A 288,358-nucleotide genomic window follows, 5' to 3' on the forward strand; every position below is an offset into this window, starting at 1 on the left:
AAAATATTTTTTTCTGCTATGTTTCATGTCTTTATAATTTATGAAGGATGTTTAGACTAGCCTTCAAAATTGTTCTTATACAGTAGAGTCTCACATATCCAACACTCGCTTATCCAACGTTCTGGATTATCCAACGCATTTTTGTAGTCAATGTTTTCAATAAATCGTGATATTTTGGTGCTAAATTTGTAAATACAGTAATTACAACAGAACATTACTGCGTATTGAACTACTTTTTCTGTCAAATTTGTTGTATAAGATGATGTTTTGGTGCTTAATTTGTAAAATCATAACCTAATTTGATGTTTAATAGGCTTTTCCTTAATGCCTCCTTATTATCCAAGATATTTGTTTATCCAATGCTCTGCCGGCCCGTCTATGTTGGATAAGTGAGACTCTACTGTACCATTGAGTTTGCATCTGCTCTGGTTGTCACTTTATGTTTATGTTATTGGAGGATAATGATTCAAGTTTTTCTACAGTCCTTTATGATGGATTGTAGGATGTTTTGAAAGGTTCCTTCTGAACCAAGGTTATATAGAAATTTTTATTTAAAAAAACCAAAAGAATTCATTGGATTTCTATTATTTTGAAATCAGGAATGATTTTATTTCAGATTATGTGGACAATTTCAACAGAAAGGAGGAAACCATGAAAATGAGCAAAATCTGGCAACTTGTATTTAAAAAAACCCATTAAAATCAGGACAGTAAACAAAGAGCAACACTAAAAAAAAACCAAAAAAACCCAGGGGAATTCCAGACACAAAACAATCAGGGCCAGCTAACACCTCCCAACAAAGGGTTTCCCCCAGGCAGGAAGTAACCAGGCTTTGAAGCTGCAAGGCCATTCCATGCTAATCATGGTGGCCAATTGCAACATTTATGCTTGCCTTGAGCAGATAAGAGTTCTTTCTCCCACCCTGGAAATTCGACAGATGCAGTAGAGTCTCACTTATCCAACATAAACGGGCCAGCAGAACATTGGATAAGCAAATATGTTGGATAATGAGGAATTAAGGAAAAGCCTATAAAACAACAAATTACATTATGATTTTACAAATTAAGCATCAAAACATCTTGCTTTACAGCAAATTTGACAGAAAAAGCAGTTCAATACACAGCAATGTTATGTAGTAATTACTGTATTTATGAATTTAGCACCAAAACATCACAACGTATTGAAAAGATTGACTACAAAAACATTGGCTATGGCTACTAACAAATTGACTACGAATAAAGATAGAATTGCATAAAATGAACTTACAGTAACAACATTGTCAGAAATTAAATCCATAAAAAGTTCAATCTTTGGTGCTTAGAGAAACAGCTGTGGATCGGGGCGGGAGGCAAACTGTGTTGGATAATCCAGAACGTTGGATAAGTGAGTGAGACTGTACTGTATATAAACCCCACTTGCCTAGTTTCCAACACACCTCGCAACCGCTGAGGATGCCTGCCATAGATGTGGGTGAAATGTCAGGAAATAATGCTTCCGGAACATGGCCATACAGCCCAGAAAACTCACAGCAATCAGTGATTCCGGCCATAAAAGCCTTCAAAACATTGCACATTCTCTTTCAATTTTCTTTCCAAATTAATTACTTCAAATTTCAACAGGCTTTGGATGGTGGGCTGAAGTTGGTGGGGCTGTATTTCCATATCTGCTAAGAAATATTTGTGTCTTTATTATAGCCACAATTACACAGCACAGCTTAGTCCAAGCTTACTATAAACAGTGGTGTATAAACCATAGAAATCCTTTTTTCAGTGAAAGCTTATGACAGCCCCCCAGTGGTGATCTTATTTCTGCATGTACAAGAGAAGAGAACAGAAAGATTTCAGATTGAATATACATATACTTTATCTAATAAAGGAAGGTTCCACAGTGAGTGTTTTATATGCCCATTTCTGCCAAAGCAACACATACTGAACTTCAGTCCTGCATGTACAGTATGTCTACCAGTGGGCCTATAATTCAGTTAAAGGCGTAACTTTACCTGGAAGTATAGATCTGCAAATAGATCTAAAGCTTGTGGTTAAGTAAATTAGTTAATTTATAGATGTTGTTGCTTTCTTTCTTCCTGACCATTCTTTTCATGCAAGTACTTACAGATGTATCTGCAAGTTTGTTTTCTTAATTTAAAATATTTGAAACGTCCATATCTGGAAACGAGGAGCCCCTGGTGGTGCAGCAAGTTAAACCACTGAGCTGCTAAACTTGCTGACCAAAAGGTCGGTAGTTTGAATCCAAGGAGAGGGGTGATCTTGGAGGTATCTACAGACAACGCTGTCTCTTAGGCTTAGAAATGGAGATGACTAGGCTTGCTGTCAGGGGAAAACATTTACATTTACCTATATGGAAACAAAAATTATACCCTGTAGCTTCCAGAGGGGTAAAATGTTTACCTGTTTTAGCAAGAACAAATTCTTGGTGCATAAAAGTGAAAAAGGCATATTGTTGCAGCTTATACAAGTTTCTAGCTCATGAATTCTTTCAAGAGATGTGATTAACAAGTTGTAAATATTCTCACAGGCTGGAATTTATTTTTAAAAGATAACTGTTCCATATGTATCACTACAGATTTCAGGAAATAATCTTCAGCAATAAGTTAAAAAAAATAGGGGTTTTGCTTTATACGATCAGAGCATGAGCATGACTCAGTGGGGTTTGCCTATGAGAGGTTAGTGATATCACTTCCAAGTCGAGGTGATGAAGATAACACAGGAGCATTACAGCAGAAAAAAGCAACCTTAGACATAAGATAGGAGTAAGTGTATGTCGGAAAAGCTTGAGTAGCCAGATTTGGTATGGCTTGCCTTCGAGTTTAATGCAGTTCTGCCGAGGGGAAAATTAAGCCAGTATTGGTTGGCATTTACGGGTCGGGTGAAGAGGGAAACTGCAGCTGCTGTGAATTTCCCTTTCTGCATAACTAGCCAAGGTGCAAAATCCTTGTCCTTCTTTGCACCTGTGCTCTCTTGTGAAAGTTCATGGCAGGACTACATGGAAGAGATACTTCTCAGAACCTGAAGAAATCACTTTTTTAGACTACCTTCAGATTGTTTAAAATATTGACCCAAAGGAGACCCCGTCACGGGGTTTTCTTGGCAAGATTTGTTCAGAGTCTGCCTTTGCTTCCCTATAAGTCTAAGAAAATGTGAATTGCCCCAGGTCATCCAGTGGCCTCCCATGGCCATGGGGAGATTCGAACCCAGGTCTCCAAAGTTGCAGTCCAATCCTCAAACCATTAGGTAAGGTAAAGGTTTCCCCTGATGTTAAGTCCAGTCGTGTCTGACTCTGGGGATTGGTGCTCATCTCCATTTGTAAGCCGAAGAGCCGGCGTTGTCCGTAGACACCTCCAAGGTCATGTGGCTGGCATGACTGCATGGAACGCCGTTACCTTCTCGCCGGAGAGGTACCTATTGATCTACTCACATTTTGCATGTTTTTGAACTGTTAGGTTGGCAGAAGCTGGAGCTAACAGCGGGCACTCACTCTGCTCCCCGGATTTGAACCTGGGACCTTTCGGTCTGCAAGTTTAGCAGCTCAGCGCTTTAACACACTGTGTCACCGGAGGCTCCGCTCAAACCATTACAGCATACCAATTCTTGTTACAAATCCTTTGATCCCTCAACACATCTGAACTGTGGCTGTCATCGGAAAAAAATAACCTCTCCAAGCTCTGCTGTTGCTCATTGTCTTCTGCTATCCTGCAATCCCACAACCCTCAATGTGAAAATTGGGATGTGTGAGTCTACGCAACATCAGTGTGGTCAAAAGAGAGTGGTCTGGCCACAAGAGGGCAAAAGGTTTTAATAAGAAAGAATGCACAAAGCTACTTTTTAAAGCAGGGAAGCCCTGGAATATACGTATGAACTGAATTTACAGAAGCCCAAAAAAGAAAACACATACACACTTAAAAGAACCTAGTGAAAAGGGCAAGACTCTGTCCCTCCTCTTCTTCATATTGCATTATTTGACTGCAAATTTTTATGTTTTCAACTTAATTTTTTAGCATTCGATTTTTTAATAGTTTTTATTGAATTTAAAAATTTTCAAACAATAATTACTTTTATCACATAGCAGATATTTAATGTATCATACAATACTTGCATCATTATTTTATATCTACTGTTGATTTATATCTACTACATCGTTAACATTTGTCCATCTATATTTTTTCACCACTGTGTATCCCCCCCTCCCACCCCGAGCCATTTCTTATGCATTGTCTAACCAAAATCTCATTTCTTCCTGAGGCGGTAGCCCTCCATCCCTTTTTTGGAGTCCTTTCTCAATAAATTTCCCCCATACATCCTCAAAATCATTTTTTTTCATATCCCTCTTTTAACTTTTAATTTGCATGTTAGCTTATCATTTATTGCCAATTTCCATACTTCCGTATACCATTCTTCAATCTGAACATCTATTTTCTCCGGTTCCTTGTTATAAGCAGTCTTGCTATTGTCAATAAATTTGTTATTGCTTCTTTTTCTTTTTTTATTCATCTTATTGTTACTATAAATTGATAATAATGCAATACCAGGGCTTCTTTCCAATTTGATGTTCATTATATCCTCTATCACTTTAAATATTTTATACCAAAATTTCCTTACATATTTACAATGCCAGCACATATATATATATGTTCCCACTTCCCGACAGCCTCTCCAGCAATTTTTTGGATGGTTTTTATTAATATTTGACATTTTTAATGGCGTTAAATACCTTTTCCAAATTATCTTATAATAATTTTCTTTAACTCTTATTGATAAATTTTTCAAGTGCCTTTGTTTCTACAATTGTGACCATTCCATTTCATTTATTTTCATCTCTAACTCCTCCTCCCATAATTCCTTAAGAGTGGTATTTTTTCTCTCTCCTCCTTTTATTCTACCCAATATTCTATGGATTCTACCAGTTACACCTTTCAATTTTTTATAATCATCTATATCCCTTCCATTTTGTATTATTTGTTCAAATTGGTTAGGTTCCTTCCCCTCTTAGTATTTTTTACCCAATTCTTATACATACCATTGCTCTAGCTGAACACCATGGAACCATGTCAATTTTATTTCCCCAAATTCCTCCTTTATCTTTTCCTTCTTCATTCCACTCTTAATCCAGTCCCCTATTTTGTCTAGGTTTTTTCCCCTAATACTTTATCCATTATATATTTTAAAATTTTTGGGAACTTCCTTTCCATTATAACTGGAATTATTCTTGAACCCTCCGGTATTAACTTTTTCTTATATTTAATCCATATGTCTAATACATTCTTTAACATTGGGTTTCCAATTTCCCTAATTTCCTTTCTTGTGAAATCCTTAAAAAATATATTCCAAATTTCTTCCTCTACTTTTTCAGAATCTATTTTTAACCATTTTATATCGTCCTTGTTTATCATTCCTTCAATAACCAGTCTTAATCTATTAGCTTCATAATATTGTAATTTTTTAGCATTTGAAATAAACTAAAGTAATCCAAAAGCTACTCTGATGGCTCAATGGATTAAACTGCTGAGCTGTTGAACTTGCTGACCAAAAGATCAGTAGTTCATATCCAGGGAGCAGGGTGAGCTCCTGCTGTTAGCCCTAGCTTCTGCCAACCTAGAGGTTCAAAAACATGCAAATGTGAGTAGATCCATAGGTACCGCTCCGGCGGGAAGGTAATGGTGCTCCATGCAGTCATGCTGGCTACATAACTTTGGAGGTGTCTACAGACAATGTTGGCTCTTCGGTTTAGAAATGGAGATGAGCACCAACCCCCAGAGTCGGACTCAACTTGACTTAATGTCAAGCAGGAACCTTTACCTTTTAATCCAAAAGCTCATCATCTCAGCCCTGCTCTTCATTGTTTCGTTTAGAAGGAACGAGAAGATCTCATCACTTAAGGGTCATTTCTCCCCAATAGTGTCCCCAATTAGCACCCATTTTCCATCTCAGGAAGCCCTCTCCAACCTAAAGGGGATGGACTTGGACACAGCAAACAAAATCAGGTTTTCCTCCCATGTAAACTTTATTAAAGTTTTTGCCATACACAGTTTGTCAATCACAAACTGTAAAACATAACAACAATAAATGTACTTTGAACTAATAAGACAGTGGATCATATTTGTACTAATCATAGGTAAAGGTAAATGTTTTCCCCTGACATTAAGTCTAGTCGTGTCCGACTCTGGGGTTGGTGCTCATCTCGATTTTTAAGCCAAAGAGCCAGTGTTGTCTGTAGACACCTCCAAGGCCATGTGGCCGGCATAACTGCATGGAGTGCTGTTATTTCCCACCGGAGTGGTACCTATTGATCTACTACTCACATTTGCATGTTTTTGAACTGCTAGGTTGGCAGAAGATGGCAACCTATCAGCGGGCGGTGCCTGGTGCCTGCGCCGGGAGGTGCCTGGTGCCTGCGCCATGCCGTGCCCAGTGCCTGCGCCGGGCCTCCCGGTGCTGGCACTGTGCCCGCCTTTGGGGTCTTCAGAGATTGTGAGTGGGATTTATATATCTGTAGAAGGTCCAGGGTTGGAGAAAGAACTCTAATCAATCACCTTGATTAGCATTTAATGACCCTGTGGCTTCAAGGCCTGGCTTCTTCTTGCCTGGGAGAATCTTTTTTTGGGAGGTGTTAGCTGTCCCTGATTGTTTACTGTCTGGATTTCTCCTGTTTTCAGAGTGTTATTCTTTATTTATTGTCCTGATTTTAGAGGGTTTTTTTTTAATACTGGGGGCTATCTGGATTATCTAAGTCCACACTGCCCTATATCCCTGTTCAATGTTTGGTGCTAAATTCACAAATATAGTAATTCCTACGTAACATTAACATGTATTGACCTGCTTTTTCTGTTGATTTGTTGTAAAACATGATGTTTTGGTGCTTAATTTGTAAAATCTTAATGTAATTTGATGTTTAATAGGCTTTTCCTTAATCCTTCCTTATTATCCAACATTTTAGCTTATCCAATATTTTTATTTTTCAGTGATTGGTTTGGGGGGGGGGGCAAAATTCTGTTTGCCTACACTTGAAAAATACCTAGGGCCGACTCTGAGTATCACTGACACTGACACATTCTCTCTATCCATATCAGTCGCCCCTCAAAACAAAATGTAACATGCAGTGTAGAAAGGCTCTTAAAGTCTAGACCAGTGGTTTTCAACCTTTTTTGACCAGGGCCCACTTGACCACTTTGACTAGGGACAACTCTCCAACATTAATACCAAAAGGGTTACGAATCAATTTTTGGTCAACTTTAGAATCGGTTTGGTTATTTGGCATGCTGATTAAGAAAACTGCATTGGATAAACCACATCAGCTCTCGTTTCTGATACAGAATATATGTGATCCAGTAGTTGCCATCTGCTCGCCAACAGAAAACCATATTTAATAATCTAGACCTGATGTGGTCTATCTAATGCAATAGCCAGTTCTTCGGAGAGGGGTAGAAATAAAATAAATAAAATAAAATAAATAAAGAGGAAGGAGGTTCGCGGACCGGATTTTCATTTGGCCCACAGGTTGAGAACTACTGGTCTAGACCATCCTCTCTACTTCTCAGGGTGAGAGTATTACCTTCAATAGGGTTTATGTGCATTTTTCAGATTACTTAGACTAGGTGTTGTTGTTTTAGTGATGTGCCCTCTGTAAATGTGGTTGATTCATAATTTATCCTGTTTAATGATATCATCAAGGGTTATCCTTTGTAGTATCACCTCCCGTGACAGCAAAAGAGGTCATGTCCCTAAAGTCTCAGTGCCTGGGACAGTCCTGATCTGGCAAAATTAATATAGCTTTCATATGAATATCTAACTGTGTGAGATCAGATGCTGATTTGCTGCTGCAATTGATGGAAAAACCATGTCATGAAGAGGTGGGGGAAAAAGCTACACCTGAGGAAATTCCCTCTTCCACACCACTGTAATAATACATGAACCCTATTCCACTTAGCATCTGATCATTAGGGGGTTGCCAAGTATTCAACCAATTCTTGTAAACATCCTTTTAATAGCAGCTTGATGTGTAGATGTGAAGAGGTTAATGATTTTGATCTCTGTTCTGTGAGAAGTTTCACCTGCTGACACGTTTGTTTTTATCAGACAAGATTATTTGACAGAAAGGCAACATTGGGCACAAAGTGGAAGGTGTTACTCATGTGAGACGCTTCTGCCTCCTTTCACTGAAAACATAAAATATCTGTTTGTATTGCTTTGAATATTGAAAATTTTTTCCCTTTAGAGAAGGTGTTTCCTGACTAGTGAAAAACTGACTAAATCTAGTAAAGTTGATTTCTGAAAACTGTTCTTCCGCAGTGGACATCGGTTTCCAGGTGGAAGGCAGTCACAGTTAGGGTTGACTTGACATGCCTTCCTCTTGGCATGTTTCTCCCTTTCGCCCTCCATTCGTGTCTCTTCGAATTCCACAGCACTGCTGATCACAGCTGACCTCCAGTTAGAGCTCTCAGTGTCTATATCACAGTTTTTAAGGTTATCTTTAAATCTCTTTTCCTGCCCACCAACATTCCGTTTTCCGTGTGAAGCCATTGAAATCCACAAGCATGTGGACAACTTCAACAGAAAGGAAGAAACCATGAAAATGAACAAAATCTGGCTACCAGTATTAAAAAACTCTAAAATCAAGACAGTAGATGAGAACCAACACTCTGAGGGCAGAGGACAGCTAATTATTGAACAAAGGATGCCTCCAGGCAAGAGACAAAACCTTTCCAATGCTAATTAGGGTGATTAACTGAAACATTAATGCTGGCTTCCCAGTGACAAAAGACTCTTGCCACATCCTGGACTCTATACAGATATATATTCTTTCCTTTCCTTACTTAGTTTATCCATACCTCACAACCTCTGAGGATGCCTGCCATAGGTGTGGGCGAAATGTCAGGAGAGAATACTTCTGGAACATGGCCACACAGCCCGAAAGACATACAACAACCCTATTCTGTTTTCCGTTCTTGAGCTGGGAGTATAGTAACTGCTTTGGGAAATGGTGGTCGGCCATTCAGATAATGTGGCCAGTCCAGTGGAGTTGATGGTGTAGGAGCATCAATTCAGTGCTAGTGCTCTTTGTTTCTTCCAGCACTTTGACATTTGCCCGCCTGTCTTCCCACGAAATTTGCAGGATTTTTCGGAGGCAGTGCTAATGGAATTGTTCCAGGAGATGAGTGTGATGTCTGTAGACGGTCTGCATTTTGCAGGCGTATGACAAGGTTGGGAAGACATTAGCTTTATAAACAAGCACCTTGGTATCCCTTTGGATGTCCCAATCCTCAAACACTTTGCTTTGTTCGGAAAAATGCTGCACTCGCAGAGCTCAGGTGGTGTTGTATTTCAGTGTTAATGTTGACTTTTATGGAGAGATGGCTGCCAAGGTAGTAGAAATGGTCTGAAATAGAACTGCATTATATGGCAGCATAGTTAGGACTTAAGCCTACTGGGATGGGCAAAATCTTGCGCCCTCCACTTCTCTCCATCACTGAGTTAACTGGGTACAAACTATTTTTGCACTTGGAATTCAGTTTTTAACAACTAAGCAAGGATAAGGGGCAAAGGAAGAGACCGAAGCTGGGACTTTTAAAAGCATCTGAACAAGACAAGAAGGGATTACTTGAGGCTGCTGTGTCAAATCAGGAAAGTTGGAGGTCATAGAAAGTACTACACAAATGTTCAAATGATTATGCATTTGTGTATTCTTTCTTCTTTGTAAAGGTGACCATTTCACCTGCAGTTTCTTCATTCGGCAGCAACTGAAGTCAACTGAGGTCAAAGGGGGAAAGTGGAAGAAGGAAAAAATCTAGGACATTTCTGCAGCTGAAAAAAAAATGAAAGGACCAAAGAACTGAACAGTTGGTAAACTTGAAATAATAATGAATGAATGTCTTACAAGCAATTGGATCTTCACATTTTGTGTTTTCAAATTTCGTCAAGCGGATGTCATCTCTTCATTTCAGATCATCATATGATCAAAAGATTGGGGTCACTGTCTCATTCATATGTAGCAATTGATGCTCAGGTTTTTAAAGTAATTTTTATTTACACTGTTTTTAAAATATTGTTTGTATGTAAACTTACGTTGTTGTTTGGCTTGTCTTTGTGTAAGCCGCCCCAAGTCCCTTCGGGGAGATGGAGCCAGGGTACAATAATAAAGTTATTATTGACACAATGACATAGTCTGACACAGCAAACAAGATAGATATGCTGGATTTTGTATCACAAAATCACAAGTTGAACACTTCCCAAGCCTTTAAGACTGTGTGATGTATTTTCGGATGGTGCGTGCAGATCCCAGTAAGGTGGTCTTTTGCAGTTGGCAGATCGTAATTTTGTCAATGTCTATTGTTTCCAAATGCCGGCTGAGATCTTTTGGCATGGCACCCAGGGTGCCGATCACCACCAGGACCACCTGTACTGGTTTCTGCCAGAGTCTTTGAAGTTCAATCTTGACGTCCTGATAGCGGCTGAGTTTTTCCTGTTGTTTTTCGTCAATCCGACTGTCACCTGGTATGGTGACATCAATGATCCAAACCTTTTTCTTTTCCACAACTGTGATGTCTGGAGTGTTGTGTTCCAGAACTTTGTCAGTCTAGATTCGAAAGTCCCACAGTATCTTTGTGTGCTCATTTTCCAATACTTTTGCAGATGATGATGATGATGATGATGATGATTATGATGATGATGATTATTATAGCTCTAATGCAATAATTCCTTTCACACTTTATTAATTGCATCTTGAAAATGTTCGTATTTTTTTCTGTGTGTCTGGTGACTTCATTTTATAAAAGAAAAATCAATAAACACGGTTTTTAAAAATAATAATAAAAAGGAAGTATTCAACCATGTATAGCTTCTTCCTGTTCATGGGGAGCAACCAGGCGTTCAGCAGCCTTTTTGTTCAAATTAGAAGACAGAGGAAACTTGCTGTTGGAGCTAATGTGATACAGTTAATATTATATCAGCTATCAACAGTCCTTGCAGCTGGTTGTCAAAGGTGGGAAACTGTAGGTCAGTATTAACTGTCAGACACATCTACCAAGATGTTTGGCACCTACTCATGTATTTTCTTCTTGAATGTTAAAATAGTGGGACAGGTTACTAATCTTACAACTGTTTACACATTTCAAAAGAGCTTTGAGGGATCCAAATTTCTGAGGTTTTTGTTCTTGCAAACTTAGGTATGTTCATTTCAATGAACTCAGGGTAAACACACGTAAGATCAGGCTGCAGGTGTTTTTGCTGAAATATGCTATGGTGGTTACATAGTACCATGGAGTGTGGTGGGAAATCTCTGGCTTAAGGAACCTCTCCAATTGACCTCCAGAATTATTCCTAAGCTATGCAGCAATTTGGTTGCAGAACGGGGGGGGGGGGGGGGGGGGTCCTTCCATTAATGTCAATGGAAGGCACAAAAAGAAGCCAATTCAGGAATGCATGCAGTCGCAGAGCAAAGGACCACAATATGCGTTGTGACCATTCTCAAAATGATACAATTTCCACAAAGTTTCACTTGAGACAGGCTTTTGTAGATCAGTCATTGATATGAATGGAGACCACAGTCAAGAAATCAGTTTTGATGCAGCTCTTAAGGATTATTTTGCAGTTACAGTAGAGTCTCACTTATCCAACACTCGCTTATCCAACGTTCTGGATTATCCAACGCATTTTTGTAGTCAATGTTTTCAATATATCGTGATATTTTGGTGCTAAATTCACAAATACAGTAATTACTACGTAGCATTACTGCATATTGAACTACTTTTTCTGCCAAATTTGTTGTCTAACATGATGTTTTGGTGCTTCATTTGTAAAATCATAACCTACTTTGATGTTTAATAGGCTTTTCCTTAATGCCACCTTATTATCCAACATATTCGCTTATCCAACATTCTGCCGGCCCGTTTATGTTGCATAAGTGAGACTCTACTGTATTTTGGATTATTATGCAGTTATTTTGATGCAGTTCTTAAACCAAATGGAGGCCACAGTCAAGAAATCAGAACAAGACAAGGACTTGGAAGGCAGCTATGAAGCGACTAGATTCAATGAAGACACAAATATTATCAGATTGTCCTTATTTTGATGCAGTTCTTAAACCGAATCGAGACCACAGTCAAGAAATCAAAAGAAGACTACGACTTGGAAGGCAACTATGGAAGAACTCGATCAGTGGTTCTCAACCTGTGGGTCTCCAGGTGTTTTTGCCTACAACTCCCAGAAATCCCAGCCAGTTTACCAGCTGTTAGGATTTCTGGTTGTTGAAGGCCAAACATCTGGGGATCCACAGGTTGAGAACCACTAAACTAGATCCTGAAGTGTAAAATATTACTGAATACTAAAATTAAATTATTCAGGCCATTGAATTTCCATTTTCTATTTATGTACCTTATTTACTTGAGTATACTGCACCATCAAATGTATGGATTTGCCCTTGAATGTAATGTGCCCAACAGCGCAGGCATAGCACATCAGGGAGGCAATAATAATAAATGAGGCCATTTGGGAAGCCACACCACTCCATTGGGCCAAGGTTGGCAAATTTGCGAACTTACAAGCCTCATGCAGTTTCCAACTGGCGTCATTCAAAAGGCCTTCAAAACTGAGGGGGAGCAAATCAACCCTAGAATCCAAGATGTCTTAGAGTGTCATATTTTAGATATGTGAGAAGATATAATTCACTAGAAAAGGCAATAATGATTAATAAGGTAGAATAAGATTTTCCTGCTTCATGGCAGTGGGTTGGACTGGATGGCCCATGAGGTCTCTTCCAATTCTATGATTCTGTGCAGTAGGACAAAAGGAAGATAATATTCGAGATTGATAGAATCAATCAAGGAAGCCATATCCTTGAATCTGCAAGAGCTGAGCAGGATAACGTTACTTATTTATTTATTTATTTATTTATTTACAGTATTTATATTCCACCCTTCTCACCCTGAAGGGGACTCAGGGCGGATCACATTGCATACATATAAGGCAAACATTCAATGCCTTAACATAGAACAGAGACAGAGACAAACGCAGGCTCCGAGCTGGCCTCGAACTCATGACCTCTTGGTCAGAGTGATTTGTTGCAGCTGGCAGCTGGCTGCTCACCAGCTGCAACAAATGGAGTTGTCTCATTTATATGGTCACAGTAAGTTAAAGTTGACGTGACAACTATTCACAATAATTATATCTTGATGTTGACTTACAGTTGAATTGATTCAATGAGTCTACATAAACTGGGAGTAAGCAACAGGATTCTAGCAAGAGCGTAGCCCTATTAGTAGTAATACACCCAATACCCCGCAACCAGCATGACCACTAGCCATTTTGATTAGTGAATTTTCGAGGCTGTAATCCAAAACCAGTTCTAGTGACTATGACCTCCTCAGTTTGCTTAGTGCCTTCTGTTGTGTTGGAATATGCTATTCATAGTTCTTAGTGAACTATACCTATCTTAATAACGAATAAACATTTTTCATTCATGTTGACAAGAGTTGTTCTAGCTAGTTTAGGTCCACGGAATAGTGTTTTCTTGTACTTTAACTCAAGCGGTAAATTTCTGCTCTGAAGGAAGAAGTTGTTAACTACATGAGGAAGGTAGAGTCTATCTTGCGTTCTTAACCTGTGGGGATGGTGGGCATGAGAGAAGGGCATTAAAAGATGTGATCCCAATCACAAGGGCATGGAAAATTAAATTTTGGTATTCAATTCTGCAAAAATCCTGGCCAGGTTGAAACACTGAAAGGATTTCAATAGGACAAGAAATCACACTATGCATTAAAACCCACACCAAACAAAGGGCCCTTCCACGCAGCCATATAACTCAGAATATCAAGGCAGAAAATCCCACAATATGTGCTTTGAACTGGGTTATGTGAGTCCACACTGCGATATATTCCAGTTCAAAGCAGATAATGTGAGATTTTATTTAGCTATGTGGAAGGGGCCCTAGATAGATAAAGGAAGGCATGTTTGACATAAGACTGCCATCTTTGGATGCATGTCATAACTTTCTGATTTGAACTATGTTGTCCTCCTAATGCCTAGGGTGAAAAAACTAAGTATGAACTGAAAGAGGGCTTAGACTCAGTCCTCAGATATAAGTAGGAAGACATTGAGTTTAATAGAAAATCTTGTATGGTGTTGCCAGGGAAAGCTATCACAAAGAGTGAGCTTGCCATTATACATATATAATGGCTAGTGTGATATATGTATGTAACAAAAATATGGAGCCCCTGGTGGTGCATCAGATTAAACCGTTGAGCTGCTGAACTTGCTGACCAAAAGGTTGGTGGTTCGAATCCAGGGAGTGGGGTGAGCTCCCGCTGTTAACCCCAGCTTCTGGCAATCTACCAGTTCGAAAACATGCAAATGTGAGTAGATGAATAGGTGCCACTTCAGCAGGAAGGTAATGGTGCTCCATGCAGTCATGCTGGCTTCATGACCTTAGAGGCGTCTACGGACAATGTCAGCTCTTCGGCTTAGAAATGGAGATGAGCACTACCCTCCAGAGTCATCTTACAAATTGTTGATGATAAATGGAAGCTCTTACGTGTGCCTGCAATCCAGAGTCACCTGCAGAACAATAATGTGCCACTCAGGTTTGCAGAACAAAAATACTTTACTAATTCCAAGATATAAAAAAAACAGTAGTATTTACAATGGTCCCTCCGATCACTTACAGAAGTCTACAGTCATATATAGTCCTCTCTCCGTCCACAAATCTGCTTTAGAGAAGAATACAGTCTTGGTTCTTCACCCTCTTTTCTCAGCAGCAAACAGCCCTCAAAATAGCAAGACCTCTCTGAGTACACTTCTCTCTTTACCAGCAGTACTCAGTTAACACTGAAAAAAAACTTGTTCAAACTGGTTCTACAGCAGCAGAACAGAAACAGTATCAAATCAATCTCCAGGCTCAGCCAATCGGCTTCATGCACTTCATTTTCCAGATAACACACGCAGCACAGTTCCTTTGCAAACCATGACAAGTCGGACATGACTAGACTTGATGTCAAGGGGAAACCTTTACCTTTAACAAAATTTGAAAAAAAACATGTTCCTGGTTTGAAGGTGTTATTTCCTGTTTCATTGTGTGGTACATACTTTGAAAGTAGTTGTTATACTCCAGAACCTTCATTTTTGTGGCTGCCACAAACTCTGTTGAATTGGTTCAGATTCTATGAGATATTCATTGAAAAGCTATAGTAAAATGTGTTCCAGGATGTCCCGTAAAAACAAAGTATTTGCAGTTTGATACACTTTTCCCCATGTTTTTATGATAGAACCAATTAGGAAGTGACATTTATAATCTAGGAGCAAAAATTATGTTATGCTTTTGCTGAAAAAGACAATAATTCTTGGCAAAGAGGAAGGCAGTAGGAAAAGAGGGCAATTGCACTACAGGTGGATGGCATCAAGGAAGCCATGACTCCGAGTTTACAAGATCTGAGCAAAACAGAATGGGAATCTTGATGGCCTCTCATCACTGTAAATCAAAGTTGATTTGATGGCAAAGAATAATAACAGTCTGACTTTTTCATAAGTTGAATCCTCATATGACAAATTATGGATATTAATATTGTAGTTCATTTATTATATATACGGTTGACGGTATTGTAATTGTTTTTTAGTTATAGCTGCGGTTGAGATGGAATAGCAACATCTGGAAACTCCAGCCCATTTAAAAAGCATATTTGTTCTATTAGGAGGTGTCACCATTCTGGTTTTGTCACCTTGTTTGTTGGTTTAAATATTCTGCTAGTCTGAACTACAATTTCTTAGACAGGTGAGAATGAGAAGGATGATGATGAAGTAGCTAGAAAATAGAAATTCGCCTAGAGTTGGTAGGCGTGGGTGGTGTTGCATTCTTAAAAGTGTAACTGTATGAAATACACCCTGTGTAAAAAAGGAAATCCTAGTCCAGAAGGGTCCACCACATGCAGCTAAAAGCTTACAGAAAATGATGACTCACCAACAGCTATTTGGGAAATAACATGATCATGCCAGAGTGGCCAACCAAGGGGGTCCCTATTTCTGCAAGTTTTGTATCATAATGAATGTCAGGGAATTTTAAAATATGTTTTATATGTCTGTAGTGAGATGGCTAGCACCAGAATTGGATTTTTTAAAATAAGAAAAACGTACACTTTCCACATTTTTCACGCTTTCATCAGATTTACAGGATGCTGACATTTATTCTAATTTGTATATTTACAGGAATTGCATATGATCTGTAAACTTTCTAAGTGCTAAGCAGGAGAGTCAATATGGTATAATGCTTTGAGCATTGGACTATGACTCTGGAGACCACAGTTTGAACTCATGCTCAGCTATAGAAATCATGATCTAGGGCAAGTCACATTTTATCAACCTATTATGAAGGCAAGGGTAAATATCCTCTTAAAAATTCTGCCAAGAAAACCTCAGGACAGTGTGGTCTTACAAGTCAGAAACAACTTGAAGGTCACAGCAACAGATTTAAAAATTATATTCATTCTAAATCCCTTATTGATGTAGTTTTTTACCCCTCCCATGCTTGTATTTTTAAAGCACAATTCTTTCCATTCCATATAAGAAGTTTGAGAATTCTTCCAAAATGTAACGAAATGGAATTTTATTCCAATTGCATTGACCAAATTGAATAGATAGAGCTATTGACAGAATAGAAGATTGTGTTGTGTTTACATGCCATATAAATGTTTAATTAATACCAAACATACATTTAGATAGTAGCCAGACTGATTCTCAACTATTCTAGCATTTTATATTCACATTTGATTGGTTTACAGCTGGGATCTTAAACTGATTGTATAGACCTTTTAATCAAGGGCTATTGCTGATTTTTAGCTTGTGTTAATTGTATATGTTTGGTTTTATGTAAATGTTTTATTGATTTTAATGTAGATGTATTGCATTTTATGTTTTGTATGGCACCAGCTTGTGCTGTTTTGTAAGCCACCCTGAGTCCCTATGGGAGATGGTGGCGGGGAATGAATGCATTTATTATTATTATTATTATTATTATTATTATTATTATTATTATTATTAACTTTGATAAATCCAGATGTTGTGCAGACATGAGCCTAATTTATACTGAAAGCTTGGTTTGCTAAGGTGGTCATATGGCTTAAGGAAAAACCTTCTACACTCTGAGCATTGTAGGATTTCTCTCTAGTGCAACAGTGTCGTTTCATGGAGGCACTGGTATAACAGAGCACTATAACTCTATTTTTGAAAGAGAATGAGAAGGAAAGGTTGCCTTTTCAATCCAATATGTATTGGATTTGAGAAGAAATCCACTTGAAGGTGCAATTAAGGCCCCCTTCTACACTGCCATATAAAATCTAGATTATTTGCTTTGAACTGCATTATATGGCAGTGTAGGTTCATATAATCCAGTTCAAATCATATAATGTGGATTATCTGTTTTGGTAATCTGGGTTATACGGTAGGGTAAAGGGAGCCTTAAATAGTGCAGATACCATTGGAAATTGCCACAGAATTTCCCAGAACAAGAAATATCATGTGGATATTCAGAAACACCTGCAAGAACTATAATAATAAATTCTGCAATCTCCTGCAACATTTGGTGCATCTGGAAAAGTTCATTTTTGCTTTTTCTCAAGAACTCTCTGGCTGGCTCTACACTGTAGTATTTATGCCATCTGACATGACTTTAACTGTCTAGTTCAATGCTATAGACTCATGGGTGTTGTAGTTTGGTGAGACATCAGAATTCTCTGGCATTTAAATGGTCTTTATCCTTCTTTGCCAAATAGTGTTTATACCTCACTAGACTACAAGTGCCAGGATTCCATAGCTTTAAGCCTTGGCAGTTAAAGTGGTGTCAAACTGTGTTAATTCTACAGTGTAGTTGCACCCTAGATTATCTTGGATTGTAAACACTGGTGGCCCAGATAATACAAGCTGTATCCACACTGCACAATAATACCAGTTTGACACCATATTAATTGCTATGGCTCAAAGCTATGGAGTTCTGGGAACTGGGAGATTAACTCTTCTCTGTCACTGAGCTCTGCTACTACAACACAGTGCAAATCCCAGGATTCCGTCAGATGGAGCCATGGGAATTAAAATGTCAAATTGCTCTAATCATCTAATGGATGATCTCCATGTTAATAGAGAGCAATGTTGAGAGTTGTAGTGCAACAACATCTGGAAGGCCCCATGATTCCCATTTCTCCACAGCCCAGGCTGGATCTACATTGCCCTATATCCCAAGATAGGATCTCAGATTATTTTCTTATCCCAGATTATCTGGCAGTGTAGGCTCATATAATCCATATAATCATATAATCATATAATGCCTGTATATTTGGCTTAGTGAGTACCATGATGTGCAGTAAGTTTCCATGGTTTTCAATGATGATGATAATGGACAATGATTATTTAGGTTGGCTTCTTTGCTGCTGTATATAAAGTGATTTTATTGCCATTTAGTATAGCAAATGCCTGGGCCAAGCATTATCCAGACAACACTGCCTGACAGAGTTTGAGAAAAATATTCAGTTGATTGATATCCCACTTTTCTATCAAAAAGGCTTCTAAGGGGCTTTTTTTTCCGTGTCAGGAGCAACCCGAGCTGCTTCTGGAGTGAGAGAATTGGCTGTCTGCAAGGACGTTGCCCAGGGGAGGCCCGGATGTTTTGATGTTTTACCATCCTTATGGGAGGCTTCTCTCATGTCCCCACATGGAGCTGGAGCTGATAGAGGGAGCTCATCCGTGCTCTTCCTGGGTGGGATTCGAACTTGGCAGCCTTCAGGTCAGCAACCCAACCTTCAAGTCACAAGGCTTTTATCCCCTAGGCCATCGGAGGCTCCTTTCTAAGGGGCTTACATATTATATGTTTGGCAGTTTCCTGCCCATAGGCTGACAATCTACACAAGATATGACACATAATAAAAATGAATGGCAACCAGACCCCTTCTGCACTGACCTATATCTCAGGACCTGATCCCAGATTATCTACTTATCCTAGATTATATGGCAGTGGAGACTCATATAATTCAGTTCAAAGCAGATGATCTGGGATCAGATCCTAGGATATACAGTAGAAGATGGTAGAACCAGCCTCAGAGAGGGGATTATTTTCAGCTAATGCTGACTGCACTTCTCTTCCCCCAAGGCCTCTTATACACTGCCATATAATCCATAGTATTAAAGCAGATAGTCCACATTATTTGAACTGGATTCTATGAGTCATGCAGCCATGCCGGCCACATGACCTTGGAGGTGTCTATGGACAACGCCGGCTCTTCGGCTTAGAAATGGAGATGAACACCAACCCCCAGAGTCAGACATGACTGGACTTAACATCAGGGGAAACCTTTACCTTTTACACTGTCCTATAATCCAAAGCAGATAGTCCACATTATTTGAACTGGATTCTATGAGTCATGCAGCCATGCCGGCCACATGACCTTGGAGGTGTCTATGGACAACGCCGGCTCTTCGGCTTAGAAATGGAGATGAACACCAACCCCCAGAGTCAGACATGACTGGACTTAACGTCAGGAGAAACCTTTACCTTTTTACACTGCAATATAATCCAGTTCAAAGCAGATAATCTGGCTTTTATATGGCAGTGTAGTTGGGACCCAAGACCACAGCAGTAGCAGTAGTTTGTCTGGCTGCTCTACTTTTTCTCCAAGGCCACATAGATGAAGCACATTCTTCCTGTTACACTGCTTGAAAGATTTGTTTTCTCTACTTTTTTCATTCCCTTTTGATTGTAAGTGTATGGCTAGTAGTTTTTAAATGTAAATAGTGTTTAGTGTTTTTAATGTAAATAATATTACACATCTTATGATTTTTTATTGTGTCAGAAGTGACTTGAGAAAATACTACAAGTCATTTCTGGTGTGAGAGAATTGGCCGTCTACAGAGACGTTGTCCAAGGGATGCCTGGATGTGTTTTCTGAGAAGCTTTTCTCATGTCCACAAGAGCTATAGCTGACAGATGGGAGCTCACCCCGTCTTTCAGATTCGAACCAGCAACCTTCAGATCAGCAACCCAACCTTCAGGTTAGCAGTTCAGCCGGCACAAGGGTTTAACCCATAGAAGGGAAGAGAAAACAATTCAACCCCGGTCTTATTTACAGTGCTGAGCATATTTAACAACCAAGAGCTGTCACTAATTTTCCTTTGGCACAAGATTTCATAGATCTGATGAAGCAGGTTGCAGTCCACAAAGGCTTGTGCCTTAATATAACTTCACATTTAAGGGACCACAATACTTCATTGGTTTTGCTGTGACACATTAACACGAATAATCCCCTGTGGTACATTTTAGGCATTTTAGGAAACCACCTACCCCCACCACCCCCATCCATTTAACAGCCGTTTATGTCATAGTTGATGCACCGATGAACATAGCTGGCTTTCTGGCTTTAGGCTGTTGAAGAAATTAGTCTCCAGATTTTGGAGCAGATATATAGGTTCTAGAAAACAATTCAGTCTAGGCCACCATGTTATCTGATATCTGTCTATTCAAAAGCAAGTCCCATTGTTTTCAGTAATTTTAACTCAGGCTGGCTAGGTTCCATTCGCGGTGAGAAATAATTGAGGAAGGTTCTCTAGTTGTTTGACAGAATCAGATCTCTGGCCCCTTCTACATTGTTGTATAATACAGATTATCAATGCAGATAATCCACATTATCTACTTTGAACTGGATCATATGAGTCTACACTGCCATATAATCCAGTTCAAAACAGATAATCTGTTTTAACTGCTTTGAATCACAATATCAAAGCAGATATTGTGGGCTTTTATTCAGCTGTCTGGAAGGGGCCTTGGTCTTTCTGAATCTTCACAAAGAATATGCAATCCAGGTTTTGTCCCTAGTTTTTTAGGGCCCTTACACAGCCATATAATCCAAAATATCAAGGCAGATAATCCACAACATCTGCTTTGAACAGGGTTATCCAAGTCCATACTGCCATATAACCCAGTTCAATGTGGATTTTATATACTAAGGTTCCTTCTACACTGGCATATAAAATCCAGATTTTCTGCTTTGAACACTTTCGATGGCAGTGTAGACCCGTACAGTTCAGTTCAAAGCAGATAATGTAGATTATCTGCTTTGATAATCTGGATTATATGGCAGAGTAGAAGGGACCTAAAACATATTTCAAGATAGACATGCATTAGCTCCAGTATCTGCTTTGAACTGGATTATTTGAGTCCACACTGCCATATAATCCAGTTCAAGAAGAGAAGGCTGAGAGGAGACATGATGGCCATGTTCAAATATGTGAGGGGAAATCCTAGGGAGGAGAGAGCAAGTTAGTTTTCTGCTGCCCTGCAGACTAGGACACAGAACAATGGCTTCAAATTACAGGAAGGAAGATTCCACCTGAACATTAGAAGAACTTTCTAACAGTGAGAGCTGTTCAGCAGTGGAACTCTCTGCTTCGAAGTGTGGTAGAGGCTCCTTCTTTGGAGGCTTATAGGCAGAGCTTGGATGGCCATCTGTTGGGGGTGCTTTGAATGCGACTTCCTGCTTCTTGGCAGGGGGTTGGACTGGATGGCCCATGAGGTCTCTTCCAACTCTATGTTTCTATGATTCTAAGAAACACAATTTTGGTTCCTGGGTTATAAATGCCATTTCCAAATTGATTATATTATTTAAAAAATGGCAGGAGTTTATTAAGCTGCAAAAACTTTGTCTTTATGGGAGGGACATCTTGCAGCACATTTTATGTTAGTTTTTCAATGAATATCTCATCATCGAGTCTCAGCCAATTCAACATAGTTTGTGGCAGCCACAAAAAAATGAAGTTTTTGGAGTATAAGAACTATTTTCAAAGTAAGTACTGCACAATTAAACAGGAAATAACACTTTCAAACCAGAAACAGACATTTTTTCAAATTTTGTTACACAGTGTAATTTGTATCTTTCTATTCTAGCCAAGTTTTAATTAATGATTAGGTAGAAAGTTAGGTTTGCTACTTGATTCTAGGAATGACCCTGTGATTTTAATAATATGAGGAGAGAATCAGGCAATGAAGACAAAGAGAAAGTGATACCTGCTAGATTCCCACCTGTGGTTTAAAAATGATAAAAAGGATTAAAAGCTTTAAGGATAAACAGGCTAAGGGCCAGATCACACCTCCTCTTTCCTCAGAAACCCCTTCTGCCTCAGGCTCAGAAGTTCCACTTTAGAAGAAATAATAAATATTTCTCGCAAGCACTGGGACTGACCTTAAAAGACATACAAAACCATAGTGAGTAACACAGTGATTCCAAGAAAGGCAACATGGGCTTTCTTCCTTCAAAGCAGACAAGTAAAAATAAAAGGGGAGGGAGGGAGGGAAGGAGTGAGGGAGGAGACCCAACATTTTACTAAAACGGTTTTCCTTAGGAAACTGTGGTCCCTTCTACACGGCCATATAATCCAGATGATCAAAGCAGATACTCCGCAATATTTGCTTTTAACTGGATATACCCCCTGTCTACCCCCCCTGACAAGACGCCTCCGTCTAAATGCCCCCACCTACAACCCCTGTCTAGACGCCCCATCTAGATGCCTCGTCTAGACGCCCGTCTGCACCCTCGTCTACAACCCTGTCTAGACGCCCCATCCCCATCTAGATGCCCCTATCTAGATGCCCCATCCTGTCTAGAAGCCACTGTCGAGATGCCCCATCTAGATGCCCCCATCTAGACACTGCCATCCAGACACCTGTCTACACCCTCGTCTAGACGCCCAGTCTACCCTGTTTCCCCTAAAATAAGATATCCCCAGAAAATAAGACCTAGTAGAGGTTTTGCTGAATTGCTAAATATAAGGCCTCCCCCGAAAGTAAGACCTAGCAAAGATAGTGTTTGAAAGCATGCCCGCCGAACAGAACAACAGAGCATGCAGGATCAGTAAATGAACGTACCATAAAGTGTTGTACATGGAAATAATGGTAGTAACAAGAAATTCTTGATAGGATTCATAATTTGTCTGGTTATGCTGGTTTGTGATGACAACTACTGTACAGTATATAATAAATGTTCATTTTGTTCAACAATAAATGTGAATTCTTCTTTATGAATAAATAAGACATCCCCTGAAAATAAGACCTAGCACATCTTTGGGAGCAAAAATTAATATAAGACACTGTCCTGTCTAGACACCCCGTCTAGATGCCTCGCCTAAATGTCCCTGCCCCTGTCTTAATGCCACCCGTCTAGATGCCCCTCATCTAGATGCCCCGTCTAGATGCCCCATCTAGACTCCCGTCTAGATGCCCTGTCTAAATGCCCCATCAAGATGCCCCTGTCTAGATGCCCCCCGCACAAATCTTGACACGGCCCATCTTGACTCCCCTCATCTAGACCCCTTGTCTAGACAACCCGTCTAGATGCCCCATCTAGACGCCGCTGTCTAGACGCCCCATCTAGACAATGCCATCTAGACACCCGTCTATGCCCTGTCTAGACACCCCATCTAGATGCCCCTATCTAGGCGTCCCCCACCCCTGTATTGACACCGCCTGTCTAGACGCCCCTTGTCTGGACACCCTTATCTAGACGCCCATCTACTACCCCGTCTACATCTCCCATCTAGACGCCTCTGTCTAGACACCCCTATCTAGATATCCCCTGTCTAGACACCCCCGCCCCATCTAGAAGCCCCATTTAGATGCCCTCCGCCCCTGTTTAGAGGCCTGTCACCCCCGTCTAGACGCCCCATCTAGAATCGCTTTAAAAGCAAGGAGGTATTTTAGGGCGGAGCCCCGGTGGCAAAGTGTGTTAAAGCACTGAGCTGCTGCACTTGCAGACTGAAAGGTCCCAGGTTCAAATCCCAGGAGCGGAGTGAGCACCCGCTGTTAGCTCCAGCTTCTGCCAACCTAGCAGTTCGAAAACATGCAAATGTGAGTAGTTCAATAGATACCACTCTGGCGGGAAGGTAACGGCGCTCCATGCAGTCATGCTGGCCACATGACCCAGAGATGTCTATGCACAACGCCGGCTCTTCGGCTTAGAAATGGAGATGAGCACCAACCCTCAGAGTCTGTCACAACTGGGCTTAACGTCAGGGGAAACCTTTGCCTTTACCTTATTTTAAGGCACCTATAAGAAAATTCCAGAAAGATGTCAGTAATTCGATCAAGGAGGAAGTTTACAAACAAAGCTCTTTGGTAAGGAGATGGAGCGATAGCACTCCCCCATGGCCAGAACCGAGCATAAACCTTCGAGATACTAAAATGGGAAAAGCCTATATAGACCCCTATCTATATACAATTATCTGTCTTGTTAGTGTATAAACCGCATTGAATGTTTGCCTCATATGTATGTTCTGTGATTCTCCCTGAGTTCCCTTTGGGGTGAGAAGGGCGGAATATAAATGCTATAAATAAATAAAATATTTAAATCCATTAAAACATTAATGATTTATGGCAATTCCATGAATTTGCTTGGCTTTTCTGAGTCAGGAAATAATCAGAGGAGTCTTTCCATGTTGCTGTCCTCTGAAATGACACTTGCTATTAGAGGTCTCCCTTCCATATAAAAATAATAATTTATTTCTTACCTATCTCTCCTCAAGGCAGGGTATAACATCATTAAAATATATAGATACAAACATAAAAAAACAATTAAAATAAATACTAACCAGGTCTGACACTGCTGCTTAACTTTCAAGATCAGGGAAGGTTTGGTAATATCAGAGCATTTAGGTATTAGTTGGTCTGCATCAACTAACATCTCACAACTATTTCCCAGAAATGTAGTGAGTCAGATTACTTTTCATATTGAATCCAAATCAGTGCTCTTCGGGGGATGCGCTCAAGATGACAGCTGAAGTGAATATATGTAATATTTAAATCATTATTTGTGGAAATGAGCCTCATTAGAATCTCATAAACATATTTAATGAATGAAGATCAAACCCATGAGCAGGAAGATCATTTGCTCATGCACCTGTATTAATCTATACATCTCTGAATATAGGTCACCAGAAGAGAAAGTGGAGCTATTAACACTACTCATTTTAGGATTTAACACAGCATTTCTCAATCTGGGGGTCTGGACCCCTGGGAGTGTTGCAAAGGGGGTGTCGGAGGGATTGCCAAAGACCAGTATTTTCTGTTGATCATGTGTGGGAAGTTTGGCCCCATTCTGTCGTTGATGGGTTCAAGGGGCTCCCAAATGTCAAGATCTATTTCCCCCAAACTCCATCAATGTTCACATTTGGGCATATTGAGTATTTGTGCCAAGTTTGATCCAGAGCCATCATTGTTTCAGTCCACAGTGCTCTCTGGATGTAGATGAACTACAACTCCAAAACTCAAGATCAAGGCCCACCAAACCCTTCCAGTATTTTCTGTTGGTCATGGTAGTTCTGTGTGCCATGGTTGCCTCAATTCCATCGTTGGTGGAGTTCAGAATGCTCTTTTATTGTAGATGAACTATAAATCCCAGCAACTACAACTCCCAAATAACAAAATCAATCCCCTTCCAACCCCACCAGTATTCAAATTTTGGCGTATCGGATATTTGTGCCAAATTTGGTATAGTGAATGAAAATATATCCAGCATATCAGATATTTACATTACGATTCATAACAGTAGCAAAATTACAGTTATGAAGCAGCAATGAAAATAATTTTATGATTGAGGATCACCACAACATGAGAAACTGTATTAAGGGGTTGTGGCATTACGAAGGTTGAGAACCACTGCTTCCCCAGAATTGCTCATGAGTTTTCATCTATCAAACATTCTCATATGTGTGCTGCATATGTCAAATGCATCAACATAAGTGACCCCTATTGTGAGTCCCAGCTAGAGTGGATCTTTTGAATCTTTTGAACCCATGGCATTTACCTATGACTCACCATTCAAAATCTTCATATAAGAGATTACAATCCGCCCTCAACATTCACTGGGATTAGGAGCACAGGACAGAGGTGAATGTGATTATTTTTTTTTTTTAAAAAAGGGTATTTTTGAACCTGAGAGAACACATCTCAAGGAATACCTAGGTCCTTTTGCTGAAGTCAACCATAGAATCACACTGGAGGACCTCTAGAAACTTCTCTAAGCATCTCTAGGTCCTCCAGTGTGACTTTATGGTCAACCTTTTGGAGAAAGTTAAACATAGAGTCACATTTAAGGACCTGGAAATTACTAGAGAGAACATTATAATCAGGTCTGAATATAATTGAATCCGCAAAAGCCAAATCCACAAATGTGATGAGCTGACTGTATTCTAATCGAGACTAACCAACAGGATATAGCCCTTTAAAACAAAAAAATGATTCATGTCAGGGGGGAAAAAAACACTTTAATTCCAAATTAAGCAGTTCGATATAATGTCCTGACCATTTAGCAAAGGAAGACTGGTGTTGGATAGTTTCAGTTAAGTCTGCAAGACTTGAGTAGGAAAGCTAAGGTGACTTTGTGGTTGCCAAAAATCAAAGTGAACTTGACAACAGGTAGCAAAAAAAAAAAAAAAAACAATGTTAATGGGATTAAGTTCTACAATACTATATATGTCTATGATCCTGAGGGATATTCATTGAATTAGCTCCACATTTCCAGAAATAGTCATTTACAGCCACAGTAGTGTAATGGGTTAAATCCTTATGCTGCTGAACTGCTGACCTGAAGGTGGGCAGTTCGAATCCATGGGATAGGGTGAGCTCCTGCTGTTAGCTCTAGCTCCTGCCAACCTAGCAGTTCAAAAATATGCAAATGTGAATAGATAAATAGGTACTGCTTTGGTGGGAAAAGTCAAAACAATGTTCCAAGCAATCCAGCCACAGGGCTTGAAATTGGAGAAAAGGACCTCCCCTCTCCCCAGAGCCAGAGATGAGCACTGCCTCCAGAAGCCAGAAATGAAAGGCAAAGCCTTTGCCTTGGTTTGTGTTATGTGTCTCATTCTATGTGATTGTAACAATCAGGACCAGCGAAAACCTCTGAACAAAGGATTCCCCCAGGCAGGAAGCAGCCAGGCTTTGAAGCTGCAAGGCCATTCAGTGTTAATCAACAGACAAGAGTTCTTTCTCCCACCCTGAACATTCCACAGACATATAAACCCCACTTGCCTAGTTGCCAACAGACCTCACAACCTCTGAGGATGCCTGCCATAGATGCAGGTGAAACGTCAGGAGAGAATGCTTCTGGAACATGGACATACAGTCTGGAAAACTCATAGCAGTCCAGTGATTCCGGCCATAAAAGCCTTCGACAATACATTATTATTGTTATTGTTGTTGTTTATTTTTCTCTCCACAAGAAAACTCAAATTATTATTATGTTTTGTTTATTTATACCTCGCCTTTTCTCTCCACCAGGAGACTCAATTAAAAGTTTCCATTAAAAAAGCTGGCAATCAAAGCCTTTTTATTTGAGCCAAGAAGTTGAGGTGTAGGGTGAGAAGCATTCTTGACATACCCATGTGCTTTGTGTGCAGGAATGGAACAGGAACTGGAACCTCCCACAATCTATCCTGAAAGGGAGAAGAACTTTCACTATTCTTGGGTTGCATCTGAACTGCAGAATGGATGCAGTTTGAGACCACTTGGCCTGTCGTGGGTCCATTCTGTGGAATCCTGGGAGCCTCTCTCCTCTGCCCAAGAGTTCTGGGCTATAGGCTCCCCCAAAATACAAATCATAGCATATTGAGGGATGGGGATTGAAGTAGTCTCAACCCGTATTAACTCGACAGTGTTGGTCCCTTTTAGTGTCTCTGAACTCACCTGAAGGTTTAACATGCCTAACTTGACCTAGGAACAAATAACAGAAACTGTTAGGATGGCTTAACTTTGGTCACCTGATAGATTAGACTCTAAAAGCCATAAAGGAGACAGTTAAAAGTTTCTGAACGTTTCCAAATCCACTTGATTTCATCAGAGGAAACCTTTTGGCTCCAATTAACTCTGCTTTCCACTTGAGACTGGGGTACATCTACACTGCAGAATGAATACACCACTTTAATTGCCATGGCTCAGTGCTATGCGATTTGTAGTTTTGCAAAGCCTTTAACCCTCATTACCAGAGTGCTAGTGCCTTACCAAACTACAACTTCCAGGATCCCAGAGTATTGAATATCAAGAGTCGGAGTGGTGTCAAACTGCATTAATTTGGCAGTGTAGATGCATTATTAGTCAGCATCTACACTGTAGAACCGTACACTACATCTACAAGGTAGAAATTATTTGTTGATATATATGAAGACAACTGCTTTCATTGGGTTGCTGTGAGCTTTCCGGGCTGTATATTAGTCTCCAACAGACTCACAACCTCTGAGGATGCCTGCCATAGATGTGGGTGAAACGTCAGGAGAGAATGCTTCTGGGACATGACCATACAGCCCGGAAAATACATAATAATAATAATAATAATAATAATAATAATAATAATAATAATAATAATAATAATAAAAACCAAGTTAATTCAGAGCCGTTCTCAGTCCCCTTCAGGATGATAAGGCGGGGTGTAAATATAGTAAATAAGTAAATAAATAAATTTAAGTTTCAGAGACACGGAAACTAGAGTTTTCTTCATCCCAATTTTCCAGTGTCAGGCTTCAGCTCTGGAGAAAGCCCGTAGCTAAGAAGAGGGAGACCACTGTCGATGTGCAGAGTGACTTCCCATCTGCTTTAAATATTTGGAGTTTGGTTCAAAACTCCACAGAAAGGTACATGCGCACTGTAGAATTGATGCAGTTTGCCATGGCTCAATGTTGTGGAGTTGTAAAAAGGAGATAGAAAAAGTCTGAAACGTGAGTCCACAAAGGTACATGACATGTCTTCTGATGATGGGACGCCCTCTAATGAGAGGACTAAAAGTAAAACCGGGCTTAAAGCGTCAGAAATAAGGGGAGGGAGCCTTCAGTGTCTGTGAATCGGAGCAAATGCAGGCATCTTGGTCTCTTAGGGCCCTTCCACACAGCCCTATATCCCAGAATATCTCACAACATCTGCTTTGAACTGGGATATCTGCGTCCACACTGCCATATAACCCAGTTCAAAGCAGATGTGGGATTTTATTCAGCTGCGTGGAAGGTGCTTTAGGGGACTAAAGGGATAGCTCTCAGAGGGCAAAAAGATGCAGGGTGGGAAGTCCCAGTCTGGTTCTGAAAGTACAGCCCTATATCCCAGAATATCAAGGCAGACAATCCCATATTATCCGAGTGTGGATTCGGATGACCCATTTCAAAGCAGATATTGTGGGATTGTGTTTTGTACCTTGATATTCTGGGATACAGGGCTGTGGGGAAGGCTCTTGGAAACTTCCTTGCCTTATACTATGGGTTAACCTTGAACAAGTCACACCTTCTCAGCCCCAAGGGAAGGCAAATGCGCCTTTCAGTAACCTATTTTGCAGCCACCCGGATGCCATAGCATTAAGCCATGGCAGTTTGAGTGCTGATCATCCAGACTTTCCTTGAACCTTGCTTGTTCCCTTCTGAGATGCTAACTCCACCCGTCACTCAGGGGCTCAGGCCACGCCCCCGGCCACGCCCCCTCCCCCCTCCCCCTCCCCGGGTCATAAAAGAAAGTTCTTCCTTCTCTCCCGCTGTCGCTGCGGGTCGGGGTTTAGTGTTTGAAATTGGATCCCTCTCTCGGTTCCCTCCCCGTCCCCTGCAGAAGGCTTCTGGCCAAGACTGTTCTGCTTAGTTCCCATCTGCCTTGGAAAGAGAAAGGTAAGCGACTTCACCGCGTTCTAATCACTGGAGCCTCCGATGGCGCAATGGGTTAAACCCTTGTCCTGGGCAGGACTGCTGACCCAAAGGTCGGGGGTTCGAATCCCCCGTCTGTCAGTTCGAGTGACTTGAAACTGGGGAAAACAGAGTTACGCCTAAAATACCTAAAACTTGTTTGAGTTTGGGCTGAGAAGAAAAGGAAAGGAGCCTGAGGAATTGTGGAAGTCCAAAACACCTGGAGGGCCGAAGTTTGCCCATGCCTTGTGTAGATGCATTTCTGTGTCTAAGGAAGCAACTCTGGAGCTGGATCTACCAAATGATGCATCATATGGTCAGTGTAGATGTCAGTGAAGGGATCTGAAGGGATCGTAGAGCAAAATGAGTGTGTGTGACGCCTCTCCAATCCGAATTAAGGTTGGTTTAGCGAGGGTCGGGGAAGTGATGCTTCTTCCCTCCTTGTCAGGTTTGCTCTCCAAGGGCCCTTCCGCACAGCCCTATATCCCAGAATATCAAGGAAGAAAATCCCATATCTTGAGTTCAAAGCAGATATTGTAGGATTTTATGCCTTGATATTATGGGATATAGGGTTATGTGGAAGGGCCCCAAACAACCAAATGCTGTTTGCCCATCTGCGCAATGATAACGAGGCCCACGCGTGACCCACGCGTGAATCGGAAAGTCCACTTTTGCGCTACTATTGTGCAAAAGTTGGGTCAGAAATCCGCCTTTAGGGATACCTGTCCGCCAGTAATCCTCTCCAAGAGACTATGTTCTGGGTAAACTTTCTGCTGGGCCCATAACCCCAAGAGGTTGGCATGTGTTTCCTTCATAAAGGCACAAAAGGTTGATTCCAAAGCAACATCTAAATCTCGTGTGTGGGTCCCGTTATAGAATGAATGCAGTTCGACACCCCTTGGACTGCCCTGGCTCAATGCTATGGGATCCTGGGAACTGTAGCTTGGCGCTCTTGGGCAGAGAAAGACATTGAAACTACAACTTCCATAACATTGAGCCATGGAGTGTAGAGGTGCAGTGTAGATGCACCCCTAATGTGCTAAAATCTGCCCTGGGCTTCCTCAAATGACTCTTGATGGCTCTTCCCCCGGTGCCTCCCTTCTTCCTTTGAGAGTCGCGTCGCGTGTGGCTCGTTTTATAAATGAAGGAGCTCGTGGAGGCGACACAGAGAGAGTGGCGGGCGATCTGAGCCACCAGGCAGAGGAAGGGGCTGATGGAGTCCTTGTGGGGGGAAGTGGAGGGTCCCTATGTGCCAGCCGCCGCTTTCTTGGGTGCCTCTGGAGAATGGGATGTTCTTTCCTTCTCGACAAAGTTGGCCAAGTTTTGAGAAGGAAAGGACAAGACGGATCGTTAGGTAGCATCCGATCTTGTAGAAGTTTCCCCAGCTCCCCAGAGAGGGAAACTATTCCCTCCAGCAGAAGAATGCACGTCCCTGTGTCACATTTGCGCCACGGATGACTGATGGGGCGACCCCTAATCTTCACGCAGTTTATTCTCCAGACGCCTCAGTTCAGAGGAACCTAATACAATGCTACTATGAATTAGGGTTATATTTTTAGTTCTCCGGGGGCTCGGGTTTTTCTTCTTCTCTGAAGCGTGGCTAAGGGCCCTTCCATACAGCCTTATATCTGAGAACATCAAGGCAGAAAATCCAACAATATCTGCTTTGAATTGGGTGATCTGAGTCCACACTCAGATAAAGTGGGATTTTCTGCCTTGATATTCTGGGATACAGGGCTGTGTAGAAGGGCCCTGAGGCCCCTTCCACACTGCTGAACAAAATCCCACATTGTATGCTTTGAACTGGAATGTATGGCAGTGTGGAGTCTCATCACCCAGTTCAAAGAGGTTAATGTGGAATGTTAGCCTTGATATTCTGGGTTATACAACCCAAAAAGCCCATTCTACACTGTCCTATAGGAGCCCCGGTGGCCAAGTGTGTTAAAGCTCTGAGCTGCTGAACTTGCAGACCAAAAGGTCCCAGATTCAAATCCCGGAAGAAGAGTGAGCGCCGGCTGTTGCTCCAGCTTCTGCCAACCTAGCAGTTCGAAAACATGCCAGTGTGAGTAGATCAATAGGTATCGCTCAGGCGGGAAGGTAACAGCGCTCCATGCACTCATGCTGGCCACATGACCTTGGAGGTGTCTACGGACAACGCCGGCTCTTCGGCTTAGAAATGGAGATGAACACCAACCCCCAGAGTCAGACATGACTGGACTTAACGTCAGGGGAAACCTTTACCTTTACCTCTTACACTGTCCTATAATCCAAAGCAGATAATCCACATTATCTGCTTTGAACTGGATTGTATATGAGTCTACACTGCTATATAATCCAGTTCAAAGCAGATAATCTGGATTGTAGAAGTGACCTAAAATACCCCAGAAGTCTGTTTTCGGAGTCCAGAAGCACGTTTTGCTGCTACATGCACCCTCCGTGTTTCAGAATGGGAAGAACAATTTATGTTCAATGTGTTTCATGGCCGGAATCACTGGGTTGCTGTGAGTTTTCGGGGCTGTATGGCCATGTTCCAGAGCACTCTCTCCTGACATTTCTCCCACATCTATGGCAGGCATCCTCAGGGGTTGTGAGGTCTGTTGGAAACTACGCAAGTGGGGTTTATATATCTGTGTGGAATGTCCAGGGTGGGAGAAAAAACTCTTGCCTGTTGGAGGCAAGTGTGAATGTTGCAATTAATCACTTTGATTAGCATTGAAAAGTCTTGCCTCTTCAAAGCCTGGCTGATATAGAAACCTTCACCAACAGACCTCGCAACCTCTGAGGATGCCTGCCATAGATGTGGGCAAAACGACAGGAGAAAATGCTTCTGAAACATGAAACAGTCTGGAAAACCTACAGCAGCCCAACAATTTATGTTGTCTAAAAGTTTGTCCCTTTCTAAACCTGCCAAAGGAACGGAGATTCCTGATGTTATGATGAAAATTGTCCTAACTACCCTAAAAAGTATCAAATCTTGTCTAATCCTGAAAACTAAGCAGGGTCATCTCTGGTTAGTACAGTACTTAAATGCCGCTTACTGTAGGCTGTATTTCTGAGGAAGAAGCTGGGAAAGGCATCTCTGGCTGGATCTGCACTGCAATATAAAATCCAGATTATCTGCTTTGTGCTAGATTTTATTGCAGTGTAGACTCATATAATCCAGTTCAAAGCAGATTGTGTGGATTCTCTGCTTTGGTAATCTGGGTTATATGGCAGCGAAGAAGGGGCATCATATAACCCAGTGGATTATCTGATTTGATAATCTGGATTTATATGTAAGTGTAGAAGGGGCCTGAGTACTGCTCTCCTCAGAAAATACTGAAGGTAATTTGAAACTATCTACACACTACTTAATATTAGTAAGTGCTATTATTACTAATATTAGTTCCTGTGCGTATATGCCTTCAAATTACCCACGATTTATGGCAGCCCCATGGATTTCATAAGGTTTTCTTAGGCAGGGAATACTCAGAGGTGGTTTGTTTTCCAGTTCCTTCCTCTGAACTGTCCAACAGCACTTGATATTGGGTTGCTGTGAGTTTTCTGGCCTATATGGCCATGTTCCAGAAGCATTCTCTCACATCTATGGCAAGCATCCTCAGAGGTTGTGAGGTCTGTTGGAAACTAGGCAAGAGGGATTTATATATCTGTGGAATAATGTCCTGGGTGGGAGAAAGAACTCTTGTCTGCTAGAGGCAAGTGTGAATGTTTCAATTGGTCACCTTGATCACCATTGAATGGCCTTTTATCTTCAAAGCCTGGCTGCACTTGGTATCAATTGTTCATATCCCATCCAATACTGACCATGTTTAGCTGCCTAGATCAGATGGGATCTGGATATTTACGCCAAACACTAATATTAGTCAATAAATGCTATTATTGGTATCTGAATAGCTTTATTTTATCAACAGAAGATTAAATATGAGGATACTCAGACAAGGGCCCAGATTTAACTCTCAGAATAAGGCAGAGAGACTTCTGTCAAAATACAGAGCCTTTATGGCTGATTAAAGCCCCTTCTACACCCACCTATATCCAGGATTATCTTCTTATCCCATATTATCTGGCAGTGTAGACACATATAATCTAGTTCAAAGCAGATAATCTGGGATCAGATCCTTGGATATAGGAGAGTGTAGATCCATCCTAAGTGATGGTTGTCAGAATAAAAAGAAGTGCGGGAGCCATGGTGTCTGATCCTAAAGGCAATTTAGGAATATCCAGATCTGCCCATGAAGGAAAATGAGATAAATCCTATTTCAAGGACATTTGCATGAGATTATGATCCTCTCTGGAACTGTCTTTCCAGTGGACCTTGCAATCTAAGAAGTACACAAAAGGAGGACTTTATGCAGATATTGGTTATGTATTTTTACCTTAGTAAGGATGGAGAGTTATTTCTGTCTCAGTAAGTAATGTCTGGGTAGATGCCAAGTAAGGATGAGTAGGAGCTGTTCGGAAATGGATGAAAAGAATTTGAGGAGGGGGCAAAATGAGGAAAAAATAAAACCTTCTACCTCTAGATTTTCCACTTCCTGAGACTATGAAGAAAGATGCCTTTTTAAACATCTCCTACACTTTTGAAAAAAATCTGTGTAAATTGGTGTTCACCCATTCAGACATAGTGATTGCTCATGGCTTTACTAGAGGTTTTAGAAGACTAACCCATGGAGGAGGGGTTTATTATCAGTGGTGGGCACAAGGAACTTTATTCACTATCAGTCATTTAAGAAGAGAGGACATTCTGCTTTAGGGACTCCAGAAATCAAGTCTTTGGCAAGTATAGTGAGGAATGAATCCATGGCACATGGTCTTCCCAGGAGAGCCATTTTTAAACTATTTTCCCTCCAATGACAATTTCTGTGAATGAGATGGTCCATAGATTCAAGGTTTCTTATCACCCAATCTACTCCCAGTTTCTCAAAAAGTGGCTTGCCTGTACTGTCAGGATAAGAGATGAAGAAAAAGAATGAAAGATGGGATTCACTCTTCTCTGCCATTTTCAGCTGGAAGACTATCATGGGGCAAGGACACTGCTAGTTCCCTTCTAAGACCGGGAAGGGGAAAGACTTGGGGAATGGAAACACTGGAAAGCCACATGATATCCATAGATGTCATTGAGATAACTTTTATTCTTTGACATCTTAATCCTCCTCTTTGGAAATTTCGGGAATGGGGAGATGAAAGCAAAAGTTGCATGGGAACCTTCCTTTCTTTAAATGAGACCCCTGCCATATAAAATCCAGTTGATCTGCTTTGAACTGAATTATATGGAAGTATAGACTCATATAACCCGGTTCCAGGAAGATTATATGGCAGTGTAGAAAGGTCTTGAGTGGATCCACATGCTTTCTTTCTTTAAATGGGTGGATCCACATGGTTCTCTTGGGGGAAAGGCAGATTTAGACTTTCCAACTTCTCTGTGTTGTTCAAGGCTTTCATGGCCAGAATCGCTGAGTCGCTGTGAGTTTTCCGGGATGTATGACCATGTTCCAGAAGCATTCTTTCCTGACGTTTCGCCTGCATCTATTGCAGGCATCCTCAGGGGTTGTGAGATCTGTTGGAAACTAGGCAAGTGGAGGTTATATATTTGTGGAATATCCAGGATGGGAGAAAGAACTCTTGTCTGTTTGAGGCAGGTGTGAATGTTTTAATCAGCCACCTTGATTAGCATTGAATAACATTTCAGCTTCAAGATCTGGCTGATTCCTGCCCGGGGGAATCCTTTTTTGGGAGGTGTTAGCTGGCCCTGATTGTTTCTTGTCTGGAAATTTCTCTGTTTTCTGAGTTTTGTTCTTTATTTACTGTTCTGATTTTAGAGGGTTTTTTTTTAAAGTACTGGTAGCCAGATTTTGTTCATTTTCCTGGTTTCCTCCTTTGTGTCGAAATTGTCCACATGCTTGTGGAGTTTAATGGCTTCTCTGACATGATGGTTGTTCGAGTGGTCCAACATTTCTGTGTTTTCACATAATATGCTGTGTCCAGGTTGGTTCATCAAGTGCTCTGCTATGGCTGACTTCTGTGGTTGGATTCGTCTGCAATGCCTTTCATTTTTCTTGTTTGGGTGCTGCTTTTGGCAGTAAGCAGCCAGACCTTGAAGCTGAAAGGCTATTCAACGCTAATCAAGGTGGCCAATTGAAGCAATCATACCTGCCTCAAGCAGACAAGAGTTCTTTCTCCCACCCTGGACCTTCCACAGATACATAAACCTCCATTGCTTAGTTTCCAACAGACCTCACAACCTGTGAGGATGCCTGCCATAGATGTGGGTGAAACGTCAGGAGAGAATGCTTCTGGAACATGGCCATACTGCCCGTAAACCTCACAGCAACCCAGGGGCCCTTCCACACAGCCATATAACTCAGAATATCAAGGCAGAAATTCCCACAATATCTGTTAGGAATGGTGGGAGTTGGAGTCCAAAACTCCAAGTGTGCCCATGCCTGGCTTAATGTCTCAGTAATGTCTCCATCTTGTCGTTCCTGTTTCAAGTCAGCTCTGAAACTATGGCGAGCCTATCCTAAAGCCCATTCGCCATGGCCTTCCTCTGAAGGTGCCTCTATGTAGTTTGACACCATTGTCACTACCATGGCTGGATGCAATGGAACCACTGAAACTGTAGTTTGACAAATTTGGTCTCCTTCCCTGCCTGAAAAGAGCGCCAAACTGCAACTCTCGGGATTCCATAGCAGTGGCGTCGAAATACATGAGGCGGGTGTTTTTGCCTTTTTCTACCCAAACAGGGCAACTTTCCCTCAGGTTTAAAGTTGCCACTGAGGAGACTTCCCCCCTCCCCAGCCCACTCGTGGGTCTTCCGAAATGGGTCACAAATTCAAGCCTTTCAATCTTCCTCTCGTGTGAAAGGAGGGAGGCTGAGGGCATGACGGTAATAGCAAGCCCCGGGAAGCGTTGGCGGCTGAATGTGAGGAGTTTCCCGCCGAGGAGGAGTGGGAGGGGAGGAGGGCTGTTTGCATGAGGCGAGAAGCGAGAGAGAAAGGGAGACAAGAAAAAGAGGAGAGGAGTTGTGCGTAAGGGAAGTCGGGCTCCTGTATCTCTATAGTAGTATATGAATGCAGCTCGGCTTCACTTTCACTGCTTTGGCTCAAAGCTGTGGAAACCTGGGAGCTGTAAAGAGCGCTCCCACGATACCACAGCCATGAGACATGGCAGTGAAAGCGAAGTCGTACTTTATTCATCCACAGTGGAGCACCCAGGTTGGATATACGCTACCCTCTATCCCTGGCTCTTATTCCGGATCTGCTTTGAACTGGAGCCTCTTCCACACAGCTGAATAAAATCCCACATTATCTGCTTTGAACTGGGATATGTGGCAGTGTGGACTCAGATAACCCACTTCAAAGCAGATATTGTGGGATTTTCTGCCTTGATATTCTGGGAGATAGGGCTGTATGGAAGGACTCTGGGTTATCTGAATCCACACTGCCATATATTCCAATTCAAAGCAGATAATGTGGGATTTTATTCAGCTGTGTGGAAGAGACCTAGGGGTCCTTCCAGACAGGCCTTTCCCAGGTTTGCTGCTTTAAACCAGATTATATGACTCCACACTGTCACACTTCTTTGGAGGCTTTTAAACAGAGGCTGGATGGCCATCTGTCGGGGTGCTTTGAATGCGATTTCCTGCTTCTTGGCAGGGGGTTAGACTGGATGGTCCATGAGGTCTCTTCCAACTCTACTATTCTATGATTCTACTAGCTGTGCCCGGCCACACGTTGCTGTGGCGAAGTATGGTGGTATGGGAAATTAAGTCCTGAGGAATTGATGGTAGTTAAGGTAAAGGGTAAAGGTTTTCCCCTGACATTAAGTCCATTATAAATGGGTTATATAGCTGTGTGGAAGGGCCTTGAGTCTACACTGCCATATAATCCAGTTCAAAACTGATAATCTGTATTTTATAGGCAGTGTGGAAGAGGCCTAAGTGAGGCCTAACTCTGCCTGTCCCCTGGGCTGAGTGGGTTGCAAGGATACCAAGTGGGCGGAGCTTAGCCTTCTAACTGGCAGCAATTGGATAAAAACAATTATTCCTTCTCCCTCTAATTAGGACTTTATTTTTCTTTTCTTTTTGTTGTATGAACGTAGAGGCATGGATGAGGGGTTGTGCTACCAAGTTTAGTGTTTCTGGGATGTGTAGTTTTGTTGTTTTGTCCTAGGCCGAAATTTCATTACCCTTTTATATATATAGATGATTCTATGATAATCTGGGATAAACAGAAAACCTGGGATCAGATTCTGGGATATAGGGCCTGTCTGGAAGGGCTCTTGATTATATCAGGCCCTTCCACACAGCTGTATAAAATCCACATTGAACTGGATTATATGGCAGTGTGTACTCAGATAATCCAGTTCAAAGCAGATCTATGGCAAACATCCTCAGAGGCTATGAAGGCTGTTGGAAACTAGGCAAAGGAGGTTTATATATCTATGGAAGATCCAGGGTGGGAGTAAGAACTCTTGTCTGAGGCAGGTGTGAATGTTGCAACTGGCCACCTTGATTAGCTGAATCTTTCATCTTCAAGATCTGGCTGTTTCCTTTGTCGGGAGGTGTTAACTGGCCCTGATTGTTTCTTGTCTGGAATTCTGAATGTTGTTCTTTATTTACTATCCTGATTTTAGAGTTTTTTTATTACTGGCAACCAGATATTGTTAATTTTTGCTATTTCTTCCTTTCTGTTGAAATTGTCCACGTGCTTGTGGATTTTAGTGGTTTCTCTGTGTAGTCTGACATGGTGGTTGTTAGAGTGGTCCAGCATTTCTGTGTTCTCAAATAATATGCTGTATCCAGGTTTGTTCATCAAGTGCTCTGGAGCCCCCATGGTGTAGTGGACTAAAGCCTCGTGACTTGAAGGTTGGGTTGCTGACCTGAAAAGCTGCCAGGTTCGAATCCCACCGGGGAGAGTGTGGATGAGCTCCCTCTATTAGCTCCAGCTCCATACGGGGACATGAGAGAAGCCTCCCACAAGGATGGTAAAAACATCAAAAACATCCGGGCGTCCCCTGGGCAACGTCCTTGCAGACGGCCAATTCTCTCACTCCAGAAGTGACTCAAGTTGCTCATGACACGAAAAAAAAAAATCAAGTGCTCTGCTTTGGTTGACTTCTCTGGTTGACTTACTTTGCAGTGCCTTTCATGTTCCTTGATTCATGTTCGGGAGCTGCTGCTGCGTTTGGTGGTCCCTATGTAGACTTGTCCACAGCTTCATGGTATACGGTAGACTCCTGCAGAGGTGGGAGGATCCCTCTTGTCCTTTGCTGAAGGCAGCATTTGTTGGATTTTCTTAGTGGGTTTGTAGATAGTTTGTAGGTTGTGTTTCTTCATCAGCTTCCCTATGCAGTCAGTTGTTTCCTTGATGTATGGTAAGAACACTTTTACTCTTTGGGACCTTCTACACAGCCATATAACCCAGAATATCAAGGCAGAAAATCCCACGATATCTGCTTTGAACTGGGTTATCTGAGTCCACACTGCCATATATTCCAGTTCAAAGCAGATAATATGGGATTTTATTCAGCTGTGTGGAAAGGACCTCTGTCTTTTCTCTCCTGGCTTGTTCTTGGCCTTGCAGCTCTTCTGATGTCTGTAGTGGAGTCTCCATTGACCTGTAGAGCCCAGTTTAGGTATTGTGCTTCCTTTTTGACTTGCCTGATGGTTGGAGTTTTTATAAAGTTATCTATCAGGGTGTCTAGGTTTTCTGTAAACTATGTGGCCCAATTGTTGATTGGGTTTGGAGATAACTAGGACATTTAGAAATGGCAATTTTCCGTCATTTTCTTTTTCCATGGTGAATGAGATGTTTGGGTGGATGTTGTTGAGGTGGTCCAGGAACTTGTTGAGTTCTTCGTCTCCATGCTTCCAAATGGAAACATATCTGAATCATATAGTAGTTTTTTTTTTTTGGTGCTGTTTCCAGGACTTGTTTCTCCAAGTTTTCCATACATAACTTTGCTGTGGTCAGGCTGAGAGGGCTCCTCATGTCTACTCCATCTTTCTGTTCATAGAATTCATTGTCCCACTGGAAGGAGCTTGTGGTGAGGCAATGGTGAAACAGGGCTGTGATGTCTCCTGGGTTAGACTCATCTCATGCAGTCAATCTGTATTCTGAAACAGCATTCTATGGCTGTGTTAGATGAAGATAGAGAGATGGGCAAAGTCCTCAGTGGAGAGACATAAAGGGGAGTTGCTTACCTTCCTGTGCTGGCACACCCAGGCACCCTTTGGTTGAAATTAAGATGTGCTCCTTTCTTTGCCAGGTGGACCGCGGGGGTGGGGGGGACTTACTTTGAAGCTCAGGAGTCCCAGCAACTAAGACCACTCCAAATTGAACATCAAACAAGATTTTTTATTTTCTCAAAGTTCTTGACAGGCTTGGCACAAGTTGTTCAGGTTACAAATGCAAACAGTCAATTTATGAATCATGCAGATGTTTCCCGTTAGCTGCTGGGTTAACTTCTTCCAAAGGTGAGAGATCCTGAGATGCTCTTTACCCTAACCCTGAGTTGCTATATCAGAAAGAGCAGGTCTTTCCCTATCTAAACTCAAAGCTAGCTTGGAGACGAAGTGGTTAGAGCTTCTTCCAATGGCAGAGAAATCCTGGGATATTCTCTGCCCTAGTGCCAAGTTGCTATTTTAGAAAGAGCAGGTCTTTCCCTAGCTAAAGGGCTGTGGTGCAGGCTGGAGAGCAGCTGCAATGAATAACTGCAATGAATCACTCTGACCGGGAGGTCATCAATTCGAGGCCCGCTCGGAGCCTGTGTTTGTCTGTCTTTGTTCTATGTTAAAAGGCATTGAATGTTTGCCTATATGTGTAATGTGATCCGCCCTGAGTCCCCTTCTGGGTGAGAAGGGCGGAATATAAATGCTGTAAATAAATAAAGAATAAATAAATAAACTCAGAACTAGTTTTAAAGGCAAGAAGTTAGTACTTACAGTGGCTTGTCTGAGCTGGCCTGGCTTGACCACACAAGCACATCTGAGTTCCTTTTGTAGAAGGCAAAAAGGGCTTTTCAAAATGGAAATTTTATCCCCAGGAAAAAAGGGCGGCCCTCAAGATCAAAAAGATACTTTTGCAAGCCGACAATAGCAAAGGCTTTTCAGGCTGGCTACAAACCTCTGTTGATGGTTAACTATCAGGGTGTTGCTGAGTCTGTAGCAACCCTGAAAGAAACGCAAAAAGGGTGCTATTTCCTACAACTATGGGACAATGCAAGTCAAACTCCTGGGAGACGGAACACTTCCTTTAGAACTCCCAAATTCTGGGAAGTGGGAAAACTCAAAGGGAGCCTTTTGGGAGGACAAAGGCTCGGGGGTGTAACGAAGGTAAAGACGTTTCCTTCGCCGTTTGGAAGAGCTGGGTCAGAAGGGAGTGAAGGCGAGAGAGGGAGGAAGGAAGGAATTAGAGCCGGCTTTGGACTTGCAAGGAAGCCCTTCCCCTTCCCACCTGCTGATCCTGTCCCAAGCGGGGGCATCAAGGAGGAAGGTCATGCCGTGCCTCTTCTTCCACTCCACGCGATTCCGGGGGGGATTCACGGGGCCCTTTTCCCTCCCCCTCCCACAGGCAGCTGGAGCCGAAGCGCCGCCCGAGGAGCAGGAAGCGTGGGCAGCCCCGGGGCGAGTGGCATGAACTTGGAGGGCGGAAGGAGCAGCACTCACCTCGCTTCCACTCGCGCCAGCCTCAGAAGTAGCAGCAGCACTAGCAGCAGCAGCAGCAGCAGCGAGGGCGGCATGAGCTCGGTGAGCTGCGGCAACGGGAAACTCCGCCAGTGGCTGATCGAGCAGATCGACAGCAGCAAGTACCCGGGCCTGGTGTGGGAGAACGACGAGAAGAGCATCTTCCGCATCCCCTGGAAGCATGCCGGCAAGCAGGACTACAACCGCGAGGAGGACGCCGCGCTTTTCAAGGTATTGCCGCCTCTTGCTAAGAGCCCTGCGGGACTCCCAGGGCCTGGGCTGGATGGGAATTAGGGGAGAACGAGAGGGGGGCTCTGTAATTCTTTTCAGAAGTTTGAATGAGTGCAATCGGTTGCTTTTGGGGGAAGGAGACCTGCATCCGGTTGTACCCATCTTTAGCTGTGGGAACAACACCCATCTCTATGTTGCTGTGAGTTTTCCGGGCTGTATGGCCATGTTCCAGAAGCATTCTCTCCTGACGTTTCGTCTGCATCTATGGCAGGCATTCTCAGAGGTTGTGAGATACAGTAGAGTCTCACTTATCCAACATAAACGGGCCGGCAGAACGTTGGATAAGCGAATATGTTGGATAATAAGGAGAGATTAAGAAAAAGTCTATTAAACATCAAAATAGGTTATGATTTTACAAATTAAGCACCAAGACATCATGTTATACAACAAATTTGACAGAAAAAGTATTTCATTACACATTAATGCTATGTAGTAATTACTATATTTATGAATTTAGCACCAAAATATCACAATGCATTGAAAACATTGACTACAAAAATGCGTTGGATAATCCAGAATGTTGGATAAGCAAGGCTTGGATAAGTGAGACTCTACTGTATGTTGGAAACTATGCAAGTGGGGTTCATATATCCGTGAAAGATCCAGGGTGGGAGGAAGAACTTTTGCCTGTTTGAGGCAAGTGTGAATGTTGCAGTTGGCCACCTTGATTAGCATTGAATAGCCTTTTAGTTTCAAAGTCTGGCTGTTTACTGCCTGGGGAATCTTTTGTTGGGAGGTGTTAGCTAGCCCTGATTGATTCATGTCTGGAATTCCCCTGACTTCTGAATGTTGTTCTTTATTTACTGTCCTGATTTTAGAGGGGTTTTTTTTAGTACTGGTAGTCAGATTTTGTTCTTTTTCATGGTTTCCTCCTTTTTGTTGAAATTATTCATATGCTTGTGGATTTCAATGGCTTCTCTGTGTAGTCTGAATATGTATTAGTGTGTTCTGTATTTAAGGACACAGAAATGCTGGACCACTCTAACAACTACCATATCAGACTACTGTCGGGAGATAATGCTTCTGGAACATGTCCATACAGCCTGGAAAACTCACAGCAACCCAGTGATTCTGGCCATGAAAGCCTTCGACAGGGACCTCAGTCTACACTGCCAGATAATCTGGGATAAAGACACAATCTGGGATCAGACCCTGGGATAAAGGGCAATGTAGATCCAGCCTCAGAATAGTTAAAGGTGGAAGCTAGTCCCTGAAAGCTAAGGCTGCACTAAAGGTGCATGTTCTTTGCATGGAAACTGCAAGAAAAAGAAATTGTCTTTGGCAGTTCATGCAGTTTATGCATCTATGTATCCAAACAAATGTGGACAGCATACTGAATTGTTTTCCTAATAATAATAATAACTTTATTTGTACCCTGCCTTGGGCAGCTTACAACACAAATAATTACAATAAGATACAATGCATAAAAAATAGAAATGGAGAGAGAGGACGGATTTTCTTTTCCTGTTGCTGGCCTTATTCTTCCAGAATGATTTTTTGGTGGAAGGAGACTACATGCTTGTGAACCAAAAGGATTGAATCCAGTGGTAGGTGGAGTGGAGCCCAGCATTCCCAAACACTGTCTCAGGCTTCAAGTGTTTGTTCATTTCTTCAGCAGACATTTATTTTAACCAGAATGAGAAAAGTGGTGGTTCTCAAAAGTAGCAAAACTATGTTAAAACAATTGTTCTTAATGTTATTTAGTTGGTGGGAAAAGATTGAAGAGCATCAGAAGAGGTAACTTTGAGCAAAGAAAAAGGCATACAATCAGTCTTACCTTTTTGGAGAATAGGATGAAAAAGGGATTTAAAAAAAATTCTCAGAGCATCTTTTCCCAAGTACTTTAACTGAAAGATCACTTGCATTACTGGTGAAACAATCCTGCCTCCTCTACATAACTGGCATCCTGAATTAAAATGCCACCCAAGTTGATTTCCTGTTACACTTGGAAGAATTCTTCTATGTTGAATAATTTCCTTTTCCTCATTTGATTAACTGCCCCAAGGCTTGATTCATTAGGGCTGCAATTCTGCTCACAGTTACACCCCTACTTATATCTCATAGATATCGGTGGAACTTGTGTTTAATTTTGAACAAGATTGCAGACTTCATCATCATTAGCTTTTGCAAGTATCATAGCTCTTTTATTTGTTGTTAAGAAGAAGCATTGCCTGTGGCAACACTGCTCGGTTTCTGCTAGAATGAACAAAGCTAATTGCACACCCATAGGGAAATAAAGAGGTGAACAACAGTGATGGGATAAACTGGGGCCACAAGTTATTTATACTCCCCCTCCCTAGAAAGCTGCAGTTGGAGCCTACTAAGTGTAGAAATCAGCCAGGCCAGGGTGTCGTCCCTGACTACTTCCCTAACTGGATATGAATAATTACCCAGGCACAGAGTCACCCCCTATGTTCCTAGGGGTAGACATCAGCCAACTGGCCACTTTGGCCTGGAACACCTTCCTTGGTTAATTTGTCTCCTAAACTTCACAACTTTGAAATTCTAGGGAGGGGCAACTAGACAGTCCAAAATTTGATTCCTTCCCCCACAGTGAATCACCCCAACAACCTGGAACATACATTAAAGAACAATCCTCCCCAAAGGTGCACCAAAAATGTTCATATCCCAAACGCCCTTTTTCTGCACTATTCTGCCATCCCCAGAGTCAAAGTTTACCTTTGCCCCTCGGCCCCATAAGGCTGTATAAGGCCACATTCTAGGGCTCTAACTAATATGTTACTGCTTACATCAAATAGTTATATCCTATCACATTGATATGACTCTCTAGCTCAATGGTTCTCAACCTTTTTTTGACCAGGGGCCACTCTCCAACAGCACCAAAAGGTTTACGAATCAGTTTTGGTCAACTTTATATTTGGTTTGGTTATTTGGGGTGCTGATGCAGAAAATTGCATTGGATAGACCACATCAGCTCGTTTCTGATACAGAGCATATGCTGTCCAGTAGTTGCCATCTGCTTGCCCACAGAAAACCATATTTAATAATCTAGAGCTGATGTGGTCTATCCAATGTAATTTTCTGAATCTGCATCCCAAATAACCCCAGGAACAAGCCTAAAAACAAAGACACCAAAAATGTTTTTGGTTGGGCTGTGTTATTATCTGTGGATTTTATTAAATACCAAAAGCGGAGCATGAGACCACAACAATTATTATTTTGGGGGACTAAATGGGGTCTTACAAAGGGCTGCTTTCCCATTACAATTGATGGGAATGAGTGCAAGGTCAAACACCTGGAGCCCTGTTCAAGTCCTTAAAGGAAGGAGAGCTGACCATCCCAAGACTATCCAAGGTTATCTGTGCTTTAACTCTGCTAAGCCCTCACTTGTCTTCCCTTTCACCAAACCAAGGTCATTGCCCATGCAGTGTATAATGAATATATTGGGTACTGTGTCTCTCCATCTCGGGACAGACAGCTGCATTCCAGGTCTGAATGGCTGTCCAATATTTATGGCTATAGCCACATATGATGATCCAGACATCAAACATCTTTATCAAACATCTGAAACACGAAACAGAAATTATTGCATTATGTAATAATGTGGCTTGAGGTGGGATACAACATAAACATTATTAAAAGACATACAATACGATACAGAGTTGAAATACAACTTAAAATACACTGATAAAATGCAGATTAAAATTCACAACTTAAAATTGACCGGGTATACCTGCCACAATTGTGTCTTAAATTCCGACAACTGATCTAGCTGTCAAATCTCTTCTGGCAGGTCATTCCACAGTCTTAGGGCAGCCGATGAAAAGGTCCTCTGAGCTATGGTTGCCAATTGGGTTGTGGGAGGCTGGAGAAGACACCCCCCAGAGGACCTAAGTACATTACTATGAGCATATTTTCTAGTATGGGTAGGGGCTAACTTACTTTCTAAATTACTGTGATTTTCACCTATCAATCTTCTTTATGTCTTGAACTGGGATGCCCACACAGATTGCCATAGAAGTAGCAACAATCCTACATGAGTAAGGCCCTTGCATGTTATTGCCCAAATTTTTGTCAATCACATGCATCCTCACGACATAATAGGTTTCTGCCTGCCTCCCATTTGGTACTAGGAGCTAGTGCCATACCTACAGCCCACTCAGCAGCAGCTTACTAGTGTTCCACAGGACTGGAAGGATGCCTTTCTTCCTTTCCCTCTTGCAAGGAGCAAACTGCCTGAATTGGGACATCTGCTGCCATGACAAAGCATCTGTGATCCCATTATCTACCCTGTACACATATCAGACAGAATGTTAAATGATAGACAGCGTAGTGTAAATGTTTGCACCAACTCCATAACTCTGAATGACTTGGTTGACGGTGAATAGATGATTTAGACCGTGGATTGGTTGTTACTGGGAAAAAATCTTCAAGGATGTAATGTTTATAGCTATACCAACTTCCCTTCACTCTTCAAGCCATATAGCAGCATTTCAATGATCACCAAAATACATCCAAAACCCCATAACCCCAGAAGCATCCTACTTAACTTGGAATTGCATTCCTAGTTTCCTATCTCCTCTCCAGAAGAAAACCCTACTATAATGTGTTAGGAATTGCTTCCAGACCCATAGAACCCCCTTCATCTCAGCAATGACTCTCTGCTTGTGCTGCAGTGCCTCCAGGCTTCACACAGGTAGTAAAGGAAGCCTCTCCCTTCTACAGCGACCCCACATACAAAGTTCAAGTACCTCATGAACTCTCAGAGCTCTCTGTGCCCCAGATTTCAACCTAGATTTCAGCTTCACTGGTTTTTCCCCTGGGAAGATTACAAAACTGGCCTAGCGTGTCAATTTCAATATCCAAGAAGATTAAAACTGGGGTTTTTCCTTCTGTCTTCTCCTCTACTAAGGGAACCCACAAGTCCTGCAAGAGGTGTGCAAAAATACCCATAAGAAATTGACATTACCCACTGTCTATGGAGCATGCCAGAAGAAAATAATATTAAAAATATGTTGTAGGCTCTAATAATAATAATAATAATAATAATAATAATAATAATAATAATAATAATAATTAATAATAATAATAATAATTTAAAAAAGGGACTCAAGGTGGCTTACAAAGGGACCACGCCCAACAGTATAATAAAATACAACAGTAAAAACAAGTCTGAACACAACAATAAATACATCATAATAAACCATACAGCAACAACAATTTAAAACATGTTCAATGACCCGGAGCAATATAATTGGTACTTCAATCTTCAGACTAAAGGGTAAGGGATAAGGTTAACAAAGTGCAATGTATTATAATTTCTAATGGGATGGGACAGCGATAAGGTGCAAAGTGTTGGGATATAAATAGTGTTAGGGGATCACTCTAATGTTCTTCTTAGTTAAAAGTGGCTTGAAAAAACCAGGTTTTCTGATCTTTCCTGAAGGCAGTCAGTGTGGGCGCTAATCTGATTTCTTTCAGAAGAGAGTTCCAGAGCCGGGGCGCCACAACCGAAAAGGCCCTTTCCCTTGTCCCCACCAAACGCGTTTGAGATGTTGGTGGGAGCGAGAGAAGGGCCTCCCCGGTGGATCGTAAAGTTCGTGCAGGTACATAATAGGAGATGCGGTCACAAAGATAGGCAGGACCTGAACCGTTTAGGACTTTATAGGTAATAACCAGCACTTTGAATTGGGATCGGACATTTATTGGCAGCCAGTGGAGCTGTTTCAATAGAGGAGTAGTCCTCTCCCTATAATTTGCTCTGGATAACAACCTGGCTGCTGCTCGTTGTACTAGTTGGAGTTTCCGAGCCGTCTTCAAAGAGTGCATTATAGTAATCCAATCTGGAGGTAACTAAGGCATGGACCACCTTGGCCAAGTCAGGTTTCTCGAGGTATGGTCGCAGCTGGGGCACATGTTTTAACTGTGCAAAGGCTCTCCCAGCCACCACCAACGCCTGAGCTTCAAGTGTCAGTGCAGAGTCTAGGAGGACCCCCAAGCTACGGACCTGTGTCTTCAGGGGGAATGTGACCCCATCCAACACAGGTTACCACCCAATACCCTGATTGGCCGTACGACTGACCAGGAGGACTTCTGTCTTGTCTGGACTAAGCTTCAGCTTGTTCACCCACATCCAATCCACCACAGTGGACAGGCACTGGTCTAGGATGCGAGGGGCTTCCTTGGAATTTGATGGAAAAGAGTAATAGAACTGGATGTTATTGCGTAGAGATGGCACCCAACTCCAAAACTCTGGATGACCTCATCCAGCGGTTTCATGTAGATGTTGAAAAGCATGGGAGAAAGACTGGAACCTTGCGGAACCCCACAGGTCAAAGGCCAGGGGTCCGAGCAGGAGTCTCCCAGCTTCACAATCTGAGTATGGCCCTCTAGGAAGGAGCAGAGCCACTGCAGAGCAGCACCCCCAATACCCATTCCAGAGAGCCGACTCAGAAGGATACCATGGTCGATGGTATCGAAAGCTGCTGAGATGTCCAGGAGAACCAACAGGGACACACTCCCCCTGTCAAGTTCTCTGCAGAGGTCATCTACCAAAGTGACCAAAGCTGTCTCGGTACTGTGACCAGTTCTGAAACCTGACTGCAATCTGTCTCAACCAGGAATCCCTGGAGCTGCGAGGCGACCACTCGTTCCAGAACCTTGCCCAAAAACTGGAGATTGGAAATCGGGCGGTAGTTGTTCAGCACCAGTGGATCAAGGGATGCCTTTTTCAGGAAGGGTCTCACCAATCTAACCCGGAAGTTTGTCTGAGGGCTTACTTGGGCAATGAGTTGGAATGCTTAAAGGATGACTATGATACTGAGCATCCCATAGGCAGAACACAGCCGTATAGAACCTGCCTTCAAGCTGGGTAGAAGGTGGATTTTATATTGCACTTCCTGATTTTGTCTCCCACCCCACACCAATGCACAATCCCTAATCGTATTGTTGAATGATGTCTACTGAACATAAAGCACTAGGGATGTGGTCATTTACTAAATTGCCCTTGAAGAATGAGGTGATATCACCTGTGGCCTTCTTGGGAACAATACCTGGAGATGAAACCCTAAAATGGGGCAATCACTCTGCCTACCTTCCATCATATAATCTTTTCTAAACCATGATCTGATGTTATCAATGTATTCTCATCAGGTATATTTCTTATGATACTCATATGGTAGGTTTGAAGTAGAACTGATTTGTATCCAGTTTCTGGACATACTGGATATGGCCACACCCCAGTTTGCTGTGTAGTGGACTGTGTGATGCACCTAATCCCGAACATGGGGCAGGCAATACCATTGGGACTTGACTGACCCAGCTTCCCTGACTGGATTCTATACTTATACAATATTGGTGGTGCAAAATAAGGCCATCCAGCAAAAGCAGGATTTCTAAGTTGGCTCCATGGCCCATGGCAAACCCCGACTCCAGCAACCTTTCATGTGGGTTTTGCTTTGCTCACCTGTAGTCACCTGTTCACCACCAATAAGTGGATGTCCTTCAGATTGCCCTGAAACTACTTGCATGTACTTATCCTCATTGCTGATCTCTTTCGCTCTCTGTTCTGAGACAACTAATTCTCTTGTAACTGTTCTGAGTTCTGTCAAGCCTACTCTAAAGCACTTGAGCATCTCCTCTGTGATGCAGGATCACTTCACTCTCCTGGTTGACTGTGATATTCCTGACACCATCCCTGAATGATCTGAGGGAGGAGTGGGTTGATCCTTCTCCAGGACCTCAAGCCTTGATAAGAACACCCAAATCTAAGTCCTGAAAGCCAGCAGGATCTACCCACAGTGACAGTGAACTGTCACTAGGAAAGTACAAACCCTGTTGTGATAGTAGAATATTCAGTTACATTTCAGCAAAAAATTTTACCATGAATATACTTTTTTGTACAATTTATTGTACTGCAGCAGATATGTTCCAGAATCTGTTTGTGTTTACATTTTTGTTTTGTCTTTGTTTAACCTCTGCCAACATTTTTAGGCTTGGGCTCTGTTTAAAGGAAAGTTCAGAGAAGGCATCGATAAACCAGATCCTCCCACTTGGAAAACACGGCTACGCTGTGCATTGAATAAGAGCAATGACTTTGAGGAACTGGTTGAAAGAAGCCAGCTGGATATATCAGATCCATATAAAGTGTACAGAATAGTACCAGAAGGAGCAAAAAAGGGTAAGACTAGCTGAATTTTAGTGTTCATTTTGTAGCCACCTTTCCTTGTAGATCCATGTGGGGAACAACAACAAATAATACAAAATGTAGATAGGACAATACCATTTATTAGGGCAATGCAAAGAAGAGTAGAGGATAAAAATATCCCCCATAACAATGGCATTTTCATTTTTTTTTAAAAATAAACTTTTCATTTATATAACATTAGGATAACAAATTAAACTCTTACCCTATGTTCAGAAATTTTAATTAAAAAGTCAACCCCAAAAACCTGGTTTGATTTACCCATAGGTCAATGTGAGCACTGTGTCTTAACTCTTACTTTAAAAAGGAACCACTCCTTCCTTTGGCAAAAGGCCAGAAGCTTAGGGCCCTTCCACACAGCCATATAACCCATATATATTAAGGCAGAAAATCCCACAATATCTGCTGTGGACTGGGTTATCTGAGTCCACACTGCCATATATTGCAGTTCAAATTAGAAAATGTGGGATTTTCTGTCTTGATATTCTGGTTATATGCCTGTGTGGAAGGGCCCTCAGTCCACCCCAAGACAACCTAAGAAGCACCACTCCCCATCTGCCCGCATTTAAGTTAAATATCTGCAGAGGGTACCTGAGTTTTAGTCATGTAGGATTCCAATGTAAACCCTACATTCTACAGTGAAATGTGATGGTGAATCCAACAAGCATCTCTCTCCCCTCCCTGCTTTTAGGTAGAACAAGAAGATGAGACTTTTAGATTCTGGAAAACAAGAAAGTTTAATAAAACTTGTAACCAAACAATTTTGCTACCTATATTGTGCGATTTAGACATTATTTTATCCCCTGTTCTGTTCAGATATTTTTCAAACAAAGTTTCTTCTGTCTGTAAAATATGCAGGTGAACTTCATGATTGCAAAATAATGTGTAATATTGTATTACAAGTAGGCATTAGCAATTAAGGATGCCATTTTATACACATGCTACTCTTTCTCCCATGATTCTTTAAATTAACCTATTTTTATATTTACACAGGAACAAAACAGCTTAACATGGAAGATCCACAGATGATTATGAATAATGCCTATACCCTGAATTCATCATACTCTGCACTACAGCCTCAGGTACAGATCATTTGTTTGTTTTACTTTTCTGTGTCAAAGGTTGGAAATTTATAGCTTTTTCTTTCCTTAATCCAGACTCAGATTTAAAGGTAATAGCAAAGAATGTCAAAAACAAATTAAGAAATCTTCCCAAAAGAGTTCTGCTCCGGTGACCAGAAATTTTGTAGGAAGCATCTGGGCTGAAACTGTTTTCATATTCTGACTGCAGCAAATTTTCACCTAGTACTAACTACACATTTCTTATAGAAGATCTTGTAATCAGATTTTTGCATTTTGTTTACAAAGTAGTATCAAAGTGGTGTAATTTTATCTGTTGCATATACACAGCTTCCACTGAAGTAAACTTATGCTACATGTCTTCAATTTTTTTAGGGCAGAGCCTGTATTTTAATAATAAAACCAAATGCTGGGTCTTTGTTAGTGGAACAGAAGAATTCAGTAGAAGTGGGAGTGGTATTTACCTCTGTTTTCCTATCAGCAGGGACACTCTCTGGGGCTGGTTTTTGTAGAATCAAAACACTCCAGATAGATAGCCATCCAGTCTCTGCATAAAAACCATTAGAGAAGGTGATCCCCACCCCAAGTTGATGCTTTAGTACAATTTGAGATCTGTGTATTTGGAAAGCCTGAGAATTACACCTAGTTGGAAAGGAAAAACTGAAGAGGAATTTGCATTGATTATGTCTGTAATAAGGAGTCGAGGTAGTGCAATGGGTTAAAACCTTGTGGTGGATGAACTGCTGACCTGAGGCTGGGTTACTGACCTTAAGGTTGCCGGTTCGAATCCACGAGACGGGGTGAGCTCCCATCCATCAGCTCTAGCTTGCGGGGACATGAGAGAAGCCTTCCAGCAGGATGGCAACACATCCGGGTTTCTCCTGGGCAATGTCTTTGTAGATGGCCAATTACCAGAAGTGACTTGCAGTATGTTCTCAGTTGCTTCTGATATGATAAAAAATGTCTGTAATGAACTGCAACTAAAATATAATACAATGTTTTGATAAAATGTACAGATGCCAGGCTATTTGATGACTCATGAACGTAACTGGAGAGACTATGTTCCAGAGCAGCCACACCCTGAGATCCCATACCAGTGTGCAGCGGTGCCTTTTGCAGCTCGTAATCACCACTGGCAGGGTCCACCATGTCAGAATGGTAAGCCCAGCATCATTAAACCATTGTGTTGAGAATTCACGGATGGCTCCTTATCGAATGCTGTATATGCTCTGCATATAGATCTCTTGGAACTCATGAACCTTTGTTAAAGGAAATAGGGCAAACATTGGCAAGTAGGAAAGCCTTGTTTGATCTAAGAACTCCCACTTCTGTAAAGATCCTATAATATAAGAAGGGAGGAACAATGTTTATTCTCACTGAAATCTAGTGAATCTAGAAGTTTCCAGCTTGATTATGTTCTATAAATTCATGTTGCTCAATCAAATATTAAAGCACTTGGAAAAAGAATAGTACAGGTTTAGCGTGAATATCCAAAATAATGGGTGAGAGAAAGCACATGAAAAATAGACCAGTTTCTGATGATGTATGCAGAGCTTTTGAGTACTAAGAACACTACTTCGTTATATTTTATAAACTTTGAAAACTGGAATAATAATAGTGATAAAAAGATACTGCTTTATTAAATTAATTGCCTTTTATCTCACATGTGCTTACTGAACTGTCTTCAGCTGAATACATTGCATTTAAGCAAATATATAAAGTAATGCACTCCTGAATCTCATATACTTAGTGGGTGATGCAGGGCTGTAGCCAGAAAAAAATTTCAGGAGGGTTTTTGAAAATTTCAAGGGGGGGGGGTTGAACCCCTAACACCCCCCCACCCCCGACTATAGACCTGTCAATATCTGCTTGAGATAGTGCCTGGAGGGACTCTTAATGCCCTTGAAATTACTCATTTTAAACAGCATCCCTATACACATTTACCTGGGAGTAAACTTGGAACTAATTTAAAGGCTTTTGCTGTAATTGTTCAGTTTCTTTGAAAGCATAGAATGATCTTTAAGGGTATGTATAAATATTTTTCATAGCTAAATATTTCTACTTAGGATGCTCATGTAGCTCTCACAAACCTGTACTGAGTCCACAAATACATTTGGCATGGGGCAATATTATTTCTGCTCCTTGGACTTTGAATTGGATATCTGATAGTGTAAGAAAAGATGACAACAGACAAATATTTAAGAAGGAGTCACACTGGGTTTTCAATCTGTGTTTGGAATCTGGCTTCACAATTTGCTTGACAAACACATCAGTGGTGCAGTGAATTCCAGGTTTTATTCCAAGCTTTAAAGAAACTATCCATGGTCCTGAATCACAATAGGCTCAGGATCTTAAATAGTTTCTTTAAAGCTTGGATTATAACTGAGAGATAAATGGTTATTTTGTTGAATGGAGAGCTTCCAGGTGCCACTGAATATCAGAAAATCACACATTTGTTCAGGTTCCTGGTTTATCTTCCTTCAATCTGAAGATACAATCCTTTGCATACTTACTTTGAGGTTCATTAAACTCAACATATTTCTGAGTCCCTCGAGAAAGAGAGGGTGGGTTAAAAATAAAGCATTATTTATTATTATTATTATTATTATTATTATTATTATTATTATTATTATTATTATTATTATTATTATTATTAAAGATCTGTAGATATATCTTGCTATTTGGGAATACAAAACATGTTTATTAGGCACTAGTAAACTCTGAATGGAGATCCCTGATATTAATGGCAGAAACTGAGTGCACTGGTAGGATTTTTAGTTACTGTTCATTTCACCTTCAGTGTGCTCAGCATTTGATGCTCTCAATCTAGGCAAAACTATTATGGTTACTAGCAGATGATTAATGCAAGATGCCAAGGTTTTGGCAAATTAGGTTGGAAACTCTACTTTTAAAGTAAAAGTAGTACAAAAATATTTAAAACACATAATTAAAATATTACTGTCAAACAGGACAACAGATTTATCATGTTGGTGAAGTGGTTTATATTGTGAAGGAGAAGGAGGCTTTCTAGCTCTTTTGGACTGCTGTGAAGCACTGTGAAAATAATAGTTTTGTTTGTTAAAAACAGGTTGTCAGGTGACTGGAACCTTTTATGCTTGTGCACCACCTGAGTCTCAGGTTCCTGGGATCCCAATAGAGCCAAGCATAAGGTCTGGTGAAGCTCTTCCATTGTCAGGTGTGTAAACCATTTAATATTTGGAAGGCAAGCAATGAATTTGGTGGGATTATTTCACAACTTTCCAGTTAAGCCTCCAACTCCCATGATCTCAAATGAGAAGCTAACTTTGAAAGTATGTCAGCATTGTTTTCCCCATATATACAGTTTGGCTTGGTTTGAGAAATGTAAATGTAATTGACAATGTACATAAACTCAGAGTATAAGCATTTATATGAGTCATAAAGAATATGTATAAACTGACATCATGAATGGGGAATTTTGCACATCACCCAGTTAATATGCATGACTTCTAAGTGAAAGTATATAATCTATACAAGTGCATAAACTCAACTTGGTAGTGAGTACATTGGCAAATCAATACAGGTATGTGAGATAAAGTTAGAGATGGTTTGGGTATTTTATCTTTTCTTTTGTAGTAGTTTGAGCGTGGAACTCTGACCCCTTCTACACTGCCATATAAAATCCAGATTATCTGCTTTGAACTGGATTATATGGCATGGCAGTGTAGATTCATAATCGAGTTCAAAGCAGATAATGTGAATTATCTGCTTTGATAATCTGAATTATATGGCAGTGTAGAAAGGACCTAAGGGCCCTTCCAGAGATGCCCTATATCCCAGGATCTGATCCCAGGTTTTCGATTTATCCCAGATTATCTTGTAGTGCGGACTCATATAATCCAGTTTAAAGCAGAAACACTGGAATCGGATCCTGGGTTATAGGGCTTGTCGGGAAGGGCTCTAAGACTCCATGACCCTAAAGTTCAAATCCCCATATAGTCCTAGAAATCCATTGGGTGACCTTGGCTAAATCATACCCTTCTAGCCGTGGAAGAAAGCAATGACAAGCCTCTCTCAGGATATCTTGTCAAGAAAATTCTTATAATAGGGTTGCCATAATTCACCATAAGTCAAATTGAAGGCACACAACAACAACAAAATTTTATTTTAGTAACATGTCTTCTAAATGTGCTTTTTTGGAGTTCTTTCTAGCTACATCAGTATTCCAGCTGGTTTACTACCATGGTGTAGTTGTGATAATGGAGGCAATGGCCACAAGAAGGAAAATAAGGGTTAGGACAAAAGTGAAGCACTGGAAAAATAGGCTGCTTGGAGCCAGCTGCTTTCTTTTTTATGTGGGACAACATTGGAAAAAATGTGATCAACGGGTTTCTGGCCAGTGTTTGTTACCTGCAGCATCTGCCTTGGCAATATGTGTTTAGGCCAAGTAGGACAGCTAACATATGTGTATAGCAGTATATGCTGTGTCCAATGTTATTTTCAACAAGATATTTTTCAGTGAACTTTTCAAATGTCCTGTTATTCAGTTCTATACATTTTAAGCCTCACGCCTCACTCCCTGTTAACTATTTTAAGTATTTAGAACCGAAGCTTTATGTTATGCTTTATTGCAAATAAGCTTTTAAACTGGAATTTAGAAATCTAATTATTCTGTCCAGACGTATTCAAACACTTACGCAAACATGTGTTTTAGTTTTTTTTCTTCCTGGCCTTGTTGATGCTCTTTTGGCCTGGTGGCAGTCTCTGGTTTCAATTAGAAGTTGTTCTGTCAAAGAAAGTATGTGTAGTCCCTTACTGAACATACAGCATTCTTCAGGGAACTGAGCAGTTGTGGCTTATCAGCAGTTGTGGCTGATAAGCTAGCCTGTGTATAAAGAAGCTATTCAGGTTGCTGAACCTATTTGAGGGATAGGATTTAACAATCTTGAACAGCTTCTTAAAATCTGGAATATATCCCAAAGCGGATTCACCATATTCCTGACATGTAATTCACTGTCTACAGATGGGAGTGAGGCTGCAGATTCTGAAGATTAAGCTCTCTCTCAGTGCATTTCAGAAACCATATATAATACCTGTCTTGAGGAAGCCCACTGACTTCCAATTTGCTTCCAAGTTCAATTCAAAGTTCCAGTGTTGATCTATAAAGCCCTAAACAACATGGAACCAGGATATCTGAAAGACCACTTTCTTGCCATGTTGCAAGTCCAAATTCCTTGTAAAGTTAGATTTGTTTGAGAACTTCCAAAGGTTTTAGAACATTCCCACTAAAGCAGTATTTATGGTAAATAATTCCCAGATCAAGTGACTGCTCCTGTAGTAATTATCACCTGATAAACTACTTTACTGTGACACAGTCTAGAATTACATGCTATGTCTACGCCAAGTGCTGTCACACTCATACATGAATTCAAAGTATGTTCCTTAAAGCAACATAAACAATATTGGGGAAATTATATAATCCAGTAGAAGACATTGCAATATATTGCTCCTGTGGCAGAAAGATGATATTTAATTGTGAAATATTATTTATTTTGTTGTATTTGCATGCACAAACACACGCACATCTTATCCATGATAACCTGGATGGGCTGGCAATGGTTGATGAGGATCTGAGGCTGAGGTCCCTTTAACACTTCCATATCATCCAGATTATCAAAGCAGATAATACACATTATCTCCTTTGAACTGGATGACTCATATAATCCAAATTATCAAAGCAGATAATCTGAATTTTATATGGCAGCTAGCTGTGCCCGGCCACGCGTTGCCGTGGCGTTGTCTGGTGGTGTTGGTGAGAAATTGTTGAGGTAGTGGTGGTATTGAATGTCTGTTGTATGGTTGTCTTTATGTTTAGTATGCACACTGAAGTGGATTATATGGCAGTGTGGAGTCAAGATAATCCAGTTCAAAGCAGATAATATAAGATTCTAAATGGTTTCTATAGCTGTGTGGAAGGGCCTTGAGTCTACATTGCCATATAATCCAGTTAAAATCTCATAATCTGTGGAAGAGGCCCAAGTGAGGCCTGACTGTGCCTGTCCCCTGGGCTGAGGAGGTTGCTAGGGGACCAAGTGGGCGGAGCTTAGTCTTCAAACTGGCAGCAATTGGATAAAAACTATTATTCCTCTCCCTGTAATTAGGACTTTATTTTTCTTTTCTTTTTTGTTGTATCAACCTAGAGCCGTGAATGATGGGTTGTGTTGTCAAATTCCAAGTTTGGGGGCCCTGTAGTTTTGTTGTTTTGTCTGCTGCCCTGATGCCATCACTCTTTTATATATATAGATATTACAAAATATAGAAAGCATGGCAATAAGAATAAGAATAATAGAAGTTCCCTCCCATGGTAGCCCCCTCCCGAAGAAAGCCCCTCGTGTAATTCCTCGTCCTGTTTTTCGTTGTTTCCCAACCTTGTGTTCTATTGTCGGGTCTTTCCTTGTGTTTGTTTATATTTTGTTTGGGGGGGGGAGGGAGTGTGACCCCCCCTTCCCTTCCCTCCTCCCGCTCGGGAAGCCCATTCCCCTTTCCTCTTCCTCCCCTTCGTCCTCCTTTTCCTCTTCTTCCTTCGCCCCTATGGGGCAGCCGAAGGGGGAGCGGTAATTCTTCCAAAGGAAGAGGGAGAGCAGGAGGAGGAGGAGACCCTTGCTTACCTTTTTCTTTTCCTTTCTGGCCCTGGAAGGGAAGGCCGGAAAGCCCATGGGAGTTGGAAAGCCATGGAGGGGGCGGGGCCAGGAGGTCTGGCGGTGGAGGGACGATAGGGAGGTCCATGGGTGCAGGAAGGTGTGGTCCCCGAGGTCCCGGAGGAGACCGGGTACAGCCTGAATGGCCAGAAGAAAGGGGGCAGGGCCTGCCGGGAAAAGGCCAGAGGCATCTGGTAAGGGTTCACAAAGAGGGAGGGGAGACCTGAGAGAGGAAGCGAGCTGATCCTGGGCAGCCATGCTGTCCCGAAAAATACTTTGAGTTCCGCGCGCATGCGTACATTGCCTGTTGTGGGTTTTGGCCTTTTTTGGGTGTTGTGATTGTGTTTTTTGTGTGATTGTATTGTATCTTACTGGAGGCAGGGATGATGGATTGTGTTACCAATGTTAGAGTTTGGGGGGTGTTGGGTTTTGTTGTTTTGTGAGTCGCCGTGATGCCAAAAGCCTTTTATATATATAGATGTAGAAGGGGGCTGAGATTCAGGTTTTGTAGATGTTAAATGAAGTGCAGTCATGGGATGCCAATGTCATGTTAATTTTGCACAAATGTATTTTTCAGATTGCCAGCTGCACATCTGTCTGTATTACCATGACACCCTTGTGAAAGAAGTCACAACTACAAGTCCAGAGGGCTGTAGGATCTCTCATGGCCAAAGCTATGAAGTCAGTGGCCTAGACCAAGTTTTGTTCCCATATCCAGAAGATCATAGCCAAAGAAAAACAACTGAAAAAATGCTAAGTCACCTGGAAAGGGGAGTCATACTCTGGATGACGCCTGATGGACTTTATGCTAAGAGACTCTGTCAAAGCAGGATCTATTGGGATGGGCCTCTCGCGCTTTGCAGTGACAGGCCTAACAAGCTGGAAAGGGAACAAACATGCAAACTTTTTGATACTCAGCAGTTTTTATCAGGTAATTTTTTCAACATCAGTTACTATTGCATTTTTGTAGTTTATAAAATGTGTGGTTAACACTTTCATTTTTCCAGCAGGGTGAGGTTAGTGGGAGCTGGATGTATATTCATGTATTTGTATTTTGCTATGAAATAGGATGAAATGGCAGCTAAACCTTGAGTTCTCCAGACCTTAAATTCCACAATCCTAGCTTTTGGCTGGTATGTCTGGGAGTTGAAGTCCTAAACAATCAGAGGATCAATCACTAGCCTATTTAAAAACCACGTGAAATACACTATATTGTAGCACCAGTTTTCAGACTGTGGGCTTTCATAGCCCCCATAGTAACACATTCTTTTGTCTGCATTCTCAAATGTCCCTTTAGTTTCTGGTTTCTTATATGTCCAAGGGTAAATTTATATTGTAGAATTAATGCAGTTTGACACCATTTTCACTGCCATGGCTCAATGCTATATAATCCTGGGATAAGTAGTCTGGTGAGGCAGCAGAGAAGACCAAAAATCTTGTAAAACTACAACTCTTATGATTCCATAGCATTGGTGTCAATTCTGCCTTCATTCTGCAGTGCAGATGCTTCCCAAGTTCCCTGCTCTTGCATTATGTATCTTGTTTGACAACATAAATGATTGTTTGCTATGAAAACAATTTCGTTATTAAGAGTTTTCAACTTTAGGGTTGATTTCAGTGATCTAAGATGGCTAGCTCCAGATAATGGAACTGCTTAATTTAAAGTTTCATCTGATCTTAAATAAGTCTAATGTGTATATCGTTGTTCACTGTGGTGAAATCTGATTTGATGAGGCATATAAAGATTTATATAGTATAAAAAGGCTTACATAAATAGAATAGAGCAAACAAATAAGATCTCAAGCTATTGTTTTGGTCAGTTTGTCTGTGTTCATAATTTAGCCCATTGCTAGATTTTATTTTTGTAACCATCTTCATTGTCACAGAATCATTCCTTCAGTTATGAACAATATAGGTTCTGTAGGTTTGTTCTTAAGTTGAATTTGTGTGTTAGTCAGAACAGATACATTCTTTAAATGTAACTCCACACACACACACACACACGCATGCATGCATAGGGAAGGGTTAACACCTTGTGGTTTTGTTTTGTTGTCTGTGCCCCTGTTCAGAAGATTTCACTTCACTTTCTTTCCCTGTGATACTTGGATTCTGAAAAAATTAGTTTATCGTGGAAACAGGGATTAGTAATAAAACTTCAGTTGTGACACCTTTAACCCATGATAACTCTTTCAGGAGTGAATTTCCCTTCTGAGGAATAGATTTCTCTCACTTCTTGTTCTCTTACCCCCAGTTCTCTTAACTATTGTTTTTAAATTCTGTGTGTGTAACACAGGGGCTGCCTGTACAGGGTGTTTGAAAAAGAACTCTCTAGTTTTAATCTATGACACATTACAACTAGGGAGTTCTTTTTCAAACACCCTGTATATAATTTGATGATAGTTTGATAATCTTTTGTTGGTTTTCCAGAACTGCAAGCCTTCGCTCACCACAGGGGGCCTTTGCCTCGATTCCAGATTGTTTTATGTTTTGGGGAGGAATTTCCAGATCCACAAAGGCAGAGAAAACAAATTACTGCCCATGTAAGTATAGACTATTTGGTTTCTTAAATATAGGGCAAATATTATTAAAGGGATCGTAGGAAAATGTCAATCTCAGTTGACTTTTTTATCGTGTCAGAGTGACTTAAGAACATACTACAAGTCGCTTCTGGTGTGAGAGCATTGGCCGTCTACAAAGATGTTGCCCAGAGGATGCCCCAGTGTGTTAGCTGGGAGGCTTATCTCATGTCCCCACAACCTAGAGCTGACAAACGGGAGCTCACCCCGTCTCGCAGATTCAAACCGAGGTTAGCAACCCAGCCTTCAGGTCAGCAGTTTAACCGGTACAAGGCTTTAACCCATTGCGCCACTGTGACTCCATATCTCAGGTGACTGCCTACAAATGAACTTTATACAAACCTTTATACAATACATTGTGTAAAGGTTTGTATAACCTTTATACAATGTATAAACACTGCCCTATATCCTACGATCTGATTCCAGATTATCTGTTTATCCCAGAATATATGGCAGTGGAGACTCATAATCCAGTTCAAAGCAGATAATTTGGGATCAGATCTTGGGATATAGGACACTGCTGATCCAGCCTAATTTACACCATTGAATGAACTTTAATTGCTGAATTTACTTTAAATATAATCTGGTTATCTTGTCATTGCAGACAAAATTAAACAGCTAGTTCTTGTAGTTTTTAAAAATGCGTTTGTAAATTTCCCCCCAAAATCAGTGAATGAGTGAAACGTTCTGAAGCTTTTTTGGGGTGGGGGGTGGGGGTGGGGTTTACAGTGGTAAATATGTTCTACAATTGTAGCAGTTTTTCTGCGTGAACAATTTCAATAGAAAGAAGGAAACCATGAAAATGAACAAAATCTGTCTACCAGTATTAAAAAAACCTCTAAAATCAGGACAGTTAATTAAGATCAACACTCAGAAAACAGGGGAATTCCAGACAGGAAACAATCAGGGCCAGCTAACACCTCCCAACAAAGCATTCCCCCAGGCAGGAAGCAGCCAGGCTTTGAAGCTGCAAGGCAATTCAGTGCTAATCAAGGTCGTTAATTGCAACATTCACACTTGCCTCCAACAGGCAAGAGTTTTTTTCTCCCACCCTGGACATTCCACAGATATATAAACCCCCACTTGCCTAGTTTCCAACAGACCTCACAACCTCTGAGTATCCCTGCCATAGATGTGAGTGAAACATCAGGAGATAATGCTTCTGAACATGGCTAGACAGCCTGGAAAACTCACAGCAACCCATTGATTCCAGCCATGAAAGCCTTCAACAACACATTGATGCCATCTTGTTTGTAAAGTTTTCTATGAATGAATTGAAATTTTTTGACAGATGTCTAACTAAGCTTTCCTTCTGTTGTTAAGGTCGAGCCAATGTTTGCAAGGCAGCTATACTACTTTGCACAGCAAAACACTGGACCTGTTCTAAGAGGCTATGATATCTCAGAGCAAGTCCCCCCTCCAGAAGATTATCATCGATCTATTCACCATTCAGCTGTTCAGGAATAAACACATGATGACATTGTATTTGAAGTGCCATGGAGAATTTAGACATGTTGCAAGAGTCATTTGACCACAACTAAAGGATGTGTATCAACAGTTGAATTTTCTCTAGGAAGAGAAAGACAAAAATCCTCAAAGAATTGACACAGAAAAGCTGAGAACTATTCTACAACAGAGACAGGCCTGTCCGGCCTTGTATTTTTGGGGAATACTGGATTGCAAATTCCACTGGTCAAGGCTTTGTGTAAAAACTGACAAAACTGCTGAAATGTTTACATGTTTCAAATGGTGGACAATATCTTGTAGATAATCTGAACTAGTTTCAGATTCCTAGTTATTTATTTGATGAAAAATCTCAGGGTACAAATTAGTAGACTGAAGCAGTAGCTTGCTGTATTTTGTGGCTCTCCCAAAATATATAAAATACACTGACATTTTATTATTTTGAAAATTTTATAACTATGCTATTTTAATGTTTTTGTAGTCTTCAATGAATGTTGCAATTGTACAGTCTTATTAAAAAAAAACAAGAAGTATAACTCCTTACATTTCCCTAATTACTTTTAAAGCATATGTTGTTGCTAGCAGGGCTGTAGCCAGAAAAAAATTTCAGGAGGGGTTTTGAAAATTTCGGGGGGGGGGGGGGAGGGGGTTGAACCCCTGACCCACCCACCCCCCAGGTTCAGACCTGTCAATATCTGCTTGAGATAGTGCCTGGAGGGACTCTTAATGTTTTACGTCTCATAGACTTAGCCTGGTTGCTAGTGCTACTGTTTAGAAACAGACACGCATCCCCAGGATCTATCAAGATTGTTATTAGGATAAATATTATTATATAATATTATTTACATCATTCTATGCCATTTATCTCAATTTAGAGTTAGTAAGCAAAGTGTCTCTATAACACATAGACTCCTATAGACGCTTATTGGGGCAAAGCCTACTGAACTCAATGGGTCATGATTCTGAATACACAAACATGGGGTTGAACAGGCACCTTCAAAAATATAACCAAAGACACATCTTCCGTAAGTTATACAAAAGATCTAAGTGAAACTATATGTAAAGATTTATGAACTCTTTTCAAGTATAAAGCAATTTAACCTGAGAATGAAGGTGCCATCTACACTGCAATTATAGTGCAGATTTAACTCATCATAAGGACACCCTGTGGTGCAGCAGGTTAAACCTTTGAACTGCTTAAATTGCTGATCGAAAGGTTGACAGTTTGAATCCAGGGAGTGGAGTGAGCTCCTGCTGTTAGCCCAAACTTCTGCCAATCTAGCAGCTCAAAAACATGCAAATGGGAATAGATCAATAGGTACTTCTCCGGTGGGAAGGTAACAGCTCTCCATGCAGCCATGCCAACCACATGAACTTGGAGGTGTCTATGGACAACACTGGCTCTTAGGCTTAGAAATGGAGATGAGCACCAACCCCCAGAGTTGGACACAACTAGACTTGATGTCAGTGGAAAACTTTTATCTTTACCTAAGGTCGGTGTAGACTCATATAATGCAATTTAATTGCATTAATTGCAGTATAATGGCAGTGTAGATGGGGCCTCAGAAAATAGTTTGGACTAATTTAAACTGGTTTTATTGATTCAATCGTAAATTGTCAAAAATATACATGATATTGACATAAATGGCCCCACCAAGAACAGATTTAAGTGCACTTAAGTAACTCTGTGCTAGACTGTGACTACAAACATTTTTATTATTATTAAAAGGTAAAGGAACAAATGGAATTTTAAGTTCTATTGAATGGACAAAGTGTAGCTCTCCAGATGTTGGATTGAGCTCTCTGCAGCCCTGGATAAGAACCAATACTAGGGGATACTGGGCATAACTGTTCAACAACATCTGGAGGGCTCTACTTTGCTTATCCCTGATAGAGATGTTGTATTTGAATTCTAATCTGGGACAAATTGTATATAAAAAGAGTTAGACTAGATGAATTTATACATCTTAAAGATGCATCATGTATCAGGATATAATCTCAATTTTATCCTCCCAAGAAGGCAGTTCATATAAATATTCTATAATAATTAGAATCTTTTTGCTATCATAGACCCCTTCTACAGTGCCATATAAAATCCAGATTATTTTATTTGAACTTCATTATATGTAAGTGTAGACTCACATAATCTAGTTCAAGGCAGACTATGTGGATTATCTGATTTGATAATCTAGATTATTTGGCAATGTAGAAGGGGGCTGACTCTACACTGGCATATAATCCAGTTCAAAGCAAATTATCTGGATTCTGTATGACAGTGTAAAAGGGGCCACAGACTACACTCCTTAAGAAACTTACTATGAGGCAAGGTCTGCTGGATAAAGTATGAATTACAAAAATAATATAGGTTTGTGTTGTTACTCTTAAAAAAATTGTGGAAGGAGGAGGAGATATGACCATACTTGTTATTCTCATGTTTGCTTTTCAAGCATGTATACATTAAGGACACATTTAAGTTCCATGTATAAGTATTTTCCAGTGTGCACATTTATTGTGCACCTCTCTTCCTTTAGTTGCCTGTATCAAGTAATAATAAATCAGAATGGTCTTTTTCATGCTAAATAGGAAGTTTGTACCAAGTGAGGTAAACTAAAGGCAAAGAGGTTTGTGGGAGCTGGTGAGAAAAAGAGCAATGCCTTAAATTTAAGGACCCTTCCACACAGGCATATAACCCAAAATGTCAAGGCAGAAAATCTCACAATATCTGCTTTGAACTGAGCTATCTGAATCCACACTGCCATATATTCCAGTTCAAAGAAGATAATGTGGGATTTTATTGAGCTATGTGGAAGATATCCTTATATTCAAGCTAATATAATATAGGGTACTGTTCCATTATCCAAGCGGAGGCCAAAATGGAGCCCTAGACAGAGAAGGATGGTCCATTTTTATTGGGGTGGTGGTGGTGGAAAACTATTTCCCCCATTTTCTCTGGTCATTCCCCTTCCCCACTTCCCATTTCATAAATAAGGATTGTTTCTACGACAGCGACATGGGTGGGGGGAATAACAGGAAAACTGGGGGAAATGGTTTTACTCCTTCAAACCCCGTAAAATGGACTATCCTCTGTCTAGCACCCCTTTCAGCCTCCATCCCAATAATGGAACAGTACCTAATATAGACAATAATGGGCTCTGAGAACCAAATCATGCTTTTAATACCTTGAGGCAAAAGAGTGTGTGCCTCCCCACTAATTTTAACATGCTAATTTATCTTTTTGAAATAATGTTAGCTGGAATCCTATAAGATCTTTATCTATGTGTAAGCACCATAGGTGTGATAATATGCAGTGAGTTTCGGCTCAGCTTATTTATGGGCAGCAGCTGCAGTGATTGACTAAGGTCTGTTCCCCTGTTGCTCAGGAAGCAGTTGTTTCCTCCACCACCTCTGTGCAGTCCCATTGCAATAGGTTGAAATAATTCTGTGTTGCAATGATCCCTTGTGCTAGAAATCACTCTTGCAAGGAGGGAAAGAGGGAAAGGCAGTGAGCTGTTCCTGAATCACAGAATAGACCCTAACTATATCTATAATTGCTAGCAAAAGGTGCACAAAGTGTTGCATGGGAAACATTGCAAAGGGTAGAAGATAGATAGACTACTGACTATACTCAGTCTTTTTGAACAGTCAGAATATTGACTCTGGTCTCCTACTAAAACAGGGTCAGCATTCTAGGTCAGTATACTGGTGTTAACTACCCTTATGCCTGCCTTGGATACTCATTATTCACTATTTAACATAGAGGCGCAATGGGTTAAACCCTTGTGCCGGCTGAACTGCTGACCTGAAGGTTGCATTGCTGACCTGAAGGTTGCCAGCTTGAATCCGTGAGATGGGGTGATCTCCCATCTATCAGCTCTAGCTTGCGGGGACATGAGAGAAGCCCATCCAGCTAACACATCCAAGCATCCCCTGGGCAACATCTCTGTAGACAGCCAATTCTCTCACACCAGAAGCAACTTGCAGTATGTTCTCAAGTGGCTACTGACACGATAAAAAGAAAAACTATGAACATAATAAATAGGATTTTTTTTTAAAAAACTCAGAAATTCTACATGTGCCATAAATTGTATTTCCCCCTAAAACTGGATGTATGAATTGTTTTATTGTTTGAAACACAATATTGTGAAATAAAGAGTTTTTAAAAAGAAAAAAACCCCCTATAATATTCTCCACTTTGTCTCAAGAACTTTATTAGCAGTATAAAGGTTTTAAAAATTTTATAATCACAAATAACACCGTGAGGTCTGCTTTCTTCCTCCTACTGACCTCTTATCTGAGGTGTCTTAACTATTCTAGAAATGAAGATTATGAAGAACCCCTTCCCAGAGAGTGTTTGCAGCAATGGAAAGTCAGTTTCTAACATAAACAGATTTTAAAAAATTGTTATAAAACTCTAACAAACTCTATGAATTTCTATGAGCCGTGTTCACTAACCAGCCCAGTTTAATGTTAATGTTTAATGTTATGCCATTGAAATCAGAGAACCACTTTCAATTACTAATCTCATTTAGAGTAGATCCATTTAATTGCCGAATGGTAAGTCAACACTTTATTTTTAAGGGAGACAAGCAGTTGGGTTAAGACTCTTTCTACACTGCCATATAATCCAGATTATCAAAGCATGGTAAAGGTAAAGGTTTCCCCTGACATTAAGCCCAGTCATGTCTGACTCTGGGGGTTGGTGCTCATCTTCATTTCTAAGCTGAAGAGCCGGCGTTGTCCGTAGACACCTCCAAGGTCATGTGGCCAGCATGACTGCATGGAGAGCCGTTACCTTCCCGCCGGAGCGGTACCTATTGATCTACTCGCATGTTTTCGAACTGCTAGGTTGGCAGGAGCTGGAGCTAACAGCGGCCGCTCCCGCTGCTCCTGGGGCTTATCTATTTTGAACTGGATTATATGAGTCTACCCGCCATATAATTCTGTTCAAAGCAGAAATATGGATTTAATATGGCAGTGTAGAAGTTCCCTGGGGCCAATGGTTCTCAACGTATGGGTCCCTAGATGTTTTGATCTTCAACTTCCAGAAATCCTAACATCTGGTAAACTGGCTGGGATTTCTGGGAGTTGTAGGCCAAAACATCTGGGGAACCACAGGTTGAGAACCACTGCCTTAGGCAGAAGTGGGAAATATGCAGCACTCAATATGTTGCTGGACTGCACATTTTATCATTCCTCACTGTTAGCTTAAGATGGCTGCAGTTTCTGAGACTTTCAATCCAAATAACCTGATGGGCATATTTTGCATACCCCTGATTTAGGTCAATGAAGTATATACTTCTTTCTCCCCATGAAAGATATGCATGCAACTCAACTGTCCCAATCTGGCAGGGACAGTCCCTATTAACCACCTCTATCTTGCCCCAGTTTCTTTCTCTTCCCCCCAATTTCCCTCTTTATTATTCTTGGGTTGCTTCAGTTCTTGCAAACTGTGTTAAAAGTACAAGAGTAGATTGCACTCAACCTCATGGAGGTTGGGGGTAGTGGGAAGAGTGGAATCTCGCCCTTCCTAGTAGGCTCAGGCAAAAACAAATGGCGGCAGCCTCTCCTGACCTGTGTGATTTTCCTTAATGGTAACTTCTGCAGTCTTGACCACATTCTGCTGCTGCAGAATATCCAAGTTTTCATTTGGCGAAGTGTGTGAAAGCACTGAGTTGCTGAACTTGCAGATTGAAAGGTCCCAGGTTCAAATCCCGGGAGTAGATTGAGCGCCCGCTGTTGCTCCAGCTTCTGCCAACCTAGCAGTTTGAAAACATGCCAATGTGAGTAGATCAATAAGTACTACTCCGGCGGGAAGGTAACGGTGCTCCATGCAGTCATGCCAGCCACATGACCTTGGAGATGTTTACGGACAAAACTGGCTCTTCGGCTTAGAAACAGAGATGAGCACCAACCCCCAGAGTCAGACAGACATGACTAGACTTAACGTCAGGGGAAACCTTTACCTTTACCTATAAGTCTAGAAATTTAAGTCAAACCTGAGTTCACTGTCATGGCTCAATGTAACTAGTGTACTTTAGCTCTTATCAGAAAAAGGAACTATCCCTTCTCTGATTAGAATAAATAATAATAATAATAATAATAATAATAATAATAATAATAATTTTATTTTTATACCTCGCCTCCATCTCGCCGTGGGGACTCGGTGAGGTTTACAAATACAGAACAAAAGTACAATAACACCAAGTACCGAACAACGCGCAAATGAAAATGGCGAAAGAATGGCGAAAGGGGAGTACTTGGGCCCCTTCTACACTGCCATATAAAATCCAGATTATCTGCTTTGAAGTGGATTATATGGCAGTATAGACTCAGATAATCCAGTTCAAAGCAGGTAATGTGGATTATCTGCTTTGGTAATCTGAATTATATGGCAGTGAAGAAGGGGTTTTAGTTCATCCCAAAAAAACGTTAAAGAAGCACGACTTGCCTCTACTCAGGCCTGTAGCCAGGGAGGGGGGTTTAGGGGTTCAACCTCCCCCCTGAAATTTTTCAAGTTAAAAAAAAAACCTGGTTCACTCATGAATTTTAACTGGTTAACCAAATCCCCATGCTAAGTCTATGAGATGCAAAAAATTAAGAGTCCCTCCAGGCACTATCTCAAGCAGATATTGACAGGTCTGAACCCGGGGGGGGGGGGGGGGTAGATCAGGGGTTCAAACCCCCCCCCCTGAAATTTTCAAAACCCCTCCAGAATTTTTTTTCTGGCTACGGCCCTGCCTCTACTCTCTTTGCTGCTTCTGGCCTTTTTGAATGAAATAGCAATGGCTTTCAGAGGTGCTTGCTCCACTCTAGAATTATCATTGACTCGTCCACGGGTCATATCAAAATTCATAATTTTGTCCCCAAATCCTGTCCTCGATTTATACATGAGGTCGACACATACATATAGAGTATACGAAAAATCCTGCAAATCTCTTGGAAAGACAGGCAGACAAATGTCAGCGTGCTGGAAGAAGCAAAGACTACTAGCACTGAAGTGTTGCTCCTATGCCATCAGATCTGCTGGACTGGCCATTTCGTCTGAATGCCCGATCACCATCTCCCAAAGCAGTTATTCTACTCCCAACTCAAGAATGAAAAAAGTAATGTTGGTGGACAGGAAAAGAGATTTAAAGATGGGCTTAAAGCTTATCTTAAAAACCGTGGCATAGACACCAAGAACTAGGAAGCCCTGGCCCTTGAGAGCTCTAACTGGAGGTCAGCTGTGACCATCAGTGCTGTGGAATTTGAAGAGGCATGAATGGAAAGTGAAAGGGAGAAATGAGAAACGAGGAAGGCACGTCAGGCCAACCCTGATCGGGACCGCCTTCCACCTGGAAACCAATGTGGAAGAACATGTGGGTCAAGATTAGGGCTCCACTGTCACCTACGTTTCCACTGCCAAGATACTACACTTGGAAGGCCATCATACTCGGACAACAAGGGCTCTCCTAAGTAAGTAATATGGGCTACAAACTCCAGTTCTGGCTTGTTCAGTGTTGCTTTGGGGGCAGTTCTAGGAGGTTTAAGCTACCTAGGCTAAAAGTCTCCACATTTGAAATCAACAGATGGGTAGAATGAATGAAGAGATTCATTTGGCCTTTCAGAGGAGCAGACAAAGGCTGTTTACATCAGCGTTTGTCACAGAAATGGAGGTGGGGAAACACCATTGTGTCTCATCAAACAACTTTCAGGAAAGAGAAAACCACTGCCCACAGATTACTAGTTAGAGCGACAGCCTTTACATACTGTAAATGTCCTTTAAAAGAAGAGGCAAATCAGCTCAATTTTCCTTGTGACGATGTGTTAAAAATCTTTTTTGCCAAGCAGTTTATCTCAACCCTTTTGTCTGCTGTTTTGTTGAATTTCCCCTCATATGTTTGCAGGTCTTTGCAAATCCTTTACACATATAGATCCATGTACCTGTGTATCTGTAGCCATACATATACATTATTTTTATATATGAATTTACCCTAATATGTTTGCAAGTCTCTGCAAATATCTATATAAAGAGAGATGTCTGGGTAGATATGAATATATTCTTACCTACCTATAGGGCTCGGATATATTACAGGGGGGAAATGCACACACACACACAGAGGAATTTGCAAACGTTTCAGGGGGAAATGCATATGTGAAATTAGTATCTATAATTATAGATCTATATCTAGCTCTGCATTGTTTATATAAGCATTGAATGTTTTTCTGTTACTATGTTGGAAGCCGTCCTGAGTCCCCATGGGGAGATAGGGTGGGATCCAAATGAAGTTATTATTATTATTATTATTATTATTATTATTATTATTATTATTATTATTAGGTTATTGTTGATTCCATATTGTTTTGTTGCCCCTACTTTTCCACTTATAGAGCTAGTTTATTGCTTTTCTTTGAAAGACGGTAAATAGTCAAAAACATTTAACGTACTGATGCCTCGATTAATGATATTTTATTGGTATCTATTTTTATTTTGAAGTTTACCCATAACTGCTGCATTTCCCACCCTCGGCTTATACTCAAGTCAATAAGTTATCCTAGTTTTTTTATGATAAAATTAGGTGCCTCAGCTTATATTCGGGTTGGCTTATACTTGAGTATATACGGTACTCCAAAACAAACACAATGGTGTGGATATTACAGAAAGGATGGGGAAAACAACCTTCCTTCAGTTCTTTTTGACAAAAACAGGTTTAGCCAAGCCTATCAATGTTAGTTTCTAAGTCAAATGATATCATTTACTCCCCCAAAGCTTCAAGTAGCTGTTCATTTTGTATAAGAAGGGAGAACGTGAGAAAATCAAGGTTTTAGCTACAAATAATGTTGACCCCCCCCCACCCCATTTCATTCTTGTATTTGTGGCCTAAAGGCTGAAAAAAAAACAAGGTGATGCCGAGAGTCTAAAATAGCCCGTTTTATTACATCGTTTATATTTCCCCTTTTCATGCTTGATCAAGAACTTAATCATGGGTTACGATTTCCCCCGCCCACTAAGAGCTCTGTGGAAGTTCAGAAAACAATAAAAGAAACTTTGAATGACAGTGTGCAGTTAACTGCTACAATTATTTCACAAGTGTGTGGGAAAAAATGGCCTACGATGGACAGTCAGGTGAAATAATTTGAAGACTGATTATGAGTCTACACTGCCATATAATCCAGTTCAAAGCATAAATCTGGTTTTTATATGGCAGTGTAAAAGGTCCTGTCTCATACCTCATCAGGAGTGATCAAAAGAAGACCATCGAATCACAGGAATATTTTTGTGATCACCTGCCATCTGAGACATACTGTACTTGCATGTTTCTCAATTAATACATATAGAACGACTTATCTATGCTGGAGGATAAAATGTAAAACAAGTTGCCGAACCCAGACGGAGTAGACCCATTGAATCAATGGGATTTGCATAAAGGCCAATTTACCATTCAGTGGATCCACATTTGCTGAGACTAGCGATTGCATTTAGATCTCATCCTACAGTTCAATATTCACTCACTTGGAAATGTATTTATTTATTTATCATATTTGTACCCCGCTCTTCTCAACCCCAAGGGAGACTCTGAGGGGCGTCACATATCTGCAACAATTCAATGCCTTAAAATAATATACAATTGGTAAACATCTACATTAAAAACCAGAGAATTAAAACATCTAAAAACAATGACATCAATTATTACGAGGGTTATCCAGAAAGTAGATTGCATTTTGGAATTAAAAATGAACAAAGTATAGGAGAAAACATTTACCATATGCAGTTGAAAGCCATACCCAAATACCACTTCTCAACATAGTCGCCATTCAAATCTAGGCACTTATCATAGCAATAAACAAGCTTGGCAACTCCTTCCCCACAAAACTCTGCTGCTTGTGTCCTCAACACAGCGTTTTGGCGACGATGCGCAGCTGTGGGAAGGGGTGGCCATCTGGTTGAGGACGCAAGCGGCAGAGTTTTGTGGGGAAGGAGTTGCCAAGCTCATTCATCGCTATGATAAGTGCCTAAATTTGAATGGCGACTATGTTGAGAAGTGGTATTTGGGTGTGGCTTTCAACTGCATATGGTAAATGTTTTGTTCATTTTTAATTCCAAAACGTAATCTACTTTCTGGATAACCCTCGTAAAATCACATAATCTAAAGTCGTAATCCAGGGCTATTTCAATTGTCATTGCACAGATTCTATGTTCATTTATTGCACTGCAATTTTTCTTCAAAAAACTTGGTCCCATAGCCATGTTTTAACTTTCTTTCTGAAGGTGAGAAGGGAAGATGCTGATCGAATATCACTGGGGAGGGAGTTCCACAGCCGAGGGGCCAACACTGAGAAGGCCCTGTTTTTCCTCCCCACCAATTGTACCTGTGTAGGAGGTGGGACCGAAAGCAGGGCCTCCTAATAATAATAATAATAATAATAATAATAATAATAATAATAATAATAATAATAATTTTTATATACTGCCCTATCTCCTCAGGAGACTCAGGGCAGTTTCCAACATAGCAAGAAAACCATACAACAACTTAAAACCCCTGAAGATCTTAATCTCGGCAATAGTTCATAGAGGAAGATACTTTCGGACAAGTAAGCTGGGCCGGAACTGTTTAGAGCTTTATAGGCTAAAGCCAGCATTTTGAATTGTGCTCAGTAGCAAATTGGCAGCCAGTGGAGCTGACACAGCAGGGGAGTAATAATAATAATAATAATAATAATAATAATAATAATAATAATAATAAGGAACTTCAGAATCCAGACTGACAAAGTTCTGGAACACAACACACCAGACATCACAGTTGTGGAAAAGAAAAAGGTTTGGATCATTGATGTTGCCATCTCAGGTGACAGTAGCATTGACGAAAAACAACAGGAAAAACTCAGCCGCTATCAGGACCTCAAGATTGAACTTCAAAGACTCTGGCAGAAACCAGTGCAGGTGGTCCCGGTGGTGATCGGCACACTGGGTGCCATGCCAAAAGATCTCAGCCGGCATTTGGAAACAATAGACATTGACAAAATTGCGATCTGCCAACTGCAAAAGGCCACCCTGCTGGGATCTGCACGCATCATCCGAAAATACATCACACAGTCCTAGACACTTGGGAAGTGTTCGACTTGTGATTTTGTGGTATGAAATCCAGCATATCTATCTTGTTTGCTGTGTCATAATATAATAATAATAATAATAATAATTATTATAATAATACTTTATTTATATACCGCCTTATCTCCCGGATGGGACTCAGGGCGGTTTCCAGTCATAAAAACAACACAAACATTACATAGCAACATAATAACACATTATTAAGCAAAGTAAAACAATACAATTACAGTAGAGTCTCACTTATCCAAGCCTCGCTTATCCAAGTTTCTGGATTATCCAAGCCATTTTTGTAGTCAATGTTTTCACTATATCGTGATATTTTGGTGCTAAATTCATGAATACAGTAATTACAACATAACATAACTGCGTATTGAACTGCTTTTTCTATCAAATTTGTTGTAAAACATGATGTTTTGCTGCTTAATTTGTAAAATCATAACCCAATTTGATGTTTAATAGGCTTTTCCTTAATCCCTCCTTATTATCCAAAATATTCGCTTATCCAAGCTTCTGCCGGCCCGTTTAGCTTGGATAAGTGAGACTCTACTGTATATAGCAATAAATAACACTTACACGACCTGATCAAAGGGACGGGAACCATAAACCCAATATATTAAAATGTACCATTTTAGGCTAGATAAATCTTGTGCAGTATGCTCCCTGTACACTGCTCTGGTGAGCAATCTGGACCACTTTAAGCTTCCAAACAGTCTTCAAAGGCAACCCCAAGTAGAACCCCAAGTGTTGCAGCAATCTATTTGGGATGTAACCAGAGCTTGGACTACCGTGGCCAAGTCTGACTTCCCAAGGTACGGGCGCAAGTGGCACACAAGTTTTAATTGTGCAAATATTCCCCTGGCCACCGCCAAAACCTCAACAGTGAATCCAGGAGAACACCCAAGCTGTAAATTGTTGAATCTCACTGAACAGAGTAGCACTTAACTCTTGGTGGAAAGACACAGGCAAACATTTCAATTCATTAATTCATTGGACTTCTTCCAGAATTTCTCATTATTGGCTCTACTGGTTATGGCTGATGGGATCTACAGTCCCATCCCATTTGGAAAGTCATGTGTGGACTGCGCCTGAATTAATGCATTTTTGTTAATCATGTTGCATTACATCTTATATCGTGGTCTTGTTCTGGTCATTAAACATTGTCTCTGAAAACGGGAACTAGGGAGTTTACAGTCAAGGGGAAACCCTCTTTTATATATACGTATATTTAAAAAGTTGGAAATTTTACTAAATATGAATGCCGCTTTATTAAATATGCAGTTTCTGTTGAAATCAACCGTCTTGCACATCTCACCCTTTTTACCCAATGAAACTTCATTGAGAGTTGGACTAAGTTTTGATTCCCAATTTGGTCATGAAAACCCATTGAGTGACTTGGGTAAGTCGCATTCTTCCATTCTCAAAGGAAGGCAATAGCAAACTTTCTCTGAATAACCTTTGCCAAGAAAACCCTTTGGGTCACTAAGTAGGAAATGACTTGAAGACAAATACAGTGGTTCTCAATCTGGGTTCCGCATATGTTTTTGACCTACAATTCCCAGAAATCCCAGCCAGTTTACCAGCTGTTAGGATTTCTGGGAGTTGAAGGCCAAAAACATATGGGACCCCAGGTTGAGAACCACTGGACTAAAGCATTCAGCTAAAACATTTATTTGATATATTGCTATTTGAAAAGTCTTAATTAATTCTACTTATTTTTATAAATAAGTATATTTGCCCCCTCCTTTTACTTTGGTTACATTCACTGCTGGAATTTAGCCTCCCAACAGCTTCTCTATAAAGGAATTCGATATTCGAAATGAAAAATGTCCCCTGCTTTTCCTTTGGCACCTGGGCTAGTTAGGCCTCCTGTTCATGTTCAGTGTGTGTGCTTTCCGCCTACATAATCATGAAGCCAACAGGAAACTGAAGATTACCTGGGAAGACCAAGAGAGAGCTCGAACACTGTTCCCGCTCTAAATATCTTGGTGTCACCTTAGATTGAACACTAACATTTAGGAAACACCGTGCGAACATCAAGCACAAAGTATGCAATGATATCCTGCAGAAACACTGTAGTGCATGGGGTGCAGACACAAAATTACCGTATATACTCGAGTATAAGCCAACCCAAATATAAAAAATTGGGATAAATTATTGACTCGAGTATAAGCCGAGGATGGGAAATGCAGCAGCTATGGGTAAATTCCAAAATACAAATAGATACCAATAAAATTTCATTTCATTAATCGAGGCATCAGTAGGTTAAATGTTTTTGAATATTTACTGTATTTCAAAGAAAAACAATAAACTAGCCTTCATTTGGATCCCACCCTATCTCCCCATGGGGACTCAGACTGGCTTCCAACATAGTAACAGAAAAACATTCAATGCTTATATAAACAATGCAGAGCTAGATATAGATCTATAATTATAGACACTAATTTCACATATGCATTTCCCCCTGAAACATTTGCAAATCCCTGTGTGTGTGTGTGTGTGTGTGCATTTCCCCTACAATATTTGCAAGCCACACACACACATACACACACACACACACACACACACATATATTCATATCTATCTAGACATGTCTATAGATATTTGTGTATTCATTTCCCCCCTGTAATATTTGCAAGCCCTATATATAGGTAGGTAAGAATATATTCATATCTATCCAGACATCTCTCTTTATATAGATATTTGCAGAGACCTGCAAACATATGAGGGTAAATTCATATATAAAAATAATGTATATGTATGGCTACAGATACACAAATACATGGAACTATATGTATAAAGGATTTGCAAAGACCTGCAAACATATGAGGGGAAATTCACATATAAAATTAATGTATATAGATCGATACACATATAAAGGTACATAGAGATTGCAAAAGCTTGCAAAGGGTTAATGCCTATATATCTGTCAGAGAGTTTAACAAATATTTCAGGGGAAAATGCTTTCATAAGATTAATGAATATATATTTTTCTTCTTCCTGACTTGCAAGGGTGTCTTTCTCTTTGCAAAACATTCCCTTGATTAAGAGCGAGGGAGGCTTTACAAAAGAAAACACACTGATAAGGGAGGAGAAGAGGGAAATAGATCACATATTGCAAGCAATAGCCTGCAGCCTCAGTTGCCGTCCTTGACCTTGACCCGATTATAAGCCGGGGGAGGCTTTTTCAGCTCATAAATAAGGGCTGAAAAACTCAGCTTATCTTCGAGTATATACAGTAATAAGAACATCAGCCCTGGCTTTGTCTTACTCAACTGTTGAGTATACCTGACCCGGACGGGAGAAATCTGACCATGCGAAGCAGGTGAATATAGCACTGAATGAAACTGTGGCAAAATGGCACTACCTAGAAGAATCCTCCACCTTGTGCGACTGTGGAGCAGAACAAACAACTCCGCACATGGGCCATCTAGTCCAACCCCCTGCTAAGATGCGATTTCCTGCTTCTTAGCAGGGGGTTGGACTAGATGGCCCATGTGGTCTCTTCCAACTCTACTATTCTATGATTCTATGATTCTATGATTCTATGCATCTGTATGCTTGCCCACAATGCCCTGCCTCATGCACAGAACTGTTGAAAGCTACAGACAATGCAGTCGCTGTTGCCCATTTTTGTCTAAAACTATTTAGCTGCTCATGCTCCCTTTTTATCAGTTTACAACTTATTTATTTATGCAATTTTTTTACATGAAACAAACAAACAAACAAACAAATAAATGTAAAGATAGAAATGGTATAGCGGACCCTTTTGTATGTGCTGAATGAGCAGTGAGTTATGGTCAGTGTATGTGGCGGATTGGTGCAATCCTCCCCAGATCCCTTTCGCTATGCACTGCATTTTAGTACACTCAGACCTCCATATTCTTTGGCGTTTGAGACACAGGATTTCTGTTGGAAGCTGATCATGGAATTACATTAGAGGATCTAGATGTTATTAAGGGGTATTCTCTCTAGAAATCTCTATAGGTCCTCCATGATGCCTGGAGGAAGTTGATCGTGGAATCAAACTGTGGAGAACTTAGAAATTTCTAGAGATAACATTTTTAATCCAATCTGTGAAGAACTAACACTATGTAACAACATTTGAAAAAAAAATCTCTTTCTGGTTCCTGTATTTTGTTATATTCTAGAAACTTCATTTTGGTGGCTGCCACAAACTATGTTGAATTGGTTATGAAATGGCAGACAAAGGTTTGAGGAAATGAGACAAAGAGAGTTCCAGTGGCTGTAGAAAAAAATGACGTTTATTCTCAGTGGCCAGAGAGAATAAGCAAAGACCTTCTCCTGTAGTCAGGAAAGCGAAGGTACCTAGACAAAGGACACAGATCCTTATATACTATTTTGGTCTACCTCCATCTACGTCACGTAGGTATTATCAATCACCAATTAGTGTCAAAAAGGTCTTACTTGGCACTTAACTAAAAGCTAACTTTGCATTTTCCTAAAATATAGACTACTTCAAGACCTCTGACCCTCCATTAGCCTTATCTCTGGAATTCTCATCTCAGCTTTTAGGGGTTCTCATTAATTAAGGAGTTTCCCCTTATCTTAGCTGTCAGAGAGCCATTAGCACTCGCCCCATGGCACCAGGTCTTATCTTGACATCCCAAAAAGCCTTAATTTGTCTCTTGTCCATTAACTTATCTACTCTTGTTGACACTTAACATATGTCCCTGGCACTCAGAGTGAACTTTGGTCTTGCTTATGGGGCGAGATCTGTTTTGCTGAGCAGTGTGTATTTTTGGCTATAGGCACACAATCTGCTGGTGATTACATATTTTCCTATTTCTATTTCTTAACATGATTACATTCAATATATAGTTTCCAATACAAGTATTATATTTTCCCAATACACCTTCATCAGTTGAGACTAAAGGAGCTAAATAAAGGTAAAGGTTTTCAGCTGACATTAAGCCTAGTCGTGTCCAACTCTGGGGGTTGGTGCTAATCTCCGTTTCTAAGTCGACGAGCCGGCGTTGTGCGTAGACACCTCCAAGGTCATGTGGCCAGCATGACTGTATGGAGTGCCGTTACCTTCCCACCTGAGCTGTACCTATAGATCTACCCATATTTGCATGTTTTTGAACTGTTAGGTTGGCAGAAGCTGGGGCTAACAGCAGGAGCTCATCCCAGTCTCCGGATTCGAACCCGCGACCTTTCAGTCAGCAAGTTCAGCAGCTCAGCAGTTTAACCCGCTGCATCACCAGGGGCTGCATAAACTATGTTAAATTGGTTGAGACTCAGGGATATATCAATTGAAAAACTATATAAAACGTGCAGCAGGATGTTTTTGCAATTTAATAAACTTTTTCCATGTTTTTATGATAGAACCAATTAGGAAATGGCATTTATAACCCAGGAACAAAAACTGTATTATATAGGGTGATCAAATCCACAAAAATCCTGCAAACGTGGAGGGTCAACTGTATTCTAAGTAATGGATACTGCTGAAGATGGGAAGGGGATTTAATTTTAGCATTACATCTCCCTCTTGCTCACCCCATTAACCGGAGTCTCTTACAAGTTTCTCTTTAGAGACAGAGAAATTGTTGTACTGAAAAAAGAAAAGGAAAAAGGAAAGCAATATTATACAGGGTTAGGGTTGGGGAAACGTGTTTTGGATGTTTTGCATAGAGACCTCGTCCTCTTTCTTTTGACAGCAGCCTGTCTGGAAACACTGTGTCACACTGGAAATGGTTTTAAGTGTTAGAGCTGTTGCTTTGATACACAAGAATATTGTGCTTGGCTTTATTTGAGACTCATCAGGCCAGATTTGCTACGAACATGGCCAGACAAAACTTATTTTAAGATATATTGAAGGATATTTCCAGATTCTGCAAGTACGGTAGAGTCTCACTTATCCAACACTCGCTTATCCAACATTCTGGATTATCCAACGCATTTTTGTAGTCAATGTTTTCAATATATCATGATATTTTGGTGCTAAATTCGTAAATACAGTAATTACTACATAGCATTACTGCGTATTGAACTACTTTTTCTGTCAAATTTGTTGTATAACATGATGTTTTGGTGCTTCATTTGTAAAATCATAACCTAATTTGACATTTAATAGGCTTTTCCTTAATGCCTCCTTATTATCCAACATATTCACTTATCCAACATTCTGCCGGCCTGTTTATGTTGGATAAGTAAGACTCTACTGTAACTAGTTATAAATAACTGAGGGTGTAAAATAAATTCCTTTTCCAGTAAAGTATGGTCAGCCAATCTCTGCTTAAAATCCTCTAGAGAGGAGACTCTGGGCCCTTGTACACTGCTTTTATTCCAGGATCTGATCCCAGATTATCTGATTTAAACTGAAATATATGAGTCCCCACAACTAGATAACCTGGGATAGACTGATAATCTGGAATTGGATCCTGGGATATGGGGGCAGTGTGGAAGGGATCTCCATAATATTGTGGCTTTTGGTTAGTTGGGGGAAATCAACTCCATATATTCTATCTATAACAATATGTAACACATTTTTTGTTCCTCATTATAAATATCATCTCCTGGTTGCTTCTATAGCAAAACTATAGCAAAATGTGCTGCTGGGTGTCCCGCGAAAACAATTTTTTTGAAGTTTATTAAACTGCAAAAAAATTGTTTTTGCGGGACACTCTGCAGCACATTTTGCTATAGTTTGTCAATGAATATCTCATTGAGTCTCAACCAATTCAACAAAGTTGGTGGCCGCCACAAAAATGAAGTTTCTGGAGTGTAACAATTACTTTTAAAATAAGTACCGCACATTTAAACAGGAAATAACACTTTCAAACCAGGAAGAGATTTTTTTTTCTAAATTCTGTTACATAGTAAAAGGTAAAGGTTTTCCCCTGACATTAAGTCTGGTCATGTCCAACTCTTGGAGTTGGTGCTCATCTCCATTTCCAAGGCGAAGCGCCAGCGTTGTCCATACACACCTCCAAGGTCATGTGGCCAGCATGACTGCATGGAGCTCTGTTACCTTCCTGTCGGAGCAGTACCTATTGATCTACTCACATTTGCATGTTTTCGAACTGCTAAGTTGGCAGAAGCTGGGGCTAACAGCAGGAGCTCATCCTGCTCCCTGGATTCGAACCGCTGACCTTTCCGTCAGCAAGTTCAGCAGCTCAGCAGTTTAATATACCGGGGGATCCATGGTGTATTTTTTTGTTACACAGTGTAATTTTTATGGTTACAAAAGATAACCTTACTAAAAAGAGGAGAAGAATTACATGGGTTGCTATGAGTTTTCCGGGCTGTCTGGCCATATTCCAGAAGCATTCTGTCCTGACGTTTTGCCCACATCTGTGGAAGGTATCCTCAGGTCTGTTGGACACTAGGCAAGTGAGGTTTATATATCTGTGCAATGTCCAGGGTGGGAGAAAGAACTCTTGCCTGTTGGAGGTAATATTTTAATTGGCCACCTTAATTAGCATTGAATGGCCTTGCAGCTTCAAAGCCTAGCTGCTTCATGTCTGGGGGAATGCTTTGTTGGGAGATGTTAGATGATTGTTTCATATCTGGAATTCCACTGTTTTCTGAGTGTTGTTCTTTATTTACTGTCCTGATTTTAAAGTAAACTCACAGCAACCCAGTGATTCTGGCTATGAAAATCTTAGACAACACACAGAATTGCATCATTCAAAGGCTGGCTTTTCTATTTAGTTTTGAGAAACAGGAAAGTGCATTTTTTTAACTTTTGAGATCATAACCTGAATGGCAACTTACTATTTTTGACTTTTGGAATATTAATTAATGAGTTTGAAAACTAACTCTGAGGTATGACATATTTATTTATTTTATTTATTTACAGCATTTATATTCTGCCCTTCTCACCCCGAAGGGGACTCAGGGCGGATCACATTACACATATAGGCAAACATTCAATGCCTTTTAACATAGAACAAAGACAGACAAACATAGGCTCCGAGCGGGCCTCGAACTCATGACCTCCTGGTCAGAGTGATTCATTGCAGTGATTCATTGTGGCTGCTCTCCAGCCTGCGCCACAGCCCGAGCATATCTCACAACCTCTGAGGATGCCTGCCATAGATGTGGGCAAAATGTCAGGAGAGAATACTTCTGGAACATGGCCATACTGCCCGGAAAACACACAACAACCCTGTGATTCTGGCCATGAAAGCCTTCGACAACACTCTATTTTCTCTCACTCTTATGAATATTTTTAGATTCATATAGTGTGTCTTGTGAGTGCTGGATTTGTGATTTCAAAAAACTTACTGGCTGTTGTTATACACTGCATTTAGGCTACTCAAAGGTGGGGTATATGTTCTGTTTAATGTACTTAATGAATTGAACACTAATGAAAAAATTAAGGGTAGCATGGGTGAGCCCTGGTGGCACAGTGTGTTAAAGCGCTGACCTGCTGAACTTGCAGACCGAAAGGTCCCAGGTTCGAATCCTGGGAGCAGAATGAGCGCCCACTGTTAGCCCCAGCTCCTGCCAAACTAGCAGTTCGAAAACATGCAAATGTGAGTAGATCAATAGGTACTGTTCCAGTGGGAAGGTAACGGCGCTCCATGCAGCCATGCCAGCCACATGACCTAGGAGGTGTCCATGGACAATGGCGGCTCTTCGGCTTAGAAATGGAGATGAGCAACAACCCCCAGAGTCAGACACGACTGTACTTAATGTCACGGGAAAACCTTTACCTTTACCTAGCATGGGTGAGAAACAAAATAAAAGAGCAGCCAACCTTTTTTGAAATTAAGTGCTCTCCTTCACAAAAGTAAGAGTTGCAGAGACTCAACTCTGCACAAAAGGGGATTTTTATAAAAGAAAATTGAACAACGTGAAATTTTTTGCCACAGCCTTATTAAAAACCTGTTTTTCCCACCTTCTGTTTCAGAGCGTGGCTTAGCTTTGGCTTCAAGGAGCCTTCCTGTAATTTGCAGCTCTCTTGACTGTGGTCTGGGTTGTGGCTGAAGGCAGTCCCTGGGTGGATAGCCGTGGCCTTTTGCTTCGTGTGTGGATCTCTTTGTTGTGCTACCTGGGCTTTTCAGTTCTGGGCCTCTGCGAGGATGTTGTCAGGCTGCAGAGTAAGGTGTGACATTTCAAAATGTGACATTTTAGGTAAACGTGAGGATTCAACATATGACTCCCTTCCCTTTTCTAGATGAGATCACTTTGGTCTCCACCCGCAGTTTCCAAGGGTACTAAGAGAGGACAGGAGGTCAGGAAATAACTTTTTTTCATTGTGTTTGGAACATTGAGGTTACCCTTAATGCTGTCGGCTTCTCTTGTGGTCTAAGCCTGGAGGAAACGAACGCATGATGAGACCACTCATAAACGAAACTAATGTCATATGTCCTGGCACTAGGACTTCAGAGAAGATCAAAATATCACCCATAGCCCACAAGCTGATAATTGACACAAGGCTGATTTAGCCGTTCTATGGGATGAAATAGATCTGACTACCCAGTTCTTTCCTTTGCTAAAGTAAAGGTAAAGGTTCCCCCTGACGTTAAGTCATGTCTCATCTCCATTTCTAAGCCGAAGAGCCGGTGTTGTCCGTAGACACCTCCAAGGTCATGTGGCCGGCATGACTGCATGGAGCGCCGTTACCTTCCTGCCGGAGCGGTACCTATTGATCTACTCACATTGGCATGTTTTCGAACTGCTAGGTTGGCAGGAGCTGGAGCTAACAGCGGCTGCTCCCGCCGCTCCCGGGGTTTGAACCTGGGACCCCTCAAACAGGACTGGTGACTGACAGGTCGGCAGTTCGAATCCGGGGAGAGAGGGTGAGCTCTCTCCATCAGCTCTAGCTCCCCATTTGGGGACATGAGAGAAGCCTCCCATAGGTTGGTAAAAACATCAAAACATCTGGGCGTCCCCAGGGCAATGTCCTTGCAAGCGGCCAATATTCTCACACAACAGTTTCTCAAGTTGCTCCTAACACAAAAACAAGTAGTGAAACACTCAGGGGAAGATTTCTTCAATGGATTTTCTTGGTACTATTTGTTCAGAGGGGGCGGGTTGCCTTCTTTGAAAGCTGAGAGAATATGCTGCCTGTAAAAAATTTCGAGGATCCTATGGTAAATGGTGGAAGTTGCACATTTCAATAGGAATCCCTATTATCCATGGGTTCGTGTTTTCCCGGTAAGATCGGAAAGGCATCTCCCATGGATAGGGAGAATCATGGGTCAAGGTAAAGATTTTCCCGTGACATTAAGTCTAGTCATGTCTGACTCTGGGGGTTGGTGCTCGTCCCCATTTCTAAGCCAAAAGGCCGGCGTTGTCCGTAGACACCTCCAAGGCCATGTGGCCAGCATGACTGCATGGAACACCATTACCTTCTTGCCAGAGCAGTACCTATTGATTTACCCTCATTTGCATGTTTTTGAAATGTCAGGTTGGCAGAAGCTGGGGCTAACAGGGGGAGCTCACCCCACTGCCTGGTTCCAAACCGCTGACCTTTTGGTCAGCAAGTTCAGCAGCTCAGCGGTTTTACCTTCTGTGCCACTGTGGGCTTCATGGGGATCATACTGTAAACTAAACAACTGCAGTTTTACATGTAGCACAATACAGATTTGGACCTTTGAAATCTCGGAGAGACTTCAGAACCTGGACTCACCATCTTGAGGGGGGAGGAAGAGTGGGAGAAATATTTCATGTGCTTGTAAATACATCCTTGTGGTGTTTTTTTAAAATATATATTCTTTATTAAGAGTTTTCCGTACATTTCACTAAAAACACGGGGTTGAAGGGTAGGGAATTTTGGGTGGGGATAGGATGGGGGGGGTAGGGTTGTGTAGATGAGTTTAGGGAATGGGGGGAGGATAGCCTTGTTGGGTAAGGAGGGTTGGGGATGAAAGGGTAGGGGGGTTAAAAAGAAAAAAGAAAAAAGAAAAAAAGAAAAAAAAAGAAAAAAAAGAAAAAAAAGAAAAAGAAAAAAGGAGGTAGGTCTTCCCAGTCTCTCCCAACGAGATACGGTTCCATCAGTTTTTTTCTTCTTCTTCCGCAATCTTCGTTCAATTCTTTTTACTTTTGAGAGTATATATATTTTTGACTAAACGTCTCGACCTTTCTACCTATTGAGAAAAATTGAATATTATTCTAATTGGTAAGTTATCCTTTCTCCTGTTTCTACTTAATTTTTCTCCTTTCTATTTATGTAATCCTCTACTTGTTTTCAATTTGTTTCTTTTCTTGGTTTTCCCTGTTGGGAGGCCATTAGAAAAGTTCATCTATCCATGTTTTTTATATCTGAGATTTTTATTAGCCAGTCTGCCTTATTGGGTACAGTAGAGTCTCACTTATCCAACATAAACGGGCCTGCAGAATGTTGGATAAGCAAATATGTTGGATAATAAGGAGGCATTAAGGAAAAGCCTATTAAATATCAAATTAGGTTATGATTTTACAAGTGAAACACCAAAACTTCCTGTTAGACAACAAATTTGGCAGAAAAATTAGTTCAATATGCAGTAATGCTATGTAGTAATTACTGTATTTATGAATTTAACACCAAAATATCACGATATATTGAAAACATTGACTACAAAAATGCGTTGGATAATCCAGAACGTTGGATGAATGAGACTCTACTGTATTTCCTTTTGTCTCCAGAATCTCCCAAATATAATTCTTGCTGCTATCGTTAAGTATGTTATGATTTTTTCCTCATTTGAACCTGGTGGAAAGTCTGAGATCCCTAATAGGTATGTCTCGGGTAATTTGCTAAATCGTTTATCTAAGATCTTTTGGGTACTTTTGTGAATTATTGACCAGAATTCCTTTGCTTTTCTGCATTGCCACCAGATATGGAAAAAAGTTCCTTCCTCTGTTACACATTTCCAACATTTTGTGTTCATGCTTTTATTTATTAAGCCTAATTTCTTTGGTGTTATGTGCCATCTATGTAGCATCTTCATCCAGTTCTCCTTTAAGTCATATGAATATGTAAATTTTAATTTTCTGTTCCAACATGCCTCCCATTCCTCTAATTGTATCGTTCTCCCTATATTTTTAGCCCATTTATTCATACAATCCTTAATTACCTCTGTCTCCATATCCCATTCTAGCCATACTTTATATATTTTCGATATTGCTTTTCTTTCCATATCAAAGATTCTATCCCATCTATTATTTTTTTCCATAAACCCCAAGATTTTATCTTTCTTAAAGGATTCCTTTAGGTGGCCAAATTGTAACCATGATATATGAGGGTGTTCTATCTTTAATTCCTCTTGTGTCTTTAATATATAATCCGATCCCTGTTTCTTAATTAGTTCTTCGTATTTTGGCCATTTAGACCATCCCAATAGCCTTCTTTGTGTCGCTTCTAGGGGTGACAAACACCTTGGTGTTTTATTATATATTCTGTTTTTGTATTTATACCATGTTTTTATTAAAGCCGATCTTATCATGTGATTACTAAAGTTTTTTTCCACTTTAATTTTGTCATACCAGAGGTATGAATGCCTTGTGGTGTTCTTGCTTAGATATATCCTCACAATGGGGGACTGACAAAATGGGAAAAAATTCTAGTGACAGCATTTATAGGGTAGAGGCATGCAGAAAGCCCTTATTTTCTAAAACCTCATTGCTCCAATAGGACTGGGGAGGGGGAGTAAAAAGAATAGTTGTTTGGAAAGTGTATTCCAACAGTTGCCAACTAAGTCAAACATTGAACTGAGGGAGAATCTGATTGGGATGCTCTATTGTGGAGGTTCCTTCTTTGGAGGCTTTTAAGCAGAGGCTGGATGGCCATCTGTTGGGGGTGCTTTGAATGTGATTTCCTGCTTCTTGGCAGGGGGTTGGACTGGATGGCTCACAAGGTCTCTTCCAATTCTACGATTCTGTGATTCTATGATTCTATGATTCCTAAATTCTATTGTAATGTTATTAATTTACAAAGAGAGCCTCGTGAGTAGCATTTGCTCATTTGTTTAATATTAAGCGCATTGTTTCATGGAAATACAATAGTCCTTTCATGAAAGTCAGCTCTCATTTGATAATATAACAGAAGCTAAGTATCTGATAGGCTGTTAAAATAATTCTCCCCACCAGCCTTTTCTCTTTTACTGTCCACTCACCATCCCATGGGAACATTCTCCTTATCCCATGTTTAAAATTCTGATTTGTATTTAAAGTCACAAAACTAAGATCAAATCTGCTACATGGTTGTGGTGAAGACAAACTCTTAGGCCCACCATAAACTGGGAAGGTTCTGTGTGTGCTATCAATTATATCAAATAGATAATTCCAGCCTGTTCCTATGGCTCTTTCCTTAATCTGCATTGGGGAAGATACTTGAAGTCTTCCATTTCTTTATTACAAGGGCTTGGAACAGTGGTAGCTTGTGTCTCTCATGGGAGAGGCCAGACTGAATGTTCTCTGGGTGGCAGTCCAAACTTGGTGCAGTTGGTTAAATCCTTGGGCAGGCTGGACTGCTGACCTGAAGGTTGGGTCGCTGATCTGAAGGTTGCCGGTTCGAATCTGCGAGATGGGGTGAGCTCCTGTCTGTCATCTCTAGCTTGCGGGGACATGAGAGAAGCCTCCCAGCAGGATGGTAACACATTTTGGTGTTCCTTGGGCAACGTTTTTGTGACGGCCAATTCTCGCACATCAGAAGTAACTTGCAGTATTTTCTCAAGTCGCTTCTGATACTATGAGGGCTATCCAGAAAGTACAATACGTTTTGGAATTAAAAATGAACAAAGTATAGGAGAAAATATTTACCATATGCAGTTGAAAGCCACACCCAAATACCACATCTCACGTAGTCGCCATTCAAATCTAGGCACTTGCCATAGAGATAAATGAGCTTGGAAACTCCTTCCCTACTAAATTCTGCCACCTCTGTCCTCAACCCTTCCCCGCTCCCCCTTCCCGCAACTGCGCAGTGTTGCCAAAATGCTGTGTTGCCAGCCATGCCCCCATTGTTGGAAACAAGTGGTTGAGGACGGAGGCGGCAGAATTTAGTGGGGAAGGAGTTTCCAAGCTTATTTATCGCTATGATAAGTGCCTAGATTTGAATGGCAACTATGTTGAGAAGTGGTATTTGGGTGTGGCTTTCAACTGCATATGGTAAATATTTTCTCCTATACTTTGTTCATTTTTAATTCCAAAACGTAATGTACTTTCTGGATAGCCCTCATATTTAAAAAGTCCAAACTTAAAAGGAGCTGTCCAAGGTGCTGAGGACAAAGGATGGGTTCATCACATTTGAGGGCTCCTTTCAAATTGAGATCATATCCCAGAGCAAATTTACAGCCTCACAGAAGAAGCCATAACATTTTGGTACTTTTTAAAATAGCTGCCATAACCCTACTTTTCCTTGGACAATTATTCTGCATTACACTGAGATCAGAACCTTCAGAATCCATTGGCTTCCAGGAGTTGCAGTCAAATAGATAATTTCTCAGCCCCACGATACACACAATGAAGCATATTTCTGTGAACGGTGGGTTATGCAATCTGGGCCACCAACTACTGGACTATCAAAACATAACGTTCTGGTTTCTGGTTTTCAGACTGCTGTGGTGCAGGCTGGTTAGCAGCCAGCTGCAATAAATCACTCTGACCAAGAGTTCATGAGTTCGAGGCCAGCCCATGTCGGGGTGAGCACCCTACAATTAAAAATAAAATATATGGCTCCTGCTCGTTGCTGACCTAAGCAACCCGAAAGATAGTTGCATCTATCAAGTAGGAAATTTAGGTACCACTTATATGTGGGGAGGCAAATTTATGACACAATAAAAATCATCCAGACGCCATTGGAATGAGAAAGTTGCCATCGCAGTGGATGATGAAGCAGCTGCTCCCCCTGTGGCCGGAATCAAGCATACCCTCAGGAAACTGGAAGCTGGAGAAGGTTTAAATTGCCTCTGCGTCTCTCTCTGTCTCTGTTCTATGTTATATGGCATTGAATGTTTGCCTTATTATGTGTACAATGTGATCCACCCTGAGTCCCCTTCGGGGAAAGAAGGGCGGAATATAAATACTGTAAAATAAATAAATAATTAAATAAATATACCTCATATGAATGGCCTGCCCAATGGGAAAAAGAAATGATAATCCATCGACAAACAGGGGAAAAAGTTCTTCACTTCAATGTTATCCTACATCATATCTCGTCATGAGACAATGGCTTTCAAAAGTCCCAAAAAACATTTCAAAGTATTCTTGAACAGAAGGAGGTTTCCTGGAATGACACCTAATTTTCTTTTCTTTTATTCTGAGATAGCTTTCATAGAAATGGCATGAAATGTCTCCTTATCTGTGAAATCTTGGTTACGGGAATTCTCAAGTCACGTTCAAAGGGCTTCAAATTAAGACAATTTTTCTGGTTATATTCTTTATCACCTCTGGGTTGCTGTGCGTTTTCATGATCCAGAAGCATACTCTCCTGATGTTTCACCCACATCTATGGCAGGCATCCTCAGAGATTGTGAGGTCTGTTGACAACTAAGTAAGTGAGGTTTATATATCTGTGGAGGCTTCAGGTTGGGAGAAAGGTCACCTCTTTGTCCATTTATACATTGCCTGAAAGAGGATATACATCCCCAAAGACAAAGATGTTGTCGCTGTGAATGCATATGACCATTGGTCAGAGCATTAATAAATTGATTGATTGATTGACAAAGTACAACCAAAGGATGCAAGTTAATAAATTAGGATGTGTTAAAGTATATGTAGAGATGCAAATGTAGACATAATTATTCTAATTTAATTACAGTGGATCCTGACTATTGGCTGTGGTTTGGTTCCAGGAATCTCTGGGGATATCAACATTTATGAATGCTCAAGTCCCATTATATAAAACAGTGTTGTCAAATGGCATCACTTACCGTATATACTCGAAGATAAGCCGAGTTTTTCAGCCCTTATTTATGAGCTGAAAAAGCCTCCCCCGGCTTATACTCGGGTCAAGGTCAAGGCCAGCAACAGAGCCTGCAGGCTATTGCTTGCAATATGTGATCTATTTCTATCTTCTCGTCTCTTATCAGTGTGTTTACTTTTGCAAAGCCTCCCTAGCTCTTAATCAAGGGAATGTTTTGAAAAGTGAGACACCCTTGCAAGTCAGGAAGAAGAAAAATATATATTCATTCATCTTATGAAAGCATTTCCCCCTGAAATATTGGTTATACTCTCCTACAGATATCTAGGCATTAACCCCTTGCAAGCTTTTGCCATCTCTATGTACCTTTATATATCTATCTATATACATTAATTTTGTATATGAATTTCCCCTCATATGTTTGCAGGTCTTTGCAAATCCTTTATACATATAGATCCATGTATCTGTAGCCATACATATACATTATTTTTATATATGAATTTACCTTCATATGTTTGCAAGTCTCTGAAAATATCTATATAAAGAGAGATGTCTGGATAGATATGAATATGTTCTTACCTACCTATATATAGGGCTTGCAAATATTGTAGGGGAAATGCACACACACACACACACACACACACACAGAGGGGACTTGCAAATGTTGCATATGTGAAATTAGTATCTATAATTATAGATCTATATCTAGCTCTGTATTGTTTATATAAGCATTGCATGTTTGCCTGTTACTATGTTGGAAGCCGGCCTGAGTCCCCATGGGGAGATAGGGTGGGATCCAAATGAAGATGATATTATTATTATTATTATTATTATTATTATTATTATTATTATTATTATTACTTTTCCACTTATAGAGCTAGTTTATTGTTTTTCTTTGAAATACGGTAAATCTTCAAAAACATTTAACCTACTGATGCCTTGATTAATGAAATTTTATTGGTATCTATTTTTATTTTGAAATTTACCCATAGCTACTGCATTTCCCACCCTCGGCTTATACTCAAGTCAATAAGTTATCCCAGTTTTTTGTAGTAAAATTAGGTGCCTCGGCTTATATTCGGGTTGGCTTATACTCGAGTATATACGGTATATAAAATTGTGAACTCAATTCAGTGCTAGCGAAAGTCTGAAGATGTTTGAAATGTCAGGAGGGTACGGTACAGTGCTTGGCACAAGGAAAAATCATGGTTTGTTTTTTGAATTTTTTAATATTCAAAGAATATTCTTTAAGTAGAGGCATTACCACCTGAATTATATTTATGTTCCCTCTAGTAACTTCCAAGACTTTGAAACATCTACTACATATATAATGTATAATGTATATATAATGGGTATATAATGGGTGAGATGGGGATGTAGAGGGAGTGAAAAAATAAGGGAGGGTAGAGATAGAAAGAAGAGAAAGAGAGAAAAAATAAAAATAAATTAAAAAGTAGAGAAAATAAAAATAAAAACAAGTTCCTGACATCTTGCTTTCAACAGGTAGCTAGCTCTTTAAAATCTCCCCTTAAAGAGCATGTCATGTGGTTTTCCTTAACAGTAATATAAAAACCCACACCAAAGTGAAAATACACGATAAGTTATTAATAATATTTCCCAATACCAGTTATTTGAGAGCCTGAAATCACAAAATTTAAGCTCTTCGGCTACTTATAGTCAGCCTCCTTGTGATCTTCTCCCATTATTACTTACTCCACCCAGGATATCTTCTTTGCAACCATCTACCAAACAGTTCACCTTCCAATTTTTTTCCTCCAAAGAGAAAAATCCAGCGACCAAACCATCCCTTTGGGGGGTTTTTTTGTAGAGCTTCTGGTAAAAGGCAAACCTCCTTCTTGACCTTTTGGCTTTTTTCTTGTTCTAAATGAGTGTCAAAGCTTTGGCCTGAAAATGCCAGTTTAGGCAGAACATCGTGATTTCTCGGATTAGCTGTGCACAAGTGAATGAAAACTAGGGCAAAATGTCAATTTAACCCAGTATAAGCATTATGTGGAAATTCACATGCTGACCAAAGTAAAAACTCATGTGGTGCTGTGGTGGTGCAATGGGTTAAATCGTTGAACAGTTGAATCTGCTGACCTAAAGGTTGGCAGTTCGAAGCCGTGGGTTGGGGTGAGCTCCTGCTGTTAGCCCTCAATCAAAGAGCCGCTTTGAAGCCTGGCTACTTCCTTTGTAGAGGAATCCTTGTTTGGCCAGCTTGAACTGCACTGAATATTGAATAGTCTTGCAGCTTAAAAGCTTGGCTGCTTTCTACATAGGACATCCTTGCTAGGTCAGGTTGAATGGGACAGAGTAGCCTCATGGCTTCAGAGCTTGGGGGTTTTCTATCTAGGGGAAATCTTGGTTGGCCAGGTTGAATAGCACTGAATAGCCTTGTTGCTTGCAAGCCTGGCCGCTTTCTACCTTGCGGAATCCTTGGTTGGCCAGTTTGAATAGCAATTAATAGTCTCAGTGTGGCAGGTATAAATGCTGCAATTAGCCACTTTGATTAGCATTTAATGGCCTTGCAGCTTCAAAGCCAGTTTGCTTCCTGCCTGGGAAAATCCTTAGTTGGGAAATGTTAGCTGGCCCTGATCGTTTCCTTTCTGGAATTCCCAATTTCCCTGCTTTCAGAGTGTTGCTCTTTATTTACTGTCCTGATTTTAGATATTATATTGTTCTGTATTATTATATCAGAGTAATTATTTCATATTACAGTAGAGTCTCGCTTATTCAACATTCGCTTAGCCAATGTTCTGGATTATCCAACGCAGTCGGCCTTTTAGTAGTCAATGTTTTTAATATATTGTGATGTTTTGGTGCTAAATTCATAAATACAGTTTTCCCTCACTACTTCGCGGTTCACTTTTCGCGGATTCGCTGTTTTGCGGTTTTTCAATAAACTCTAAAAGACTATTATAAATCCAAAAAAAATTACAATTTACAGCCTAAGGAAGGGAAGAAGGAGAAGCCAGAAGGAAAGAAAAGGATCCCAAGCGGCAACGGGAGGAGAAGGAGGTGCTTTATCAACACATGATTGGTTGATAAAGACTTAAAATAGTGTATAACTACTAAAATAATGAATAAATATTAAAATATAGTGTCCCTACTTCGTGGAGTTTCACTTATTGCGGGTGATCCTGGAACCTAACCCCAGCGATAAGTGAGGGAACACTGTACAGTAATTACTACATAGCATTACTGCGCATAGAACTACTTTTTCTGTCAAATTTGTTGTATAACATGATGTTTTGGTGCTTAATTTGTAATATCATAACATAATTTGATGATTAATGGATTTTTCCTTAATCCCTTCTTATTATCCAACATATTCGCTTATTCAACGTTCTGCTGGGGTGTTTATGTTGGATAAGTGAGATTCTACTGTATATTTATAATCTTATATTGTGTGGACTCAAGATAATCCAGTTCAGGGGAGATGTTGACAAGCTGGAAAGCTTCCAGAGGAGGGCAACTAAAATGATCAAGGGTCTGGAGAACAAGCCCTATGAGGAGCGGCTTAAAGAACTGGGCATGTTTAGCCTGCAGAAGAGAAGACTGAGTGGAGACATGGTAGCCATGTACAAATACGTGAAGGGAAGTCATAGGGAGGAGGGAGCAAGCTTGTTTTCTGCTGCCCTGCAGACTAGGACACGGAACAATGGCTTCAAACTACAGGAAAGGAGATTCCACTTGAACATCAGGAAGAACTTCCTCACAGTGAGGGCTGTTCGGCAGTGGAACTCTCTCCCCGGGGCCGTGGTGGAGGCTCCTTCTTTGGAGGCTTTTAAGCAGAGGCTGGATGGCCATCTGTTGGGGGTGCTTTGAATGCGATTTCCTGCTTCTTAGCGGGGGGGTTGGACTAGATGGCCCATGAGGTCTCTTCCAACTCTACTATTCTATGACTCTATGAAGTCAAACAATTATTATGTCTTATGCTCTATTTCCTCTTCCAAAGACATTTATTGCAGTCCTTCAATCCACCATTTCTCAAGCTTTTCTTGGATGCAATTCCTTTCCAGTCTCTTATCATAGCAGCTCATTTCACTCCATATTGACACTCCTGATTTTCCCTAAACGGTATATTGTGGCAGGGCAGAAAACAAACATAGACAATGGTGAAATCAACTAGGAACAACAGTGCAATGCCATCCAGAAGGCCATATGAGTCCTATCCCAGTGCTAAGTACTAGCAGCCATGGTTTATTTTGTAAAAATACAAACTTTGAATAGTAATGACTGCTTGACACCCCATTTTCTTCAAATGCAGCATACGGATCTGCCAAGTGTGCCAGACTTGTGGTAAAGATTGCTCTTGCAAACAAGTATTACATGTCTACACACACAATTTCATGTGTCCATAAGATGAAGAAGCAACACAACACAACCTCTTAGAGGACTAATCTTGTTCTTGTTCTACTTCCAAGCCAGAGAACTCTTCCTGTATTACTAAATGTTCTGGTGATAATAGCAACTAAACCAGCAAGGGCGGGGGCTTGCCGATTGCATTTCTTCCTCTCTACAAAACACTACTACACACATTCATGAATGCAAGGAATGCCAAAACAGCAGCAAACATCTGGATGGTGTCTGCTAAGACCTTCCTGCCACCGACCCAGCTAAGTGTGAAGGGGTAGGAAAGTAGGCCACAAGGGTTTAAGTGTGGGTGGCAGCTGAATGGGCAAGTGTAACCATGATTCATGCTCAGTGATGTCAAGGGATGTGGCCAAACCAGATATCAAATTCAGACAAGGAGAGAAATTACCAACCCATATTTCAGCCTGGCTACAATGATTTTGCCATTCCTTGTCCCATATAGCAGACTGAGCTCAGAAAGTAGCTTCTGCATGAGGCTACTACTATGGCAAGAAAGTCAAATGAGTGGCAACTTAATGAGATCAAAACATATAGTTTTAAGGGTTGTATGTCTTTCGGGCTGTGTGGTCATGTTTCAGAAGTATTCTCTCCTGACGTTTCGCCCACATCTATGGCAGGCATCCTCAGAGGTTGTGAGGTATGGATAAACTAAGTAAGGAAAGGAAAGAATATATATCTGTGTAGAGTTCAGGGTGTGGCAAGAGTCCTTTGTCACTGGGAAGCCAGCATTAATGTTTCAATGTTTAGCATTGGAAAGGTTTTGTCTCTTGCCTGGGGGCATCCTTTGTTCAGTCATTAGCTGTCCTCTGCCTTTAATACAGACTACACAGAGAAGCCATTGAAATCCACAAGCATGTGGACAACTTCAACAGAAAGGAAGAAACCATGAAAATGAACAAAATCTGGCTACTAGTATTAAAAAACTCTAAAACCAAAACAGTAGATGGGAACCAACACTCTGATGGCAGAGGACAGCTAATGACTGAACAAAGGATGCCCCCAGGCAAGAGACAAAACCTTTCCAATGCTAATTAGGGTGATTAACTGAAACATTAATGCTGGCTTCCCAGTGACAAAGGACTCTTGCCACACCCTGGACTCTACACAGATATATATTCTTTCCTTTCCTTACTTAGTTTATCCATACCTCACAATCTCTGAGGATGCCTGCCATAGATGTGGGCAAAACGTCAGGAGAGAATACTTCTGGAACAGGGCCACACAGCCTGAAAGACATACAACAACCCTGTGATCTCGGCCATGAAAGCCTTCGACAACACATACAGTTTTAGTCTGGCGATACAGAAATACCTACCTGCAAATGAAGTTGATGATCTGTATAGTTACAACATGTCTTAATTTCTTAATGCTTGTTAGGAGCATCGTATTTTCTGCATGAACCAAGTCCTTGATAACGCAGCTAGTTGATTGTGTGTTGTCGAAAGCTTTCATGGCCGGAATCACTGGGTTGCTGTGAGTTTTCCAGGCTGTATGGTCATGTTCCAGAAGCATTCTCTCCTGGCGTTTTGCCCACATCTATGGCAGGCATCCTCAGAGATTGAGGTCTGTTGGAAACTAGGCAAGTGGGGTTTAGATATAGAATGCTCAGGGTGGGAGAAACTCATGTCTGTTTGAGGCAAATGTGAATGTTGCAATTGGCCACCTTGATTAGCATTGAATGGCCTTGCAGCTTCAAAGCCTGGCTGCTTCCTGCCTGAGGGAATCCTTTGTAGGGACGTGTTAGCTGGCCCTGGCCCTGATTATTGTCAGAAGACAAGCCTCATTCTATCAGGCTGCTGTAAATGATTTGCATCTCTCTTTCCTTCAGATTGGCCAGTTGGGATAGAGGCTGGTGAAAGTTTAGATCTGGTGGATTAGATCCTAAGAGTTGTTCCTTACAGTCTTGTATGGTGATGGCACGTATAGTAAATGTCTAGCAACCTTCTCCTTTTTGACAGTCCAAACAGGTATATCTGCAAGGGAATGTAAAGCTCTGAAAATCCCTTCCGACAGTGGTTAGACAGGCTCCCTCATTGTTGTTCTTCCATTAGGAAGCCAAGACCTTTATATATATTATTATTCTGACAGGCTTTGAGGTACTGTTTTTAAAATAAGTGTTTTAAAGTTTTATACAGCCTTCGTTCAAATTGATATGCTTTAAGTTGGTTTTTAGTGTAATAATATGTATCGTTAATTTCATTTACAATACAAAAACACATGTTAATCATATTTAGTTAGTAATTATTGTACGTCTTCATCTGTACCTGTCTCTATTTGACAAGCTACCACAAGTTCCAGCTCTGCAGGAATAGGCAGAATAAGAGTAATAGACAGAAATAGTACCAACCCAATTGGATAATTTTTTTTTACCGTTGGTATCTGACCCGCCAGAAGCTGTCAAAGTATAACAAAAAAAATCTCAAATAAATGCTGGAAGTGTGGAGAACACGAAGGTACGTTCTTCCACTACTGGTGGACGTGCGATAAAGCCAGAAACTATTGGAAGGAAATCCACCAGAGAATACAAAAGATGCTATAAATTAAAATCAATCTGGACCCAAAATATTTTCTATTAGGTTTATATGACATAGAAAAGGATAAAAACAAAGAGATTTTGTTCAACTATTTAATAACAGCAGCGAGAATGATATATGCAAAAAATTGGAGGTAAAAAAGCAGTCCGGAGATAAAAATGTGGTACAACAAAATTTTGGAGATTATGAGCATGGATAAACTAACCTATTTATTATCACAAAACCAAAGTAGACCAAAAAACCAAATGAATTGGGAACAAGTTAAAAACTATTTTAAAAAAAGATAACTGCAAAATAATCATATGAAAATAATTGCCTCAAACAAAGCTGCGTAGGCGGCAGAGAGATAGAAATACAATTAGAGAATAATTATTTACATCATAAAATAGATGGAAGTCATTTTGAACTTCTTTTTCTTTTTTCAATTTGTTTTTTATTTGTTTGTTTGTTTGTTTTGGGTCTTTTTGTGCTTTTGTTGTTATCTCCTTGTTCCTGGTTGGGTGTAGAGCAATTGTACCTTATGCCGCTATGTTTCCTCATTTCAGGACATTTATACTCAAATCTTTCTATCTGATTAGAGTCAATGTCCTTCTCCCCTCCCCAACCCCTTCCCCATTACTGTTTTATTCCTTCCCCTTCCCTGTCCTCACTTAATTTCCGTTTTGTGTAACCACTGAGATGTGTATATGTTTTTCTGTTTTGTCAACTGTTTAATAAATTAAAAAAGAAAAGAAATAGTACCAACCCCAATATTTACAACATGGGTACCCACAGTTTAACTTACATCATCTCCTGGTCAATCTTGATATTAACTTAGGGTCCTTCCCATCCCAAATTGACCTCAACTTTGCTGTTTTTAATTCTGTGTTTTATTAAGTGTATTTTTATTTTCATAGGTTAATGTTTAAATTTTATAATTGGTGTATGTTTTGTTTATTGATGTATTGTTTATTGTCACTGTTTTTATCTGATATTATCTGTGAGCTGCTCTGAGTCCCCTTTGGGGGAGATGGAGGAGGTGTATAAATAAAATTATTATTATTATTATTATTATTATTATTATTATTATTATTATTATTATTATTATTATTATTATTATTATTATAATATCAGGTATCTTCTAGGCCCTCCAGCATGATTCTGTAGTGTGCTTCCACTGGAAGTTGACCACAGAGTTGTGACAGAGGACCTAGAAATGTTTTCTCTTGGCATTTTCTAGGTGTTCCAGCATGATGCTATGGTATGCTTCCAGCAGTTGTGATTCATTTCAATAGAATTCACTATTATCTGCAGTTTTGCATTTCTATAATTCCAGGAATGTATTCTGCGTAGACATTGGGTTTGTACTGTAAGAAGTAACCAGATTACAGATTGTGAATAAAGTATATGCCTCACTATTGAACTAGTCATTTTCCCCTCAAGTGTTGTTGTTTATTTGTTTAGTCACTTCCAATTCTTCGTGACCGCATGGACCAGCCCACGCCAGATCTCCATAATTTATAGTAATACTAAATTTACTTGATGTGCATTTAAATATGTATTTAAGATACTACCCCGTTTCCCCAAAAACAAGACAGTGTCTTAAATTAACTTTTACTCCCAAATATGCGTTAGGTCTTATTTTCAGGGGATGTCTTATTTTTCTATGAAAAAGAATTCACATTTATTGTTGAACAAAAACATGAATATTTATTATATACTATACAGTAGTTGTCATCACAAACCAGCATAACCAGACAAACTGTGAATCCTATCAATAATTTCTTGTTACTGCCATTATTTCCATGTACAACAGTCTATGGTACGTACATTTACTGATCCTGCATGCTCTGGTGTTCGGTTCGGCAGGCATACTTCCAGACAAAAACTTTGCTAGGTCTTACTTTCAGGGGTGGCCTTATATTTAGCAATTCAGCAAAACCTCTACTAGTTCTTATATTCAGGGGATGTCTTATTTTTGGTCATGTGGCTGGCATGACTGCATGGAGTGCTGTTACCTTCCCGCTGGAGCGGTACCTATTGATCTACTCACATTTACATGTTTTCAAACTGCTAGGTTGGCAAAAGCTCGGGCTACTAGTGGGAGCTCACCCTGCTCCCTGGATTCTAACCGCCGACCTTTCGGTCAGCAAGTTCAGCTCCTCAGCAGTTTAACCCACTAAAGCACTGTGGGCTCCTGTCTTTCTATTAAAGCCACCCAAAAGAAAATGTATGCAATGTTTATAGTTTTGTTGTCAGGATACAGTTGTAAGACATCAACAGCAGACAAGAAAAGAGGAAAGAAAATGACTACTTGGTTAACCAACTGTTTTGTCCCTTTGATAAAACTCATTTTGGATGTCAATTATAAAATGAATTTGAGACACTGAGGGCAAAAATTCAAACATGATTGCTTTCGGTAATCATGCTAAATGTAGGAGTGCACAATCCTGTTTTAGGGCAGATGGACCCAATGACTTCAAGGTCCTTTTCCAGCACTGATTCATAACATTTAAGATGAGTAAAAATAGAGGTTTTTTTCAGTCTTTCAGATCTGTTAAGAATATACCACTGTTCTGTTACTTCCCACAACTACAAGCCTAGACATTTTTCCAGTAACCAACAATTTAATTGTATGTAGGGCACACGGCACACTTATGTAGCAACGTCCTTGTTACAACAATCACTGCAGGGAATCAGTCAGTCAATTTTCTTTTATTGGCTTTATTATTTTGCATGTATAGGGAAACAATCAGAGCTTCAGCACATTTAACTATGAACCAGTCTCATTAACAACACATAGGTATACTCTGGAAAGGAAGCTTTTCATGTAATACATGGACCATCCCCCTTTCCCCTTTTTTGTTTAACAGTAAGGATGTATGCTGTATTTCCAGAGTTTCAGTTTGGAGATATCTAAAGCAAAACAGGAATTCTACAAAAACACACAGTCTAAGTCCAATCCTAAATATTCCTAAGGATTTATTGGCAATTTTAATTGGAGTGGCATAGCAGCACCTTCGGACAATTCTGCCAGGTAATTCTGTGCCAGTTATTCTCACTCAATGTCCAACCTATCTCACAGGATTACTTTGGAAATATAACAAATAAAGAGAGAGAGAGAGAGAGAAGGCATCAAGAGAGAGACAGAGACAGAGAGCTTCATATGCATCGGTCCATAGAGGGCAAAAACAGGATATAAAAGTCATAAATGTTTGGGCTGTACATAAAGAGCAGACCTAAACCCAACACAAAACCACTTCACCTTTTCACCACAGATATTCTTCCGATACTGTCTCCAAGAAGGTGACAGATCTCACTATCACAATTTTATGTTCTTGAGATGGGGAAAGATTTTAGTATATAAGTCATTAATAAACAATGGCTGTATTTTTGTTCACTCAAACCTTCAGTTCTATTGGTTACATTTATCCACAAGCCTTACTAAAATGTCTGTCAGATAAGTGATTTTTCTGGCAAATTAAACCACAATCCTGTAATTTCAGTATTTTGCCTATAATTCAGAAAAAATATTTTGCCTGCACTTCGCAAGTTTTGGCTAGCTCTTCAAAAGCTCAGTTTGAGAACTGTGCCATAGACACTTTTATATTGGAAAAATGCAAGTGTATCTTTTAAGATGGAGCCATGACTGGAACTCATTTGGATACTAGTTTGCACCTGGAAACCTTGTGCTTTATGGCTTTGACAAGCCTTCCACAACTATATGCTACATTCCATTCCTACATTGAAATTGTAGACAATGTACTAATACGTATAAAATAAATCCTACTGGAATACCTATCTGTTGTGTTTTAAAACCAGGACAGAAGCTTATGAACAGCCAAAAACTGGTCAGTGAGCTTACCGGAAAAGTTTTTGTTACATAGGCAAACCTTATTTTCAATCTTTTGTCTCCCCTTAAAAGATTATAATAGTAGGCATGTACATAAAAAAACTGAAGTGAGCAGAGATTCAGATTTGGGGGATCAAAATCCAGTTACATATACAGTGTTGATTCCTCCTTCCCTCTTTCAGCAGCCTCTCCAGACTTGTGAAAATGCTACACAGAGGCTAAAGAGACCTTGTGAAATCAGGTAAGAGATGGAGTCAAGGCCAGGCTGGACTCCCCAAAATTGGTAAAAAGTAACCCCTGGGAGCAGAGCCCTTCAATGCAAACATAAATGCAAGCCAGAGTAGTCTAAAAAGTCTATTTTCCATGTTTTCATGATAGAGTCCCAATAATAAAAACTTCTTTCTGGCACTCTTCCTGGCAATGATTTTCTCAGAAAAGTGGAGTGACAGACTGACAAGTAAACAAGAGATTTAAGTTTGGAGTTCTGATTCAAGTGGAGCAAGGTACCTGTCAGTATGATGAACAACACTGTAATACAACGGTACAAGAAGGATAAATACAAACATCAAGAGAGAAGGGGTTTATTATTTCCTTTTTTGTGAAATAATTACAGTTCAGAGCTGCCTTATGTCTTCACCACGGTAGAAGAAGAAGCTTGAAAACAGGTAAGCTGCAACTGCATGCTACTCTTGAAAGTGTTTAGAAGCTCTTCAAGCAACCTGTTAAAAAGGACATTTCAAAGATGGTTATTGTTTTTTGAAAAGTAAACATTTTGGATACGGAAATAATTTACTAAGTTTTACTATGGGGGATGGTAGGAGTGGAAATGGGCATCATCAAGTACCATAAATATAGCTTTTAGCAGGGGAGTAGTATTAGTCTGATGCAACACAAACAAATAAAGAATCATGAAGCACTTTAAAAACTAACATATTTAGTACAGTATACATTTCCATGGACTTCCATCTATTTTTTGAGATGCCTGCTGTTCTAATTTTTGTGAACTTTTGTGCTGTTGTGTGCCATCAAGACATTTCTGACTTATGGCAATCTAAGAAGAAACTTATCACAGAGTTTTCTCGGCAAATTTTGTTCAGGCAAAAAATTAACCTTTGTTTCTTCTGAAGCTGAGATGATGACTCAGTAGTTTCCATGGCTGATCAGCCATTCAAGCCCTGGTTTCCCAGTTTCTTAGTTCAACATTCAAACCACTACGTTATTGTGTTTTCTATGCATTTTGTTTCCCTCTAACCTCTTGGTTTACAATACCGGACTCTGAAACTACGTCAGTAATATAATTCATGATAATATGAACTTTCATTCATCTTGTGAAGTGGATTGTAGACCACAAAAAGCCTATGCTATAACAAAAACTTGAAGTACCCTAAAACTCTTTGACATTCACAAAAGGAGTATATGTAGAGTTGGCAAGAGATTACAAGTGCCGTACCTGATCTTATCTATTACTAAGGGTGCCTTTCAGTTACCTATGGATGCACACACAAGATTTCAGGATAAAGAATGATTCACAACAAGGTCATTTCTGATGTGTTCAAATGTCATTATTTAAAAAATCAGATATATATATTATTCTGAAGAATAATCGCATAGACAATAATCTCGTAGCTCACAATATGGAGAAAATGGTCATTACTAGGTCTGCAGTGATGTAGGATACTAAATCAGATATGAGTCAGAAATGAATGCTGCATAATTTATTCTCAAGCACTTTTGTTCCAATATTGGAGGCAGGTGTATCATATGATTTTGGGGTTAAGGATCCCACTGGCTCTGGCAATGAGCTATCTCTGCTCTCAAGTATGCATTTGGCTGGAGATGAATAGCAAATCTTATACATGTCTTCTTGACAGGGAGTCCCACTGATTTGTTGAGAACTACAGTTTGAGGAAATTCAGATATATAAAACCCAGCCAATTGATCAGTGCAGTTTTTTTCCATATAAGTTTTATTGCAAAATACATGAGGAATGGGGAAGGGTATTTATTTATTTACCGTGTCATAAGTGAATTGAGAATACAGTTATATAAAAAACCACAAACAAAGTTAACAACTTGGCACTATACTAAATTTCCTTTGACCAGAAGCTGGACAGTTCGAGTGCCTGTGGTGTTGCTGTAAGAAAGTCCTCCATTGTGCATGTGGCAGGGTTCAGACTACATTGTAGTAAGTGGTCTGTGGTTTGCTCTTCTCCATGCTCGCATGTTGTGGACTCCAGTTTGTAGCCCCGCTTCTTAAGATTGGCTCTGCATCTATTGGCACCAGAGTGCAGCCTGTTCAGTGCTTTCCAAATCGCCCAGTCTTCTGTGTGCACATGAGGGAATTTCTCATCCAGTATCAGCCACTGATTGAGGTTCCGGGTTTTAACCTGCCACTTTTGGACTCTCGCTTGCTGAGGTGTTCCTGCAAGTGTCTCTGTAGATCTTAGAAAGCTATTTCTTGATTTAAGACATTGGTATGGTGGCTGATATCCATACAGAGAATGGGCCAGAGATGTCAATGCCTTGGTTCTTTCATTATTGGCTGCTACTTCCTGATGGATATCGGGTACTGTACTGCAATACCGGCTAAACAGTATAATTTCTCCAGCGGTGTAAGGCATAGACATCCTGTGATAATGAGGAATATCTCATTAAGAGCCATATCCACTGTTTTAACGTGGTGAGATGTATTCCACACTGGACATGCTTATTCAGCAGCAAAGTAGCAAAGCACAAGAGCAGATGTCTTCACTGTATCTGGTTGTGATCCGAAGGTTGTGCCAGTCAGCTTTCGTATGCTATTATTTCTAGCACACATTTTTTGCTTGATAATCAAGCAGTGTTTCTTGTAAGTCAGAACACGGTCCAGAGTAACTTCCAAGTATTTTGGTGTGCTGCAGTGCTCCAGTGGGATTTCTTCCCAGGTAATCCTCAGAGATCGAGGTGTTTGTCTATTTTGAAGATTGAAAGCACATGCCTACATTTTACATTGATTAGGAATCAGCTGGTTTCCCCTGTAATTGGTGGTAAAAGCACCTACAGCTTCGGAGAACTTCTGTTCAACCAGCTATACATCTTGTAGAAGCTTTCTCTTAGTCCATAGCATCTTGTGAATTTAATCTTTGTTTTCCACATCTGTTCCCATTTGTCTAGGTGAATATTATATATGGGCCACATTCTTTGGCCATTGAATCACACAATCTTTGATTAGATATACTGTATTTAAATTTTAATAATATTTTATAGGCTTTTGCGATTTGTTTTTCCTTAGACAAGAAGAAAATATTATCTATTTCATTACTTTTCCAATCAATGATTATCTTCTTATCCATTTGGTATCCTTTTGTAGTTGTCTATATTGAAACCCTGAACATTGTAGTTGGCTTGGATTTTTTAGATGAGTTTCATTTTGTTGTCCAATTCATACTTGTTTGTAGGTGAGCCATTGGTTTCCCCCATCTCTGTTTGATGGAAGATTTCTGTGTAGATGTCCACAAAGGTATTTTTAAGTACAGTCTTGGTTTGTGTGTTTTCTATACTCTGTATAGTGTATTTCTTAGCAGGTGGCTCTTAAAATTAGAGTCAATCAATGTTTTTTCATTTATTATGTATCCATGCCATCCATATCTTAAATCATATCCTTCTAAGACCAGTAGTCTTTTATTATCTAGAGTTATCCATTCTTTCATTCAAACTAGAGCTGCAGCTTTGTAGTATAGCTTAAGATTTGGTAGAGCCATACCCCCTCTGTCTTTGACATCTTGCAGTTATTTTTTCTTAATTCTTGGTGTTTTGCCTTTTCAAATGAATTTGCTAATATCTTTGTTCCGTTGTCTGAAGCAGGTATCATTTAATAATAATATTGTGTGTTCTTTTTGGCTACACTTGGGCTTGTTCTTCTCTTTCTGATCTTTCCTCTGAGTCTAAATCTCTTTTAAATTTCTCAAAGAAATCCTTGGCCTTTATTATCAATGTTAACCAATATCTTTGCCCTTTATATGATACTGTCACCCCTTCTGGATTTTCTCATCGGAACCCCATAGCCTTTCTTCTTGAGCTTATCTACCAGGAAGAAGTAATGTCTTATTTTCTTTAATATCTGTGGCTGGAATTCTCTTAGTATAGCAATTCTGGTATTTCCTATCACAACCAGACCTCTGGCGTGCACTTGCAATACTTGGTCTCTTACTTTTTTCATGCAAACCACATGATCACATCTCTTGGGAGTTTATTCTTTATTGCGTATTGAGAGTGGATTCCTCTCAGTTTCAAGGAATATTCTCTTTGTGAATAATCCAACCTCTGAAGTTGGGTTGAACCCCCCTGGAAATCCATCTGCATCTTCTTTTGTGTTTAAATTTACAGCAGATTTAAGGGTTTTTAGAAAGTGGATCAGAATTGTTTCTGCCTCCTTGACAGCAATTTGCGGGGAGTGTGATGCCATTCCCTCCTCTCCTCCTCCAGTTCCAGCAAACTTAAAAGGGGAGGCAGGATCTGTCAAGTTTTGTGGGTTTGCGTCCGTTCTTTTCTTCTTTCTGAAGAGGAATTTCTGACTCTTAAACAATCATTACTATCCCAGCAATGCCCTGTGTTCCAGCCAACTTGCTAGAATGCAGCTTGCCACTCCATGTTTCCACCGGAAGTTTCAGTGCAGTGGTTTTCAACAAACGTAGGTCCTCTAGATGTAATAAGTCTTCACTTCCCAGATGCACTTGTTAGCACAATCAATATTAGGATTACCAGATGTTGACATCCAAAATATCTGAGAATAACACTGCATCAGTCAATATAGTTCAGTTTATGGTAGGTTCATACAAACTGTGTGGCGCTTAACCACTTCTGTCTGAGTTCTACATGGTTCAAAACTTTTTTTTTTCCTTTGAGTGAACATTGACTCACTGGTCAGATCAGAGAATAATGAAATATTCTGATGATTATTTCATACTTGCAGATAGTGCCTAAAATGAGCCTTTAGAAGGAGAGCCTAATATCATTTTTAAAAAGTACTAAGGAGCAAAAGTAGAGTCAAACTCTCAAAACTCTAGGAAGAAGAAAACACTTAATTTTATATTAAAAATGTTGAGTTAGTCTATAGGCAACCACCACCAATTTCCTCTTGAAAAAAAGGTAGCATTTATAGTTGCAGTAAATTCCACAGCTGTATAATCTTTGCCAGGGCCAGTGAGCAAAAAGACATAAACATGTCAGTATCTACTTCCTCAATAACACCCTCCAGGAAAGGGTTATGAGTACAGCAACCACACACAGTCAATATTTAATAAGTCAATATTAAATATAATATGTCACTGGCAACATGAACAGGTCTAAATCATTCCATAAATTTGAATTCATTATTTGAAATGCTACAATGAAGTGTGTGGTGATCTTGCAGATGCAACAGCAGGGTATATAAGCAAATAACAAGCAGCACTGAATATAACCTTTCAACACTTGAGCCAGCAAGCTGTATTCAGGAGGAAACTCAACGGGTTTTTTGTGTGCCAAACTGCTGTTGAGGCAGCTGGCAACAACTCAAATCCCAAAATTACATCTGAAAATGTAAGCATACAGAACTTCCATCATCAAAAGAAAATCTCTCTTTTGCTTAACTTTCGTACAACAGGGAAATCATAGAAACAAAGCTAAAGTGATAGTGAGATGAAGTGGATAGTAAGATGCATTCAGATGTGGGAAAACCACAGAAATATATCTGCTTACCTATGGAACTGTTTGTATGGTTTTGCATGAAGTCAGCTCTATTAACCTAATCTACTGTACATACTTCTTGGAAAGATAAACAGCATAAGAACCATGTAGAATGTTCATAGATGAAAGTGTTATAATCAATTTCCACCAAGTTCTCCAAAAATATAAAATGTTTAACATCAAGGATTTTTTAAAGCAGCTATTCTGTTTACATAACAACCCTTCTCAATATAAAGAAAGCAAACTTACTTTTTATCTCCAACACTTGATAGCTGAGGCAAGGCCTCCAGAGCTTGCTTAAAGTTTGAGCTGTAACATTAAACACATATTTATCCATACACAATTTCCATGAAGATCTCTTCACTCCTAGCCTCTGCCTATATACATCTGGAGGTTTGTTAATTCCCAAAATAATAAGTAGATATTCTCTCCAAGTAGATATTCTCTCCAAATAGTAGATATTCTCTTCAAGTAGATATTCTCTCCAAAGTAGATATTCTCTCCAAAGAGGGATCCAGTTCCTCTGTCTCACTGCCTGCAATACTGTATTTACCATGCCTTGTGCTATGGTCCCATTAGAATTCCTGGGGCTGCTTTTTCTACCAGGCTCAAACTGGTAGACGATGGAACTGCTTGGAAGGACTGTGGGATGGACGAAGAAATCAAAACTACATAGGGCCCAGACAAAGTATTCATGTAATCAGCTAGTTTCCTACTTCAATATGGCTGCAATACAAAATCCCTTCAGTGTAGCAAACATTTCTGATTGTGGAGCTCTCACACACCAGCACTTCGTGACCACAATGCAGAATAGCAACATTGCACAACATATATCAATGCATAGTTGTTGCTGTTATTTAACGTGCAACCACAGTGCACCTTCACAATATGCAATGTTGCTGTATGCGAAACTTTATTCCCACCATAGTCAGAATACATCACTTATTCTGCATCCACAGACCAACTTATCACATGCATATATTGCTAAAAGGATTCCACCATCATGTGAGTTACTCTAATTGATCTGATCTGAAGTAATTATGGTTATGGCTAGAATAAACAAAACATAGTTGGTTGTCTCCAATGCCGCTTCATTCAGCAGATGCAAACTGGAATTGTGCTTCTGCTGCCTAAATGGTTTGTGCCTGTGAATTTATGCATGCTTCAGAGACTGCTTCAGAATATGTCAGACAATGTTTCTTGTTACAGAGAGGGATGGTGAAGGAGTGAGCAAGAAAACTCAATTTCACACCAAGCAGCAGCCAAGCAAGGAGGGCTGCTTGCCTCTTCTGTAGCTATCCTACAGCAATAAAAAAACCAACAAAAAGAAAAAAAACTGGGATCATTTCAGGCTTAGAGGCTCCTTTTCTCTGTCTAGGATTGGGAGGGAAACAGGTGATAAATTGGGAGCCTTGTATTCGGAATGTTCACAGACCTCGTCCTCAGTCTAGTGCGATGGGTCTACTTGGCCTAGGGCAGATGTGTTGAACCCAAGGTCCGTGTGCTAAATCTGGCCCACCATGTCATTTTATGTATTTTCTTGTGTATTGCTGGGCCTGGTACCCATGTGTACCCTGAGTCCCTTTGGGGAGATGGGGCGGGATATAAGAATAAAGTTGTTGCTGTTGCTGTTGTTGTTATTATTATTATGTGGCTCTCCAAATGCTGGATTACAACTCCTGTATTCCTCATCATTAGAAATCACGACTAGAGCGGATTGGAGTTGTGATACAGTAACATCTGGATGGCTACAGTTTGTTCTGTCCAGTCAGGATAGTGGGATTTTAATTTAGATACAAGGCTTATGGATATGCCTGACAATAAAATGTCCTTTAATCTTTCACCAACCTCAGAGCCACAAGTGCTGTTGGGTTGCAATTCCCATTATCAAAAGTGATGGGAGTTGTTGGTTAATAACATCTGGGGCTCCAAATGAGGTAAAAGGCAAAGAGCACTGACCTTTATGTAGAAAAATATATAGATGGCCCTTTGTATTCACTGATTTTCCATCCCTGGATTTGATGGTCCTTTGAAGGCAACCATAAGGTTTATGTGGCCCTTGATGAGTGAGTTTGACACCCTTAGCATAGGAGAACGTCTCTGGCATGGCACAATTGCTTCAAAGTTGTTGCAGATTGCCCTGGACATTTTCATTTGCCACGCTACTCTATTCTGGTAGGAATACCAGGTTTTTACTTGTGAATATTAGCTGAACCCATAAATTGTTAAGGGGCACTGTCAAGTCTTGTTGTACTCACTTGCTTTCAGTTGTAAGAAATACAGCGACAGCATCTCTCAGTGCACAAATTTCAAGCCGGGCCTAGAAGACAGAAATGCCCAAACATCATGCAAACCTATTTATACCTTGGACATGTAATTTCACAAAGCTTAAGAGTCTATCAAGCAAAATATATTGTGTGCTCAAGAAGCAGCAAAGCAATAAAGCTGTCACTGTTGAAAATTTGTTTCCTGTGTTGGAAACAGCTGTCTCAAAGCAGCTGCAAGGCCAATTATAATTTTGGAAACTACAGGAATTAAATATCTGATTATTAGGAAAATGTTTATTCATTTGTTGATTTACATGCTAAATATATATATTTGAAGTTGTATATTATCAAAATCTGACCTATGAAACAAATGCTTTGAAAAATAATTTGCACTTAACATCTTAAAAAAACAAGGAAGCACTATAATACAATCTTACCAAAGAGGAAGGAAGTGCAAGAGGGTGAAATCGGTCAATATGCTTTTTGTTATTTTATTTTGCTGCTGCTGCTGCACATTAGCATTAACACTCTTTTACCTCCCCCTCTAAGAGCATTTGACATGTGTTATTTTCAGATGAGTGATTTTAAGGGTTACTGTACCAATGTTTGCCGGCACACACTTCACCTTACTGTATGCTGTGGCAGTTGTCTAATGCAAAGTCAAATTAAAATGATTAGGAATATCCCAAATGTATTTGATAAAATGATGAGTTTGGGATGGATGCTGAGTTCCTTTCTTAGGGATGGAGATTTTTTTTTTGGTTCTCAGATACTGTTTGATTGTAACTCTTTTCCTTCATCACTGGTTGGTTATACTTGTTGGTACTGATGGAAGTGCCACGGTGAGCCATGTATCCCCTGCTTTACCAACAGAGTGCCAAGGTAAAGAGCCAGAGAAATCTTCTTCAGCTTCCAGGCTGTGATGGGCTGCCATTTTGTTCATCCATAACCAGTGCAGTCATTTGGCTGAAGATAAATGCCTAAGAAGTCCAACACACCTGGATGTCACAAGTTGAGGAAGGCTGCACCCGACGAAGGGCGGGCAACCTGTGGCTGGACTGCAACTTCCATTATCCTTAGCCAGGACAGCTAATGGTGAGCCCTGATAGGAGCGATAATCCAATAACTTCTGAACTTTGTTCTATGAAATGTAGCTTATATTGAAGAATGCCCTTTTTCAGGTTCTAACTCAACAGAAAATTTATATGGTTTTTAACTATCTGTAAGTTTACTAACATTAGAATATCACTGCCACATTTTCTAAAATATATCTATCTGCTGAGGTTGAGATTCACAAGCCCAAATCCAGTTGCTAGTCCTAAGTAAAGGAGACCTGCTGCACCAATTATTGGATTCAATGAGTCTAGTTAACATTATTAACTGGATTTAGGCTATACAGTGCCCACATAAATCACAATCTTGTACATGTCCTCTTTCTTCTTGTTGCAAATGCCCAATTACAAGATGCATCCATATAATTCCTTCTGCCGGAATCCTACCTATGATAATTTCTGCAACAATATGATTGCTGTAGGTTTCTAGGGAGTATTTGTGGAGTATGATTTGTCTATAAAATTATCTAGTTTATCCATATTACAAACTTATATTGTCTAGGCTAGGCTAACTGCCATGACATCTTACAGAGAATTCTTAGAATTGTTGTTTTGGTGGCAGCACAGAGACTGCTATTAAATATATCAAACCACACAATTCTAAGGAGTCCCTAGAATGAAGGAATAATTTTTAAACCAATAAGGACCAAAAATATTTCTTTTCAATAACCATATTTCCAGGACTCAGCTACCTGTAAAGCACCATTTCTACTGAAAGATGAAACACACTGCATGAGTCTGTTGAGTTCTTCAGCAACTGCTTCGACAATCCTTGACAGCACTCGGGGCACAAGTTCTTTTGAGACAGTGAACACCTGCAGATTTCAAATTGAAATAATGACATTTAGAAGCCTGGATTTAATTTCCCCCTGAAGAGTTTATCAGAAGAAAAACTTCTTCCCATGTCTAATGCATGCAGACTATAGGTGATTCCCAAAGGCTGTCCACCCTGAACAGTCCTCTTCATTCTACATCTCTCTGCTCTTCTCTCACTAAAAGAGCTACTAACATAACAGCACCCAAGTAAAATAAATCACATTGTTGTCACAACCCACCACCAAATTGTCTAGTCCATTTTTTGAAATTCTTTTTAATTCTGAAAGTATTATTTTCTTGAAGAGGAAAGTTTTAATTTCATCAATATGTTCTGAGTATTAGGTAGTGAAAATCTGAAATGGCCTTACCTCCGCATGTACAGCAATGATATGTACTAAGGCTTCTTTCAAATAGTTCCTGACACCTGTAATTAAAAACATGAACATAAAATAGCAAGTCATTTCCAATTTTCTTTTTGTCCCAAAGGGATATCTTATTGCTAATCATTATTTCTTGGCCCATGTTGGCCTTTCATTTCTTCAAAAGTTCAGCTCTGACAGGGTACCAGAATACAGAAAGTGAAAGCTTCTCCCAACCACACCACTATAATCTATTTCCTCTTTGAAAGCAAAATGGAGAAAGGGACATTTCCTTAAAGCAAAAGGTTAAAGAACCCAGACGTTCCTAGTCTGGCATCCTTTCTTCCTTCTTAGTTTGGTTTTTCAGTGGTTGTGGGTTTTCTGGCGATCCCTTAAAACAATGGAAACAATGTTCTTCTAATAATAAAGGTGAACTTACATTAAATTTCAACTAACTTAATGAAGGATACATCCATTTGCAGTGTGAGTGCAATGTTACTGGTGTCACTAAACAGTAGAGAAGGAATATTAGAAGGTTTAAGTGCTGGCCCATGCTGTATCTGTATGCTGACTATTTGCTTTCTTATTGCTACTGAAGAAGCAACAAAATGAATAGGAAAAGAGTCTGTTTTGTGCCACTGTCTGGTAGCTTTCAGATTTCGTTCTTAACCAGAAAAATGCTTAAAATTATTGTCTTCAAATAAAAAAAAAATACAACTGGATAGGTAACTAACTTATCTATAGGAATATGGAATTATCATGGTAATTAATTTCCAAACTCTGCAAGTCTTTCAGTAATATTAAATAAAGTCCATTTTTGACTGATTGCAGTATTAAACAGAAAGATGAGCATTGAAAATGGATTAGATGCGGAAATTTTCGATCAAGATTTCTTGTTCAAATGACCAAGATAAATTAATTTAGCATTCTTACTTTCATACTACAGATTCATAACATGCAGTTCATGAGGAAATGTGAGCACACTATAAGATCATGAGCACATTTGTCAAAACATTAGCCATTTATTTAACTAAATCAAAATTTACACAACAAAAGTGTTAATAGTAAAACCAGGGGAGGTAGAGATTAATATTGAATGATGAAAATTTTACAAAATCATAATTTCTTCAGACTTATTTTTTTTTACAAAAATGAGAGTTTTTTTCCTTTAAAATGTATAATACATTTTAATGCTACTGCTGTTTGCCTTGAGCCCTAAGAAGTGCCTATCATGGAGTTTTCTTGGCAGAATTTGTTCAGAGTGGGGTTGCCTTTGCCTGAGGCTGAAAGACTGCGCTTTGCCAAAGATCACTCAGTGGGTTTCCATGGCTGAGCAGGGATTTTAACCCTGTACTTTAGAGTTATAGTGCAAAGTTCAAATCACTTCATTGTGCTGGTTCTCATGAATTTTACACATAACTAAAATTACATCTACAAAGAGGAAGCCATGTTTCAGCATTTAAACAAAAGGTTGGAAGGGAATATATCTATCACTCTCTTTCTATATTTCCATTAGGTTATAATGAATATACATTCCCACAATGTACAAATATTTTGAAAACATTAAGCTATAGAGCTCATGGGAGATTTAATATCTTTCTGTTGTTGCCCCCCCCCCCCCCCGGAAGGGAACTGAAAAGTTGAGCTTGAGTGAGAAAATGGAAAGTGTTAAAGCAGTGGTTCTCAATCTGTGGGTCCCCAGATGTTTTGGCCTTCAACTCACAGAAATCCTAACAGCTGGTAAACTGGCTGGGATTTCTTGGAGTTGTAGGCCAAAACACCTGGGGACCCACAGGTTGAGAACCACTGTGTTAAAGTAAGACAGAGTTGTGCTTTTGTAAGTAGAATAGAAAAATATTGTTCTGCGGAACTGAGATTACTCACATGGTAGAATAACAGGAGTGATTTTCAGCAGGGATAGAATAGAATACTTTTGGGAAAAATTTCTACCCCAGTGTTTTGTTTTAAATAATGACACTTGTCTGGAAATTCCTCAAAGGGGTGCACATCCACCCCCCAGTAGCTTTAAGCCCAGGTGGTCCTTTTTGCGTATGAGATTACCTGGATGTTGAATTCTAAGCTACAGTACTTTCTATTACAAATAGAGCCTATTGTGTGTCTAGCAAAGTCCAGAGAGAGCCGAAAACACTATGAAATTGCCTCCTAGCAAACATTTGGGGACAAAAAGAAAATTCATTTTTTCCTGGTGTTGTGTGGTTTTCCAAGGTCCGGGGAGGGGGGGCTGTTGCCCCTAACCCCTGGTAGGTGCTCACTCCCAGCCATGGGGATTAATTCCTCTAAGGAAAAGGTACAATCATGCCCACAGTTCGAACCCTCAGTTTGAATATTGGATTGGCTTGTGGGATGCAAAGAAACTTGAGCTCCAGACTCTCTAAATTCACAAAACTAAGTCTGTGGTTCTTTGAATTTCCAACTGAAACCTGAGTATCTTTATATCCCATGGGAAAATTAAGAAAATTAAAATTAAAATTAATGAAAACAACTGGAACATAAAGGGCATTTAACTTAGGTTAGATGTATGCATGAACTACTTTTAGCAATTGTCTAAGGGACAACCCTATTAACATAGCATGCAAATCCATCTCTCTTTCCTCTTTCAATAACATATAAAAATAACCAGAGTTAGGAACTAATATGTTGTTCTGATCATTTCAGTGATTCCTTAACCTAAAGCTGCACTTCATGAAGGCACTTTACACAAGAGAAATAATACAGTTCAGTATACAACACAAATAAAAAGTCCAAGACTGATCTGCTAGCATTTTCTAGATGGACTTGGAAATAGGATAATAATAATAATAATAATAATAATAATAATAATAATAATAATAATAAGGCAGAAACCAGTGCAGGTGGTCCCAGTGGTGATTGGCACATTGGGTGCCGTGCCAAAAGATCTCAGCCGGCATTTGGAAACAATAGACATTGACAAAATTACAATCTGCCAACTGCAAAAGGCCACCCTACTGGGATCTGCGCACATCATCCAAAAATACATCACACAGTCCTAGACACTTGGGAAGTGTTCGACTTGTGATTTTGTGATATGAAATCCAGCATATCTATCTTGTTTGCTGTGTCATACAATAATAATAAAAACTTTATTTATACCTTGGCACCATCTCCCCTAGGGGACTCAGGGCGGCTTACATGGGGCAATACAATCAAGCAAAAACAGCATACATAAAATTCACAGTATAACAAGATAAAAAACAACCACTACATGAGCCTCTTCTGCCAGTCATGCAAGTGGACCTCTACAAAATGTTGTGGCCGCTGCTGCTGCTGCAATTTAGCAGCTGCAAAAAGCCACTTTTAAGAACAATTAAAGGAGTATTCCCTTTACTTTAAAGCATAAAGGTGTTCCTAAACACCTCTGAGTGACTGAGCGTTAAAACAAGACACACATGGCTTGTGCTTAAATTTTATTTATTTATTTGCCATTCTGGGCTCAAAATTTGGCAGCTTCAGTGGACGTATGGAAGGTGTTTGGTCCCAGCATAAAACAATTCCTAGCTGGATGGCTCAATGATCTGAGAACACATTTCTTATATTCCACAAGGGGCAACCACCATAGGCAAAGAAAGATTACAATGCTTTTTGTTATCAAATAGAGGGATTTGGTTCTTGGTCAGTGAACTCCAAATCGTTACTACTTTCATGTTTACGTGTTATTCATAAACTTTAATTAAATACAAGCACAGGAAAGTAAAAAGAAGATATCTATTTTCACTACATAAAGTAACAAACCTGGAAAACAGATTTCCCCTACAAACATTTATACAACTTATAAATATACAGCATATTGGACACAAATGATTTCAGGAGAGCTGAAAAAAAAATGCTGTCAAAATTGGCCTGTGGTCCACATGTAGCTTCTCCAAGTGACTAAAGGATCATCTGCAAGACAAATGGAACCCCAGAACATTATACAAAGTTTTATAAAAGCATTTTGTAGTAGTTTCTAAAAATCAGTACACTGAGCTTGGATTGACACTCTGGTGCATCAAGGCTACCACTAAGACTGCCCTGATACTATTCTGCTCATAGACCGTAATAAATTGCTGAACTGAACTGAAGACTGCCCTGATATCAAATCTCTCAAATGGCTTCCTGCAACTGCTGTCAGAAATCTACTGAAGAGTTCAGGACATAAAGGAGAGGTGGAACACCTTTGACTCTCTAGTTGGAATGTACAGAATATTAACACATTTTCTCATTCTTCACAAGAAAGTGTGCTTTGATGAGAAACTGGCAACTCTATTTTTTTAAAGGTCAATTATTGCCAGATATTTTGTCTTAAAAATCAGTGTGAAAAACTCACGACTTTGGGGGGTTGGGGGGGGGGGGGAAGGAACCAAAATATAGTTTCACTACACTTTATGTAAAAGAAACCATAGTTTTTCTACAAAATCCACACTCAGTCCACTGAAAAGCCAAATTTGTTATAAAAGTTGTCCACATGAGAGATCTCTTTCTCTCACAAAACAGGTGATGAATTTATTTAAAATCATTTTGTAATTTAATTTAATCCGATTTTACCAAACCTATTATTTAATCGAATTTTAAGTGCTTAAATGTATTTTAGTCAACTATTACAGGAGTGTTAGGATTTGTGTTAATATTGTGTCTTTGTATACTTGTCTTTTGTCTTTTACTGTTGATATGGTCAGAGGACTAATCAATAAACAACCCTATCTATCTATCTATCTATCTATCTATCTATCTATCTATCTATCTATCACAAAATATAAGTTTTTCTGTACAAACGACAGCCAACTCTTCACATTTGCAGGAGTTAGACACAGGACGCATGAAAGTGAAAAAACATGCTTGATGAAATTGCTATTTCTTTTTACTTGAGAGAAAATCTCTCTGGGAATTTCTAGATTTTCCAGCATGACTCTATGGTCACCTTTTGCTGGAAACTGATTACAGAAAAGCACTGGAGGACACATATATTTTTAGAGAGTTATTGTGATGTCCCCTGAACCCTTGGGCCGTGATCCTGCCTCCATCGTTCCCTTCTCCTTCCGGCGGATGGTGCCCGTCCGGATGTGGGACGCCCACCTCCGCCCCCTGCTTTAGTGGACGGCGAAGAGGAATTCGAGGTCCAGGACATTTTGGATTCTTGCTTGCATCGCTGCCGCCTGCAATACTTGATTGATTGGGTGGGCTACGGCCCTGAAGAGCGCTATTGGGAAGACGCTTCTACTGTGCATGCTCCTGATTTGGTCCAACACTTCCACCAGGCCTACCCTTCAAAGCCACGTCCCCGCAGCACACAGAGGGGGGACTTTGGGGGGGGACTTGAGGGGGGGGGATAGTGTGATGTCCCCTGAACCCTTGGGCCGTGATCCTGCCTCCATTATGGACCAAAGTGATGAGGGTTTGTGCCGATTCAGCAGGACTCTGCCTCTTTCCAGATGCTCCCTATTGACAATTCTAGTCTACAGCTCATTAAAAAGGCCCTTGAAACGGAGGCTTCTCCCACCAGTTCCCCTCCCTTTGATAGACGGATGTTTTGGGAAACTAATAGGTTTGAGAAAGCTGGCAGGAGAAGGAGCGCGCGATTAGCAGCTAGAGAATCTGCTGATTAACCTGTTTTCCCCTGAGAATTCTCAGGGAGGATCGCATCTGGTTGAAGATGTTGTTTTAGCTCTTTTCCCTTGGGAAAAGAGCATTTGGACACCTGCTCTGTGGAAAGATTTGAAGTTCCTTAAAAGTTCTGCGCGCTGGCTAGCCAGCGCGGAGTCAACGTGTCAGTTGAAGGAATAACTTCACTTCCAGCCAAGTGTGGACCGCGTTTGGATCCACTACCTTCCAGCCTAGCCGTGCCTTGCCTAACCGCGTTTCCATGCCTTGCCTAGCCGTGTTTCCTTGCCTTGCCTCGCCGTGATTCCAGCCTTGCCTTGTTGTGCCGTGAATCCAGCCTTGTCTTCAATTCCTTGCCTTGGACTTGCTTTGAACTCTAGTAAAAGACTTGGACGTTTCCCCACTCAAACTGCTTGGAAGTTTGAGTGCGTTTCGGTTTCGGATTACAAACTTTAAACTCTAATATTAGACATTGGACAATATATTACTGGACTATATTTGACCTTTCCTAAAAGGTCTATTGATGAACTTTATCTTCTGCTTGTTTTTGTTTTATTTCTTCAATTCTTTAATAAAGATATTAGATTGTTTATTGGCCTCGGTGTATTGGTTTCCAGTGCTCTCGCAGCCAGGGGTGTCACAGTTATTCTCTCTAGAAATCTCTAAGTCTTCTTGCAGGATGGGAGGAAGTTGATTATAAAGCCACACTGGAGGGGCTAGATATAACTAGAGCAATGATGGGCAACCTTTTGCGCTTGGTGTGTCAAAATTCACCAAAAAACCTAGCATGACTTAGGTGGTATGTCACTTCGAGAAAAAACCCATAATTTCGCAATATGTATAGTTTAAATAACAAAAATATATAATTGTAATATATAACTGTATTTAATAAATCAAAAACTATTTACTGCCATTATTTCCATGTACAACAATCTATGGTACCTCTTGCAGTTTCCACGCTGATTTATCTCTATTCTAGTTTCAATGTAGTCATGAATAATGATAATATACTACAATAATAATAGAATAATAATGTGCATAATTCCCATGGAGTAAACAACAAAACCACTGGACCAAATCACACCAAATTTGGCCACAAAAGACATAGTCATCCAATCAATCTGCATGCGGCAGTGTGTCAGCAAAAATGGCTAGGCGTGTCAGTGTTGACACACGTGTCATAGGTTGGCCATCACTGAACTAGAGAGAGCATTTTAATCAAACATGTGAATAATTAAATCTGTAAAAGTCAAAACTGCAAATGTGGAGTGACAATTGTACAATGCTCTTGGATTTTATTTTTTTTTGCAAAAAGATTCCAAATGCAAAAATCATCTGGATAGTTATAAAATCAGTATAGTACAGAGGAGACTTCTGAAATGTTTTTGTTCTTGTTTATGGGAACAAAGTAACCCAAGGTTTATACCTCTACTTTTCATATGTTTTGTGCTGGATGAAGCTGATGTGGTATGCTAGTTAAAAGATGTGAGTGGACAAAAGTTCCCCATCCCTGAGATACAGAGTAAATGTTTCCTCACAAGAATCCCTTATTACTTTTCAAGGAAGGCTTGCAGAATTGTTTGCACAGATGAAGAATGAATAAAGGTGAATAAATCTTAAAACAGCCTTCTCAGACTAGATAGATGCAGATGCAAAACATGTTTGCCAAAACCCATGTAACTTATGGAAGTATTTTAAGATTTTAATCAAATGCTGGGTTAGGGCATTGAGAAGAAATGCTTTCTGAAGTTTGGGTTATCCACTGCATTCTGAAGAGCCAAAATGGATTATTGGGTAAAATGGATTCATGCCACAAGGACAATTAAAGTTTCTCTTATAGTTTCCTCCTAAGAACATAAGTGTTTGAGCATATCTGAGGGTGTCAGAATGTTTTCCTCAAAGTATTCCAGCAAATTGCCACTTTTAAATTCTAAATATATTTAACAGAAAGCTGGAATGCATTCAAAGAAAGGATGAACTCAACGACGCACCTAGCTGAAATATACAGAGTGCAAAGTGAATTAAATGCTGCCAAGAAAGATGGAAAAGGAAGAATATTTTCAACCCAATTTTCCTTTACATTAAACTCTCTGAGGTTTGCCCAGTCTTGATATGATGAACAATCCTGGCTCAATTAGGAAGTGCAACCTGGACTTCCTTTTCATAAATGACCTATAGCTTACCCACGCGTTCAAGACGAAAAACCCTCAAACCACTTAAAAAACTGAAATAGTTGTAGGGGAAGCCAAAGTAGCCCTAGGTATAAAGTATAACTAGACTCAAGACTGGGTTGGAACACCTGATCTACCAGTGATGTGAACACGGCACATGTATCATAGACTATCTGCTATCATTATCCCAGACATATAGATGATGTGGGTATGCTAGTCCCCTGCATGTAAAAAATGATCACTTTGACAACATTGTGAACAGATCCTTTTTCCACTGTAGGAAACTACCATCTACATCTACCAGACTGTTACAGATCCTGGATTCTGAAAAGAATATGCATTCCTCTCTCAAGATCAACTAAGGAAGACAAGGTTTCTTGGTACAATTATAGTATTCCCATTGTTGCCGTATTTTTATTAATCAGTTCTCTACACAGCACAAAGAAACTGAAGACTACTCACACAAGATTTTACATTGCTTGATGTGATTGAGTTCTCACTAGGAAAAGGAACACTGATCATCATGCTACAAATATAAGACTCTCAATTCTAGAAACAAAAGAAACGTTGGTGGTGCAACCTACCTTAAAATTGCAAGCAAATCACCAATTGAAATCCAGTGGTGTATATGAATGTGTGATGCACCCTTTGCCCACTATTATGACTAGAATGGTATCCTATAGATTTTGTACATCCTAAAGGATAGTTCTAATTATTTTTTGTTAGTTGGTGATATACCCTCTAATTCTGATGATGATGCAAGTTATAAAAATCATAACCATCTAAGATAACTTTGTGATGCCACAATATTTGAAGGAACTGTCCCCACCCACATAACTTTCTGAACTGTTTCAAAAAAAAAAAGTAGAACTCTGACTTGGAAATTCCCCAGGGACACACAAAATAGATTGCCCTGTACTGATCAGAAATATCTGCTGGAGTGGGCAAATGATATAATGGAAACAACACAACATTCCACTTCTGTACAGTTCATGTATCATTAAATAATAATTGCATTTCTGAATCAGGCTAAGGCTCATCTATTTCAATAATCCAGATGGATGTCTCTGCAGAGAACAAATGCAATATAACAAGTATCTCAAACATATAAATTAAATTTTATTATAACCTATCAAAGCGATCCTGAGAAGAAACCTTTCGGTCTTGTTCCTCAAAAACATTAGTGCTACCTGGTTGAGCCTTTTTCTTCGTTCCATAGATAGTTATGTCAAGATCCTTGTGCCTAATTGAATGCACACAGTCTTTGGATTACTGAGATCTCCTGAATCTCACAGTAATCCTATAGTGGCATTAGAAGACCAACAGAGTGCTACCTCCCTGAAAATGTTTATTCATAGTCAATGAATGTGCTAATGTGGTCTTGAGAATTAGATACATCACACATGGAGATGATACTAATTCAAACCTATGTTACCAAATGTCAGAACAGGATCTGGGTAGTAGCATTTACTTATTATTCTTCATTTCACTAGAACAGAAACAGAAATAAAAATAAGAATATGCGATGTTCTGAAGTGCCCTACAAGCAAACACCATTTCAGTGGGTACATCCTTTGGAAGTGAAAGAGGAAGCACTGTAAAATCAGAGGGTTCTGATACTAACCTCATTGACGTTTCTGGTTTAAAAATAACACTATAAACCTACTTAAAAGGGTTCCTTTGCCTTTCCTGGATGATGGAACAATGAACCACATTAAAACCCAATACAGCACTTTTTGTAAATAGTGATCATTTGAGTTAAAATTCTAATCTAAGTAGGTTACTTTATTTGTGCTTGTAGACTCTTGACAGTAATTATATTTTTAAGAAAAAAACTTTCTAAAAGTGGGTTGAGGGTGATAGAAGGAAGAATCTATAGTGACTATGAATTGTATAATTTCATGTAGAACCTGATCTACAGATGAAGACAACTGACCTGAAGAGACTTAAGCATTAAGAAAAACATTTACTAGAAGTGAACAGTGATCATCTGCATGTAAGAAGGTTTTTTTTTTTTAATGAGCAATTTCCTGCTTTTGGTGGAAATATTCCTCCACTGATCACATAAGGATCACAAGATACAAAGACTTTACTTTTGCATTGATACTGCTATTGTCGTCAAAAGAAAACACGAACGTGTAGGCAAGCTCTGGAAAGTCTTCGGAGGAACTACCCACCTGTTTAATCATATTTCCTGTTTTTAACTCCTTAATTCTAAATTCAATCTAGCCTGAAAAAATAGGGCTATAAATATCTCAGACCCACCTCCCCCATTTTGAGTATTAAAACGGTACAGTTTCAAGAAAATATAATGATTTCACAAAAGTGTTCCAAATACCAGGAAGACTGCTATTTGACATAAGCAAAAATTTCTCTTCAAGTAACCATGTATGAAATAAGCAGGCAGCTAGCCAAGTAGTGCTACTTTGCTTGGTTTACTGTGGAACTGAGTAGTGTATTGGACAAAGGAAAATGATTTTTTTTCTTTTCAACTTATGACAGAATATTGGGATCAGAAGGCATCCAAGGATTTATTCTTCCTTAAGGACCTTTGTGGAAGCTGCACATCCAACCAGTCTTAAAATCAGTTCTAGAACCACTATCCACACCAATTTTTGACCATTCTGGTAATTATTGATTAATTTGAAAAACACAAAATAAATAACATGAACATCTGCTTTACAAAACCATTTTTCCAGCGAAAGGAATTTATTCATAAAAATCTATAACAGGGACATTTTAATTTAACCTTCCCTTTTTTTTATTAAAAATGCTCCCACACATAAGGACCAAAAATTATTGACTGTTTCAGCATTTAAACCAATGTTTCCATTATTAATACTAACCATATACTGGCTACAAGTTATGATTTATTTAAACCCCATCATTTTATAAAGTACCTAGAAAGGTGCTTCTTTATGATTTTAACAATTATACCACAATTTTCTATATACAAAATAGCTGATAAGTGATATGCACTTATATATCCATAAAGCTATTGTTACCATAATAATAGCCTGTCATAGTCTTTGCAAGATGAAATGACAGCAATTTAACACATGAAGAATGGGCCGACAGATATGCAGGGTTTATGAATTTTGTTTGGTTGTCACTCAAACATTATGAATATTACTCTAAGCGCTTTTTAGAAAAATAGGAAAATGAACCCACTGCACTGAAAAGGGCTTTCATTATGGAGGGAAATGCCTAGAATGCCACAGAAGTATCAAATTCTCTCTGAAATGCACATTTTCTTTATGTCTAGTCCTTCTATAAAACCTGGATTGGGGAAAGACATGAGAAATAGAAAACATGTAAACAGATGGATTTATAGAGCTACCCTTGGACTTGGTTGGTAGACAGCAGTTAGTGTAGATTTTGGCAGTCAAGTTGCTGAGAGGTATTTGTCATTCTGTACATATAACCCAGGGCGGAAGTTTCTCCAATTAGTGTACCAGCTAAATTTAAAATGGCATTATTGGTTTATACAGTTATAAAAAACTTTAGTTGATTTGAGATGTTGCCTTCTTTCATATATACCAGCCAAGTCTCTATTCTCCATGGGAGAGGCCCCACTTTGTATTATGTGACTTAGTGAACTCTGTATAGTCACAGTGCAAAAGAGGGGCTTTTTATTGTGGCACCCATCACATGGAATGATTTCTCTAATGAGAAACATGTGACTTTCAATATCACGCTTTCACCTGCAGTGGAAGTCTTTTATGCCCAGACATTTTTTCTTTTCACTAAGCAAGTGAGTTATCTCCAGTCATTTCCCCCCCCCCAACAGCATATACAATTGAGAACAATATCTAAGTTTGGAAAGCACACTGTATGTAAAAAATAAGAAAAGAGAAATTGTTGATGTCTTAATACAGCTTTTTTTTAGTGTCAGGAGCGACTTGAGAAACTGCAAGTCACTTCTGGTGTAAGAGAATTGGCCATCTGCAAGGACGTTGCCCAGGGGACACCCAGATGTTTTGATATTTTTACCATTTTTGTGGGAGGCTTCTCTCATGTCCCTGCATGGAGCTGGAGCTGATAGAGGGAGCTCATCCGTGCTCTTCCCGGGTTGGATTCGAACCTGGTAACCTTCAGGTCAGCAACCCAACCTTCAAGTCACAAGGCTTTAACCCACTGCACCACCAGGGGCTCCTTAATACAGCTTATACGTAAAATCATTAAAAATGTTAACATTTTATATAATTGCTAATCTAAGATAATAATAAGCATAATAAGATGCTTCCAATCTAGTTTAGAACTTTCCCTGCTTAAGACATATTAAGATTATAATTCCATTACAATCTTCTATCTACTTAAGTATATTTTGCTTTATGCCCCCCCCCCCCCGCCTTATCCCTTACCCTTTTCTTGTGCCACCTCCACTTGGACTAACTCATCTTAAACTCTAAATCCAAAATGTCATTGTTTAGATTGAAAGTTTGCTCCCCTTTCCTTCAATGAATATAAGCTCAACACATTTACCCCATATGTTCTAAAAATCTATTTGCTTCCATATTCCCTTTTCAGCTTTAATGTCACAAGTCAGTTTGTCATTAATAGCTATATTCCAAATTTCTCTATACTATTCTTCTAATTGGATTTCCTTCTTATCTTTCCAATTCTTTGCAACTATCAGCCTCACAGCAGTTAGTAAACTAGACGACAATTCTTTCTCTTCTTGTGAGGGTATAGTCGTATCATACATTGATAACAATGCTATTTCTGGTGTACTCTTTTAAATCTATTTTTATTATTGCTCTTATCTCTTTAAATGCCATTTCCCAAATTTTTTTGTATAAATTTGCAGGACCACCACATATGAATGTATGAGCCTACTTCCTGGCAACATCTCCAACATTGGCTTGAATATTTCTCGTCTATCTGATTTAATCTGATTGGAGTTAAAATACAACCTCCATATTATTTTATAATTTTCTTTAATTCTTATATATATTTTTAAAATGTGCATATTCCATATTTTTTTTCATTCTTGAACATTCAAGGTTTTTCCCAAATCTAGTTCCCATAATTCTCTAAGATTGTCTTGTTTCTGTATATCTTCTAGTAATAATTTATAAATATCACTTATTCTTCCTTTAATTGTTTCATTTTCTTCTTTATTCTCTCTGTGGGTTACCATCTTCTCTAAGTTCATATATTCTCTACCCCATTATACAGTTCTTCCTTCTTATATCAGTTGATCATTTTCTCAATTGTAAACACTGATACCAAGCTATGTCCTTTCCTATTAGTTATTCTTTAATTCTTTGTTTATCATATTTAGATCCCAATCTCTTATTTTTTTTATACCTCTTCTTTTAAACTCTTCCTCTAATTTGTTGTTAAAGACTTCCTCTAATTGTCTTCCTCTAATTTATTTAGATTTGTTGGGAAGCTTTCTGTCATCAATACTGGTGTTACAGGTGAAATCCCTGGCATCAGTTTTATTTTATATTTTCTCCAAACCTCTAAAAGGTTTTTTAAAGGGGGAATGCTTAAATTATTATACCAGTTCTTTTTATATCTGCATTTATTATCCAAAAAGAAAATATATTCTAATTTCAGTTCTATTTTTTTTAATCTTCTAGACGCTTCCATTTTCCTTGTTTGGTAGGCTTTCTACAATATACCTTAGTGGGTTGGCATGGTAATATACTTTACTATTTTGAAGGCCTAGACCACCTTCTTTTTGTGGTTTATACCATTTGATTTTATTTATTCTGGCTTTTTTGTTCTCATTGCAAAACAAGTTCAACATATTTTCCAGTTTTTAAATTCTTCATCTAAAATTTTTATAGGTAGCATTCCAAAGAAAATGTTTAAATAAGGTAATATTTTCATTTTGATCAATGCTATCCTACCAAACCATGAAAGTATAATTTTAGCATATTCTAACAATTTTGTATTTATTTCCTTTCTTAATTTAATAAAATTATTTCTGTTAAGTAAACTTCAATTTTTTCCTACGGTTGTATTGGGTTTTCCACTGTTAAAAAGTATTGTCTGCAAATATATTTATTTTATAATTTTCTTTTAATCCTATTCATTTTATATTAACTTCCTCTCTAATTACATAAAGTAATATTTCCATTACTATTGCAAACAGAATTGGGGAAAGAGGGCATCCCTGTCTTGTACTTCGGGTTATACTTATTTTTTCTATTAGGCCATCATTCACCATTACTGAGGTGTAATTCTCTGAGTAAAATTTATCATTTGTTGTCTATATGATGAACAATCTTGATGAGGCATTTTGTGTTAGTTGTAGCATTTGAATAATCTTCAGGGGCAGTCCTACATAAACACACTGCATCAGTCTAAATAGGAAGTTGTCAGTGCCTGGATTATTGTGGTTTAATTATTCCATCAGCCATAGCTAATGGTGCACCAGTTGCAGATGATGCCAAACACTCTGACGCATGTAGTTCACTTGGACCTTTAGTGACAAAGATGGATTACCAACTATTAAGGCTCTTATAACAAATAAGGACTTTTATGTAGATTGCTCTGCATTTATCTGGTCATCAAACAACTGATTTATTAGCACTTATTAAATGTCTGTTTAAGGAACAATTACTTCGTATCTAACTAATCCATGTATTAAAAAAACCAAATACATGCTAGCAATGGTACATAAATATCAATCACATGCAATTGTACAGGAAAGATCCATTTATGAAGAAATGGGGAAGGAGCTTACTATATGTTGTTGGGCTCCAACTCTTGTAGGCCCAGCTAAGGCATGGGCAAATCTTTGGTCCTCTAGGTGTTTGGACTTCAACCCCCAATCACCTGGAGGGCTCAAATTTTCCCCTGCCTGATATGGAGGATTCCATATCACTCAACCCTACATTACAATTTTTGACCAGGATTTAAATTAATTAAAAATCAGAAAGTATTTAGGTATGTGGATATACACATATTTACTCAAGTCAAATGCACCACTGAATCTAATGCACACCTCAATTTTCAAAGTCCTGAAACCAAAAAAAAGGTATTTGCTGAGTAATGTGCAGTGGAGAAATGTGCACTTTGTAATTGGGCCAAAAAAGATGCACATTACAGTGGCAGCCTGTTTATAATTCCTTCCTTAAAAACAGAAATGTTAGAATACCAAAGCTTAAAGCAATTGAAAAGAAAACCTCGGGATACATCTATGATGCAGAATGAAGCCACTGTAAATGTCTTGGTTCAATGCTATGGACTCAAAGAAAGCTGTAGTCTGACAAGGTCTTGAGCCTTCTCTGCCAAAGAATGCTAGTTCCTCAGCAAATTGTAAATCCCAAGATTACATAGCATTGAGCCATGGCAATTAAATTAGAGATGACAGGAGCTCCAGGTGCTCCTGAAGCAGCTTCCCCTTTTGTGTTAGCTCAGCACTATGATTACTGTATTACGCAAATCTAATGCACACCTTCATTTTAGAGAAATGAAGCAGGTGGACATAGCACTAAATGAAACATGCAGAATAGTCACAGGATGCCTTAAACCTACACCTGTTGATACACTCTACAAGTTAGCTGGCATTGCCCCTCCTGACGCGCGACGGGAAGTTGCTGCTAACGGTGAGAGAAATAAGGTCAAACACTGTGAAAGCCACCCACTGCATGACTATCAGCCTCCTCCCACCAGACTCAAATCAAGGAAGGGCTTCATGAGAACCACCACTCCTCTTGATGTTCCTCCAGCAACAGCAAGAGTGTCCCTCTGGGCAGCTAAACCTGGCAATTCTAACTGGATGGCCCCCCATGAGGGTCTTCCTCCAGGGGCAAACCAAGAATGGGCAACTTGGAAGTCCCTGAACAGACTCAGAAGTGGAGTGGGCAGATCTAAAGACAACTTGGCAAGGTGGCACTACCTGGAGGAATCCTCCACCTTGTGTGACTGTGGAGCAGAACAAACAACTCTGCATATGTATGCTTGCCCACAATGTCCTGCCTCATGCACGGAGGAGGAGTTGTTTAAAGCTATGGACAATGCGGTTGCTGTTGTCCGTTTTTGGTCTAAAACTATTTAGTTGCTTGTGATTTCCTTTTTTTTCTTCATCATTTTAAAATGTATTTGTTATGCAATGCTTTTGACACGAAAATAAATAAATTTTAGAGAAATAATTTAGCCAAAAAGATGAGCATTAGAATGGAATAAATAGGGTAGTATTTAAAATAAAGGCTGCCACACAAAGCTCTTCTGGGCTACATAGAACAAGGAAACTATAGCATTCACCAACACTAAAGTGAAGGGGGATACAACAGGTCACATAGAGCCCCACATGTACATTGAAACATCTGTATGAATATCTAAACTGCTGTGCTAAAGATACTATCTCCAAAATATTTGAAAGACTAAAAATTCTGAGATCCTGGCCTGACTAGGCACTTGTTTTTCAGGTTTCCTGTTAGACCCTGCCCCCACCCATTTGCTATAAATCTACCAACATCTCATCGCTAGTTATAAAGCTGTTGCTTCAGAAAACTGTTGCATAGATTTAAAAACCTACACAGTCAAAACAATATGCAATTGAATCATATGAAGTACTGCATTTTCTGATGAGTATTTTCACCCAATAGGATTATCACTGGAAATCTTGCTTCTAGCACCTTCACATTTCTACATAGAGTGGGCTTATACCAAGGACAGGGCTCTTCTGTGCACTGTGGTCTGGTGGTTTAATTGTAAAAAAGAAAAGAAAAGCACTGGGCTGCTTACAGTAGTGGCACTGGCATATGTACATCCCAATGTGTGAAAGAGTGTTGCACTTTATACTGTACCTAGCTATTTAATTCCCATGGTCTTTCTGTTCTTTTCCTACAATGGAAAATGAAGGTGGTGGCACAAGCATACAAATGATTGTAAAACCAATCCACATGCCCTTTCCTTTGTAGAGAAGAAACAGAAGGACCACAAGAATCAGCCACCTAGATACAGTGTAAGGTGTTTGTGGGGATGGTCACAAGGCTGGTACAAGTGCCATCACGTGTAGATAGCCAGGCACTTCCTTTTTCACATAGGAGTATGGGGAATTGCAGAAAAATGTGCAGCAGCAGCAGCTCAAGTGTGCTTAGCTGGCTGCCATTACCTGTAGCCATGTACACATGTACATCTACTAAAAAAAGTATCTATGTAGGATCATAGATGAAAGCAAGTCTGTGGTCATGGTAAATTAAGGAACTGCCATGTGTTCATTGTCTGGATTAGTCATCTGGTCTTTATAATACTGATTTCTGTCTCAATATTTCTGCATACTGTAGAGCTGCATATTGTGTACAAAGTATGTTCATGGGTGTTCGAATATTATGTTTCCTGGAAATAAAACCTTCTCTCAATTGATGAGGATTTTAATAGGAAGCCCACAAAAAGTAAACAATGAATTAAATGTCAAAATGTAACAGGCTGAACGGTTGTTCTGCAGAACTGACCTGACTCATTGTGATAAAAATCAAACTCTTTTTACAACATGTGCTAAAATGACTTCCAGGTAGCTTCATTCACAAATGAAGACTAGGGTTTTTTTTCTTAGTTATCTTTCAAGTGCTCTTAGCATTTCATAAAATTTCAGTTTTCGTTTCAAAGAGCCATTACTAAAACGAACCATCATCTTATATATCTGGAGACTGGTAGAATATAAAGTTTTTTTTTCTTTTTAGTGTGGACTGTGGCACTCAGCTCAAAATTCAACATTTGGAACTTATCTAAACTTATGAATGAAGTAAAGAACTGGAAGCCTGAAGATTTTTCACAGTTCAAAGTTAGAGGTTTAATAATTTTGAATCACTTCAAGCTACGAATCAACTCCAGAGCTCTAATCTCATCCAAACATTAATAAAATTGTGAAGTGTTTCATTAAATTGAAATTGCTAAGCACAGTGAAGAGAAATTTTAAAATAATGAAATGTTTGCTATTACAATGGCCTTGCTATGCTGGTTAAGGGACCATTCAATCTGCCGATTTACAACTTGGCTCCAGTCTGAGGTTTATATTCACTTCTCCAGCCAAGTTTGTTTGTTTGGCTTTCTTTTCTTTTTTTAAACCAAAATCTTCACCCAAAAATTATGCATCGGAAAATAATTATCTTAAAATTAATAAAGGGAAATATTAGGAAAAAAATAGCCTAGCTTTTTCCTGCTACCCACAATAAACTATTTTCACAGTGTAACTTATTGGTGAACCCCTATAAACTGAACTGTACCTGAAAGTGCTTTCATATAGCAAAAGAGTTATACTATATATTATAATGGTATTTAAATCCAAAAGTTCAATCCAAGAAGTTCCTTTTGCTTTTTTTGGAACTCCAAAATTGGCTGTAACTTTAGATCTCTTTATACCAAGCAATCAACAGTTCCAGTCGTATGACTGTGAAGCTGATCTCAAGACTGGTACCATTAAACTCAAAGTTATAAGCAATGGACAAAGAATGATTTCCCTCATGGTTATGGCCAATTGCGTCTCCGTTGGCTTCATTTGTTTTGTAGGCTCTGTTGCTTTCAGCCCACATAATTCTCATCGCCATAAAAGTTCTGGTTAGTTTTGTAAAACAGCCATACATTCTTAAAACTCAACATCACAATGTGCCTTTCTTCCTGCCCATTTCTCACATCTGTTGACTTTGTGGGCTAATTTTTTGGAGGAATGACACAGGGCCAGAAGCCATCACTCTCTAGTCCACTACTGATCCAGGCCTGCAAGAAGTTTGTCTATCAAACCCAATAAATTGTGTTGGGACTGCCCACTTTTCTCATTTACAAGCAGATAATAAAGAACTTGTCTTGCCATCATCCATATTAGGCATTCTACTAGATATTTAGCCTATTAGACTGAAAATACATATTAAACACTAATGTATAATAAGTCCTCCACTTTCATGGGGGTTTGGGACACAGGAACCATGAAGAAGTGGGAAAATAATTAATCCCCCCTTTTTAAAACCTCTGTGGGAATCTCCAGGTCCATCAGGATGACTCTATGGACAACTTCCAATAAAAGACCATGCTGGCATATTTTAAAATCTATAATATGCACTGTATGTAAGTACTTGATAAATGCTAATAATGCTAACAACCTCCTCACAGATCATATCTTTACCATGGGAACTTCTACAACTTTTTTTATTAAAATATCCAAAGTCCATACAAATAACACTTGATAGTTATGTTTTCACTTCTATTCCTCTATCCTGACATTTGTTCCATTACTTTCAGCCAATCAGGACTTTGTTACACTCAATGTCATTAAAAAACTTTATGTAAGTACAGGATGTAAGGAATTTTGTGGTACAGTAGAGTCTCACTAATCCAAGCCTCGCTTATCCAAGCCTCTGGATAATCCAAGCCATTTTTGTAGTCAATGTTTTCAATATATTGTGATATTTTGGTGCTAAATTCGTAAATACAGTAATTACAACATAACATTACTGCGTACTGAACTACTTTTTCTGTCAAATTTGTTGTCTAACATGATGTTTTGGTGCTTCATTTGTAAAATCCTAACCTAATTTGATGTTTAATAGGCTTTTCCTTAACCCCTCCTTATTATCCAAGATATTCGCTTATCCAAGCTTCTGCCGGCCCGTTTAGCTTGGATAAGTGAGACTCTACTGTACTTTAAAAACAAGCACATTGAATGTGATATGAGCTTTCTTGGGAAAATATACTTTATCAGCTTTGTCTTAGAATCATAGAATCATAAAGTTGGAAGAGACCTCATGGGCCATCCAGTCCAACCCCAGCCAAGAAGCAGGAAAATCACATTCAAAGCACCCCAACAGATGGCCATCCAGTCTTGCTGTTTCTGTAAGAGAGTAGTATGAACAACCATCTGGAATTTATCTTCTTTGAATTCACATTCACACACCATACACAATATTTTGCTTTCAAAATGTTACAAACTGCTCTTCAAAACAAAAACAAACATTCACAAGATGTCTGAAAATATGCAAAGAAAGACAGAACCTGCACAGCTGTCGAGGAAGTTAGCAACCAGATGCAACCCAGAGCTGAGAGGAGAATACACACTATTATGCTGAATGAAAAGTAGAACTGCCCAACAGCCATGACAAGCATCTAAAGGCCTGAGGATAAGTAAACATCTCTCTCCTATTGAAACATATTTTATGGCATTTTATAAATTTGACGACACTCCAAGTCCTCAAAGTCTATCCCAGATACTGAATTTCAGAATAAAGGAGACCAACTTTGGTGTTGTTTAATACAATGGTTTGGCACACTGATAAATGATATTGAAATGATTCTCAAAGACTACAAACCAACCACCACTACATTATTCTTGGGGGTAAAAGCAGAGCCGGCCCTAGGTATTTTTCAAGTGTAGGCGAGCAGAATTTTGCCCCCCCCCCCACAAAACCAATCACTGAAAAATAAAAGCGTTGGATAAGCGAAAATGTTGGATAATAAGGAGGGATTAAGGAAAAGCCTATTAAACATCAAATTACATTAAGATTAAGAGAAAAAGACTGAGAGCTGCTTTTGACTCTGGGATCCCGGGTTGCTTATTGCTGGACCAGAGAACTACATAACCATATGAAAGGCCATTTAATAATCAATTTATTATTTTTGAATATACTAATTCCTCTAGCAATTCCTCAACATACATGACAGGTTAATGCAACCATCTTATGAAATATGTTGAGTGGGGAGGCATTGCATGGTCCAGAGGCATTAAGTAAATTTAATTCCCAGAGGTTTTTTTTTTACTTTTCCTGGCTCAAATATAATACTTGACCTACTTGGTAAACTGGGACTCTATTGCAGCAAAAACTGGTTAAATCCTAAAGACATGTACCCAACAGTGTCCTGCAGATTAGCTGTGCAAGAATGCGCAGATCAAATGCAGAAAGCTAACAGCAGACACACCACAGTTTCAAACTTTTATTGTGCTGAAGAAAGTTATAGCATCTTCACTGGCATAAAAAGAACTTACAAAAGGAAAATTCTAAACTCTATTAGCATTATATCTTGATTAGACCAAATGAGCTGTCACAAAATTCAATTCAGAGCAAGCATTCTTCAGAAATCCTCACTAGGCTAGATGTAAGCAAAGCAAAAGGAAAAATAAAATCTGGCTGATATTCAAGCCATGAAAGCTGTATCTATTTACAATCTTAAAATGTGAGAAAGGACTGTAAATATAAACTGTATTATACACAACTCTTGGAGAAAAATTTAGACATGGGGATTTTTTTTGTTGTAAGAAGACTGCAATACTAAGGAGATGAAGTTCCTTAGATGTGTGACTGTATTTGAACAGAGCCCTTACATGTGTGACTGTATTTGCACACAACCAATGTCACAAGTAGAAAATTCTTGCACCATGAGTTAGTTCACAAGCTGGACTGCATACTATCAAGCATGAATAACACAAGCCAACAGATATAATTTTAGGCCATTCTTAATAGTTTTTTGCACTGAATTCAGATCTGTGTTTATTTTTTCTCTATCACGTGTAGTGATAGAGTATTATGTATTGTTGATAAGAGTGATCAATAGTATTTCATACCGGCCTAAAGCACTTCTATGTATGTGTGCAAGCTTTTCTTTAAAAATAGACCTCTAATAAGAACCTCCAATGCTATATCAGATGCTACTTCAACAATCCCTTCAGCTATTTGTGTGTGTGTGTGTGTGAGAGAGAGAGAGAGAGAGAGAGAGAGGGAGAGAGAGAGAGAAGGACAGAGAAAGAAGGTGTCTAAAACACAGATTAAGGAGATTACAGATATCCCGCCATATTTGTGGTTTTGACTTTTGTGGATTTATTCACTGATTTGATTAAAAATATTCTCTCTAGGAATCTCTAGGTCAGCCACTGAGACCGTATAGTCAACTTCCTCCAATCATGCTGGAGGACCTAGTAATTTCTAGAGACAATACCTGTCTAGGAATATCTAGATATTCCAAATATATGATCTGGAAGATCTAAAAATTCCTATAGCATTATATTCTCATGTTTCGTCACAGTTTTTCACTTTCATGTCCCTAACCCTAGTGAATGTGAAGGGCTGACTGTAATATCATCTCAACAAAATGACGTTTTTATGACATATGTAGTCTAATCCTATGTATGATTACCCAGAGATAACTCTCATTTGAATAGGATGGACTTCTAGGTAAGAGCATATGTAGGTTTGCAGCCTCAAAGTGTCACAATACAATTAAATTTTATTAGCCATCTTAGACCTGTGTTTGTGTGTGCATGTTTGTGAAGAAAGCAATTGACAGTATAGCAACATTTAGTGTCCACTGGCTCTCTACTGCACTACAAGATAATGCCAACAGCAGCACAAGCAGAAACTGACTGGTGGTTGTAGGATTCTTGCAGGCAATAGAGCGCTGGCTTTATAGACATCTGCTCTCTGCTGTCACCATGTGGACGTTCAAAATACTTCTATATACAGTATGCCCAGTTTGGTCAGAGATATGGCACAGCATATTAAATCTAAACAATGTAAAACCTCATAATTTTCGAAGTTTGATGCAATAGTTATCTCTAACTGGTGAAGATAATTTATCAGTACTTTTGGATGATTAGACATCTTTTATTGACAGCCAACATAAAATACAAAAACACATGTATGTTAATCTCTTTGGCTCAACTGGATGATAGGTCATATTAAGCCACTGTTGGGGTTATTTAAAAAGAGATTTGGAAATTATGCCAGCAAAGGGAGAAGGTTCAGAATTTGATGAAAGGAAGGGAAACAAGTTAGAGGTAAGAGCCTAGTGATATAATAAAGAAATGTTATTGAATTGTATTTGGCTGTAGTACAGATCTTAGAAGCTTTAACAGTGCCTACCTGTTGGAGTAAGGCAGTCTTGCCAATCGAAATAACCTGCATATATGCCAGGTTCCAATGAGCCCACTATAGGGTCAGCTTTTAGTTCAATGTACATTTCAAACAGCCGTTGATCCAATTCTTTTAATGAGTCCATGCTCACCTAAAAGTAATGGAACAAATAGGAAGAATATTAATATGAACCCAAGTCTTTGTACCACCTTATAGAAACAAGCAATCATTTAACAACTTCAGAATTTGAAACACTAGGTTCTGAAACAAAAAACAAAATGAAACAAAACCCAAATCAGTCCAAGTAGATGGTTTCCAAGAACCATAATGGGAAACTTGTCGCCCATTCTGCTTAAGGATTAACAGTTAAAAAACAGGACAGCTAAAGGCCTGTTAGTATCAGGGAAACAATTCATATGACATGGATAGTAACTCATGCTACCAAGAGAATGAGCCAAAACCAATTCAACGCAGTGGCAAGTCTGAGATATAAGAAGCTCTTTCCTCTGTTTCAGATAAACTGCGTTTTAATCATTTATCTGAATACTAATTGTGATTAATATTAACTCGAACCAGCAAGGAGGCTTGTTTCTATTAACTGTAGTTAACATTTAATCATGGTGTGTTTAGATTCAGACAATATAAGTTGAGCTTAATGAAAAATAAAAGGGAAAGCTGCCAAATGCCTCCATATAACTACATTGTGAGAAAGAGTGAGACCTGGTATGGATGGGCAGTCGGGTTCATTCTTGCAATGGAATATTGTGTAGCATTAGTCTAGCATGGCAATAATTAAACATTACAAATGGAGCGAGTCATCCTTTCTCAGCCACTCGTTTCTCCCAGAAATACATCCCTGCTAAAATATATGGATAAGAACTCTGCTTATTCAGGATCTATGCCTTGTTTTTTGGTCACTTGTGAGCAGAAATCTGCCAAGTTTCTTAGTGTCAGACCCAGGAATTATGCAATAGGATACTGGACAGCTACAAAATCTTTTGTTTAGAGAGGTACCCAAAACAGCTAAAAAAAGAAAATTGTCATAGCTTCACAAAGTATGAAGTCATCCAAAAATTTCCCTGTTACAAAGCCACTGGGAATGATGGTGAAAGCCAAAACCAACATGTGAAAGACAAAATATAGTTGGCTGCTCTTATTTATATGACTATTGCTATTATAAACGCAGGTGCTTGAAAATACATTTCTGTTGTTCCAAAAATGCTAATAATCATGTATGTGCTATGAAGAATACACATATTCTTGGAAAATATTCCTAGGAACAAAATTCTAAGAAGCTGTAATTATTTCTGATTTTAAAAAATGTAGCCATCTATTTATGAACAGTCATGACAATGGGACCTCTACTTACTTTTGACATTTCTGTTATTAAGTAAGAAGAACTGAGAGCAAAACCATAAAAAATAATTTTAAAAAAGTGGTTGTCTGCAAATATCAGATTTTGTTTAAAATGTTTTAAATTATCTCAAAATACTGTATTAAGAATATGTATCATTGATTAAAATGTTGCTGGGAATCCAATTAAGTGCTAAAGATGAGTATAAACGGTTTTTCTATTGAGGGTGAAGAGAGAACCAAAGGATCTTTTACAAGTTTATAATATGGACAGTTCGAGAATCTAAAATCAAGTTCCTAAGCCAATTCTTTTTATTCTCTGTGTTAGACTTATCCGCCAAGCTATGAAATTCTTAGCCTAGTCTGATTAATTATTCTGAACAGTTACTAAGAATTCAGATCCAATATAGAGCTAATACTTACCTGAGTTATTTTTTCAACTCCTTGAAAGCCATGTTTTTCAAAATACTCAGCTAAGTTTAGGAAGGTATGGCGTTCCAGATAACAGCAGTTACTAAGCACAACTAAAAGCCTTCGTTCCTAAATCAAGGAGGAATTAAGCAGAAAAAGAGTCATTAATGGACTAAGAAAGATGACAAGGCAAGTAACTGTGCTATCAAGAGAGCTCACAGAAAGATTGAAAAGTACGATGGCTAAGTAATGGATTAATACCAAACACAGTAGGACTTACTTTCAAGTACAACTAAGTATAAGATTGCTTGGTTAATCTTTTTAACTGGATTTCAAATAAATACTCACTAAAGACAAACTTGAGTCCTCATGGATGCTTCCAAATAAATCTGAGGATGAAACATCACCTGAAAGACTAAGAGATTTGGCAAGATGTTACTGGTTGAGCACTGAAAGCTTGATTCTAAACATTCACCATCTACCTACATTACAAAGTAAAATTGGTTTTAGGTCAGAATAACTGACATGCTTTCCTCTGAATAAAATCTGGTAGTTTATCTCTGTGATCCTTCAAATGGTCACCTGTGCAGCCACACAGGTAATAATATTATAATAACTTAATTTTTGTACCCTCCTCCATCTTCCCAAAGGGACTCGGGGTGGCTTACATATGGCACAAGGTACTAAAACAACTCAATAAACAGACAGTACAATATAAAATAAAACCACAAATATATAAAACAACATTTTGAACTCAGAACAGCACCAATAACCTATAGTATCATCTGTCACAAAAACATGGCCAACTGTAAACAAGAAGAAAGGAAAGGGATAGTGCAAGTTGTAGCTAAGGACGAAGGAAATGAGATAAAAGTGCTGTGCTGTATCATAACTACAGACCATTGGGCTAGACATTCTCAAAGTCTAAATATCCAAGTCTTCAAGTTCCTCCGGTAGGAGGATAGGGTGGGGGCCTGCTTAATCTCTCTGGGGTGGGTGTTCCAAAGCTGGGGGACCACCACCGAGACAGTGGCCAGACCACGAGAAGGGCCTCCCTGGCAGATCTTAACGCTCGCGCAGGTACATAGGGAGGGATGTGATTGCAAAGATAGGCAGGGCTCGAACCATTTAGGGCACCTGCACTTTGAATTGGGACTGGAAATAGCAGCCAGTGGAGCTATTTTAATAGAGGTAAGTTGTGTGCTTGCACAGAGGAAGGCCCTGAACCTTCTCAAGTTGGGTGATAAAGGTTTTACCTTTATCAGCCGTCTGGGAATATAAAGAGGCTGTGTTCTGGACCTTGACTATTGTATTTGCAGAAAGTTTCACTTCATTCTGTTTCTGAGAAGGAAGATGAGCCAGGATATTTTTCCACACTTGATAGGCCTTTAAGGACTTTGAAATGTTCTGTTAAAGATTTCTAATCTTCCTCATAGACATTTAGATTCCAGATGAGGAGGAGTTTCCACTTCAGGTGTCTAGTTATGACACAATATATTCTCAGACTTATTTTTTTGGTTTTGGAATACAGTATCATTGTAGTTTCCATTAGATCTCTGAAATTACTGGCCACTGAACAAGATGAACAACTTGTTGATATCTCAAAATTGTTTGTTCACGAACAAGAAAATGTGTGTGTGCATGTGCCCATACATATGCATATTTCAAAATTAGAAAATTGGAACCGTAAAATAAAATAAATGTGCTGCTGAGGGATTTTATTTAATGCTGGTATTCAGACTGGCAACAAAGGGAAACACTTCTACCAGATTATTTTACTTACTGTGTAGTATCTACATCACTGTCAGGTTTTGTACTCAGTTGTTCCAGGCAATCAATGAATACCTATGAAAGAAAGAAAAAACCCTTTATATTTAACCATATAACTTAACAACTAGTAATATCACAGCAAATATCATATCATATAACAAAAAGGTGAACTTTAATGTTGTATTTTCTTTAACTATTCCCATCCACTGCAGTGTATTTTCCCTTTCACTCAAGGAACTCAGCTTTTAACTTAATGTTAATAACCTATATTGTATATACCTTTTAGTTTTTGCTTCACCTGGGATTACATTAAATAAAATAATGATAGTGATATTCACAAAGCATATACCTATATCAATGACCCAATTCTTTTGTGCATTTGACTTACTGTTGAAGTCAAGAAATAATTGCTATGAGAGTATACAGGAATTCTAATGGTAGAAAGTGATAAAAGTAACACAACATTTATCACTCTCTACCATTAGAGTTTGTTTACTCTCTTTATTTCACATGTTTTATCTGCTCTGATTTATGAGAAATCTGAGATTGAAAATACACCAACAACTTTTCTGAAAAGGGGTAGGATGAGAAGAGAAATCTATACCGGTAGGGATAGAAGCATATGAGGAATCAGATGTTACCATGTAGCTGAAATTACAATTAACAGAAAAGAAGTATATAATTTACAAAAGGAAACTAATGCATAGATACTAAGCACAGCACTGCTGGGATCCCTGTTTTCAGGATTAGAGACTCCTCATTTGCAGCCACAGTTTATGTTCAAGCATTATTTTCAAGCTGCATGTGGAGAGGCTGAATGCAAACCTTGATATGAATCAAAGGGAGTTCAAAATAATAAAAATTGAGGCTTCTTTAAAAGGTTTTTTAGGCACTTAAAACTACATTTCCTATTTTCAATCCCTTTTCAATCCCCAGCTGAAACAGATTAAATTCTAATGACTAACAGTTGCCTTAAGTCCAATGTTCGTATTACCTGCATAATGTTGATGCTCAGCTGATATACATCTTCCTGTATTTTTGGTTGCTGAAAAACCTAAAGAAACAATATACAGAATATAAATAAAAGATCTTTCATCCCACATTTGGTCCTGACATTTCATGGCCAAGCTGAAGAATGTTTTGTGAATCTACTAGGCAAAGAGTAAAAGGAACTAGTCTTGGAAGCTGCAATTACTTTTTCATGTTGAATTTCTTTAACTATTCTATTATGGAGTTCCAAGGGCATTGTATTCTTGTGAATGCGCCACCATGAGTTCAGAACACTTTGGGAAAGTTTGGGGAAAAAAACCTGGCTTGGAAGCTTTCCCTACAGTTACATGTGACTGACACAACCTACATGTCTGTGTGTATGTGTACATGTGTGTATGGGGGGGGGGGGGGCAGAAAAGGAGGGAGATATGAGTCTAGATTGCGTTAGTCAGTGGTTCTCAACCTGTGGGTCCCCGGGTGTTTTGGCCTACAACTCCCAGAAATTACAGCCAGTTTGCCAGCTGTTAGGATTTCTGGGAGTTGAAGGCCAAAATATCTTGGGACCCATAGGTTGAGAACCACTGTGTTAGGCTTATATTTACTGATCTAATATCAACATACAAAGCTACAGTTTGGCAACAAAGGACAAGAGATATGTAACAGCTCAGGATCAGATATGCACAAAAATGTTTTCACTAACCCTGTATTGCTAAATTTAGTTTTCCACCATTTGGATCCAATCCTTCAGTACTATAACCCTTTTGGAAGCCTCTGGGAATGCTCCATTATCAATTGTAGTAAAAATTCATGGAATTGTCAAGAAGTGAACAGGTAACATGAAGGCAAACACACAAGCCAACATGCTTTATTTATAGGTTTGGTAGCGCTTCTCGGAGCATTATTAGTTAACTAGAAAGGCATACACATATTTGGTTTTGAAGAAAAAGTAACGAAGGAGAAAGTTTAGTTTTTGCCTCTGCAGCAAATCTAGCTTTTTTGGCAGACAAGTGTGTCTCTCTGTCCCCCATGGGCTACTGTGGGGAGGAGAGCTGGCTGCAAGAACCACTCCCAAACAGAATACTGGCAGTTCAATACAATCGCTCTTATGCATCCTAAGAACAGATTTATTATTCCAAATACACAAGAAGCTATGATGATTTTGTTGTCTACCTTGCCACGCAGATAACTGGATTTATTTGACAACCAAAATGGTATTAACCTGTACTTACACTTGTCTCCCCAGGTTTACATTCCAGGACTCCTTTAAGTGACTGCAGAGAATGTACAACACATTGCTCAAACTGGGATGGCTGAAAGAAAGAAAAAGTTTTTTTCTGAAAATAAACACTTGGAAAAATGTGTATAAAATATAGTTATCTGTTTTATTAATATATTTCTCTTCTGCCCTACATGCTACACATATCTAACCTGGAGTAGCATGTGGCAGGGCCACCCTAACAGGTGCTTGACCTGCATTTACCACAGTCAAGGTATACTCCAGATTCTGGTCCAGAATTTGGAGTATCCCATGAGTTTGAGTCATGTAAACTGTTGGGACAGTTCTGAGACAGAATCAGCCACAATGGTTTACACTGCCATCCGATTTCATTTGGTCTTGGGCAGACCAGGGACACAGGATGGCACTTACTATTCCCTCCTGTTCTCTGTGCTGCAGGGGCCTCTGAAGTGATATGGGTCCTGCTGGCCAGACGTCACCTATAGTGACAAGGCAAATGGGGAAGGGAAAGTCAATTCCTGCTTTCCCCCTTCCTGCATTGCCCCAATGGATATCACTAAGGCAATATGATGGCCAACTAGCATGGCCCATGTTGCACTCTGAGCCCACTATGGCATGGAAAACAAGAGGGGAAGGTAAAGGTTGCCTTCTGGTAGCACAGAATTGGGTTTGCCTTTGTTGGGCAATTGGGACTCCCTCCTGCTTCCATAGCACCCACCAGAGGGGGGGGGGGAGAGGGGTGTGTGTGTGTGAAAACCATTCCAGGATTGACTTGGCATACACTGTTCTGGGTCAACCCTGAGACAATGGGTCAGTGTAGATCCGCCCACAGTAACAGATCTAATGACACAAAGCATGCTTCATGGCTAAGTGGGAAACTGGACTTAGCTCCCCCTAATTGTTATATGACGCTAGTTATTAAACAACCATTTTTCATTAAGTGCACATCACTGTTTTTGATAATATTCATATCTGTCCGACCTCATCCCATCCTTCTTTGCCAAGACAAATGACCTGAACACATACCAGAATTAAAATGGGGTGCAGAAGACATTTCCAAGAGAAATTACATTTTCCTATGTGGATCATACTGCATTTTCAGTACACTATTGATAAGGCTGAGATAAAGTTATAATCTTTACATCATCATAGCTGAAATGTAGCTTCCTTTATTAAGGCTAAATTTTTGCAATTAAAGCCTACAAGTAGCCCAAGGACTGAGTGAGAATCTGAACTCAGGACATGTTAGTCCAGGACTAATAAACTATGCCTTGTACGATTATAGATGACTAATAACATAGCTATGTCCCCACCAAACAAGTTAAGCCTTCATTATCCACAATCCAGTCTTCCTTTTCAGCTAATCTCTTCACATCTGCAAAAAGAGGAAAAGTTTCCAAATTGTTATCTTTTCATCAAAAAGAAACAACAACATTTACTTTACTCTTCAAATGTAGACACTTGCTATCTTAATTTGCTATCAAGGCCTTTAAAAACTTTGCAAACACTTTTTAAAATATTAAGCACGTTGACAGAAAAGTGTATAAAACATCTTGAAAATACTGTTTGTGAAACAATTCTTTTAATATATAACACTAAAACAGCATATAGTCTGTACCCTTAGGAGTGAAAGTGATTTTTCAGAGGAGAAACCAAGTTATCCATGTTTGAATGAAACTACATTTTCATTTTTCAGTACCAGCCATCAACTTAGCTAAAATTATAAAAACGCTTTCCCCAACCTAATACTCCCTGCGGCTAATAGGAATTTTGGTTGAATACATCTGGAGAGCATCATGGTAGGAAAAGTACTTTCAAACTGAGAATAGAAAATTTAGATATATGAAGGTAAATCAAAGATGGGTATAACAATGTTCAGGGGAAAACATTTAGGTGCCTCCTGGGACTGATATACTATTGAGGAAGGATATAAAACGTATTTTATTACCTTCAGCTGTATGTTGCAAAGTAATCATTATACAACGAACTCTGAGATCAAAAATGAGATCCTGAATTATCTGAAGCATATCATTTGGTATTTCAAGTGCAGTAAGAGATTCATAGCTAAGCCTAAAAAGTACAAAAAAGTGAAATTTTACACATAGCTTATAAAGTTGAAACCAACCTAGTTCTAAAAAATACCCCCAGTCTCGTTTCTCTAGAACATTAAAATAACTCAGTGCAAGCAACACCTAGTCATATGATATTGTAATGAAGTGTGGAACAGATTGTATAATGGGAATAAAGATATTGGATTTGACTGTCATTTAAGGATAGAAAAACAAATTTGAAAGAAGTAGAAGTTCTGCCTAGGCAAAATGCACACAACCTATGGTTTAGCATAGAGTTCAGATGCTTAGGAGCCATAATTACTCAAGCAAAGTAATCATGTGGAGTACCTTTTTAAAAGTCTCTTTCTTTATGACACAGTTTCCTGTGCCAGACACTGATATTTTCACTCTAATAGGGTTATGAGAGTGGTAGTATTTCCATCCTCAAATTCCTTCATTAAAAGTGTACATGTGTTATGAAAAGCTAATAAAAATAACCAGATCAAAAATTCCCCTGCTTGATTGTGGGAGCTGTCTGACTTAGTCCCATACCTAATACTCCTGGAATCTTTTAGGAGCAGCAAATACTCATCTTGCAGTAAGGAAACATAGGGATGAAGGCCAAAAAGACAGCCTTAGTAGGTTGTATGTGACCTGTGGGATGCACTTTGTACACCTCTGACCTAACTCCCATCCACAGTGCAGAATTATAACTATTTGACATCACTTTAATTAGCATGAGTAGGATATAGACTGTGCAGTTAGGAGAGGGGAGGGACAGTTCCATCCCCCTGTTCATTGTCTGTAATAAAATTCTAGAATGCTAGTGGAAATGGTGCATGATGTGGAAATTAGTGTAACATACGAAGAGTAACCGTTGTTTCTGGGATTCTTTGCTTAACACTCTTTCTTCTTTCCAACTAGATAATAGTTGGAAAGAAGGGAGAGTGGAAAGAAGGAGAATGCTCAAAAATGAGATGATTTACTTTGCTTCAACAGGCTTAGTTACTCCTGCCTTCCTGGAAAGGGAGAGAGTCGCTGACCAAATATCCATCGCTGTTTGCCTTGATCTGAAGTTTCCAAAATGAGGCAAATTGGCAGCATCAACTAACAGCCCCCAAGTTTCGAACAAGATAGGATCTGTAGGTTTGTTCTTAAGTTGAATTTGTTTGTAAATCAGAATAGTTAAATTTTTAAAGTGTAACTCCAGCCAAATATATATATTGTTTAGCTTTGGATAACACAAGGAAGGGTTAACACCCCTGTGGTGTTTGTTTTGCTGTCCAGAAGATTTTACCTCATTTTCTGTCCCTGTGATAATTAGATTTTGGCAAATTTGGCTTGTTGTGAGAAAGCTTCAGCTGAGACACCTTTTCTTCATGATAACTCTTTCAGGAAAGAATTTCTCTTCCTAGGGGAAGATTTACCTCACTTTCTGGTGTCTCACCCCCTTTCTTAACTATGTTTGTTGTAAGTTGGATGTTTGTAATTCAGGGACTACCTGTATTAGGCAGGAATTCACAGTAGTGAAGCCCCCCTTTCTTATCACACTAAGGGCAAGACAGAGACAAATTGTAACATCCTTGACTGGAGCAGAAGTACGCTTTAATCACAACATGAATCCAGGGATGTTTGGAATTGCTTGGATTCACATACGATGCCAACACCAATTTGACAATAAAGCTTAATAAAGCATGTCCCCGTCTCCCCCAACACAAAACATACATTAATTACTGTAGTTACCTGACCGTCTCAATAACATGAGGCAACCACTGACTAGAAAGTTCAGACTTCATCTCCCAGCCACCATAATCTCTGAGCTCATTTTCTCCAAGGCTGAATGGAAGTAAAGCACCACGAATCAGTTTGACCAGGGAATTCATCACTTGCTGAATCATAGTCTAAACAGCAGAAGGAAAGAAGTAACACACTGTATCAAGAAATGTCATATAGCGAAATAGAGACATACTCTGCAACACAGTCTAACTTAGAGATGTAAAAAGTGATATACTTGTCATAACTGTACAGAAAAAATCTTTTTCGTATTCAAAATCTAACAGTGAGTCTGTGATACCAGTAAGCAGTAGTTCGATTTGGTGTGCAGTGTCATGATTTAAGAGCATCGTACTTGGGGGACAATTATGTTCCCTATCTCAATTTCTTTCCTCACAATACTGAATACTTCCAAGAACTATCTTTCAAGCTTATCTTCTTCCAATCTGCAGAACAGTTCCTTTACAATATCTTAAAATGCTTTACTATGAGGCAGATAACAGCAATTAAAAACTTGGTTTTTTCACTGTGCATTTGAATAATTTAGTCTCCATGTCAAAAATTAAATTAATACATTTCTCACGCACTGTTCCCTTCTCTATAATTAACCGAACGTCCATCCCCATCAAACGGTTAAGAAATGTTTCCATCTTGTAGTTTGCCCCAAAGCACTTTATAACTATATTACTGCACTTTAGTTCAAATGTCCCCTCCACATCATCCCCCTCTATCAACCTGGTGGTTCATTTCATTGTATTTTGGTTTACTCATTTTATGCTTTTAATGAGTTTTTATGATTTATGTAATGTATTGTTTTTATAATGTCGATTTTATTGTGTTTTATTTATTGTAATATGTCTTAATTGTTGTACTTGTTTTGTTTTTCGGGCCTTTGTCCCGTGTTAGCCGCCCCGAGTCCCTGTTGGGAGATGGTGGCGGGATAGAAAAATTAAGTTACTTATTTACTCACTTACTTCAACTAACTTTTGCTTACTCCAACTGGGAAGATATTGCCAAAGTCTTAGGCAAAACTACTTTCTAGCTCTACTAACTTTCATCAGGTGCTATAGGTAAAACCACCTTTATCATTTATCAAGAAAACCTTATAAAATTAAAGCAGTCATAATAAATCAACATATGACTTAAATGCACATACACAACCACAGCATATGAATAAATTGATTAGTCTATTTCGGACAGGGATGCTAGCACTCCATGTGCTCATTAAATGGGACACATTTTCAATCCAACTATCACGTGATGACCAAAGTGAGTGTGTGAACTCACCTTACAGATGACAAAACAAAGAGGTGAAAGAAACACAACCAATGCTTACAATGCAGAATCAGTGGAGTGAATGTGGTATAAGGATAAAAATGGTGAGTATGATTTTGAAGTGCAGTCCAAACAAGCCTAAACAAGATATTTATGTAAGGGGTCATCTAAAACTGTGGGTGAAAGGGGAAACTCAAAAGAACAATGTAAATTATTTCTGGAGTTGGAGCCTTTGGATTTCATCCCCTCAGATCACTCTCACAGGTCAGATAATGTGATCTGAGGGAATCACATCACACCTTTTTGATATTAAAATGTCAAAAAAGTGTGGAGTGGCTGTTGCTCTCACCCTCCACATGTTTCACTTTTAACTCTATCTAGAAAAAAACAGATAACTTAAAGACCATTACAAATATTCTTATTATTTATAATACTAAATAACTGAGTTATTGTGTTTGGAACACTACATGTCTGACTAGTCAATTTCATTATAATACATCTAAAAATTGTGAGACAAGACTTCAGTTATTGAACTAATGCTTGCTGTCAAAAATCCAGATGGGGTGCCTATGCTTTACTTACCTTGAAATCATTTTGCCTTTGTCTAGCATTTTTCTTTGATCTTTCCATTTGGCCTGATTTTTCAGCAGTCTTGCAAATATAAAAATAAGAGAGAGTTAGTGAGATTCAGTTGTTAGTAGCTGACAGCAACAAGTTGGCATCTTTATGAATCCCATTTAGCAAAAGTACTTGCTCAGAGTCTGATTAGTTGAAGAATACTACAAAAAGTGGAAAGATACTTTCAATCTTTTATTAATGCTTCAGAGTGTTTTTGAAAACAATTTTTATCTCATTTATCTTCTGTGAAGCTTTTATTATTCCTAAGTTTTCTTAGAAAATATTTCTAAATAAATCACCTCTGTTTTTATAGCTAGAATTAACAGTAGGTACAGATTGAGTATCCCTTATCCAAAGTACTTGGGACTAGTACTTGGATTTCAATTTCTTTTCAGATTTTGGAATACCTATATTTGCATGTAAGTCCATAATGGGCTGTCTTAGAGATGGAACCAAGTCTGAACATGAAATCAATTTATGTTTCTTATATATCTCATATACATAGCCTGAGGTTAATTTGATACAGTCTTTTAAATACAGTAGAGTCTCACTTATCCAACACTCGCTTATCCAACGTTCTGGATTATCCAACACATTTTTGTAGTCAATGTTTTCAATATATCATGATTTTTTGGTGCTAAATTCATAAATACAGTAATTATTACGTAGCATTACTGCATATTGAACTACTTTTTCTGTCAAATTTGTTGTATAACATGATGTTTTGGTGCTTAATTTGTAAAATCATAACCTAATTTGATGTTTAATAGGCTTTTCCTTAATCCCTCCTTATTATCCAACATATTCGCTTATCCAACATTCTGCTGGCCCGTTTATGTTGGATAAGTGAGACTCTACTGTACCTTTGTGCATGGAAAAATATCTGTGTACATTGACCTAGAATAAAAGGTGTACCAGCCTCATCCACCTATATGGATGATTCTGTAAATAGAGTATTTTGGATTTCAGAATTTTAGCTAACTTTATTCTTTTAATTGAAAGGAAAAGAAAGGTCTGATGTTCAGGATATTATTTATTTGGGAAATACTGAAATAGGTGCCAAACATTTCATATTTCATCTATCATACACAACACATTCAAAATAATCTTGGAAAATTCTTTTTACTATAAGACAGTTCTTTCAACTTTCTAAAGAGCTAATCAGATTCTGCCTAAACATTTCACTAAACACAGAAAGTAGATTTAATCCATTCTGTTCACACACTTCGTAAGTTTTAAATATGCTGTTAAATGTGCTGTGCTTAATTCCTGACTATGATGTCAATTAATTAATTAATTTCTGACATGGTGAATTAATTTGGGATGATCAATTGTTGTTTCTACCTCTGTAATCCCCTACAGATTCTAGAATACTGAAAGGTATATTTGAAAGTAAAGATTTTTCTTCCCTTCCTTCACTGGTTTTGCTGACTAGGTTAACCCCTTCCTGTACAGACGTCTGTGGTAAATCCAACGGTTAGATTTTGCAGATTTGCTTCATGCAGAACTAACTTTCAGTTTAGCCAAATACTGTTGCAGTCTGTTGAAAAACTAGGGAAATATTTAACCAATTTTTAAAGGTTACCTCTACTATTACAGAAAATAAATCACATAGCTTCTTCATTACTGGTCTTTTCTATCCTTGCTAACCACTTTCATAACTGAATTATGTTGCAGCTGCTTTTGGGGGTTTCAAGAAAGTCTCAACCACTCTTTTGCTTAATAAAAATGGAGACTAGCTAAAAAAATATTAAAAAACAAATCAAGATCCCATCTATTCTACCTCACTGGCTATGATTAAAACACTTTTATTTCTAAACCTTGAAATAACTAAAAGTGTCCTAGATGTTGACATTAATGTGCACCTTTAAAGTTCAGAGCTCAAAAACTGGAGAGAAAAGGTGAATATGAAAAAGGCTGTCTACAGGTTTTGGAAAGACATTGGCAAGATTGTCCTTTGCTATACACCAAGGACAGGAATTTCCGCTTCAGCTTCCTCATTTTTCAGACAGAAAAACACAATTAACAGTGGCTGTAGCTGAAGTTTTCTGCTGATCCACCACAACTTGCTCTCTTAACAAGGTGGCAATGATTGCTCAGAAATAGCTGCTACTGCTAAAGTGGGTGATTGAATGGTGACAGCGTAATGAAGAAAAAGGAGTAGGAATAGCTGCTTCCAGCAGTAGCACAGTACTTCAGTCTCAATTTAAGAACCAAAACAGAAACGTATCAAGAGGAAGGCACGTCAAGTAAGCTCTTGTCAGGACCACCTTTCATCTGGAGATCTATGTCCTCGATGTGAAAAATCATGTGGATCCAGAATAGGTCTTCACTATCATTTATGGATCCACCACCAAGACACTACCTTTAGAAGACAATCATACCCAGCCATGAGAGATTACCCATATAGTACTGTGTGCACGAGAGACGTCGAATGACTGAGTCCTCTTATGGCCAACCAGAGAGAAACAGAAGGAAACAATTGCAGCTCAAAGGTGATTGGCGGAATGTGTCAAGCTGCTGGGTCAACTTATTCCCAACACTGATGATCCCTGTGCTGCAGAACCAGTGATTATAGCCATATTATTATGTACTATTGTATATTATGCCTTTCTTTCAGCACCTGTTTTATTCTCACAACAGCCTCAAGAAGCAATTTAGATTGCCCAAAGGTGAACATAATGAGAATGTGGCTTGAAATCATGGTTTCCCTAGTCCAAGTCAAACATTCTTAACTGGGTGTCATGTATGCAAGATGTTTCAAGGTGCACCAATAACTGTACACCGGCTTTTCCTTAGAACTTCATAGAGTTTATCATTCATTTGTCTAGCAAAAGGTGAGTGGACAAAGAATGAGCATTTTTGATATATTAATTTAAAGGAAGTCGCAATAAGAGAACCATTTATTTTATGTTCCTCACAGAATAATAAATACAATAGAAAAAAGCACTGAAAAATACAAAAAGCCATACTTCACTAAAGAGGCTTCCATTCACATAAGAAATCCAGAGTTTCCAGAAGTTGGGCAGCTGGCTCACAACAAGCTTTGTCAGTTTTTCAACAAATGCAACTTGCTGAGGTGCCTTAAATCTCCATGCTGAAAAAGGATCACAAAGTCATGAGTTAAATTCAAAATAATTCAAAAGGAATAATTCCTTACTGTTGACCAGAGGCAATTCAAAAGCTTGCTAAAAAATATTGACGGGCCACAAGTTTGACACCACTGTTTTAAGGTCTAGTTAAGACAAAACAAAGGGATGGTCTTGGTAGAGAAGGTAAAGAATGATTATGAAGATAATAACTGTAGTAATACTCAATACTTAAATAGCTTTTTATTTAAACAATATCAGACAGACTATTTTATGGTAATTCTGACAATAGAAAGCTAAGAAAAAGACTGTATCTACACCATAGAATTAATGTAGTTTGACACCACTTTAACAGCCATGGCTCAATGTTATGGAATCTTAGTAGTTGTAGTTTTGGAAAGTCTCTAACTTTCTCTGCCAAAGAGTGCACCAAATGACAACTGTCAGGATCACATAGCATTGAGCCATGGTAGTTAAAATGGTGTCAAACTGCATTCAATCTATACTGTAGATGTACCCACAAATAGAATGAAAATGGTAATCCCCTGAAGTCATCTCTATTGAATACACAGTAGAACTGAACTCAGAAACAGGTAAATCCTGATTTATATTTCAACCTCTTACATAATTACATATGTAAAAGACACAGGGTTCATCACATTTTCTCAAAAACAAAAATAGAAAAACCCCAGTACTTACTTTCATCACGACTGGATTGATTGCTGCTGCCTCTTTTCAATGAAGCACTCCGACTGAGATGACCGAGTGAAGATGGGCGTACTTCGCTGTCTAGATCCACCATGGGGCTGTGCAACAGCAGACTGCCTGGATGGGATGGGGAGAATAAGACATTTGCTATCATTAGGAATATGCGGATTCTCTGCTGCAGGACATGACTGAAATTTACAAGAACAAACAGATGCCATTTATAAGTGCTCACCCAAAAGCACCTCAGTAGATTCTAGTGAGCTTGTATATACTTCTTATATCTGAGGGAAAGTAAAACCATCACTGGCAGATGTAGAGCAACTGTCTTCTTATTGAAGCACATACCCCTCACTAAGATTTGTTTCCGTATGAATAACCTACACTCAAAAAGCACTGGTGACACCGGTACTGCCACAACTCACATTGCAGGTCAAAGTTAAAAGTCATTTCCCTGATATGTAGCATTTGAGCAACTATTTCCATAATGAAAGCATTAATGGAAGAATCTGGACTGTAGGTCATGACTAGGAAACACATGTTATTTCTAGTCAATATTTATTTCAAACAAATGGGGGGGGGGGGGGAGACGCAGTAGCAGATAAAATTACTATTTGACAATACAAAATTACTATTGATTTTGTTATCCAATTTCTATCAGCATATACTTGCCAAGATTTTATGTCTAGTTCCCTATTCTTCCATAAAACTTATAACATCATTTGGACCTAATCTATTTCAAACTGTCCCTTTACTGGGTTGTTGTATGTCTTTCGGGCTGTGTGGCCATGTTCCAGAAGTATTGTCTCCTGACGTACATGGCCACACAGCCCGAAAGACATACAACAACCCTGTGATCCCGGCCATGAAAGCCTTGGACAACACATTGTCCCTTTACTTTTACTCCATTGCTTTTGCCAACATTTCCTCACTCAACTACTACCACTACAACTTTGAGTACCAACTGAAAAGTACGCTGTGAATACATTAATCCAACAGTTCTTTAATGAGTGCTTAATAATGCACACTGGCTTTCAAGAAAAACAAATCTGCCAGTCCTGCTATAGATTCTCTCTCTTTCACAGAATGATTTATGCAATGGGTCTAAAACACATCTCAGCGAAAAGGAACGATTATTGAACCTGGGCAAGTGGTTAACAGCAACAATGCAAAATAATATGCAAAAAGCCCCTAGGCATCCATGCTGCAATGGAAAAAGTGGTAACTGTATTTTGCTAAATCACTTGAAAAACACATCTATTCCCTCAGATGTTCTATATTGGGAGTACAGTTGTTTAAACAATATTTGTAGAATGACTTTACACTAATTAAATTAGTGTTAGCCTAACCTCTCTTAAACAGGAAAACCAAATCAATCAAGCAAAAAGGAAAGCACAATAATTATGATTTTTTTCCCCAACCCCAAATTCACATGGGTATTCTAGAAACCATGTATGAATTCTAAATGCTTTGAATTACTCATTTTTACATATATACATGGTTTTGGCTCAGTATCTTAAAGCTAAGCCAAATAATCTGTAAATTTCCTGAAATTGCTGGAAGAAAACAGTAAGACAAAACAAATTCATTGGCATGGGTACTTCCAATCTAAAAGCACTTCATCATACATTAAAATTATACAGGCCTCCTTTCTCAACATATTCCCACTAAAACAAATGTTGAAAGCACTGTAGTAGCTGCTTTTATAGAAAACTGTTCAACTTACATTGCACATTTCAAGAGGCAGCAATTGCTAATAGAGAAGAAAGTGATTCTCCATTTTGAAACTTATTTACACACTGCACAAATATATTATTTAGGCATTGCAACAATAGTGACATTTAAAAAAAATAACAGCACTGTGCATTACCCTGGCATAAGGATTTTGGAAAATATATACTAGCTGAAGAAGTAATTCTTCTTTAATACCAGGTTAAAATCCTCATCTGATGTTGGACGGATACAATGAGAGAATGATATGTACTAAATGGCTATTCTAACACACAACTCCCACTCCCACCAGTGGTTTGTTTATTCAGCAATAATAGAAAACAGGGCAAAGAATACTCTCTTGTTCCACTAGAAACCACATCATCAGTTTGCAGTAGTACCAGGAAAAGAAAGTTTAACATGAAACTAATTTCTTAATTGGTTGTCTAGCATTACAAGAAAGTATAACACAGGAGTAGGGAACTACAACAGCACATATACCCTCAGGACTAATGAACATCTGGAATAGATTAGCACAGCTGACTTTTTTCCAAGTTGTCCAGGAGATAGCGCTTCAAGACTGCACATTGCAGCCTGGAAAAGCTCAGCCACAAATCAGCATTCAAACTCTTCTCTCTGAATTGAAAGTGTAAGGGTGGCCCTCGAAACCTGCACAACACTATTTTTGGTACCATATACAGCTGCAAGGTCTGCTACCCCTTCCCCCCATGTTCTATATGATATGATACCTTACTATAAAAATTCACATTTGCACAATCCACATTAAACATATTTGAATGCATTATGTAACGTGCCTCACACCATTCCTTTAAGATTAATCTGAACTCAATAACATGCCAATTTCAAGAGGTATCCAATTGCCTTCAGAAGTTTTTTCACTGTATGAGTTAAGTTTGCTTATGTACAAACGAATCACAAAGATCTAATGCTTTCAGACTATTAAAATTGTAAAGCAGCATTACATATACATTTGGTTGAAGTTTTATTTTTTCCAGAATATTTTGTTGTATGAATAATTGAAAATGACCAATGAATCTATCTGTCTTTACATGAAAAAACCAACCCCAAATTTCCAATTAATTTATATCTTGCATGTAGAATAAACACAACACCTTCTTATTTGATGGTTTTTCTTGTTATATATTTTGCTTTCAGTATACATTTTTTTTCTTATCCATACCAAAGATAATATGTTATATAAAACAAAATAGCACAGCAAAGTTACGTAATGGAACTATGTGATGTGCATGTAAAGTTTATGGAAAAGGTCCAGATGTATTACAATGTAATAAACCTGCAGTCTTTCTTCTTGCTTTATACACCATACAGCGGGTTTGCACAAAGGCAACAACAGCTGAGAAGAAACACTGATCTATAGTTGCTGGATTCTCTGAAGGGCAGCAGACTTCCTTACCACCCTTAAACACCTTTGAACATTTTTTCCTGTGCACAGCAGGCCCTTGTCCTGTGCTGCAGCCCGACCACCCACTGTTGCTTGTTGACCAAACAGGCAGTGCCTAAAGCCTGCACCAACACAAGGAGGATAGAATTCCTTTCAAACACGCCACACAGAAGACTTTCAATTTGCTGGAGCAAGAAATTAAGGAAGTTCCTTTAAGATTAACCTGAAACAACAATACATTTCAGAAATTTGTTTGCTCTATTTTAAGATACTATGATGAGCTACTTACAAAATATGTATTTTAAAAGCTCCTACATTTACAAAGCATTTTACTTTCATAATTATGGATGATTTAAAGTTGGCAAAAGAAACATTTTGGCAGCACACATAAGACATTTTCTGGAGCAACCCAGAAGGCACTTTTAATATTAAATACATGCTTGATCCAGGCTTAATGTCACCAGAGAAATCAACAAAACTAATTTATACCTAATTTATTTAATGGGATTAATTGCAACAGGATTAAATCTGGATCGAAGTAGCTTTGAACATATCTGTAGTACTGGGAAAGATTTCTAAAACGGTTTAGTAGATTTTGCTTGCAGATGTAAAATCTGTCATTAGTACTTAAGATTGTTTCTGAGTTAATTGTGTCAGTGCCTTACGCAAATAGTATAATCTTGAATATGCCCTTCTTAAGAGCTTCTACACACACACATCTCAGTAGGGAATTTCAGAAATAAAGAACAGGTACAAATGAACATTATTCTCTGTGGAATAAATTATCTTTAAGTCTTGAGGAAAATATTTAAACCAAAAATAGTCAACTATTAAAAATAATGGTAAGAAATTTTGTAACCATTTCAAAAGAAGTAACTTTATCTTAAAAAGTAAAATGTAGAAAAATAAAAACTTAGGATCTCAACCAAGTGCCCAACAGTTCAGGAAGACATACTTGTACCAGTGTTGAGCACAGACAAATGGCATTGCTTTAGTACAGTATTCGACTAAGGCTGGATCTACAGTGCCATATAATGCAGTTCAAACTGAATTATATAGTCAGCATAGACTCATATAATGCAGGTCTGACTGCACTGAACTGCACTGTATGGGTCTACAGCAGTGGTTCTCAACCTGCGAGTCCCCAGATGTTTTGACCTTCAACTCCCAGAAATCCTAAAATAGAATCATAGAATCACAGAGTTGGAAGAGACCTCACGGGCCACCCTGTCCAACCCCCTGCAAGAAGCAGAAAAATCTAATTCAAAGCACCCCTGACAGATGGCCATCCAGCCTCTGCTTAAAAGCCTCCAAAGAAGGCGCCTCCACCACACTCCGAGGCAGAGAGTTCCACTGTCGAACAGCTCTCACAGTGAGGAAGTTCTTCCTAATGTTCAAGTGGAATCTCCTTTCCTGTAGTTTGGTAAACTGGCTGGGATGTCTGGGAGTTGTAGGCCAAAACACCTAAGGACCCACAGGTTGAGAACCACTGGTCTACAGTGACCACATAATGCAATTCAAACTGTGACTATATAATGCAAAGTGACCATGCAGTTCAGTGTAGATCTAGCCTAAGACACTCTAGAGGAGGAAGAATCGTTGGCTGTTTTTTAATATTGTTATTGATGTTCTTTTTGAGTAAGCAACCATCTCCTCTCCTCCTGGTGCATGCCTGTCTATATTGTACCTGCAAATGTTATAAATGTGTTTCAGAGTTTTTATTGTGTTTACAGCCTGCCTCATTTGTAAGGTACACTTTGTCAATGTAGATGTATAAACATCTTTCTTTGTTTATGGCTGTTATGAGACCTGGTGGATAGGATCCAGCTATTCAGCTGTGACTGTACCTGCTGCTACTATCTAATGCAACATAGAGCAGATGAGCCATTACACTGAAACAAATTCAGATAGATGCAGAGTGAACATATAGATATGGACACAATAAGAATGCATAGCTGTTGTGGAACTAATCTGTCATTAACACCTCTAGTGTAAATCCCATAGAAATTACCAGATGCAAGTACTCAGTAGTTATGAGTTCTGATCTTGATAAAGTCTCTACAATATAAAGATTTAAAGGAATGTGATAGCCTAAGACACACTTTTTTGTATAAAATTTACTGGGAAGCACTTTATCTTCATTTTGGAAAGAACATTCAAAGGTGACAGAACACAGAATATGTTTGGGCAACTGGTTCAAAAATACAGTCAAGAATTCTGTCAAACATATATCCACAGTAAAATGATAGTTAAGTTAGTTCCCTTATGACACCAGGGACTCTTTTTGTCAGCCTCTCAAGTCTTCCTTCTTCTGCAGTTTTGTGAAAGAAACTGAGGTATGTTTTTTTTAAAAAACGCATACACGCCAATTCAAGAATTAAAGCAATATGTGAAAGGATGAAGCTTGTCTCAATTGGCAAAATGTCAGTATTCAGAAGTCCATGAAGATAATAAAAATAAAGAACCAGAAGGTGGAGAAGTTGTAAATAGGAACAGGTCAGGAAAAGAGAGATTAGTACTTTGGGTATATGAGGTTAGGTTCCTCTTTTTCCACTCAAGTCTTTTCTTCTGAAAAAAAGCATAGAGAGGAATCTCAGAGTAGAATACCCAATACTCATTTTACTGTAATGATAAAGTTTTCTTTTTAATTTTAAAATTTTGCCTGCTTCTCATAACTTGACAAAAACCCCGACATACTAAATTTCTCCAAGATCAGCAGTAGTTGCATTTGCAACAAAACTGAAAACACTTAAAGGGGTTTTCTATTAAAATGTAATCTATATATAACTTTAAATATATGTGTTGTCAAAGGCTTTCATGGCCGGGATCACAGGGTTGTTGTATGTCTTTTGGGATGTGGCCATGTTCCAGAAGTATTCTCTCCTGACGTTTCGCCCACATCTATGGCAGGCATCCTCAGAGGTTGTGAGGTCTTTCCTTTCCTTACCTAGTTTATCCATACCTCACAACCTCTGAGGATGCCTGCCATAGATGTGGGCGAAACATCAGGTGAGAATACTTCTGGAACATGGCCACACAGCCCAAAAGACATATAACAACTTTAAATATATATTGCTTAGTTTCTAAGCAAACTAAGTTATACATAATATACTTTTTGCTCTCAAGCAACAAAGGGCTTTAAAATACTGGGGTTTTTTTACTATATAGTTTGAAGTTATATTTTCTCTACAAAAAAATTCCCCCAAATTTCTGAGCAATTTACATCTATAGGTCTAGATAAATAAATGTGTTTTCAAGTTCATCATAGTTGAACAATGAATCAAGGGAAGTAGATTAGCTATCTCAAATGCTGATGAAACTGCTAATCTTATGAAACAAATGTCAAGTCCTGTAATGATTAATATTTTGAGTTTTGATACTGCATTAGGGTTTTGCTTGACAGTCACTGCTAAAAGAATATTTCTATTAGAAACAGGGGATGTGAGTTAGACACGAAATAGCTCCCAGCTGCAAGAGGCCTTCTTCCAGATGTACTGTACTGAAAAGCAACAGAGGAGAACCAGCTGCTTGGATAACAAATTGCAAAGGCTTTTTTGACACAAGCCACGTTGGCCTATCTGATCAAACAAAGATAGATTGCTCACTGCCAATGAATAGAAGCCTGCTAGAAAAGAAGAAAGGGTAAGGATCTGTCTTATTTCCTAGCACTCAGACAAAGCTACTGGTAAGATTAGTGGTACTAAAAAGAAATATATAACTTTGACTATAAGATTAAAAATGAATCTGATACTTTGTTTAAGTTGCTGTAACCCAAATGCCAGTAATTATCTGCTTTTCTCTGAAAAACAGAAATTTTCAAAAGTGCCCAAAACATTCTGTGGGAACTTGCATGATCTCAAAATATGCCTTATGATTTATTTTGTACTTCTCTATAGACATCCTGAAACAACTTTGTTTCTATATGCATGTTTGTTGTGCTGTACAATTTGTGTTGACACAAACTGTTCGAAGTACTATATTTCTTGCACAGTGAGCAGAAAACGAAAACAGCAATCAAACCTAAGCAGCCATGTGATGCCACTGTGTTTTTTTCTTACAGGTATAGGAAATGCTAGTACTGATCAGTATTGCAAACCTTCTGGTTTATGTCCAATCAAACTGATCTTTGACAACAAATTGTAGTGCATTCCCCCAAGTATATGTTACAAGCTTGTGTGTCCCAAATTTTTCTTTCCCTGCTTGGCTTCAGTGCTGATATTGCAGCCAGTTTAAACCACAGTTCTGTTATTATTTGAACAGGGAAACTGTGGTTGAAACCTTGCTTACCAACCAAGAAACAATGGTAGGACCAGGCTGCCTGCCCCAGTTATAATATCTTTTTAAGGACTGAGTATTCTGTCAATATACTTAAGTCAAAATAGCTATCTTTTTCATCAAACAGCTCCACAGTAAAGGTGCTGCAGCTTTAATGACTTGAATAACAGGCTTGACTCCCTTTCTTCTAGCAGTATCCATATAAGCAATGGAGTCTGAAAATGCTTACAGGGACAGTGAATGCTGTAATCACCAGCTGTGAATGATTGTCCTAGTCACTAGATAAAATAAGATGGCATGATAACTAATGGCTGGCCAGCATCCCAACTAGGAAAGAGGCCATTCAACAACTGTCATCACGGCAGTCTGTATTAGACAAAGAAAGAAGGCAATCTGCTTCCTAATTTATTTATTTATTTGCAGCATTTATATTCCGCACTTCTCACCCCGAAGGGGACTCAGGGCGGATCACATTACACATATAGGCAAACATTCAATGCCTTTTAACATAGAACAAAGACAAACAAACATAGGCTCCGAGCAGGCCTCGAACTCATGACCTCCTGGTCAGAGTAATTCATTGCAGTTAATTGCAGCTGGCTTGCTCTCCCGCCTGCGCCACAGCCCGGGCCCATGTCAGAGGAATGAGAAGAAATTCTGCCAAAACCTCAAAATATATGGAATATTTCTGAGGTGCACTTGATTGTAAAAATTCAGAGAAGCAATTGTAATTGCCATTTTAAAATAAAATAATAAATTAGCTTACATTTAAATCTCCCCAAAGAGGAAGCAAAGCTGTCCTGCCTTCTGTTCAAGCAAAGATATTTCTCTAAAGAGAGATATACTTACCTTTCTGTTCTTTCACATAGCTCTCCTTACAGTTATGCATAAGCTGCAGGATCCACTTATGCTGGGCACCAATGCATTGCCAGGCTGGGTCCCCTTCGGCATGAAGATCAGACAGATATCTGAAAAGGGATAATATTAAACAAGTGAGGACTGAGTTGCAATATCATGCCTCATAAGCCATATTACTTCTGTATTGCCCTGTTCTCATATTCCGACTGTAGAAAAAGAAGGCTAATGAGAATTTATTTGTCTGGGCTTCTGAATAACAATGCATGTATTCTGTCCAAGCATAATGGAAAGGCCACCACAACCAGGTATCTGGAGAAAGAAGGCTGGTTAAAAATACAAGTATTCTGAATTTTCTCTAAAGCAGTGGTTCTCAGCCTGGGATCCCCAGATGTTTTGGCCTACAAATCCCAGAAATCCCAGCCAGTTTACCAGCTGTTAGGATTTTTGGGAATTAAGGCCAAAAACAACTGGGGGCCCCAGGTTGAGAACCACTGCCCTAAAGTATCCTACTGACATAAGCTTTAACTATCCAAAATTTTCACTAATAGGAGCAGGCCTGTAGCTGGGGGGGGGGGGGGGGGGGGGGGTTAGGGGTTCAAACCACCCCCGGAATTTTTCAGGTTAAAAAAAAACCTGGTTTACTCATGAATTTTAACTGGTTAACCAAATTCCCATGCTAAGTCTATGAGACGCAAAAAATTAAGAGTCCCTCCAGGCACTATCTCAAGCAAAGCAAAACTATCTCCCCAGATGTTTTGGCCTACAAATCCCAGTCAGTTTACCAGCTGTTAGGATTTTTGGGAATTAAGGCCAAAAACATCTGGGGGCCCCAGGTTGAGAACCACTGCCCTAAAGTATCCTACTGACATAAGCTTTAACTATCCAAAATTTTCACTAATAGGAGCAGGTCTGTAGCCAGGGGGTGGGTGGGTTGGGGGTTCAACCCCCTCCCCCTGAAATTTTCAAAACCCCTCCAAAAATTTTTTCTGGCTATAGGAGAAAATGCACTGATCTACAAAAACAATATCTTTGTGGGTAGTTTCTGACAAAAACATTCTGAATTGGAAAAAAAAGAGAATGATCTTGTGGTTGAGATATTAATGGCTTATGGAGGTTAAGCAGTTTGCTAGATTGTGGTTCTGTAGACTAATTGTTCACTGCACTGTTAATAATGGCTTGCATTAGCACCACTTCACTTCTTTGTGGAGACCCTGTAATAAAGCTGCCAGATCATAAAATTCCACCGGCATACTTAACACTGGTGAGATAAAGCCTCTCTTTTTCCTGAAAGTGCGATGGAAGCAACACAAGTCCTGAGCACCCCTCAAAGCCATTTTGGGATGGTGGGGAGTGGAACTGAACCTTGGCATTGTCCAGTTTGGTTTACACAGCCAGAAAAAGAACAGCTGTTGTCCTCCTGAAGCTCCAGTCCATTTACTAGAGGTTATAGAGTGGAAGGGTTTGCATAACTCCCTGATTACAGCAGTGTAAGTAACTAAGAAGCTTCAACCCTTACTCTACAGCAGTCTTTTAAGAATAAGCAGTTGTAAATATTTGTTATTCAAATCCTGCTTTCCTTTAACAGAACTTAGACTGAAGACCATTGGTTCCCACACACATCTCCATCCAGACACAATCTGATGGACACCTCCAAAACTGCATTGTTACATGCCTCAAAACAGACTGTGGAGCCTAAATTAATTACAATCACCATTACAGAGAATGATCAAAAAAGGAGGAAGGTAGTACACTTATATCCCAATAACATATCAAAGTAGGCTCAATTGTTTTATGTGTCCTTAACTCCCCTTTCAGTGCAGAGACTGAGTGTTTTGAATAATATAAATAAAAGGATATAGTTAAATCAATGCACATTGATTTTAACACTGGCAAGTATTCAATATATTTATTCTTTTATTAAGAAACCGAATAAGCAACACAAGTGAAGTATCCAATCCCTTAAAAGAGAGAGATAAGGTGCTGTGGTTTTCAAATAAAATTCACTTTTCATTAGTATCCAAAGCCTTAGGATGTGGCTTTTTTCACTGTCTGCTCTGCCTTGTTGCCATTTTCCATTTCTTCCTGCACAGCTGCACTGTCTCTCCACCCCACACCCCAACTCAGGATGGGGGGCGGGTGGAGAAAAGCCACTGTAATATTTTTTAAGCTCTTGGAGCGGCTCCCATTGTCAAAGCTAGCTGAGCTGTTGGAAAGTGTTTGGCAGCAGGACATATACTCATTATCCAACCTCGCAGGTTGAGGTTAGTGGGGGGAGGGGGGGGGGGGAGAGAGAGAGATATATGCAGGACCTTCAATCGAAAGCTTACTTGAGCCAAATGCTTTTCTGTGATGGAAAAGCAGACATACTTCCCTTCATCATGTTCACAACAGTAACACAAACATTCACAGTTTAGGAGGGCCAAATGATGTGATTTTAACCCTTTTCACCCAGAGAGAAGAACAACATTGTTCAGACATTTGTGCATACTAGTGTGCAGACCTTAGCACCATTTCTCTATTAACAGCAAACACCAAATAATTTAGAAACAAATGAAAGAACTTGTTGCAGGCAGGTTATTTTAGGGGACACTTCTTACCCTGATCCATTTGGAGAACTGTCCATTGTATCCTGCTTCCTTTTCTTTTGACTGATCTGCCTTTTTATCCCATGACTTATGGGATAAAAAGTGTATACAACATTTCAAATATACAATATATCAAGAAGTTGGTATGATCTTTCCTCTATTCTTCTATATACTTGCTACTGTTAACTTTAGTATTGCCTTCCATCAACTTACAAAGTATATACAATGCCCTAGCTAATTTATAATTTCTTAAATTTGGAGTTTCAAAACACAAGGAGACATATCTCAATGAAAATGGATTCTTGGCTGTTGCAAAGTTAAGAAATTTGCTTATTCCTTTCCAGGACTTCTAAACAGCAAACTGGACCAAGACAAAAACAGGGGTAACAGCAATGCAGAGTTTGTTCCATTAAATCACTACATTTTTGCAGAAGTGCGTAGTGACACAATCACAAAAGAGAATTCTGATGAAAACAAAGCTCATATTTTACACAAAACTACTTATGACACATAGGCTATATTTGAAATCTACATTGTGTTTTTGGGGAAGGTGTTACATCAAAACAGTTTCAGGAATCAAGGAGGAATCAGAAATGCCGGTCTCTAAACAATTATTCAACCATGGAATGAAAAAATAAAGAGTTGGATCCAGACATGTGTGGAAAATGAAGTAAACCAGAAAGTCACTTTTGCTTATTCCACCTTCCTTCCTAAAACTCCCTATCACCTTAAAATTGCTCCAAATGATTGGGGGATGCCCAGAACAGTGTATAAAGCTGTATTAGAGGACAAACAACATTTATGAAAATTGCTATCTATATTACACTTGCAGGGGGCATCTATCTGAACTGAATAAAGTCTTACATTTCAAGACAGGAAACTCTGGGTACAAAGTATAAAGAGTTTGCAATTATTTAATAGGAAAGCGTATTCTCCCTATAATTAAAAGGAAACATCCCTGTTTGAACAAACAACATAGATAAAAAGAAAGCAGTCACCTTATATAGCGCTTCTGGTCATGTAAAGTTGAAGGAGTCTCAAGCAGTTTATCTAAAAGCAATTTCCTTAATGCTTCAACCCGAGTTTCAACTTCAGCATAATCTAGTTAATTAAGAAAAGGCAATTTACAAAATGTAATGGTTTTCAATTATACATGGCTAAAGTTTAGGCTATTTCAACCTTAGTTGCACTATAACAAACCATAATGCTGCTTCTACTTCCAGTATTTCTTTCTTGTCACTCAGTTACATTTCTTAGTTCTCCAGTCTTCCTGTTTATTTTCAGTGGAAGGAAAAGTATTCCTTATTCCGTCAAGCCTTTCCATTTGTGTCACCACTAGCATAATCTAGTAGTGCCCCAAGGATAAAATGACAGTATACAGACCTAGAAATATCTGTTCTGTAATACATAAAAACATTTACAATCTACAACAAAAGAAACTTTCAGAAAAATCATACCAGGATTTCAATGCTTTCCACCCAGAAGCAGGTTAAGAACACACACTATTTATATTTTAATTTTAGCTTCAAAAGATTTGTACTAAGTATTTTTACAAACCTGTAACTGCAACTTTGCCATTTTTCTTTAAAACAAATATGCCTGAAAAGAACACCCTGCAAGTCAACCTGTTTTATGTCACATAACTTTAAAAAGGAGTTCCAATTCCTACTATATACAGTAAAAAACAGTATATATTTATGCAGTAGATACACCTCAGAGGTATCTTGTTGGATACATTGTTTAAATACTCTAAATATTGCAAAATGCTCTACATAAACAGAAGATGAAGCTGACACAGGACTCAACAGTTTGTTGTAAGAGGTTCATTTTCCTAATTAAAATTATAAACTATAACAAAATACAAAACTTACATTTTTTGAAGACTTGAACCTCAGTTTTCCCAAATAATGACTTCGCTTTTTCATAATCGTTAATAACAACATCATAATCTCCCTTTACAAAACAAACAAACAAAAACTTTTTTTAGGAAATACATTGGGAAATGGGTTAAGACAGAAGTACTGTTTTAAAATATCAATTACCTTTTGAATGTTTCTTTCGATATTCAGTGGAAGATTGAAAAGAAATTTGAAGCGTTGAAGGACATTGAGTGCATTTCTTGTTGAATCTGCCTTGTCTTTGCGACCCAAAACTTCCTGAAACAAGGTGTCTGCAGTATTACTTGCTCCTTGTTTTTTTTAAGGGAACAAACAAGTAAATAAGTTTCACATTATGCAGAAGGAAGTTAACTCTACTGCATTAAATTGAATCAAGATATTTGTCATGCTAACTAGAGTGATTAAGGTTACCGTAATAAACACAAATGTTTATATTAAATTCAAGAAACAAACTTACTGAAACAATATTTTCTAAGTGCTAATCATTTGATGTTTTAATGTGGTGAGAACCACAATACAATTAAAGCAACCAAATGTTTTAATTTCATTGTGGTGACTTTAGTTTGCTTTGGCTACAAAGATGAATTTTACAGTTTCAGTTATGCTCTGTAGGAAACCTGATCAGTACTTAACATATTCCTTTCATTGTGACAGAATATGAAGGGATAAACATGAATTTTAATACCACGGATATCACATCCTAAATTAGAATTTCTTCACTAATGCGGAGAGATTTTTTTTAAAAATGTCCTCTGGTGACTTAATTTTTTAAATTGAAACAACAAAATACAGTAAACAGCCACTTTTGCTTCTATTTTGGTTTCAATTTAGTTCCTGTAATTTTGGATTAACATTCAGTAGATTCAGAATTATTTACTGGATTACATACATAATCATTTACATAGGAACTATTCTAAGTGACTTGAGAAGCACTGGATAACACCATTTAAATTTATTCAAATCAGCATTTCTAATATTTAATCTCCTTGTCGTAATGGAATATACTGAAACCTTTTCAGATTGCCCGAAATGTCCTTGTTTTTTTCACTCAAAACAAAAATATTGTATATAAGACTTTTTAAGTATTTGACTTTCTTGAACTCCCTTCAAACGTGTGACTTATCATTAATTTGCCAGAAAAAGGTGAATGTTTTTAGCTCTTTTGATGCCTGCCTGTAAAAGTTTCTACATTATCTGGTCTAGTGACTATAATTTAAGCAAAGATGAAAAAATTACATCAGTCTCTCTGGGTGGCTTGCATGCCATTTTCTCTCGTCAACACTGTGGGTGGCCTGCTCATGTTAAAAGTAGCCTTTGTAAAATAATTGTTATATCTAAATAATGTTTAAACACTGCTGGAGTTTCAAGCCCCTGATGCAAGAAACTTTGTTTGGTCAGGATTGCTGGTCCCTACGACATTTTGCAGGCAGGGGTAACACTCCCCACAATTAACTGGTGTCTTAAACATGGTCCAGCTAAAGCTTCAAATTACTACATTTACTAAAATACTACAAAATGTTGGTAGAATTACATTGAAGGCTTTTTAGAAGATTAAGGAACACGAGTCTTTGAAGAAAACCATATTACAATAATTAAATATTGTGACACTGAACTATAGTTACAATATTTTGCCCAACAAATTATTTTTAAATGCAGCCATTTACACAGCATCACGTTTCTAGAGCTGCTAATCCCTCTAAGTTCACAGAACTATGTAACATATTTAGTGATGTGAATGTTTAGAATTTTAAAATTTTAAAACATGAACCAGATCTATCAAGTAGCTTCAGAATAATTATGATAAGTGAAAAATGACATTAACAGTAGTATTTTAGGAATGTTTCCATTGCAATTATTTTTATTTAAATTTATTTAATTTTATTTAAATGCTCTGAGCCATTTTGAGGCACAAAGGCAGGATGTAAATTTAAATTTAAAGAAATTAATAAATGAAAAGAAATATAGTACAACTATATCAAAATATGCAGAAACAGCTTTCCAGAGAAAACACCTTTTCTTCTGAGAACTGCATTTCAAAAGAACTTATAAAACGATTAATGCCATGTCATTTCCAATTACAAACAATAATGCCAATTCTGATTAAGTGAGCAGAGACTTAGTGAAAAATAAACAGTTTACTATGATTTTATACATATCATCATTGTTAATATTAACAGTTAGCCAAATGTAATTTTTAAACATTCTTGCCTTAATATTTTTTAAGATCAGTGATATCAGAAACACGATCCAGTTAACTGTTAGAATTACTACGTTCTTTATAATATCACAATAGATAACATGTATTTTCAATTGTTTTTGACTCTTAAAATTATCCTTTTTTAGAAAAATTGCATGAATTACTTTCTAGGTGAGCTTTACATTGAAACAATTGAGAGGATGCAGCTTTTGTCTTACATTTTGGCAAATGCTTTCTTCCTTCTAAATCTGTTTTTAGGGCAAAAGATGTTCCAATAAATCAGACAAGTTAGTTATCAATATGACAAAGGAATTTGGTCATATCACTGTTCAAGCCTTATTACTTTCAACAACAGTAATAAGACCAACTGGAAAGCTATGCTGTTCACTTCCACATCAATATCTCCCCACCCGGTGCACTCCTACCTCTCTGAACACAGAAAAAAAGAGTGTATGTTAATTTTTCCACTCATAATTTTATACAGTGAGATTGCTATCTGGATGAATTTCTATGGAAAAATCTCTAATGCCGAGGCAGATTTATACATGAGAAAGCAGTTGTTGAAGAATCCCAAGAATGTAAGTTTTAAAAATACATATCAATGGAAATTTTCTCTACAGATCTTTTCTTACATCATTATGCACAAATATAATTGCTAAATGGTCCCTCAAAAAAATCTATCAAATTTTTCTTGCATAAATTGATTTTTTCTCCTTAGACAATTTCATCTTTCTTGAGCAAGCACTGAGATTAGTAAAAGGAGGATTGAGCAAACAATATACCCAGTTAATTATTTAGAAACCTGTCCTCAACATTTTAATAATTGCAACTTAATTAATGATGTAATCATTTTAGGGTCATATTTATTGTTATAACACAGGAATTGAGATGTCCCCCAACCTCAGCAACTAAAAGATTTCATTTCTTCATATTATAGGGTTGTTATTTTTATTTTCTTGGTATTCATTAGTTTTAACTTTCTCTTCCATCTTTAAAAAATATGAGAACATCTAACATAAATCTGTATGAGAGGTAAGATTAAAGTTCAATAGACTGGCTATATCTGGGGGAAAGGATGTCTCAACACTGAATACTATTATCATATGACTCAGACTCCCTAGACGACACAGTGGCTTCATCAGAGAAACCAGATTCTTGCATCTATGTGACATGTGTTAAAAGGAACTTTTTGACAGCTACTTTGATTTGACTTCATAATAAAGATCAAGTAGGACCATGACAAATACTGGACAAAATAAACATTCAGCCAAGTTAAATTTCTTTTGATCAACAACCGAAATCACTAGGTTTGCTATTCCACCTACTCTGAGATCCAGAAGTACCCCTTACTGGAAGAAGGGAGAAGGATGCAATCTTTGCACATTCCCCCTTTCCCCAGCAGACTGTTATGTTGTCTCTCATCATGCTCTTGAGTGTCTTTCGGCCACCCAGAAAGTACAGGTAATAGCAATAGGCAGGAAGAATATTACTTTCTCCCTCACTGCCCTCTACTACAAGCAAAACATCGCCAAACCCTACTCTAGATCCCACTTGTCAGGTCAGAAGTCAATATCCCACTATGAGAAGGCAATGCTTCCAAACTCTGCCTAATAGCTGCAAGTAAGCATTTATATATAGATATATTCAGACTCACATTTTAATATTCATTTATTGATTTTGTGAATTGTTTGTCTAACAGCTTAAAGACAAATATAAGGGACAAAAGCAACAGCCCCTCGTTTTTCCAGACTGAATGTACAGCTGGTGAAACCTTCCACAATGCTTCATGTTTCAGTTGGTAAATTAACATGCATCTTCATGACTTGGAAGGAACTACTGTGACAATCTCTTTTTACCAGCCTTCACATTTCAAGATAGGCACATTATAAATCCTGAAGTATACAACTAGTTGATTTTCAGCTAACATAACTTACTATTCAGAACATTCTCCAGTTTTTGCGTCATGGATCCTTCCACTTTCTCTGTTCCATCTGCCTCCAGTTTTTGATGGATTGCTAGAATAAAATATCTTGTTAAATTCTGACTAATTTAATGGGCACATTACTGAGCTATATTCTTGAAACATTTCAGCAGCACATGTTTGCTAGAGCTTTTGGGATCCAGCGAATCAGGCATTGTGATGGAAGCCAGATAGCTCAGACTTCTCAACTCTGTTATGATGCTATCTTGCGGTATAATCTTTGACACTAAATTTATAGCCAATAACCTATTGGAGGGAAGGGGAGGGGGCATTTAGCTTTCTAATTCACACAAAATGTCTGTTTTGAGGGTATGCACTCATGCATATAGATTCACAAACACATTGTGTGGTATGTAGCATAAAATAATTATGCTTTGGACAACAAGAATGTCGTATTCTGATACAAATATGCCAATACAGGTTGAATATTCCTTATTTGGAAATCTGAAACCCAAAAAAATTCCAAAACCCCAAACATTTTGCCTCCAGACACCCATTTCCAATTCTGAGGAAAGAGGGAAGTCACAAGTTCAGCACCCCCTAATGGTGGCAAAGATCAGTGTGGGCAGCCTGGAAATTGGCGGGAGGGTGAGTGTGGAGTGGCCCTATTAGCCTCTGCCTTTATTCGACAGAGAGGATTTATCATGTCAGAAGCAAATTGAGACTTCAGCTATAATGTATAAAAAACCACAAAGTTAAAAACTTGGCATTATGGCATGAGAGAAGCCTCCCAGCAGGATAGTAACACATCCGGGTGTCCCCTGGGCAATGTCTTTGTATACGGCTGATTTTCTCACACCAGAAATGACTTGTAACATGCAATCAAATGAAAAAGACTAAGAGGAGGATTTTCCTGTTCCCTCCAGGCTACTTTTCTAAAGGGATGGAAAGTGTGCTAACAGGGAAGCATGTGATATATCTGCCTTTCACAGAAGCTCTGTGTAAGCACAGCCCTTGTTTCTCTTTCCACCTATTGAAGGAAAAACTTACTGAGTTCTAGACATGTGACTTCCCTCTCATCCCTCTTTCACTACATATAAATAAATACAGGTATTTCAAAATCCAAAAGAATCTGAAAGAACTCCGGTTTGTCCTACGTATTTCAGATAAGGTACATTATATGCTTGTTTATGCCATCAAAACACACCTAATCTGAAAAAGTTAGAACTTTCAATATAGTATTTTTGAACAAGGCAACCCAAATATAATTTATCTTTTAATACGTTCTAACTTTCCTTTACATTTTCTCTTAAGCTACTAAGTTTCACCAACACTACCTCATTCTTTTACTTATTTAAGGCATAACACAGATTTACAAGTTGTCATCCAACTTGAATTGACAAAAATATGAATTGCCCTATTATTCTCTGCTACAGAGTGTATTGTAGAATCGTGTTACTCAAAGTGACAGTCTCTGAACTGATCCTGATCCCTAAGGTACTGGCTGATAGTCACCGGAGTATCCAGGAAAAAGAGGGTATATTACTGTTGTAGAATATATCAAGGAAAAGGCTGAATGTGAATGCACGTTGAGTATCCCTTATCCAAAATGCTCAGGACTGTAAGTGTTTTGGATTCCCCCCCTTCCCTGGAGTTTGGAATACCTGTATTTGTGTTGAAAGTCGGAGTCAGTGGAATATTTACAGTATTGTCTACATACTGAATTTCCAGAAAATTAGTATATATTTAAGCCAACACATACTTCAGCAGTATATAAAATCCTAACTCTACAATAGAGTAATATGAGCAGCTCCTCACATGGCTATTGACAATCCAAAGAAATAATTGGTTACATTTGTACAGCCAAATTATAAAATCTTCCTGAAATACCCAGCAAGTCTTCTTTTACATTTTGTCTGACTCTCACACACATACATACTCACTGACCTTGGCCACCTAAAATACTAAAATGTAATCAAATCCATGACTATCCATTATGCATTCCTTTGAACATAACTGTAAAGATAAGATAATCAACTATAGTTTGATGTTGATGTTTATATTCTGAGATTTACCTGACAGAGCATCTTGTGCTTCAAAAAAAGTGCTGAGGCCTCCTTTGACATACTGCAGACTTCCTTCATTCTTCTTGTTCGCTTGTTTCTTCAAATTCATTACTGCCAATTTAAGCTGATCAAAACTAAAACCAGGGGAGAAGGAAGAAAAGTAATGATGTTACATTCATAAAAGAAATTAGACACTTAAAAATATATCAAGCCACTTAACACCAATACCTATATACTTAGAAAGATATTAGCTCCCCTACTGTCATACCAATAATAATAATAATAATAATAATAATAATAATAATAATAATAATAATCTTTATTTATAGACCGCCCTCTCTCCCCGAGGGGACACAGGGCAGTTTACACATAAAAAGGCAAACATTGAATGCCCTACACAAATACAAACATCTCAAAAATAATACCAAATAATACAAAATAACCATAAACTTGAGACAAAAGAGAAAGTATCAACATAGAAAACAGAATATAAATAGACAAATAAACATAATTATACTAACAACATAATTAACAATTAAGACATAAACCCTGAGAGAATAATTAAAATACATAAAAATGGCTATCATGGTTGTTTTTTCTCATGTACCATAGCAGCAATGGAATACAAATAGGTTAACCAGTGTTCCGATGGAATTAAAAATGTCTTAGTCCTCCTCCTCTCCATACGAGAAAGCACATAAGTTCTTTTTCAGGAGTATTTTGAAGGAGAGGAGGGTGGGGCCATTTTTATTTCTTTAGAGAAGGAATTCCAGAGATGGGGGAGCAATCACGGAGAAGGCCCCCTCTCTCGTTCCCACCAACCGTGCTTGTGATGGGGTGGGACCGAGAGCAGGGCCTCCTCCGTTGACCGCAGTGAACAGGATGGCCTGTATAGAGAGATGTGATTAGACAAATAGCCTGGACCTGAACCTGAAGGTAAATTTATTCCTGCTATCATTATTCCAATGACAATATTTTTTTACACTCATGTTGAAGAGTATTGTAGTGTTTGATAATACAGGATGGAAGCTGAAATTATCAGTTTGTTCTGTGAGAACTAAATCCACTATGTTCTATGTATCATGTGAAAAACACAGTCATGTCAATCTACTGTCAGAAATATTTGGAACAGATAGAAAAAATAAAGAAAAGGTACAATGTTTACCAGAAAGAAAGAAGGAAAGGAAGAAAGGAAGAAGGAAAGAAGGAAAGAGTCAGTCAGTCTCCATACCCACATAAAAGGACCGGTCCTGCCCAAATTAAACTTACCTAAATATGTGGTATAGGTCATTGACAGTTTTTTTTTAAAAAAAACTACATAATAAAAAGCCATTTGCTATAAAAGAGGGGTAAAGGTTCTATTTCCTCCTCTTTTATTGGAATAAAGATGACAAATGGACAGTAGTTTACAGCAGCATGATTAAGCGGACCAAAATATCATTCTTACTGATATTTCATCTCCTCACTGCTGTTACTAGTTTAATAGAATATCTGGATCTTTACCTTTTAATGTTTAAATTTTCCATCTTTGTACTTTTGTTTATTCTTGTCACAATGACAAATGTAGTGCCTTGGTAAACATGCCAAGAGGAAGTCTGTTCCAGTTATATAAAACATATCAAAGAACTCTAATTATGTATTACGTCTAGAAGAACAGATTCTATGAATATGAAATGAGCTATTTCAATTATAGGAATCGCTGAAATTGTGGGTATTATATTGGTATTATGAATTTTTACACAGGTTATGGAAAATATATACAGGGTGTTACCTTTCTTTCCTTCAAAAAAAGTAAAATGAAGTTACACTTTTTAGTCAACATTTGAGCGTTAACAAATGTATTTGTTTTTGCTGATTACCCATTCTCTTTTGTATGGGCAACTTACGTGACAGTAAATAATAATAATTAAAGCAACAGGGAGTATGGCATCTGATGCAGTCTAAATTGGTTAAACCTAAGTCTCCCTGATTTCAATGAGACTGAAATGTAACTAAATGAGTCTGAACCAACCATAATTGCTAAATTATGACTGACATTTGCATGACACAAACCAGAGAAGCAAACATACATAAATAAATAAAACATGCTCCAATAGATTTGGGTATCCAAGCAGTTTCAATATCACTAGGTCTTGGGATATAGATAATAAGACTAGACAATGAGGAACTGAGATACTTTTTAATTCCATTTACATAGAACTACCTCAGAGATGTTAACTGCTGAACTTTGAGCCATGACGAACTGGCAACAAATCTAAAATAACCTGTTAAAGCCTCAAGAGTTTGGGTGCAAAACCCAACACTACAATTCTTCATCCATTATTTTTACAAACTTCACTCTAACCTTGTTGTTGAATGGTTTTCTATCAAATACCAAGCAGCTGAGAAGTTTTCACTTGTGAAATCAGCACTCATCCCAGGAAATAGAGCTTCCAGCTCTTTCTGTGGAAACTTTCCCCTGAAATATTAAACAAGAAATATTATTTGAAACAAAGGCTATGGAGGTTCAATGACCTGTTACTAGGACAGGTGCCTATAAAAACATCATGCTTTTCAGATAAACACAAGACTATAATCATACCCAAATTTATGTACCCTGTTTCCCCTAAAATAAGACATCTCCAGAAAATAAGACCTAGTAGAGGTTTTGCTGAATTGCTAAATATAAGGCCTCCCCCGAAAGTAAGACCTAGCAAAGGTTTTGTTTGGAAGCATTCCCAACGAACAGAACACCAGAGCATGCAGGATCGGTAAATGTATGTACCATAAAGTGTTGTACATGGAAATATTGGTAGTAACAAGAAATTCTTGATGGGATTCAGTTTTTCTGGTCATGCTGGTTTGTGATGACAACTACTGTACAGCATATAATAAATGTTCATTTTTTTGTTCAACAATAAATGTGATTTCTTCTTCATGGAAAAATAAGACATCCCCTGAAAATAAGACCTAGAGCATCTTTGGGAGCAAAAATTAATATAAGACACTGTCTTATTTTTGGGGAAACACGGTATGCATAAGTAGAATTGGATCTAATTCCATCTTACATATTAATGTTTAGAGGCTTGAGAACCAGTGTTGTGTAGTGGTTTGAGCATTGGACTAGGGTTCAAAATTGTGCTCACTCATAGAACCCCACTGGGTGATGCTGCGAAAGTTCCAGTCTCTCAGCCTCAGAGAAAGGCACAGTCAAATCTCACCAAGAAATCCCATTATAGGCTTGTAGTAACAACAACGTAATTTATTACCTGCTTCTTCCTATGGCTCGAGACAAATAAAGACAACACTATTAAAACACATATATCCAAATATACACAACATACCATAAGACAGAAACAGCATGAAGGCAGACAACAATTGCAGACCTATAGTCCGAAATAATGAACATGCAGTACTGTACTGAAATTCCTGATAAGAGTTTTGTTTTTTCCCCACACACAACAGGAAAGAACCGCTTGATTGGATAATTTTTATCTAGCTCAGCATTTTGATTCTAGCAGGAGCCAACTAGATGTCCCTGAGTACTGAACAAATGCAGATGGAAAATGAAGACCAAGTTCTTCATTACCCACCATCATGAATGATTACCATTAATAATCTGACAAGTTTTTGAAAGCCAAATTAGAAAATTTTCCCAACTTTATCTGATCATCCTCAAGTTACCTTCTGTCTGCCTGTGTCTGTTTGATTATCTATCTATCTGTGTATCTATCTTACCTGTCAATGTCAAAGTTTCCAGGTCTATTTAAAATAATGCTGACGATTCAGAACACAAATTACCACTTAAAACATCACAGCATCAAATACAGTTAGGTCTGATTTTTTAAAAATCAGAACAGCCCCACAGGAAAAGCACTTGACAAACAACTAAATTTTGTCTCAAAATGGATGAATTTTGTGTTCAGTTTACTTCCGTGTATTAATCATGTGTGTATTTGCACATTTTGCTTTTTAACTATAGAACAGAAGCCAGGATGTGTAGCAATTTATAATTATATTCTCTATTTATCCGGGAAGTTTTAGAGTGTTTTTACTTATTTTAATAATTTTAACGTCCTACAATGAAGGACTATGTAACTTATTTGGGTAAATTGTAATGGTATATTTTATATTGTATGTTTCTGTGCTGTTGTAAACAACCTTGAGTCCATTGGAGAAAGGTGATATAGGAATTTCCCAAATAAATAAATAAATAAAATGTTGAGAAAATCCATTGTAAAACCGAAACTAAGCTTCCTATTCTTATTTCAACGGAACCCTGCATTCCAGAACACTCCATGGTGTGTGTTATATTTTGATCTATATTTACAATCTAATTTCATTTGTAGGCCTGATTCATATGTTTCTATCGAGAAATAGGGAACAAATATGCCAGTTGACTAACTCCCATGAGTTTGATTATATAAAAGCAGAGTAAGATGGGACTAGGCACATAGACATATATGGACTGCTCCCATGACTTCCTTGTATTCCCATAACACATTTATGTTATCTTTCTCCTGTTCATAAAATAGGGATGTTTATGGCTTAGTCACACTACGAGAAACAGCATCCAGAAATCATTACTTGTTAAGAAGATATGCCTTTCAGCTTCTGTGTTATAGTAGCACATTTTAGAGCAGGTAGAGGAATTAGCAGATAGAGGGACCGGGCTGTGGCGCAGCTGGTTAGTAGCCAGCTGCAATAAATCACTACTGATCAAGAGCCCATGAGTTCAAAGTCAGCCCGGGTCAGGGTAAGCTCCTGACCATTAATAGTCCAGCTTGCTGTTGACCTATGCAGCTGAAAGACAGTTGCATCTGTCAAATAGGAATTTAGGTACCGCTTATGTGGGGAGGCTAATTTAACTAATTTATGATGCCATAAAATCTCCAGCAGTGTGCAGAAGATGAGGAAGTACTCCATCAATGACTCAGTGTCACAATGGATGATGAAGCAGCAGCTCCCCCTGTGGCCGGAATCGAGCATACTCTCATGAAGCCAGAAGCTGGAATGTTAAATAGCCTCTGTATCTCTATCTCTGTGTGTCGTATGTCTATGGCATTGAATGTTTGCTATGTATATGTACATTGTGATCCGCCCTGAGTTCCCTTCGGGTGAGAAGGGCATAATATAAATACTGCAAATAAATAAATAGATGCCTCCGTTTTTAATAACCGACAGCTGCATTTAAAATTATAATCCTTAGCCAAATTGGCTTCTGATGCAGAATCATAGAATTGGAAGAGCTCATAGGAACCATCCAGTTCAACCACTTGGCATGCAGAAATATGTGGTTTATGTTTCTATGCTTCTAAGATGATTGGTGTCCATTTGGAATGGCTGTTGAATAAACCGCCACATGAGCCTTGAGGACATTTAGATGTTTCCCACAGTTGGTGTCCCACAAGGACCTGTGTATGTTCATACACTGATGGCAGATACACACCTATATACTGCTTTTATACCATATTTCACTGAATCTAAAGTGAAAGGTGAGGCTCATTTTTGAAGTGTCAATTTTAGAAAAAATATTGAAAAAATCCCCTCCAATATGGCTTTGTAGGGCATTTTTTCCTATGGGGTGAGGAGGAGTGTGAAGAAACGCAGAAGTTATCTTATGCGCATTAGCCATTTTTACTAAGTCTATGGGCCTGTTAGAGAGGCAGAAGAAGCACAAAGTGGTTCAGATAGTAATCAGCCACCTGGCATAGATTGAGGATAAAATGTTGGGCCTGGAAAAGCCATTGAGGTTGGGTTCCTTCCTCTTCTCTCTTGGAGGTAACACAGTTCCCCACCCCAAATGTGCAAAACCAGCAAATGCAAGGCACCATCAAATCTAAGGTACACCTTGTTTTTGAAGCTCTTCAAATGGGGAAAAAGTGCATCTCAGATTAGATGAAATACAATGAGATCATTCTTTTACACTATTTTTTGCTGAAGCCGAGGTATCAGATATATGGGAAAGACAGCTGTATTATACCTACCAATATTGTTTTGAGTTTAATCACTCGATATGAGAAACACTGCTCTGTTCTTTCTAGTTTATGGGATTGTATGTGTATATATGCCTTGAAGTCGCCTTTCAACTTATGTCAAACCCATAGGTTTCATAGGTTTTTTTTTTTAAAGGCAAGGAATACTCAGAGGTGGTCTTGCCAATTCCTTTCTCTGAAATATGGTACCACACTGGCTCAAACTGGCTGAAGTCCAAACATCTCATATACATTTATATAAGTAGCACTAAGAACACCATCTTTCCTCCCTGCCCCCACCTGTTTTGTTGCAGATCCAGCAATTCACCACAGTACATTGCAAAAATGGATTTTATGTGCTTTGTAAAAGATCAGTTCCAGCATTTTGAATTTGGACTTAAAATATGTGCACAGAAAAAGCCAAGTTTGAAGACATCTTTAGAAGCTCCCTTCCAAAAATGAACCCTGGAAAGATGTTGAATACTGTGCCCTGGATCAATTTTAGCATATGGAGACTAATTACAACCTTATAAAAGCATGTACTAGCGAGATCAATTGAGACTAACAGGCCAGAGAACATCAGATAACTTCCACTAATCTAAACAGAACTCTGTCCTCATAAGTGGTTTGATGATCGTAGCACAGCTTGTCAAATGGCCTGGATGACAGTATATGGGAGAGTTGGCTCCACTCATCATGTTATGTTTTCATTCCATTCCATTGCTGAATTAATTTCCCCAAACTCGCTTACGGTTTCAAACACCATAGCCAGGCTGTAACAGTAACAATAGCAAGCCCAGAATATCTGTCTTGTTTGAGTGGTGAGAGTTGCAAGACTGGGTGGCAAACATCAGTTAACAACCAAAGGGAGGTATTGCTGTCACTCCTGGAAAATATCAAATGCTTGCATCTAATATCTAATCCATCATAAAAGCAAAATAAAAATGACCCAGTTAGAAAAATCTATTTCAAATGATCTTGCTCCATTGTAAGTATGTAGAAAGACAACATAATTTTCAGTTTTGGTCAGCTTCCATACAAGGGTCCTTTAAAGGTCAAATCAGACATGTACGCACATCATTTGATTCATATCAAAATTTCTCTCCTTTCCTTTTTTAGGTAGGTTTTTTATTTACATGAAATATCTATTTCACAGAACCACATTTAACATAGAATACAGACATTTTACTAAACATATACACATATACGTTTAACTGACTAACCTGACTACTGTTACATTGAGTTAAGTTATCTGAAAGAAAAAAGGGCTAAAAGATTACTTGTATCATAAATTCCTCAATACTGAGTGACTGATGTCAGGTTGCACGTACAGATTTCAAATAAAAAGCATTGTGGTTGCAGTGATATGACACCACAGTACCTGTAGCAGTTTTGATTATGCATGCTTCATTCGTATACACATAATGCCTACTGATGTTCTGGATCTTTTACTTTCCCTGGTGATACCTGTGGTGAGAAGTATTTTTATAGTTTCAGCTGGTTTGCAAACTTTGACCTTTACTAAAAAAAAAAAAAACAGTCAAGGCATCAGTCATGCCTTGCTATCTGTCCTATCTACACAACATTGGTCTTCGTTCACAACTCAATTCAATTCTCGCCTTAACTGTACCTATGTTTTCTCCTTTGATTTCCTTGAACACAGTTTTTTTAAATGGAACAATCTATATACGCATGATTAATCTCCCATCTTCTTTATTAAACCCTTTTTGCCTTTTTCCCCGCATTGACAGTTTCAACCTCTAGCTCCCTTGTGGACTCTACCTTTTTCTATGTCTACTGCTGCTCCCCGGTATATTGAAGAAACCATCATTTAATCATCCTTAAGAACTACATTTTGTTTACACTCGACCTTTTATGATGTCACAATTTTGACTATTTATTCAATTTCAATCATTTATGTTATTGCGAGTCAACTAAACCTGACTGACTCAAATTTTCTCTTACTATTTTTCTGTTTTTATCATATTTCTCAAATTTAGTCTTCAACATCATTGTTTATTAGTTCTGCTTTGGTTTTTGACGATCATATTCTTCCTTTTTTCATTTCCCCCTCTATTTTCAATGGCAAATTCATTTTCTAGTTTGGAATTTACAGTAGAGTTCTTTAAGGCATGCCTCTATTCCTCCTGGTCTTATGATCTGAACGTTTAATATCTGTGATACTTTACTATCTTAAACAACTTATTTAAAATAAATTAATTGGTCTCTCCTTTGTTTCTGTTTATTTCCATTCTTTTGCTCTAAGTAAGACTTCTTTACTTCCTTCTCCTTAAATAAAGGACCATGACATTTTTCTTGTCTCGCATGCTTTTTCTTCTTCTATAAAAGGCTTTGTAAAACCAAATACATTCAAAAGTTGACTACTGCAAAAATATATATTTCTGAAAAAGCTATTATTCTATCTTTTCTGATTGTTTTACTTTTTTGGTTTGTGCTTCTGTAGATTTTTCTTTACATAAATGTTTATTTATTTTTTAATTAGTTTATGCTTCCTCTTTGTTGCATTCTCTAAGCTGGCTCCCATTTTGGTCATCTGATCCAGTTGATGTTATTATTCATTTCTTGTCATAGGAACTAAGAGGTGATAACGGTCTCACAGAATGGAACACCTCAGGCCTTCCATTATTCCTGATATCAGTGGGAGAGCAATGCGATCTGGACATCAGAACAAGCCTGAGCTTTAAAAGACCTGTTCAGACCAATCTGAATTCACTCCAAATTGCAATGTTTTCAGTGAGTCTATTCCAAATGAGGTTCTAAGCAGCTTATCTATCTGTAAAACTGACCCATAAGAATATCAACAAGCAGCCCAGGCATCTTTTTCAGCATGTCATCACAGTTGAAACTTGAAAACTGGGTGGCAGAAAATTCACTTTATGTAAGTTCTTGCAAAGAAATGGTAGGAAGTATCAGCTTGCTTATGGGGATTTTATTAAATGAGCAGAGAATTACAAGTTTCCTTGCTTTAATTTTTAAAAATGTAAATGTGTCAATATAGTTTTTAAACATTTAAACAGTCATAAGGTAGTGCTTTTTATATACAAGGCCCTGTAAAATCTATTTAAAACCCAAATGAGGAAAATCTACTGAATGCCATCTATGAAAAGTAACATGATTTTGATTCTAGAGCATTTTATAGGTTAAGAAGAGGCATTTTATATAAATAAAGACTGAATGGCAACCACCATAAACAAACCAAGTTACCATATACATTCCCTCTTGTCTGTATCAGCTAGACAAACATCTAGGAGCAAACATTTGTACCAGCTGTATTTTGTTACTCATGCATGCAGGAGACCAACAGAAAGGATGCTAGAGTAGACTAAACAGCATGAACCCATAAGTGTTAACACTGACTTTCTCCAATGGTAGGACGGAGGACCAGGATCCTCTCTGGAAATAATCCAAAGGCAGGTTATGGTAGAAATATGTAATAGCCTAAAAATATTATTGATGTGGCAAGACATCACTTAAGCAATTTATCTAATGACAGAGCGGGAGACAAAAGAAAAACAACAGATATATACAGCCAACAAACACAAGTTTCTATTGCAGTTTTTTGCCATTCATTTCAGTGAATGAGGATATAATTACATTTTTTACAAATCAATGGAATTTTTAAGCATTTTGTGTCAGCCAAAGAAAGTCCTACTAGGGTAACATCATTTCTATAGATTCTGATACTGAAAAATCACTATGTTAAACTTTAACCTGCAGCCATGAAGCCAAAGCACTTAAGAACAATGGTCCCTTTTGATTTTATACAAAAACCTTACAATGGACTAAAATAGTCATTATCATCACAAAAATTATTCATATATTCCATTAGGTGGCAGTGTGTGATCAGCAAGGTAGACCTCAAAAATAGATATGAGTTTACTAGTAAGAGGACACATGCACATATGTTACTGGAAATATCTTTGCATTCATTTTCAATAAATTCCCAGTAGTGGACAAAAAGCACACACAGCTGATGCCTAACCAGATGGAGCACATTTTAGACTAATCATTATCGTATCATATATTTGATGCCAAAAAAGGTGAGCAAAAATAGAACAATTTTATCAATAAAGACAAAAACTCACAACACCTTAAAAGCCCGAAAGACATACAACAACCTTAAAAGTTCTCTGATTCTTATAGGAAAGAGATTGATTCAGTAAGTGTGAAATTCAAGCAAATCTCTTCCTCTGAAGGAAGCACGAGGCTTAGTGTAGGGAAGAGAACAAGAACCATTATTGGTCAAGTGAATTTATCTTAGGTTCAGGTCCAATCCGGAGTGATTTTGTCCTTCTCCAGAAGACTAACACCCCCCTGAATTGATCTTAAAAATCGTCTCTTTAAAAATCTGTCTGCATAAAAAGGTTTTAGCCTGCTGCCGGAAGGACAGCAGGGAGGGGGGGCATTCTGGCTTCCAGAGTCCAGGGGCACCCACCAAGAAGAACCTGTCTATTTTTGAGAGCTAAGCAGGGTTACCCCCAGTTGGTACTTGGATGGGAGACCACCAATGAATATCAGGTGCTGTAGGCAATTTCAGAGGAAATAATTGACAAACCCACCAGTGGGTATTCTGCACCCACAAAAATCCTATGAAATACATGAGGTTACCATCTGTTGATTGGTGACACAGACAATCCTTAAGACTACTTACCTTTGTACGAGAGCTATCTCTGTAACTATGATATATAGGATTTGTGTTAATGAAGATTTTCACAATGAACTATTATATATAAAACTATGGATAACTCTCCAAACTAAAGGAAAATAATGTTATAATTCAGGCTATTAGAAATGGTCAATTAAAAAAGCTGGCAATCCTAACCCTAACCATTGTCCTTGAGAACACCACTTATAAGTGATATAAATCCAACATGCAAACATCATTTGTCCTTAGTGCTGAACATTGCTTCTCTCTTTCACTACATATTTTAGGAAGGGAAGGGAAAATCACCACATTAAAATACTATTTAACTAAGGGGGGGGGGGGCTATCCTATGAGAGGGTACCACAAAACAGAACAGCATATTTCAATTTTCTTCTCATCTCTATTATTATTTTAAATTTAGGGAATGAATCTAATAATAGCTTAAGTACATGGGAGGGAGGTGAAACTATTCTATGAGGTCCAAGCAGTATAAAAGCACCTTAGTTATATGCAAGAAAAAATGAAAGCAACCTCCATTTCCATGTCAGGTATTTAACATACTATGTAGTTCAGGGGTGAGTAACTGCTGAGGAGCCAGGGGTTATTTCTCCCTTATCTCCAGTCCTATTAGTATATTATCAAGCCTTGAGCCACGCCCTCACCCCCGAAAGATTCAGAGTTTACCAAGAGACTTAAACCAAATAATATTTCTTTTTTATTACAACTATTTTCTGAAGATCTGGAGTTGCGAAATGCTAAAGCACTACAGGCTCTGGAATGGACCTAGCAGCAACTGTACCCTAAAAACTCTATCAAATTTAATCCTTTAATAAAATGTATCTATTTGATGATTTCTATATAGTTTGTATCATTTCTATACTGTGTGTCAATTCCTTATATGAAATGTATAAACTGTTTATCAAAATGTAACTTGAAGGCAGCAACCTCTTTGTGTCCCGTTTGCACAATCTCTTGGGAAAGGGGACCTTGGCCAAGACCCTTCCAGCTATTTTCCAAGCCAAATAACTATCAGAACCATTGTGTGTATGTAGATAGATGCTCCTCTTTATCAACAAAATAAGCTCAGGATGTTTGTCCATTTAACCTGAGGCTGAGAGTCTGCCACTTTCGCGGAAAAGGGGACTTAGTAGATGTGCATTTCATTAACCTTATATGCCGGCAGTCAAGTCTTGATAGTTTAAATCCAACACCTTTGTCTTTTGGGCTTCATACTTTTGTGTCACATGGAACCAGACACTTGAATTAATCAGATGCTCATCTACATATCCACACCATTGTGTCCTCATGGGCAGGGCCCTCCCAGGGGGCAACTGCAGCAGATTGACTCCTTGCATAGACCAATCCCTGGCTGTCATTTTTCCTGTCATGGGAACCCACCTGTAGGCTGTGATGTCAAGGGAACCCACAGCCAATTTCGGCTCAGATACCGACCGGCCTCATTTTCAGCCAATCAGGGCAGGGAGCAGGATATCTAAATAGCTGTCAGAACTGTGTAAGATGTCCTGCATTTCTCTGTATTTTTATGCTTGTATCTTTTAGTGCAGATTGCTTGTACTTGCATTCTTTTTGGGAAAATTGTATTGAACCTCTGTGGCTTGTCTTCAACCTGGTGAGTTTGTTTCTCTGTGTCCTGGAAAATCTAGTTTAGCGTATGCTTATCAGGCACAGACCCTTTAAGCATGGTCCTAGCTGAAATCACTGTAAGTGGGTTACACTAACATGTTTCAGAATGTTTGTACTGAAAATATATTTACCCACTGTTTTTTTTCTTTAGGAGGGTTTTTTTAAAATTTAGTAGGGGTTTAGGGGGTGGATGGGGAAGTAAACTGTCACATTTTCAAAAGGCTTTGGTGACTTTTGGACTGTTAAGAGGCAAAAAAGGTCTGGAAAATGGCTTAAATGATTTTTTTTAAATCTGGAGACCTTCATTTGCCAGATTTACTGGTTTCAAAGGTGATATGCAGCTCACAGGCCTCACTTTAACCAGCTTAGTGTAGTTGAATTATTACCCCACAATCACATCAGGCATAATGTAAAAGAGATGACATTCAGCTGGAAACCTGCACCCAGTTCCATGCCTACTGATAAATCTGTCCTCAGATACATTCTGGATGAAGCACAGAAGTAACACATACATTTCTATTTACTCTGATACCAAGCTTAAAAACAAGGACATATCTATACTCATTTATTTTCAAAACTATTTTTATATAAAGTATAACATTTGTAGAGGGAAAATAATTGGGTTTGTGGTTAAGGAAAAATATCTAATATCTGTTAAAATAGAAATAAATGTTAAAAGGATGATATATTTCTTACTCTATAACTACTGCTGTAGATTCCACTCTAAACACACCTAAATAAAACTGAAATCAGAGAGTGTTCTGGACAGCCAAATTTATGTAATTTACTATCTTGTTCTTTTATTTCCTACAGCCATTAACAACTTCTATACTATATGAGGTTTTAATTGATCATCTGAGCAATAAAATAAAAATAGAAAGTTAAAATACAATAAATCAAGTAAACTAAGAAGCTAAGTACTATATACAAAAGCAAGCGCATCAGGCAAAATTGCATATTTACATAATGGGATAGCTAAGGCTGACCTCAGCATGCTTCTTGGAACATTGCTGTTATGTGCGAGCTGTTTCCAATTTATGGCCACCCTAAGCTGATCCTATCACAGGCTTTTCTGAGGCTGAGAGTTGCCTAGGGTCATCCAATGGGTTTTCATGACCAAGTAGCTATTTAAATCCTGTTCTTCACTAGGCTACACTGGTCCTTGGATGTTAAATGTTTAATAACCTCTGACTCTATTTCACATTCAGTCCACATCATTTTATGACACTGAGGTCCAGTTCAGATGTAATGATCCTGAACACAGTGAATGGGACATGGCCAGGCACACCTTCTTTGACCCTCTGTTTGTATGTCCAATATGAAAGATCATGGCTTCTTCAAACCAGTTTCTCATTACAATCAAATTGAGAATTTGGTTTAATATCTATCTAAGAAAATATATATCTAACAAAAGCACCAAATTCTATTTCACGATATATAGTGTTCTCTCGCTACTTCGCAGTTTGCATTTCGCACCCACACTGTTTTGTGGGTTTTCAATAAATATTAATATACACCATTTATCATGGTATTTCGCTGTTTCACGGGTTTTTGCAGTGTGCAAAGGGTTTTGGAAATGGGGGAAAGAGAGAAATAAAGGGAGAGCGGGGGAGGGCAGGGAAAGGTTGGAAATAAAAAAGGATTATTTAGCTTCCATTCTTCTTCTCTGCTGGTGTACTCTATATTGTAATTGGTAAAATAAAGTACAGACTGCATTGTAGTAAGTGGCCTGTGGTTTGCCCTCCTCCACACATAGAATAAATATAGTATCCCTACTTCATGGATTTTCACTTATTGCAGGTGGTCCTGGAATGTAGCCCCCGTGATAAGTGAGGGAACACTGTACTCCATGGCTTATGAATCCAAGATTATTACATGCAAACTGGACTGGAGTCAGCCAATCCTAGTTTTAAACAAGTGTATTGAAATATGATTGTGTCACCTTCACACCACTATTTTAAAGTGCATACCTAATAGTTTAGTGTGTATATCCCTCATAATCAATCAGAGAAATACAGGCTGAGCATTCCGAATACAAATTCCAAAACACTAAAAAAATTGAAGCTTCTTGCCACCAACTGCCCATTTCTGCCTCTAAAGTGGCCATTCATAAGGTAGAGGCAAGCAGCTGGCTGCTCCTAAGAGATCTCCTGTACAGTGCTGTATATATATATTGTGTGTGTGTGTGTGTGTGTGTGTGTGTGTCAGAGAGAGGGAGGGAGGGAGAGTGCATCAGGTCCCTCAATCTCTCAGATCTCCAGCCTTTATCCAGCCATGCATTTCATACACAAATAAGTAGCAAATGAATGAGATACAAGGCTGGAGATAAATGTGAGGATCTGTAAAAACATGAAGACTGTGGATCTGCATCGAGCACTATGCTTGACCATGTCACAGATATTCCAAAATTCCAAACAATAACAACAACTACAACTACAACTAAACCCTGACACCCAAAAGACTTCTGGTCCCTAGCATTTCAGATAAGAGGTACCCAATCTGTATCATCATTCTTTCCATTCATCTCCTAGGTAACCAAAGGAGAGCAACATATCCAGTTAGAGCAGAGTTGGGAATGAAACACCAACGTATCACAACCAAGTCAAATTCTCTTTCCATTGTACCACACTTGTTTTCTGCAAACTTCACTCTGAAGGTTTCTGGAATTGATACTAGGAAAGCTGCTAAGAATGCGGATCTTGGTACTCACTTGTCTATCTCAATACCAAGAGGATTAGCTGGGCGAAGAGACAAAGGGGGCATCCCTTTGTTCCTATCAGTGCGCATGTCATAATAGTTCATTTCATCAACCCAGACAGCAGACTGATCCAAGATACCTAAAGAAAACAAAACACATATCCTTATAACAATAAGCCCCGTCCAGTCTCATGAGGTTCTGTCTTGCTACAGTAAGTAAAAGAAACTCTACAAGTATGAAATAGATGCCCAGAAAATTATTTGAGAAAAGCAGGACAAACACAAGCCTATTTTGCTTCTAGCCTAGAAATTGAGCCCTAATAATAACTGCATAGCTATCAGAGGTTTTTATTTGGACTAAATACCTTTCCCTCACATTATATTATTTCTGCTATCCTGAGTCTATATTACAAATGTAGAACTTTCATTACCAAAAATATGCATTTAATTTCTCATTTGCATTTCACCCTGAATAAATGTGTAGAGTACCATGAAAGACTTAAGAGACATTTATACGATCAAGTGATAGAAAACTTGATATTTTCAAAATGTGGTTATTTGGACCTCAGTGATATGTCTGCTAACTTAGCAATACACAGAAACCAATGGTATAAGAAAAGTATGAGTATAGTTCAATTTAAAATCAGTAGCTTAGACATTTTGAATTTAAGATTTTGAGGGGCGGGGTGAAGAGCCATAAAACAATAACAGAATACGTATTCTGCATGATCTCAGGTTCAGTCCCAACATTTCTATTGAAGAGGGCTGCAAGAACCAGACTTGGAAAAGACCAATCCCTGAGACAAACTGGAATGTAACAAAAAGTCAAAGTAGACAATAGAGGGCTAAATAAAGCAATGATCTATACCTGTATAAAAATCGCTTCCTGAACCCAACTCCTTTGTTAATAAGACATTTGAAATATTATTTTTTTAAAATAAATAACCAGTGTGCATGTTTTGTATTTAAATTGAAGCAAACTCACCTATTTTTTCAGGTTTCAGAAGTTTAAAAGCAACAGTTGAAGTTCCTTTGCCTCCTGACCTTGTAGTGACAATAATGTCACCTTTGTCATTTTTAGCTTGCCCTACTCGACATACAATTTTGCTGGCAGACATCCATTCAGCAGTCAGAATGCAATTGTGCCCACAGATGGTCAAACCTGAATGATCACAAAGTAAAACAGAGAAACAGAAATTGCTTGATTATAAATATTCTTTATTTCATTACCACATCACTCCCGTGTTTCAGGTCCACAAATATGACCTGAATGTTATTTCAAAGACTCGCTTTAAAAGCCTATTCAAAATAATTTAAAGTGGTAGTCTAAATATTTAAACATTAATAACTAATATCAAATTACGCTGACTTAACCACAACATGAAAGTAAGGTTACATGTACCAAATTGAAGTTCAAGGGAAACTAGGTCCATGTTACTGCAGTGATTCTACACAGCAAAAAAACAAAAACAAAAAAAACCCTAAGAGTGGATCTAAATTGTAGAATTAATGCAATTTGACATCACTTTAACTGTCATGGCTGAATGCTATGGAATCATTAAGAGTATTAGTTTTAAAAGGTCTTTAGCTTTCTCTGTCAAAGAGTGCTGGTGCCTCACCAAATTACAACTCTCAGGATTCTATAGCATGGAGCCATGGCAGTTCAAATGATGCCAAACTGCATGAATTCTACAGTGCAGAGCCATCCTCAGCCAGACATCTTTTGGAGACTACAGAAAACATGAAGGATGGGTTCATCGTCTCCAGATAGAGAACTTTCAGTTCTTTTTATTAAAGTGGAAAATCAGGAAAAATGGCTATTTCTTTAAATTATCATTTTCCTGTTTTATCAGCTTGGCTTTATGAGTGGGACCACAGAACTTTGTTCTCATCTTTCTGTACTGTCTGTGTTGAGTCCTTATATGCAACAACAAGCTGCACGAAACTGCACAGAAGAGCCTTCACATCTGTGGAATTGACATGGAGGCTTCTGAGGACCTCAAAGGACAGCAAGTCCAAAAGCAGGTACTGTATATAAATTTCAAAAGTCTGAAAAACCCTGGCATTTTAGTAAACCCACTGTAAATGATATCCCTCATTTTATATTGGAATAATCCATTTGTAAAAGGTACTCCTTAAAAATCAGATATGCACGAAGTATCTCATCAAAGCCACATTATGAAAGTCCACTGGATAAAAGAAGGCACCTTTCCTCTGATGCATCTTCAAAGAAGTGTGTCACTTCAAGTATTTATTGGCTATTTGGGCTAAAAGCTGTAAGCTGTGAAGGAAAATTCTTGGTGACTATTACATTTCAAGCCTTACCCAGACTCAGATTTATCACAGAAAAGCATGAATACAGTTAAATTCAAACGGCTCTTAGTATTATCTCTTACAAAATTAATTCATTGTTTCTCACGTCTGACAAGCCTAAATATTCATTGTGCTAGCATTTAGATGGTAGAATTATTTATTATCTAAATATTGTCCTAGCCTCCATAAGTACTGTGTGATTGCTTGAACTTCATGAAGGGAAAAAAGCTTTACATAGCTTTACATTATCTATGAAATATTTTCATAGTACAACAGAATTATCGAAAACATTTCTGAGTAATCTCTGCTGGATACATACTGCCCTCACCACAATTTAAAACAGCTTTCTGGACTTACCTATCAGATCTGTTGGGCCCATTCCCAAGTTTTCTCCACGAATTGTGACCTTTGTCCATGAAATGCCTTCATTGGGAGAAATGCCTGTCACAAGTGGGGGCTTGCGTGTGTGAGCCATAATTGTTTCTTCTTTTATGAAAGATCCAGATATTCTGCAACCTGAATTAGTAAAACCATATGGCATGTTAAAGACTTGCACAGCAGCAATTAAGAAGGGGGTGGGGGTAGGAAAAGTTTCCTTGTAAATGCCTCTGAAATAATGCTATTTAGCATTGATACAATAATTTGGTAAAGGGCAGGAATATCTTAAAATGTGAAATCTTTGATCTTTTAAATTTAGATCTATATTTGATGTGTAATGGCAACTATGTGAGAGCCTTTGCAGTATATAGGATCGCCACACAGCTAATACCATCTCTCTGAACTACGGTACCAATTCTAAGTAGTTTGCCCACATATAATGTCTTGATTTTTGTGGCACCATTGTTATATTTTTCAAGCCAAAAGCTTTGTCTGACATGCTAATCAATAAAATTCTATTTATTCTAGTATCATCAAGGGACCTACGTTGAGGTCAGCACTACTGTCAGGGATCATTTCTATGTGTGGTTGTGATAATTTGATTGTAATGAAAGAGGATAGGAAGGTAATCAACTAATTTGAAATGAGGTGCTGAAGAAGAAGTCTACAGATATCAAAGACAAAACACACACACACCCTCCAAAAGACAAATAGAGTTAGCCCTCCACAGTTGCCAGTTTAACTTTTACATATTTGATTATGCACAGATATGATTAAAATATTATTTCTTGGAATTGCTAGGTCTTCCAGGGTAATTATATGGTCAGCATCCAGAAGACATTGACCATGATGGAGTCATGAAGGAGGAACTGGATATACCTGTTTTCTCAGGTAAAAAACTAGCAATATTTTTATTCTGAGTTTTTACTTTCACAGCTGTTTACCACAGTGTGTGTGGGATATAAATGTAAATGAGTCTTAAAGCAAAGGAAGACTGAACTCTCCTTAGAAGACAAGATGACTAAATGGAGACTGTCCTATTCTGGCCATATCATGAGAAGAGATAGCTCACTAGAAAATACAATAACACTAGGTAACACAATTTTTGTTCCTAGGTTATAAATTAGCAGCCCCGAGTCCCATCAGGGAGAGGGGGCAGGGTATAAATAAAGCATATTATTATTATTATTATTATTATTATTTGTAATTTCCTAATTGGTTCTATCTATCATAAAAACATGGAAAAAGTTTTATTAAATTGCAAAATTTTTGTTTGGGTGAGACATCTTAGAATCATAGAATCATAGAATAGTAGAGTTGGAAGAGACCTCATGGGCCATCCAGTCCAAACCCCCGCTAAGAAGCAGGAAATCGCATTCAAAGCACCCCCGACATATGGCCATCCAGCCTCTGCTTAAAAGCCTCCAAAGAAGGAGCCTCCACCACAGTCCGGGGCAGAGAGTTCCACTGCCGAACAGCACATTTTGCTATAGTTTGTCAATGAATACCTCGAGTCTCAACCAATTCAACATAGTTTGTGACAGCCACAAAAACAAAGTTTCTGGAGTATAACATCGACTTTCAAAGTAAGTACTGTACCACACAATTAAACAGAAAACAACACTTTCAAACAAGAAATAGATTTTCTTTTTAAAAAAATTGTTCCATAGTGTAATGCTGAGCAAAGTAGAAGAAAGTAACAAAGAGGAAGGCCAGATGGATAGATTCAGTGAGGGATGCCATGGCCCTGAGTTTGCAAGGGATGTGGATGGTGGGGTGTCTCAAAGATAATGGGATTGCTACAAGTCAAAACCTACTTGACTGCAGTTCATTATGGATGAGTCTACACTGCCATATAATGTAGTTTGAATCTGCATTATATGGTCAGTGTAGGTCCATATAATGCAGTTGAGGTATTACAGAATCAGTCTAAACAAGGAGTGCTCAAATTAAGGCCTGTGGGCCAAATCCAGCCCACCATTTCCCCAGCTCCTGCCATAAGACTTACCACTACTTCCACAGCCATTCGTGCCCTGCCGCTACTTCCACCCACTTCTTGCTCCTTAACTCCCCTTTCCTCTCTCTATTTTCCCCTAAAATGGAGGGATCCTCTCCACCTCCTTCTTGCTCCTTAACTCTCCATTCCTTTCCTTTCCTCAATCTCTCGCTCCAAAATAGAGGGAAGGAGAAAAGGAAGGAAGGAAGGAAGGAAGGAAGGAAGGAAGGAAGGAAGGAAGGAAGGAAGGAAGGAAGGAAAGAAAGGAAACAGAGAGGGAAGGATTTCGGAAAGCATGGTGTAGTTGCTTGAACCTCGGACTGTGGCTCTGAACCCACTGTGTGGCTTTAGGCTAGTCCCGCGCTTTCAGCCTCAAATCCCCTTTGAATAAATCTTGATAAGAAAACTCTGTGAGAGGGTTTTTTTAAGCCTGAAACAACAACCATAAACTATAGCCTGGCCACCCAACAGTTTGAGGGACCGTGAACTGGCCCTCTGTCTAAAACGGTTCACCGACAATATAATGCAGATTAAATAGCAACTGTCTTTGCTTTGTTATCAGCTGTGTGGGAAAGAGGCCTTGGGACAACAAGGTAACACTGGATTGCTGTGAGTTTTCTGGGTTGTATGAGCACGATCCAGAAGCAGTCTTTCCTGACGTTTCACCTACATCTATGGCAGGCATCCTCAGAGGTTGTGAGATCTGTTGGAAAACTACTCAAGTGGGATTTATATCGCTGTGGAATGTCCACAGCGGGAGAACATACTCCTGTCTGTTTGAGACAGATGTGAATGTTTCAATTGGCCAGATTGATTAGCACTGAATAGCCTTGCAGCTTCAAAGTCTGGCTGCTTCCTGCCTGGGGGATCCTTTGTTGAGAGGTGTTAACTGGTCCTGATTGATTCATGCCTGGAATTTCTCAGTTTTCTGAGTGGTGTTTTTTATTTACTGTCCTGATTTTAAAATTGTTTAATACTGGTAGCCAGGTTTTGTTAATATTCATGGTTTTCTTTCTCCCACCCTGGACATTCCACAGATATATAAGCTCCACTTGACAAGTTTTCCAACATACCCCACAATGTCTGAGGATGCCTGCCACAGATGCGGGCAAAACGTCAGGAGAGAATGCTTCTGGGACATGACCATACAGCCCAGAAAACTCAACAGCAACCCAGTGATTCTGGCCATGAATGCCTTCGACAACAAGACAGTAAACAGCACAAGGCCTGCCGCACTGTCCTTCTCCTCAGGGCCAAGTGAATGGAAACAACAGGCCTGTCATTTGACATGGCAACACAGGAAACCAGGTGTGCATCTACTCTGTAGAATGAATGCAGTTTGACACTGCTTTCATTGCAGCGGCTCAATGCCATGGAAATATTAGAGGTCCCAACACTCTTTGGCAGACTTTGTGGAACTACACCTCCCATGATCCAACAGCACTGAGCCACTGTAGTTAAAGTGGTGGCCATTCACCAGAAGCAAACCTACAGGATGTAAAGGGCGGAGTGCATGGCTGAGAAACTGGGCTGTTGACAGGTTGAACACCATGCCAGGCAGCCTCCATTAATGACAACTTGTTGGGGTTCCTCATCTCCAGGGCAGCAGTAGCCAGGGCTGACAGACAGCCAGGTGGTATAGTAGGTAAGTAAGGGAGCAGTATATAGACTGTGAAAAGGTGCGAGGCCTACCACTCGCTTCCTTATTGAGGAAGGTGAGAATTGCCCCCCCCCCCCTTTCTCTCTCTCTCTCTCTGTGTTGACTGGCAAGAGCGCGAGGCCACAGCCCCCTCGCGCGCAGGCAAGCCCCGCCCCTCCCCCGCGGCCTCGCGCGCCAACCCAATGGTCCTACCTAGCGCCGGGCGCGCGACTGGTGGGAGAAGCCCTGGGCCGAGGGAATCCCAAGGGAAGGGCGGGGCGGAGGCCAAGCCACACGTGACGAAATCGGCCGAAGGAAAAAGGAGGAGGGTTTGTCCGTGCTCTCTCAATCTGATTGGCTAAGCTCGATGTCATTCGGGCAGCACCAGCCAGTGAGAGGAAAAGGTTCCTCCCTTCAAGGAAGAGTGAGAAGTCAAGCTCCGGTGGCCAGGGTAAACGCCAACTCAATCCTGGTTGGCTGAGCCCGTGCTGTCATTCAGGAAGGCAAAGCCAATCAGAGGAGAAGGTTCCTCTCTTGAAGGAAGAGTGAGGGAGCCTGAAGTTATAAAAGGACAGACCCTTCAGGTTGTTGTGTCTGTAACGCTGCTCAAAAGATAGAAGATCACTATAGGGAAGGGTTGCTCTTTACCTTATTTACTTAGTGAATAACTTAGCGGGAGTTGTAGTTTTACAAGCGTCCTTGGCTGGCAAATAGACTGTATGTTCCAGAAGTATTCTCCCCTGAGGTTTTGCCCACATCTATATCTAGATTTATTTTATTATAGTTCAAGATGGAAATAGTGTATCTCCGGCCCCATGGATGATTTTGTGGCCCTCCGTACCCCCTAACCCACTTCTTGTGGCAAGAGTTTTCAAGGCCTCCATGTAGTATTTTATATTTTTGAGAGTCAGAAGTGGAATTACAACTACAGTAGAGTCACTTATCCAAGCTAAACAGGCCGGCAGAAGCTTGGATAAGCGAATATCTTGGATAATAAGGAGGGATTAAGGAAAAGCCTATTAAACATCAAATTAGGTTATGATTTTACAAATTAAGCACCAAAACTTCATGTTATACAACAAATTTGACAGAAAAAGTAGTTTGATACGCAGTAATGTTATGTTGTAATTACTGTATTTATGAATTTAGCACCAAAATATCACGATATATTGAAAACATTGACGACAAAAATGGCTTGGATAAGCGAGGCTTGGATAAGTGAGACTACTGTACTGTGCTTTTGGTTTAATTTTACAGTAATCCACATGACTTCTGGAAGGTCCTAGGTCTGAAATAATTCTCATCCCTGCTATAGACAGTGGTTGAATCAAATGCTATTCCCAGCTAGAATACATTCACTTACCAGTTTCACATCAAGTCTATAGATTTAAATAGAGTTTGATACCACTTTAGTCATCATGGCTCAATGCTATGAAATCCTGGGAGTTGCAGCATTTTCTGCCAAGGAGTGCTGGTGCCTCAACAAACTACAACTCCCATGATTCTATAGCATTGATGATGACAGTTAAAAGTGGTGTCAAAATACATTGATTTTATAGTGTGAGATGTACTAAACTATTGTAATTGGATTTAAGCCTGTAGGTGGATTTACACTGGCTGTCAAATCTGGAGCCAATCTGGGGTAGAGACTGTGGCACTGCATTGACATCCATATAGTCCCACAAGGGTGATATCACTTGTGTCTTTTCTAGGCAGTGAATCAGTGCACATTGGATCTGATCCTGTTATCCCGGATCCATGGGATACTCCTGAGTATCTTTCAACATTCCCCAAATGTGGAAAGCCAGTTTAAGGCCAAAAAATTGCTATACTGAAAGTAGGTGAGTGTCCTGGAAACAGCCAGAAGTGAAATCGAGGTGAGTCTTGAGTTTTCTTGCCCATGTAGACTTGTCCAAAGTCTCACATTGCCATTTCCCCATTAGATTTGTTCAGCACGACTGCTCCCCTACTCTCAGTGGGAGACTCATTGTACACTATTGATATAGCATCATTTGAAGGGATGAAATTGAACCAAAGTCAAACTGATGCTGTTATCAGATGATATAGTGGTCTTTTCTGAGGATAAAAAAATGGACCCAGTGCACAAACATTTGCTGAGCAAAAAAAGTTAATTTTGGGTTTGATATGTCAGAAAGGAATGCACACAAATTACACCACAAGGGATATCTGTAATCTATATATATAAAAGGGTAATGAAAATTCGGCCTAGGACAAAACAACAAAACTACACATCCCAGAAACACTAAACTTGGCAACACAACCCCTCATCCATGCCTCTACGTTCATACAACAAAAAGAAAAGAAAAATAAAGTCCTAATTAGAGGGAGAGGAATAATTGTTTTTATCCAATTGCTGCCAGTTAGAAGGCTAAGCTCTGCCCACTTGGTCTCCTAGCAACCTACTCAGCCCAACAGATGGCCACCTAGCCTCTCAATAGTAATAGTAATAATAATAATAATAATAATAATAATAATAATAATAATAATAATAAAAATAAAAATAATAAATAATTAATACAATCCTAAGGTTAGCAGATAGCCCTAAGGATCATCCAGTTCAACTTCCTTGGTTCACAATCCAACCACTCCTCACAGATGGCCATCCAATATCTGCACAATAATAATACACATCGAATCATAGCATCAGACAGTTAGGAGACACCTCTAAAGGCCATCCAGTCCAACCCAATTCTGCCATGCAGGACACAATCCAAGCACTCCCAACAGATGGCCACCCAGCCTCTCAATACTACTACTACTAATAATAATAACAACAACATCATCATGCAATCCAAAGGTTTGGAATGACCCCTAAGGATCATCCAGATCAACTTCCTTCTACCATGCAGGAGGACACAATCCAAGCACTCCTGACAGATGGCCATCCAGCCTCAATAAGTTCTCACCAACACCACCAGACAACGCCACAGCAACTCGTGGCTGGGCACAGCTAGTAGATTATAGATAAATATGGAGGATAATTAATAGTCCCAAAGTTAAATTAAAGATTCAGACTAGGTGATTGCTGACGGCCCTTCCACACAGCCCTATAACCCAAAATATCAAGGCAGAAAATCCCACAATATCTGCTTTGAACTGGATTTTCTGAGTCCATACTACCATATATCCCAGTTTAAAGCAGATATTGTGGAATTTTCTGCCTTGATATTCTGAGATATAGGGCTGTGTGGAAGGGCCCTGACAAAAGCACCACTGTGAAAAATAGATATATCGTTATGTATTTTATACATTTTTTTACCAGTTCCCCTTTTGCTTTAGTCTGTAATGCTAAGGCATTCAGGTGATGCCCATGAAATTAAGACTATACTAGACAGTAATATTACAAAATACTGAAGCATGCATTATTGGATTTCAGAACCTGGCACACACTCCCTCTTTCCATTACAGTATGGATACATGTAATAAAAATGCTGAGCCTTCCAAAATCTAATATTTTTATTCAACAATTTCTATGCTTATTACAGAGCACTATAAAAAATCCTCACTGGAATGGAAAGCATGAAGTAAAAACTCAAAAGTATTATAGGTGGGTCTTTTGGTTGGTTTTTTGATTCCTTAAATAAAAAATTGGATCAGTAGCCATTCTCAGCAAAATTGCTAAAAAAATATGATGGGACATTTTACAAAGCTTCAAAGTTAGGCAACAAATGCTTTAAAATGTTGTTTGGAACTCTGCTTTTCATGAAGATAGTCAATCAGTTAATTAAATATTACTTAATTTAGAGATTTTAAGCCATTTTAATAGCACCACAAAATTTAAATGCACCCAAGGACTATGATGTAGCAGGACTGGAGCCCTTCCGCACAGCTAAATAAAATCCCACATTATCTGCGTTGAACTGGAATATATGGCAGTGTGGACTGAGATAATCCAGTTCTATGCAGATATTGTAGGATTTTCTGCCGTGATATTCTGGATTATATGGCTGTGTGGAAGGGCCCTAAGATTCTGGGAGACCAGGATGCAAATCCCTTCTCAGCGATGAATGTAGACAGATCACATTCTCTCAGCCTTAGAGGATGGTAGTGGCAGACCTCCTCTGAATATACCACAGCAAGAAAACCCTAGGAGAGAACCCCATATGTTGAAGGTGCCTGCAGATATATACCAAAAAATATAAATCAAACCAAATGAGTGAATCTTGGTAAATATACATGAGAGAAAGCAAAATATTTCTACAGAGAAGTGTAGTGTGTGGTCCCACTGTTAATCCCAACTAGAACAGACTCATGGAATGAATGGGCTCTGGTAAATCAACATTTATGTAACTCCTATTGATTCAGGTGATCTACTTTAAATTGGGACTAATAACTGGGGTGTTTGTTTTGGGAAAGTACATAATGTTAAAAGGCAATATCTTTGGGCTTGTCTACATGGACTAAAAATATTGTACTCACCTCACAGGTGCACCGATCCTGATACACAATGTCTATAATATTTTATTTGTAGTGTGTGTCTTTGGCCTTTAATCTGTTTTTTTTTATTAAAAAAAAAACTTGCCTTTTATCCCAAGGATTTACAGAAAATTTGATCTTATAGACATGTGGTTGGGCTTCCAAGTGACATTGGTTTACTGTGGTGTTAGTTAGAAGGAGAGGTTAGTGGTGGGTGGAACTGGTTGGTGCAAGATGAGCATTCGCAACTAGATTTTTTAAAAAGTCAATGTGTGTGAATAATCATATATCAGTAGATCAGCAATAACACATCCCTGCTTAACAGAAATTGTGTTCATTTTCATCTAGGACAGGAAAAAATGTAAAAGAATGGAAATATGGACTGTCACCTTACAGTGACATGGGTTTGCTAAAGGGAAATGTGTGGCTGTTTATGCCAATTTCATTATGAAATGAGTGATGTTAATGGAGTCACTGTAGTGCCTGTCCTGGCACAAAGAATATTACAAGTGCTGTCTTCTCTCTCATGTGACCACGTGAGGCTACTGGAACAACTTCATTTCCCCCCAAATTGAGATAGTCTGGGTATTAAGATCTTCAGAGGATGGCCTTCTTTCAAGCAAAACATGGCTTTCTTTGTGACTGCTGTTAGGTTTCGAAATTTCCTGCCCTTCCTTGTTGTCCTTCAATATCAATCACTTCCAAGCTATATGCTCAACACCTACTTCTTAAACTGACAGACTGGCTACAAAAATATGTATACATGAAGAACAGGCAGGGTTCAGAAGTGAATACAGTAGAGTCTCACTTATCCAACACTCGCTTATCCAACGTTCTGGATTATCCAACGCATTTTTGTAGTCAATGTTTTCAATATATTGTGATATTTTGGTGCTAAATTCGTAAATACAGTAATTACTACATAGCATTACTGCGTATTGAACTACTTTTTCTGTCAAATTTGTTGTTAAACATGATGTTGTGGTGCTTCATTTGTAAAATCATAACCTAATTTGGTGTTTAATAGGCTTTTCCTTAATCTCTCCTTATTATCCAACATATTCGCTTATCCAACATTCTGCCGGCCCATTTATGTTGGATAAGTGAGACTCTACTGTATATAGATCAATGCTTCACACTAAATCATATCATAAAGAAATATATTAAAGAAAAGAGCAAACATGTTTTTGCGGCTTTCATTGATCTTTCTGCTGCCTTTGACTCCATTAATAGAAAGAGATTATGGGGAAAGTTATGGAACTCTGATATTGATCGCAGACGATTAAAACTGATACAGGAACTATACACTAACACAGAAATGAGGGTCAGAGTTGGCAGAAATGGTTCTCTGACAGAAGCTTTTCTAACAAACATGGTGAATAAAACAGGGATGCTTGCTGGCCCAGACTCTTTTTAACATCTATATGAATAATTTAGTGACCTGTTTGGCTAAAATTGTTTCTTTTACACCAGTAATCAGGAACTGATGTATGCAGATGATCTAGTGCTCATCTTCCTCTCTTGGTTGGTCTTAGAAATCTTCTGAAGGCTTTCAGTACCTACTGCCAAGAGGAAGATCTGTCAATAAATTACTCCAAGACCACGGTTATGGTTTTTGGTAGATACTACAACATGTATAAATAATCTTTAAACCAACATGTCAAAGAACAAACCCATCTATTCAAATATCTGGGAATTGTTTTTAGTGAATCTCTTTCCTGGAAATGCCAAAGGGAAGCAGTGAAGTTGAAAGCTGAGAAAACAATAGGAACTTTGATTGAGGGGATTCTGGTTGCTTAGTCTATTACGTTTCCCAATCTTAGCATAGGAAAGTGGGGTAATAAATTGTAAGTTGAGAAGATGATGTTCTTCCCATTTCCGATGGACAGACATAATGCTTGAGACAATGCTTAATGAAGAGCCATGAATGGATCAGTGAAACAATGAGATAAGCAGAACATGACAGGGGCTGTAGGAATGGCTTCTTCATTGCGGATTTTAACTCAAGATAAATTAGAGATCCTCCCTTTCAAACAGAGATGGCTAATGGCTTCCATGTCCATTGAACCCACTCTTGGTTTTAGTCCAGTTTTTGAAGGCACTCTATAAACTTCTGATTCAGACCAGTGAAGTCCTATGTAGCTTAGGTCCAGAGTATCTGAAAGCCTATTATTTCTCCATATGAGCTTGCCTAAGTCTTATGATATTTGGGGCAGGTCTTTCTTTCCACCCTACTCTCACTCTCCCCCCCCCCCCCCATGCTTAGCTGGTGAGAACACTGGAAAAAGCCTGAGATAGTCTGGACCTAAGACCTCTCCTAGATTTCGGAACTCCTTCCCAAGGGAGGTTCAGTCTATCTGTCTGTATGCTTTTCCCAGAAGATCCTTCCTATTTAAACAAGTTTTCAGCCTTAATTGAACATGATAGGCAGTGATTCTCAACCTGAGGTCCCCAGATGTTTTGGCCTACAGCTCCCAGAAATCCCAGCCAGTTTACCAACTGTTGAGATTTCTGTGAGTTGAAGGCCAAAAACATCTGGGGACTCCAGGTTGAGAATCACTGGAATAGAGAGATATGCAATTAGGTGTGCTGTTTTCAATATGTATTTTAAGTATTTTGATTGTGTTGAGTGTTCTAATCTTAAAGTGTTCAAAGTAGTGTGTAATTGGATGTATGATTTAATCCTTTTTTAAATCTTTCTACTCCACGTTTTAATTTATATTGTAAGCTTTATGTCTTATTTGGGAGAAAGTGAGATATAAATCATATCAATAAATAAAATACATTTAATGTTCAGATAAAACTCAAGAGCAGATTCACTGCCTACAGACAATGGAAACCATCAGCTACCAATTGCTCTCAGGCCAGATTTCTCAAAACCTGTGAGTGGCAATTCTTGATCCTTCTGGAAGACTTTATAGCCACAGATTTTCTACAGCCTACATCACTTATGCTATGAATATTATGGCCCTTTACAGAACAAATATAAATCTCATTTCTGCAAGCTAGCCAGGAAGGACTAGGAATGAATAAGCTAAACAATGTTGGAATTCCAAGTCATATTAAGAGTGCATGCATGTTTGTTTAAATAATGAAAGGAGACTTGTTATTTTGATGTCGGCCACGAATGTTACATTTTGAGGTTGTTTTTTTAAATCCTCAAATAATTCTCAGATACTTAAAATGAAAAGGTAAGCATGTATTAAGCAAAAGGTCATTTTAGTTTAATGAAACAATGAAAGGTTCAGTTGTCTTATCTTCTCATAACCAGCATTCATGTCAAGCAAACATAAGCAAAGCAAATAACAGCTATGTTAATTTTCAGAATTTTTCTTTCACTGTGCACTCTTTTATATAATTTCTCAAAAATAAGTTCAGCAGAGGTCAATGAAGCTTACTTTTAGGTAACACTAACACTTTAAACATTTGTACTTTGCTTGACTACCCTCAAAATAGTTTAATTCAACTAGCATGTTAATATCTATGATTATAAAATAAATACAGAAGGTTGATGCTTCAAGTCCAAATCCAATTCGTAAGTAGCAAGCAAAAAGAATGGCAACAGACAAAGGATGAGTGTGTGTTCATTAATATGGATAAATGATGACACAATTCAATATTCTGTTCCATCAATGCCGTAAGTAACATTGTGTTTTTGCAGTGTTGTAACCCCTCCTCAAACCATGAGGACAAGCAGGTAAGAAATAAAATTACATTATTGTTATTATTATTTGATACACAACAAGACTAATAAACAGCAAACAAGATCACTATGCTGGCTGTTGTATTGGCTGTCATGTCAGACACTTCCCAAGTGTCTAGGACTATGTAATTGTATTGGCAAATAATGTGTGCAGATCCAAGTAGGGTGCCTTTTGCAGCTGACAGATGGTAATTTTGTCAGTGCCAATTGTTTTCAAGTGCTGGCCAAGGCCTTTAGGCACTGCACCCAGTGTGCCAATCACCACTGGGACCACCTTACTGGCTTGTGTCAGAGTCTTTACAGTTCGATCTTTAAATCCTCTAATTGCGTCAGCTTTTCCAGTTGCTTCTCGTCAATTCTGCTATCACCTGGGATTGTAACATCAACGATCCATAGTTTGTTTTTTAACACAATTGTGAGGTCAGGAATATTGTGCTCCAAAATCTGTCATTCTGAATTCGGAAGTCCCAGAGTAATTTTACGTGTTCATTTCCTGTAACCTTTTCAGGCTTGTGATCCCACCAGTTCTTTGTCACAGGCAGATGGCATTTGTGGCACAAGTTCCAATGGATCATTTGAGCAACAGTATTATGCCTCTGCTTGTAGTCTGTCTGCACGATCTTCTTGCAGCAGCTGAGTATGTGATCCATCGTTTTGTCTGCTTCCTTGCAGAATCTACACTTGGGATCTGTAATCGACTTTTAAATTCTAGCTTTGATGGCATTTGTTCTAATTGCTTGTTCTTGGGCTGCAAGAATCAGGCTTATTGTTGTTGTTGTTGTTGTTATTATTATTATTATTATTATTATTGTTGTTGACACAAAGTCATTGCACAGCAAATGAGATATATATGCTCGGTTTCGTATCACAAAATCACAAGTCGAACACTTCCCAAGTGTTTAGGACTGTGTGATGTATTTTCGGATGATGTGTGCAGATCCCAGTAAGGTGGCCTTTTGCAGTTGACAGATCGTAATTTTGTCAATGTGTATTGTTTCCAAATGCCGGCTGAGATCTTTTGGTATGGCACCCAGCATGCCGATGACCACCGGGACCACCTGTACTGGTTTATGCCAGTCTTTGCAGTTCGATCTTGAGGTCCTGGTAGTGGCTGAGTTTTTCCTGTTGTTTTTCATCAATCCGACTGCCACCTGAATGGTGACATCAATAATCCAAACCTTTTCTTTTCCACAACCGTGATGTCTGGTGTGTTGTGTTCCAAAACTTTGTCATTCTGGATTTGGAAGTCCTACAGTATTTTTGCTTGCTCATTTTCCAATACCTTTGCAGGTTTGTGATCCCACCAGTTCCTTACTGCTGGGAGGTGGTACTTGTGGCATAAATTCCAATGAATCATTTGGGCCACATAGTTATGCCTCTGTTTGTAGTCTGTGCAATTTTCTTACAGCAGCTGAAATTACTACTACTACTACTACTATTATTATTATTATTATTATTATTATTATTATTATTATTAGCTCCCAAACTGTGCTGATGCCTCACCAAGCTACAAATCCTAGAATTCCTTACTATTGAGCCATTGGTTGAAGTAGTGTCGAATACAATTAATTTTACAAAGTGGATGCATCCTCTGTAAGTTTTCTGGGTCATTGGAAATTTTAATCTGACTCTCCCTAACACCAATTTCAACTCACTAATCCAAAGATGGGCAACATATGGCTCTCCAAGTGCTGTTGGACTACAATTCCCATCAGCTGCAACTAATATACTAATAATGACAGATGAAGGCAATTCCAAATGCTTCCCATTCTCTAATCACTCCACTAACTGTTAGACCTAACCAGCATCTCAATTAACAATAAAATCCATCTGGCTATTTATACTTTTTGAAACATACAGCTCAAGCAAAAGCGATATCTTCAAGGAATATATATATATATATATATATATATATATATATATATATATATATATGTCAGCATCTTAATTCCTGCTTTAAATAACCCCCAGAAAAGTCCATCTTCCAGGACACACATACTCTAGCTTGACAGAGTCAGACTAAAATAATCACAGCACTCAACGATGCCATTAAGTTTTCTGAGTCACAAGGGATTAGTAGGCTGGACTTGAAGCAGATGCTGGAAAGGCACTTGGTCAAGGAGTTCAGCGCATATTTCAGACTGGGCCGCAGCTGTGAGGGATTGCTGCCACTAACGGTGGAATCAAGCTCAGGAGAAACTCCGGGCACAGTTCCGGCATCCGAAATAAATTAAAGTAAACAGTGTTGCTCTCTCTCTCTCTCTCATCCACCCTGTTAGCAGCCTCTCAGCCAAGCTGGAGACCACACACACCCGGACCACACAGCACCAGTTGAACTCACTCGCACGCAACCTCAAGAGGGGCTGTCACTCAGCTGAGTTCCTGGGATGAAGAGGAGGGGGCCGGGTGGGAAAGTGTGTGTGTATTTAAGAAAGCTGTTTGTCGCCTTCGTCTCCTATCTTTTCCAGTGCTATGGGATTTGGATTTGGAGGAATTTGGGGATCCATGATCAACTTGGGGGAAAGGATAGGCCAACAATGCTCATGGTTTTTTTGTCACCCTGACTTGCCCATCTCCCACATTATCAATTGAAAAACTAACCAGGGCTTTCATTTTATGAAAGTTCACCATGAGATATGAGATTTTAGAGCATGTGTGTCAAATTCAAGGCCCACAGGCCAAATCCAGCCCACCTTTTAATTTTGTGTGGCCCATAAGGTGCTGGACTACAACTTCTATATTCATCTTCATTAGACATCATGGTGGCTTAGGGGATAAAGGCCTTGTGACTTGAAGGTTGGGTTGCTGACCTGAAAGCTGCCAGGTTCGAATCCCACCCGGGGAAAGTGCGGATGAGCTCCCCCTATCAGCTCCAGCTCCATGCAGGGACACGAGAGAAGCCTCCCACAAGGATGGTAAAAACATCAAAAACATCCGGGCGTCCCCTAGGCAACGTCCTTGCAGATGGCCAATTCTCTCACTCCAGAAGTAACTCTGGTTGCTCCTGACAAGAAAAAAAAATTAGACATCATGATTAGAGCTGATAGGAGTTGTGATAAAGTAACATCTGGGATGCTACAATTCGTTCTGTTTTGTCAGGATAGTGGAGTTTGAATTTATATACAAGACTTGTGGATATGGAGTCCCTAGTGGCGCAGTGGGTTAAACCGCTGAGCTGCCAAACTTGCTGACCGAAAGGTTGGCAGTTCAAATCCCGGGAGTGGAGTAAGCTCCAGCTGTCAGCTCCAGCTTCTGCCAACCTAGCAGTTTAAAAACATGCAAATGTGAGTACATCAATAGGTACTGCTCTGGTGGGAAGGTAACGGCATTCCATGCAGTCATGCCGGCCACATGACCTTGGAGGTGTCTACGGACAACGTCGGCTCTTTGGCTTAGAAATTGAGATGAGCACCAACCCTCAGAGTCGGACACGACTAGACTTAATGTTAGGGGGAAACCTTTACCTTAGTGGATATGCCTGACTGTAAAATGTCCTTTAAGCTTTCCCCAGCTTCAGAGCCACAAGTGCTAAGCAGTTGCAATTCCCATTATCCCCGCTCTGCATGGCAAATAATCAAATGCAATGGGAGTTATCATTCAGTAACATCTGGGGACCCAAACTAGGTAAAAACTAAAGAGCATTGAACACTACATTAAAAACATTATAGTCGACCCTCTGTATCCATGGATTCTCTGTCCATAGATTCACAGCCCCTTTAAAGGCAACCATAAGGTTGATGTGGCCCTCGAAGAAAATGAGTTTGACGTCCCTACTTTGGAGTATGGAAACAGTATTGTTTGAAACTTGAATTCCCACCAGGATCACTCAGCAAACTTCACTGTTAGTTGTGTTGGCTGGGGGATTATGGGAGCTGTACTCCAAAGTCTAAAATGCCTTGTTAGTCTCAACTTTAGTGGACAATTGACTCTGTGGGACTTATATAAGTGTTGACTTACTAATTTCCCATTGATTTAATGAGTCTGTTCTAGTTGAGGCTAGGGCTTGGATATAGTCTCCCTGTAACCTTTTAAAGCTCTGCGACAATTTATAATACCATTTTTAATTCACATTGATTGTATAGCTTGAGGATTCTTTATCCAGAATTCCAAAATCCAAAATTGTCCACATGGCTGGCCAATAATGACACTTTGATTTTCTGATGGTGCAATGTACAAAAACTTCATTTCATATGCAACATTATTAATAATATTGAGTAATATTGCCTTCAGGCTATGCATATCAGATGTATATGAAACATAAATGAATTTCATGTTTCATCTCCAAGATATCTCAAAATGTATATACAGTAGAGTCTCACTTATCCAAGACTCGCTTAAGCAAGGTTCTGGATTATCCAATGCAATTTTGTTTTAATATATCATAATATTTTGGTGCTAAATTTGTAAATACAGTAATTACAACATAACATTACTGCGTATTGAACTACTTTTTCTGTCAAATTTGTTGTATAACATGAAGTTTTGGTGCTTAATTTGTAAAATCATAACCTAATTTGATGTTTAATAGGCTTTTCCTTAATCCCTCCTTATTATCCAAGATATTCGCTTATCCAAAGTTCTGCTGGCCCGTTTAGCTTGGATAAGTGAGACTCTACTATATATGCAAATCCAGGTATTTCGAAATCCAATAAATAATATTCAAAATCCAAAATGCTTCTTATTCCAAGCATTTTGAATAATGATACTCAACCTGTATTACCACAGATATTCCAAAAATAGCCAACTGAGACACTGGAGCATATGGATGACTTATGGATGTCTCTCAGTCACAGAGTAACTATCAGTCAAAGATGGCTTGGTGGAAAAGTAACAACAACAACACATAATGTCAAAAAGACGGCGCTAAGAATTAGAAGTTTCCAACCAAAATTTACTTCTAAGAAACTTTTGTCAAGTGATTATATGCAGTGACTACCTAAGACATTTTGCTACATGAAGCAGAATAGAAAATAATCCCGAGGAGCAAATACCCTCAGCATCTTTTTCTATTCCTGGCAGTAAAAGCACAACAATTATCAAGTAAAAAACTAACTATCTGTGTACTTTGATAACATAGAGAATCCATTGATTAGTGCAGGTTCCCTTCTCAACCTAATGGTAGGGCTAACTCTGCCCATTGACTTTATAGAACAGTAAAAATTACTAAATGAATATAAGGAAAGTGCTTTGAATGTTCTACAGTCCTCCACTATGTCGGGCATAAAATTAAGCATTGGTTAAGGCTCAGATCAGTGTGCTTATTAGAGAAGGAAAACACCAGTGAAACACGATGTGTGGGGAGAGTGAGATACCTAACTAATAAACCTATAAAGGATAGAATGGGTATTTATTTGAGTATGTGCCTTCCATATACTTGTTGACAACTGCATTAATTTCATAGGTTTTTTTCAGGCAAGAAATACTCAGAAGTGGTTTGCCAGTGCCAGTTATTTCTGCTGAAATAACACCTACAGCACATTACGGTTCTTTGTAGCACCCCATTCAAGCACTAACAAAACTTGACCCTGGTTTGCTCCCATGATCAGACAAGATACCCTGCTTCCATAGTATTTAAGCTTCCTAGAACACGAATTCACCCCCTCGAAATCACATAAATGTTAGAGTAATCCCATAGCTACAGTGAAGAGCACTTACACAAGAGGGCAAACTTTTAAATGTCGATGTTCTCATTTAGTCTCATATTGCAGCTCTTTGCCTCCCTGCAAGACAAGATGAAAAACAAAGATTTACTGTATAACAAGCTGGTCCTGCCAAGCTAGCAGTTCGAAAACATGCAAATGTGAATAGATCAATAGGTACCGCTCCGGCAGGAAGGTAACGGCACTTCATGCAGTCATGCCAGCCACATGACCTTGGAGGTGTTTATGGACAACGCCGGCTCTTCGACTTAGAAATAGAGATGAGCACCAACCCCCAGAGTCGGTCACGACTGGACTTAACGTCAGGGAAAAACCTTTACCTTTTAAGGGTGGAGATCATGCTGTTTTCTAGATGTTGTGGACTGTAACTCCCAAAAGCCTTAAGCCAGAGTAAGCCAATGGTGAGGTATGCTGGGAATTGTAGCTCAACAACCTCTGGAGGGCTGCATGATTCCCAGTGTGTATAATATGATAGAAGCAGAACCTAAATAACCTAAAGGCACCAGGTTGTGTCTGATCTTGGAAGCTAAACATGGTCATCTTGGTTAGTACTTGGATGAGAGACTGCTAATGAATACCAGGTGCTCTAGCCTATATGTCAGTGGTTCTCAACCTGGGGTCCCAAGATGTTTTTGGCTTTTAGCTCCCATAAATCCTAACAGCTGGTAAACTGGCTGGGATTTCTGGGAGTTGTAGGCTATAACACACCGCTGACACCAATTATAACACACCATGCCACACATACACACAACACGGAACACGGAGAGGGGTACGTGATAGAGAGATATGACCCTGTTGCTCTTTAAAACGTTCTTTTTAAAATTAAAGCTGCCACCAACCTAAGAATTTTGGTTTTAAAATTATTTGAGGTAACATCTCCCACTTCTGCCAACACTGCTGTTACCCCTGGCTCCCAAACAACTGTTTATTGAGAGGCTTTTCTGTAGTACCAGGATGTTAAAAGGTTGGAACTATCACACAGGCTTGATGATGGAATGAGGCACTGTAGAGACGTTTTGAAAGTTAAATAGAACAAGATTTATTTCCTTTAAAACAGACAACTAACTACTTCTGAGCGGTACAAAAAGCGTGACTTGTTACAAAAGTTCTTCAGCTTGACTTGGATGTTTGTTCAGTTCACTACACTTAGTTACAGACAGACTTAACCAGACCAATCTAACTATTGGTTAACAGAACCCTCGCTCTATTTCTAAGAATAGTAACGAGTTTGACTATCCTAACTAGATAGTCCCCTGGGTTATTAACTAACTCTATCCTAGAGCCCCAGTGGCGAAGTGCGTTAAAGCACTGAGCTGGAGACCGAAAGGTCCCAGGTTCAAACCCTGGGAGCGGCGGGAGCGGCCGCTGTTAGCTCCAGCTTCTGCCAACCTAGCAGTTCAAAAACATGCCAATGTGAGTAGATCAATAGGTACCACTCCGGCACGAAGGTAACGGCGCTCCATGCAGTCATGCCAGCCACATGACCTTGGAGGTGTTTACGAACAACACCGGCTCTTCAGCTTAGAAATGAAGATGAGCACCAACCCCCAGAGTCAGACATGACTGGACTTATTTATTTATTTATTTACAGCATTTATATTCCGCCCTTCTCATCCCGAAGGGGACTCAGGGCGGATCACATTACACATATAGGCAAACATTCAATGCCTTTCAACATAGAACAAACAAGCATAGGCTCCGAGCAGCCTCGAACTCATGACCTCCTGGTCAGAGTGATTCATTGCAGTTAATTGCAGCTGGCTTGCTCTCCTGCCTGCGCCACAGCCCGGGCCCTTAACGTCAGGGGAAACCTTTACCTTTTATCCTAGAGTTCTTCCTGTTAACTAGCCCAGCCTAGAGAGTCAATCCCTTGTGCCAATTCCCACAAGGAATCAAACTGCTGTCTGACCTTTTTTCTGTCAGCTCCCAGCAATCAACTCTCTAACCTACACTTCCAAACTCCCTCACTCTCCCAACAACTCTCAACTCCAACTCACTCAAACTGAAGCTCCCTTCCTTTTCTTCCCTCCTTTCTCAGACTTGGCTCCTCCCAACTTCCTCTGGCCAATCCTAGGAGTCTCCCAAAACTCCTCCCCTTTCAACCAGCCTCACTTAAGATGGCTGCCTCGCTGGCATTCTTTCCCAAAATGGAGGCCTCCCCTACTGTTATCCAGGCTCCCTTTCTGGCCTAACAGGTAAGGTTCGCCTGTTTATCTGGGGACCCCAGGTTGAGAACCACTGCTATATGTCATAGCGAGAACCTGGCAAACCCACCTCTGACTGTTCTTTACTTAAGGAAATCCTATGAAATTTATTGAGTTGCCATAAGTTAAAGGCACACATAGTATGAAAGAGCACATTTGAGACCGACACTAGAGGGGATCAAGTAAACACAAATACAGTAGAGTCTCACTTATCCAAGCTAAACGGGCCGGTAGAAGCTTGGATAAGCAAATATCTTGGATAATAAGGAGGGATTAAGGAAAAGCCTATTAAACATCAAATTAGGTTATGATTTTACAAATTAAGCACCAAAACTTCATGTTATACAACAAATTTGACAGAAAAAGTAGTTCAATACACAGTAATGTTATGTTGTAATTACTGTATTTACGAATTTAGCACCAAAATATCACGATATATTGAAAACATTGACTACTAAACTGGCTTGGATTATCCAGAGGCTTGGATAAGTGAGGCTTGGATTAGTGAGACTCTACTGTACAAACGTTCCGAAAAAGGTACTTCCACCTTAACAGGATCAGCACCACCTCCATATGGTGCATATGTGAGAAAGGACTATGCTTATGCATATACTCAGCATCTACCATAATTGCCTTCCATTTATTTATTAATATTACATTTTCCACCAAATATGCACTTAGTGTGGCAAAGAAAAAAAATAGATAAAACAATTGATGAAACACACAACATTAAAGTCTTAAAGGTAACAAAATAAGAATGAAAAACATAGCTACCCTGTTTCCCTGAAAATAAGACATCCCCTGAAAATAAGACCTAGTAGAGGTTTTGCTGAATTGCTAAATATAAGGCCTCCCCCAAAAGTAAGGCCTAGCAAAGTTTTTGTTTGGAAGCATGCCTGCCGAACACAACACCAGAACATGCAGGATTGGCAAATGTACATACCATAGATTGTTGTACATGGAAATAATAGTAGTGACAAGAAAATTCTTGATAGGATTCACAGTTTGTCTGGTTATGTTGGTTTGTGATGACAACTATTGTACAGTATATAATAAATGTTCATTATTTTGTTCAACAATAAATGTGAATTCTTCACAGAGAAATAAGACATCCCCTGAAAATAAGACCTAGCGCATCATTGGGAGCAAAAAGTAATATAAGACACTGTCTTATTTTCGGGGAAATACGGTAGCTCCCAAACAGCCATTGTTGACTCACACACCAGCTTACATGCCAAATTATTGAGGAAGGTCTGAATAAAATGGTTACTGGTTGTCAATGGAAGGGCAACAGAGGAGGCACAAACCTTTCTTGAGTTCCAGAGTCTTGAAGCAGGTACTAAAAGAGTAATTTCTTGCTTACTATCACATGTGTGCCTATGGTGGTGATAGTTGGGGAGGCACTAGAACTCTCAGGCAGTGATGGCTAATATCCCAGGATTTCATAACAATAAGATGAAACAATGGCAGTTAAAGTGGAATCATAGTGCTATACAACTAGTCCCCTAATTATAATCATACAACTTACAAACAACTCATACTACCTCATCACATGCAGGGAGAGAAACATCTTTGCCCCACTTCTCTCCTCTGCCGGCACAGAGTCCCCCGGAGCCCATCACATGATGCAGGGATACTTCTGGTGGGACTCTGTGGGGCCACAGTGCTGCCAGAGGAGCCGAAGAGAAAGTGGGGAATAGTGGGGAAACATAGGAAGGAATGCCACGGACCCTGATGGTAGGAAACACAGTGAAATCATTCCCTATGCTGCCCCATGATTTCCCCCGCTGTCTCTCGCTTTACAAAGAGCCATCTGATAGGGTCCCTAGTTAAAAATGGGGGGTGAAACAACAGGAAGTGAGAGAAATCTATCCCCCGGAAAGGAAATTCACTCCTGAAAGAGTTATCATAGGGAAAAGGCATCTCAACTGAGGTTTTCTCACCAATCCTTGTTTCCCAACAAGCCAATTTTTTAAAAATCCAATTACCACAGGGTCAGAAAGTGAAATGAAATTTTCTGAACAGGGGCACAGGCAACAATATAATTATCACAGGGACATTAGCCCTTCCCTATGCTATCTATCTATCATCTATCTATCTATCTATCTATCTATCTATCTATCTATCTATCTATCTATCTATCATCTATCTATGGTTGATGTTAGACTTATTTAAAAAACCCTGTTCCAACTTACATACAAATTCAGCTTCAGAACAAACCCCACAGAAGCTATCTTGTTCATAACTTGGGGGCTGTGTGTAATTGCATAATGTGGCAGGACCATAAGAGGTGACGTACAGAGTTCTTAAAATTCATATAGGTTCTTATGGAAGAATATAATCTTTTAACTTTTCTGATACCCAGTCATACACATGAATAAGAAAAAGTAGCCTTGGCATTCTCGCAACTGTAGTTCTCAAATGTAACTTCTCCAGGCTATGCTGTATTGGTGTGTAGACTGAACCCCATCAAATGTTCTCACAGCAAGAACAACAACAACAACACAACAACAACAACTTTATTCTTATATCCCGTCTCCATCTCCCTGAAGGCAGTCAAGGCGGCTTACATGGGGACTGGGCCCAGAATAAATAGAGAATTCAAAATAAAAAATTAAAAAACATAACAAAAAACAATATACCATATATACTCGGGTATAAGCTGATCCGAATATAAGCCGAGGCACCTAATTTTACCACAAAAAAATCTGGGAAAACATTGACTCCAGTATAAGTCGAGGGTGGTAAATTTCAGAAATAAAAATAGATAGCAATAAAATTACATTAACTGAGGCATCAGTAGGTTAAATGTTTTTGAATATTTACATAAAGCTCAAATTTAAGATAAGACTGTCCAAGTCTGATCAAATCATTATTCTCATCTTCTTCAATGTAAATGTGTCTATGTATCCTTTTAATAATAATAGAGTAAAATAATACATGTAATAATAATAATAATAATAATAATAATAATAATAATAAATACAGGAAAATAATACATGTAATAATAAATAGAGTAAAATAATAAATGCAATAATAATAATTATAATAAGATCAGAGTGAAATAATAAATGTATTATTAATAATAATAAAAATAGAGCAAAATAAATGTAATAGTAGCAGCAATAATAGAGAAAAATAATCAATGTAATAATACCAATAATAATAGAGAAAAATAATAAATGTACCATATATTCTCGAGTATAAGCTGACCCAAATATAAGCCAACCAGGATCCTCACCCGAGTATAAGCCGAGGGGGGCTTTTTCAGTCTTAAAAAAGGGGGTGAAAAACTAGGCTTATACTCGAGTATAAACAGTATATGTGTGTGTGTGTGTGTGTGTGTGTGTGTGTGTGTGTGTATATATATATATATATATATATATATATGGTTGATGTTAGACTTATTAAAAAAAAAACCCTGTTCCAACTTACATACAAATTCAGCTTCAGAACAAACCTATATAAGCTATCTTGTTCATAACTTGGGGGCTGTGTGTAATTGCATAATGTTGCAGGACCATAAGAGGTGACCTACAGAGTTCTTAAAATTCATGTAGGTTCTTATGGAAGAATATAATCTTTTAACTTTTCTGATACCCAGTCATACACATGAATAAGAAAAAAGTAGCCTTGGCATTCTCACAACTGTAGTTCTCAAATGTAACTTCTCCAGGCTATGCTGTATTGGGGTGTAGACTGAACCCCATCAAATGTGCCTACAGCAGGAACAACAACAACAACAACAACAACAACAACTTTATTCTTATACCGTCTCCATCTCCCTGAAGGCACTCGACGCGACTCAGAATAAATAGAGAATTCAAAGTGAAAAATTAAAACAAATAACAAAAAACAATATAATTAAAAAACCCAGAAAATAAAAGCATAATAAAATACATTAGTCAACATGATACCTGTTCCAACTTACGTACAAATTCAGCTTCAGAACAAACCTACAGAGGCTATCTTGTTCATAACTTGGGAAGATGTGGTTGCCAAAAATGTCACATGGCATGTTGACCATGTGATTCTCTTCATGTATTACTAGCCCTCAGCTTTTCATTTTATAGTATCATAATGTGAAATACTATATGAAGGGCATGTATGAAGGGAACTGTAAAGCAGTGTCAATCATGTTTCCCTGTCAGTAGTGACTCAGGTTGCTCCTGACACGAAAAAAAAGTGGCTGATGACTCCACATTGGGGTTCAGTCTGAATTTTAAAGGACCTCTTTATGGAACTGACCTTATTTTGGGAATAGGTTATTTTAGACTAAAACCCAGAGGTAGTTACTACCAACTGATATGGAAGCCACCAACTGCTCCGCGTGTAAACAAAATTTCCAGAGCAAGAGTTGAAGACTGTGTTTATATTACACATCTATCAGGCATGCTGTTTCTTGTAACAATGGTAATGGTTGTAAATGTGGAACTGTGACTTTTTATGAAGTTTTTTTACTGTCATTTTGATGCTGTTTTGTTGATATTGCTAGAGACAGCATACTAAAGCAGCACTATCTTATGTAACCTGAGCCAATGAATGTATAAAGAGTTGGAAAGAAAATAGGATAGCAGTCTTAACAAGCACTTTTCTATGCCTATAGTTTAAGGTATTTGCTTTTGCTCACACACCAACATTTGCCCACTTCGAATATTTTGATTACAAGCTAAATGGGGATGATGAAAGCAAATGATTCTTTAGCGATATAAAACCATTTGCTGGCGATATTGTTTATATGTTTAAAGAAAACCATTTGTTTTTATTGTGATTAAAATCAGTTTCAGTTGCGTTTCTGTAAATCAACCCATCCTGTTACATACAAAAGGAAAGATCATATTAAATGCAATATTAAAGACATATCCCAATGAAAATATACATGACCTTTAGTAGAGCTTAGAAAGCAGGATGGTCATAGATAGGAACAGAAAAATAGGCTTATCAAACCATGGGAAACCAGGGAGCTGTTTCTTGAAAGCTCAAAGTGACAAGGCAATTCTGAACAAATGCAGAATCCGTTGGGTGGTTTTCTCATACTGAAATTTTTTGGGCTATGCTATGCTTTTTAATAAAGAATGGATAAGTATGGTACGCCTAGCTTCATGTCACAAGCTCCCGGAGATCTGCAGTCCCAAAATTAGACTGTCATCAACAGAGTCACTGTTTTTAATAATAGGATTTTCTGAATACTGGATTTTATGTAGAGATTTCAGAAAGTTCTTTATATAAAAAACAGAGAGAGTGGGGAGGGGAGAGAGAGAGAGAGAGAGAGATTTTGTTTATTGCAAAGTCCTGTCTAGCCATGGCTTTTCTGATTAAAACCATGTCACCATTGCCCTTTCTATAAACACAGACTGGCATGTAGTAGAAGGAACACTCGTGATGATGATGATGATGATGATGATGATGATGATGATGATGATGATGATGATGATGATATACTTTTACACCCTCTAATCTGGTAAGGATGGTCATTCATCCTGGGGAACTGGATATGGATGCTTAGTGATGAGAAGTAGGATTTTCAAATGCTAGGGACTAACTCTGCATATGAGGACTGAGGCCATGACCCTACTCCCTTGGATTTTTAAATAGATGCTGCTGGATCCTACTGCTACAGGCTGTTTCAAAGAAGTTGCTGCAAACACTTTAGAAGTGGTCATTTCTTGGCCATTTCTACCCTTCTCATCTCACAGTCTTTCGGAAATACTGCTGGTACCAGGTAAGAGCGGTTAAAGTAAGGAAATACTGAACTGCCTCAGATAAATGGGACTTTAATACATAAAACTATTATCCTGTGGCATTTCTGTCATCAGGAATAACAGCAATTTACTTTTTTCGTGTCAGGATCAACCTGAGTTCCTTCTGGTGTGAGAGAACTGGCCGTCTGCAAGGACGTTGCCCAGGGGATGCCCGGTTGTTTTGATGTTTTTACCATCCTTGTGGGAGGCTTCTCTCAGGTCCCCGCATGGAGCTGGAGCTGATAGAGGGAGCTCATCCGCGCTCTCCCTGGGTGGGATTCGAACCTGGCAGCCTTCAGGTCAGTAACCCAACCTTCAAGTTACAAGGCTTTAATCCTCTAGGTCACCGGAGGCTCCTAGCAATTTACTAGTATGGTGACTCTCACTATTGCACTACTCCAAGCATTGTGCTGCTGTGACACTTCGCCAGTCTGTGGTCTTGTGCCATACTTTCAGGTAGTAGTTCTGCTGCTTTGGAGGGTTTTCTTATTATTACTAATTTAGTAGAGTTACTTTATTTTATTTAGGCAATCCCTCATTGTCTGAGTATGGCCTTCCAGGTATAGTGTTTTGGCAGTGGATACATAGGTTACTGTGGAGCCCTATTCTTGACCCGCATGTTCTTCCACAATGAGGACATCGGTTTCCAGATGGAAGGCAATCCTGCTCAGGGTTGGCTTGACGTGCCATCCTCTTGACACATTTCTCCCTTTCACCTTCCATTTGTGCCTCTTCAAATTCAACAGCACTGCTGGTCACAGCTGCCCTCCAGCTAGAGCGCTCAAGGGCCAGGGCTTCCCAGTTCTCGGTGTCTATGCCATAGTTTTTAAGGATGGTTTTAAGCCCATCTTTAAATCTCTTTTCCTGTCCACCAACATTCTATTTTCCATTCTTGAGTTGGGAGAATAATAACTGCTTTGGAATATGGTAATTGCGTATTCGGTCCAGTGGAGTTAGTGGTGTAGGAGCATCGCTTCAGTGCTAGTGGTCTTTGCTTCTTCCAGTACGCTTATATTTGTCCGCCTGACTTTCTAAGAGATTTGCAGGATTTTTCAGAGGTAATGCTGAATGAATTATTCCAGAAGTTGAGTGTGACATCTGTAGACAGTCCACGTTTTGTAGGTGTATAACAGGATTGGGAGAACAATAGCTTTACAAACAAGCACCTTGGTATCCCTATGGATGTCCTGATCCTCAAATGCTCTCTGCTTCATTCAGAGAAATGTTGCACTCACAGAGCTCAGGCTGTGTTGTATTGATTTACTAGAAGTGCAGCAAAGTTTAGATTAAAAAATCAAAACCATCAATTACAAAGAAACATAATTGGGGGGACTGGGAGAGCAGCACAACCATGCTGCGTGATGTCTCTTCTATGCCAGCATGCTCTGGATTGTCCACAAGATAAGTTGCAGAACTGTGGCATGACTGGGAATTATTGATATATTTTGGCTGTCTATAGCAGGGGATGGCTTGTCACTGGGAGGTGGCAGACCAGTAACAGATTGTGTGGTAGGAACCACCAGCAAAGGTGATGGCCCTGCTTCAATGTTACTTTGCCACCTTCGTGCGATAAAGTCCAGAGTCACTACATATAATACAACAGAATTGTTGCTTTGTGATTTCCTATTTTGAATTTCCTTACTGAAATGGTTGCAGCCACATGATAATTATATTCTAAGGCACATGTGGACTATACTGTTGTGTAGTTCACATGTGCACTCCATCCCTGAAAATTTCAAAACTAAACATCATCCCTTTCCCCTTTCTGCTTTTTTAATTCTATCTCATTTTGCTTTTCCCAATTCCTGTCTGCATTCCTTTTTCTTTCCCAGTTTTTATCTCCTTTCTCACCTTTTCTTTCTCCCAGTTCTCCTGCCTATATGTTGTCGAATGCTTTCATGACCAGAATCAAAGGGTTGTTGTGTGTTTTCTGGGCTGTATGGCCATGTTCCAGAAGTATTCTTTCCTGATGTTTCGCCCACATCTATGGCAGGCATCCAATGTTATAACCCGCCACGAGCCATGAGGAGAGTCGGGTAAGAAATAAATGATCAAACCTGAACTCTCCTTGGAAGCCAGGATGGCTAAATGGTCATACTTTAGCTATGTCATGAGAAAACATGATTCAGTAGAAAAGTTGATAATACTTGGCAAAATAGAAGTCATTAGGAAAAGAAGAAAACTTCATTTCAGATGGATGGACTCAATCTAGGAAACCATCGCACTAACCCTCTCATCAGATGGGGTGATTTTAGTGTCCTAGGACACTTTCACCCCACCTTGGGGACTGAGGCCGACACTGGACATCAGTCCCCATCAGTCCACACAGCATAGGCCACAACCCCCAACCAGGGTGAAAGCGTTGCCAGAGGCCTTACTCTCAACATAGGAAGCTTCCCATGTTGTGCTGGCTCCAATGGAGCCAATCCGGGGCCTCCCCACAATGGTGATCCTTTCCCCATATGGTGGGGAAAGCACCGCCAAGAGGGAGCTGCGAGTGGGCAACAGATTCACCCCGCTGTTCCCTCTTTCCTTCCCAAAAGCCTGGCAAAATGAAGTGAAATAGCAAATCCTAACAGTAAACTGGCTGGGATTTCTAGGAATTGTAGGCCAAAACACCTGGGGACCCACAGGTTGAGAACCATTGGTCTACAAGACCTGAACATGGCTGTTGATGATACCCTGTTTCCCCTAAAATAAGACAGCCCCAGAAAATAAGACCTAGTAGAGGTTTTGCTGAATTGCTAAATATAAGGCCTCCCCCAAAAGTAAGACCTAGCAAAGGTTTTGTTTGGAAGCATGCCCAATGAACAGAACACCAGAGCATGCAGGATCGGTAAATGTACGTACCATAGAGTGTTGTACATGGAAATAATGGTAGTAACAAGAAATTCTTGATAGGATTCACAGTTTGACTGGTTATGCTGGTTTGTGATGACAACTACTGTACAGTATATAATAAATGTTCATTTTTTTGTTCAACAATAAATGTGAATTCTTCTTCATGGAAAAATAAGACATCCCCTGAAAATAAGACCTAGTGCATCTTTGGGAGCAAAAATTAATATAAGACACTGTCTTATTTTCAGGGAAACACGGTAGGAGATTTGGAGGTCTTTCATTCATGGGACCACCATACGTTGGAGTCAGCCTGATGGCAGCTAACAACAACAATGACCAAAGTCAGAATGCCTGGTGCTTTTTTTTTTAGATAGTAGCCATCATGGTTAAGCACTGATCTTGTAGTCATCAATCACCTGATAATCACCTGATAATAGTCATCCCAGGTGACAGTCGCATTGATGAAAAACAACAGGAAAAACTCAACCGCTATCAGGACCTCAAGACTGAACTTCAAAGACTCTGGCAGAAACCAGTGCACGTGGTCCCGGTGGTGATGGGCACACTGGGTGCCGTGCCAAAAGATCTCAGCCGGCATTTGGAAACTATAGACATTGACAAAATTATTATCTGCTAACTGCAAAAGGCCACCCTGCTGGGATCTGCACGCATCATCCGAAAATACATGAGACAGTCCTAGACACTTGGGAAGTGTTCGACTTGTGGTTTTGTGAAACGAAATCCAGCATATCTATCTTGTTTGCTGTGTCATACAACGTCGTTGTGTCAATAATAATAATAATCATTATTATTATTTTATTCTTGTACCCCGCTTCTATCTCCCCACAGGGACTCAGGGCGGCTTACAAATGCAAAACAAGTATACATACATAGAACATCAAATACCGAAAACGCATGAATGAAAGATTAAAACCTATGATTAAAATCAAACCATTAATAAGACAAAGTTAAAACGCAGCAATAAAATGGGCTGATCAAAGTGCACTAAGTGGGACTTGTAAACATGGAGGAAGTTAAAAGTGCTATAAGAACATGGGGGAGAACCCAAAAGTGAGTTGAACCCTGAGGCTATGTAGAGAAATTACCCATGCGGATGCAACCGATCAAGGATAACCATTTGTACAAGAATTTAACATTCCAGCCTGTGTGAACAGCCAAGTTTTCAGGCTTTTCCTAAACCCTTCCAAGGAAACAGCTAGCCGAATTCCCTTGGGAGTGCGTTCCAGTGCCGAGGGGCCACCACAGAGAAGAAGCACCTTGACTTATTACAGCAGGGCAAGGGAAATATTTTTCTATCAAGGGCCATGGATATGTGGGCCCATTTTACAGCAGAATTTGGATAGGGTCCATGATCAAAGTGGGCGGAGTTGTTGGGAAGTCAATGTAGTCTCTCTTTCCAACCTCTCCACTTCGTTTATTCTCTACAAGCCAGTCCCTGAGTCCCAGGCCTGTAGCGAGGGGGTGGTTTTAGGGGTTCAAACCCCCCCCCCCCCCGAAATTTTTCAGGTTATAAAAAAACCCTGGTTTACTCATGAATTTTAACTGGTTAACCAAATCCCCATGCTAAGTCTATGAGACACAAAACATTAAGAGTCCCTCCAGGCACTATCTCAAGCAGATATTGACAGGTGTGTAGCGGGGAGGGGTGTGTGTTAGGGGTTAACCCCCCCCCCCCGAAATTTTCAAAACCCCTCCCGAAATTTTTTTCTGGCTACAGCCCTGCTGATATTTATTTGTTCCAACATTAGACAAAACAGAGGAATGAACAGCTACTGGCAAACCGTGTCTTCAATTGGGTATCACCATAGAAATATAGTCAAACATATTTATTTCAGTGGGGAGGGAGAGGAGGAAGCAGCAACAGAAGATTCAATCATCTCAGAAATAAAATACAGATAAAGAAAGGGTTGCGGTCAGTCCATTTGCCCCACTAAAGAAGGAAAGCTTTTTAAAAAGCCTGAATAGCACCAAGAATTTTCACACAACTTTATCTTGTCAGCCTGTAGTGCCACAATGTTTCCTCTCCCTCCCCTTCAATTCTTTTAATGACTTATCCAGAGAATCCCTGCACTGCTGACCCAGGGGCATTGTTTTTGGAAACTCAACTAATCTCTCAAAATTGTTCATATTGCTCTGTTCAGCTAAAAATCCTAAATATTATCTTCCATAGATCAGGCAAGAATGTTGTTCATCTCTGGGCTGTGAGTTGGCTCAGTTCAAGCCCTGCTTCGGAAAAATACCTTCCACATACTATTTTCAGTTCTAAATTAAAGGGGAGGGGAGGGTGAGTGAATTTGAGGCAAATGGAAATAAAATTTTACTTTATACTTCACACAGTAAATCATCTTTCATAGAAAGCACACTTTACATGAAAGTATACACCTAGTACATTCCTCCGAAATGAGCCCATTCTTTGTGAAAATGGGGGGGGGGGTTCCCCCATTCAGAGTTCTTATTTGGACAACGTGACTTAATTTTTATTTGAAGATTTTTTATAAGAAAAAACTGTTGGATGCTACTTTTGTTTTTTCACCGTCCTGCACTAATTCATTTTGAAGTTCCAAATATGATAAGGATCCTAGGAAAAATGAATAACGCTGGATTTCAGCTCTCATTAAGTTACAATCATAATGTAAAATACAATTAATTACACATAAGCAGCTGTTTCTAACTAGTTACTACCAAACTCTACAAATTATATGTCTCATTTTTGGGAAGAAGAAAATTGCAGAGAATAGGTAAACATTGGATTATGTGGTGGTTTGAGCCACCAAAGCAATTCTTGTAAAAAAAGCAAGATTAAAAGGCAGTGAAAGGGAAGAAAAGTGACTCACTTTGTCGGCTAGAGAAAAATAAGCCTGATCTCATTATATAACAGTTCAACTATATGCTATTAAATAAGATATACATATTTTAATAAATAAATTAATTATATTTCAATGTTTTCAACTATAGCTATGTGACCACAGATTCCAAATTCTATTCTAACTTAGGGAAGAGGTGGCCTCTTGCAGAAGATGGTATACAGATTTGGATGTGAATAAAAACTAAATGTTTTGGGCCTGATTTCATGGGATGAGAATTCAGTGACTGTGTGTCACACATATATAGTAGAGTCTCGCTTATCCAACCTTCGCTTTATCCAACGTTCTGTATTATCCAATGCAGTCTGCCTTTTAGTAGTCAATGTTTTTGTAGTCAATGTTTTCAATACATTGCGATTCTTTGGTGCTAAATTCGTAAACGCAGTAATGACTACATAACATTGCCATGTATTGAACTGCTTTTTCTGTCGATTTGTTATAAAACATTATGTTTTGGTGCTTAATTTTTAAATTAATTAGACATTTAATAATCCCCTGTTATCCAACATTTTTGCTTATCCAACGTTCTGCTGGCTCGTTTATGTTGGATAAGTGAACTCTACTGTATATATATGCATAGACTTGCATGAAGGTTTTGGACATTGTTGGGACCCTGCAAATAGTGAACATATTTGAAATATTATGTGCTATATTTAAGACTAGATAAATCTGTTTGTGTTTTCTTTCTTTTTCTCAGTTTTATAATCTGATTCACCACAAACTGGATTTATGTTTGTACAGAAAAGCCTCAGAATGTATGAAAATTCATATACATTTGCATATGCAGTTCTCTTAATGCATGCATTTTAAAATAGCTTTACTTGGCATACAAATTATTAAGCAATCTTAATCTATTAGACATCTATTATTGTGTCATTTGCTCTGGCTTTCCTTCTATATGCCTGCTGGTTCTTTTTATACACACATTTTGTTTTACACATTTTTCAAAGATTGGAGAACACCACTGCAAAAGCCAGAGGTGTGAATTTCTAAGGATAACTGAGGACTGGTTCACTTATTGTTTTAAAAGTGTGAAATTAGGCTGGTTCAGATTAAAAGGAAAATTACACATATTTTTCTCCCTTTCCTAACCACCTCCCCCTCTTTTTTCAAAAAATGCACTTCTGTGATCTTTAGGTAGTTTGTTTATTTATATCCTGCTTTTCCCCAGCACGTTGTGTCTGTAGCAGCTCGCGATAATAAACATTACTTGTCAAATTACATGCCATTCGTGGGGTGTCCAGAAGAGCAAAAAGTCATTTTACAAAGAATAAATTACACAAAATGAGAGGAATCCAGCAAGCATACATCCAATTCAATACCACAGTTAAAGTTGTCAAGATTTAGTACAGAAACACCAAGAGCAGGTAACAGAACAAATATTGATACCAAAAGTCTTGTGTGTCCTCTGATCCCCCGACCCCCAACCTATCTGTGGTTCCCTGATGTGAATCGATCATGCTGTTTGGCCTCATAAGGGCTTTAACCTGAAGAATGTATGCATAGTCTAGGGCTCCTTCTCACTTTTCACAATTTAACCTTGTCTCTGTTGGAAAAGTCTCCGGTTTACATCAAACTGTTAATCCCAGCTGGAGCAGATAGCCTGAACCAATTGGAACATGGTAAATTATCACTTAGGTAAATTCCATTGATTCGATGAATCTCCTCTCCTTGGGATTACCAAATGGAGTTAACACACCTGGCAACATTTCACATTTCAGCATTTCACAGATGAAAACCAGAACATGTGTGGCCAAAGAACACAACTGGGTGCATCTACAGTAGAATGAAGGCAGTTTGACACCAACTGCCGTAATTCAATGATATGGAATCCTTCTAGTTGTAGTTTTACAAGGTCTTAACCTTTTCTGCCAAAGGGTGCTGGTTCCTCTCCAAACTACAAATACCAAGATTTCAGAGCACCGATTCATGGCAGTTAAAGTAGTATCGAACAGCATTAATTCTACATTGTAGCTGCAGCCTGTGTCTACAGGGAATGACATGATTCTTCCCTTCCTCTCCTTTCTTTGTGCTAGGTGCATATATTCATGTATAAGTCTAGTTATTTTAGTGAAAAACCATCCCCCCAAAACTGGATCAACTTATCCACAGGACAATGTAATTACTCTATCTTAATACTTATTGGAAAAGGAACTACAGTAGAGTCTCACTTATCCAACGTTCTGGATTATCCAACACATTTTTGTAGTCAATGTTTTCAATACATTGTGATATTTTGGTGCTAAATTCGTAATTACAGTAATTACTACATAGCATTACTGCGTATTGAACTACTTTTTCTGTCAAATTTGTTGTATAGCATGATGTTTTGGTGCTTGATTTGTAAAATCATAACCTAATTTGATGTTTAATACGCTTTTCCTTAATCTCTCCTTATTATCCAACATATTCGCTTATCCAATGTTCTGCCGGCCCATTTATGTTGGATAAGCGAGACTCTACTGTATTACCAATGTGTTGTTGAAGGCTTTCATGGCCAGAATCACTGGGTTGCTGTGAGTTCTCCGGGCTGTATGGGCATGTTCCAGAAGCATTTTCTCTTGATGTTTCGCCTACATCTATGGTAGGCATCCTCAGAGCTTGTGAGGTATATACAGCACAGAAAACTCACAGCAACCCAGGAACTATAGAGTTGCAAGAGCTTACTCCATCCCAGGATTTTCATTGCTGTTTTAATTATGTGTAGGCATCGAATTGTTGCTAATTGTGTACGCCGCCCTGAGTCCCTTCGGGTGAGAAGGGCGGGATATAAAAGTTGGAAATAAATAATAAATAAACAACAGAAAGAAACACCAACGCTCTTTGTCATGCCACCGCTATTGGATTTTTTGAATGCCTGGGCAGGTAAATGGTGACACTGGCTATGGCAATGGTGTTTTCCTCTCTCTACTGAATGACCATTGACTTATTCACAGGTCATATCAAAATCCATAATTTTGGTCCCAATATCTGCCCTCAATTTATACATAAGGTCAACTTGTATATGAGTATATCTGGCACTTTTGCAGAATGAACTCTGTTTGCACCAACTGAAGTAAGCTGAGGATAAAGTGGGAAAGAAGAAAATAACTAGGGCATTTTAAAAACAGCTGGAAATATTGGGTGAAAGAAGATGAATCAGTTGGAGCACTCGAAGAATATAGTTATGTAAAATGTTCTAGCACTGAAGAAGCACTGAACAGCTAGGAAATTAAAAGTGGATGTGGTAGTGAACAGCTCGGAAAGCATTGCAAAAAAAGGGGGGGGGGCTCATTGCAGAAGTGTTAATCTCAATATCCTTTTTTGATTCAAACTTTACATCATTTTTGTTTAGAGTAGAATGTAAAGAACGTTTCCAAAACTGCCAGAAAATTGTTTGTCACGGCAGAAGAGTGAAAATAACCAATACTTTCTGTTTTTACCTTTGTTTCACAAAACATTACATCTTACACAATATGTTCAAAATATGTTTTGTACGAAGCAGTTATATTTTATAAAAATTACATTTCCTGTAAAACATGACTGCTAAAAAAAAAAAGATCCAAAATGTGAAATAAAACTCAAACATTACTGGAGGATATTGCTTAAAATGTTTAGCGGATACATGCAGAAATATCACAAGCAAAAAATTACATCCCCTGTTCAGACATTAGAAAAGATATTTTTCAAAATATTTAGCATATGCTTTTATGATATTAACGTTAAACTTATTTACTATTATAACATAAAACAAATAGAATTATTTAACAATAAAATAAAGAAATAACAAGGTTAAAGTACAAAGAATGGAAGGGTACAGAGGAGAAAACATGAGAATGGATTTGAAATTCATGTTTTGGACATAACTGTGATGATTTTACCTCATGGAGGACTGTGTAGCCTTACATAACGTTTAGAAATTCTTAGTAATAGTATAAGGATTGCTACCATTCTTAATATATAAAAAGGAGTGAAAAAATTATTTGGTATTTATTTTATTAAAATAATAAATTACTAAACTTTATAAAGTTTGCAAGTTATTCCAAGTAATCCTTTTTTTACAACTGGAAACAATTCTAGAACAGAGGTGCTTTTGACGTGGACACATACACCTTTTGTTCCACTATTATGTTAATTCAAAACAAATAGAATTAAATTGCTTGCTATAGCCGAATATGGTTGGGTATGCTCAAAAAAGGCAAAAATCCCTCTTATCTACTATCTTCTGTAATATTTTATTTTTGAGCTCAAGCCCAAAAATTGGAAATTTTATTTAAAAACAATTTTATAACAGTTATAATTATTAGTGGGTGCTGTTCTTTAAATTGACTGTTTTCTCACTGTCAAAAATTAACTAACTAGTTCTATTTTAACCTTTAAAAATCAAAGTTCTGTATGCCAGTAGTCTTGTTATATACCTAAATATGTAAGTTACCCCATAACCATCAAATTATTATTATTGTATGACACAGCAAACAAGATAGATATGCTGGATTTCGTTTCGAACACTTCCCAAGTGTCTAGAACTGTGTGATGTATTTTCGGATGATGATGATGATGATGATGATGATGATGATGATGATTATTATTATTATTTATTCATTTCTATCCCGCTTTTCTCCTGTGGGTGGGATTCAAAGAGGCGTACAGCATATAAAATTCATACAAATACAATGAACAGCAATACATAATCAATTAAAACATCATATCCCGATTAAAACCCAATTAAGATATCAAATAAAACAGTTTTAAAAACCTTACAACAAGCACCATATTAAAGATATCCATAGCCACTGAAGTTATTTGTCAATTATTATTTTAAAAAATTATCAAAGGAACGTGGAAGAAGTTATAGCTGCAGCACATAAACAGTGATGTTCCTCCTTATATTACAATTCTAATGCAAGTTAGTTATGCCTTGCTCGCTAAATTAATACAAATAATCCACTTAGTGAAACAATAAATTCATTAAAAATAACAAGTTACTTCTATGATTCCCTGATATCTGCATATTTGAAATTGAAATTCATGTTCATGTTGACAAATGTGTTGCATTCATGCCAGCTGAAATGTCTTGCATGCTGAAAAGCAAAGATTCTAATCATTTATTTCATCCTATTCTTATGAAATGAATCTACGGTTTGAGGTATCTCTCTGTGTGTTTGCCCATGAGAGCACACTTTCCCTCATGCTGCAATGATTTTGAAACTGAAACGCTGCACTGCTGAGAAAGTGCCATGAAAATATAACCTACTACATTCCATGAAAATAAATAAGCAAGGCCACCCATATTTTCAATTAGTGCTCGAGCAGAATGCAGGAAATGGCTGGAGAGCCGTCAAAGGCTGCCTTAGGCTGGGTCGTGGACACGGAACAGTGACAGGAAGGTTTGTGGCGCGGAATACGGGCTCAGTGTGAAGATGGCTCTCCTCCAAGGAAAACTGCATGCTAATAGGTTAATACTTATTTCCTGAAACATACAGCCTGGGTATTACAAGCTGGAATTTACATTCTGACAAAGGCCGAGCCTCAGAGACTTTGCCTTTCTGCTGATAAAATAACACAAAAAAGTTCAAGCTGCATTATACGTTTTACGGTTTTAAGCTTCTTAAACATTCAAAGTACAAACCCGGCACATATTTTGAGCCACCTGAAACAGCAAGAGCTGGACTCTGTGAGAAGGAGGAGGATAAAGAAAGAGAGGGAGCGTGAAGAAGAGAAAGATTAATGTTATATCTTCCAGGGCTAACAGGAGCACATGCGTATTCGAAATTTTAAAAAGCAAAGGAACACAGAGTAGGTTTATTACAATGGACCTACAATGTAGTATTTCAAGTACAGTAGAGTCTCACTTATCCAACATAAATGGGCCGACAGAACGTTGGATAAGCGAATATGTTGGATAATAAGAAGAGATTAAGAAGAAGCCTATTAAATATCAAATTAGGTTATGATTTTACAAATTAAGCACCAAGACATCATGTTATACAACAAATTTGGCAGAAAAAGCAGTTCCATAGACAGTAATGTTATGTTGTAATTACTGTATTTATGAATTTAGCACCAAAATATCACGATGTATTGAAAACATTGACTACAAAAATGCGTTGGATAATCCAGAACGTTGGATAAACGAGTGTTGGATAAGTGAGACTCTACTGTATACTGATACAGTAAATGTAAGCTTTGGATTAGAAAAAAAGTGTTTGTCTTTATATCTAGCCTGAGGGATATTTTTAAATATAAAAATAATAAATGAATGATAAGACATTTTACAGAATTGTCATTTTGGTGTCATCCTCTCTGGTATGGTTCACATCACCTGCATTCCCCTAGTGCAATGATGGGCAAGCTTTTGCGCTTGGTGTGTCAAAATTCACCAAAAAACCTAGCATGACTTGGGTGGTGTGTCACTTCGAGAAAAAAAAACATAATTTCACAATATGTATAGTTTAAATAACAAAAATGTATAATTATAATATATAACTATTTAATAAATCAAAAACTATTTATTTCCACTATTTCTATGTACAACAATCTATGCTACCTCTTGCAGTTTCCACACTGATTCTCTCTATTCTAGTTTCAATGTAGTCATGAATAATGAATATAATAATAATAATAATAATAATAATAATAATATAATAGTAATAATATGATAATATACTACAATAATAGAATAATAATAGAATGAGATTATATATAATTATATATAACTAGCTGTGCCCGGCCACGCGTTGCTGTGGCGAAGTATGGTGGTATGGGAAATAAAGGTATTGGTGGTAGTTAAGGTAAAGGATAAAGGTTTTACCTTACATTAAGTTCATTATAAATGGGTTATATAGCTGTGTGGAAGGGCCTTGAGTCTACACTGCCATATAATCCAGTTAAAATCAGATAATCTGTATTTTAAAGGCAGTGTGGAAGAGGCCTAAGTGAGGCCTAACTGTGCCTGTCCCCTGGGCTGAGTTGGTTGCTAGGAGATCAAGTGGGTGGAACTTAGCCTTGTAACTGGCAGCAATTGGATAAAAACAATTATTCCTCTCTCTCTAATTAGGACTTTATTTTTGTTTTCTTTTTGTTGTATCAAACTAGAGGCGTGGATGATGGGTTGTGTTGTCAAGTTTCGAGGTTGGGGGGCCTGTAGTTTTGTTGTTTTGTCCGGTGCCCTGATTCCATCACTCTTTTATATATATAGATGTGCATAATTCCCATGGAGTAAACAACAAAACCACTGGACCAAATCACACCAAATTTGGCCACAAAAGACATAGTCTTCCAATCAATCTGCATGTGGCAGCGTGTCAGCAAAAATGGTTAGGCGTGTCAGTGCTGACACACGTGTCATAGGTTGGCCATCACTGCCCTAGTGACACTGCCGGGAAGGAAGCAAGGAAGGATATTGCTCAGAATTGAGTGAAAGGCTACTGATGTCACAAATTTGAATTTTATGAGAACATAACCATTTGAGGTGTCTTTTTGGCTGTGTGTAGCAGATGAGCAAAACAATGATCCCAAGAGACTTGCGTGTAAGTTGTGGCTTTGGAGCGATGGTACAAAATATGGTTTTGTATTACTGCATGTACTGGTTGCGGTCTTATGTACGCTACTTTGAGTCCTTTGGGAGAAAAGCAAGATAAAAGTAAATAATATTATTGGAGTGATGGTACAAAATATGGTTTTGTATTATGTAATGGTTGCGGTCTTATGTTCACTACTTTGAGTCCTTTGGGAGAAAAACAAGTTAAACGTTATTATTATTATTATTATTATTATTATTATTATTATTATTATTATTATTATTGTATGACACAGCAAACAAGATAGATATGCTGGATTTCGTATCACAAAATCATAAGTCAACATTTCTCAAGAGTCTAGGACTGTGTGATGTATTTTCGGATGATGCGCGCAGATCCCAGTAGAGTGGCCTTTTGCAGTTGTTGTTGTTGTTGTTGCATCTTTTTTGAAATACAGCATACATACCTGGCCATGTAACAGAGTGGGTGGAATTCTGTCAAAGCCCATGCAAGTGTTCAGAATTAGGAATGTGAAAAATACTCTAATTTGAGTTCTTTATGTTTCTCCAAATATCACTAGCATTCCAGTCCCACCCTTTATTTGTACCTGGTTGCCAGGGCCGGTTGTTTCTACGAGGCCGCTGACGCGGCCGCCTCGGGCGCTGGCCGCTAGGGGCGCTGTCGAGGCGTCGACAGCGACCCGTAGCGCCACCGACGCCTCCGGTGTTGGCGCGGGGCTTCAATCCCCGCGCCCACGCCAAACCGCGACAAGCAGATAGGCCATTTTGCCCTTAGTCTACAAACTAAGGGCAAAATGGCCTATCTGTGCTGTGCGCATGCGCACAGCCAGATAAGCCATTTTTGCCCTTAGTTTGTTGACTAAGGGCAAAATGGCCTAGCTGTGCTGTGCGCACGCGCACAGCACAGCTAGGCCATTCGGGCCTTACTTCCTGGTCGCGGCCGCCGATCGCCCGGGCGATCGGCGGCCGCGACCAGGAAGTAAGGCCCAAATGGGCTATCTGCGCTGTGCGCACGGGCACAGCGCAGATAGTCCATTTGGCCCTTCCTGGTCGCGGCCGCCGATCGCCCGGGCGATCGGCGGCCGCGACCAGGAAGTAAGGCCCAAATGGCCTAGCTGTGCTGTGCGCGTGCGCACAGCACAGCTAGGCCATTTTGCCCTTAGTCAACAAACTAAGGGCAAAAATGGCCTATCTGGCAGTGCGCATGCGCACAGCCAGATAAGCCATTTTTGCCCTTAGTTTGTTGACTAAGGGCAAAATGGCCTAGCTGTGCTGTGCGCACGCGCACAGCACAGCTAGGCCATTTGGGCCTTACTTCCTGGTCGCGGCCAGGGCACGCTGGACGGGGGGCGGGGCCAACTCTGGCCCCGCCCCCAGCACTATTCGCCCTGGCCCCGCCTCCCACGCAGCGTGGGAGGCGGGGCCAGGGCATGCTGGGCGGGGCCAGGGCGTGGGAGGCGGGGCCGGTGGCGGGGGCGCTTTTTAGCACCCCCGCTTAACATTTAAAAATTTCTCCGGCCGGCCCTGCTGGTTGCCAGTCTTCACTTCTCCTGATTCTCATTTGTACACATCTACCGTGTTTCCCCGAAAATAAGACAGTGTCTTATATTAATTTTTGCTCCCAAAGATGTGCTAGGTCTTATTTTCAGGGGATGTCTTATTTTTCCATGAAGAAGAATTCACTTTTATTGTTGAACAAAAAAATGGACATTATTATATACTGCAAGTGGATGTCATCGCAAACCAACATAACCAAACAAACTGTGAATCCTAACAAGAATTTCTTGTTACTACCATTATTTTCATGTACAGCATTATTTTCATGTATGTACATTTACCAATTCTGCATGCTCTGGTGTTCCGTTTGGCGAGCATAATTCCAAACAAAAACTTTGCTAGGTCTTACTTTCAGGGGATGTCTTATTTTTAGGGAAACAGGGTACGTGTTTTCTATTTCGCATGTACCTATTCATGCTTTTCTATAGTGGATATCTTTTTAAATGTCCTTTCCCTGTTGAATAAAGCAGATTTTGCATATTTTTCACGTGTACCCATTATTATCACTTTGTATTTTTAAAATGGACACCCAATATTACAGATTAATGAAAAAGATGTAGTCATGGGATTCAACCTCGTTAACTGAAACTTTGGTACCAGAAGTAGAAATAACATTGGAAGAAAACAGACAAGTTCCTATACCACAAAATAGAAGAGTAAGTCAATATATTTCGAGAGAGAGAGAGAGAGAGATTTCCACCTAGATAGAAGAGAAGAAAAGGGCAGCTTGGGCTAAGTGCCCATAAGAAGACTTTATAAACGTCTTTGTCCCAGGCTTTGTAAATGACAGTTATGTGTATCGTTGTCGTCGTCATCGTCATCATCATCATCATCATATTTTCCAGGACTGGGTGGAGTCCTATTAATATCACATGTTTTGAGTACACAAAGTAGGCTACTCATGCAGCCTGTTAGGACTAAGAACAGAATTTAGTATTAGGTAAAGGTAAAGGTTTCCCCTGACGTTAAGTCCAGTCATGACTGACTCTGGGGGTTGGTGCTCATCTCCATTTCTAGGCCGAAGAGCCAGCATTGTCCATAGACATCTCCAAGGTCATGTGGCCTGCATGACTGCATGGAGCGCCGTTACCTTCCTGCCGGAGCAGTACCTATTGATCTACTCACATTTACATGTTTTTGAACTGCTAGGTTGGCAGAAACTGGGGCCAACAGCAGGAGCTCACCCCGCTCACCAGATTCAAAGTTCAGCAGCCCAGCAACTTAACCCACTGTGCCACCGGGGGTTCCCAGTTTAACTATTATGATTATCATAATCAATCTCCCACTTTTTTCACAATGTTAAGATACAAGGCAGTTTACAAAACAGTGATTAAATAAATCAGTTATATGTGTATGTATATTTAAAAAAAATATATATAGAGCCAAACCATTAAAAATCCCATCTCGGGAGAAAGGTGGGGTATACATTCAATAAAACAACCAATGAAATTCATTACAAGACAGACTAATTTTTTAAACAACCAACAAAATAGCACACTTTTAAAACTGCATCCCAATCAACTCCTGAAAGTTAGAATAGAAAAGTTTCCCTTTGCTATCAGAAGAAGTGGAAGATAGGAGCCATCCTAAAAATTTCCACGACTGGGAGCAACCACCAAGAAAGCCTCTTCCTAGTTTTCCATCAAATGTCCTGGGGAAGCAGTAGGATGAAGAAAAAAGTTCCAAAGATCCTGGAGGTCATTCAGACTCATCTGGAGCCCTTGGTGGTGCAATGGGCTAAATGCTTGTGCCAGCAGGACTGCTGACATGAAGGTTGGGTTGCTGACCTGAAGGTTGCTGATTTGAATTTGAGGAGAACACGGATGAGCTTCTTCTGTCAGATCCTGCTCCCCATGCGGGGACATGAGGGAAGCCTCCCACAAGGATGGTAAAAACATCAAACATCCGGGCATCCCCTGGGCCAATTCTCTCACACCAGAAGTGATTTGCAGTTTCTCAAGTCACTCTTGACACACACAAAAATTCAGGCTCATATGGGTCTTTTAAATTGCCTGGACCCAACTCTGGACCGGAATCAATTTTGTATGCACTCCATTTAAAAATGCTCAGCAAGCTTCACATATGTGTGAATTTCTGTCTCAGGAGATGCAAACTGGGTAATTTTGGTGAGATTATTGAAACCACCAATATTCTTTTTCACCTCTTGTTGGAATATATTTTCTTTGCCATCTGTTTTCCAGCTGATGCATATATTCTGTTCCACATGGGTAATGACCATCATATGAAGTGTTTGCTACCTTGCCAGTGTCCATGTGTGCAAAAATCATATTAAAACAATTTTATATTTAGAGTATAAGTAAAAATTTAGATTATGTGCACATTTCCATGTAACAGGCCACTTCTACACTGCCTTATAAAATTGGGATTATCTGCTTTGAACTGAATTATATGGCAGTGTAGACTAATGTAATCCAGTTTAAAACAGATAATCTGGGTTTTATATGGCATTGTAGATGGGGGCTGACAGAGTAATTCTTTACACATCTCAGGAGTAAGCCCCACTGAAATTAAGAGGCTTACTAAGTGAACGCAGCCTGCTAAAGCCTCTGCAGAGGTTGTTTGGGCAGCAGCCTTTCACTGAGAATAAGTTATGTTGAACTAAGTTAGATCTTAAAAGAAAACATGATATTAGTTATATAATTGGGATATTGGGAGGGTGCACAATCCTTTTGACAGGCCGAGATTGACCATCTTAGGTGCCAGATCTAGTCATATCTTAAACCAAGGTATATAAATACATGTGGGCTTCCAGCTGTTGTTGATGTACAACTCCTATCAATACTAACCAGCACAGGCAATGGTAAGGATGAGCGGAGTTGCAGTTTCACATGTGTGGAAGATCATATATTGTACCTCTCACTCTAACTATTACACTATTCTAGCTGCTGATGGAAAACAGTCCAACAACATCTAGAGCAGGGGTCCTCAAACTTTTTAAGTGGAGGGCCAATTCACAGTCCCGAAGACTGTTAGGGGGCCGGACTATAATGAAATAGTCCAAAATTAAGATTGCTGTAGTTGTGTGCCTTCAAGTTATTTCAGACTTAGGTCAACCCTAAATCTAAAGTTTAGGACAGAGGCCAAGTCAATTACCTCGGAGGACCACATCCGGCCCATGGTCCTTAGTTTGGGGACCCCTGATCTAGACGATCTCATAAGACCATAGGTAAGCAAAGAGACCTCCAAAGACCACCTAGATGGTCTCATAGGACCATAGATAAGGAAAGTGACCTCCAAAAGCCATCTAGATGGTCTCATAAGGCTGTAGCTAAGCAAAGAGACCTTTAAAGACCATCTAGACAATCTCATAAGACCATGCGTAAGCAAAAAGACCTCCAAAACCAGATAGACTTAGGTCAATCCTAAATCTAAGGTTTAGGACAGGGGCCAGGTAAATGACCTTGGAGGGCCGCACCCGGCCCCTGGGCCTTAGTTTGGGGACCCCTGATCTAGAGAGATGCTTGTTCTCCACCCCTTCGTTATCAATTACATAGTTCTATTTCAAGTAGAACAGGGACAAACGCAAGGTACTCCACTTAGGCAGAAAAAATGAAATGCAAAAATACAGAATTGGGGACAATGCCTGGCTCGACAGCAGTACATGTGAAAAAGATCGTGGAGTCCTCGTGGACAACAAGTTAAACATGAGCCAATAATGCGATGCAATGGCAAAAAAAGCCAATGGGATTTTGGCCTGCATAAATAGGAGTCTAGTGTGTAGATCCAGGGAAGTCATGCTATGCCTCTATTCCACCTTGGTCAGACCACACCTGGAATACTGTGTCTAATTCTGGGCATCACAATTGAAGGGAGATGTTGACAAGCTGGAATGTGTCAAGAGGAGGATGACTGAAATGATTAAGGGCCTGGAGAACAAGCCCTACGAGGGGTGGCTGAAAGAGCTGGGCATGTTTAGGCTACAGAAGAGAAGGCTGAGAGGAGACGTGATGGTCATGTATAAATATGTGAGGGAGGAGGAAGCAGGCTTGTTTTCTGCTGCCCTGGAGACTAGGACGCCGAACAATGGCTTCAAACTACAGGAAAGGAGATTCCACCTGAACATTAGGAAGAACTTCCTCACTGTGAGAGCTGTTCAACAGTGGAACTCTCTGCCCCAGAGTGTGGTGGAGGCTCCTCCTTTGGAGGCTTTTAAGCAGAGGCTGGATGGCCATCTGCCGGGGATGATTTGGATGCAATTTCCTGCTTCTTGTCAGGGGGTTGGACTGGATGGCCCATGAGGTTTCTTCCAACTCTGTGATTTGTTTATATTTTGGGAGTCTGACTTGACTTCCCCATGCATACCTATGCTTTCATTTTGTATTTTATTGGTACGAACAGGATTTAAGGATCTTAATTTAGCTTGTACCAGAATGCCATCTGAAACAGAGCTAATACTCTACAGCATTTGTGAGAAGGGGATATGCTCATATTCTTTTGATTGCATATGAGATCAAAGCAGCCTATTTAGAAGAATGATTAAAGTCTTATAAAGAGTCTTTCCCACAAGGATTCCCCATTCAGCCACATCATTGCTGTAATATGTTTGAAGATGCCTCGAATACAAACAACACAAAAGACCAATAGAATATCCAAAAGTCAAATGTGACACTTGTTTATAGAGTGATCTTGTACCAATATATATAATAAAGTTAGCAGAAACTCTTTCAAGGGAAAGAAGAGGGAAACTCGAGATTTTGTTGGTTTGAAATGGATGTAGATTGCAGTGTGGCATGGATTATCTTTGCCATTGTTTTGACAACAATAGTTTGAATACCACTGGCTTAATTCTTACCATATTTCTATAACGCCAGGCTTAGTAAATCTGTAAAAGGACACAATTCATGGAAACATCTTCTTGGAACGCTTGTTTGTTCAGTCTTTTCAGGTGTGGAGTATATTGGGTTCAGGTCTGTGGGTCATGGCCTGTCAGAATTAAAAAAGCTCTTTAGAAATGAAGGCCACAGTCTGTTTTGAAGTTAGCCCACAAGACCGCAGTGAAAATAATGAAACAACAATAACAACAAAAATTCAAATGCCTGAGGGTCTTTTGTTTTTTTGATATCCTAATTTTCTCCCAAAAGTATACTCAAGGTGATTTGTGGCAAGATTAAAAACAGGTACCGACTAAAACACAAGAAGTTACAATGTTAAAACACAATGAAACAAAGAGTAATATTAAATCTTAATCGAATAAAATAGAGTTTTAGAAAACTGCTAAGAATGTACAGCAGCTACCTATTTAAAAGTTTAAAAGTTTCTCCAAAGCATTGGCTGCCATAAGCCCCTTTGCATATCATGTTGCTGTTTACAAGAGAGCAAATATTTCAAAGTTACAATATCTTGATAAAGGTGGCCAAAACAATACACAAAACTAGCACTACATGTTTAGGTAAAGGTAAAAGTTTCCCCTGACATTAAGTCTAGTCGTGTCCGACTCTGGGGGTTGGTGCTCATCTCCATTTCTAAGCCGAAGAGTCAGCGTCGTCCGCAGACACCTCCATGTGGCCGGCATGACTGCATGGAACACCGTTACCTTCCCGCCAGAGTGGTACCTATTGATCTACTCACATTTGCATGTTTTTGAACTGCTAGGTTGGCAGGAGCTGGGGCCAACAGCGGGAGCTCACTCCGCTCTCCAGATTCGAACTGCCAACCTTTCGGTCAGCAAGTTCAGCAGCTCTGTGGTTTAACTCGCTGTGTGACTGGAGGCTCCTACATGTTTACTCCTTCTCTTTTCCCATCTCTCAAAAATGCATAAGGATGTATTCTAACTGAGGTGATATCTAAATACTATAATTAATTACATAGATCATCTATCTGTTGAAAGATGCTCCAGCTTCAAACACCAGAATATTTTAGTGTGGCAAAAAGCCTATGTGTGCATGCGTGCGCACTTAACCAAAAATGTGCACAAAGACAATAACATTAAGTATGCTCATTTCCATGCATGCCATTCTCTTTACAGACAGGCCTACATCCTTTGTATATTTTTCCTCTCCAGCAATGGTATTTTTGCAACAATTCCTCACACTTATGTAATACGTCACTGTGTTGACTGTAAATCATTCCAAATTTTGCCACAGCTTATCTCATTTTGCAATCAGAAACAAATGGTTTAAAACTGAAATTCTGTTGAAATATTTTTCCGGTATTAATCAAGCAATGTGTATTGAAAGAAATGGTAGTTTTGTAATTAGTATAATGTGAGGGCTAACTGGCATGTGATTGCATTTCCCTCAGTAATTCTCTAGAATAGTTTGTGAGACTTTGCCCATTATTAGAAAAAACAAATGCCTGCGATGAACTCAGACTTTTACTTTATTTTGAGCACATACAGGAAACTGAACAACCTGGGAGGTTGAGATTTACTCTGAAGTAGTATATGCCATCTTGCCAAATGTCTGGGAAGCAGTTACTAAGCATCAGCTTAAAGTAGTTATTTCATAGAGTCATAGGCTGGTAGAATAAATTATTCCATCAGTGTACTACTGTAGAAATCTGAAGAAAAGGGAGAACGAAAGTAACCAGCCAGCCTGGTGGCAGTGCGAGCAAACTCCCGTGGCATTTTACCCTCAATTAGTGGCTGTTTTTGTGAGGACAGAGCTTCACCCACTTTGTCACATGAGAGAGGCAAACTGGCATTGAAAGTGATGGTCTTTATTTCATGACACAATGCACACCATGTTGCTAGTCTTCCTCCTCCCTACAATTAACCTGTCAATGAATAAAAGGGGCTGGGCTGTGGCGCAGCTGGTTAAGTAGCCAGCTGCAATAAATCACTATGACCAAGAGATCATTAGTTTGAGGCCAGCCTGTGTTGGAGTGAGCACCCAACCATTAAAAAATAATAAATAGCCCCTGCTCGTTGTTGACCTAAGCAACTGTAAGATAGTTGCATCTATCAAGAAGGAATTTAGGTACCTCTTTGTGGGGAGGCTAATTTAACTCATTTATGACACCATAAAAAACTAGTTCAGCAGCTGTTTGGAATGAGGAAGTATCCATCAAGATGTCATAGTCGATGATGAAGCAGCAGCTCCCCCTGTGGCTGGAATCGAGCATATCCTCAGGAAGCTGGAGAATGTTAAATTGCCTCTGTGTCTCTGTCTCTGTCAATGGCATTGAATGTTTGCCATGTATGTGTACATTGTGAACCGCTCTGAGTCCCCTTCGGGGTGAGAAGGGTGGAATATAAATACTGTAAATAATAAATAAAATAATAAATCCTGCCAATAGATGAGGATCCTTCTACATTTCCATCTTCTACCTGATGCTTTTCTGCTTCTGTGCTGGCATTAAAGTGATATCGGGGACAGGATTCTCCTCCTCTTCACCTCTCGCTATTTTAGAGCTGTTTTTTTTTTTTAAAAAAACCCTTTGGAGTAATAATTGAATTTTTTACATTAATCACTGAAGTAACTGCATTGTTGTTCTAAACAACAGCAGTAGCAGAGCGATTTAAGTGCAGGAAGATGCAGTTAAGAGGGTATGCAGAAGTTATGACCAAATAATAATAATAATAATAATAATAATAATAATAATAATAATAATAAATGTAAAGATAATGGAAAATGAACACGCACACACTGTGGGACTTTTGAATCCAAACTGACAAAGTTCTGGAACACAACACACCAGACATCACAGTTGTGGAAAAGAAAAAGGTTTGGATCATTGATGTCGCCACACCAGGTGACAGTCGAATTGATGAAAAACAACAGCAAAAACAGCTATCAGGACCTCAGGATTGAACTTCAAAGACTCTGGCAGAAACCAGTGCAGGTTGTCCTGGTGGTGATCGGCACATTGGGTGCCGTGCCAAAAGATCTCAGCCGGCATTTGGAAACAATAGACATTGACAAAATTTCGATCTGTCAACCCTACTGGGATCTGCACGCATCATCAGAAAATACATCACACAGTCCTAAACGCTTGGGAAGTATTCGACTTGTGATTTTGTGATATGAAATTTAGCATATCTATCTTGTTCGCTGTGTCATAGTATGTCGTTGTGTCAATAATAATAATAATAATAATAATAACAACAACAACTTAATTTTTTTACCCCGCCACCATCTCCCAAATGGGACTCGGGGCAGCTTACACATGGGACCAATGCCTCTAGATACTAATACAAATGATCCATCAAAACAGAACATAAATACAATAAAAACAATAAAAGTAACAAAATAGTTAAAAACACGGTTTCAATACAACGTAAGAATATCAAACCACCATGTGCAGTGAAATTGCCATAGTTCAATTGGCTACTGCACAAATGGAAAGAGATGAGATAGCAACGGAATTATGTATCCACTATCACTGATTGCGAGACTGCTGTGGACTATGAGCTTCATACAATAAAGTTTTCAGACACTCTACAGCAACCATTGTGCTCCTGAACTGCAATGAAAGAAGAACTTCTTCATATATTCCGAACTGCCCCTGATTTGCAGGAATAGTACACATTAGTGGTCTCCTTGCATGTGTAATGTAATGGGGAAAAAAGTTCTCTGGAAAATGCAGTAGCAACTTCCATATGTAGATTTCCACAATCCCAGTATACCCTTTTGTAGCAAAATTTTTGGTAAGTTTGTTTTCTGCGTAGAGAGAGCTTTGCACAAGCTGTTACTGACTCATATCAGGGCTTTTTGATAATGTCTATACTAAATTAAGTTTAGAAAGTTACTTTTGGGTTCTCCAGCTCCTGGAGCTGCTGTCTTGTGGAGTTGAAGTCCAGAAGAGTACATTTCCAAGCACTAGTTCTTGATAAGGATGTACAACACTGAGCTACTGCATGTATACCAATGGCATGTATACCAATGGTTCTCAACCTGGGATCCCCAGATGTTTTGGCCTTCAACTCCTAGAAATCCTAACAGCTGGTAAACTGACTGGGATTTCTGGGAGTTGTAGGCCAAAAACATGTAGGGACCCCAGGTTGAGAACTACTAATGTATCCCATTTGATGGATGCATTTTAAAAATGTGTATGCAAACAAAATTGCAAAGACTAAGAAGTTCATCATAAGCAGATATTTTAGAATGTGCCCTGCTTGTGATATCTGTCAAGATAGAGAAGAAGGTATCTAGTAAAAAAAGTAAGCATATTCCATTTCAGAAACTGTACTTTCCAGAAACACAGCCCACTTCTTTCCGTCTCTCCATTTTTTGTGCTGTTTCTTTCAATGAGCATGAAATTTTCACATATAAGATGTCCTGTTCTGTCACGCAAAATAGGCAACTACAGGGCAGTATTGTAAAATTCTCCTTTGGAGGTTTGTAAACAGAGGCTTGATGGCCATCTCTTGCAAGTGCTTTGACTGTATATTCCTGTATAGCAGAAGGTGGCTGGATTGGATGGTCGTTGTAGTCTTCTCCAATTCCATGTTTCTATGATCCTATGAAATAGTTTTCAGAAGGTCCAATTGCGTACGCAATCATAACCTGCAAAATCAGATTGCCACCATGCATTTTAGATAGAAGAGAAGAGGTTTAGGACTGGCTCATGTCCAGAATTTAGAAGAATACGTGTTCTGGGTTACAACTCATAGAGTCAACTAAGCAACCTTGGAAGCCAATGGCCATGCTTACTGTAGGATTCTGGGAATTGTAGTTCTGAACTTTACTTTTTCAGGCAACTTGCTCCATAACTCCATAGTAGTAGCATATCAGCATTCCAATTGTGGCTTGTGTTTCTTTTTTTGGAGGGTGGTGTGGATAAAGTTTTTAAAGGCGCATCCTCTTCAGTAGGAGAGTTATTTCAGTAAGGGTTATGCATATATTGGTCATGCACCTCTGTTTATTCTGTGCAAAGAGTTGAGGGCACCTGTGTTAGTTTTAAAGCTACTGCATGTACACCACTTGGCGAATGCATTTTTGGCCAGCTCCAGCTGTTATTTCACATGTGTGAACTATGAAAATAGTGTAAACATTGACTTGGAAGGGCTAAAAACATTTACAGTAAAGTGTGACTACAATCTAGTTTCATGCCTTGCTTACACATATCATGTGTCGGCAAATGAAAACCTAACCTTTTTTAAAAGCCACAACATTTTAAAGAATGCCGTAAATGTGAAAAAGGTCTAATGGCTTTGTTACAATTTTCCTCCTAAAATCAAAAGAAGTCTTTTTCAAAGCAGGTCTATGCCAAAGTTCAGAATATTAGGTTTTAAAGTGAATTCAAACTCCAAGAATTGGGGATTTAAAGCAGAGGGAATGGGGAGGGCGAGGAGCCCAAGGGTTGAAATTGTGGAAAGGGGATCCAACACAATTTTGGGGAAGTCATACTCTCTCAGCCTTGGAAAAAAAAAGGTAAAGTCACCTCCCTTCTGAACAAATATTGCCAAGAAAACTCTGTGATAGACTCTCTGTATTATCACCATAAGCTGGACATGACATGAAGGCCCGTGGGAACAACAATGCCATAGGTAAAGTAAAGGTTTTCCCCTGACGTTAAGTCCAGTCGTGACCAACTCTGGGGATTGGTGCTCATCTCCATTTCTAAGCCGAAAAGCCGGCGTTGTCCGTAGACACCTCCAAGGTCATGTGGTCGGCATGACTGCATGGAGCACCGTTACCTTCCTGCCGGAGTGGTACCTATTGATCTACTCACATTTGCATGTTTTTGAACTGCTAGGTTGGCAGGAGCTGGGGCTAACAGCGGGCGCTCATTCTGCTCCTGGGATTTGAACCTGGCACCTTTTGGTCCGCAAGTTCAGCAGCTCAGCACTTTAACGCACTGTGCCACCAGGGCCCCCCAACAATGCCACAATGCAACAATGCCATAGCAAATGTAAAATTTGAGATTCTTTCATGCACTCTTTTTTTAAAAAAAAAAACCTTTATTCCAGAGAAATGTTAATGCTGTCATTCCAAAGTCACCCAATCACTTTTGGTTAAAAAGTTCTTGTTGGGAAATATCCAGCTTGATTCATAACGTCACTGATTTTAACTCATTAGTTCCTACACTCCTTTTCTTGTTATTTATTTATTTTGTATCAAAAGCATTGCATAAATTAGTATAAAACTGATAAAAATAGATGGAGCACAAGCGGCTAAGTATCTTTTGACCAATAACGGGCAACAGCAACCGCATTGTCTTTAGCTTCAAGCAATTCTTCCTCTGTATATGAGGCAGGACATTGCGGAGAAGCATACAGATGTGGAGTTGTCTGTTCTGCTCCACAGTCGCACAAGGTGGAAGATTCTTTTAGGTAGTGCCATTTTGCCATGTTGTCTTTTGATCTGCCCACTCCACTTCTGAGTCTGTTCAGGGACTTCCAAGTTGCCCATTCTTGGTTTGCCCCTGGAGGCAGACCTTTTTGGGGGGCCATCCAGTTGTAATTGCCTGGTTTAGCTGCTCAAAGGGATACTCTTGCTGTTGCTGAGGGAACGTTAAGAGGAGTGGTGGTCCTCATGAAGCTTTTCTTTGATTTCAGTCTACTGGGAGGAGGCTGATAACCATGCAGTGGATAGCTTTCATGGTGTTCAACCTTATTTCTCTCACAGTTAGCAGCAACTTTCAAGGGGGGCAAATGCCAGCTAGCTTTTAGAGCTTATCAACAGGTGTAGGTTTGAGACATCCTGTAATTATTCTGCATGTTTCGTTCAAAGCTATATTCACCTGCTTTGCATTGGCAGACTTGTGCCAAACAGGGCATGCATACTCAGCAGTTGAGTAAGACAAGACCAAGGCTGATGTTCTTATTAATTTTGGGTCTGCACTCCATGCACTACCAGTAAGTTTCCATAAGATGTTATTGCGTGCAGATACTTTGTGCTTGGTGTTCCTGCAGTGCTTCCTATATGCTAGTGTTCAAGCTAAGGTGACACCAAGATATTTAGGATGGAAACAATGTTCAAGCTCTTGGCCTTCCCTGGTAACTTTCAATTTCCTATTGGCTTCACAGTTCCATAGGTGGAAAACACACACTTGTGTCTTGGCAGGGTTAGGCCTGAGGTGGTTATCTTTGTAGTAGATGGAGAGATCTTTTCAAAGTCTTTCCTTTTAAAGAACACTAAAATAGGCACCCAGCAGTAAGAATCTCTGTGTGTTCATTGAACATATGGAGGTGTCCAAATGACATTTTTGTGGCACATAACATCAAAGGATGAGACCCCCACAAAAACAAATGTAAGCCAACTAGGTAAGGTAAAGGTTTCCCCTGACGTTAAGTCCAGTCATGTCTGACTCTGGGGGTTGGTGCTCATCTCCATTTCTAAGCCGAAGAGCCGGCGTTGTCCGTAGACACCTCCAAGGTCATGTGGCTGGCATGACTGCATGGAGCGCTGTTAAGCCAACTATCCACCTATCCATCCTTAAACACTGAGAATATTACAAACATCACTTTGTGAATGACAAAATCCAGGTGCCTACGTATCTGTGCAAATTATGTCTCTGTTAAAAATGATAAACTAGATTAATTTAGCAATCACTACTGTTCTGTACTTTATTTCTCACTTTAGGTCTTTTTTGTTTTAAAGGACAAATGCACCGTCTCTCTTACATTTACAGATCTTCAGTTGCAGCATGATACCTATTTGATACAGATGTTTTGAATCCCAAATCATTTTGTTTATGACAGTCGGTGTTCAATTACTGTTCATTTTCATCATAACCCAAAATTGCTCTAGTTTGCTTGATAGTAATTCTGGTTTTCTTTCATCAACTCAGCAGGAAAAATGTATATGTATATACATATTATAATCAATAATTATAGCTCTCAACCGAAGAAACTGGAATAATTTGGGCATATAAGATTTCAAAACAATAAGGTGTGTATAGAATTTCTGTGCACAAAGCTGTCTTTCCATTTCAAAAGAGTATATTCCACCGGCAATGGATTTCAACAATGCTGATACAGCATTACATCCAAATCTTTATAATATTTACACAGATCCCATAGATAGCATCCATCTATGAGGTCAAAATTAATTCTACAATCAGAGGAGGCATCTACACTGCAGAATAATTGCAGCTTGACACCACTTTAACTGCCATGAATCAATGCTATGTAATCATGGGTGGTGTCGTTTTACAAGATCTTTAGTCTTCTCTGCCAAAGAGTGCTGGTTTCTTACAAAACTACAACTCCTGTGATTACATAGCATTGAGCCATGGCAGTTAATGTGGTGCCAAACTGCATTAATTCTACCATGTAGATACACCTAGAGATAACTCCACAGTATGATGCGCATTTCCACATTATTCAGAGACCAGTGCATAAATACTGTATATCACAATTGAATGATGCCACATATTTGTAGATGCAATATGACTGAATATTTCACCTTCTCAGTAGATGATTTTGCCTATTATTGTATAGTGCTAGTCAAAGCCTCTCTGAATTGGAGAGAAGAATGACAATTGATAGAGGCCTGGGCTGTGGCGCAAGCGGGAGAGCAAGCCAGCTGCAACCAGCTGCAATGAATCACTGACCAGGAGGTCATGAGTTCGAGGCCCGCTCAGAGCCTATGTTTGTCTTGTCTTTGTTCTATGTTAAAAGGCATTGAATGTTTGCCTATATGTGTAATGTGATCCGCCCTGAGTCCCCTTCGGGGTGAGAAGGGCGGAATATAAATGCTGTAAATAAAATAAAATAAATAAATAAATAAATAAATAATAATATCCTTTTTTGTCTCTTTTTTTGGCCGCTCGGGATCCAACCCTTCTTACTGACAGGTGATTAATCTGACCAAGGTGTCACCAAAAATGTCCTGATTCATTGACTGTCACTCATCATGAGGTTGTGTTGGGTGGCAAAAATGACACAAATGAAGCAGTTTTAAGGAAACAGTCTTGGTTAAGTAAACTTAAGCAGGTGTACAGAACCAACCCAACAAGAGAAATACATGTATTGCTCCAAATGTATGGTTTTTCTAACACTTCTCAGAATTTCAAAATCTATGGAAGTAATGAATGTATCAACCAAGAAGCAACTGTAGGCTGGTGGCTCTGATGACATGAAGTTAAAAATGTGCACCTACCTTTCCTTTATACTCCTTTATAACCCAAGATGGCTCTTCAACACCATGGGTTATAATGCCTTTCAGAAATCTTCAGTTTTTCATTAATGCAGTGTACCAACATATTTGGGGTGCAAACCTGTTTTCTTTCATATCTGTAGGGAAGAAACAGTTTTGCTGTATTAAAAGGAGGGAGATGGGGGGAGGGAAGAGAAGGGATCTACATTAATTGCTGCAATAACATGCTTCATGCGTATGCCTATGTTTGATATTATTATTATTATTATTATTATTATTATTATTATTATTATTTACAGTATTTATATTCCACCCTTCTCACCCCGAAGGGAACTCAGGGCGGATCACATTGTATATAAATATAAAGCAAACATTCAATGCCATATACACATAGAACAAAGACAGAGACGAATGCAGAGGCAATTTAACCTCCTGAGGGGATGTTCGATTCCGGCCACAGGGGGAGCAGCTGCTTCATCATCCACTGTGACTGCACTTCCTCATTCCAATGGCGACTGGATGATTTTTATGGAGTCGTAAATTAGTTAAATTAGCCTCCCCACTTTATAAGTGGTACCTTAATTTCCTACTTGATAGATGCAACTATAGTTTTAATGGTTTAATCTAGTTATGTTTTTGATTTAGAAATGTTATATAATTTTTTATATATGTGAGGCATTGAATTTTGCCATTTATTATGTTGTAAACCGCTTTGAGTCCCCCCAGGGGTGAGAAAAGCGGTATAGAAATGCAGAAAATAATAATAATAATAATAATAATAATAATAATAATAATAATAAGTGGCAAATTTGCACTGGGGTATTGCCTAAATCTTAAAGAAGCTGTCCGAGGTGCTGAACATGTTTTGAGTATCTTCTTTAAAGTTCAGACTAAAACCCAGAGTGAATTCACCACTCCACTCGTATCAGAGTCACCAGCTACTGTTGCATGAAAGATAGTTTTTTTGAACGTGGCCCTTTGTGTAACTCTTTACCAGTGGAGCTATGACTAGTGCACACAGTGCACCAGACCAAAATGTTTAGGCATTTAAATTGGTTGATTTAAATCTGCTGTATTGTAATAATAATAATAATAATAATAATAATAATAATGGTAGTAGAAAATGAGCATGCAAAAATACTATGGGACTTTTGAATCCAAACTGACAGTTTTGAACACAACACACCAGACATCATGGTTGTGGAAAAGAAAAAAGTTTGGATTATTGATGTCACTGTACTAGGTGACAGTCGAATTGACGAAAAACAACAGGAAAAAACTCAGCCGTTATCAGGATCTCAAGATCGAACTGCAAAGGCTCTGGCATAAACCAGTACAAGTGGTCCCGGCGGTGATCGGCACACTGGGTGCTGGGTCAAAAGATCTCAGCCGGCATTTGGAAACAATACACATTGACAAAATCATGATCTGTCTACTACAAAAGGCCACCTTTTGGGATCTGCATGCATCATCCGAAAATACATCACACAGTCCTAAACACTTGGGAAGTGTTCAACTTGTGGTTTTTTTTAATATGAAATCCAGCATATACATCTCGTTTGCTGTGTCATACTCTGTCTTTGTATCAGTAATAATAATATTTTAGTTTTATCCTGCCCAAGAGGACTTAGGGCGGTTTACAACAAAAATTGGCAAACATTCAATGCCATTCAACATTTGCTGCTTTCTTTATTTCATTATGACATGTTGACTGTGGTGATATGAAACTGTTGAGGAAGCAAGAGCATTATACATTAATAATATCTGTACAATATTCTGGCTCCCATACGTGTTTTTCAAATACAGTGTGGTCTCTTTAACTGTGAACTCAATATCCACAATTTCACTTACCCATGCTCCAAAATGCATTAAACTATAGTCATGAAAGTTCTTCTACTCAAAAGCAGAGACTGGAGAAGTTACTTTTTCAGACTTACAGTTCTCAGAATTCCCCCTGACTTGCTCTCCAGGAGTTCATTTGATCAATGTTTCCAAATTGGGAAAAGGATTAGGTGCTCTCAAAGTATTTGGATTACATCTTATACTACTGAAGCTGATTTTTGTAAAACAACCCAAGGAGAATATATATCACTTTATTACTGCAGTGGCAGACACAGGCAAGTCATGGGGTTTATATAAACATTTTAATTCGGTCTGCAAATATTGTTTGTCCATTTACAGAGAAGAAAAATGCTTGACCCAAGCAAAGCATAACTAACTTGCTTGTAAATTGAGACCTCTATTTAAATATTATTAAAGAGAGAGAAGTAATTTCAGATTCATGCATATATATGTGCATGTATAATTATGTTTCAGTTCTAGATTTTATACCTTTTTATTATGAAAATTAAATATGCTCCTTTGAACAAAGTATTATTTTAAACTTTTACACCTTGAAGTCTGCATCTTATAAATATACTTCAGAATTGAGTATTAAAATTTGCCTTTGGTCAGACGAACAAAATTACTAAATTTTAGCCTGAAGCCCATTTTTGGAGCTAAGTAATGAAGTCGAGAAGAGCCTACAAGGATAAGAATTTCATTGCCATAAAGCAATTTAATTTCCCGTCCTACATTTGGAATATTAGAGGAAATGTCCACATTTTTGTGGTTTTGAATGAACACCCAGCATTTAAATTTAAAGAGTAGGGCAGGATGAGAACATAGTCAAAATATCTTACATCACTGTGGTTAAAGCTTGCCTGAAGCCATTTTGCACCTGCTAGGAGCTGCAATGTGAAGAAAAGAATACTGTAATGTGCTCTAACAAAGAGGGCAGATTTTAGGCTTGAGGGATCTACTGGGATTTTTATTGGGACCCAGAGATCCATCAGCCAAAGCCAGGTGCAAAGGATATATGTAGGCATAAAGAATTTTGAGCCCAACAATTAGTCTTGACAACAAAACCAAATAGTTTGAATCTTGGACTAAGGCTGGATCTACACTGCCACATAATCCAGATTATCAAAACAGATAATCTGGACATAATGATGTTCTCAAAGAAATGCAAACTAAACTTGAGAGCAAAGAGTTCCGGTGTGCAAGAATCAATACTGTCTCTTGATGTCCTCAGACTTTGCACATCACAACAACCAGATTATCGGTTTGGAACTGGATTATAGGAGTCCACATTGCCATTTAACCCAGTTCAAAGCAGACAGTCTGGATTTTATATTACAGTGTAGATGGGGCCAAAAACTCACAAAGAATTGAGTCTGTTTAGTCATGGAAACCCACTGGGTAATCTTGATCAAAGCACATGCTTTCAGCCTAGAATTAAAATGACAATTTGAAGGTATTTAACAACAGCACAACCTGTGCAGTGTTTATTATAGAAACACAAATGTGGTGATAGAGGAAGATTCAGAAGATCTGAATTAAGATTCTGAATTCAGAACTAATTCTGAACAAAGATTATGGAACTGCAGTGAACTGGAAGACTTAGCACTTTATCGCACCAGCCTTTAGTCTCATTGCAATTGTGTTCCATAAGCAAATAGAAGCAAACTGTTATTGGAATGATCACTTTCACATCTCGTCACAATTGCAAAATGTTTGCACTTTGTTGATATGAATTCTGCTCAACCTCGCTACCTACCCATTCTTACCCAAACCAGCGCATGTATACTGCATTTTTTTTCTATTTTCCCTTCCTTCGGATTTTGCCAGAACCATTTAGTTTCTGTGTCCTCAAGAGACCTTCGCAATAGCAGGATTGCAGTAGAAAAATTATTGCGCAGGGAAGAGTGACAGAAGAACAGTGATTAGATTCATTATTATTATTATTATTATTATTATTATTATTATTATTATTTAATTAATTTATATACGGCTCTTATCCCCCAGGGGGACCCAGAGCGGTCTTACATAATGGCAAGATTACTGCCATATATAATACAAAATATAGTAAAAACAACAATCGTAAAAACACACTTAAAAACCAGTATCATACCCCATTAAAACAGTAAAACACTGTGTGACTGTTACAACAGGGCCAGTAGCATTGGGCCAAAAGTCAGAGCCAGTCTGTATTCAACTTCATATTAATCCAACGAAAACATCAGATTATATCAACCGTATCTTAGGATGGACCAAAAGTTTGGTCCCACATCCAGGTCTTCAGCTGCTTCCTAAAAAACATGAGTGAGGGGGCATTCATTGTGCAGTGTCCAACGAAGGAGGCATGATGCCATGTGGTAAACTCCATCCAAGGGTGCTTTTATCAGCCTTACATGATAACATTCTTATTTTACTATAGTAATGATTGGGAATATGTAGTCCTGCAATATTCATTGGATTGTAAGTTTCATAGTTCCTCACTATTACCTAAGCTGGGTAGGGCTATGTGGAAGGTACCATCCAATAGCATCTGGAAGTCGATATATTTCCCAGCCCTGTTTTAGAATACAGTATTTTCAGCTCATGATTTTCAAATGGAGCGATGTGACCTGAATTTCATAGGTGCATGTACACTGTACCATTAATGTAGTTCAATATAACTTTAACTGCCATAGTTCAATGTTAAAGTCATAGGGAGGAAGGAGCAAGCTTGTTTTCTGCTGCTCTGGAGACTAGGATGCGGAACAATGGCTTCAAACTACAGGAAAGGAGATTCCACCTGAACTTTAAGAAGAATTTCCTCACTGTGAGAGCTGTTCAGCAGTGGAACTCTCTGCCACGGAGTGTGCTCCTTCTTTGGAGGCTTTTCAACAGATTAAAAGGGAGTGCTTTGAATACGATTTTTTCTGCTTCTTGGCAGGGGGTTGGATGGGATGGCTCACGAGGTCTCTTCCAACTCTATTATTCGATGATTCTATAGTGGTTAATACTAATTGTACTTTTGCAAGATTTTGAGCCTTCTGTCAAAGACGGCTGGTGCCTCATCAAACTACAAATCTCAGGATTCCATTAGCATTGAGCCCTGGCAATTAAAGTTGTATCAAACTGCATTAATTCTACAGTATAGAAACAGCCCTCGCCATCTTGTTGTGGGGCAGGAAATTTGAGAGCAGATTGTCAGAAGAAATGATAGTCCAATCCTCCAATCTCGGTTAGGCCTGAAATTCCAAAATCATGATGAGACTCAGTTTACAGCCATAAATGCTGCATTTGAAAATGTTACTTTTGGGACTACAAATCACAGAATTCCCATTGTCTGTTCTGGCTGGGAGATTCAGGTAGTTATAATTATTTTTTCAAAAAATAATTATTTTTCCAAGCTGTGCGTAAATAAAGTGACAACTGACAACTCATCTGACAAAACGAAGAGTCAGGAGGTATCGAAAATGACTTATATATTCAATAATATACTGTAGAATAGGTAAAGGTAAAGGTTTCTCCTGACGGTAAGTCCAGTCGTGACCGACTCGGAGGGTTGGTGCTCATCTGCATTTCTAGGCTGAAGAGCCGGCATTGTCCATAGACATCTCCAAGGTCATGTGGCCGGCATGACTGCATGGAGCACCGTTACCTTCCCGCCGGAGCGGTACCTATTGATCTACTCACATTTGCATGTTTTCGAACTGCTAGGTTGGCAGGAGCTGGGGCTAACAGGGGGCGCTCATTCCACTCCCCGGATTTGAACCTGGGACCTTTTGGTCCGCAAGTTCAGCAGCTCAGCGCTTTAACACACAGTGCCACCAGAATACTTGCAATCAAATCATTCACTGAAAAGTAGAAATGGGAACTATGCCGCCCCGGTAATGACACTGGATATCCATCAGTCAATGCATTGATTCTGATAAATACAGAACACCCACTATTATTATGCTCCTTCTGGTGATGAGATTGCCATTTCTTCCAAATAATCTCTGCCACAGGCTTTCCTCAGTTCATTCACGTTCTATTTTTAATAACACAATTAATAATGCAAGCAAGGTCCTCATACTCGTGCCAAACAGCTGGATTATTGCTCAAGAAACAGCTGCTTCATAGCTAAGTTAACCTAGCTTCACTAGCCACCTCGCCGAGGATTTATTAGTGACTTGTCTTTAAACATTAGGCTGATAGCAAGAAGGTCTTGTACTTAATCATACTCGTTGCTACAAAAGTTATATGCTTTTTTAAAAGGGGAGAAACATTGCCAAAAGTGCTTTTTGTCTCAATGCCACACATAAGGTTCCTACCAGATGTTCACATTTTATCCTAACTGGGTTGAAAAGAGGGAAGGGGGCAAACTCCCCTCCGCATCAACCTTTTTTATTCAAGAATGTCAATATCATTTAACAGTAAATGTAATACCATTTCAGTATTCAATAAACATTTAATAAGACACAGACATTTTTTGGCAGGAAAATATTATAACAATGAACCTTTTAGCAGTTAAATTAGTATCCCCCTCCCCTGAAAAAACACAACATCTGGTGAGCAGTTTCTAATTTCTAAAAGGTTTTGCAGTGAAAACATAAAAGCCATTGGGCAGATTTTGGATTATGAATCATTTTACCAGTTGTTTACCTTTATGCCAATTCTACCACGCCCTTCCATTCCCCGACAGAGATGCAATCAAGTCCATTACACATACATTTTCCATTTTTGAAAAGCCGTACCATTTAAAGAAGGGAGGAGGAATGGGACTGTGAGAAATGAACTCCAAATTCATGCCTGCTCAAGTTCATTTCCTTTACTTTTTTAATGTCGGAATTTCTTTTCAAGAGTGGCCAAGGAGTCCCCATGCTATGAAAGGAAAGAGCTTAAGTGGTTTGTATTTGCATAAAATAATTATTCTACATCATCATCACACTCTTAGGCTGGATCTACACTGCCCTATATCCCAGGATTGGTACCCAGATTATCTGCTTTGAACTGGATTATGACAGTCTACAATACCAGATAATCTGGGATAAGCACATAATCTGGGATCAGATACTGGAATATAGACCAGTGTAGATTCAGTCTTAGTTGATGAACAATTTTCAAACTGGTGAGCAACCTTTTGGAGTCCTTGGATGATGGACATGCAGCTCATTGCTAGGATTGTACTGGAAGCCTTATCATCTTGGTTGATTCTATTGGAACTTGTGCTCCAATGGAATAGTCTTCAATAACTGGCAGTTACCTCTATTCCATGGCAAAGAAGCAAAGGAAGACTTTCCTAGATCTTCTTGATAAGGAAATTAAACAAAGCATGGAATTCACCATGTATTATTATTATTATTATTATTATTATTATTATTATTATTATTATTATTATTATTATTATTATTATTATACAACATTGTATGACACAGCAAACAAGATAGTTATGCTGGATTTCATATCACAAAATCACAAGTCGAACACTTCCCAAGTGTCTAGGACTGTGTGATGTATTTTCGGATGATGCGCGCAGATCCCAGTAGGGTGGCCTTTTGCAGTTGGCAGATTGTAATTTTGTCAATGTCTATTGTTTCCAAATGCCGGCTGAGATCCAATGTGCCGATCACCACCGAGACCACCTGTACTGGTTTCTGCCAGAGTCTTTGAATTTCAATCTTGAGGTCCTGATAGCGGCTGAGTTTTTCCTGTTGTTTTTTGTCAATGCAACTGTCACCTGGGATGGCAACATCAATGATCCAAACCTTTTTCTTTTCCACAACTGTGATGTCTAGTGTGTTGTGTTCCAGAACTTTGTCAGTCTGGATTCAGAAGTCCCACAGTATCTTTGCGTGCTCATTTTCCAATACTTTTGCAGGTTTTTGATCCCACCAGTTCTTTACTGCTGGGAGGTGGTACTTGAGGCATAAGTTCCAATGAATCATTTGGGCCACATAGTTGTGCCTCTGTTTGTAGTCTGTCTGTGCGATTTTCTTACAGCAGCTGAGGATATGATCAATGGTTTCGTCGGTTTCCTTGCACAGTCTGTATTTTGGGTCATCAGCTGATTTTTCGATCTTGGCCTTAATTGCATTTGTTCTGATGGCTTGCTCCTGGGCTGCAAGAATCAAGCCTTCTGTCTCCTTCTTCAGGGTCCCATTTGTGAGCCATAGCCAGGTCTTCTCCTTATTAGCTTTTCCTTCAATTTTGTCAAGGAACTTTCCATGCAATGTTTTGTTGTGCCAGCTGTCAGCTCTAGTTTGTAGTGCGGTTATTATTATTATTATTATTAGTATTATTAGTATTATTATTTGCTACACAAGATTAGTACACAGCAAACAAGATCACTATGTTGGCTTTTGTATTGGATCGCACGTTGGACACTTCCCAAGTGTCTAGGACTATGTGATGTACCAGCAAATAATGCATGCAGATCCGAGTAGGGTGGCCTTCTGCAGCTGCCAGATGGTAATTTTGCCAGCACCCATTATTTACAAGTGCTGGCCAAGGTCTTTAGGCACTGCACCCAGTGTGCCGATCTCTATTGGGATCACCTTTACTGGCTTGTGACAGAGTCTTTGCAGTTCAATCTTTAAAGCCTCGTATCATGTCAGTTTTTCCAGTTTCTTCTCGTCAATCCTGCTGTCACTTGGGATTACATCGATGATCCATACTTTTTTTTTCCAGAATAGTGAGGTCAGAAGTATTGTGCTCCAAAACTCTGTCAGTCTGAATTTGGAAGCCCCAGAGTAGTTTTACGTAAATGTTCATTTTCTGTAACCTTTTCAGACTTGCGATCCCACCAGTTTTTTGTCACAGGCATATGGTATTTGTGGCACAAGTTCCAATGGATCATCTGAACAGTGGTAGTATGCCTCTGCTTGTAGTCTGTCTGTGCAATCTTCATGCAGCAGCTGAGGATGTGATCCATCATTTCGTCTGCTTGCTTGCAGAATCTACACTTGGAATCTATAGTTGACTTTTCCATTCTGGCTTTGATGGCATTTGTTCTAATTGTTTGTTCTTAGGCTGCATTATTATTATTATTATTATTATTATTATTATTATTATTATTATTATTATTATTAGAGCAAAAGCCAGTGGTACTTCAGAGTTCGAGCATAGCTTTTTTAATTCATCTACAGCAGCTGTTTACATGTTTTTGGAGAACAATTCCCATCAGCTACAGCCACCATGTCCAATGGTCAGTGTTAATATAAGTTTTAGTCTATACCATCTGGAACACAATAGCAAGGGAAAGGCTGAGTAAAGTGTACAACTTCCCAAAATGGACAAAAGGGAGAAAAATTGTCCTGCTGTTTATTATACATACTTAAACAGAAAATAAAATTTAGCTAAGCTGTTCTTTTTCTTGTTGGTTAGCAACATTACCATTGGGCTGTGTTCAGCTTGGGGAATAACAAGCTATGTAGAAGTGATCCACATCCTCCAGGCATATGCTTTGAGGCCAATGGTTTGATATGAAATGGAAATATCTGTTTCCCTGTGACCCTTTACAGTCCACTTTTGAAAATGGAGCATGTACCGTATGGGAATCATTGTGGTCTTAAGTGCTCCATCCAGCTGCTTTGTAAACAGAGCTGTTACCCACACAGTCTGAAGCCGTAGCATTAAGGAGTATAATGGATGACGGTGTTTGATATCTTTCTGTAAACCATGAATTTTATTACACTGAATTAACATGTTAATTTATCAAGAGTAAACAGAACTTTGTGCAAAACCGACCCAGTGTATAAGTTAACTTTCCTCATGCCTAATGAGGTGAGAGTGATGAAATCAAAACAAATATCTTTAGGCTTCATTAATGTAGGAAAAATACCTCTGTGTTTAATCACAGTGGGAGACAGTGACAAGTCTGGTACCCCCAAAGCTACAGCGCCTCATGTTAATGTTTGCTAGGGTTTCTCTGCAGCCAGTGCCTCCTCTCCTAACAGACCACCATGGTTTGCATTATAATAATTCAGGTAAACATTGTGTGGGCTATGGAGATGAATAACAGTTTGTGGAATCCCAGAGATCAATGCATTACAGGCTCTCTTTATTATAAAGTGCATGACAATTTGTCTGTGGCATGGAAAGCAGAAACAGAGACACCCAACCTGAAATAAAGAACCCTTCACATGGAATTGTTTGGTCTCTACTGTTGGGCGATTACATCCATAATTTGGAAGTATCTAGTTAGGAGTAATGCCTTTACCTGCAATGCGTAATAGTGAGGGCATAAGAAAAATACATTTCAAAAGTAATGTACTGAGTAGGAATGAAGATACTTTATTAGTGTGATGACAACGAGAGCTGGTTACTTTCATATCAGTAGAATAAATTGTAGGATTTCATAGGGAGTGTCATGTCAGACAAGACTGGCTCAGACTGTGTTGTTCTAATTGAACTTGAAGCTCAAAATAAGTTTAGTGAAACTCCTGCTGTATCAATTTTATTGTCAAAAGAATATGCATGCTTTCAAGTGATACTACAGCCTGTCTGTGAGCTCTTAGGCATTTTACAAACTCACTTTTGTCTTTCTTTTCCTTTTCCACCAATATTCTTTAATAATACAGTAGAGTCTCACTTATCCAACACTCGCTTATCCAACGTTCTGGATTATCCAACGCATTTTTGTAGTCAATGTTTTCACTATATCATGATATTTTGGTGCTAAATTCGTAAATACAGTAATTACTACATAGCATTATTGCATATTGAACTAGTGTTTTTGTAAAATTTATTGTATAACATGATGTTCTGGTGCTTAATTTGTAAAATCATAACCTAATTTGATGTTTCATAGGCTTTTCCTTAATCCCTCCTTATTATCCAACATATTCGCTTATCCAACATTCTGTCGGCCCGTTTACGTTGGATAAGTGAGACTCTACTGTAATAATAATAATAATAATAATAATAATAATAATAATAAAATCGCACAGACAGACTACAAACAGAGGCACATCTATGTGGTCCAAATGATTTATTGGAATTTATGCCACAAATACCACCTACCAGCAGTAAAGAACTGGTGGGATCACAAATCCGCAAAGGTATTGGAAAATGAACACACAAAGATACTTTCGAATCCATACTGACAAAGTTCTGGAACACAACACACCAGACCTCACAGTTGTGGAAAAGAAAAAGGTTTGGATTATTGATGTTGCCATACCAGGGGAACAGTCAAATTGATGAAAAACAACAGGAAAAACTCAGCCGCTATCAGGACTTCAAGATTGAACTGCAAAGACTCTGGCACAAACCAGTACAGTTGGTTCCAGTGGTAATTGGTACACTGGGTGCTGTGCCAAAAGATCTCATTGACAAAATTATGATCTGTCAACTGCAAAAGGCCACCTTACTGGGATCTGCGCATATCATCCGAAAATACATCACACAGTCCTAAACGCTTGGGAACTGTTCGACTTGTGATTTTGTGATACGAAATCCAGCATATATATCTTGTTCGCTGTGTCATACTATGTCATTGTGTCAACAATTATAATAATAATAACTTTATGTATACCCCGCCACCATCTTCCCTAAGGGACTCAGTGACTTTCTTTAGCAGTACAAACTTAGAAGTGTAGCTTAGAATCCTTGCTTCTAAATTAAAACAAAGACAGATTAGAAATACTTGAGTGATTGAACTGAGTTTGTAAAACTCATTTGGTTAAGGCCCTCACTTCATCCCAACTGCCACTGCCCTGATCTCAGAGGAAGATAAGACGAGGCAGGCACAGCTTCATCATGCCAAGGCCTAGAAGTCGAGAAAGGCCCTCTTGCCTTTATTATTATTATTATTATTATTATTATTATTATTACAGTAGAGTCTCACTTATCCAACACTTGCTTATCCAGCGTTCTGGATTATCCAACGCATTTTTGTAGTCAATGTTTTCAATAAATCGTGATATTTTGGTGCTAAAATTGTAAATACAGTATTTATTACATAGCATTATCGCATATTGAAGTACCTTTTTCTGTCAAATTTGTTGTATGACATGATGTTTTGGTGCTTAATTTGTAAAATCATAACCTAATTTGATGTTTAATAGGCTTTTCCTTAATCCCTCTTTATTATCCAACATATTCGCTTATTCAACGTTCTGCCGGCCCATTTATGTTGGATAAGTGAGACTCTACTGTATTTTATTATTTGAGTATATATGGTACCTGTAAGAGCCTCTGGTAGCTCAGTGTGTTAAATCGCTGAGCTGCTGAACTTGCAAACTGAAAGGTCCCAGGTTCAAATCCCAGGAGCGGAGTGAGCGCCCGCTGTTGCTCCAGCTTCTGCCAACCTAGCAGTCCGAAAACATGCAAATGTGAGTAGATCAATAGGTACCGCTCCGGCGGGAAGGTAACGGCGTTCCATGCAGTCATGCCGGCCACATGACCTTGGAGGTGTCTACGGACAACGCCAGCTCTTCAGCTTAGAAATGGAGATGAGCACCAACCCGCAGAGTCGGACACGACTGGACTTAACGTCAGGGGAAACCTTTACCTTTTTATGGTACCTGTAAATGCCATCACATATTATTTTGCTATTTATCAGAAGACTTTTCTGGAATTCCAACCAGTTGATTTTCATGCATTCTGCACCATTTATTACTAACCTTTGAGTAAGTTAGAATTAGGTCAAGATCTTGAGTCATAGTTCTGCCATTATAGCTATGTCTTCTGATTCAGTCCCCTTGAAAGCCAGGCAGCTGCATCAACCAAAAGAGTTCTGAAATGCTGGTATGTGGGCACGATTTCTTCAGGTCTGCTTCTACAGGAATCAATCTTCCTCCGAAGACACATCAGATTCACACTCAAGCAGGCTCACCAAAATGGTCCCGTCTCTGGTCACAGCTGCAGCTCCAACTTTCTCTCCACTCCAAACTCCAGAACTCTGGTCCAGTCTGGGTACATGCCAGTCTAGGAACTGGGCAGTCTGGGCCCATAACCAATTGTCAGAGTAATTAGCAGCACAGCAGCAGTAGTTGGATGGAGTCAGTGGAATGGAGAACGAAGTGACATCCAGAGACGTTGGTAAAACTATATACAAAGTTTTATTGTACAAGACAAACAGACTTGCAGACAATAGACACAGGACTTGACTTCACAGCAGACAGCAGAACAGAACAGAATTCAACTGATGCAATCAGTAAAGCATACACACTTGTGTCTGGACACTCCCCAGCTCCAGCCACACATCAAGGTCAACACAGCTTCTTGGCAATTAACTCCTTCCAGACTATAGTACACTCTGGATGATGCAATCAGTATGCAATACAAACCAAGACACAAATTGCATTTAAACACTATCAATACACAAATCCCACATTAACATGAAGTTGACATGTGGCACCTGAAAAAAAAAGTGTGGTATTTCTTGGCTTCTCTGTAAAAATGCTTTCATTCAGAATTCCAGTTAGCCCACTAGCCAATCCTGCCCTCTCCCAGGACATATAATTCTAAATTTCATTTCTTGTTTTCCACTGTACTTTTAAATGAACAGCCAAAGCTATATAGCCACTATATAGCTTTGGCTGCTCCCCAAGCAAGTTGATAACTAAATCAATAAAAGAGTATCACTTCCTCTAACCGCAAACTCAGGTGGTGAATACCTATGTTATTAACAGACAGATAAGTTCCCCCTCCCCTTTTAAATACATTTTAGCATACCATTCTCCCTGACTGCCAATATTGAAATATCTTCAATCTGCTTTTCAGCTTTTGGGGCATGTATGGGTTCCAAATCAATCAGAAATTGTCGTTTGGTAATAAGTGCATTTCTCTTAGCCTCTCAAGATGATCATATAACTAACAATGCATATGGTTTTCATTCTTATATTATTACTGCAAGCCTATGTGAGCTCATTGAACTGTTCCATAGCAAGCCAGGATGGAGCATTGGACTACAGCTGTGGAGACATGCCCCATCTGAACAAAACTTGCCAAGAAAATCCTGCGATAGAGTCATCTTAGGGTTGCTATAAATCAGAAATGACTTTCTGGCACACAACAACTATATCATTCTTACAACTAAAAGCTGTTTCACACATTACTGTTGCAACAAGAGAGCTACATTCATACCACACAAAAATAGCTACAGTATATACAAAAATAGTGGAACACCTATGGCTCTCTAGGGCAGTGGATCTCAAACTGGGGTCCCCAGATGTTTTTAGCCTTTAACTCTCAGAAATCCCAACAGCTGGTAAACTGGCTGGGATTTCTGGGAGTTGTAGGCCAAAAACATCTGGGGACCCCAGGTTGAGAACCACTGTTCTAGAGGCTTTTGAAATACAATGTCTATCATCCATAGCCATTTCTTATGGTGGCTAATGAATATCTGGAAGACTAAAAGGTAAAGGTTTCCCCTGACATTAAGTCCAGTCATGTCTGACTCTGGGGGTTGGTGCTCATCTCCATTTCTAAGCCGAAGAGGCGGCGTTGTCCGTAGACACCTCCATGGTCATGTGGCCGGCATGACTGCATGGAGCGCCGTTACCTTCCCACCAGAGAGGTACCTATAGATCTACTCACATTGGCATGTTTTCGAACTGCTAGGTTGGCAGACGACTACAGGTTCTTATTTTATAAGACTAGGCTGGATATCTATTTATATATCTGTCTCTCCTGAAGGAAGTGGAGTTAACATGCAAACAAGGAATTTGTCAATGTCCTATGTCTAAATGTTATTAGTTGTGAATTTGATTTAATCAGGAGGAAATGGTTACACCACAGAGATGACTCATTTAATGGTCTAAAACTGATACTAAGTTGTATGCCTGTGGACAATTTTTATTGAAAAAGTAAGGAAAGAAAAATAGAGCTGCTTTGCGGCTCCCATGCCAGTGAGATAGTGAATTAACTTGTTTTTAGTCTGAATTTTGAAAGTGCTGTAAAAGGTTCTGAGCCTATTTTGTAATAAAGGCCATGCCTGTGCAAACATCTAGCACTCAGATGCCTCAATTTGTTAGATGGGCGAGTTTCTGATACACCACTGATATCTACAAATGTATCATGGGCTATGTGAATCAGTTGTGAATCAGATCTGCACAAATATACAATTAATTAGGGCCGGGTTAGCACAGTGGGTTAAACCGCCAGCTATAGAAGATCCTGCCAACCGGAAGGTTGGCAGTTCAAGCCCGGCTCGTGGTGAGCTCCCGCCGTCAGCCCAGCTTTTGCTCACCTAGCAGTTCGAAAGCACCAATGTTAGTAGGTAAATAGGTACCACTTTGGCGGGAAGGTAAAAGCACCTGAAAAATATGCCGGCAAAAATCCGACAAGGAAAGGCGTCCATGGACGACAGGCTCCTTGGCATGGAAAATGAAACAACAACACCTCCCCATGGCTGAGTCAAGCACAGCCAGATGCCAGAGATGAAAAGTGGGAAGCCTTGTCTCTGTTTATATACTATCTGCTTTTGTCTATAATGGTGTAATGGATCTTGCCTACCTTATAAGGTTGGTAAGTGGCCCACCTTGCAGTACTGGTGTACAGCCATTTTGTAGGCAGGGCTGATGAGCGGCCATTTTGCAAGCCTTACTTGCAACAGCTCAGCAGAGCAAGGGGGAGGAGCAGTCAAGCAGCCATTACCATATGTACAGTCTGATTGGCAGAATGCAAATGAGAAGTTGCTTAGCCACTGGAGATGGGCGGAGCCAAAGTGACAGAGCCAGAGCATTATTTTTTCAGTGAGGGTTTGGAATCCAGTCAGTGATCAGTTAGAATTTCAAAGTCAGTCAGTTAGGAGTTGGTCTTTGGAATTCAGTCAGTTGGGAACTGTGTTTTGAAAAGGAAGCCTCTTTGAGGAAATATAGGTAAAGCCTTCTAGAAAGAAAGGGCTGAGACTTATATGTGTGAGCTCTATAGTCTAGAGCACTATTGTTTAAATCCCAAGAGAAGTGGATTTAAAAGTAAATTGTCCTGTTTTTGTTTCCTTGGTGAAGGAACGTATTTACACAGAAACCAAGTTATATGAACACTCTTTGATGAGAAAAGCATAAGCCTTTAATGAAACCGCTAAGCATCTTTACTGTTCAATGTTAATGAAACCATCACACATATTTACTGTTCAAACTACAAATAAACAACCTTTTCTTGTTTCTTCTCACATAAATTGTCATGTCTCTCTCTGTCAATATCCTAATATAAAAAGACTCCTTAATAAAGCATTGGTGGCAGCATTTGATAGAAGTAGCGAGTTCGAACCTGTTATCCACCATGAGTCCCCTTGGGGAGATAGAGCAGAATATAAATAAAGATTATTATTATTATTATTATTATTATTATTATTATTATTATTATTATTATTATTATTTCCAAATCAAACTCTTTGACTATACGAAAAAGATGTAGAAACTACAGGGGGAAGAAATCTAGGCTGGGAAGCTGGGTCTCATTTCACTTTCTTCTTTTGTTTCCTCTTTTATCAAATCATAATCAGTTCAATACTATGTGAATCAATCTCCTTTCCACATGAGTTGATGGGCTTCCTATTTAGGGGAACTGTTATAAGAAAAGGAAAGAAACCTCTTCTGTTAATTGCCAAACCAGCCATATCCTAAAGTAAGTGATGTGTTGTATAGACAGACACACCCCAACACACACACTTATACATGCAGAGATTATTTGGGTGTAAACACTTTAAAATCCATTGCTTCTACAGTCAAAATTTTATTAAAATTTTCCTTGTAAATCTTGCTTGGTCTTTATTATGTTCAAGCAATAAGAATAATTTTTTCTTGCGGATAACTTTACACTTATTCATTTCTATACATATAGTCTTTAGTCTAAGGAACAATCTGCTTACTATATTATTACAATATGGGTAAACCAAATTATCAGGATGGTTGTATATTTTATTAGAAAGTCTTTTCTTTGCTTAGTGTATGATTATTGCCTTCTGCAAATTCAATTACTCTTTTATTTCAAAAATATAATGAATACAAAGCTTTATACATCATAAAGACTTTATCTGACAGTTTTGACATATTTCCAGATCCTAAGCTTCCTGCAACATTCGTAGTTCTCCGAGGAGCTCAGGGACAATGAAGTGCTTGGGTAGATGACTGGAGAAATAATAGGGAATGACTTGGGACAAACCCAATCAAACATGGATTAAGACTACATTATAGTCCACTTTGCTGTAGTGAGAGCAGCAAAGGGACTATTTTCTGTTGCCTCTCTTACATCACCACAATATTGTCCAGTACAGTTGTTTTATAGTGTCAAGGGGATATTACATTCTAGTCTGAGATGAATTTGGAAAATGTTTGGCAGAAATTTCCTTGGATCATTTCCAACCTGTTCTATAGATCCGTGTGAGGCAATTGAGGAACACATTGGTCCAGCTTTGATGGAAGAGTTTAATCTGTCAAAGTGAAGATGTTGCTTGGAGAAGCGAGGCCGACCTTAAAGATGGCAGCAGAATTTGGCCAGTTGGGTGATGTAGTCTATGAAAGAAGCTTGTGTTTCTTTTCCTTTAAAATAAATACTGTATATACTCAAGTATAAGCCTAGTTTTTCATTCCTTTTTTTAAGACTGAAAAAGCCCTCCTCGGCTTATACTCGGGTGAGGGTTCTGGTTGGATTATATTTGGGTCAGTTTATACTCGAGAATATATGGTACATTTATTATTTTTCTCTATTATTATTGGTATTATTACATTTATTATTTTTCTCTATTATTGTTGCTACTATTACATTTATTTTACTCTATTTTTATTATTAATAATAATACATTTATTATTTCACTCTGATCTTATTACTATTATTATTATTATTATTATTATTGCATTTATTATTTTACTCTATTTATTACTTGCATTATTTTCATGTATTTATTATTATTATTATTACATGTATTATTTTACTCTATTATTATTATTAAAAGGCTACATAAGCACATTTACATTGAAGAAGATGAGAATCATGATTTGATCAGAGTTGGACAGTCTTATCCCAAATTTGAGCTTTATGTAAATATTCAAAAACATTTAACCTACCGATGCCTCAACTAATGTAATTTTATTAGTATCTATTTTATTTCTGAAATTTACCATCCTCGGCTTATACTAGAGTCAATGTTTTCCCAGTTTTTTGTGGTAAAATTAGGTGCCTTGGCTTATATTCAGGTCGGCTTATACTCGAGTATATACGGTAGTTATAAAAACTTCTACCTCTACTGGATCACACCACCCTAGTGTGGTCAATTTGTAATCTTCCTACTATAAGTATGATCTTAGGATGAAGGGTGACAGCACAACTCCAAGCTTTCTGGAAGAAAACTGATTCCATGAATCCAATTCAGTTTGGGTTCTGAATGGGACATTGGACAGAGAAAGCCTTGCCTATCCCGGTGCACAATGTACACCAAAACCAGCTCAATGTATTGGTTTAGCTGGACATCTTGACAGCATTCAGTAACACCAGTCACAGTATAAGTTTGGGTCATTTGGCAGATAGAGGACCTGGAAGCATTGTTCTGTAGTAGTTTTGACTGAATGTTTACAGAAGGTGATGTTAGGGCTGCTGTTCAGGATGATGGCTGTTGACTTCTGTAGTTATGTAGTGTTCAATGTTATCTTCTATGCTTTTAAACATCTCTGTTAAAGTCATCCAGAGTTTGCAAGCTGAGTGATATCCAGCTCCGTCTCTCTTTTGTAATGACACCAAAAAGTTGTGGAAATCTTGTAATGTTGCATTGAAAGAGGCGGAATCCAGGCAACATAGAAATCCTGTTGGCCATTAGAAAAGCCACCTTGGGAATAGATGGTTTATGCCTTAACTAGCTGTGCCCTGCCACGCGTTGCTGTGGCCATTTAGAATTCCACTGAATCGCCTCACTGCTTCCAAGCCTGGGTGCTTTCTATATATGGGCCTCCTTGCTTTGGCTGGTTGAATGGGACGGAGTGGTGTGATGGCTTCCAAATGTGAGGGTTTTTTATGTAGGGGAAATATTGGTTTGAGAGGTTGAAGAGGAGTGAATAGTGTTGGTGCTTTGAAGTCTGGCCGCTTTCTACCTTGTGGAATTGTTGGTTAGGCAGGTCGAATAGCAATGAATAGTCTGAGTGCAGGAAGTATGAATGTTGCAATTGGTTATGTTTTGAATGTATTGAATGGCCCTGGAGATTCGAGGCCTGGCTGTTTCCTGGTTGAGGGAATCCTTTGTTGGGAGGTGTTAGCTGGGCCTGATTGTTTCCTGTGTGGAATTCCCGTGTTTGGAATGTCCCTGTCTTTTGAGTGTTGTTTTGTATTTTGTGTCCTGATTTTAGAGATTCTATTGTTCGGTTTTCTTATTAGACCATAGTAATCATTACATATGATATAAAGTAATGTTATGTATTAATTACTGTTCTTACGAATGTAGCACGCAAACATAGCAACATTTAATTCGAAAACATTGACTACTAAATGGCAGACTGGCTTGGATAAGTGAAGCTTGGCTAAGTGAGACTCTACTGTATTGTCTGTTTGGAGGCCAAGTGTGAATGTTGCCATTGGCGAGCTTGATTAGCACTGAATGGCCTTGCAGCTTCAGTGCCTGGGTGGTTCTTGCCTGTGAAGCTGTTGATGATTATTGTTGTGGTTGTGATTGTTTTTACAGTAGAGTCTCACTTATCCAACATAAACGGGCCTGCAGAATGTTGGATAAGCAAATATGTTGGATAATAAGGAGGGATTAAGGAAAAGCCTATTAAACATTAAATGAGGTTATGATTTTACAAATTAAGCACCAAAACATCATGCAATACAACAAATTTGACAGAAAAAGTAGTTCAATAGGCAGTAATGCTATGTAGTAATTACTGTATTTACAAATGTAGCACCAAAATATCACGATATATTTAAAACATTGACTACCAAATTGTGTTGGATAATACAGAATGTTGGATAAGTGAGACTTTACTGTATTGGAATTGAGGTGTAGAGGAGGAGAAACTGAAAGTAATTGAGGGAGAACTCTTCCTGATTCCCTTCTGACCCCCGCCCCTCCGTGGCCTCGGTGTGCCTGTTTGAGGGGGCAACGTGGGCAAGGCCCCTCCCTCCCTCCCACCTCGCTCTCTTTCCCTGATGACCATGAGGAGGAGGTCGTCCCGGAGGAGGGTGGCCGGGGAGGAGGCCTGGCCTCCCGGCCCTCTCCTGGCCACGTCCCCCGGGCCCAGTCTCGGCCAGGCCTCGCCAGGGGGAGGGCGGCGGTGGGGGGCTCTGTGTAGGCCTTGCTGGTCCCTCCTCCCTGGTGCCATGTTGAGGGCCGCTGGGTGAGGTTTTTCTTGGTCGCGGTGCCTCGGAGCAGGAAGAGGGGAGCGCGCAGGAGCGCCTGTTGAGGGGAGGGGTGGGGGTGGTTCTCTCCGTGCCTGGGGTTCGTTGTGGCGGAGGCGCACATGGAGCGTTTTTGTTTTTAGGCCCCGTGGTGGTTCCTGTTGTTTATTTTAGTTGTATGAACCCAGAGGCAGGGATGAGGGGTTGTGCTGGCAAATTTAGAGGTTGTGGGATATGTAGTTTTGTTGTTTTGCTCGGTGCCGGGATTCCATTACCATTTTATATATATAGATTACATTCGCATCAGGTTACTGTAATGCAATGGTTCTCAACCTTTGACTCTTAAAACTAAAGTTGAACTTCGGGGGTTGTAATTTTACAAAGTCTTTACCCTTCTGTGACAAAGAGTGTCAGTGCTTAATCAAACTACAAATCCCAGAATTCCATAGGATTGAGCCATGGCAGTTAAAATGGTGCCAAACTGCATTAATTCTTCAGGTAGATACAGCCATAACTTTGTTGATACAATGTAGATAGTTATGGTTTGCAAAGGCACTGAGCTGTGTGTGTTTACTGGAAAATGAAGTGCATGAAGCCGATTGGCTGAGCCTGCAAAGACCTGGGGATTGATTTGATACTATTTCTGTTCTGCTGCTGCAAAACCAATTTGGACAAATTTTTCAGTGCTGGCAGAGTACTGCCAGTAAAAAGAGAGCAGAGAGGCCTTGCTATTTTGAGGCCTGTTTGCTGCTGAGAAAAGAAGGTGAAGAACCAGGACTGTATTCTTCTCTGAAGCAGATTTGTGGACTGAGAAAGGACTGTTTATGACTGTGGACTTCAGTAAGTAAGAAGGGACCATTGTAAATACTACTGTTTCTTTATCTCTTGGAATCAGTAAAGTTCCCATATTTTTGTTCTGCAAACCTGAGTGCCATGATATTGTTCTGCGGGTGACTATGGATCGCGGGCACACATAAGAGCTTCCATTTATCATCATCAGTCCATAATATAGATGTAGCTTTAGCTTTGTTGACCCACAATGGGTTGTCATTGTCTTTGAAATGAACAGTATTTCAATTTAAACCCATTTTAAAAGAACTATGGTAGCTTTTTTACCCATAACATTTAGTGGGGGAAAAGCCAGGAAGGTCTCTTGACAAATACACAACACATTGAGTCTATGAAAGACTTGGAACACATTGAAAGAAGAATGTGGAACTGAACTGATGACTGAACTTTGATCATAAATGCAGCAGGAATGTTAATGAACTGTACATTGGAAAAAAGGCTGTGGGATTGCCTCTCTGGTAAGCCATTTTTGATATGAAAAAAGGATTCTGGAAATAGTCACAATGCTAAAAGTGCCAGTTCTCTCTCTTGACACAGGAGACCTCATGTACTTGTAAAGTACATCCACTGTCAATCTGCAATGTATAAATGTTTTATTTTAAGACATACAGTAGAGTCTCACTTATCCAACATAAACGGGCCAGCAGAACGTTGGATAAGCGAAAATGTTGGATAATAAAGATGGATTAAGGAAAAGCCTATTAAACGTCAAGCTTTATTATGGTTTTTTCAAATTAAGCACCAAAACATGTTTTACAACAAATTGACAGAAAAAGCACCTCAATACACTGTAACATTATGTAGTAATTATTGTATTTAGGAATTTATCACCAAAACATCGCAATGTAGTGAAAACACTGATTACAAAAATATTGGCTACAAACAAATTGACTACCAATCAGGATAGAATTGTTACAGTAACAACATTGTCTGAAGTTAAATCCGTAAAAAGTTTAGTCCTTGCTGCCTAGAGAAACAGCTGTGGATCTGGGCGGGAGGCAGACTGTCAACAAATTGACAGAAAAAGCACTTCAATACACTGTAACATTATGTAGTAATTATTGTATTTAGGAATTTATCACCAAAACATCGCAATGTAGTGAAAACACTGACTACAAAAATATTGGCTACAAACAAATTGACTACCAATCAGGATAGAATTGTTACAGTAACAACATTGTCGGAAGTTAAATCCGTAAAAAGTTTAGTCCTTGCTGCCTAGAGAAACAGCTGTGGATCTGGGCGGGAAGCAGACTGCGTTGGATAATCCAGAATGTTGGATAAGCGAAGGTTGGACAAGTGAGACTCTACTGTACTATCATTTCTCTAAGGAATTTCTTCAGCTTTAATTAATGACGAGTGGATAGTATAGATGTGTGACATTTCTGCCCATTGGCTTAAACATTTTGAAGATGATCTGACATGTGCATACAATTATTTCAAGACACATCAGTCTCCTTGTCCTTTCACTAATTTGTGAGAATCAAGGTATTATCTCTCAGCTTTGGATTTCTCTTTGCAAAAAGGGAAGATGACTAGGACAGGCATTATAAAACAATGTGTTGTCGAAGGCTTTCATGGCCGGGATCACAGGGTTGTTGTATGTTGGCTGTGTGGCCATGTTCCAGAAGTATTCTCTCCTGAGCCATGTTCCAGAAGTATTCTCTCCCCACATCTATGGCAGGCATCCTCAGAGGTTGGGAGGTATGGATAAACTAAGTACCCTGTTTCCCCTAAAATAAGACATCCCCAAAAAATAAGACCTAGTAGCGGTTTTGCTGAATTGCTAAATATAAGGCCTCCCCTGAAAGTAAGACCTTGCAAAGTTTTTGTTTGGAAGAATGCCCAGCACCCACCAAACAAAACACCATAGCATGCAGGATTGGTAAATGTACATACCAGTTGTACATGGAAATAATGGTAGTAACAAGAAATTAATGACAGAATTCAGTTTGTCTGGTTTGGTTATGTTGGTTTGTGATGACAACTACTGTACAGTATATAATAAATGTTCATTTTTTTGTTCAACAATAAATGTGAATTCTTCTTCATGGAAAAATAAGACACCCCCTGAAAATAAGACCTAGCACATCTTTGGGAGTAAAAAATAATATAAGACACTGTCTTATTTTCGGGAAAACACGGTAAGGAAAGGAAATAATATATATCTGTGTAGAATCCAGGGTGCCATAGATGTGGGCGAAACGTCAGGAGAGAATACTTCTGGAACATGGCCACACAGCCCGAAAGACATACAACAACCCATTATAAAACACTTTCTAGAGGGACACATAAGTTCCAGGAAATGTTTTATTTTTAGTGAAATATTTATATCTTGCCCTATTTCACAAATTCTCAGGGTAACAGGAACATTTGTAATTTTTTTTTCCTTTGCAAAAGTTAAAAATACATGGTGTCACCATAAATCAACAGGCAACTTGAACACACACAATTACTCAAGAGCTATGGGGGATTTCTTAAAACTTTTCCAGCGTCAGGTTCACCTCCTCCCCTTGCTCAATGTTCGTTTGCCTTTCCTACTCTAAAAATTATAAGGTCAAAAGCGACAGGTTTAGGACCTCGAAGCAACACCTGGCCAGTTTGGCTGACAAGGAGACTTGCCAAAGATGCATGACTAGGACTTCCTTCTGCTCAGAGCAGTTGTCTCTTGGTGGCCTGACAGCAGCTCTCTCATTAATGCAGGATCAGGTTCCTCCACATTGCTCACCAATTAGCCTGTGTTTATACACACAATTCCCATTCCTGTATTATGTGGGACCTAACCCCAGATGGTAACAATCAGGAAGGTGACCCCTTCTTGCTGCCTCTGTGCTTCTGTTTCTTTTTCCATTTAATTTTAGCTCTTCGGTGTATATATCTTAAGATTACAAGGTTGGTCTAGCTATCTCTGGATATATTGCAAAGGGGTTGCTTAGTACTCCTGTGTGCCTCCACAGATGGAGAGTTGAAAGTCCATTTGTTTGTACACAGCTCCTTACTCACTGATTTAGGGGAATACAAGCATTCTCTTTGTTTTATATATAAAATTTATTCTTATTCCAAGTAGACTGGAACGTACTTAGTCTTAATCTTTTTTAATACTGGTTTTAAAGCACTTCATTGGATGTGTTGCAATAGCAGATTCCCAGATTAGCTGAGGGTTTACACCTTATTTTATTTATTTTTTGGTTATTTAATATTTAATGCTTATTTTAAAGGTAAAGGTAAAAGTTTCCCCTGACGTTAAGTCCAGTCATGTCTGACTCTGGGGGTTGGTGCTCATCTCCATTTCTAAGTCGAAGAGCCAGCATTGTCCGTAGACACCTTCAAGGTCATGTGGCCGGCATGACTGCATGGAGCGCCGTTACCTTCCCGCCGGAGCGGTACCTATTGATCTACTCACATTGGCATGTTTTCGAACTGCTACCCTGTTTCCCCTAAAATAAGACATCCTCAGAAAATAAGACCTAGTAGAAGTTTTGCTGAATTGCTAAATATAAGGCTTTCCCCGAAAGTAAGACCTAGCAACGTTTTTGTTTGGAAGCATGCACAACGAACAGAACACCAGAGCATGCAGGATCAGTAAATGTACATACCATAGAGTGTTGTACATGGAAATATTGTTAGTAACAAGAAATTCTTGATAGGATTCACAGTTTGGTTATGCTGGTTTGTGATGACAACTACTGTACAGTATATAATAAATGTTCATTTTTTTGTTCAACAATAAATGCGAATTCTTTTTCATGGAAAAATAAGACATCCCCTGAAAATAAGACCTAGAGCAGGGGTCCCCAAACTAAGGCCCGGGGGCCGGATGCGGCCCTCCGAGGTCATTTACCTGGCCCCCGCCCTCAGTTTTATAATATAATATATTGTATATACATATAATATTGATAATAATATTATAATGTAATACAATATAACACTAATAATAATACCATATAATAATATTAATTATATATTCTATATTACATATAATATTACTAATAATATTACAGTATAGTGGTATAGTTCAATATAGTAATATATAATGCCAATATTGTGCTATGCTAATAATATAATATATTGTATGTACATATAATTTGTAAGCCACTCTGAGTCCCCTTTGGGGTGAGAAGGGTGTGATACAAATGTAGTAAATAAATGCAGTAAATAAATAATAAATAAATTTTAGACTTAGGCTCACTCAAAGTCTGAAATGACTTGAAAGCACACAACAACAACGACAACGACAACAACAACAACAACAACCCTAATTAACTTGACTATCTCATTGGCCAGAAGCAGGACCATACTTCCCATTGAAATCCCGATAAATGTATGTTGGTTAAAATTGTTTTTATTTTTAAATATTGTATTGTTCTTTCATTGTTCTTCTTGTTGTTGTTGTTTTTGCACTACAAATAAGACATATGCAGTGTGCATCAGAATTTGTTTGTATTTTTTTTTTCAAATGATAATCCGGCCCCTCAACAGTCTGAAGGATTGTGGACCGGCCCTCGGCTTAAAAAGTTTGAGGACCCCTGACCTAGAGCATCTTTGGGAGCAAAAATTAATATAAGACACTATCTTATTTTTGGGGAAACACGGTAGGTTGGCAGAAGCTGGAGCTAACAGCGGGCACTCACTCCACTCCCAGGATTTGGACCTGGGACCTTTCGGTCTGCAAGTTCAGCAGCTCAGTGCTTTAACACACTTTGCCACCAGGTCTCCTAATGCTTATTTTACTTAAATGATATTTGTTTTTATTGTTCTAATGTAGCACAAATCCTGTGTAAAATCATACTATGTATTTTTGACATTAATATTGAAATCTGAAATATATACAGTCTTTGCTTTGTTAAAACTGTCCAGCTTACGCTACACTACAATGAAGTGGTAGGGAGTAAATCTTGTAATAGCATACAGATTTCCTTTCCAAACCCAGTTTCCACTGTCAAACTAAAAGGGATGTTTTCAATAAGCACATATTTTCAGCAATGGACTGATGTCATGAAATCACACAAACAGGTAACTATTATTATTATTATTACAGGTTGAATATCCCTTATTCAGAAATCTCAAATTTGCAGTGCTTGTCCACTTGAGCAGCTGAGATAGTGACAGCTTTGCTTTCTGATGGTTCAATGTACACAAACTTTGTTTTATGCAAAAAATATATTTATAAATATTGTGCAAAAATTACTTGTAGGCTATGTGTGTAAAATGTATATGAAATACAAATGAATTTCATTTTTCGACTAGGATCCCATCTTCAAGATATCTAAAAAAAATCTAAAACGCTTCTGATTCCAAGCATTTCAGATAAGGGTTACTCAACCAGTATTACCTTATTCAGTAATCTGTATTACTGCAAAATCTGAAATTGTTTACATTGGTGATTGAAATAGTGATAGCTTTGATTTGCTTTTTGATGGTTCAATGTACACTAACTTTGTTTCATGCACAAAATTGTTAAAAATATTGTCTACAATTACCTTCAGGCTATGTGTACACATTGTATACACAACAAAAATTAATTTTGTGTTTAGACTTTAGTCCCATCTAAAGGAGCCCCAGTGGCTAAGTGTGTTAAAGCACTGAGCTGCTGAACTTGCAGACCGAAAGGTCCCAGGTTCAAATCCCGGGAGTGGAGTGAGCGCCCGCTGTTAGCTCCAGCTTCTGCCAACCTAGCAGTTCGAAAACATGCCAATGTGAGTAGATTAATAGGTACCGCTCCATGCAGTCATGCCGGCCGCACGACCTTGGAGGTGTCTATGGACAACGCTGGCTCTTCGGCTTAGAAATGGAGATGAGCACCAACCCCCGGAGTCAGACATGACTGGACTTAACGTCAGGGGAAACCTTTACCTTTACCTTACCCATCTCCAAGATATATCTGTACATATATAGAAATACAGGTACAGTAGAGTCTCACTTATCCAACATAAACGGGCCGGCAGAATGTTGGATAAGTGAATATGTTGGATAATAAGGAGAGATTAAGAAAAAGCCAATTAAACATCAAAATAGGTTATGATTTTACAAATTAAGCACCAAAACATCATGTTATACAACAAATTTGACAGAAAAAGTAGTTCATTACACATTAATGCTATGTAGTAATTACTGTATTTACGAATTTAGCACCAAAATATCATGATATATTGAAAACATTGACTACAAAAATGCGTTGGATAATCCAGAACGTTGGATAAGTGAGATTCTACTATATTCCAAAATCCAAAACACATCTTTTCCCAAACCTTTTGGATAAAAAATATTCAACTTTTGTTTGTTTTTGAGCGTATGTGAGTTTTGTTTGTGCTCTTTTTATTCTGTAAGCAACTTTACATTAAACCTTTAGGGGGAAAGCATAATCTAAATAAAATGATTCATTGACTGATTGACCTACAAAGCACTGAGAGCTTGATTTCTCTAAAATATGTTAAGCATCAGGGTTTAGAATGAGTTAAATATTTGCTGATCAACGAGTAACATCATGATAACAAACTTTCCAACATATCATAGATGAAAGCTGAGACACTTGTGTACAAACAAGCCAGAGTATGGTCAAGATGGCAAAGGTTACTAATGAGGAAGAATACATAAACTAGAAGAAGTTGCAGCAGTAAGACCTGGCAAAGAGAAAGCTTGGTAGATGCAGATATGGACCTTGGTGTATCTTGGACCAAATGCTTGCTTGCTTGTATTCTTTCAACTTATCAAAAAGGATTAATATAAGTAAACTGTACCAATGTAAGATTTTTCTCTTGCTCCTTTCCCAACTTTGGTGATATGTTATGCGGCTTAACCACTAGGGGTCACAAAAGAACGCTTAATCATCCTGTGCTTTTCATGCGCAGCACCTCAAACCACTTGCCAGACATCTGTATTCTGTTGGTGCACTCAAGTTAATTCATCCTCGACATAATTTCAGCCAACTCTGATTGGGTAGACTAGCAATTGGAGTAGGGGTGAGGCTTTCCAAATCAACGGCTGTTTCAACTTACTTCTTTTTTAAAAAAATCACTATATGCAGGAAAATAAAAGGGACATTAAAAAAACCACATTTAACTCTTTTCTTCATAGGTGAAGTTTTGCTGTTCAGTATGTGTACCTGGAAATAAAACTGGACGTAGAAAGTCACATAATAACATAGCATTTTTTTATTGTGTATATAAAATAAGTATTGCTAGAATACAGTTGCCTCTCCACATTTGTGGTCTTGACTTTTATGAAAGTGATTATTCACAGATTTGATTAAAGTCTAGGAATCTTTAGCTCCTCTTGTCATGCTGGAGGACTTAGAAATTTATAGAGAGAATGTGATTGGGCTGGGCTGTGACGCAGGCTGTTGAGCAGCTACAATAAATCACTCTGACCATGAGGTCATGAGTTCGAGGCCAGCCCATGGCGGGGTGAGCACCCGTCAATTAAAAATAAAAAATAGCCCCTGCTCGTTGCTGACCTAGCAACCCGAAAGATAGTTGCATCTATCAAGTAGGAAATAAGGTACCACTTATAAAAGTGGGGAGGCAAGTTTAACTAATTTACGACCTGGAATGAGGAAGTGCCGGCAAAGTGGATGATGAAGCAGCTGCTCCCCCCTGTGGCCAGAATCGAACATCCCCTCAGGAGAAGGTTAAATTGCCTCTGCATCTGTCTGTCTCGGTCTCTGTTTGATGTGTTTATGGGCATTGAATGTTTTCCCTATGTGTGTATAATGTGATCCGCTCTGAGTCCCCTTCGGGGTGAGAAGGGCGTAATATAAATACTGTATATAAATATATTGTACAACCAGCTTGCAGGAAATGTTGATCAAAAGGTCACACTGGAGGACCTAGTGATACGTAAAGAGTGTTCTCCCAGATACAATAGCAATTTCTTTTTGTTGTCTAAGGCTTCCATGGCGAGAATCACTGGGTTGCTGTGAGTTTTCCAGGCAGTATGGCCATGTTGCGGAAACATTTTCTCCTGATGTTTCGCCCACAACTATGGCAGGCATACTCAGATGTTGTGAGGTCTGTCAGAAACTAGGCAAGTGCTGTTTATTTATCTGTGGAATATTTATCTTGTTTCTTTTATGGAATTCTAAAATCTTGTCTGGAACTCTAAAATCAAAACAGTAAATAAAAAACAATATTAAAAAATAGGGGAATTCCAGACAGGAAACAATCAGGGCCATCTTACACCTCCCAACAAAGGATTCCATAAGGTAAGAAGAAGCCAGGCTTTGAATCTGTAAGGCCATTAAATGCTAATCAAGGTGGCTATTTGCAACAGTCACACTTACCTCAAATAGACAAGATTTCTTTCTCCCAATCTGGAATTTCCACAGATGTATAAATCCCATTTGCCTGCTTTCTAACAGACCTCACAACCTCTGAGGATGTCTACCATAGATGTGGGCAAAACATCAGGAGAGAATGCTTCTGGAACATGGCCATACAGCTTGGAAAACTCACAGAAACCCAGCAATTTCTTTATTCATTGTTTTTTACTTGCAAAGGAGTCTAGTGTCCCTAACTCCAGTTAATGTGCCACCTAGTTCAATAGATTCACTTTATTAAAGAAAGCTATACACACAGGAAGTTTTTGGTATCCATTGGGGTTTGATTCCGGGTCCAACACCACCAAGTACACCAACATCCATTGATGTCCTGTGATATATCTTTTGTATAATGGTACCCTTATACAAAATGGAAACATCAAGATTTTCAAACCATAGATAAAGAATCTATGGATATTGAGGACTGACTGTATTTAGAAATTCACATATGTATACAAAACATACAGGTTAAATAAGGATTGAGATTCTGCGTGGAGATACGTATGTGCTTCATATGGCTATGTCCCTGTACTTATATCTCCCAATGCTACCTCTTCAAAAATCACCTTTGAAGCATGTTTTGTGGCCAGGAGTGGTGAATGAGTGGGGATGCATCCGGGGATTTTCCTGAAGCTGTATGTGCTGCAACAGGTATCTGCAGAAATTTATGGAGTTCCTGGGAAGTCCCTATAGTTGACATCTTTGCAGCACGTTTATCTACAAGAAAATATCTGGATGTGTTATTGCTGTGTCCACTTTTCTCTGACAACATGAAAATGGCTGCATGGGAAAAGGACTGTGCTGCTTAAAAGGTATGTTTTGGGGACATTTTGGTCATTTTATGGTTACAACGGACTGCCAATCTATGCCTCCAGTGGCGTAGTGGGTTAAAGCCTTGTGACTTGAAGGTTGGGTTGCTGACCTGAAGGCTGCCAGGTTCGAATCCAACCCGGGGATGAGCTTCCTCTATCAGCTCCAGTTCCATGCAGGGACATGAGAGAAACCTCCCATAAGGAACGTAAAAACATCAAAACATCCAGGCGTCCCCTGGGCAACGTCCTTGCAGACAGCCAATTCTCTCACACCAGAAGTGGCTTGCAGCTTCTCAAGTTGCTCCTGACAAGAAAAAAAAATTATGCAATGACCATAAAGGTGAGTGATATTTTGATTGTGTTTTTCCTGCATAGCCGGGGGTTGGACTAGATGGCCCATGTGGTCTCTTCCAACTCTATTATTCTATGATTCTATGAGTTGTGATGGTGCGGATCTAACTTATCCCATTGTAAATTAATAACCGGATGCCCATTAAGATTTAAGTGTAGGAAAAGGCCCCTAGGAAAAGGGAGTCAGAGCTTTCCATAGCCAGAATGTTTTCAAAGAGACAGTTGTGTTAATCTGCTTGAACATAAAAATGAACTTGTATCACTTTGCACAGCTCTTTGAAAGTGTGTTGCCAGGACTGCAGTTTGCCTCTTCCTGGACCCCTTCACATTCTGATCCCACCTCCGCAACTATGTAATCATTCCTAAATACCTGTGGCTTAGCACTGTACTCCATCTGTGTGTCTGAAGAAGTGGATTGCAATCCTCAAATCCAAGCCAAAATAAATCAATTAGTCTTGTAAGTGCTGTTAGGTTTTCCCCTAACCTTTCCTTTTTTCTTTTCCCTTTGAAATAATCCCTGGGTCTCATTATTTTAAAGTTAGGGATGAAGGAGTCGTTGCCACATTTTGAGGGTTGTCCCAAGATGTCTGAATAATGAACTTTCTTTCCAAGCCTGAGTCACCTATGCTGTGACAAATAAGGGACCCTTTCCCACCAGATGTTTTGGACTACATCTCCCACCATCCCATGCCACTGTGAAGGGGCTAATGGGAATTATAAGCTCTGGAGCAGTGGTTCTCAACCTTCCTAATGCCACGACCCCTTAATACAGTTCCTCATGTTGTGATGACCCCCAACCATAAAATTATTTTCGTTGCTACTACATAACTGTAATTTTGCTACTGTTATGAATCGTAATGTAAATATTTGATACGCAGGAAGTATTTTCATTCACTGGACCAAACTTGGCACAAATACCCGATATGCCCAAATTTGAATACTGGTGCGGTTTGTCATTTGGGAGTTGTAGTATCTGGGATTTATAGTTAACCTACAATCAAAGAACACTCTGAACCAATGGAAGAATGGATCTGCACCAAACTTGGCACACTACCTCTATGGCCAACATTGAATACTGGTGGGTTGAGGGGGCTGTTTTTGAATTCTGGGACTTGTAGTTCACCAATACTCTGAGAGCACTCTGTACAAAACTGGTGATGGAACTAGTAAACTTGCCATACATAAACATGCCAAACTTTGAATATTGGTGGGGTTTAAAGGGGACTGACCCCAGATGTTGGGAGTTATAGTCCACTCATATTGACAAAGCAATTGATGGATCTGGACCAAACTTGGCACAAATGTGCAATATGACCTACTTTGAACACTGGTGGAGTTTGGGGGAGGGACTGACTCAACATAATGGTAATTTTAGTTCTCCTTGCATCCAGAAAACCCTGGACAGGTGGAGAGATTTTCAGCCTTCTCTGCCAAGGCGGTCCCTAAGACCATCAGAAATATGTGTTTTCCTGAGATCTTATTTTGGAATTAATCTAATGGGTACTATACACATATTTGAAAAAAGGAGAAAGTACACAAAATTGTGTCTTTCTTTTGCCTACTTTCTGCTCCTTTCAATAGAAAGTTCCTGATGTTGAAAGTTCCTGATGCCATAAAGCCTCTCCGTTATTAATTCAAAGTGTTTCTAGGGAAGACACTTATATGACCAAATGCTTTCCATTTATGTCTTGACTTGATACTGATATAATTGCACTTTTGGCCCAGTATATTTTGGAGCCAACCCTAGATTTTATCATTATAATTGTATGTGATTTTATGACCTGTTTTATTGTTGTTGTTGATTCATTTGTTTTATTGCTTTGTTTTTATATTGTTGATGTTTGGGCTTGGCCCCATGTAAGCCGCCCTGAGTCCCTTCGGGGAGATGGGGCGGGGTATAAAAATAAAATTATTATTATTATTATTATTATTATTAGTCGAAGGGTTTTTAATAAATAGCAGAATTCCTATTATTATCAAAGTATTAAATGACATAAAGGGAAAAAAAGAATTATGTGTTTTCTAATGGTCTTTGGCAACCCCTATGACACCCTCTCATGACCCCCCAGGTTGAGAAACATTGCTCTGAAGCATTCCCATGTGAAGAGGCAGTGCTTTGTTTCAGGCTATATTGATACAAGTGTGTTTACTACTGTTGTTTTTAATTTATATATATTTGACCTCCATATTTGTGGGCTTAACTTCTACAGATTTGATTATTCACGTATTTGATCGATATGCTTTCACTAGAATCTCTAAGGCCCCAAGCATAAATCTACGGTCAACGTCTGACCGTAGAGTCAAATTGGGAGATGTCAAGAGATGCTCACTCTGATTTTAAAAAAAAATTAATATGTTTTTTTTCATTTTTTCCCATGTTTGTGGGGATCCTGTGCCCCAACTCCTACAAAAGTATATGAGATCAATATTCAGTGGTTAAATTTGATTTCATTTAAAATGCAAAGGTTTCACCTGGGAATTGAAAGTGAAAGCAAAATTATATACCCTGTTTCCCCTAAAATAAGACATCCCCAGAAAATAAGACCTAGTAGAGGTTTTGCTGAATTGTTAAATATAAGGCCTCCCCCAAAAGTAAGACCTAGCAAAGTTTTTGTTTGGAAGCATGCATGATCGGTAAATGTACATACCATAAAGTGTTGTACATGGAAATATTGGTAGTAACAAGAAATTTTTGATAGGAGTCACAGTTTGTCTGGTTATGCTGGTTTATGATGACAACTACTGTACAGTATATAATAAATGTTCAATTTTTTTTTTGTTCAACAATAAATGTGAATTCTTCTTCATGAAAAAATAAGACATCCCTTGAAAATAAGACCTAGAGCATATTTGGGAGCAAAAATTATTATAAGACACTGTCTTATTTTCGGGGAAACACGGTAGCTAAGAGATCCAGGCCCAGATGGGATTTGGAGTTAGATTTTAGGATGAGGAAGAAAGGTGGAAGTGGAAGCTGTGGAAAGAGCTTCCAACCTTACAACCTCTGAGGATGCCTACCATAGATGTGGGCAAAACGTCAGGAGAAAATACTTCTGGAACATGGCCATATAGCCCAGAAAACATACAACAACCCTGTGATTCCAGCCATGAAAGCCTTCGACAACACATTGTGGAAAGAGAACTGAAAAGACAAGTGGAATTAAAGACATGAGATGAGACGGCAAAGCAGAGTGACAAGCACGTCAATGGGAATGTCTAAGAAAGGAGTCTTACACAGAAAATTAGCCAGAGATGATCTTGATATGTGGGATAATGCAAGGATCTGATCAAATGTAAGGTTGATATGGCTAGTGAGATGACAAGGGGCGAATATTTGTCACTGTCTGTCCAGGATAAAAATAGTGCTGTAAAGCAAATGGAGCAGGAAACAACCTCAGGACACAAGCAGCTGCGAAATGAGGTGGCCAAGAGGGTCTGCCAAAGAGACAGATGTTTTTGTCAGGCAAAAGATCAGTCCAATTTGGCATCTGGGTCTTATGACTGTTTGCTTACCATATTCAAGTCTTCTTTCATTTGAACATATTGTAAGGTCACAGGGTAAATATGTGAAGAAAATGATTCTTTTAAAGCAGTTTTCTCATCACTCATTTTTGTCTTTAAAGGTTAGTTGCCATGATCCAAACAACAAATCTTGAAATGTTCAGCATTTTACTTGCTTGCTTTAACAAGCATATAAATAAATCTTGTGGATTTTAACCTTGATTGTACCTATAACATTATATTTTATATAGAATGTATCTCATTTACCACACCGCAAAGATGGCCCTCACATATGTGCACAGATATCCTCTTTTGGGAATGAGTTAGCTACCTTAATTGGGACCGTACATGTAACCAAACTGCCTGGGATTAAAAGGAGTTATGGTTTAGCAACATTTGGAAGAATTCTAGAGTCATAATCAGAAAAAGGAAATGTCCCAAGCTTTGATTTAGAGGACCATGTATAGACACTGACAGCTCTGTAATATTGTCTGCCAAATCTCTGAAGATTATGTAATCTGTTTGTAATCTCCTAGAAGTCTTTGTAGTTAAAGGAGAACCAAAGTCACACATGAATGGGCTCCATTCCTGGCATCACATGGCTGCCTCTGACTCAGATGTCTGTTCGACAGAGAATTTGGAAATAACAAGTAACTTTGGTACTTGAAATTCAATACCATTTTGGGACACTGAGGATATAAATGCAGTTATATTCCATAGATAATGTGAAGGGTGGCTCTTTTGGATCCCATACTAGGAGAACAATTAGATTTTTTGTGTGTGTCAGGAGTGACTTGAGAAACTGCAAGTCGCTTCTGGTGTGAGAGAATTGGCCATCTGCAAGGATATTGCCCAGGGGACGCCTGGATGTTTTACCATCTTGTGGGAGGCTTCTCTCATGTCCCTGCATGAGAAGCTGGAGCTGACAGATGGGAGCTCACCGCACTCCCCAGATTCGAACTGTTGACCTTTCGGTTTGACACATTGCGCCACCGGGGGCTCCAACAAAGAGATGAAAACAGATATTAATTCAAGTTGCTTTTTATTTACATCTGAATAACTTGGGCAATGCTATAACCAACCATTTTAGCATTTTTAAATAAAAATTATACTATTTTATTTTTAGTCTCAAGGGATTTTAAAGTCACTGATGGTCAATGAGTAACATTATGAGTTGACTTATTATTGTTAGGAACAGTACCTTATTATTATTTATAACCCACAAAGGACACTCAAAGCAGTTTATTTAAGAAAACCTAAAAAGGTAATGAATTACTGGGAAAGGTGGCTTGGAATAAGTTACATCACTTTTGGAAGAAGTAACTTTTCAACTGGACATGACTCACATGGAGCCCTGTGGCGGGAGGGCAAAGAAATACTATGTAGTTAGACTTTTGTTACATTAGAATGTAGTCAAAATGGTAAAATTATCAGTAAGGAAAAGCACACAAGCTAGCAGAGATTGCACAGTTCATTTTTGTCTTGACCTACAGGGCAACATTTTAAACTCTGTTTACAGCCACTGAAGTTAGCTAAGTACAAAGGTGGGAGGAAAAGAATTTTAAAGTGGCCGAAAAAGTGGGATGACAAAGGATTGATTGGGAAGTTCCTGCCAAATCAGGACTGTTGGAAGATACATCTGTAGTTTTTATGGGATCTGGAACCTTGATTGTGGTAGGCTTCACCCCTATGTGTCATGGAACCCAGTTACAGGGCTGAATTACCAAGCCCTGAACTGGGAGTCATAACATAAACAATCCTAGAAGCACCTGGCAGAAGAAGATAGAATATGCCTGGGAACTTGGGGTTGAAAATATAAACAATTATAATTGGTCTAGTGTGTGAAAATGGTAGTAATGTGATATTGGGGGTGGGAATTGATGATGATATTTACGTGTGGTGTTACGTAGCATCAGAGGTGATAAAAATGATTGTATGTAAACATTGGGTCATTCTTGACTTTTCCAAAGTCATGTGTTCTTCAATAAAGATTGGATTTGAGAGCAGCTATCTCTGATCTGCGTTCAGACTGATCCTTTGAAGTGAGCAGGACAATTAAGTCAAGAATCCCGTTCTCACCCTCCTGCGAATTCGCAGTGAAGTGGTAATGAGTGGAGAAGGAGATCAAAGCCATGACGGAGCAGAGAGGCCTTTGCTAGGAGCTCGGCCGTTGGCGGAAGAGACGTTGCAAGCCATAGCTTCCTCTACGGGGTACCCCAAGCCGGACGGCGTGACCCAGAGGATTCCCAGAGGAGGAAGAGGCGTTCCGGCGGCGGCAGAAACCAGTTGGGGATCTGGAGGAAGCATGCCGGAGACCGTGGCCCTGCGGTTATCCATCCTGGAAACGAATTTATCCAGGCTGTCGGAAACCGTGGGGAGGTTGGTGCCACTGTTGGAAGAAAATCTCCAGAAGGAACCCACCCGATATGGCACCGAGACAGAGCCACGTAAGGAAGGAGTTTGGAGCCAAAGAGGCCAGCGCGCCTCAACGCAGAGTCCCATGGCGGCGAGGAGTGAAGAGGATGAAGAATACTGGCAGGAACTGGAGTTCCGGGACAGAATGGCGCGCGAAGTGGAGCACCAGCACGCTCGGGGAACTCTGAGACCACCGACTCCAATAGAACTTCCTGTCCAGCTTCCAACCCCCCGGATGGGCGTCGGGGTGGAAAGACCACTGGGGCGAGGAATTGGGTCCAGTGGATTAGCAGATGAAGGCGGAGAGGAGCCGGAGATCCAGGAAGGGGAGGAGAATGTGCTGTACGGCGAGGAACGGCGAGATGCGGGGGCTACAGCGAGGCCCGAGTTCGGGTGGGTGGAAGGACCGACAGCAGCGGCAGAATTTCGGGAGCCGCGCAGGACGACCGCCGGAGTGGGGCGCGGTGTGTTAAAAGGAGCCGTCCAAGGAAACCCGATGCAACCCTTCCCCATGCCCGCCAGACAGCAGCAGCGGGCCGTAGAATGGATGCAAAGGAGGGAAGATCTTAAACTGGAATACGGAGGGGAATCATCTGAACTGAACTTTTTCCTCATTAGCGTCAGAGGATATATAGAAGACAATGCACACACATTCCCCTCCGAAGCAAGCATGGTTCGGGCCATCGGCAACACACTAAAGAGAGGAGCGGCCAGCTGGTATGTACAACTACATGCCAGAAGCGACCCGTGCCTGAGGTCAGTGCCCCGCTTCCTCGCCGCGCTGGAAAACCGGTTCCGAGACCGGCTGGAGCAATTGAGGGCTCGAGACCAGCTTAAAGGAATAAAGCAGAGGGACAAAACGGTGCCTGAGTACGCAGAGGAATTCCTCCATCTCGCAGAAAAGGTACCAGAGTGGTCTGAAGTGACCAAAGTGGAAATATTCAAGGAGGGACTACGCCCCGAGATTTTTAGTTGGGCGGCACATAGAGACGACCCAGAAACACTAAGGGGCTGGATACAACTAGCGGGGCGCGTTGAATCCACCCTAGCCCAAGTGAAGCGTTTCAGGGGCGGCAGCGGCCAGCAAAGACCGACGGCGAGAGGTCGAGGAGAAACGAGGAAGCAGGAAAGGCCCGGAGCAAGGCCGGGGATTCCCTTCAAAGGAGATGACAACAAACCCAAACCGGGGTGCTTTGTATGTGGGAAGACGGGCCATCGAGCAGCAGAATGTTGGGCCCGGAAGGGGGAGCCGCCAAAACCCTCAAAGCCCAAGCCAGCAGTCGGGAGGCGAGCGGAGGAGGAGGTGCGAGCCCCAGAATCTCCGGAGAGGCTGGTGAGTCGAGACAAACGCATGCTAGTAGTGCCAATCTGCCTATCGGGGCTAGAGAATCGGGCCACCTGCAGGGCATTCGTGGATTGTGGTTGCTCTAGGAACATTATAACTCCGGAACTAGCAGAAGCACTGAAATGCCAGCAGACATTTCTTGACTCCCCAATTGCATTTTCGCAGCTAGATGGATCAGTTGCTGCTGGGGAAGTATCTACAAAGGAAATGCAAGGGGTCCCATGTAAAATAGGCAAATGGGAAGGGAGAATATCCTTTGTGATAGCCCCTATTGCCTCATACCACGTGATACTAGGGATACCGTGGCTTGAACAGGCAAACCCTGAAGTAGATTGGAGAGGGAAGAGCCTGGCGTTTAAAGAACAACAGACGCGATGGGAGATAAGTAGATTAGCAGGAGAGGAGGACGAGGGAGATGAAGCAGGCGAAATAGACCCACAGCTATTGCCGCCGGAATACAGAGACTTTGTGGATGTTTTCAATCAGAAAGAGGCGAGTAAATTACCCCCCAAGAGGAATGTAGAAGTAGAAATTGAAATAACCCCAGGAGCAACCTTACCGAAACCAAAAGTATATCCCATGTCTGTTCAGGAGAAGGAGGAATTGAGGAAATATATTGATAAGAACCTGGCGCGAGGCTTCATTAAGCCATCCAATTCTCCTCTCGGAGCCCCAGTGTTATTTAGGAGAAAGAAAGACAACTCCCTAAGATTGTGCATTGACTATAGAAATTTAAATGCAATTACTAAGGACAATAAATACCCTATGCCCTTAGTAAAGGATCTAATTACCGTATTGAAGAAAGGGAGCATATTTACTAAACTTGATTTAATTGAAGCATATCATAAATTAAGAATCAAACCTGAGGATACTTGGAAAACTGCATTTTCCTGCGCATTCGGCCATTTTGAATATAAAATTTTGCCATTCGGATTAAAAAATGGCGGCGGTTGCTTTATGCAGCTCATAAATGAAATACTGCACCCATTATTATATCGAGGGGTATTCATATTTCTTGATGATATCTTGATCGTAACTGAAGATAAAGAAAAGCACGTAGAATTGGTCCGGGAAGTTTTACAAAGACTAAGGGAAGCGAAGCTGTATGCAAAATTATCCAAGTGTGAATTTAATAAGACTCAAATTGACTTTCTGGGATATCGGATATCTCCAGAAGGATTAGCTATGGACCCGTCTAAAGTATCAGACCTAAAAGAATGGGGAGTACCTCAAACAAGGAGGCAGTTGCAATCGTTTCTGGGATTTGCAAATTTTTATCGATCCTTTATAAAAGGCTTCGCACAAATAACCGCGCCACTTACTGAACTTTTAAAAACAAAAGGAAAAGGGGAGACAGCCAAAGTGAAAGCTCCTGGCGCCAAACTGAGTTGGACGCCGGAATGCCAAAAGGCATTTGAAACCCTAAAAGGATGCTTCACAGAAGAACCCATCCTAAAACACCCCGATATCAAAAGCCCTTTCATAATCCATTGCGATGCTTCAGACTGTGCATACGGGGCAGTACTATTGCAAAAGGATCAAAATGGGAACTTAAAACCTTGTGGATATTTGTCCCGGAAGTTCAGTGAAACTGAAAAATGTTGGCCCATATGGGAAAAAGAAGCATTAGCCATATTAAAAGCCTTAGAATGCTGGCGACACTTCCTCGAAGGGAGCGGAATCCCATTTGAAATTTGGTCTGACCATAAGAATCTCCAGTATTTAAAATCTCCTCGAAAATTGTCCCCCAAACAAATTAGATGGGCGCAGTACTTCAGCAGGTTCGATTTCCAATTAAAGTTTTTCCAGGGAAAGCAAAATGTCTTGGCAGATGCTCTTTCACGCATGCCTCAACACGAAAGCCTGGCCGCAGCAAAAGAGGGGACAATATTCTCTGATAAACAATGGGGTTTAGCGGTCAGGACAAGAGCGCAAACACAAAAAGAGAACACTGCTATTCTTGAACTCGACGGGGAAAATAATTGGGGAAAAGAACTGAAACAGTCTTATGAGGGAGATCAGTGGATCGCATCCAATTCGGAAAAGGGGGAGCAGAAGAGGGGGTTTTGGTTCGTGAACAAGAAACTATATATCCCAGCAATATTAAGGATTAAAATTTTGGAGCGTTTTCACAATAACCAGAGCGCTGGTCATCCGGGAATCACAAAAACAACAAAGGCAATAGCAAAACATTGTTGGTGGCCAGGAATGAGGAAGGATATAAAGAATCATGTTGTTCAATGTGATGATTGTGCCAGAAATAAATCGAGAGGAGGGAAGCCAATGGGATTGTTACAAACGGTAGTGGAACCTACCAGACCTTGGGAATGTGTAGCTATGGACTTTGTAGGGGAACTGCCGGTCAGCAAAGGACATCGTTATATTTGGACAGTATTAGATTTATTTTCTAAACAGGCCCACTTTATACCACTGACGAAATTACCATCAGCGGAGAAACTAGCTGAATTATACATAAATCATATTTACAAACTTCATGGATGTCCCAGTAGAGTGGTCAGTGACAGAGGAGTTCAATTCACAGCCAGATTTTGGGAAAAATTCTTGGAAATGCTGGGAGCAGAAAGGAGTCTAAGTTCTGCTTTCCACCCCATGACAAACGGAGCAGTGGAACGTACTCAGCAGACACTTGGGCAGTTCCTTCGAATGTATTCTAACATGAGACAAAATGACTGGTCTAGGTGGTTGGCTTTTGCAGAACTAGCTTTTAATTCGACTATACATTCAGCAACAAATAAAACTCCCTTTGAAATAGTTTACGGGTATGAAATACAACCTCTGCCCCAGTTGCCAAAATGGACAGAGAATGAGGAAACAGGGGCAGGGAAATGGAAAAATCAAATGTTAGAATGCTGGGATCAAGTGACTGCATCATTAAAGGAAGCACACAAAAAGTATAAAACGTTCGCAGACAGAAAAAGGGTGGAAGGCGATAAATTGGAGAAAGGAGATCTAGTATGGTTAAGTACCCAAAACATCAAATTGGGGCTACCTTCGAAAAAATTGGGCCCTAAATATATTGGACCATTCAGAATACAGGGTGTTATCAACGAGGTGACTTTCCAGTTGGCATTGCCAAAAAGTTTAGGGAAAATACACCCTGTATTCCATCGTAGCTTACTGAAAAAGTATAGGGGTACTTTGGACAAAATGGACACATAGAATTATTGTTTGGTTTGTTTCAGATTTGTGATGAAAGAAGAACCGAAGAGGAGGACGAAGAAAAGGAGGGCACCTTTTCAGGGCTGAATTACCAAGCCCTGAACTGGGAGTCATAACATAAACAATCCTAGAAGCACCTGGCAGAAGAAGATAGAATATGCCTGGGAACTTGGGGTTGAAAATATAAACAATTATAATTGGTCTAGTGTGTGAAAATGGTAGTAATGTGATATTGGGGGTGGGAATTGATGATGATATTTACGTGTGGTGTTACGTAGCATCAGAGGTGATAAAAATGATTGTATGTAAACATTGGGTCATTCTTGACTTTTCCAAAGTCATGTGTTCTTCAATAAAGATTGGATTTGAGAGCAGCTATCTCTGATCTGCGTTCAGACTGATCCTTTGAAGTGAGCAGGACACCTATGCACATTGAGATCTATACAAGCAGGCTTGACCTTTCATTGCAGATATCCTCACTTGTGAATATTAAAGGAGGGGATGGAAGACACATATGTATATGTATTTATTTATTCATTCATTCATTTATTAACAACATTTATATCCCACCCTTCTCACCCTGAAGGGGACTCAGAGCGGCTTACAAGTTATATGTACATATAATATAATATATTACAGTAGAGTCGCACTTATCCAACACTCATTTATCCAACATTCTGGATTATCCAACACATTTTTGTAGTTGATGTTTTCAATACATCGTGATATTTTGGTGCTAAATTCGTAAATACAGTAATTACTACATAGCATTACTGCGTATTGAACTACTTTTTCTGTCAAATTTGTTGTTAAACGTGATGTTTTGGTGCTTAATTTGTAAAATCATAACCTAATTTGATGTGTAATAGGCTTTTCCTTAATCCATCCTTATTATCCAAGATATTCGCTTATCCAACGTTCTGCCGGCCCGTTTATGTTGGATAAGTGAGACTCTACTGTATATGTATATGTATTTATTTATTTACGACATTTATATCCCACCTTTCTTACCCTGAAGGGGACTCAGAGCGGCTTACAAGTTATATGTACATACAATATATTATATTATTAGCATAGCACAATATTAGTATCATATATTACTATATTGTACTATACCACTATACTGCAATATTGTTAGTGCTATTACATGTAATATATAATATATAGTTACTATATTGTATTATTATTAGTATTACATTTTATTACAATATTATGATCAATACTATATGTACAGTAGAGTCTCACTTATCCAGCCTTCACTTATCCAACGTTCTGTGTTATCTAATGCAATCTGCCTCCCGCCCGGATCCACAGCTGTTTCTCTAGGCAGCAACATGCAGTGGGCCAACATGCCCAACAACAACACAACTGCAACCACACTTCCAAACAAGTGGCAGACTTGTTGTAAAACATGTTTTGTTTTACCTTAATCTCTCCTTAATCCCCCCTTCTTAGCCAAAATTTTTGCTTATCCAACATTTTGCTGGCCCCTTTATGTTGGACAAGCAAGACTCTACTGTACATGCAATATATTATATTATTAGCGAAGCACAATATTAGCATTGTATATTACTATATTATATTAGACCACTATACTGCAATATTATTAGCAATATTATATGTAACATATAAAATAAAATTATTATACTGTATTATTATTAGTATTATATTGCATTACATTATAATATTATTATCAGTATTATATGTATATATAATATTTTATATTATTAGCATAGCACAATATTAATATTATATTACTATATTGTTGCTGGTGGGGAGGGGCTCCAAAGTGATGACACAGGAGACATGGTGGAAATGTGTCTTCATGGCTCTCCTTCTTCACTCTGGCCCCAGAACAGCAGTTATTGCTGGGGGGGGGGGGGGGGAATACACACACATATATACACATATATACTAGCTTGCGTATCTGGCAATACATACATACTAGCTGTACCCGGCCACGCGTTGCTGTGGCGAAGTCTGGTGGTATGAGAAATAAAGTATTGAGGAATTGGTGGTAGTTAAGGTAAAGGGTAAAGGTTTTTTCCCTGACATTAAGTCCAGTCGTGTCTGACTCTGGGGGTTGGTGCTCATCTCCATTTCTAAGCCAAAGAGCCGGTGTTGTCCATAGACACCTCCAAGGTCATGTGGCCATTGGCATGACTGCACGGAGCACTGTTACTTTCCCGCCGGAGCAGTACCTATTGATCTACTCACGTTGGCATGTTTTTGAACTGCTAGGTTGGCAGGAGCTGGGGCTAACAGCGGGCGCTCACTCCGCTCCCAGGATTTGAACCTGGGACCTTTTGGTCCGCAAGTTCAGCAGCTCAGTGCTTTAACACACTGTGCCATCAGGGGTCCCTTTTACACTGCCATATAATCCAATTCAAATCAGATAATCTGCATTTTATAGCCAGTGTGGAAGAGGCCTAAGTGAGGCCTAACTCTGCCTGTCCCCTGAACTGAGTGGGTTGCTAGGGGACCAAGTGGGCGGAGCTTTGCCTTCTAACTGGCAGCAATTGGATAAAAGCAATTATTCCTCTCCCTCTAATTAGGACTTTATTTTTCTTTTCTTTTTGTTGTATGAACGTAGAGGCATGGATGAGGGGTTGTGCTGCCAAGTTTAGTGTTTCTGAGATGTGTAGTTTTGTTGTTTTGTCCTAGGCCGAAATTTCATTACCCTTTTTTATATATAGATATGGAATAAATTATAGCAGGGCTGGAAATAATGAAGACTTATGGACCACTACTTCCATCACCTTGGTCCAAGAATGATTGGAGCTATAAATCAAGAGAATTCAGAGGAGTACAGGTTCCCTATTCTTGCACTATAATCCCTGATTCTAATAATATTTTTAAAAACTTGGTCATGAATCTGAAGTCTTTTTGTGAAGCTCCAACAAGCCATGGAACTGACTTCTTCACTATGCGGCCCAGCTTACTATTGAAATATTAATTAGAAACATTTAATGTCAGAGAAAATATTGTAGCCACAGAATAAGAATAAAAAATTCAAAGCACAGCGGTGGAAATTAAATGGGTTGATGAAATGACTTCCATAATTGTGAATTGCTTTTTTCCTTGGCCCGTTTCAACAAAAGGCATAACAATGGGGCACAGGGAGGTGTTTAAAGTCCCAAGGATGTGGATTATTAAACAAATGGCAATTATTTTTAATACGTTTCTTCTAAGCCCTCACAATGGAGTACACTAGAAAGGGCTTTAGTGACTAAAATGATGTGGGGAAACCCAGGCTCTTTGCCAGTTATGACAAGGCTAAGCATACTCTGCTAATGAGGCTTTTTACAATGCTAGATATTTGAAGCACCCCGAGGAGAACAAAGTGGAGTATAAAGGCTGAAAAGGAACTGTAAGTCCTATAGGGAAAAGAGAGCTCTTTCTAGACAACAATTAAAGGCCTGATCTTATTACATTCACTCAGTAAATAAGTCTTCTCATGATAACTCAATTATCTGACCTAGCCTGTGGGGCACCAACACACAACACTCCCTGTGCAAATGGGAATTATTGGCAAACTGTCGTCGTCCTCAATCTTTGCCCGCAATGATAGGGATTGGCAAAATATAAAAAGGAGCCTGAATCTCAAAATTGACCCCATGTTACATGCAAAAAAGGTAGACAACCAAATCTTTGCATGTGCATAACCACATTTCCCTCAGGCTCATTTCTCCTTCAATAAAGTATTGGAATGACTTGCAGAACCTTGTGTCCATACCCTCTGACATTTCAGAGATGAAAGCTGGGAGAAGGTAGCCAAACAACTTAGAATCTGGTCAAGTCTGCAAAAAGTATTAATGAGGAAGAACATACAAACTGAGGGAGATTGAGGAATTTGCTTTTGCCTGCATCTTCTGGAAAGAGCAAGATTCCTTTCCCTGCTTGCCTCCTGTGTGTTTTAAATGCAATTTTTTAATCCTGTATTTTTGTTTTAATTGATATATTGTATTACTGTTTTATCTTTTTATAGTGTGATTTGTATTATGTTGCCTATGTTTTGTTCTATGTTGTTTGGGCCTCTGCCCCATGTAAGCCGCCTCGAGTCCCCATGGGGTATAAATTTTATTATTATTATTATTATTATTATTATTATTATTATTATTATTATTATTATTGGCATGCAAACATCTGTTGAGATGCCATCCAACCATGCTTTTACACCTTTATAGGTATTTAATTCTCTTTGATGATAGATGCAGACATATAAAGTACTGTATATACTTGAGTATAAGCCTAGTTTTTCATCCCTTTTAAGACTGAAAAAGCCCCCCTCGGCTTATACTCGGGTGAAGGTCCTGGTTGGCTTATATTTGGGTCAGCTTATACTTGAGAATATATGGAACATTTATTATTATTTTTCTATTATTGTTGCTACTATTACATTTATTTTACTCTATTATTATTATTATTATTATTATCATTATCATTATCATTATTATTACATTTATTATTTCACTCTGATATTATTATTATTATTATTATTATTATTATTATTATTATTATTATTTTATGACACAGCAAACAAGATAGATATGCTGGATTTCATATCACAAAATCACAAGTCAAACACTTCCCAAGTGTCTAGCACTGTGTGATGTATTTTCGGATGATGCGCGCAGATCCCAGCAGGGTGGCCTTTTGCAGTTGGCAGATCGTAATTTTGTCAATGTCTATTGTTTCCAAATGCCGGCTGAGATCTTTTGGCACGGCACCCAGTGTGCCAATCACCACCGGGACCACCTGCACTATTTGTTATTACATGTATTATTTTCCTGCATTTATTATTATTATTATTATTATTATTATTATTATTACATGTATTATTTTACTCAATTATTATTAAAAGGATACATTTACATTGAAGAAGATGAGAATAATGATTTGATCAGAGTTGGACAGTCTTATCTTAAATTAGAGCTTTATGTAAATATTCAAAAACATTTAACCTACTGATGCCTCAATTAATGTAATTTTATTGGTATCTATTTTTATTTCTGAAATTTATCACCCTCGGCTTATATTAGGGTTGGCTTATACTTGAGTATATACGGTAGTTAACTACAGGTTGTTTACCATCAGATGGAGCTTTTAAGACTGGTGACAAGTACTGATGGAGATATGTTAGGAAATTGTATGCAGTTTCTGAGCCAAACTGTGCTGTATTAGAAAAGGTTATTCAAACAAATGTACTGAACATAATGGACAAATGGTTTCACTTATTATACTATGGGTAGCTGTCTTCATACAAACACGAATGAAACCATATGTAAACATCTTGCTGATTTACCAGGAATTAGATCCATTGAACCTATATATCTGAGCCATAGTTTGCATTGTGAAGCAAATTCATTGAATGTGACCATTGTGCAACTGCAGAGAGACTGGGTAAAATAAATAACCTTTTAGACAAGTCACAGAATCTCACAACCACTGTGGCCACTAACCATGCTGGTATTGGTTTGTATCTCTCATTTTAAGCTTCAATTTATTGTTTTGTTTTCACCAATTATGTTTATTTGAATTCAAATTGTATTCTGTTAATTATTGTAAGTTGCTCATTGATGTGGGCAAACTTTTATGTATTTTATATGTTCTGTATTGCATTTTTGTTGCCATGTAAGCCACCCCGAGTCCCTTCTTGTGAGATGGTAGAGGGCTATAAATAAAATTGTTATTATTATTAGGTAAAGGTAAAGGTTTTCCCCTGACATTAAGTTCAGTAGTGTCCAACTCTGGAGGTTGGTGGTTATCTCCCTTTCTAAGTCGAAGAGCCAGTGTTGTCCGTAGACACCTCCTAGGTCATGTGGCCAGCATGACTTTATGGAGCGCTGTTAGCTTCCTGCAGAAGTGGTACCTATTAATCTACTCATGTTGTTGTTGTTGTTGTTGTTGTTGTTGTTATTATTATTATTATACCAACTGGCAGATTCTTGGAATGGTTGTGCAAAAAAGTAGTTTGTTTTTGAGTGCTGTTCTTCATACACTGTCCTGATTTTAATACTGGCAGTCAGATTTTGTTCATGTTCATGGTTTCCTCCTTGTCTACATGCTTGTGGGTTTCAATGTCTTCCCTGTGTAGTCTGACATGGTGGTTGTGAGAGTGGTCCAGCATTTCTGTGTTGTCAAATAATATGCTGTGTCCAGGTTGGTTCATCAAGTGCTCTGCTATGGCTGACTTCTTTGTTTGACTTAGTCCGCGGTGCCTTTCATGTTCCTTGATTCGTGTTTGGGCAATGCTGCGTTTGATGGTCTCTATGTAAACTTGTCCAGAGCTGCATTGTATTCGATAGACTCTTGCAGAAGTGAGAGGATCCCTCTTGTCTTTTGCTGAATGTAGCATTTGCTGGATTTTCTTAGTGTGTCTGTAGATAGTTTGTAGATTGTGTTTATTCATTAGTTATAGTGTTAATCATTTTATAAATTGCCCCCCCCCCCATCTATAATGATAGCACACTATATGGAGAGTGATTTAGCTGTAAATCTTTGGCTATAAATCTATCCCACTCCCAAGTAAACAGATACATTTCCCCCTTATGTCTTTTACTTGACACATTTTTTTCCCTTAAAACGAATACCTCCAGGATTTGTTGAACTGGGTTAGAATAGTCAGCATGAGATGAAATGAGTCAGAACATTGTTTTGTACATTCTATCTTTTGTGAATGAGCAGAAGACATGTGAAAAGACCTGGAACCACTCATCTTTCTAATATCACTTACTTCCAAAGTTTTCTGTTTGTTTATTTGTTTGCTTATGGTTATGCATGTTGCCAATTTCATAAAGATCTTTCATCTTTTTCAAATTCCCTAGTCAATTCTCTCTCACACAGAGGAAAATAGTAAGAAGGAGAGAGGATAACACCCCCTGCAATGACCCCTGCTAAACATATGAAAACAAGTCACTTTTTAAAAAGAAGACTTCAAAAGGAAAGCTGTTACAGTTGGCTTTTGCTTTGTAGCAAAATGAAGAAACCCGCCCAACTGCTTGGAAAATCTAATAAGTTTGCTTTTCCAAAAAGAAAAGTCCAACTGCCACAAGCTGCCAAATAGCCTATGTGTGTGTCGATTGGTAGCAATTACAGGAATGTCTCAGAACGTGATTGAAAAGTAAAACTTTAAAATCCAAAGCATGCTTACTTGGGAGAAAACTGCAAAGAAAATAGTGTAAATTGCTTATAGGATAGCAGAGGTGAACTGTGGGCTGTACTATTACAGATGAGGAGAGGAACCACTGACTTTTGGACCTAATCCAGGCCTCAGCTGGTTCCAGGGTGCATCTACCCTAGTTAAAGATAGAATCATAGAGTTGGAAGAGACCTCATGGGTCATCCAGTACAACCTCCACCAAGAAGCTGGAAAACCACATTTAAAGCACCCCTGACAGATGGCCATCCCATGCCTCTGTTTAAAAGCCTCCAAAGAAGGACCCTCCACCACACTCTACGCCACACATGAACAAGCAAGCCATTTAACAGTGATAAAACAGCATATCCATGTTGTCAACAATTCTTCTGTAAATTCAAGTTTATGAGGTAGACTCCCATGTAAGATTTCAAGTCACTGAAATCTACAAAGTGACAATTTGCTAAGTCTGATAAACACATGGAATAGCTCTAAAGGGTTTATTTTAATGAAATTTTACACCTTAGATTCTATCAGGTGGGTGAGAAATTGATAGCACACATGCTTTACATTAAGACAGTAACTCATAATGTGAGTTAACAAGAGGTGTGAACAAGCTGATTCTATAGGGGCCAGGTGTAGGCACCTTGAAAGCATATGCTTCTAGATATTACCGACTGTACCGTTTAAATGTGTCATAAAACTAACTTCCCACACCAAATCAGCATGGTTCTTGGATTGGGCATAAAGGCAAAAGGAAGAAAGGAATGAGGAGGGAAGGAAGAAATATTTGCATAGTAAGTACATTTAGATGGCATGTTCCAATGTGTGCCATACATTTGGTATGTATTAGAAACCAAATATAGGATGTGTATACCTTTCCCTGCAGTGGGAAAACAGCTGGAGGCTGTGAGGAACTAAACAGCTCTTTCTACCCACTGCTTCCCCATTCAGACACACCATTTCCTATAGGCCTTTCATATATTAAACATCCACATTGGGATATCAGGGATGGGAAAATTAGTAGAAAAGGTTTACTGCACTGAAGATACGCAAATTACTACCAAAAAAAGTCTACATCCAAATACTTATATAATAAAGGCTGTATTTTAATACTTATTCTTATTTTTAATTGGTATGTGAATTTACTTTACCTTATACTCTCAAAGCCTTACCAGAATGAAGGTGAAAAATCTCATCCATGATTTTACAATCTCGATTCCTGTTCTAAGGAGAGAAGGAAATAGCTGTACAAATGTTTGAAAAACCAATATCTTTGCGTGTTCCGTTGTCCTATTCTTCTCTGGTGCAACAATCCCATATCTTTGCGCTTTCCCTTTCTTTATTTTAATGATTTCTAGATGAGTCCTGAATGGATCTCACAAAAAAACCATGTGAAAAGCTTCAAAACACATTGTCCTGGGACGAAAGATGAGCTTGTATTCCAGTATGTCCCATAACGCTGCATATGGCCCATAAATCATTTTTGGCTTCAATTGTCTGCACTAGTTTGGTGGGTGAGGGATCTAGTAGTTCCCAAAACTGGCTTTTCTCAACTCAGATTAATTTGGATCCTCTGCATATATAGAATACTACCCATTCCATTTAACAGTTGTGTTGAACAAAGAACTATGTCGGAGAGAAGCCAAAATAAGAGGTAGAAAAATTGTTTGTGTACAGCCAACCTTCCAATTTGCAGGTTTGGATTTTGTGGATTTGATTATTTATGGATTTAACTGAAGTGTTTTCTATAGGAATTTCTAGATTCGTCAGGAAAGTCTTCCAGAAACTGATCAGAGATTCTTGTTGGACTGAATGTCCCTTGTGGTCTCTTCCAACTCTATGATTCTAGGATAAAGTTAAAACAATGTACAGTAGAGTCTCACTTATCCAACATTCTGGATTATCTAACGTAATCTGCCTCCCACCCCAATCCACAGCTGTTTCTCTAGGCAGCAAGAACTGAACTTTTTACGGATTTAATTTTCAACAATGTTGTTACTGTAAATTCATTTTATGGAATTCTATCTGCTGCACCCCTAGGCTGTCTAGGCACCTCAAAACCACACTGGAGCCCCAGTATATAAGCAAACAAGCTGTTTATTGAAGGTTATAAGTAAGCATACGTGAATAAAGTTCAGAGTCAATAAAATGGGTTTCAATCTACAAGAGCAATGTACTTGAAAATCTTAAAGCAAGAGTCTAAGAAAGTTTCTCAAAAACATAGTCCAAACCAGATATCGAACTC

General features: G+C 39.1%; 2 protein-coding genes and 2 long non-coding RNA genes across 5 annotated transcripts; 3 read left to right on the forward strand and 1 right to left on the reverse strand.

The window, feature by feature from the left end:
• Nucleotides 1–29,541: 29,541 nt before the first annotated feature.
• Nucleotides 29,542–62,142, forward strand: irf4 (interferon regulatory factor 4). 2 transcript variants are annotated; one of them, XM_008116313.2, is made up of 9 exons: nt 29,542–29,654; nt 41,243–41,586; nt 49,600–49,786; nt 50,804–50,892; nt 51,906–52,047; nt 53,978–54,085; nt 58,144–58,497; nt 59,994–60,106; nt 61,466–62,142. In XM_008116313.2, exons 2-9 carry the CDS (start codon nt 41,305–41,307, stop codon nt 61,607–61,609), a joined length of 1,419 nt encoding a protein of 472 aa, XP_008114520.2. In that variant the 5' UTR covers nt 29,542–29,654; nt 41,243–41,304; the 3' UTR covers nt 61,610–62,142. The 2 variants fall into 2 exon arrangements, with proteins under 2 accessions (XP_008114520.2, XP_008114521.2); XM_008116314.2 differs by lacking the exon at nt 53,978–54,085.
• A 35,953-nt stretch (nt 62,143–98,095) lies between these two features.
• exoc2 (exocyst complex component 2) lies at nt 98,096–187,954 on the reverse strand. Its single transcript, XM_003224392.4, has 28 exons — nt 187,802–187,954; nt 183,933–184,091; nt 182,248–182,424; nt 181,276–181,402; nt 168,646–168,759; nt 166,311–166,435; nt 164,249–164,329; nt 160,262–160,407; nt 160,091–160,172; nt 159,218–159,320; nt 155,626–155,744; nt 147,363–147,488; nt 146,547–146,671; nt 143,539–143,607; nt 141,652–141,809; nt 139,806–139,927; nt 139,171–139,232; nt 137,850–137,930; nt 136,625–136,684; nt 135,644–135,705; nt 134,209–134,275; nt 133,873–133,989; nt 132,106–132,247; nt 109,521–109,576; nt 109,029–109,151; nt 107,216–107,277; nt 105,207–105,266; nt 98,096–99,971 (listed from the first exon to the last, which is right to left on the reverse strand). Exons 2-28 carry the CDS (start codon nt 184,048–184,050, stop codon nt 99,878–99,880), a joined length of 2,778 nt encoding a protein of 925 aa, XP_003224440.2. The 5' UTR covers nt 184,051–184,091; nt 187,802–187,954; the 3' UTR covers nt 98,096–99,877.
• On the forward strand, nt 153,936–170,668 carry LOC103279736 (uncharacterized). The gene is made up of 3 exons (XR_010005174.1): nt 153,936–154,143; nt 162,799–162,892; nt 169,746–170,668. It is a non-coding gene; the product is annotated as an uncharacterized LOC103279736 (long non-coding RNA).
• On the forward strand, nt 187,422–217,431 carry LOC134298219 (uncharacterized). The gene is made up of 4 exons (XR_010005173.1): nt 187,422–187,594; nt 189,301–189,429; nt 209,188–209,314; nt 212,423–217,431. It is a non-coding gene; the product is annotated as an uncharacterized LOC134298219 (long non-coding RNA).
• Nucleotides 217,432–288,358: the final 70,927 nt, after the last annotated feature.

The sequence above is a fragment of the Anolis carolinensis genome, chromosome 4 (assembly GCF_035594765.1).
Source record: "Anolis carolinensis isolate JA03-04 chromosome 4, rAnoCar3.1.pri, whole genome shotgun sequence".
Taxonomy (NCBI): domain Eukaryota; kingdom Metazoa; phylum Chordata; class Lepidosauria; order Squamata; family Dactyloidae; genus Anolis; species Anolis carolinensis.

Coding starts and splice junctions, on each gene's coding strand:
- irf4 (XM_008116313.2), top strand. CDS start 41,305: ATGAACTTGGAGGGCGGAAGGAGCAGCACTCACCTCGCTTCCACTCGC. Junction 41,587..49,599: donor AGGACGCCGCGCTTTTCAAG/GTATTGCCGCCT, acceptor CAACATTTTTAG/GCTTGGGCTCTGTTTAAAGG. Junction 52,048..53,977: donor GGGTCCACCATGTCAGAATG/GTAAGCCCAGCA, acceptor TGTTAAAAACAG/GTTGTCAGGTGACTGGAACC.
- exoc2 (XM_003224392.4), bottom strand. CDS start 184,050: ATGGCTCACACACGCAAGCCCCCACTTGTGACAGGCATTTCTCCCAAT. Junction 139,233..139,805: donor TTTGCAACATACAGCTGAAG/GTAATAAAATAC, acceptor CTCTTTTTGCAG/ATGTGAAGAGATTAGCTGAA. Junction 99,972..105,206: donor TCAAGTGTTGGAGATAAAAA/GTAAGTTTGCTT, acceptor CCTTTTTAACAG/GTTGCTTGAAGAGCTTCTAA.